Source organism: Dicentrarchus labrax, unplaced genomic scaffold (genome assembly GCF_905237075.1).
Source record: "Dicentrarchus labrax unplaced genomic scaffold, dlabrax2021, whole genome shotgun sequence".
NCBI lineage: Eukaryota > Metazoa > Chordata > Actinopteri > Moronidae > Dicentrarchus > Dicentrarchus labrax.
The window spans coordinates 8,043,752-8,301,783 of record NW_026136713.1 but is presented as its reverse complement, the minus strand read 5'-3'; the positions used below and the strand labels follow the sequence as shown (position 1 = coordinate 8,301,783).

Below are 258,032 nucleotides of genomic sequence, written 5' to 3'. Positions count from 1 at the left end.
GTCCGTGAGTAATCACGCACAGGTTGTAAACAAATTCCCAATTTAAGCATATTATCGACGCCACTTATTTGAAATTGAAACCAACGGTCAGTGCCCCTGAACAGCTACAATTATCCGTTGCATATAAAAACTGTGTGAGTGCAAAACTGTGGTATAACTCAAAGGTGAACCTGCAAGGGGACTGAATAGGTGTTATAATAATATATATTAATTAGCTTTAATTTTGTCCTAAAAATTAGCCTGTGGCATTCTTCCAGAAAAACCAAGACTGTTGCTTGCCTCATGATTTCAAAGCTGTTTTTCAATTTCTTTAAAATTAACTGTGAGTATTATTATTACAAGAGTGACAGCCAAAACTACAAAGATTATACATTAAAGGGACATTGTGTTGGAATTTCTCCCATCTAGCGGTGAAATTGTATTTTGCATTCAAACGAATAGTGCTCTCTACTGCCTCGCGTTTTCAAATGCATATTGCAACTACGGTAGCCGTTATATACCAAGAAGCCTACCTGTCAAGGAGAAAGCAAACAACTTCAGCGTCCCTTTGAAAGTCTTTCTCCTTCATTAGCTCTTTCCACCTGGGAAAAGCTACCCCGATGTTTACCCTTGTTTTTTTAATTTGCTGGTCACGTTGCCTTTTTAATTCCCTTTTTCGCTTTTTTGGCGACGAGGATTCCTTCTCCTGTGGCTCGGCATAAGTATGATCCTCCATTATGAACTAAAGTGCAGTGCAGACTTTCAAATGTGCCGGGGCAGTGACAAGCGCCTCTCACTGATCTCCTTCTCCATTATAGCTGGTTTCAGTCACGTGACGCTGGCTCTGAACGAAAACGCGTTGTGGATTAGCTAGACAGGTAGGATAGTGCTTTATGTCCCTCTCGGCAATTATAGTTTTTCGAAATGGCGGAACGACATGGAAGCCTCCATGGACTTGCCCGTCCAGTGTTTATACAGATAAGAAATTCTTCGCTTACGAGGATAAGTCAGATCATTGGCAGAGGTAATTTTACACCAATGAGGACACATTTATGAATGAAGACATCGATTTTAGTTAATAAAATACTAAAAACACTACACAATGTCCCTTTAAGTGGGAAAATATTAATTTATAATTACACTAAATAAATCGGGCAGAAATTGGCTTCCTGCACTGCCCTCTATGAGCTGAAACTCTTGCATTTTTGGTAACACCAATCAGTGCCTTTGACATCTAATGGAAAATACCAATCAATAATCAGGGTGTGTCAATGTAATTGGAAGTTTCACACTATAGAGAACTGTGTAGCAGCATAATTTCAACCCTGTGTGATTGTCTTAACTTAAAAGGTGTAAAATTGTATTTGAACCATTGATGGTGTATATATCAGATTTCATGAATACATATTCATTTTAAAATGTGTAATACATATTGGTCTCCGTTCTGTGGTAGTGTGTTTAGGGTTTCTGTCTGCAGAAATACAGGCTGCACAGAGATAAATGATGTGGGCAGTCAATATAAATTATTAATTTCGAGGAGAACTGCCTTTTACAGACAGACTCCCACAGCTGTATAAACTAGGTCAGTGAAACTAGGATAGTGGAAGCTCACTGCTATCAGTGGCACATTCCTAAAATCTGTCCAAATAACACTGATAAGTTCAGTCAGGCCACGAGACACATTTTGCTCTCATGAGCAGTTAGCAGGCAAACAAGTGATAAGGGACATGTGTTGCTGATACTGTGATAATAATAATTTATTCTTACAACAGAATTATAATTTGATAAGAGATCTGAAGAGAAATTAGATTTAGATTTAGATTGGTTTCACTAACATAAACAGTAAAATGCACAGTCTTAATGTATTCCTACAAGGAAGAGTTATCAGGCAGTTTGGGATTTTTCTTTTTCATATTTCAATAAATTAAGATTAATGTCTTTGCTATATAGCTTTTTTTTTTTTCAGTCAACATTTACATATATATTATAATACAAGTTTTTTATTCAAGGCATTAATACTGTGGGCTCCTTTAAGCATCTACACACTGAAAAAATACTAAAATGACATTTAATTCCAAGGCTATAATTAACTATGGTATTTAATTTATAAAACACTCAGACACTGTAAAGATCATTTTTGAATGCACTGAAAATTATCAATTGGTTATTTACTGTAGGTCTGAGTATTTGTTGTGTTAAAGTCTTCTTACTGCCATGCCAACCTTTATGTCATTGTTTCCTCTGCTTAAAGTGGTTGCAGGAATTGGGCTTAGAGTGGTTAGTCTAAAAAAGGACAACATGAGTGTGTATGGGATGGCACTAAAGCAGTACAGGTGAACTCACACCTTAATCACTGGGACAAAGTTGCATTTGATTCATTTCCCAGTTCCTAGTAACTTATGAGAAGTGGAATTACTCATGGCTTTTTCAAGGCAGCCAGTTAGCAAGTCTGGCATCAGAGCAAGTCAACAAAAATCTGATTAATGGCCATTGCTATAATTTCAGCTGAATATGATTGATTTTCCTGCATTATTTGCTTTTATTATTTTTTCTGCTTGTGTCCCGACATGTGCTGTCAGAACACTTAAATAAATAGTAATAGGGGCATTAGTCCAGATTTCACTATTTTAGGCAAGACTTTCCTGGCATTAGAACTGTTGTCTTTCAGATGTCAAGACAAAAAATTACATTCTCCTTTTTAACCAGTCTGGAGAGAAAGACAGTAGTAAACTGCAACCACACTCCTGTAGAGCACACAAGTTGTGTCCTAGTTTAGCTGATACCAAAGGTAAGTCTCTTGGACGACATGAAGGCCAGACTTATCTGGCTCAGCTCTGCAGCTATAGCAGATGCTGCTCCTAAACTTAACATCCAACATTTTACCATAAAGTTACCCTCAAACAGCTGACACATAGCAAATACCTGGGAGAAACTAGGGCAAATATCCTTGTTACGCCAGTTTAGAGTATAAGTCATTCACCTCAGACAACAGGCAAATAGTGTACCTAGTCTTTGCCTGCCTAGCATTGCATCCTGCTATTGCCTTTTGATGTTTAGTAAGAAACTCAACTTGATATATTGCAGGTATCATATGACATTACCTGTGAAAAAAAGGAGCGTCACCTGAATGCTTCATTAAACAGATACAGAGAAAACAGCAGTACCGTTTGACAAATTCAGGCAAAAAAATAAAAAAAACATTCAGTTATGACTGTATATAATTAAACTTAATTAGAGATTTTAGAGAATCCAGTCCCTTATGATTTGCCAAAGATGGTATCAACTGCAGGTTATCAAGTCCAGCAACAGATGTACACTGCTATGTGCACTACGGGCATTAAAATTCTCACACATTGTTGTGAGGCATATCCTCAACATGGCTGTGTGAATTAATCACATCTATCCATCACTGAAAGAAATGTCCAAGGACAAGTTGTGTGAGTAGGTCAGGAACAGGTGGGAATTTCTTGAGGCCAGTGCTAACTGGGTCATCTGCCTTAAATGCTCCCACACAGTTCATCTTGAAAACCCAAGGTGATTATCTGGCCCAGGTTATTCCCTTTCCTCAGCCAGAGCAAGGCAGTACTGCTAAACAGGAATAGGAATGTTTTTAAAGGTTTCTGTGCACAATGCAGATATCCATATGCAAGACACTAATCCCAAACACTTGCACTTAAAAAATAAGAACAGACCATCAAAAGTGATGCGCTAATTGCAAAATAAAGTTAATTTAAAGTTAACCCAGTTAGTGTCAATGAGGAGGACAAAGTCTACCTGTGTCCAGAACACAGTATCCTAAAACCATGTATAAAATGAACTTTGATTTGTTTGTATCAGTGTTATCTTACTGCATGCATTCCATTTCATTTTCTTTATCAGTTTGGCTGCAGAGTAATTATGATTATGAGACTGGAATCAGACTGGAATGCAGTCGAGATGTGTCAAGGTTTGTTTTGTTGACTCTGGCACATATAAATATATATATATATGTATGTCACAATAAGTATAGGGCTGGACAACAAGGGCATTATTCAGTACAAATGGACATAACACACACAGTAGACAGAAGATTATACAATATCTGTCTATAAATGGATGATGGCATGCACACTGTATGAAATAATACAGTTTAATAGATTCAAACCTTTTGTTGTTGTGTCTCCATATGCAAAACAGCAAACCACTAACAAAAGAATATGGCAATAATCCAGATTCAGTGGCTTGCTTTGTTTGAGTATCACCAATGTACTGGCACTAGAGGGCAGTGAAAGCAAACAGAAGATTCTTACACCTCACTATCACTTGTGCTTTATGCAACACACAACACACACACACACACACACACACACACACACACACACACACATACACACACTGAGGACTGCCTAATAATTTGTATCTGAATGTCTGAACATGGCATTTGGGTGAAAGGGGCCCTCCTCTTGTTTTGTAACACACGCTGTAGCGTTTGTGTGTGTGCTGGTGTGTGTGTGTGTGTGTGTGTGTGTGTGTTGGTGCTGCAGCTTGATTACAGCTGTTTCTATAAGTGGGAAGGTATCTTGTTTTTTCCTGTACATGCCCCACTGTGGTGACAAAAAGCAATTTGTGGCCATCATCGTGTGCAACCAACCTTAGCGTTTCTGTTTACAGCTTTTGGTTGTTTTTGTGCACTGCAGTGCAAATTAGAGCAATGTAGGTACATGGTTATGAAAATGCACTGTGAAATGAGAAAATAAAAGGAAAACCAAAAGAAAGGAAAGGAAATGCAATAAAAGAATTAAGTGTTTTTGTGGTTTATAACAAATTGTAATGTATTTAATTAGTTTATATTCGTGTTTCAAGTGTTAGAACAAGCCTCGCAGATGAAAGGCATTATGCATTCATGCCCAGCATTGATTTGACAGACGCTGTCATGCTGGGGAAGTAAATCCAAACAAGCACAAACTGTTCTCAATATGATATAAATATTTGATAAAAATTCATATTAACAGCTTCAAAAGCTGGCATGTTTACACTTGGACAGGCTTTGGTATAAACATCTATTTCAATATCACTGCTCTGTTTTAATAAAACCAAAAGTACACCTATCATTTTACAGTGAGATGACCACAGTAGTATAAATAATTTAAAATGTTTTCATCATCAAATCATTATTTTTTCTTACATTCTGTACTTTAGTGTTCTGCAGATCCGTTAAAAGCCACTCCCTGACACCATGGCTATCATAAGTGCATCATTTCTTCACTACTGCTCTCTCCCAATGTGCATTTGATCCTCTGCCTCGGGCTGTGATTGGCCAAGACATCGGAGCCAGACAGCCTCAAATCCTCCCATTGGTTGGTGAGATATGGCACATAATCCTAAGCCTCTCTCACCCTCTGAGGATTAATTTTGCTGTCCAGTCATCTTTAAGAAGTTTGCCCCACTGGTTAGGCTTGGATTGCGGAAAAAGTAAAGCACAAACTCTTTATAGGCAATCTCTCATCACAGGAACGTACAGCGCCAGACCCAAGTGGTGAGCATAAGTTGGCTGTGAAGGAGATTCAGGCCATGAGTTAAGCCAGGGAAGTAATTACCGTTGTCAGGAAACAGAAGTCTGACCTGTCAAGGCTCAGCCTCATGCACTCATCTTCTTTCCCGTACCATCTCTCTCGCTATTCAACTTTAATTCTATGCTTTCACCCTTTTCCTTTTTTGCCCTCCTTCCACTCTGCCTCTGCCTGTCTTCCTGGCTAAGGAAACCTGTATTGACTTAGTGTCAGTACCTACCGCTGTTTGCCTTCAGCTTTGTTTTAGCTTGCTTTCTATCAGAACCCAGGCTTTGCACCATACATCCCTCATTTGCTCTCAGTGGTAAGACTTGCACACATTCAGGACAATGTTCTGTCACTTGAGTTTTCGTAGAAATTGGGAGGAACTGCCTTAGAAGACATCACTGAGCTATCCTATTAGACCTTCAATGATGCTTTTTAACAAGCTCTCAATTAAAAGCCTTTCTACTCCTCACAGTAACACGCTGGATAAACGTTCAGGTTGAATACAGCATTTGGACCAAATATGTGTTATATTATATTAGTTATAAACTGAAAAAAGCCACAGGGAGAGTTGCTGATGTAACTGATTGATTTCTGTGAAAGAACCACGATCTCCATAAATCCATAATGGAGGTGAGGAATATATTTATTATTTCAGACCCTAGAATGAATAAAATATGATAAAATGTGATATTTGAGAAGCCAAAAGAATAAAGCGCCTGATGGTAATTCTGGCCCAAAAGAAAACATGGAAGTATTTAAGTGTTCCCATTTACAATTCACTTGTCCCTGCAGTTAGTGTTTGAAGTGCTGCTACTTTGATTTATATGCTTGATCTCTCCACTACGTTTGTCTCCAGCTTATTTGAAGTTCAAACGGATCAGTGCGTAGCAGCCAATGTACTTTCAACAGCAGCATTTAGATATTGCCTCTAACAATCTTTCAGTGAAGCCAATTTTTTTTCATTACAGTTGTATCTTCTGGGAAACATTACAAATATAGTGTATAGGAATGTCTGCTGCAGCCTACGTAATGGTAATGTTTCTGACACTAAAATAGGACAGGCTTTTCTAATACAAACAGATATTTATCCAAAATAATCTTGGAAGTATTCTGAACATATGTGGGAATAAAGAAATGAACAAAGCACAATGTTGTTGCTGATGCTGAATGTATATTCATATATAAATTATTTTCTGTGCCAGTGAATCTGCACACTCCAAGCACTCCTCTCACCTTATCCCTATAACACCCTTTTACTTAAAACTGCCTGTAATTCCAATATAGAAAATGTATTAAGTGTATGAAACCATGATCAAAGGGCTTCAGGTGCTTCTGAAAATAAAATCTGAGGTGTTGATTAATGTGAAAAGAGTTTAACTACATTCATATCGGTATATGCACATGATCACCCAGCTGTGCCTGCACTGCCAGTATGTTCGCGTGCAGGCAACATATCACGAAATGGAGCAAAATGCAATCAATAAAGTATTGATTATCTTTAATGGAGGCCAAATAAATGAAACAGCCACAGCCGAAAGCATGCAATGAAAGATCTGTCACATTTTAAATTTGTCTAATCTTGGACAGTTTGGAGAGTTCAGTTCCAGACGACGGGTAAGGTCTTCTATACCTAACATATAATCTATTCTATCGTTTGCTGCTTATCCATGCAAAAGCATTAGTTTTAAAGAGATAGATTGGTGTGGTTAATGTAAAGTTACAAGAGAATTAATGAAGGATTTAGAATTAAAGTTTTGGTCATGGTTGAATAGGAGAGAATGTTTAAAAAAAAAAAACACCCCCTCACAGCCCTATGATGAGGATTTACTTAAAACCAGGTCACCAGAGTTAAGAACCAATCTCATACATTTGACTGCATTTATAGTGGTAATGGCAGGAGCACTCTCCCTGATTGACCAGCCTTAGTGGCCTGTGTTAAAGAAGAGGTTTCTACTGCTCCCTGTCCACCATGTAGATCAGCATTGATTGGCCTTGTCTGGCTTTTAAAGTCCACCTCCTCTTGCTTAATTACAGCACAGCCCAGAGCACTGGAACAATGAATAATGTTTACATTGCTTTCCTACCTGAGTGATGAGGGAGATATGGGTAAAAATGGATCTTAAAACAATCTGGACAGGGTAAACAGCCATCGTGCCTCTGAAAGTTGTCACGTTGTGACAGTTTGGTGACTGATTGACGTTGCTGATGAATGCATGTTTGTGTGCTCCTGAGGCTTGTTGTGGCACTCAGCATTTGTTTGGCCAGTCAGAGAGGATGTGTGTCCTCAGTGGCAGGTTCAGGGTGAACACGCCAGCAATTAATTGTCCATAGCACTGTCAAAACCAAGTTCACTCTTACTTTTTAGGTCATTAAGATGGTGACGCATCAACATTTAAGAGTAATTAAGGCATGAGGTATTTGGTGCCACTGTACACTGACTAAGCCTGTCACAGAGGAAGTACTAATCCAGGGTTGGCAGCCACGTCTACTTGGCCATATTCTCTGACATAGTAATACTTTAAAAATTAAGACTAGACTGTCTTGCATTTCCATTCTTACAAAAAATTCTGCCTAGAGTAATTCCCTTAAGCCCACAACTGAAACATAACCTTCTGCACTATGCAGCAGAATTACGTGACAGCATTAAAAAAAATAAATGCAGGAGAACGCCGCAGCCACTGGGCCCTGTCACTCACTGTTAATTAAATCCCACCGGTTGTTCCGTGGAGAGGTCCTTATCTTTTTTGGACAAACACCATTAGACCAAGCACACAGGCAACAGCAGGTGGCCTGAAGTCCATCCGCTCACACAGTCACACTGCATTTTCAAAAGAGAATCTTCACAGTAAAATTACTTCATTTGTTTTATGTGCTTTGTTGTCTCTAATGAATTCTCAGGTCAATGAATAAGGAGAAGCTGCCTGCCTGTGGCGGTTGTTAATAGAAACAATATTTCGTTTAATTCCTCTGTATTTTAAATGGTATTGGAAGAACATTATTGTAATGTGCTTTTGTAATGTAAGTGTGTGTGTGTGTGTGTGTGTGTGTGTGTGTGTGTGTGTGTGTGTGTGTGTGTGTGTGTGTGTGTGTGTGTGTGTGTTGCACATATGAAGTGAGTGAGTTCTCATCATTCAATTCATCTGGAGTAAAAAATATCTTGTTTAATCTCCCAGTCAGAAAAGGATAACAGAGTTTTAATAATACAATGAAGCTTCTTTAGGGCAGATAACACTTTATAATACGCTTCACAAAAATGTGAGTGGTTCCTATAAGGAACAAGTGAGGAACAAATCAGGAATGAGCTGATGGATAAATTGCTAATTCAAGTCATTTTCAACCTCTCACAGGTGGGCATTGGAGCGCCATCTACTTTTGGATTTTAAATATGCTAAAGAATTCACATACATTACAAAAACATTCAATCAATAGTTACGTTTGAATATAACAAGGCCAATCACAATACATCTTCAGGTAGACGCTACCATGGAGTGACACAAAATGGATCAGTTTTTGAAAGAGAGAAGGCATGTGGTGAAGAAATATGACACTGAATACACTACATTTGGATTCTGGCTGGCAGTGATGGTGAATGCAGTGAAAACCTGTCAAACAAGGAGCTAAAACCAACAAAATTCCAGAGACACTTAAGCACAAAGCACCTGGGATGTGCAGGGAAGCCAAGATGGGGTTTTTTTTCTCAGATATTTTGAAAGTGGTCCATGGAAATTTCTCAACAATCAGAAGTGTATTAAGAGATATATCCAAATAGTGAGCTTGGAACAATGTGTCTCCTACTTCACTGTAAAGTCCATTCTCAGTGTATGTGCACCGGTGGCTTCACCTTTCTACATCACACTTGTATATGTTGCATACTGGACCAGGATTGACTTTCATCTCATGGGCCCATCCAATAATATCATATTTTCATGAGCACAGAGAAACTTTCCACTTTCAGCAGATGAATGTGAAAACATCCTTCTAGTGTCAAACTCTGCACAGACATCATTCTGCACAGTGACGCTCACACATCCAACTGTAGGAACAAGAATAAAAACATATTTTTGAGTGAAGGAGGACTTTAAGTTCCAAAAGGTTGAGAACCCCTGATATGGACCATATTGCAGATAATGACTAGAAGTAAAGACTGGGAGATGCTACTTAATGAATCTTTAGGTAATGGTTATATGGTTGGTATGGTTATTAAGTGTGCATGAATATAATGACCATTTCCATCGTGAGTCCTTATTTGTTATTCAGGAACTACTCATTAACAATCCATTAATTGTCAGGTCGTTCCTGATTCGTCCGCACCCGTTCCTTCGTAACTACTCACATTTTTATGTACCACATTGTGTTAAGTGTTACCATATATATATACTGTCAGAATACCTTGGTCTTTGGGAACAATCAGACATAACAGTTACTGGAAAGACTCCTGTAATGAAATACTAACTGGACATCAGTCTGAGTGCCTGTGTATATTAGCCTCTTTTCTGTAAAGTGTAGGTCTCCCTTGAGTCTGATTGCTAAAATGACCGGCTTCTCTAATCAAATCCTGTCCCGGATGGTTTACTTCAATTTGTAATTCAGTAAGTGAATTTGGAGAAGAAATATTGTGATAGGAAAGAGCGGTCTTAGCATCCTCTCTGGGGTAATCTAGTTTGTATAGTGGCTATTGGTTTTAGTGCCTCCAGTGCAACAACACACTTTGATTTTTTTTTTACTTTTCATCAAAACTTGTCCTAAAGATTCAAGACATATAAGCATCGTTTTCAATCAGTTTTTCATTAAAGTCATGCATCATATCAGAGTACGATATGCATCCTGATAGGTGTCAGAAACAAATTATACACTTGTCTGAGATGAGGTTTGAATTTAAATGCACTGAATTCATTATATAGTTTTTTTTCTTCCATTTTCTTGTGAGTTGACACAAGGACAACTGATATTTTAGTTTTTTTAGAATTCAAAAGCAACCCTGTCTTTCCACTTTTTTTTATCCCTCAAGTATATAATTTCCATGATTTCCATATGCTGTGTGTTAAACATACCACAGAAATGCTATATGTCCTTAGAGGAACCAGAACCACTTTGAAAGAAAATCCCAAGATGCTAAAAATGTGAAAACATCCTCACCTCTCACCTCTCTCCCTGTGTGGCTCGACTACTACCACGCTAACTTTAGGAACAAAACGCACTGGTGTACATTTCCACAAATGCCACATTGGGAGGGGTTGTATGTGGTTCGGTGGAGCTGGTGGGATAGGGTGACTTAGAGATCAAAAGGTCAAGACAACTGTGACAGATTCCCAACTGTGATACTTTGTCTGAGTGCTGGGTTAGTTGACTTTGGAAACAAATAAAATGCCACTCCTTGCAAAACAAGAGAATGACAAAGTTTGGTGAATGAAGGTGCATAATTAGTGCATAAGAAAGCATCTGAGTATTAGAATGCATGCATTGGTTTTATGGATGTGGCCTTCTCTGTGTACATATGGAGGAAGCGAAGTGCTGCTGGGTCACCCAGTGTGACAGAGAAACTATTTGAGGCCTTTGCCTTTGATGTCTGTCCAGCAACACAGCATGATCTTCTTCTGTGGGCTGTTGGGTCGCTGCTGCTATGGTGGCAAACAACATTTCTGTGCAGTGCTCTCATTTCCCATCATATTCAAACTGAAGCTCCAGCAAATTTCTGCTCTCATTGTTACATTGTCTCTGCCTGTATGTTGCTGACACTCAAAAAGAATGCTCATTTAAGTCACACTTAATTTACTGTAAATGTATGAATATCTTTCTACGAATGTGACTGCCTCTTGTTTTACTTTCCTCTCAGGGATCTTTCAGAATCTCCATTAAATGCTGTTGATAGATGTCTTTAAAACATTTTCATTATATTTGCTTGCAGAGTTATTTGTTTATGTGTTTTAGTGAATAACTATTAAAATAAAGAAGTACTTCTCCTTTACCTCTCGACTTCATATCTCCCTCTGAGCCGTGTCTTCCAGTCATGCCCCAGGCCAGCCGATTCTGGCCAGCAGACAGTCCCTCCCGAAGGACTAACAGTGTGGGAGATTGTTTGAGAGCCATGAGGACGGGCAGTCGTGACCGCCAGGTTTGGGCAGTGAGAGCCAGTCTCCTCTGAAAGGCATCATTAAGGGTCAGCAAAGTGGGAACGGGGTGGGAAAAAAGGGGGGCAGTCCAGAGCAGAGGAGGCAAGGAGTTCAAGTTAATGTGCTGTCAGTGTGTACCTGCCTGTCTGAGTTCTCAACCAAACCACTAACAACCAGAGTTCTTTTCCAGCACTGAGCGAAACATCCTGCATCTTTTTACAAGCCATTTATTACTAGCACTATCTGGATGTACAGTATTGATATCCTATAAGCTCTATGCTGGAGTAACTGTGAGCACAAATGAGTACATTTGGTCACTTCCAATTCCTTTCCCCACACTATATACTGTATGACATGACACAAAAGCATAGATGTCACGTTGTCCAATAATTTCTCCATTGATGACCACTCTAATGTACACTGCCTGCGGAGCTGCCATGCACTCAGAAACCTGACATGAAATGGAAGTTCTGCACAAAATCAAAGGCATGCAGATGTATTGTGTTTTCAGTTATTTTTTTCTCTGAAGAATACAGTGTTTTTCGAGAGGAGACCGGGTTTGTTGGCGAACAAAGAGCAAAATCAAGACACACAGAGTAGATGTCAAAGTTGATCAAGCGGCACAATACAGCTAGACATTTTTCTTTTCAGATTAGGATGCAGGAAGTGGCATGTGCTATCTAAAATGCAAACACAATATGAAGTTCATATTATGGAGTCACATGGAACTCAATGACTTTTCTTTGCTTTTCATTGTTTTCATTTTTCCATCAGAACTGGTGCAATATATTTTAGAGATTTTTCCCTTAGTTTGAAGATATCACTTCGGTCACATTTTCCTTTAAAGTCATTTTTTTTGAGAAAGCAAGGACACCAATTCACAAATTAGCAATGACTCTTGGTCCTTTCCTCTGTGGGGCACAGGTTTTCATGTGAATTAACTATTCTATTTCTCTGAGTCAGAAGAGTGGAAAAAATGCATATTGAATGGTTGAAATTGTTCATGTTAATTAAATTCCTCCAAAAGGAGAACATCCTGGACTTTTATTGGACAAAAAAAAATGCTTTTATATTTGTTAAAATTCAGTATTAAAAGTTGAATTCCATACACATACACACAAATGACAGGACCGCATGCTTGGAATCACTGGAGCTTCTTACAGTCTCATTGTCAGTGATAATGGAAACAGCATGAATAGTTTCATGCTCTTCTGTCTGCTGTGTAGCAGCATGTGCTATCAACAGTATGGCAGATTAAATGTTTGTTTATATGGTTCATGAATGTCATTGTTTTTCACAGAATTAAAGCCACAGAGACACTAACCTAAAATGACCTTCACTTTTATCAGGAAAATCACCTTCTTCCCATAAATTTGTCTGAAGTTTTCTCTCTGTCCCTGTCTCTCTCACTTTGTGCTCCACCGTCAACCCTTCTGTCTGTCACAACTTCCTGGCATTTTCACCCCTATCTGATTCCATCACACTGAGAGCCAAAGCCTTTAAACCCATTAAATCCTTCCCAATTCAATTTCAGGATGGCTACACTGCCTTGTGGTCCGCTGCCAACCAGGACACTGTAGTAGACAGGGTCCCAAGATAATCACAGACCCCTGCAGGTTTCCTAATCTGGCGACGCTTCCTGGGCAGGCGGGAGCAGATGCTTGGATATTCTGTTCAACTCCGCTGTGACATGAGACCACCTACTCTGCTGCAAGTTTTATCTTGTCCATATGAGGCTGCCCTCAGGTGCCTTCATGGAACGATGGACTGGGCCTCAGCTTGAGAATTAAATGGGACAACGCTAGTCTATACCTACTGCTGCACCCAGCTGGCTTTCATTCTTCAGATGTAAACACAACACTCACTTGTTTACTTTTGAAACTTAGGGATTTGACTCCCTGCAATCCTGAAATAAACTCAAACCAACACAAGGATGCAGTCCACTGCTGCAGGTAAAACGTGAGTGTTTATACGTGAGCTTTTTTTAGTTTTAATTGTCCATTTGGGATACAAGGACATAACATAAAGGAGACCACAACCCAAAATCATGTTCTCACCAAAATATAAACAAAATGTGCAAACTCAAATTTCCTAAATGTTTGTATTATAATATGAAACTAAGAAAATAAATTGCGATAAATTATCAACACATATCTACATACTACATATCTAACATTGTCCTCTATACTTTTAAGATTGTTTATTTGCACATACGTGTAAACTAATCTAGTTCTTTGGTAAAGAGAGAATTAGCAGTCCTGAAACACATCCATCGTCTTCACAAGGTTAAACTGAGGAATTCACTGCTGCAGCTAAAATATGAGAGAAGATTCCAAAAACATGAATCAAGGACAAGTATTTCAAACTGTAACTGATTATACTACAAGACTTTAAACAGGGCAGATATACTTACTCTGCTGATGTCTTCATAGCTAATGAATATATATATATTTTTTTAATCAATTAAAGTTAATTACTTCACAGTTTTCTATGTTTGCTTCCAAGTTCAGAGAAATAAATGCCAACTCTTCCCAGAACCACAAGCTTGTGGGTTGATCTCTTTCACCAGCCTGTTCCAGGCACACTCACACACAAAGCTTTCCATCCTCCTCTGCTGATTATTTCTCTTATTTTCGTCTTTGGTGAGAAGAGTTCACAGAATATTTTCCCTATGAGCTATCCTAACTATGCCAAGGTGTTCACGGTTTTAGAACTTGGTGCCACCTGCTGAGCACTACCATTATCTACCTCACTTCATATCTATCTGAATTGTCAGACACCTCCAATTATTGTCCGTGCCATATCAGCTATGTCCCAGTATGCAGTGGAATAGACGTCTACAGATAGAAAGATATCCTTTTCCTAGTTGACAAACCCTAAGGCTAATCTGATTGCAATCTGTGACTAAACAATCCACTTTTCTTACGTTACTATTTTTCTGATTTTGTGATTGAGAATTCCCTCCAGTAATGCACACGATAAGGCAGCGCCACCACATCTGACCCAAATCTGCTATAAATGCAGAGGAAATATTAAACGCTACCACAGGGGCACAATTTCAGACCAGAGATTCACTAAAATGAGAAAAACTACTAGCTTCAAAATAGACACAGAGTGAAAAATGTTCCACTTCACTTCACTCCACATCCATTGTTCAACTGGTACAATTAACATAACATTTTGTTTATTTTAAAGGTTGAAGTTCAAACTAACATACCTTGCACAGCATACACTATAAGCTCCTCTTTTCTAAAGTCTTAAAGTTTTTAATCAAAGCAGTACAAGTACCAAGTACAGATACATCCTGCAGCTCTGCGGCTCCTGCGGGCTCTGAGATGATTTTTTTTTTTAACCGTAAAATACTCTTAGGGACTTCAATTGCAAGTCCCTTTTTCAATGGCCTTGAGCTTTTTCAGCACTTTTTCTGAACACGGTTACCATGTGTGTTGTATGAGCAAAGCATTTGGACTTATTTATTAAAGTAGTTTTACAGTGGACTAAAAAATGAAAACTTGAAAGAGTAGTGGGAGGTCAGGTTTGCAAAAACAAAGAGTGTACATATTTAAAAAAAATAATTTGCAATTCTACAAAAGTGGCCCACCACCTCCTAAACACCCACAACCCTCTTCTCTCAGAAGAGGAAGGAATAAATCAACAAAATATGAAATATCTTAATGATTACACCTATGTGATGGACAATTATTATCAAAACATATTCCACTCATTATTATATGTCATGTCACAGACACTTGCCAACTCAACATCCCACCGCATTTGCTATATACTGCTATCGTTATGACTTAAATGTTTTAATGGCTTTGTATGTTTTAACCCTGTCTTGTTGTAATGTTATATTGCACTAGTTGCCCTATGTCTTTGTCTTTGTGTTATGTTACTTTGCACAAACAAAAAAAGCTGCGTGAACTGAAAAGCACATTGTGTCAAGATGTGTACAGTGTACAGTATACAATATAGGCATATTACACAGAGATTATTTTGCCAAGTAATCAATGACTTCTGATCACCCAAGGTGATGGTCAACTTTTTCTGTTTCTTTACTTGCATAGTTCAACAGCTGAGGACACAAGACAGATAAAAACAGTCTCTGTGGTGCAATAGCTCAGCCTGTAACCACCTGCAAGCGGACGTTTTCCTGTTCAGGCATTTATGAGCTGGTGTGATTGCAGGATTTTATTTGCGGCTGGCTCACTGACTGAAAGAACCGACTGGACGATGAGCTGAGACACAGCAGCTGGCAGCTACTTACATCAGCACTGATCCTCAGAAACCCAGACACACAGACAGACAGACAACAAACACAGCCAAATCCTCAGAGCTGCTTAACAAAGGAATGTTTTTAAAACTTCAAATACTAAAACATGAACAGTTGGAGAGAAGAGATTCAGCGACCAAGATATTTACATAATGTATTATATACAAGCTTCCAATGTGGATGATGTTGTTGCGTTTGTGTCTTTGTTTCCTTGATATTATTTTTGTGAAACTCTTAGTTAACAACTATCCTCATTTTAAATAAAAATGTGTTAACAATTCCCAAGATAAAGAGAAAAAAATTCAACTGAGACAAGTTTAAAAAGCTTACAATATACTGCCTATATATCTATGCAACATCATGGAACAAAGTGTTTTTTGTAGTTTTGATTTCTTTGAATTGACTTACCCATACTCCAGACAACTTTAAAAATGGGTCAATCCCAGTGCCAAAATTTAATTAAGTATCCCATACTGTCCCATCTGCACACAGCCTCATTAATTATTACTCATCCCCAGCCTCAGTTACCCCTCTCCAATTAACTATTCATAAACCCTGTAATGATTAACAATATGTTTTGGGCTAATCTCTATGTAAATTAAGGGAGCTTTGTAAGAGATTTGAGATGCTTTACAATTTTCCACTTATCAGCACACATTACTAAATACTCTTTATTGACCTCCAAGGGTTCAGTATTGGTGAAGGTTGATGTTTTATTGGGAGGACTGTATCTGTTTTTATTTTCACTGTTAGGAGTAAAGCTATAAAGATATCAGTCAACATTAGCCTCGGAGACTGAAAGGTAGGTCTGTGCAAAGAGGTTTTTGTGATCCCTTCGGCAGCCTTTATAGCATACTTTACAAGTTTCCTTAGGCAAGGCTCAAAACATGCAAGTCTACACTTTTTTAAATTCAGTGTTTCTCCCCAGAATGTACTGTGTGTATGAGCTCTAATAAATGTGCTCTCTTATAAAACATTTACAAAGACTTAAAGACTAAACTTTTAATACTGAATCTTTGTAATATATTAAATTCGGCATTGTTCATATCCATGTTTACTTGCTATCAGTCTTCTTCTCGGCCTTTGCAGGCTCGTTGATATGCTACTTTGCACATTATCACCACAAACTGTCAATCAGTAGAATAGCTGATAATGGCAACAGGAAGTATCACATTGTCGGCACGCTCATGTTCAAGCACATAAAAAACAATGAAACAAGAAACAGAACAGGGACCCACGCAAAAACATTGCTCCACAGCACTACTAGTGTTCAAAAAGATTGCAGGGTACCTTTACAGTCTGTATGTTAAGAGGTGTACGTTTTAAACCTTTCTGACATTGGCACACCAAGCAGTAAAAAAAAAAAAAGTCACTATAACAGTGAATGAATTTCGCGCACTGTCAGTTTGGTGTTGTTATTCAGAATAAAACTGTTAATTCCTTTTAAAACCATTAGCAGCAGGAGATTGTTTGAGAAGGATGGCAGCAGACTGACAGCTGTGCTACACAATATGATAACCGTAGCTTTGTCATCTTGGAAAAAAGAGCAGCACTGCACGAACATGTATAGAAAGATGACTTTACTAAAGGAGCCATCATTCACCAGTTTCAAATTCAGACTTTCATAATGCTACAGAATGAGTGATCCACTGAAGAGATGTATAGGGTGCAAATACATTGCTTTTGTTGTTGTAGATTAGGAAGATAAAATGTATTATTTGTCTGTACCAGTGGACATTTATCACAAAAGGACAACATGGAAAGTTTTCCCACATTCACCTTCACACAAACAAGTAAAAGATAAGTAAATAAGTATAAGTAATAGAAAAGATGCTATTTGAAAGGATGAATACATTTCTTTCACAGTCTTTCAGCTGAAGAAAATGTGTTATTGAGAGATGCTGGGATGCGAGTTTGCATCTTAGCAGAGCAGGGTGACATTGTAGGACAGCATGACTTCAGACATTTAAAATATTTATTCTTGAAAGCACACTTTCTTGCTTTGTATGCATGGATTGCTTGGACATTTAAGACAGTGAAATCACAAAATTGGACTCCAAAACACAACAAAGCCATCATCAGGTCAGAGGTGGTTCTTGCATCGGCCATTGTGTCCTGGCATGACTCATACCTTGACAGAGATGAAACCTGTCTAGCTAGCAATGACATGTCCTCGAGGGGAACAAGCAGTTTTGCAGTCTTCACACGCCAGCACAAAGATCCACCTGCCACCTTTGATATTCAGTCCTGTGGACACGCTGAACCCTGGGGATCCAATTTATCAACACCCTGCATATACAAAAATGCAAGCACGGAGTCATGGCACTCCTTATGCCTTCATCATCTGCTTTGCCACGCCTAATCCAGGGTGGTCCCATTTCACAGATCATATGCAAATATTCATGTATGCTCTCCAGGCAAGCTGTGAGGAAGATGGGTTTCCCTTTAGCCCCTCTTCAATGCTGTTCCCCCAGTGTGAATCCCTCCACTGAGGATTTCCTTTGTACAGCATCTTTCTTCTAGGGTGTGCGTTTAGAGGCCAAATGGAGATTGATCCCTTCACTAAGACAAATTGAAAAGGCATGTTGGGAAACACTGCGATGTTGTACATGGCACATTCACTGTATAACAAAATCCAATCAATAATGATGTGTGTTAGGGAAATGGCGACTGGCAGTATGTGTGGGATGGGAGCGGGTGGATGTGACAGAGAGAGAGGCAGAGACAAAGACCACCAATCAGTTTCCCCTCCAGCATTAAGCTGTCCTTCTCGTCTCCACTGAATGAGTGCCTTGTCACAGAGGACCTAATTAAGACGGCAAGTTGTACGACTGTACAGCTCTGCTACTATTTAACATCTGTCACATTTGCATTTGAGAGCAGTTTGAAGGCAGTAATTCAGCAGACGCATTCTTGTTTCTCAGCAACACACCAACGTTAGCTCACCTACAGGCCTGGAGAAGACAGTTCCTCTCATCTTCAGGCCTCTAACCCTGTTTCCAAAATGCTTCCACAGGAGAGTCAAGTGGCATAAAAATTTAAATTTAAAGCCGCCTTCGCTTTAACTTCATGTGGCACTTAAGCATTGATCTGTCTGATCAGTGATGCCTGAAACAGGAATCACTTTATCACCATGAAAACACCATGTTCTTTTGGAAGTAAATATTAAATGTTACTTTTTTGACAGGACTCCGGCTTTCAAGCATCCCATTTGAGGGCTTCAACCTTCAACATTTGTTGGACCTGACACAATTATGTCATGATCCAAGGTTTCCATTGCTGTGGCAAGTAGTTTCCATTGTGCATGCAGAGCAGCCGTCAGCAGTAATGGTGTGACAGACATTCCCCTGCCTGCATGCACACGATGCAGCGATGTTGTTTCCATTCGCCCACCTTCCAATTATGACCGCAGGAAGCTGAGGAGGTGGGTTCAGCCTGAAAGGTCTCAAGTTGATGCTCTGCTTCATTTTTATTGACTTGCATCTTGTTTGATATCAGAGTAAAAACGCGCATGTCATCCAGCGTCAAGCACAGACAAAATCAAAATAACTATTCAATGATTTGACAGCGACTTTTGTGGCGTTGATGCAGCTTGTGGGAGCAAAGCTGACTCACACATGCACCTCACCGCAAATGCCGAGCAGATTATCTTTTTCATAGATGTATAAAGTTGTTATGTCAAATCCACAGAATATTAAACAACAACAAAGAACAGAAATATTAGGTTACATTAGAGCTACGTTTACTGAGAATCCTAAACTGTGCATCCTCAAGAGTGTTTACATATTGTATTATCTTTCAGTGTGCCATGCCTCAAGAATCTGCACTGATGTTCACATAAGATATCACACCATCTGATTATAGTCACCTCCTATGTCAAAACACATCAAATGGAAGAGGCAGGTATCCAGTACATCTCTCACTGGCAGCTGCAGCAGCTTGTATGTAACATATTTTTATTGTTTTCAGAACACAAGGCTCACAGAGTTACAAATCTGTCATGTAATGTTAGAAACAATCAGTCAGAACCAAAAAGAAAACAAACAAACAAAAAAGAAAACAACAGTTTTAACAGTGACAGAATCTCAAAGAGTAAAATATATTGTCCTCTTACTCTCATAGCAAGAGAATAGTAAAAGAATGTAACAAAAAAGAATGATCTGAGAAGTATTAGATATTCCTTCATGTGGCACTAGACATGATTTGCTTCCATTCTGAGGGGTTTTGGCCTTTTAAGAGAATGTGTTTAAGCTCTGATGGTAAATAATCTAGGACAGGCTTCCAGATCTTGAAAAATGAGCCTTCATTATCCCTAAGGACTGCACTTATCCTCTCATGAGGTAGCATATTAAAAATCTCCCTGTACCAGAATGTTACTGTGGGCGGAGTATCTTTAACCCATTTTAACAGGATGCTTTTATGAGCAGGGAGCAAAGGTTTATCAAGCAATTTTTAGTGATTACGGGAGAGTGATACTTCTTTAGAGGGCAAATCTAGTATGAATAGCCCTGTATCCTCAGTTCTCGAGCTATGTGATTCCAATATCCACTAATCCGACTGCACTCCCAGAAGTAGTGAAAATTAGTGCCAAGATCTGTTTGACACTCACAGCGAATAGGAGAAACAACAGGTTCTATATGGAGCTTATGTAATATTTTGTATTGAATCTCCACAAGCCCTTTGCAAGTGAAGGTTGATTGTATCAGATGTATCGCTTCCTGCCAATCTTCTTCGTTGTATTCATTACCAAGGTCACCCTCCTTTCATGGCACTATGGTTTTGTCATGTGACACTGAATAGAAAAGGGATATTGTGTGGTTTAAATCTTTCTGCTCGTGGATAAACATATCTTCCTCACTGTTGATGGAAGTGTCCTCTGCGGGTTTTACACATGAATTAATAGAATCCAAAAGAGTGATCTTTAGGGAGGCTAAAGGACATGAAGATGTTACCCTCAAGACATATCCCCTATCACATGAATCCCTTTGACACGCCATGACTCGAATAAAGAAGGCCCCAAGCCGGGTTTTTAGAATTCCTGATTACAGACGGCAGACAGCATGTAGGCGACACCCTGTCTATCCATGTATACAGATAGCTCCTGCTGCACAATAGAGTTGATAATTAATGGGTTATTCATAATGTTTGTTCTATTTTTTTCTGGTCCACAGGGACTCTGGAGAGCATTCCCATGAGTCCACACAAGTTTCAAGCCTAAGTGTAACCAAGCTCAGAGGGTACGAACGTGACAGGCACAGCTTTAGAAAAGCATATCGGTGCTGCTAAACCACCTTTTACTGTAGGCAACTGGAGAGAGCTAATTTTTTGTCAAGGCCTTTTACCATGCCAGATACATTTTCATCTCTCCAAGTCCTTGGTAATTCTTTTAGAGATGCGCAGTGGCAACATTTGTAGAGGGGACAGAAGTCGAGGGAGTACATTGATCTTTATAAGGCTGATACAACCCATAAATGAGAGCGGAAGATCATGCCACCTAATCAGATCTTGTTTCACTGCGGTAAGTGCAGGAGGAAAATTAAGTTTCCATAAGTCTTGTGCATCTGGTGAGATTTTCAGACCAGTGATGGAGTATTTTTCTTTTAATTGTTTGATACTGTTTGAGATCTGAATGTGGAAATGTGGTCCAACCCAATTACAAAAGTGACTCGTTCTATATAAATACTGGGCAGGTTCGCTGAGCTCTTTTACGGCAACATCCTGTTTACTTGTACTTAAAAGAGTTTACAGTTGTTCTATTTAGTTATACTAAAAATAAAATATCAAATACGAGACGAGAATAACAACACAGAAAGAAGGCTCCGTTAAATGCCTGTATGTACCACTTATAATGTTCTTGCGCTGAAAATATAATAATATTTTTTACAGCATGAGCCTGTTATGTTAAGAGAGTAATACATGGGTTTGTAGCTTCAAGTTTCTCTCTGTCTGTCTGCTGGTCTACACAGTGTCCAGTGTTAGTGAGCTGTCTCACTATATAATATGTCTAACTGACAGTTTCTGCCTAGATCATGTTTTGCTGTCATGGAGAGAAGACACAAGTGGAAAGGAGGGAATGGATTCCCCATTGTCTCCTGCAGAAATAGACGGACTTATACACAAGGAGAGACTGAAGACTGAAGGATGGCCCATGTAGTTAGTGGCTGTGTACTGAAAGCCTTCAGCACTGTGTAAGCGAGGACTGAGCCCACTAGAGCTAACAGAGCTGCACCTACCCAGTAACTGGAGTTAGCTTATGCGTTTGTGCCTATTCATTTTGAAAGACAAATAAGGAAACTACCATTGGTGTAACTTCATCACTCACTCAGTTACTCACTCTGTCAGAAACAGATTTTCACATTTAGGTCTGGCCCATCTATACTGCAGTCCAACCAAAAATATAATATTTAACAGTCAGAGAAAAAACATCTTTCTAGCAACCAAAACTGTCAATTTTTGCTTCCAACAGGAGAGAGTGTGAATATGTGACTGAAAGGCAAAATGAAGGCTGTTTCTTCATTTTGCTTTGCTCATTTGGAGCCAACTCAAAAACACCATCGGGCCAGCCCCTGGTGAGTTTTAATTCTCTGTTCAAAGAGCAGAGGTACCCGACACTGGGTGCTAGCAATGAATCAACACAGACTGTTTTAAAGCACCTTAAAACTTGGTTTCAAGTCTTAGGCATTTCTGTATGACATTCAATATTTATGGCTAAGAAAACAACTATCAAAGTTAAAGTTTTGACAAAAAAACATATTTATTGTTTATCAAGAGTTAAAAACTCATCAGGACAGTGTGGGTGTGGTTTCGTCAGATTTAATTGACAGTGGCCTGGAAGCATAAGATATATGCATTAATGACTGAAATGTTGCTAAACTCTGATTGGTGCATGGAAATACTAAACATTTTTCCTTTTTCTAACTGAAAAACTACATACCATAAGATATATACATACCAGAGAAAAGTGAGAAAGGTGTTGATGTAGGCTCTTTCACTCAGCTGGCGGAGACATTTTCAGTAACTTTAAAGATTAAATTGATATTCCAAAAGCCTGATTGCTTTTATATCTTTCTTTTAATTAGTCAAAGATACTGTCATTATATTTGAATGCAAAACATGTTAAATATTGTATATGTAGGCTAAGTAATTGTCTCAAACTATTTTACCAATTTAATTTCTTAATTATGAGTCTACAGGCTAAGGAGACAGGTGCAGATCTTGTGCATCTCAATGACAGCGACACCGTGAGGCCACAGGGGACGGGAGGTTTCGGGCGGAGGAGGAGTATGGGTGCGCACAGCTCGGGTTTGTTGCGCGGGCACTGGAGCAGCGGTGTAACCGATCCCAGCTGCTGCCGGGGGGGGCAGGGCAGACGAGAGCTATTCCCGTCCCCCGTGGGTTGATCACGTGTCCTTGGGGAGCGTTTAGATTGGGGACCATGTCAGGAGAGAGTGGGAGAGTACCTTTGCGCACGGCCGAGTAGGACAGCAACATCTTTAACGAGCGTTAATGATGCACGCGGCGAATCAACCAGATCAGTTTTGTTTTGGGGCGTTGTCATATACACTCCACAGTGGTGTGTGATACACAGATCTGTCAGACACCGACACAGTGTGTGTGTGTGCGCGCGTGTGTGTGTATGAAAGAAAGAGAGAGAGAGAGAGAGAGAGAGAGAGAGAGAGAGAGAGAGAGAGAGATCCCTCAGTCAGAAAACTTCTGCGCTTACCAGCTGAGATCTTTACTGCGAGCGGCACGTTGTTGCCAGCCACTGCTACAAGTCGACATACGGAGCTGTCACGGCGAACCGAGGTAGGCTGTGCTTCTTTCCTGTGGGGGTTTTTAAAAGCCGTAGACAGGGCAGCGTGCGCACTGGCTAAATAGAAACACTGTTAGTTTGGTTGTTGTTCCAGGCTCTTCAGTGAGGCACTGGGATCCTGCGCTGCGGCGAGATAACCAACCGTATCAGCTTTTTACAAGTGCATGAAAAGCATTTATCCTTGCAAGACGAAAACAAGGAGCGTGTGACTGATTTGGAATAGCGGGAGCGTAAAGGGTATGTGGCGCGTCAGCATTGCATCATGGACTTTACGTTTATGCATTTACCTTCATTTCACATTGTCCATGAATGCACCATCAGAGCTATTAAAAAAGCACTGAAACTACACAAAGTATGAGACTGACAGCCTCTCTTTGGCATCTTTATGACACTGCCATGAGGCTGAGTGAGGGCTTTTCATGGCATGTCAAGTGGCACTGGATGATTTTGAAGCTTGTTAAAAAGTATTTTCACGTTTCCTGCAACCGTCAGTTCCGTTATAGTTTAGTAGTACTACTATAGGATCATGTGGACTGACCTAAGCTGACTCCCAACCACGCCCCTGACGACAGCCAGAGCAACATAAAGACATACTGTAGATACTGTAGGTGCAAAGCATTTTTTTTTTGTTAGTGAGAACTAAAAAGACGTCTGTATTCTCGTCAGCAGTCATCATAGAGACTAATGGTGTTGTCAAAGTCATGAATTCATGTTGTTTTTATTAAATGTGATGTATAATATAGGAAAATAAAATTTTAGGGCTGTAGGAGACACAAAAGAGTGAAGCATGAGCATAATTCTCACTACACAGTCCCATATGGTTGTCACATCATTTTCTGGCTCTGACAGTGTCAGTATGACTATTGTGGAGACAGTGCTGCAGGTGACAGTGGAGGCACTGTGGCTGTGGAGTGTAAAATGTCAGCTCCACATCAATAATGCAGGATACCAAAACAATGGGGAGCAGGAAAGTGAGGTTCAGTGTTGCCAAGTGCTGGCCCCTGAACCTGTCCGTTTCTCCAAATTCGTATAATTTGTGTTTTGACGCAACTGAATAACAAACTATTTGTTAAAATTTACTAACTAATGAAAATCCAAATATGTACATGTTCTAATCCCAATACATCTCCACAATCAAATACATTACACCAATACGTCTTGCTCTATCAGAGCCATGTTGGCCAGCAGTGAAACCAAGTTTGAGTCACTGAGACAGATATTATACTTAAAACTTATGGTTCGTCCATCTTATAGAAAATGATTTATTTTCCCACTCCCCCTCTTTCTCTCTCTCTCTCTCGCTCTCTTGTTAATGCATGATCACTGTGGTTAATGAGACAGGTCTCAGCGCATGGGGCCCGACCCTCTCAGAGACAGAGCTGCTAGTTGGGTGAATACAGCTGACACCCTCATTCATCATGCATCTTCAGGGTGCTGCTGCCTGCTCTCACAGTCTACCCTCTCTCTCTCTCTCTCTCTCTCTCTCTCTCTCTCTCTCTCTCTCTCTCTCTCTCTCTCTCTCTCTCTCACTCCCCAGTTGCACCCTTAGATGATAATTATTAAGTCATTATAATGACAAGAGCAGTGCCTATTTCGGAGGGAAAGACGGGGATCAGCTTCTACGTGCTGGGATGATTATAGCTCTGAACGAGGGTTGGCACGCTGTGTTGATGCTGAAGCTGCGCTGGTTTTCAAGTATAGATGTAAACACCTATAGTACAGTGACATACCTAGTTGATTCACTACTTTTTAAGTTTACGTCTCTGCTAGCAGGACATGGATTTGCTGCTTCTGTAAACCAAAAACAGGCCAACCACATGGTTTTAAGAAGGAACTGAGGACTTTACTTTGGAGGAATTTCAGGAGTGCATTTATATCCTGCTATCTTTTCACATATTTATTACCAACAAATCAAACTGTAGACTCTATTGATGCAGTGACTTCTCAAAGTATCTTAAGTACAGTATTAACATTGTGCCAAAATTATAAATCCCACTACTGTCATGCCATAGAAAAGCCACCGTGCAGTATTAAAATATTAGCAGCTGACCCACATATAGTGAAACTTAACAGCCGTACATAATTAGTGCACCTTGATTAAAATTTGTCAGCTTAGTCATATTATTATAATATCTCTTTGACTCCTTTCAGATTTGCCCTATTAAACAGTGATGAGTAAGAGAGCTTCTAACATTGCAGAGATCATTTACTCTCTGATGGAAACAGGAAATCTTAATCCCAGTTTTGTTGTGACTACTTGGCACAACAAAATTAATCCTTCAGAGATATTTGTCATGCTCTTTGTTTGCTTTGGGAGGTTCTCTGTACATTTTAACAGCTTTATCCTCACAGATCAGTCAGCCAGAAAGGACACCCATCACAGGATGTTTTTATTCTGGGCTGTCTGTCAACAGCTGATGCCAGTTTGAGTCTGAATGAGGCATTCCTCTAAGAGTCAGCCTCTTGGTTTTGCTTTCACGGGGAGCCTCTTGAAACAGCAGGGGGGTGCTTGGCATGTTGTTTCAGCTTTGCTAAAGTTGGTTGAAGGATAAAACTTTGTAGTGGAACTTGAATGTTGTGGTCTGATTGGTTTTGATTGAGTTTTATTTGGTGCAATGGCAGCAAAAAAACATCATGTATTGGCAGTTAATGGTAATGACGAAAAGTGGCAGGAGGATTGTATTAAATAATTGAAAGAAACTGCTGTAAAGACATCATTCTTCTCACCATGTCGATACGCACAGGTGTGAAAACCCAATTTACTCCTCCAGAAGCACTGTGGTTGCAGCTGAATGTGTTTTTTTACTTTTGAAGAATCCACATTTGTAACAGCTCACAAAGCATCCTTTGAACTTTTCAAGAGTACCTCCCCACATCATGTTCCGCCTCAACATCCATTTCATACATCAGATTATGCAGGCAGAACACCAGTGAAATACAATTTCCTTCTTAACTTCTTGTGTCTCCTCTCACCATTTTGCTTTTATGTCTGCAGTTAAATTTGCATTGCCAAGTCAGAGGTTGCTCCTTAATCATTAGTCTGATCTGTCACTGTCTACAGATTCCTTCAGCATTCTGCATTAAACAGTGACCAAAATAAAAGTAACAAAAGCCAAATTCATTTCTTGACATAACTGAAGAAAAAGGCAGATTTCTGCAGTCTTCCTGCCACTGCCACCATGTTTTTACAGCCAGCTGTGTTTATGTATGTCCATGCCAAGTACATTCATGCCTGCTTGCATCTGTGGACCCCTTGTGTGAGTGCCGGTGTGTGTCTGTAGATACACTTCTCATCCAAAAGATGGAAATTATGACAGTGTGACAGAATAACCTCAGGGTAGGCACATTGCGACTCACTCCGCATTGAGCAGCACTACACGTATCTGTGCCAGCGACACATCACAGCCTCCAGTCGTCATCACAGTAGTTTGCCTTGCCACTCATCGGGGGTTTAATATTCAATTATGAGGGTCCTCTAGTTCAAGCTGCGTTGGATGGCTCGTGGAACAGCCCCACTGATTGATGAGTGGGCATTTTAGCTAAATAGCCTCACAGTTTTCCCCTGAAGGAGAAGAAGAACAAGACAGATGGCTTGTGGGGGTGTTTTTACTGACGTGGCAGGAGTTTTCTTGTACTTTTGCCTTATTAGTGGTATACACAGTAACAGGAGCACAACAGTGAAGCAATGTTCAGTCAGATCAAGCTTTCAGTGAAATATTTCAACAAAGACTTTGATATTATTTATAGTTTTTTCTGAAACCTTGTTGTTCCCTTTGAAGTAATGCAAAAAATGCATTTAAATGTACATGCAGTATGTTTACAAAAACAAAGCATCAAGGGCAAAGGTTTAAAGGTGCTCTTTCAAAATGCCTGTAGAAGGATATTATGACAGTGTGATCCCACTGCCTTTTAGTTTGTTGCTGTGACAGTCTGTCAAAACTGTCAAATCCAGCTGAGTCCGGAGAAGTGCAGGTCGTACAGTGTTATGCTGACAAACAACAAGCAGGCAGACTAGAAGAGAGAGGAGAGGCGGATAGTGAGACAGGCGGTTCAGCATTTGCTTGGGAACAGTGTGGGGAGTGCAGCTCCTCTGCTGTCGTCTGATGGCAGATAAGATTCTTCAGCAGGTATTTGGACCTTACTGGTGGGCTGATTCTTGGCTGAAAGCTGGACGAGGCTGTCAGTCAGATTAGTGCTATGAGCCATTGGTGGGAGTGCAGTCCTATCCTGTCCTCGGGGGGGTACAGCCGTTAGAAAGATCTGCAAATCCCCAACACTGAGTATGCACGCACACGCACGCACAGACACACACACACGCACACACACACACACACACATGCACACACACACACACACACACACACACACACACACACACACACACACACACACACACACACAACCCCCACCAAAGAATGAAGGGACAAGATCAAGCCAGGTCATGGGAGGCTCTTTTCAAATAAATTCCTCCTTTGGGAGACTGCTGCCTCCTCCGTGCCCTTCATGCACATGTGCATGCATTTACCCTCCAACACACACACACACACACACACACACACACACACACACAGCTATCCTGTCCCCTCCTCCAAAGAGGGACAGCAAAAACACTGACAAATGGTTGGCTGTCCAATGTTTATGGGTCATTGATTCTAACTGCAGTTGGTGTGTACCGTAGTGGCACTGCTTCTTTAGAAAAATCTACGTGAAATGTTAATATGTTATTAAAATTACATTTGCTGTAGTTTATATCAAAACTAAAATATAAAAAGAACATACTAAGATTATCTTCGTAATCGATTAACCTGCTGATTATTTTCTCAATTAATCGCAATTTCAATTAGTTAATCATTCATTTGCAGTCAATGACCAAATCTTAAATGACTTATACTGTCTTTTCTGTGTGTCTGTTTACAAAGGTAATGTTTATAAACACAAATCAAACAATATATTATATGATAATATATTCTCCTATACTTGCTGATTATATATTTTTGTGTTATCTTACCCCTATATAATAAAAAATATCTTTCCATATTTTCAGATCTGATGTATTAATAATATACTCAATACATAGTGGAATATTTTATACTCTTCCCTGGTATTGCAGCTTTTTACATGTAGTGAAAAGTATCACTGCGTTCCATATATCCCCCATGGGCAAATGGTTCGTCTAAATGCAAATATCTTTCTATACATATTTTTCTAGCAAAATGATCATTTTCGACAGTGTGTGAAATTTCACTACGGTACCTCTCTTATTGTCTTGGTTTCTATTGTCTCTGCATTCACAGAACCAGCTGAATGACACAAAGTCAAGCCCCATGATATTATCGCCCAACTCCCCTGGAGTTATTTTATAAGAGGCAGATTGCATGACCGATGCGACATGTCCTGCATTTAGAACAGGGAGGGTGAAGCTCTGTATCACTGAGTGATCCAGCACGGGGGGCAGAGATGTTGACTGATGCTCAGCAGGGACCTGCTTGAAATAATCTAAACTATCTAAATTGTGTGTACCCAAGGGAGGAAAACAGCTGCCAGCCATTCTTCCCACAAATACCCCGTAGGCTTCTGCTGTATGTTAAGGAAACAAAAAGGCTTAATTTCTGACTGCTTCTGTACCTGATGATTGCTTTACTCAGTTCTACAATAACGGATCTTATCCACGCCTGTGAAATGCCAGGGTTTTGTGGCCTTGCATAGGTTTATATTTAAATGTTCCATAGTGAGTTTTTTTCTGACTTGATTTGGAACAAATCTTCAATACCACCTGCTTGGATTAAGTGTAATCCAATTTTTACACCCTGCCTTTACTTAAACCTGTCTTCAGTGCAAGTTGAATTTGTTTGTGAAATCATCACCTACGTATGGCATGATATCTTTAAAGAGATGTGAAAGATCTGGACTGAGTGGTCCTCTTGAATGCAATGAAATATTAGCACCCGATGATCACATACTGTATTAGTGGCCTTTTGTAGAGGCTGTTGTAGTTTGAGTGGGAGCTGAATCGAAGATGACAGCGACCTCTGGTTGTCCTCTGTCACCACTTGTTCTGTCACAGCAGGGGAGGAGGAGGCAGTGCAACTGTGAGATCTTCTTTACTTAATTCACTGTGATAAATTACTCCTAACCTCTCGCTGTCTGGCTGACCTCTGCTGCCAAACTGCAATGTAAGGATTTCCACATACACGCATAAGCATACTCAATTCCCCTTCCTGTTCCCCTCTCTCTGTCTCTCTCTCTCTTTCTCTCTTGCTTATTGTGTACCTCTCTTTCTCATTCAGATTCATTCCACATACACACACACACACACACACACACACACGCCTACAAACATGATCTAAATCTTTCCTTTGTAGTTTCTAATCATCGCCCTAGCAGGCCCTATCCGTTATCTGCACACTGCTGCCACTTTTTAGCTAGATTACCTGTTACGTATCCTCTGCTTTGTTGATCGGAATGTTAATTATCAGGTTTATAGAGAGAAGAAACAATTTGTCACAAGCATACGGTGCTAAATTAGAAGGTCACACATGTTTTTTTCAGTGACCCTATGCTAATTGCTTAACCTCATAGTCAGCCCCTTAAACTGCCAGAACAGATGACCATCTAATCATCGTCATTTAACTGGCACTCTTCTGAATCTCTGGAGGCGAAGGCTCTAATCAACATGTCTTGTAAATTTACATTAATGAATAATGGTCTATGTTCTGTTGTTTCACAGAATATTGAGCCATAAGTAAGGCGATAAACCGGGCTGTTATGTGCCATATAATTGCAATCTGCTATCTGAGTTCTCTATTATGTTTGCATTCCACGTAATCAAATGATTGCACTTGCATAATTAGAGTTGCTCAAATGTATTTTGGAGGGACTCCATGTTCACCACTTTGTAATTTTGAGATGCTTGGTTTGTGAAGTTATGTCATCCCCAGTGTTATATTCTTAAATGTTTTGAGCGCTCCATATTCGTGAATTTTAAAATATTAGGTTTTAATGGAATATTACCTCACATAGACCTTTTATAGGGAGCAGTTTGGTATGGCGGGACTTACTGACAAAAATTTAATTTTTACTTTAAAAATACAGGAGTCTCCTTCCCTAACCTGATGTGACATCTTTTCACATTGATTGCCAGGCTAAACCTGAGAGTGCTGAAAGCTTGAATGCTGAGCCGTGGGATCATATGATCAAGTCAGATACAGTAACTCCATAAAACTCAATAGGACTTAAGGGCTGTACTAGTCAGATTATCACTTTTATTTTAAGAATCCTTTGACCCTGGAATTAAGGAGTTGACCTCTTGATCAAAAATAAATTACAGCATGGCAGGTGAAAAGTATAGATGGAAAAAACTTATGTTTCTTGTGCAATAGTGTATACGAAACTTTGATCTGTGTTTAAAACTTTCAAACTCTGATTGAATGTTATAAATCAAAGATGACAGTACTTTATAAAGAGAGGCTCTGGAGTGTCTAGTGGACTCACTCATCCCCTTAGACTGGTCAGGTCAACTGTGATCACACACGCAGGGTTTGACAAAGATCTTGAATCAGCCCTCCTGCTCTCAGAGGCTGGACAAGCTCCAGCATTCCACCCCCACCTCCATCTCCACCACCACTGAGTTTTTTTCACACACAAAATAAAGACCTTCACTGTTGCATCATGGTTTTTTCAGATCCCATGGTTAAATTCCTCGAACGATGGGAAAAGAGACCTATCCTCAGAAAACCCCAACAAAAAGAAAGCAAACTCACATAACCCGTGTAGCCTAAGCATCCTGGGAAAATGCAGGCAGCTCGCACCCCACCTCCTCATCACCTCCACCCCCCGGCATTCTGCAGCTGGGTTGAGGATGTGATCTAAGATAAAAAAAAACACTTTCATTCCAGCAGTGTGTTTGTTTGTGTATTTCGTTATCAGAAAACGTCCATACACCAGTCTGAATGTGGCAGGGTGTTGTCTGTCTGTCCAAAGTGCTGAAATGTAAATCTATGGTGATGATGATGATTGTGTTTGAATGGGTGGAGATAACGAAGTGGAGCCTTTATGTTAAAATTGTATCATGGCATCGCTGCCTGTGTGACTACATAATCTTACCCTTTACACATTCACGTCTGAGTTGAGAGACCCAAGCGGATTGGTTAAAGGCTATTTTCCTTGTGATATCCTTTGATATCCATATAGATTTTACGCATTCCTGTTCATCGCATTTCCTGCAGGCATGGGGATAAAAAAAGCAATTTTTTTCCCCCGCTCAAAGTGGTGAACCGAATATTTCTGACTGGATCTAAGACACTTTTTACCCTGCGGACAGAGACATTTTTGATGAAACATTGCATCAGCATTTGATATATTTCACATTATTCTGGTTAATCTTAGTATTGTTGGCTGTAATGTCAGCTTCATCCATATATTCCAGATTTGTTTCATTAAAATTGTAATAAACCCATTCTATAAATCCCAATAACAGTAACAGAATATTGGATTGGTCAGTCATAACTACATCCTCATAGTAATTTCATACTGAGTCTTCTCTTATTAGCCAATATTGACATACATACTGTGCGCCTGGAACAGTTCATTGCACAAAAGTAAGTTTTAGAAGTAGGGCTGCAAATAATCATGCTCCGTTAATTAATGTTGGAATAATTAAATCATGGATTCCTTGAATTACTTTTTCAGTTGCTTGTTAAATGTCATTAAATAATGAAAATTGAAGACCACAATTGCTGAAAATCTGAGATGGTATCTTCAGATTTCTTGTGTTGTCCAACAGTCAAAACCCCCAAAATATTCAGATTACAATGATATAAAAGCAACAAATCCTAGCATATTTGTAGCTGGAACCAGTGTGCGTTTGGAATTTTTGCTTTAGTGATAAAGCAATTATCAAATTTGTTTCATAAATTGACTAATAACATAATTAATCAACTATTTCAGAACTGTAACCACAGAACGCACTGTGCATTGGACCTTTGTAGAATTGACAAAGGGGCAATTATTGTGCATAGTAGGATCTTTTCCCATTCAAGGTGCAGCATTTTCTCATAAATGTATTGAACAAATACTAAAAGGACGTATTTGCTAATGCTAGTTTGTATCGAGCTCTTGTAACATAATTTTTGCTCAACCATTGTCCTGTCCTGTGAGAAACCTACTCTGGATTCAGTATTTTATTATCTGTTATGGAGCACCATAAATAAGAAGAATTCATACATACCAAGTTAGAATTTCAGCAGGTATAAATCAGGAAGTTTGCAAAAAGGTTGCCCTATCACTGTATCGAGCCATCATTTTTTCTGGACAGGGACTCACCTCAGAATGACAGCATTTGAAAGAAGGGCGGACAGCATATCGAGCCAGAGTTTCTCTTGTCTTTCCCAAGGGATCTTGTCTGTGCCACCAAATGGAGCCTGGCATACAGTATCTACCCCCGCTCTGCCTTGTAATTAGATCCTCACTGCTTTGAATTAAACTGTGGTCCAGAGGCAGCATGATCTATCTCCCCCACCTCACAGAGTACTTGTCGTGCATTTCCCACGGAAGCTTCACTTGTGAGTCTTGTCCCCAGTCTTTTCCCACTGGTCATATATTTCTTTCCTGCCAAGAGTTAGATGCAGAGATTGTCTGTATGGTAAATTTGAAGTTATTGACATTGGCCAGTTAACTAAGCTTAGCACAAAGACTGGAAACAGGAGGAAGCCGCTAGCCTGGCTCTCTCAAATGGTAACAAAATGCATCTACCAGAACTTCTAAAGCTAACTAATATGTATGTTGTTTGTGTAATCCGTACAAAAATATACCTGTGTCCTCCTTTCCATTCTTTTTTTCTCCTGGCTTAAATTGTTCCTTTAAGGAAAGTACGGAATCGGGAATGAAAATGGGATGGGAAGTGTGTCAGAGAAACTACAGTGGCAGTAAAACCTGCGGAAAACGTGAAAGGCCCTATTTAGAGCCAGTGTTTGATTTGAGCCACGGTAGAAACATGACAGTTCAACATGGCAGACCCCTTGGAAGGCGACCACGGCATCTCTAGATAAAAAGGTTTAATTCTAAGGTAATGAAAACACAACAATTCCTATATTCAGTTGATTATACACAAATTAGAAAATATGAATATTTAATTTCTGCCAACAGACCCTCCTAAATGTTTCACACTGGACCTTTAAGGTTCAACTAATCAGTAACAGTGACCATGTCTGGCCCTGAAATCTGGCTAAATGAATTAATTATGAAAATATAATTAACTGAAACTGTTCACATCAAAGAGAACAGGGCCTCAAAGGATGTAAAGAGGGTTAATTCCCATTGCTAGGCAACTATCCAACGGCTTTAGCTTGCTAACCTTAGTAACAATGGGGATAACACTGCTGTAAAAAAAAAAAAAAACTAGAGAATCATTCTGTTCTACTCCTGGTAGAGGATAGGGAACTCATTCCCAAAGTCACACATATATAGCCACAATTAGAACTGCTCAGTTAATCGTATGCCTCATTTTGTGTGTCTGTGTATGTTTGTGTGACCTTGTAGGAGGAGTTTGCTGTCACTACTTCACAAGCCAACTAGGTGCTCAATTAACAACAGACTTAATATGAAAAAGCAACTTGGTTGGCAATACTGTTTTTCTTTAAATGTGTAAAAAGCTTATCTTACTCTACAAGAAGGCTGAATGTTTATCTGTGATCTATGAGAAAGAATAATACCTTCACTGTGCTGAGTATGTGTATTTGTGTGTCTTTCTTGGGGGTGAAATGAGTCTCTGGTTGCAAAAGACTTTACAGAGTTTGAAGTTTCAGTTCTTATCAAGGTGAATCAGCCTGAATGGATCAAAACAGATCTCCCTCCCAGCGTCTGCCTCTCCTGTACAGTAGTAGCTCACAGCCTCCTTTGACGGATGAAATCTTGATGTAATATTCAGGTAATGTTTTCGCACATTTCCTCACCAGCCTCTTTTTGAAGCATTTTTTTGTCTGTTTCTTGCAGTGACAGTAGGAAATATCCCCTGGTGTCTTGAGTCACTTTTATCCTTGAATTTGGGTAGAGTTTTTATGTTTACCAATCACTGCCAACCCACTAGAGATGTAGACCTATTCTCTATCTCTCACACTGAACTCCACTGACAAGGGAGATGCTAATAATTAATGGCATTTTTTGAAATCTCTTTCAAGATGCTCTAGGAAACTGCACTATGGGGGAAAAGGAAGAACATAAAATGGCTTGGAGCTAGCAGCAAAAACACAAATTCAGCCAAAGAATCAAATGGGAGATTTTTTTGCTAGAGAATCAAGTTGGAGTTTATTCCACTAAAAACATCTCTGTGACCCATTTTGGGTTCCAACTTATGATTGAAGAGACACCAGCATAAAAAAGAGGCGTTGTACCTCAAAAACAAAGCCATGAAAGATGTTGTTATAGGAAAAATAAATTACACAAAATCTAATTGAAAGGATTCAAACACCTCACTCAAAACAAAAGCAGACAAATTCACTTGTTTAGTGGTAAGAATGAGAAATACTATCCACCGAACCCCCCAATAGTAGTTGGTTAATGTTGTAGCTGATATCAATATCGGTACTGTCTGCACAACATGGTTGACCCCATTGGATAGCCACCTGCCAGTCACCTTTCCATGACATATTTCCTTATCTTTAAGTTAAGTAATTCAAGGCCAAATGAATGGCCTTCACTTGGCTTTGTAATTACAGAAACAGTGATTAAAATCAAGCCTTTAAAGAAGTTTTATACCAGAAGAGATCACAGATGACCTAAATCCCATGCAGGCCATCAACAGTATGTGCAAGAAGCATTTAATATTACTGAAAACAGTCCAGCCATCAAAGTCATTTAAATCCTGGAGGGACTGATGAAGTCAAGTGGAGTAGACAGTGGAGAGTGATGCAGCCTGGAGGACAGTGGAGAAATGAAACAGATGGAGGGAGAAGCAGATGAGGAGGGATGACACTGATAGGAGAGGGGGGGGGAGTAAGGGACAGTTTGGTACACAGTGGGTGACCCCCATAAGCCCAATATCCTCAGCACACATGCAAACCTGTGATCTTTGTTGTACTCCTAAGCACAGGCCTGTGTTTCATAATGGATTTTGCAGGACATGGCTCCTCCTGCCAGCCGGGGTATATTGAATTTCAGCAGCACCAACAACAACAGCTCCTATAGCACTGCTATTCAATACTGCAGTGGAACAGAGAACCAACGTACCTCCTTTTATTGGTTTCTCTGCTCTATCAGGGCTATGTCTTTTCCTTTACTGCAATAGGTGACATGTTTATGTAACTCTTCTGTTTACTGTAGATACAAACAAACCTGTGAGGGAAGTGTATGCATGGTTGTGTGTGAGTGCAGCATCAGAGGAAATGTTCTATTTTGATGCATGGCTTTAAACTGTAGGTTGACGGGATCATTCAAGTCCTTGTGACAAAAAAAATCTTAACGATTAGGAATATCTGACAGTACCATCTCCAAATGTAATTGGAAATGAATTTTTTATGGCCCTTTTTATGGTGTAGCTAGAAACCTTCCTTCAGTTTTAATAATATGTGAGAAGTTCATCTTTGAAAACAGTATTAACCTCCAAAACACATAAACTGTTAGTCAGGTATTATACTTCTTCTGTTCCTATTAAGGTGTTATAACAGTGACGATACAATTAAGTGCCCTTAGGTCACAAATAAATATGTTTTGCTGCTTTCTACTGCATGCTGAGTCCATCATCCAACATACATCTTTATGGTTTATGAAGGTTTTTACGTTAACTTTCAGCATCTATTAAGGCATCTGTATTTTACAAGATTAAGTACAAATGTGCGATGTGATTACACGTTTCTACTTTTGCTAGGATTCCATTTAAGGAGGACAACTCTAAAATATTTAAACAATGCCCATAACTAATTGTAATACATTACCAATACAATTATCACTACCACACATAGATCAATATAACGAGACATAATTACTTACATAATGAGTCAGTATATGAATGGATTCATAAGTTATTATGCTATGAATCCTTTTACTAATATGTTGTGGTTAATTATTTGTGGTAATATGTAGTTAATCTCTTATGAGAACCAGCAATGGCTCTCTCTCTCTCTCTCTCTCTCTCTCTCTCTCTCTCTCTCCTTTACAGTCATTACAGCTGCTCTCCATATCTGTTCTTCAGTCTGCTCCTTTGACTTGAACCTCAATTTAAAAAAAAAAAATAACTGTGTATATACACTTTAATTGAATTATACCATAGAAATATGCACACTTGTTCCATACATATTAAGTTTTTTTTCTGCTCTCATAAAGCCTTAGTAGAATTATTATGTAGGTATAAAAGAACACCCAATAAAGACTTTTATAGGGAAAAGCCATTAAAATGACTGAATGAATCTATTTTATGTCAGCTTCTGTAATGTGTTGCATGAAAAGCCTTTACTTTAGAAACTCTGCCGTCCGTGGAAATCGCAGCTGGAATCTCATGTGTTTGTGTGTTTTTCCAGGAGACACTAGATGGCACTCTGGATATATAATCCCTGGGAAATCTTAGTGCCTCTCTCAGCCCCTCTCTCTCACACTCAGACAAATCACAATGATTTTGTTGTGTCATGTATAAAAAGGGCAATTAGAACGCATTTTCTTATGTTTTGTAGAAGGAAGTTAGAATCTACAACTGTCTGTTTGTGTGTCTGTATATGTGTGTATGTGTGTGTGTTGGGGGGTGTCTTTATTTCTAGATTTTTAGCACCTGTTTTCTGTATTTGAAGTACTCTCTAATGTACTGAACATACCCACATCGCAGTGTTTGTGGATTAGTTCTGTAAAACGTCATAATGGAATACGTATTATTCATTTTCTATAAAACACCCACACTTTTATTAAATGTTTGACTTCAGATGTACCGACAAGAGCTTTGCAAATTGTGCAAATGGATGTTTTACCTGGGTATATAACCAAAGGTAAGGTTGTGTGTTTGTGTGTGTGTGTGTGTGTGTGTGTGTGTGTGTGTTAGGTGTTCATAACATTGTGGGGACAGAGTCTGTGTGTGTGTTTGTGTCTGCTCTCGATCCCAGATTGTTCCTCAACTAGGGGCTGTGCCTCATAAACATGCATTTTGTGCCATGCTCTTAATCTGCTCCATGTTTGGGATTAGCTTTCCATCCACAGAGAGGAAGCCCTCTCCTCTCCTCTCACCCCCACATCTCATCTTTCTTCTCCATGTATCCTCTCTCTCTCTCTCTCTCTCTCTCTCCCCTCCCCCTCTTCTTTTACATAAAAATCTCCCTTTCATCCCCAGTGCTGTCCTCATCTATTACCCCCTCTCCTTGTCTATTTTCTTTTTTCCCTCCTGCTCTCCTCTCCTCTCTCCCATATGGTTCCCCTCAGTAATAATCAATGCAATCTAGCAGGCCCTGCCTTGATGCAGCTGTAAGCATTCTGAGTTTCAACATATAAAAAAAAAAAAACACAGTGCCTGGCCAAATTGTTAAATACAATGAAAAATCTATCTGGTGAACAGTTGTGCTGGAATATGATAAAAAGTGAATATTTGATAGGCTCATTGAATCTTTTTCAGACACTAAACACTGACTCATGCTCTGAAGCATTTGCTCAACAAGCTTACATTTTGGTAGAGGATTTGATTGAGTGAAAATCACACCACCTGCGGTGTGTTTCAGTCAAGTTTCATACAGTGTAACAATTACATTCTGGTAGAGAAACTAGAGCGTTTCTTCAGACAGCAATAGAAACATCAATCAAGACCACGACTTCAGGAAAAGGATGGTATCCATTTGCTAATGATCCAAGCTCTATCCTATGGCTATCCACTTGTGATGTGTGCAGGGACTGCATTCATTTAAATGGCACAGGAAGACCAATGGCTTAGCGGAGTTGAAGAGGTATGGGTTATGTAGTATAGTCTATGGCAACCTCAATAGTTGTATTTTGGAAGGATTTTTTTGTTTGCATCCCGAGATATCATTACGATACTTATAACTAGGGATGTGCCAGTTTGATATTCTCACTAGTATACTAATACCTGCATCGGACTAGCCAAATGGATCAGATATTTTTTTTTTTTTTATATATAATTTGATATGAACTATAGACAAATATACATTGAAAGGTCATGTACATTTGTGAAATGTGACTCTCTGTTTGGTGGCAACGTGTGATAACGGTAACCACAACAGCTGCCGTCATTTTAGCTGTATTTTCCAATAAATATGTCTGGTTGGGATTGTTAAAGTTGGAAGCTTTCAGCACCACAAACTTGATTAAACACTAAAATATCACACAAGGGAATATGACAAACTTCTTCAAGCAACAAGCGTGATGTTCATGTAGAAGCAACATTGTTTGAACCATTGAAAAAGTGTGAGAAATTTCCTCCAGATAGCAGCAAACACAAAACGGATAACAGAGAAAATTGTGAAATTTATTATGGATGACCAACCCTTTTCTGTGTTTGAAAATGTTGTGTTTAAACTTCTAATTGGACATTTCAAGCCTCGCTACATGCTGCCAAAGCAACAAGATATGGCTGGCCCACATCTGTTTACTCTAGTGGGTTCCTTTTGGACAGTGTTGGTGAATTTAACTTCTGACATATGGATTTAAAAATATGTTTCCTCCGACATTACTGAAACACTGTCTGTGTACTGCAAAAAGCAACTTTACAGGCTAAACATGTTTAGCATTTAACATCTCAATTATTTGTAATTGTTTGCCAGCAGTAGGCAGTGTCTGTTGGCTGGTCAGTCACTTTGGTCCAGACTCAAATTTTGATTGCCATGGTCCCCAAAGTAGGAGGCCTACTGACTTTTTTGATCCCCTGACCTTTTCTCTAAAGCCACAATAGGTTGAAAGCTATTGAATGGATTGCAGTGTATGTATTTAATCCCAGCTCTAATTATAACAAGACTGTTTTCCCCAACATAGTAAACAAGCAATGATCACTATTAGGTCCCGCTCTACTAGCGTGGGTCCCAGGTCCGTTTAAAATAATTTGTAATACCCAAATGGATTCGAAGAGACGCAAGAGAGAGAGAGATTAGTCAATGTTTTTTATTTTGCTAGATGCAACAAAACTGCAAAGCTAATTCTAAACAAGTTTATCATCCACCACTGTGAAAGCAAGTGGACTTTCAATCAGAAATAACAATTTGGATGGATTAGCCATGCTGTTTCGGTCAGCAAGAGGAGAATAACCTGCTGGTATTTTACCAACTTTCTTGGCAAGGAGGATGGATTGTTTGTTTACAGCCAGGCACAGGGGTGAAGGCTACTGATGGTAGAGTAAGCAAGAGATGTTTTGTTTTGTTTTGATAATGTGTAAATTAACATTTACTTGTTAATACCAATCCGCTGGGAAATCGATGCTGTGATCAGGTCTGTGTCTCCCGGGCTGGTTTCGGGTCCGACATTTCTTGGCTCTGCACGGGTCCCAGCTTTCAAATAACAGACGGGTCCAGCTTGGTTCTGGGGAGTACATTTCTGATTATCTTTGGGTTCTAGCACTAATGTTTGGACCTGTGAAGACTACATATGTATACAGTTCTATAGTCATACATAGAATTGTCTGTACAGTGGATGAGGGAAAGTTTTCAGATGTAACCTTGGTGCTGTTCCTGAAATTAGCTGCTGTAGCAAAGAATGACATTATCTTTTTCCTACATCACACAAACATTATAATTATATCATCAAGGCTAATTTGTGGTGACCTGTTGATTCAAATACTGGTCATCCATACTCCACTTGCCAGCACTGTTAGTTTTTGCCTCTTTGTGACCTTTCCTCAAACCAAGCTAACAGATCAATCACGGGGAGCTCTATTAGCTTTAACAAGCACACTGTTACCAACTCCAATGTTTATCCACACTAATTAGAGCACTTCATAGTGAAGAGAGTTGTCTGGCAGTGTGTATGTCTGTGCCTGCATGTCTGTGTGGACGGAGATTGCCCGTTAAGCCCATAACAAGGCCACGAGAACCGACACAACAACAGAGGCCCAGCTTATCCACTCTTCACAGAAATAAGAAAAATCAGTAATTGATTATATTTCAGTCAGTGATGACTCCCAACAAGGAACCTTATACTCCGATTAGTAACAGAGCGGCTTGTTGGTACGTGATTTATAAAGTCTCGTACAGATGGCTATTAGAAGTGTGCTTGAGGCAGTGGCACTCTTCAAGGTGTCTTAGAGTAAAGTTGCCAGCACAGCAATATTTTAAAGATGAGAGTATTGGGGGAAAAGGCCTTGGAGAAAAACTATGACATGGCAACTTCTTCCCTTCTAACAAGGAATGAAATTGCACCTAATATAAGGCTTCACAGGGTGTGATTTTTAATGCAAGCACAGAATACAAACCACCCCCCCAGTAGAAAAGCCATAGATTAGATGTGGTTAATAGAAACTTAAAAGCGAATTTAAAAAGCGGCGAATGCTCAACAGCAATAATGACTTAAGCCTTTCATCATATTCACCCTTTCCAGAAAGCAGGTGCATAAATGTAGGTACAAGGTGCGCACTTTGCTGATGTTTAAGTCCTGACTCAGCTTTTAGAATTCACGTTGTTCCTCTGACGGTCTAGGACAGTCCGATCGATAGTGGTGATCATGGACAAATCTCTCCCAAATCCAGACACTAGAGAATAAAGATTAGACCCGGTTATCCAATCATTCATAGATAGAGCTGTTCACGGTCACAAACTGTACGAATATAAATTAAACTCCATCTCGGGTAACCCTAGCTAGTATTGTGTTTTATAATTACAATCACAGGAGCTATGATGTTTTTTTATGTGTTTGCAAAGTATATTATATTGTGTATGTACCGTTGTCAGCTTCTAATTTTAGTTTTAACATCAACTACAAAGGTGTATTCAAGTGCGGTTTCTTTGCCAAGTGTAGCCTAGTTAGTGCCTGTGGGATTCCGTGTAGGGTCCTTGATTACAGTAACATAATCGTGGTTTTATGGCACCCTAGAGGCGCTGTGTCACAGAAAATATTCCCAAGATGCCTGTACTTGAAGTAAGCCAAAACCATTGTAACCTGCAGAGGAGCTTCACTGTCGCATTGCGTGATGTGGATGCCTGGTCAGGTTCTATGAGACACATCAGTATTAATGAGATGTAATGGCTTCAACATTTCCAACATGCTAGTCATGTTAAGACTAACAGCCCAATTCAAGCCCCTGAGAACATGCTCTCATATTTTTTCAGCCTATACACAATTTAGTCTCTCACTTTGGGCATTTAACTCAAAGTGGGCAGATGGTTCTAGTGATATTCATTTCTAGGCATACAAGACAGCACTCTCTAAAAAAGCAGCAGCGTTTGAATCAAATATTAATTTCCTCTTATGAAAAGACCCCCTTTTCAATATCTGCCCATGGACTAAGTCTTTGCTAGTGTCCATTTGGTTTGCTGTAGTTTGGATGGACAGAAGAGACTTTTTTTTGTTGGATCTGATACATAAAGGAATATGTCTGTCTCTCTGTGTGTGTGTATAGTACTGCACTGTGCATTTATGTGCATGCATTCACCACATGCTTGTGCAAATACATGCGGGCTTGGGCATGCGTGTGTGTAACTACCACTTCAGACAAGCCATAGTTGTAGCTGTGGCCTTTTTTTCCAAAAGGCCCTTTGATAATGGATGTAAGATCTCCTGCTCGGGCTGTTTGGGTGCTCTCCTCATGCTGCTATGAAGGACAGTCCATTTATTCATGTCCGTTCCCAGAGCCCCAGCAGCCCGGCTCCCCAACGCTCCCTCAAAGACCATGAACAAAGGGCATATTCTGTCACAAGAGAGCAGAGGGCAGAGGAAAAGAAAGTGTGTGTGTGTGTGTGTGTGTGTGTGTGTGTGTGTGTGTGTGTGTGTGTGTGTGAGGGGGAGAGAGAGAGAGAGAGAGTACATTAAACTTGAAGAGTAGACTCATGTGCATGCATCCAGTTGAATGGCCCTTGTGTGTTAGTGTCTTTTGGTCCATCTTTGTGTGCGTGTGTGTGTGTGTGAGTGTGTGTCATGTGCATATGTGACATCCCCTGACTCAAGGGGAATACCGCCAGATATTATGCCACTGTTCTCTGTAAAACTTTGTTCTGTACAAAGGGCCTGTTTCATGCTCGGCTCTTTAGAAACTTATACATCAAAAATGCGACTGGGTGGGTAATGGGTTGCATTGTGACGGATTTGCTTGGGGCTTTTTGTCCTTGGTTTGACTCATGGGAACCAGGTACTGTTGTGACTTGTAAGTATCATGTTTCTGATGTCAGTCATATTACAGTGTAAAATATCCACATTATGAACAGACAGCATACGTATGTGTGAAGTCACTGCAGGTCATTGTAGCATCAGTCTTAATTGCTGCATGTCCCAAAGGGGAGATTTCTTTTGCACCTCAGTTCTCACACTTCAGCTCAAACTATAGTCAATCATTTTCCAGATATTCTCATGTATTCCCAGGCCACATTGGTGCCTTTGTTGAAACCACTACATTTTCAAGTGTTGAAGCAATCCCAAGAACATTAACCTCTCAATACAGGAGCAACAGGAGTACATGTTTTACTAAATGCATTTCAGTCAGACACCTCGCTTTTGAAATGTTTATTTCAGCAGTATAGCATAGTTAGAGTTTGGCGTCTAGGCTCCAACCTCATCACTCCCCTCAGATATGTTTACATAGAGATACTGGGGAGTGATAAGCAAATACCTTAAACCCCCTAGCCGGAGCCTATTGTTGGATGCTGGGATGGTGGTGGGGCTTACAGATTGACAGGCAGCAATACGGATGCAGGGCAGCAGCGGCATTGACAGAGCAGAGGGAGTGCTGGGAAACTTTGCAGTTTAAATAAAACGCCAGATTGGAAGGGTGTGCTTGGTTTGTGATTATGGAGAGTGAGGCATGTCAGCCCCAGTCCCAGAGTATGTTTGACATTTCCTATAGTTTCATGTGAAGAATACATTTTAGAATATGCAATGACATCAGCCTGTATGGGATTTAGGAGCATGCCCGCCTCTATCCTTTTCATCCTTTTAAAGATTATTGGAACAAAAGGAGCCAAAGCAAGATTCCACCGTTGACTGCAGTCTTTTCAAAATCTGTCATCTTTGTTCACATGAAATTGTCTAACACACTGTCAGCTTTGTAACTGCTGTAATGGACTAACTACGCAAAAGGTCACTGAAAGTTAAGATTTTGATGTCTTCAAATAGCAGCAATAGTCCCAAATCCAAAGATATTCAGTTTACTGTCAGTTAGATCTGTTTCATGTCAAGAACCCCTAAACTGACACAGACTAGACCACAGACCCAGAGAAGGATTTTTGCCTTTAGATTTTTTATTACAGAATGTGAATGAAACCCATGACCAAAATATACCACACATATTCTGTGGTTGTGTAACTTATGAATAGGACCCCCTAGCACCACCTTAAAGACCCCTGGGGATCCGCAGACTCCATACTGAAAACCACTTAATTAGAATCCTAAGAAAACCAGCAACTTTTCATTTTGCATGCAGAGACATTTTGTGATGCATGCAGAGACATCCCGAACTGCGACTGGCTAATTTGGGATTCTTGTTTTTTTTCTTGCATATTGATAGTGAAGAACATAAAGTGAATAAAAGAAAAGCTTGTCCACTGCAGACCTTGTTCAAGCTTGCTACCACAAAGTAGGTGAAAGAATGTGCACATGATTACCTCTGCTATTAATTATTACACTGTACTAATTTCACGAGCTAGACAAAACAAACCTTCACATCATTGTTCTGTATCAAAAAGTAAATTAAAGTATGTAATTTCTTTGGGTTGTGCAATCAAGCTTGATCATTAACATCATCTGGTGTTACTCTGGTGCTATGGCAATCAATGGGTGAATACACTGAACTATAAATCAGTTCCTATTCTAGAGGGCATCTTTGGTCAGGCCTTTAAACACATTGACATGAAGAAGCATGAATCCAGATACCATCATCATCAGCCTTGGCTTTTCTACATTGTGGCAATTGTTGGGTCTCTGTAAATAATTATATGAGGAGTACAGTCAAGACCTACTCTGTATGAAAAGTGTCCTGAGATAACTTCTGTTATGATTTGGCGCTATACAAATAAAAATGTATTGAATTGATTTGCTATAAAAGTCTGTCTCAATCTATGTTTAATAGAACTACTCTGGGCTTTAACTGGCACTATGTATGTGGCCTCTTGTTCATGTTTTGAAATGTAGACTGTATCTGAAATTGTAAAGTAAAATGTAAAGTCTGATTAAAGGGAAGGTGTTACCCTTAGACTTTCTATCTAACTTAATACTCCCCTGCTGGGATCCCAACTTTATACTGGGCCAATTTCAGATGAACTTCTGTTAGCACATTTAAAGAAATGGGACACTAGTTAAAAATAGCTTGTCCCTACAATTTATGCCCATTTTGAAGGCGACATTACACTACCACTTTCCAATTTCTCAGTCCATTTACTGAATCACCCCCTCCTTTCCCCCATTTTTTAAAACTTTAATTTTGGCACGCTCTTTGGTAGTTGGCACTCCCTCTTTATCTGTGCCATAGTAGAATTGAAATTTAAGCGCGCTCTGGATTTATGAATCATTACAGCTAATTTAAAAGTACAATACTTTTCAATCTAGTGGAGAAGTTCAGGTTGGTTTCACAATTTAGATCATATTATCCAAAGCATTGTGATGTGCATCATTGTCTGTGCATGCATTTATGCTCCAGCAAACACGCTGTCTCTCTGTCTCTTTGTGCCAGAGATTAGCAGTAGCCTTTCCAGAACCCCGTCACGTCTTCTTTCTGCCTACATGTCCTTCCTCTCTCCATCCACCACAAGGCTCGCTGCCTCATTCTGACCCATCACAGGCTGCGTGCCCATGGATAAAGGGAGAAAATTACACTGAAATGAGCCTGAAAACATGCTCGAGCACCCCTACACAAAGCCAGCCATCTGTAATCTTCTACTTGGCATTGTTCGACACTGTAGCGCCCTCTCTTCTTCGTCTGTGTTTTTTTTAATCTCCCTTGCGCTGTTTTCGCAACACCACACTGAGTAAATTTAAATGCGTGCCACTCGTGACTGGGTTTCACACACTACTCGTTCTTGCTGGAGGTTGGAGTAAGTTGTTTGAAAAGCTGTCATGTTCCAGAAGAAGTGCAGAAAATGTTCACATCAGTCCCTCTACCCTAGCGAGTGACTGTAAATTGTAGGATTTTTCAAGGACACGCAGAACAGCATTCGTATTCATGCATGGTGATCAAATGTAAACGATTACCCATAGGATTATGGCAGCAGCAACATTTCCTCTCACTCCCAGATTTTAGGCCCCGTTTTTAGAACACTTTCTCCTGGCTGTGCAGGACCGCAGTTTCAACATCAAAGCCAGAGCGACAGTGGGTTTTGGCTCAGTAATGCAACAAGAGCTGATATGATTTTGTAGTATACAGCTCATCTTTTCCTGCTACATTTGCTTTTTGATTTGATGCATTTCGAAAAAGGCACTTTCAAGATGCACAATATAGGACGATGAGCTCAACTGTAAAAGCAGTATGTATTTATGTTCTGCTTTACAAATATACAGTACATATCTTAAAAGAACCATACAATAAGCTAATTACAGCAACACAGCTCAAGCTGGTTTGAGGCTGGAACATCAATTACAATAGCATGTACACACAAATTGGAGCAATTTTTGTTGTGCTGGCAACAGTATGTACGTAATTGTGGGACTGCACTGCATTGGGCGTTTAATGATTGATAAAACAGCTGAAGACAAGCTGATGATGCATTATTTATTGATTTGTCTTTGTTCAGTGAGCCTGTCTTCATTGCCTCTTCCTCTGTGATGAAACAGCCAATGCCTTGACTCTGCTCCAGCAACAAATCAATGACAGTCTTGCCTGATCAAAGAGTGGGACACGTCCCTAACACAACATAAGCCTACATATAAAATATTTAGATGGCGCAGAGGAAGACAGTAGAGCGAGAACAGAGCAAAACGGGAGCCGCAGGAATCACTGCAGAAGGAGCACAAGGAGAGGAATGAGTTGACTCCCACTCAACAACCTTCCCCTCCCAGTGGTGTATTAATGTGGGCTTGTATATGATGTTTAAATAGGTTTCTTTAACTGGCTGTTGGGTTCCACTTTTCTCCCCTTTTCCTTCTGAGCATATTCTATCTTCTTATACTTGCTCTTCATCTCTCTCACTGCTAGACATCTGTCCATCCCATAAGTCATCTTGGCCCAAATATGACTCTCATGCTCAGTGTGATGGCTCACTAATCCATGTGTTCTCTCCCTTCTTTCCTTTTTTTAGTGCTGTGCTATTTTTTAAATAGCACACTCGCATAGGAGTTTTTCGGAAGATGGGAAACTAGTGTTTTATTTTGCTGCACAAAGTCTGGTTTGCACATCAAAAAAGGAGGGCTATTAGATGTTCTTTACAAATAAGAAGCTTATTAATAATGTAACAGAACTGAGCCAATGTTAGCATGTTCCATTCAGGCTACGCTTTCATCTGTGATGAGATACTGTTCACTAGAGCTGTTTGCTCCCATACTGAGGAAATAAACAATGAATCATTTCCAACTCATGCTAAATTTACATGAAATTAATATTACATTATTAAACATTACATTGAAAGATCCCGATATTATTGGTATGGGATGATATGGTGACATGTGGTTACTGGAGTTGATGTAAAACTGTGAGGTGACTATTTTTGTAGCATCTCATTTACTTTAACTGCTTTATAAGAAGAGAAACTCTTCAGTTTAAACAAAGAAGCAGGATGTAAAATGAATTGGTTGACTGTGAAAACATGTGTTTAATTTAAAAGATAAGCAGTTGAAGATGAGCCTGTGGCATTTCTTTTGAGACAGATCCGATTTGAATGACACTATATAAAAACAATCTAGTTCTGCAGCCCGGCAGCTAACAAGGCTCAGCTTCGAGTGGCACCTGACTAGCTGAGCTCTGGCTTAATGACTATCTGACACAGCGGTATAGGGAAGAACAGTCAGTGTCTCAAAGATGTCGATCCAGCTGGGTTACCTGCTGAATAAAACATTGACTGACCCAGCAAGATTATCTGCAAAAAAAAACACTTTTGCGCTGCCAGTTAAACCACCCTGGTTCATTGTCTCCCCGAAACCTGCGCTGTGTTTCCAGGATGCCACTGACCCAATTATTAAAGTTTAGTTTGGTAAGTGAGAGTGAAGATTAAATTTGTGATGTTTGTTTTTCAAGTATGCAATAGAGACATAAAATGCCATGTTTGAGGAGACCGCTTTCTCTCCACAAACTCCCATAGCAAATTGTTAGGCTTGGAGTCAGGAGTATAAGTCTGAGCATAGTGCTTATTAAGGGTGAAGAATAATTGAATGAATGAAAAGATACTTTTTTGTAGGCAATGCCAGGAAAATTATATAGAAATTGCAGGATGCTGACAAAAAGTGACAACCAGATTGTCGCCAGTGTGGATCTACTTCTGTCATTTAAAATGACATTTCAAACCTCAGAGGAAAACAGCTGAGATGACACCCTGAAAACTTTTAAGCTCACCAGCAGTCGGAGTAGTAAAAAAATAAATGGTCATACAACCATGAATAATTGTTAGCAGGAATTGTCTTATTATTCATTTCTTTGCATGTCTGTGTCTTCTTGAATTTTGCATGGGAACGGTACCACCCACCAGAGAGAGAGAATGTAAAATAACACACTGACGAGCATAGCATGAACAGTTATTGCTATAAAAATAAGTATCAAGTAATGTATTTTTACATGAGATTTCTTAACAAATAATATGAATTTGTAATTGTTCACCCAAGTAGCAAGACAGTTTAAATGAGGCTCATGTGAGAAGCACTTTTATAAACTGATGCTTCATTCAAAAGCTGATGAAAGAAAATGTGCTCTGCAATAATGATGCCCCAGTGAGAGTTTCAGCAGGGAGAGAGGAACAGCTGCTTGGTAGAAAGCCATTGTTGCTGTTTGGGTGAACCACCGAAATAGGCAAAATATGCACCGTCTGCAGCAGTGTAACAACAACGCTGTTTGTGCAGCCTGATTAGGCTTCTGTTTGCTTCAAGGAAGTCCTCTGCTGCATGACTGACACATCAGATTCTGATTAGATCTGTCACGTGCGTTATTATCTCATTGCTGGCATTTGTGTAGAAGGACATCTGCCCGTACAGAGTGTTTCCCAGTTCGTGGAGAGTCTGTGATGTTGGTACAGTGCGTTTGAGAGGCTGATGCTGAAATGATTTATAATTTTCAGAGCCAGTTTAGCATTAAAGCTCCTCTCCCGACCGACCCCTCAAGGTCACACTGCTCTAAGACAGAATAACAAATATGGCAGAGGATTTTCTCATCCGTATTAAAAATGTGTGTGTGCAAAAAGATAAATTCTCCACAAATTTAGATCAAGACTGTCATTACTTGTCATAAGTCATATGTCATAGTTGTTGGCTTGGTCAGGGCACTCTGCTGCTCATAAATAAAGACCAGCTCAGCAGCTGTGCATGCTAATAGTTTATCAGCCATGCTAAAGATGACATTGCCATGAAAGGGTTACTGCACTTCTGCTGCTGTATGGCTGAATTCAGCAATGCTAACGGATTTTGAGCCTGACTTTGAGCCAACTCTGTAAAGTTGGAGGTTCTTAGTTAAAAGGCAAGCCCTGTCCTCGGAGTACAGATGCTACAGAGAGCCTTGGAGCTGATAATTAAAAGTGCATCCAACTGAGGAAAAAAGTCGACAGTCATTAAGGTGAGAGGTTCAGCCTTATTGAATATCCTACATAGGGACTGAGACCTGGCTGTAGCTGGCATCCCATTACAGAGAAGGTTGGTTATGAGCCACGAGTGCGCACCAAGTTCATTAAATCACTGAGTCCCTTTCATTAATTTCACAATGCTGAACTTGTAATGTAATTTAGTGCAAATGTCAAACTGGAGTGCTTTGGTCGACCGCAGCTCACTCGTACTTATGATGCCACATTTTCAGAAATGCACAGGGTGAGACGCTGACCATCAGCAGAGGGCTTCACTACTCTAAAACAGTTTTTGACATTTTTGATTGACTTTTGCAAAATCTCCCATAAACTATATTCACTTTCAAAGAAAATAGGATTATGTATGCTTGTAATGCAGTCTGTAAAGGTAATTCATCAATGTGAATGAGTGTCCAACAATGTGATTTCACAACATTGCATCATATAGGAGCATACATTTACCATTTACCTTTATTTATTTTCTATGGCAGCAAACACAACACACAGCCTTTCAGTAACTATTATTCTGCGACCTGAGTTCATCTATGGTTCAATAAAATAATGTAATTACTCCTCACACACCAGGAAATACTTGCCCATCAAACCTTCAAGATTCGGCCAGTAACACACAGTTGCTGTTGTTTTATTTAAGATTTTAATTGCAGGACTTGGAACACTATACTTGTAACATTTAACTTGTACTTTAATTAAAGATCTCAACACTTCTTCCACCACTGGATTTAACTTGTACTTTAATTAAAGATCTCAACACTTCTTCCACCACTGGAATTAACATAATAGTCTGATATAGTCTGTAATTCCAGAATGTGATATACAACAGTAAATGAAAAAGAAAAAAAGAATGACAACATGATAGTCCATAAAGGTGTTGGTCATTGTGGGTCAAAATAATGCGCGCTACCCTTACAGGCCTGATCAAACAACAGCTTAGTGGAGTTTAAAAAAGACCTGTTAGTGCTTTCCTCACGCTGGGAAAAATGCTGACGGTTGACGCACAATGTTTGTATTCTGTCGCGAGTGAGGTCATACCAGGAAACGCAGCGAGGATGTGTAAGTTTCCCTGGCGATACAAAGTGGCTCCTGTGTGTTGTGGTCTAGCTGATAATGAGCATAGATGGGTGTGTGTGTGCGTGCGTGTGCGTGTGCGTGCGTGCGTGTGTGCGTGCGTGCGTGTGTGTGCTGAGCTAATTCTGGAAGAGGCAACCAACGCCCTTTCTCATAAAATGGTTGCCCCAAGACTTGAAAAAGTTTTATGTTTCCCAAAAAGTTCCCACCAAAACTATTTCTAGCCATACTCTCTCTCTTTTGACATTGTGTCAAAACAAAGATGCAGCAAATTGGTTTCTTGTGATTTGTGTAAAACAAGCAGTATTATCTGATATGTAAGGTTGGTGGTGAACTAAAAAAATAATTCACATAAGTGCATATCTGGAGAAATATTGATAATGTTTGTAGTGTTTGGTCTGTTCCGTTCCATCAAAGCCTTGACAGTTAATTTACTCTCTTCATTTGAAAATGAAAGAGTTGACCGAGCACAGCGACAGTCTATGTTCGGGCAGGATAATTGAATATACTGAACTAGTCATCACTCTTGTCCTCTGTGTTTTATTTGAGCCAAATTGTGTCAGCGGTGCTCAAAACTCATTAGCCTGTGTACATTGCACCACTCACATTTATCTACATGTGATACTCCCTTTTGGCATATTAATAGTTGATTTGTGATGGCCTAGAAAAAGGAGCCATTTTAATTTGATCAAGATAGATAGGGTGTTGGAATATTTAATAATATTTGTCAAGTATAAGTGGTTTTGCGACCAGAAAGTGATCACACCCAGCCCACAGAATAGCTAGAAGAATGTGGTCAGGGAAATTGAAGGGCGGCTGATGTCACGGGGCATTTGTGCAATTTGTGCTGCTGCTGAGGAGCCAAGAGTAGAGGACTGTGGTTGTACTGGGCGGATCCCAGTGGCCACCAGCAGGAAACTGTGGTTGTGAACACTGGAAAAGAACAACAGTGCTCAGCTGACTTTTCTCGAATAAGTAAAGATAAAAATATATCACACAATCAGAGCATTAAATTGATAGTTTCTGACATACATTCACGATGGACTTCATAAATAAACCTGACTTGACTTGATAAAAATGTTGACATTCACACAGTATCAGGGTAAGAGAGATTTGATTCACAAACACGCTCTTGAAATTTTATGGTGACGTCTTATCTGTTTGCCAAACCAGATTGTGGTCAGAAAGGCCTTTTATCCACATCAAAGACTTGTTGCTGCTCACCACATGTTGCTCACACAAGGTTAGCTTTATTTTCTCACAATAATCACTGGCTAATGTGAAAAAAACATCAATTTTCTGACATCAATTTAGCATTTTCCTTTTGAAGCAGTGCCTCTGCCAGACTGCAAGTGAAGTTGCAGAATTATAAGTATAACCTGTGAGCAAACGGCAAAAAACACAAAACAAACGAGATAATTTATATAATATAAGCAGGGAAAGTGACAGAAGGAAATCAACAAGCCAAAATGGGATGTCTGGGTTTTAATAGGGTAATCTCACCAAAGTAAAATACCTGTCTGACTCTTACCAGAGCATATTTAGGACCTGTCAGAGAGGTACTGAATTCCTGAGTTATTTATATTCACAGGTTGGATATTTCAGTCTGCGTGTCCTCCTGATTATCTTCCTTTTCTAACTCCCACAGGAAGAGAATTGCAGACTGATGCCATATTTTTTGTGGCTTGAATTGAAAGAGGAAGGGAGAGGGTGAACGAGTGAGAAAGCCATGTTGTTATTTTGTCCACAGGTTGATGACAAACCTGGCAGTGTTTTCCTACTGAGGGAGAAGGACCTCTTTGGCATTGCCAGCACTATTAATGTATCAATGTGATGACCTCAGGTTTTTACTGCCACACCTGTTTCTATTCAGAGGATCCAAATGTTCCACTCAGAGTAAAGAGTTTCCTTTTGTAAAAACATTGTGTAAAAAGGATACATCCACCTTTTACATTGTTGGCGTGTATTCACACCTGCAGTTCGGTTCATTTGGTCCAGAACAAGGGAAAAAATAATACATTTCTCTTGTCCTGTCCACACTGACTTTTTACAAACAAACTAAAAGGAGTAACATGAAGTTATACAGACTGAGAGGTAACTTGTTGATTGACCGGTTTTGGCGACGTCATACTGCATCATCGGGGGAAATCAAATTCAAATAAAATAATGGCTAACAGGTCCTTATTCATTCTAGGAGGCGTCATGTACAGTAATGATTCAGGGCTGATTACTGTGGGGTTGCTGTCACACACTTTTTAATGGACTTAATAAACTGACTGGGATACAAGCACTGCAGTTTTAATAGCTTTTGACCTATTTAATCAGGGAAAACACCTGTGCTGACTTGCATATGTAGTTACCAAATGATTTGTGGAAATATATACATGGATCAATTATACTGTATATAAAAGATCACTCTCTTAACAGATGGATTTATTTGTAGCTTAGCTTTTGGAATCATGCTAAAATCAATCTGCTGTAATAAAATCCTTAATTTGCTTTCACACCACAAACAAACCACATCACAGTTCACTTGGAAGCGGACCAAGATCACTCTTTCTTGGTGATCTAGGCCTACGTGTTTTGTCCCGCATCCAAGTGCAAAAACTGTGCTCATATATGCCCCAACTAACCACAACAAGGGGGTAAATGCTCCCAGGTTTGAAACAACTGCTCCAAACAAGACATGTGGAGTTAGATGTCACAAATACATCCATTCTACATGTTTTTTGTGGGCCACATCCCCTGGTTTTAAGGCTCTGGGGCATTGCTGCGAGCCATTCAGTACTTACAATATATATAACCAGTGGGAGCTGTGTCTGTATTCTGTGCAGGAAGTAATGCACCTTTTCTGTGGATGACAAGAGCTTGAGGTGCAGCTGGGGGCTGAAGAGTGCCCCGGTTTGAGGACCTCAGAATCATTTCTTCTTGCAGATGATGTGGTTCTGTCAGACCGTGACCTCCATCAAGCAGTGGGCCAGTTTGTGTGAAGCAGTTGGGGTGAGAGTCAACATCTCTGAGTCTAAGGCCATAGTTGTCTGCTGGAAAACAGTGGATCTCCCCTTTCAGGTTGGGAGTGAGTCACTGCTCTGAGGGAAGGAGTCTAAGTATCTCGAGGTCTTGTTCATGACTGAGGCTAAAATGGGATTGGTGTGCCATCAGCATAATGTGTTGTACCAGACCGTTGTAGTGAAGAAAAAACAGAGCCTGAAGGCAAGCTCTCTAGGTGCCTGTCGGTCTACATTGCAACCCTCACCTATGGTCATGAGCTTTGGGTATGATCAAAAGAAGATTGAACAGTATAACAGAGTTTCCTCAGTGGAGAGACTAGGCTCACCCTGAGAGATAGGCAAATGGAGATCAGACATCCGGAGGGAGCTTGTCGAGAGAGGAGCCAGTTGAGGTGGTTTGGGCCTCTAATAAGGATGCCTCCTGGGTGCCCTTCTGGAGGTTTTCCTGGCATGTCCAACTGATATGAGACCATAGGGTAGACACAGAACACGCAAGAGGAAATATATATCTCATCTGGCTTGGAAATGCCTCAGGATCCCCCAGGAGGATCTGAAAGACATTGCTGAGGAGCAGGCCCAGGCCCCAGATATGCTTGCTTGATGGATGGAAGTCATCAATCCTTAATGTATTCCAGCAGTTACTCTGTAATGATATAAATTATAGTTTGCACACTAAAGAGGTTCTGTCACAAAACCAACACATTTAACCTGGGTCCAGTTCTGCGTTACTATGATGGCAATATTTGATCAGATTGGTACGTGGTGGCGTAAACATGCTTATATCTTTTTCCAGTTTTCCACTTAATCTTGTCGACCTTCTTACATCTGTTTTTGTTTGCAAGTTTCTACATCACCCAAAATGCCTTTCTATAGCTCCCAGAGAATGACTGAACATGTTACTTTCATCAATGATGGATCTAATTATAACTCCTTAGCCACATGTACAGTATTAGTGGACATTCTGGTGTGTCAGTGATCACAGGCACACCCTAGTAAAACATGTATTCTGGTTGGATTTCATTCTAGTGTGTTGAAGGAGGTGATGATGGGGTTTCTTCTCAGCAGCATAGGTGCAAATTGGCTGCTCTGCAAAGGCCTTGAAGCTTGAGTTAACTGTTAGTTTCAATTGAAATGTATTCCACTCACAAAGTCTGATATAGCAAAACATCACATTGTCTTCAGTTGGCGAGGGAACATCACAACATAAAAGAAAATGTAAGAAATGCAAGAGCATTGCCAGAGCTGTTCATAAGTGTCTTAAGGGTTTGGATTGTTTCTTAAAACTTGAGCTCTGTCACTAGAATTCATTGCTTTATTTTGACACCAGACCATTTTATGGGTTTCTTATTACAGATTAAACAGTGAAGTAACATTTGTATTTAGTCATTAAAAAAGTATAATAGTCATAATTCTCAACGACAAAATTAAAATTCTACTCTTTCCCGTCACCAAGTACTGTAGTATACTCAAACTGTTTGCAGGGTCGAAAACATGTTGTATTCTTCTGATCCTTGTCATCTTTGCAGGGCTGTAAGATTTGTTGTGCATTACTGGGTGATCACATTTTCTTTAAATAACTGCTAATTGATATTACAGCTCAAATAGACCATTCTCTGTTTTTATTATTTAGCAGTAGCAGATTGTTACTCTATTCTGGAATGATGGCAAATTTACATTTGGATATTAGACATTAACTCACACTAACATCCAGAGTGCAAATGAGTGTAGTCCAAATGATTACTGTTTATCAAAAGTAAAAGCACAATTCAGGAAACTAAATAAATAAATAAAAACGCCATGAAAAAAACCCATTAACTGAGTAGAGTAGTACAGTTTGAATATGTTTTATATCAAATATAAAATCCCCTTGACTATTGAAAAACAGATTTTTCATATTTGCTACTTATTTGTCCAGGGTTTTAGTGTTCTTCCGTCCTACATCATTAAAATCAGCTTGCTTTCAAATGTCTCTGTAGATGTTTAAACCATAAGGAGTAAGAAGAAGAAGTGCCTTTGCCTCTCTTTCTGTGTCTCTCTTTTGTATGTGATGAGGTGACTACTTACTTGGCATTCAGAGGAGATAAAAACCTGTTGCACCACTTTGTCAGCCATTGACAGCCCTATTCTCCTCTTTTTGTCTCTTATTATTAGGCAATCATTATGGTGAATTGTGGCACATAGATGCGCATCAGGGATACGGAGACAGTGATGGTGGACGACAACAGGAGGAGAGATTGGCAGCATACAGCCACTTTGCTCATAATTAACCATCATTTTGTTAGCACACCTCATGTGAATTAGTTAATATGCTAAATAATGGGCTGTATTGAAAATTAATGAATGCTTTCAGAGTGATTTATAAACATAATTCATTATTCAGTGTGTAGCAAATAAACCTAATTGAAAAACGTGAATTAAGTGATCGCACTAGTGTACCCAGTTTATTGTTAAAATAGCTTGCAACTCAGATTCTCATTATTTTAGTGCCACAGAGACCATGAAATCAATTCAAAACTCAGCATAAAATTCAAATCATGGTGTGTTATAAATAACAATAAATACTGTATTTTACCAAAGCAGACATATTTTAATAAACCAGACAGGTGACTGTTATTGTTTCCTTTGTGTGTTTAACTATTCAGGCCATTGAGTTGATTCTGAAAAAAATATGGATGACAGTATTCCACAAAATCCAGGTAAAGTCAGAGCTAAAATACTACAAAATCCCCAGTATCGTGGTATTACAGTGCCTTGCAAAAGTATGGGGGTGCCAAGGGGGTGACCCTTGGCATCTTTCGTGTTTTGTTGCCTCACAACCTGGAATTAACATGGATTGTTTGAGGATTTGCATCATTTAATTTACAGAACATGCCCACAACTTTGAATTTTTTTTTTTTTTTTTTTTTTTTTAAATTGTTTAGCAAACAACAAATAGGAAAAAATAACAGAAAAAGTCAATGTGCATAACTAATCACCCCTCTAAAGTCAATACTTTGTAGAGCCACCTTTTGCTGCAATCACAGCTCCAAGTTGCTTTGGATAAGTCTCTATGAGCTTGCCACATCTTACCACTGGGATGGTTTGCGCTTGTGAACAGCAATCTTTAAGTCTGACTACAGATTTTCTATTGGATTGAGGTCTGGGCTTTGACTAGGCCATTCCAACACATTTGCATGTTTCCCCTTAAACCACTCAAGGGTTGCTTTAGCAGTGTGTTTGGGGTCATTGTCCTGCTGGAAGGTGAACCTATGTCCTAGCCTCAAATCATGCACAGAGTGGTACAGGTTTTGCTCAAGAATATCCCTGTATTTAGCACCGTCCATCTTTGCCTCAACTCTGACCAGTTTCCCAGTCCCGGCTGCTGAAAAACATCCCCACAGCATGATGCTGCCACCACCATGTTTCACTGTTCTTTGGGTGATGTGATGTGTTGGGTTTGCGCCAGACATAGCGTTTTCTTGGATGGCCAAAAGGTTCAATTTTAGTCTCATCAGACCAGCACCTTCCTCCATACATTTTGGGAGTCTCCCACATGCCTTTTCGCAAACTCAAAACGTGCCATTTTGTTTTTTGCTGAAAGTAATGGCTTTCTTCTAGCCACTCTGCCATAAAGCCCAACTCTATGGAGCGTACAGCTTATTGTCGTCCTATGTACAGATACTCCAGTCTCTGCTGTGGAACTCCGCAGCTCCTCCAGGGTTACCTTAGGTCTCTGTGCTGCCTCTCTGATTAATGCCCTCCTTGCCCGGTCCGTGAGTTTTGTACCATGTTCTTTCCATTTGGTTATGATAGATTTGATGGTGCTCCAGGGGATCATCAAAGATTTGCATATTTTTTTTATAACCTAACCCTGACTTGTACTTCTCAACAACATTGTCCCTTACTTGTTTGGGGAGTTCCTTGGTCTTCATGGCAGTGTTTGGTTAGTGGTGCCTCTTGCTTGGGTGTTGCAGCCTCTGGGGCCTTTCAAAAAAGGTGTGTATATGTACTGACAGATCATGTGACACTTAGATTGCACACAGGTGGACATCATTTCACTAATTATGTGACGTCTGAAGGTAATTGGTTGCACCAGAGCTTTTTATGGGCTTCATAGCAAAGGGGGTGAATATATGCACATGCCAATTTTCAGCCAATTTTATTTCTAAAAAATAGTTTCATGTATATATTTTGCTCATTTCACTTCACCAACTTAGACTATTGTGTTCTGATGCATCACATAGATTAAAAAATAATTGAACTAAAGGCTGTAATGTAACAAAATTGGAAAAAAACCAAGGGGGGTGAATACTTTTGCAAGGCACTGTAAGCTTTTTTTCTGGAGGTATTTTCAATACAGCTGCTCGGCAAAGTCTCTGTTGCCAAATCTTCCTCTGTGTTGTCCGTGGATGACTCACTGGAATCCCTCCTGAACCGGTTGGGAACAATATCTTATTAGGAACCAAATTGTGGGCCGTGTGCTCTGTTTTCTCAGATTATTTAACACTGACAAAAACACTGCAACTGGCTGGCCCTCAAGTAAAAAAAATGCACTGACTGGTGGGACTCCTGCTGACGGCCCCCTGTTGCCTCTGCTTGGCTGCCTTCTGGTGACAATATTTATAATACTTACTTATATACTTACCTATCTGAGGCCAGATCTCACTTTAAAGGCTAATTGTTTTGGGTGTTTTTTGGTGGGAAATATATGTTTATTTTCTCTTTTTTTAACTGATGGCTGTCATTCATGTTCAAACCAGAGGTGTAAAATATAGATACATATGCAGGGTTTACTACTGAGTCAGTGTGGCCAGAGCTGTTAAGTGAACACAAAAAAAACATGGGGTTAAAACATGCATTAAGACTGAGCAAAAAGAACGTATAGACTAGGAAGCGATTGTGAGAATGCATTTTTCATCTTAAATTAAATTAAACAAAACTAGAACGTGGGAGGGCTGCCTTACTCATAAATGACTAATTCTCAGATAGTAACATGACATGGCATAATACGTTATTCCATATGGCTGTATTGTCTCTATATTCTATAGGCTTAGCAGTTGGAAGGATTATTAATGGAACCCCACCTATATTACCTACAATATAACACCCTTGTGTGTGTGTGTGTGTGTGTGTGTGTGTGTGTGTGTGTGTGTGTGTGTGTGTGTGTGTGTGTGTGTGTGTGTATATGTTTGTGAGACATTTGTATGTTCAGCATGTGTATCTGTCGCGGACTATTGCTAGTCATTGCTGCCATACGCAGCCTTCTGTGAAATTATTGGCTGTCTTTGACTCAAACATGGGGTTTCATGGTAATCTGACTTGTTGTTTTCTCATTATCTCCCCCACCCAACCCTTCCCCTTCTCTCTCTTTCGGCTCATTATATGTCGTCTGGTTGGTTTTTGCCTCACTTTATCCTCATCCTGTTTCTCTCATTTGTCTCCATCCCTCCCTCCCTCTCTCCCACCATCTCTCTTGGTCTCCTCTTTCTCTCTCTCTCTTGCTGTCTCCCTCTCCAGCCCATCGCCGTCCACAGTGGTGCTGCTCATTGCTAACTAGGCTGCCTCCAAGCCCACAGGTACGTCCCCTCCCCCTCCTCTTCCTCCCCCTCCTCCACTTCATGCTCTATTTTTAACTCCACTCTGCAGGATCCTTCCCCACAATTCTCCCTCTCCAACCCCAACTCACGTCTCCGTCAGCACCTCTCAACCATTCCCAACCAAGTAGTAGCAGACTTTAAACTAAATTTTGACTGTCTGTGATAATCGAATGGCACGGCACACTCTTTGTTTCCATAACAACATTAGATGCTCTTTTCAGCATCATATTAGGGGTATAAATGACATGTTAGGAAGCATGTGTAAAAGATAGAATGAGTTAGTGGGGTGAGCTGAGGAGGATGGCCAAGGATCTGGACTCAAACCCACAATGTATAAAGTGTAATGCCTCAAAACCCTGTGAGAGCCAGAGTGTCTTAAATTACTGGCTAACTCAAGTGTGTGTTATCAGTGAATATGTTCATTCATGTTTGCTTTGTTAAGCTGCCACCTTGACTCCCATGGAGCCTGGCAGCAATCTCAGTCCCCCACTGAGTGGTAATGTAATGCACTTGTTGGATTGTATAGCTGAAGTCTGGGGCCTTGTCAGCCTCTTGTCTTTTAAGGCTGCTTGACTGGCTTTTCCGTGTCCATATCCTCCTGACAAGCGCTTACAGCAGATAACCTCCTCCTGCAGATGAGTACCACACTCTCAGAGCTCTCCGTGTTTGTGTGGAGAAAGCTTGTTGACTTTATTATATACATGTTGAGCGAGTACGCAGCTCTCTCATGTACACATCATGTAATTTATGGCCCTGTGATGGTAAATAAGAGCGTAGTAAATAATGGATTGAACTGACTTTGTATAGTCCTTGACAGTCAGAGGGGATCCTGTAATGGACATAAAGTAATGTTAATTCATACAACATTGATTCTCTAAATACTTTCTTTTTAGTGGTTGCCACCCCATAGCCTACGCTTGTAAGTCTATTTTTCTTATGAACTAGGGGTTTGGTTCCCATGGTTACAATGTTTGTCTTTGAAGCATTTACATCTAATATGAACTTGATCAAGGTTGTCTTTGATACAAAGGGGAGGAGGGACAGAGAGAGAAAAAGGGCATAAAAAAAGTCAGTGGAGCCGGGCTCGCGCCTACCGGCAAGCATTGATTGCTTTTAACAATGACCTCACAGGAACAGATTACACTTTAAATACCTGCTGACTTAAACAAAGAATTTCCATTTTTCTGTTGTGTGTTACAAACAATCGAGAGGGCTGGCTATGACTGAGATAAACAGCATTTTGTCAACCTTAACCACACGGTCTGACTCGGTAATGATCCTCGTCTGTGTTCCAGACGTGGCATTTAGGACTAAGGACAGACCTGCCTTGTAGCATTCCTCTCTGATTTTCCCATGCAGAACCTACACAGGTGGACGGCTATGAGAGAATACATTTGTCAAACTCACAGTCCTTCACGGCTATAGACAGCCGCTGTCAATGTGAGGCTTTTGAGTTATTATATGCCTTACCAAAAGAACCACACTGCCTGTTTTTAGAGAGAGGGATTTTGCACACAAAAGCACTCACAAATACACACACACACATACACCTACACACACACACACACACACACACACACACACACACACACACACAGATACACACACATTAACGTTCCCTTCTTCCCGCTTGCCTCCTGTCGAGGCACATCACACACTTTCCAAGTACTCAGTCTTTGCCTGTCAAGGAGGCACACTCTGCAGCAGATGCAATAGGCCAACCAGTGGCATGCTGAGATAATGTACACAGTACCGCTGCCAAAGTTGTGATGTTCTATGCAGCACTGAGTCCCAGCTTTGAATGAACAGCAATCATTCCAGTGCACTCCCGTGCTTCAGCATAGTGTTTATGGTGCTTTCAGATTTTAAAAATTGCTCAGTTGGTGCATGTCACATAAACATGCCCTTTAATAATCCTGTGTTGGATGTTGGCAGCATGTCAACCACCTCTCTTTTCCCTAAGTTGCTTTGCTACGCTTCCTGATAAGTACAGTATAAATACTACTTTTAATCAAACTCCAGCACTTTCAATTATTTTTGTCTCCGACATATTTTTGGTGAAAGACCCAAGTAGTTGCATTAGCAGGAGCTTTGCAAATTGTCTGTCCTCTATGAGCCATAAAGGTCTCCCTGTCTCTCATCTTTCTGCTCCATTTCTGTTTCCCCTTCTCTGCTTTCTATCTTTTCCCTCTGATGCCTCTTCCTCACTCATCTTCATTTACTCTCTCTTTTTGGCCCTGGCAAAAGCTTAAATATATTATTAATACAAGAGTTTTTTTTTTGTTGTTGTTTGTTGTGCCCTTTTCTCTTTCCCGCTCATTGCATTTCATTTCCCTTCCTCTCCTCTTGTCTCATACCTCCTCCCTCCTCTGGTTTATGCCTTCTGACAGCCGAGCTACCCTGCAGCCTGCCTTGGCCAGGTATAGCACTAGATGAAAGGTTTGCAGTCAGAGCTCTCTTTCAAAGATGCCTTCTGCTGCATCCACGCTCTCCATGGGCACTAGGTTGTCCCTGCCAGGCAGATGGAGAGAAAGAGGGCAAGGGAAGGAGAGTAAGAAGGGAAGGGGCAAAGAGTGAAGGAAAGATAATCAGAGACAAACAGCAACAGAAAGTAGTGAGCAAGATCTTGAGGTGTGCCTTACTCTAGATCCGGAAGTTGTGCCTGGCCTCTGTGGATGATCAAAGAGGCTCAGCATGTAGGTGAGAGTGGCAAGGGGAAGTGCTGTGCCCCTGCTTTCACTCTGTTTCCAGTTTGAAGCTCCTCTTATACATCCTTATTCAGTCTAGAGGCCGCCACGGGACATGAAGGGGTTTTTGAAAGTGTTCCTGACATGTTTTCATCATCCGATGTCTTGGAGTCACGCTAAGGAATGAGTTCAGATGAAGAACTAACATCTTGTGCCTTCAACAAAATCCACTGAACTTTATCCCCTCAAGGTGAAATTTAAATGGTTTGTTCAGTCTCAGTTCCCAATCAAGTCAGGGCTGACGTCTTTATACATTTAGTCTGGATTTTGTTTTATCAGTTTGCTACAATGTAAGCAAGCTGCTCTCTCATTGAAACATAAGGATCAAAGAGCAGAACAAGTAACATGTTTGTAGTTTGATCTTCAGAAAAAGGAGCTCTTTCAAGAAAATAACACGTGGAGATGACATTCAGTTGTTATAGCATGTTGTTTTCTAAATTCCTTCTTTTCAAACTAATCAATAGGACATGCTGTGTCCCCACTTAACCCTGATCACTACACACTTACATAACATACAACATTTAACATATTACTGACTGGGATCCCCCAACAATAAACCAGTGTATGAAATAACCATCATAACAAAATGTTTATTTTATATCAAAACATTATTAGTTATGTAATTAATGTGATCTGAAATAAAACATATTATTATTAATAATAATTCATAGTTAATTTGCAAATTGTGTGAAACAAAAATAGACAGAGCACATTAGGACATTTTGCCTGCTCCATCTGTTTCCTTCAGAATGACTGACAGACTGCCCCTAACCCCCTGATAGTGTGTGATACGTTAAATTAGGACCCATGGCACAAATAAACTCAAATATGAACTAAATAAATAGTTCCATCTATTTAAACCGCACAGGTGGATAAGGTGAATGAGGTTCCCCCCAGGACCCCCAGTATTTGGTGGTATTTTTAGAAAAAGCACATATTAAAACAGAAAACAATGATATGAAGTCATTAGGAACACATTGAATGACAAAGTCGTGAAAATAAGAATGATAGAATAAAGCATCTGAGAGACAAAAGTATACCTCTGTGGTTTGCGGGTAGCCCAGTCGGTAGGATGAAGGTTAAATATTGGCTTCACACACAGGAGATATGTCTGGTCTGTGCTCCACTATGTGGCAGAGCTCCAGAGTTACCATTTCAGTAGTCTGCTGCCTCAGCCCTGAAACTGTTACTAGACCAAATCAAAACACAGCATTGTGCTTTCAGGTCCAAACAGACATTTATTAGCTTCTGTCAGAAAAGTCATTGCCTGGGAATAATTGAAAACTTTAAGCGTAAAAGAGAGGTTGTGTTTGCCGTCAGAATGACAACAATTTGTTTCTTTAAAACAACCATCCTTGATAGCATTCTCCTCTTTGATTTGAGGTAGGACAGGCAGGCTCTATGGCATATGTACATAAATCTTATCTAAAGACAAGCTAGATAATGCACTGTAGGTCTGAGTGGAGAGATTTAGCCTCTGGATGCTGCAGTGACAGGAGATACTGAGGGGAGGCAGTGCGGGCAGTAAAACAACTGACAGTTGGTCATTACGAAAGACGCAGGTGGGCAAAAAAATCAATCACGCCGAGACCGGCCTGGACTCTGACAGATGCCTGACGTCTGCTTGATGAAGAGCTCCGCTGTTCCTCTGAGTGATGAGGAGGAGGAGGAGGAGGAACAGAGAGGAATGAAAGGGGAAAGAGGGGCGAGGGCATTAGGAGGAGTTGGACGATAAGAAAGAGGAAGAGGAGCGGAGGAGGAGGTGTGAAGACAGTAATGAACCACTGAATCAGAAAATCAGCAGGAAAGAACTAAAAGGGTTTAGGTGCTGTATATGTTAATGAACAGATATGAGGAAAAAGTTGAGGAAACAGGAGGGTCAGCATTTCATAAAGTAGAGAGGAAAAGAATATTAAGACAAAAAGGGAAGAAAAGATTGCAAGGGCAGGCCGGGAGAACAAGGCTTTTACCATCACCTGAAGTCAAGCTGTCATTTGATGTGGCTACAGTGACCATAACAACACTTTAACTACAGCGTGTGCAGGTTTTAAAGCCAACCAGAGTCTGTGTTTTGACAACACCTTTATAGGCTATTTCATGGTGTCTGCTCAAACTGTATGAGGGTGTGAAATGCCACTGCGTTATTGGCCCACACTCAGTAACTGGAAGCACTTGATTTAATTTTATTTGTCGATTTTCCACTCATTTGAGAAAAATGTATATATCAGGGGAAATGTTCTACTTTGGGATTACGTCTGGGTTGTTAAAGCAGTTTTTTAAAGGTCGGCCAAAGTCCAGCGAGATTCATTTCAAACGAGCTCTGCTGCTCTGCTCTCCGGTTTCTAGTGAATTTACTGAGAAAAAAGATGGAATCAAAAGGCATTTATTTTATCATACATACGGCTTAGTCTGCTCAGCTTGACTACATCATGGCTTATGTGTGAAACGAAGGGGTCAGCAAGTGGTCGCATACACCTTTTTTCAGTCTGTCTGTTATTTTAACAGCCATGTCTGCGAGATAGCGCAGCACAAAACATATCTTTGCTGATGCTAATATCCTCTGTTGCAATCTGTCTCTGCAGACTGAGACTCTTTATAATATACAGAAGGCATTGTCGAGCTCTTATCTGTTTAGAAACACCTTCCTTTTCTGTGCCACAATGAAATGAAACTGCAGCAAATGGAGGGAAATGAAGTGTCGCAGCAAGCAACAATCCTGTCGCGTGTTTACAAAGCATTAAGAGTACTTATCCATTGCATCAATGTCAGCCTAAGGATTTCACAGCAAGGCCAGCAAACAACATATGAGCACACAACAAGTTTCAGATTAGTGTTTGTGCTGTCAGGGTGGAACAGAAAAGGACTTTCCTAAACCAGCACAATGTCCTGAAACACCACTACCAAACAACAACAGCGTCTTTTTATGCCTGAGTGTTGGCTCCATGTTTGCCCTGGCTGTTCATTTGCAGAATGATTGATTCTGACAGTGTTTGTTCACACCCTCATTTTCAAAACTCCTTAAGCTCAAGTGACTAGGTAGGACCACACCCCGTGCTGGTAGGTACTCAGGACAGCTAAAAAGGTAAATGCTCAGGTCAAGGGGAATTATTTTTGGCTTTTCACACGACCCGCACCAACCCGCCGCACGTACAGCATCGCGTGCGTGTTGTGCATGTCAAGAGAAAATGCCCTCAAACCTGGAGTTGCCTGACATTTCTTTAAAAAGTCATGAGGTAATTTGCTGCTGAAACAAGAATTATGCAATTTAAAGAAAGTGAATTGGACACGCAGTCAGTGCTGACTATGAATAATAAATGGTGGGAAAGATTGTGATGGTTTTCAGTTGCTTATCCCTGTGGTATTAGGCATGCATTAATCATCCTTTTACTACTACTACCGCTACTGTATTTTACAGTTCATACTCTCTTATTGGCACTTCTCTTCTTACAGAAAAAAAACATGAAAAGTACGGGGCAAAACTTGGCAGCATGACTTTGATCTTAATGTGTAATAATGATCATCATTTACTGGATAGGCCTTAGTTGAAAGGAGAAAACCTTCATTTGTTAAAGGAGAAATTATGATTACATAGACATGATTAATGTTAACATTCACATACAGTAGACCACATATACTGTCTGAGGTCTCATATATGAACATGTCATTCAGATATGGGATTATCTTCATATGCTATGCAATTTGAGATAAGCTCTCTATTTGTTATAATATGCTATTCATTTTGCCATTCCTCTGTTTATGTTAATGAGTGCTGCACAGCTCCTAGCATACAATATACTGCGTATAAACTGCACATGTTACCTTCCCCATACTATCTCTCAATATCTATGTATTTCTCTATAGGATACTGAAACTATCTTTTGATGTGTATCTCCCATCCCTCACTCCTGCCTCCATCTCGGTCGGCTACCTCTTTTCCTTTATCTCCTGCTTTAATCAAGCATCTGATCAGAGGCCCAAGAGGAAGAGGGATAATTAGATTAGGTCTGTACATGTTTACACATTCTGATTTACATTGAGCTTCCCCTGTCTTTCTCTGTCTGACCCATATTTTCTCTATATGCCTCCTCCGTGTTTTTGCTTTTTATGTCTTCCTCTCAGGCTCTCTCTGTCTTTTCCCACTTCTGTTGCCTGCCTCTTGCTGCAGTAGTAGCGATGATAAACGATTTATTCTCCAATAACTACTAATGTCATCCACTCTACATCAGAGAGGTTTTAATGCCAACACATCAGTGTCAGATCTGATTATTTCGGGTCAGTTGATTGTCTCAAATATAATCTGTTCTCATTGTTTTGCAATTGTGTAGTGGGTTATGTAACAAACATTCACCTGGGGACTTTTTTATGGTGGAGACAGTGCGGAGTGGGTGTGAGTGTGTGTGTGTGTGTGTGTGTGTGTGTGTGTGTGTGTGTGTGTGTGTGTGTGTGTGTGTGTGTGTGTGTGTGTGTGTGTGTGTGATACACAGGGACTGGTCATCATGTTGAGCACTTCTCCCCGAGTCATCTGTCATCGAAACTGTCCTTACTGCAGCCTCCCTTCATGTCACCTGATAGTCTGAGAACCACTCAATTTTTACACAGTAGAGCTATCCAACTGGGAAAAAATGTTATTGAGGCTACAACTAATGCAATGTGCAGGATCCTGGGTTTTAGCAGCCAACCCTTGAGAAGAAGCATAAGGTCCCCGCAACAGGGTAAATGAAATTATAAGTGCTTAGCAGGAGGGCCCTATTGATCCTCTGTGACTGAGATAAGGTAAGTGAGCCAAATCAAAATGTCTGTAATCCTAAATGACTTCTGTCGTACCCAGGGGATGTCAGATACTCATTTTACATAATTGAGCATATCTGCATAACTGAAAAATACTAAGCAGCACTTTAATTTGGAATATCTTTTAAAGGCCCGATACATATACCAAATGTAATCAAAAGGAAAGTGCCAACACCATACGTCAAAGCACCGGAACCTGCTATAATTCTCAAATTGACTGGACTTTTAATCCAGTTTTCCAGTTTTCTTGTGAAAGTTTGTTTACATAAGTAATATTTTTAAACATGGAAGTGAAGCTAAAATTATATGATTTTCAGGCGCCCGGTTAGCTCAGTGGGTGGAGCTGGCGACCCATGTACCGAGACTGAGTCCTTGCTGCAGTGGCCCTGGGTTCAAATGCGACCTGCGGCCCTTTGCTGCATGTCGTTCCCTCTCTCTGCTTCCCTTTCCTGTCTATCTTCAGCTGTATCTATCAAATAAAGGCAATAAAAAAAGGCCAAAAAAATAACAATAATAAAAAAATATATTAATATGATTTTCCATTTATATAGCACCCACACTCTTGTGAATATATCAGAAATGTACATAACAAACACTGGCCTATAAAGAATGCCTCTGAGACAGGTAGTAGTTTCATTGAGCATTGAATATACAGTTTAATATCAATCATATAATATCAATATATATTATATCAAGGTCTGTGCTTGTTTACGAAATAAATAAATAAATCTTGTTATCTGTTTTGAATTTTTGGATTTTGTGAAAATACTCCACTTCAAGAAAAAGGCCAGCATTCAAACCTTACTAATGAAAATATATGCAAGTATTATTAGTATCAAAAGTAAAAGCACTCATTATGCAGGCACCTATTAGTGTTTCACTATTATATTTTCTGTTCAATATTATATTGTAGTGCTGTAGATGTTTACAGTTGACTTCATTTTCAATAACAGCCAATTTTCAGCATTGTGACAATGAATTTTCCAGCAAATCTAATGAGGATTTTTACATAGTTTATTTAGCTTAAGAAGTAGGAGAATTTTCTCAACCCATGAAGGAATACATAATCCATCAGTTTATTAGAAAGAATCTAATTCGTATTCACCAGATTTGGAGATACGTGGTTTTCATATGACAGGAAGGTTATAAAATATTGTAATCTAAGTAATAAGTAACACAAGTTGTCAGACAAATAGTAGTAGTATTGGAGTAAAAGCATAATATTTGCCTCTGAGGTGTAGTGGAGTAGAAATATAAAGGAAATACTCAAGTAAAAACCTTGAATTTTTACTTAAGTGCAGTACTTGAGTAACTATACCTGGTTTAATTCCTCCACTGTTTAGAAATAGAAGAATATAAGTAAGGATGTGGTGAAGTTTGCGGGCTACCATCAAATAACTGTACTAATGAACTCCCACACCTTGTCCTCTCCCTTGCCTGTGAAGTCTGGTTCAGAAACACAAATGGATTGTTTTCATCTTCATCTTTTGCTTCACACTATTGTTTCAGTGAGCCATTTTAAATCTGCCTCTGCAGTTCATTAGGTCACTATAAAGTAAAAAACATTAATGGCTTTGTGACAGACAACCAGCAGCAGAGTAATGTAGCAGCAGTGTGGGACCCACTAACTGTTAAGGACTAATGTCTATGTGTCCCAGTCGGGCTATATTTGAAACTAACTGCAACACACACAAACAAATCATCCTCTGGAAGCAAACCTGCAAACTGTGATAAAGTCTGGTGCTACAAGGCCGCCACTATAAACCAAAATCTCAACTTGTTGCATCATTAAAAAAAAAAAAAAAAAAAGGCAGCTCTGGTGATCCTACAGATTCTGACAGCTGACAACGAGCTGCGTGTTCCCAAGCCAGGCATCTACTCAAGCAGAAAACACGAACGTGACATTATGGAAACAAGTTTTATTTGACTCCAGATTCCTTTTAAAGGTTTCAGACGGCCCTGCTAATATGAAAGCCTATCGGATGAAGTTACATAAGTAGTGCTGTCATGAAACATTGGTTTGGCTCACAAACAGAATGCCTGGTGTTGGATAGCGTTGCTGTTTTGTGTTGGCTGTTTTGGATTTATTCTTGATTCTTTTTTACAAAAAAGGTTGTCCATCTGCTCTCTTCCATTTTCATTTTTTACCTCCTCTTTAATATCTGCGTCGATGCTTCTTCTTTATATGCACTGTGGTCGTAATGATATCCATGACTCAAGATAGCTTTTATCACTGACACATTATGGCAAATTTCAACATTTACATTTTTAAATAAATGTGCTCCTGGTCCTCCCGAAATGTACAGAGCTGAAGTCTCCATCAAACATCCAACTATTTTTGTCGAATTGGTTGTGCATGGGTTGAGTCTGCTAATCCTAATGAGTTGCACTAAAGCCTTTAATTGCATCTGAGTTCTATAATGTCCCAATATTATCTAATATAAATTATGGTGTACATATATTGCTGGCTTGATAAGCACTGTAATTATGACAAATAACATTAAGGGGCCTTAAAAGCTACTTAAATTTATATTTATCTGTACTATGAAGTCAGTTTAGCTGAAGGTCTAATACAGTTCAGAAGGTTCATTTCATCTAAATATATTTTAGTCCTTTTAATTGAAATTCATCATACTCTCTTTCTTTTTTCGTAAATGGGTTTTATGCTAAAGATGGCAAACACACTAACCTGGCAGCACGTGTCCACCCAGATGGCCTTATAAAGTATGTGTGAACAGGTGGAAAGTGGACATTTTATTTTCATCATTTTGTGGTTTGTTTTTTTCTCTCTGTCTTTTGGTACAAACAAACACAGTAGTAGTCTCTCCTTAGATTTGGCTCTGTGTCTGTGGACAGCCTGTGTTCGGCTCCAGCCTGTCTTGGTGTGGAGCCAGAGGGTGAAGAAGGCAGCGCGACTATGATTGTGACTATGATAAGAAAGCATTCCCTCTGCTGAGCACACACACACACAGTCAAAGGACGCAGCATTATTTCATCAGACAGGGGTCACCGTGTCTTCAGTTTAGTTTACACTGCCAGCTCCAATTTAGTTTTCTCATAGCAACTATACATCTGATCCTGTCACCAAGGCGACACCGATCTGACCTGCTCACTGTCTAAATATATGCACCACTACACAGTTAAGTTTCCCTTCAACGTCAAGTCCTAGAGGAAGCAGAAATGTCTGTATTTGGCCACTTGAGGCAGTATGTCTACAGTAACAGAGCTGACACTTTGGGCACTTGTAGCTACATACGTTACATGTAGCTAAGTGAACAGTTAAAGTACACCACTTGGTGAAAATGCCAACATTCAACAACCTGCAATGTCCTCAATTCTTCACTTAAAGCATTTTTGAAGATATGAACCATCTTTTTTTTTTTTAATGCAAAAAACAAACAGCAATCTTGCTTGACTCTAATGGCAAAAAATATCAGCTTTGCGGTGGCGAGACTAATGGAAAGCTGATGGAGCGACGCCACACCCAGCAACTTTATGCCCTATGAGCGTTTTATTGATCTGTTTATGAGGGCATCAATTTTACATGAAGAAAAGGATGGGCTGGAGTATGTCACCTTTAACTACATTAAAAATGTTTATTGCTACCAACGTGCAACATTTCATCACACTAAAATAATGGAGAAATAGACCTATGTTATTTGAGTTACAAGGCTGTTATTGTTCTGCTCCGTGAATCACTGTTAGATTACTGGTACATTTGTTGCCAAATGGAAGTGAATGAAAATGTTCACAGTACCATAAAACATCTCCCAGCTATCTCAATAGGTTAACAATGGGTGATTTAATCAAAGAAATTATGATTACAATTCAGTAGAGCAGTGTATATATTCACGCACACCACAGTAGTAAGAAATGCATGCGGGCACAGAATATTAACAACACCGGATCACTCTCTTGAGGTTTCTGCACTCCACCAAAAATTCTTGTGTTCTGAAGGGAACAAAGGTTTTTTTATGTCTCTGCAATGAATGGTTTTCCTGATAACTTCATGTTGCTGCAGTACACAGACAGACTGCTGTACAATAAGTCCCTGATGAGCTGTGGGCTGGGAGAGGAAAGAGGAAGAGAGGAGCTGATGCGTTTCCTCTGGACACACACTGTTTGGTGGTGTTGGTGATTTGTCATGCAACTGTGCACACACACACATACTCACAAACACTGTTAAGCACTAGTGCTGATGGTAATTTGATATGTAATATGCCCCATGCCTGGGCCACAGCAGTACAATAGTGAGGCCAAGTCTCCAGTGGCCGATGTGTTTACTGTCCACAGCAGCCTCGGTCCTCCAGCCTGTCCTCATTCTGTCACATGTCCTTTGTCTTTCATAAGTATTCATCACACTTTCCATCATGTCTTCTGTTTTTAAGGCAACATTTTTTATTTTATTATTTTAAAAATATGTTGATGTATTGAGACTCAATACTCAGCTATCTTTCTTGGCTCTGATTGGTTGTTTTTGTTCAGGCGCAGTGGATTCTTGCAAATGTCTTTAGGAGGACTAGGACAAACCAGAAGAACCAGATTTTTCTGTCTCATGTACTACTGTCGGGATAAAGTGAAAGCCAATTTGTGATATTTGTCATCTTGGGTATGATCTTGTCGCTCCCTCCAAAGAAGCACCAAACTCAACACAGCATGTACTGTGGAGTAAAGATAATACCTTTCCCCCCAAACATGGACTCAACAGGCTGTTGAAATGAACGTGGGCATTTAGAAAACTATATGAAAAGGAGAAGCAGTGGAGGCGGCAGTAGAAGCGAGAGCTTTCAGGTGAGCGCTGTGGCAGCAAAAGAGTTAACAATGCACTGACGGCTTAAGTGCTCCTCCATAATCATGAGGGTGCTTTGGATACATGTATGCAGTAAGAAGAGTGTGTCACATGAGAGTCACAGCAGACTCAAGTTGAACTAGTTCGCAGGCTTTGCTGTTTTAATGAAACCTTAATCCATTTTTATCAGCTGTATATTTGCTTTTGTTGTTGTAATCTCATGGGAGTGATGTAATAGCCATTCTCAGTGGCTCAAGCTGGAGTGAGAGACTGAAAAAAGAAATGAAATGAGTTCCTATCAAAATGTCAATAGCACAGGCACCCCGGTTGCTCACCGCCCCGTGTACCATGGCTGACTCCTTGCTGCAGCTGCCAGGAGGTGCAAGGCCAACCTATGGCGCTTTGCTGCATGTTATCCCCTCTCTCTCCCTCTTTCCTGTCTATAATGAGCTGTCCTGTTCAATAAAAAAAGCCACACCCCCCCAAAAAATAATACAAAAAAACAATCCTCAGACCAAGCACAGCACAGCAGCAAGTGGTTGCTCTGCACAAACTATGAGTAAACATACATTAGTGCTGTCAAGCCCACAAATTGCTGAGTTCATTTAGAGTGCTGGACGCTGAAGCTGTCTTCAGAGAAGACGACTGCCAGTCACAGAATTCAGATGTCCTCGTGGTTTGGAGGATATGTGAGTGGAGACAGCACTGATGGATGCCTGGGGCTGGATCCAGGCTAAGTCTGTGCAGTCAATCAGCACAACCATTCTGTCAGGCTCAAAGGGTGAAATACCTTTTAAAATCCAAAATAGGGCCGCTGGGAGTTCAAGTTTAATATTCACTTGTAGCATAATAAAGAAAAAGTTATTTTAATCAATTCTAATCACATACAGGCAATATGTGGGAATTATCTGTAAAGCGTGTAGATGAGGGGGAAAAAAGTCCAATACCCTACAGTATATTATTAAAATTCATCTTTTGTGTTGTTCATTAAGAGTTAAAAAAAACAACAACAATGTATTTAGGCACAAGATAAACTCAGAAAAAAACAAATCCAACCATATTACTGCTATTTGTTTGTAAGATGATATTGTCTTCCCAGACAAAAGCCTACTATTTAGAAAACTATAATTAAGATCCGCACCCCTTGAGTTTGCACACAATTTGCAATGTGTTTTATTTGTGTGATGGTACTGAAACACCACTCTACCTGTTTGTCTGGTAACACCACCGTGGCTTCACAGTGATGAGATTTTCCAGTATCTTGCTGGAAAAAACAAGCAAAGCGGATATAGGCCGATGACAAATAGACTCTACCGTACAGTGCAGAACAGATCAGCAGGATGATTTTGCACACACAGAGGCAGACATTGCTGTAGACAGGAAGACGGGCTTTGGCAGAGAGGGGGTCCGCAAACAGTTATCAAGACAAGAAGCAACACGACTGTGTTTGTAGATATATTCAATACAGGCAGACAGGTAAATGTAGTAAACAGCGGGCTTAAAGAAACAGACGGGCTCTCAGACGATTTGCTGTGGCTCTTGTTGACAGTCGTAGAGCACACCTGCTTGTCAGGCCACACCTTGTCTGGCACTGTTTACCCTTAGCGGCCTACCTACTGTGTTACACCCTCGTGCCACTAATTCTTTCTGCACTGTTCATTTGACTGTGGAAAACTATTAGAGACATGTTTCATATTTCAGAAATGTGACCTCAGTGTCAACTAATAATCATACTTTTGATCACTTTAAACAACAAAAAGTTAGTTCAATAAAGGATGCTTTATTGGAACTACTTATATAGGCCACTGCCTTTGATAGCAGAGGAAAAACATTTTGGAATTTGACATGACCAGTGATGAGGCATTTTTGAGGTCGGAAATAACTCTTCAAAGCATCTTTTGAACTTGACTGTCAAACACTGTTTATACAGTAACAGTTTGTTAAAATGTCAAATACACTTTTCCAGAGTCTAATGCGGAGAGCCGTGCACGGGTATGGAAATGGTATTACAAGCATTTGGTTTGGTCAGACAGGTGCAAGGCAAGCGGGCATAGAGCAGCAGCAACAACACGGTAGAGCAGTCTGCTGTAAAAGCCCTGCCACAACCCCTAACCTCTGTTTCCAAGCACACAGACACACAGCACTCCTACCCCACGTGTCCAGTGTGTGTGATATCCTGTAGGCCTAAAAATATAATTGGGGGGACATATAAACCACCATTACAGACTAAATGTGTCATATAGCAGTATTACACACACACACACACACACACACACACACACACACAACAAAGCACACAAGCATTACTTGGTGTGTACACACACACACACACACACACACACACATAGAATCAAGTAATTAATCCAGGAAATTAAAGTGTGATATCGCCATTATTATAAACCACTTTTGCCCAAATTTAAATCTGTGAATATTCTAATTGCTGCCTTTGGGCCTTTTTTTGTAGGGGGGTTGCATGGTTTTACCTCCCTGTTCCTGTTTTACTTATTGATAGTAACGAACAAACGCAGGACTTTTAATATGTGAAGCCTGCTTTATTACCCAGGGTTGCATCATTTTCCAGGATGAGAAAATGAAGAGCGATTGTGGCCATTAATTCATTCGTCATCCGGGCTGGAAAAAAGCTGCCGTCTAAGGTGACTTAAACAGTGTGCGCCGCTTGGCTTCATAGTTGTTGTCACCCACTTTGCCCCCCCCTTTATTATTCAAATAAAGTGAGAGTGACGCGCGGGCTGCTGGTACATTAAAGTGGGGGGGAACAGTAAGAGCGCGTTACAGTTCGGTGTTACGTGCCCAGCTCCGCTCAGCTGAACGCGCTGAAGCCTCTCTATCTGCTGGCTCTTGCTTTTTTTTTGCATTGTGTGGGTAGGAGGAGCCGCTTTCCTGTGATTGTCTGGCTGCTCTCTCTCTCTCTCTCTCTCTCTCTCTCTCTCTCTCTCTCTCATTTTTCCCAAAGTTGAATATTCCGCCTGCCTGGGAGCTGCAGCCAGCGGAGCGGTGCACCGGGCGCGGGGCTGGTATTTTGAGTTGCGCCGCGCTGCTGCGCCGTGTGGGAACGGACTTTGGGGAGAAGGAAATCATCCACAGTATCCCGTCTCGGTTCAACCTCCCCCCTTCCTCTGTCCACCCTTTCTCCTGTGTTTCTTCTAACTTCATTTCGGGCTACTTTCAAGATGACAGAAGAAAAGAGTATTCGGCATTTAAAGCTGGTAGGTGTCTGAAACCCCTCCCCTCCTCGCACAGAGGTGTCTGGCTCGGTCTGGCTCTTGTGTTGGGATTCAGGGTTTTTTTGTGTGTGGCAGCGCTCAGACACGCCGGGGTGAGAAAGAGAGAGGCGCCCGGGAACCGAAACGGGAACCGGTGGTTATTTTTTCCACCATCCGTTGTGGATTTTCTTGCTGTGTTCTCTCCATAGGTCGCTCTTAAATGAGCCAGATCCATGCTGCTGGTATAATGCTCAAACTTAAAGACACTTGGTTCCTTATGGACAGGGCTTCTCCTCCTGTTGTCATTTGTAAAAACACGCGGACCCTGTTTGATGTTGTTCCATATATGGACAGATTTGTGTTGAACAGCATTCTGTGTAGATACTTGTGCTGAGAGTTAATCATGAAAGTAACATGGTGTGTTTTTCTTAATGGGATCATATTCAGTCATTTTAGTGAAATCAGATATTTTACTTCGAAGTCCCCTTTAAGTCCCATAAGACCTTAAAGCGGCCCCTGGCCCTACTTTGTGCACCCCTGCTGCGCAGAGGCTCGTAGACTGTTATTAGAATGATTCAGCAGATAGATTCATGTGTCTCTGTCATGTAGAGCATGTGGAACAGTTTAAAAAAGCACGTGTGTCCAGCTGCTTATTTTAGGGTCTTTACAGCCTCATTGGTGGAGCTGTGGGTTTTCTGTGCCATGAAACACACACTATTTGGTTATTTAGATATTATCTCATTTATATTGGTCCTTATACGTCTTCCAGCAGTGAAGCAGTACCCTGAACATTTTGTTGAATTCAAGGTTGCGAGGTTGTTATTGTGCCTGTATTTTCTTTCTGAGGTGTCACTGCAATATTCTTGTCATACTCTTATTAGAAATGTTGATTTGATTGTAGTGTGGTATCTTTTTAACATTAATTAAATGCTAATTCATGTTCAACTTGTCATCAAGCGCTACTGAAGAGACGGCAGTCCTATTTAATAATTATAGTTGGACAGAAATGCATTTGTCACATTTATGTGGATGAAGCCAAAGTCTTTCCTGTCTGATTTCAGCTGATCCGAAGCGATGAACACTGACTTGAAAATCAAAAATAAAATCTGCCACTGGGTAGTGTTGAAGCAAGCCGGTGGCCCAGAAATTAATACCCTGTCAAATTGTGATGACATGCACAAAGTTGTCAGGAGAGTGTTGAAGTGTCATTGCACATAATTCAGCTCATGCAGGGCTGAATGCCATACATTGAACTCAGCTATGTTCTGGTGATCCTGCTGAGCTCAGCTGACAGTATAAGGGAGCATGCTTGTTGTTAGGCTGGTCTGAATGCCTCTGTGTTGGGTAGCATTAACAGGCAGGGTCACCACTGTTGTTATGAGTCTGCCAGGTAGTTTGCTGCTTTTTATTTGGCTCTAACCTGTACATAAATCAGTTGCAGTGGGAATCTTAAATCCTGTTTCCAGAATGATACACTGCCTCCCTCTTTCTCTCTCTGTGTGTGTGTGTGTGTGCCTGTGCCATCTGTTTCAGCCAAGCAAAACCATGATCGGGTGGACAAAGAGCACAAACCCAATCAGCCCTGTGCACTGTAGTATTAGTATGCCCAGTTCTGTTTTTTTTTTTTTTTGACATGAAGCCTCAGAGCTGCCCTGTCTCATACCATTACACAACATGGCTCATCAGGCCGATTACACATCGGCACACTCATGCATGCTTCCATCTCAAGTAGACAAGAACAGAGTCAATGCTCTAGGCTGCCACTTATACCTTCAAAACCCATACGTTTTCTTTCCTGTCTATCTTTAGGGTTGCTTTCCTGTGGTCTCTCTCTCTCTCTCTCTCTCTCTCTCTCTCTCTCTCAGCCTCCCTGTCATCGTAAGCATCTCTCATTTTGCTCTCTCTTGGTTTATCCGTGCATCAATCATTTGTACCCGTCCTCTCTGAGTCTCGTGGTTGCGGTTCCCTCTCAGTGCTCTAAGGCGCGTCGCAAAGCTCACTGTTTTGTGTCTTCTTTACCTGCTATTAGCCTATTTAGTTCGGTGTGTTGTGCGTAAAGTTCTGTCTATCCACAGAGGAAAGCAAGGGGGATAAAGAGGAAAGTGGTAGCTTTAAATAATCATTGTTGTCCAGTGATGTATGATGTCAGGTAGGTCAGGTGAGGGAGAAAAAGTTTTCTTTAATACAGAATTGTGAAGACAAACTGAAAAATAATGCTGATGATAATTATTACTTTGAACCCTTTGACTTTTTGTGCAATGACCATAAGAGGGTGTTAATAACACAGCACAGGAGTTCACTAAACAGAAGAAAACTGCAGCAGATGTATAATTGGTCTCATTTTGTCCTTACTTCACACTGTGCTGATTGTCTCGAAAATATCTCTGATTGCCCTCTGGCCATTATTACATTATGTGACTTGTGACATTTAGCAGATTTATCAAGGTGTCTGCCAGTACTTATCAGATAATAAATTATATTGTGTTTCTCACTTTTACTCAAGTCCTTAAAAGTCCTTGAAGACTTTTAAATAAAGTTGAGTGTTCAGAAGCTCAGAAATAAGCCCAGTTAGGCAGACTTGTGCTCTGGAATGACTTTTTTTCCCTCTTCGTTTCAGAGGTGACATAAGTCATGCATCTAATACCAAGTAGCATTAAAAGGTCTTGAAAGTCTTCCATCTACCCTGATGAGCTTTGAAACAGATACTCTGAAGTACTGCCAGTAATATTCTTATTAGTATAACATCAACTGACGACAGGGGGAACCTCCAAAGACCAGAAAGAGCCCTGGTGTGTGTTCATTGAGGTGGTCAGTTTCATGCAGCTGACGCACATACCGAGAGAAGCCATGAATCTTCACCCCTGATGTTTTAAAATCCCTGCCCCCTGCTCCACGGCTTACCATTCGTCACAGTGCCCCAGCTTTCTGCAAGAGCTCTAGACCACAGTAATTCCACAAATTCTTCTTAACAGTTAAAATAAATCATCTCAGCGAGCAGACACGGTCCCCTTAATAAACCATGTGCTCCTGCGTTTTTATCCTCAGCCATATTGTTTGGATACGGAGAGTAAATGAGCTGAGAAAACCCTTCTGTATTGGCAAATGCTGGGCCTAAATCAGTGGAAGAACACTTTGGTTAAAATATGCTGTTAGGTTTCAGTGTTTGTGTTATTGTAGTAGGATGAAATGCCATTATTTGTCTGTTATAGCACTAATGATAATCATAGTATTGAATGCTCTTAATGCTGTTGTCAGTTGTACAAAGCAGCCGTCAATGCGTGTGTACTGACACTGAAAGCTCTTTTTCAAAAGACATCTACATATCTAAGTATAAGTGCAACAAAACCACAGGGCTCTGTAACAAGCTTCGTATTAACCACAAGAGTTGGCACAGCAAAGTAGAAAGCGTGGCTAGCCATGTTAAATGGGAAGTGTCAGAACAGGTGGAACAGCAGTTACATTCCTGCATGGGCCCTAACCAGCCACCGACACAGCCTGTTGAAAATCATATTAAGAATAAAAAAAACTCCTCCCCTCTTCTAAAATTAAACTTACTTCCTGCAACAGACTGAGGTGCGTCACATATATTTTGGCAGCGACTGGCAACCCAGATAAATCTTGTTTGCAATGACAAACTTTTATAGTCACAGTTATGATGAGTGCGATGGAGGCGAAACGATGCATGAAATGTACATGTGAAAGCTGTGATGATTAGTTATGGAACGTAAAAAAAAAAGGATTGCCAGGGAGCATTTATTAATAGAGGAAATGGTTCCTATGTGATATAGAATTGATCAAGGCAATGAATGCGGAAGTGGAGGCAGACATAGCATGGATGGATGTATGTTGTGACAGATTGCCTCCTGTTTTTGTCTCCAGACGTCTTTGATCTCTTCATTGCTCTGAGTGCGATGAAGGTCCCTGCCAAGAGAGGCATAGCCTGTCTCCCAGATACATCTTGCACTGCATGTAGATCAGCAAAGAGTAGTCATGCACAGCACCACATTGCTTAACTTTCTCCTTCTGGCCAAAAACAATATTAAGGTGATTTTATGGTTACGCCGGTTGGGGCGGTTAACATCTACCTGACTGATGTTCGAATTTCAGACTGACCAGTTGCATCCAACTGGTCATCTGGCATGCAATGCTATTTGAGCAGAACAGAACACACAGAAATAAGGAAAAGTGAATACATTTGGGGGGAGACAAGCTTATGCTCTCTGCTCTTAAACCAAAAGATTGGTTGTATTTATTTGGATTTCTCAAACGTATAGTTATCCTTCAATGTAAAGGCTTGTACACTAACCTATTAACCTACTAAAAGCCAATCTGTATGGTTCTTTGCATTCAATCTGGCCAGTATTTAACCAGTCAGAACAAACTAAATGCAGTACTCATTCCCTTCATGATCTCATCCGCATAGTTTGCTGATTGGTCCAGCGTCCTGACATTTCTCTCAATCAGTACTTAGTCGGCGTTTTCCCAACTGAAACTGCTTGCAAGGTTTTTAACCCAACTAAGTTATACATTAGGAACAAAAATAGAGCCTATTTCAGAAGGAACCAGAAGCTAACAGACTGCAGAATCACTCTTGACCCTTAGGAGAATATACACCTCAGGTTGCTTACTAATGCAAAACATATCTTAGGCCCAAAGTCTGTATGCTGTGTCAGGTTTCGATGACATGATATAAACCATTGCTTATTAGGTTATACATGTAACTGTACATGCGTGGAGGCCAGGGTAGCTCAGATGATAAACTGGAAGTGGCAGAAAACATGTTATGGTCCAGTCTCTTAAGGTAAACCAGTGAAAGCCAATAAGCTGCAGGCAGAGGCCCAGGCTTTAGGGCTACAGGCTCTACTGATTCCAGATTCAACAACCAAGTGAAAGAGAAGTTTGGAAACCAATAATCTGAAACACATGAAGACTCAACTATACTAAAAGAATCAAAGAGGACGTATCGCTTTTTTATTTTACTCTTGTCTTTGCTGTTTCTTTCATTTGTTTTTCCCCATCTCCCAGTGTCATCTAACACAAGTGCAAACCTTCTCATTTGACATTAATGACAATGTGATATACACAAGTGTTGTACACATGGATAACAGATTACACACACAGTCCCGCAATAATAAATAAATTATCTTGTGGAGGATATCTGCCACAGACTACAAGCTTCACTCTGTCACAAAGATCTGTCACAGCAACAGAATCATTGTTTACACGTATTTACTTTTATTAAGGGTTTATTGGCTGCGTTCCTCCGGTGTAAAAGCTGTATGTCCAGACAGTTTGGATAGCATTAACAGAGCATAGTTCGCATTGGAATCCCATGAGGCTATAATCAAATTGTTTGCTGTTGCTCCTGCTGAAGCTTAAGTGTATTGGCTTGAGAGTGGTCCTATTTGTAACTTAATTAGCCTTATTGGACAGATACACTGGCCACAACAACAACCTCGTTTGTTTTTGGAGGTGAGAACAATATATTTTAAAAGCATGATGACATGGAATAAATGCGTTCAGATTCAATGTGTTCAGTTAGTTCAGCTGGAGGGAGCATTTTGGAAAGAGGTCCAAAGGCTTAGGTCAATAAGGAGTCATCAATTTGAAATGTATATTGATATTCACAACAAATTGCACTCCATTAACACATAACAGCTTTATGCAATTGTCTGGTTAGATACTGTTTGGTGATGTGTGAATAAGAGGAGCTTATTAGTGTGGGATATCAGAGATGAATTATGATTATAGTATGTGTGCCTGAAGTTTGACAGAGGGGGCAAGAAACAATAGGAATTTATCAGTAGAATATTTAAAAATGCTGGTTGAGCCCTAGTAATATTAATTTAGATTTCTTGACTGCCAACCTTGCAAAATTATTTCTAATGATCAAGAAACTTTAGGAGTTCATTTGTGTGCAAAACACTTGTAATTGGACAGCTTGAACCTTAACAACCATATAGAAAAATGTAGTTAAACTGTAGATGCGATTGTGGCCTTGCTTGTCCTTTTGCACCGTCATGTGCGAAACACCAAAAGCCCTCCCAAGCACCGGTGTCTAAATCCTAAGAATCCACCCAGACAGGAGGGGAGAGGGGGGCTTTTCCCACCCCAACCCAACAACAGCAGCAGCTGAGCTGATGAGGCGGCCAACCTCCCAACACGCCAGTTAACAGCCAGCTGCATGTGTATACTCCTACAGCGAGGCACGTGTTTCCCATGATCTCACCTGCTGGCACCAGAAGCTTGGGATCAGGCCCGGTTCTGCCGTCATGCTGCCCACCCCAGAAAGCTCTCTGTTGGGTAGAGTGTACCACACCTCCTCTCTCTGGGATGCAGGAGCCATGGAGGTGGTGGAGGTGGCGAACTCTGCCTGGGGAATGGTGGTGTGACAACATTAGTGGATTATCTGAGGATGTTATGGAAGATTCTACATAATGCATAAAGCAACGTACAAGAATACAATTTCCAGCTAGCTTCACACGTCACTGCATTAGAGGATTGTTTTCATAAAGATTTTTAACTGTAGAGGAAACCTGTTACTAGCTCTCACTCTCTTTATTTCTGGGCCATTTAACAGAGAGCGGCTTGCTATGATGAACATCTCTAGACTAATGCCAGCAGAGGCTAGGATGCAGTAAAAATAGTGGAATTGGGCACGGAAAACAGTGGCAGAGAGGGAGAAAGAACTATAAAGAGACAGATCGAGAGGTTAGGTGTAAACAGGAGGAGGCGTGAAAGGAGATTTTTGAGCTTCAAGGATGTTTGGAGGATTCTGGGGTGGGTTAATAGCTACACAGAGCAGAGAGCAAAGACAAGAAGTCATGGGGGTAGAGGAGGAAAAAAAAACATTCTTCGACTTGCTCATGCACTCACATACAGACACATACATGCTTTCATCATACACACTCATCCACCCAGCAGGCATTTATAAGGATCGCCTCTCTAAAAGTAGCTCTTTTCCTCTCCTCTGCTGGTTGATAGTTACAACCTCTCTGCGAATCTCTGATATTCCCCTATAAGACCCTCTGCTAAACATATCTGTCAGTGCCTGCAGGAGGTTATATTGTTACACTGTTATTTTCTTAAAATATGAAACTGCTCCACTGAAGTTGACCATTTTATTCAGGTCCAGCAATAAGCCCTTTGACTGAGCCCTTTTTTTTTCAGTCTCCCGGCCGTCGGTTCAGTTCGATATTGATATAGCAGTAGGCATTGTTAACCTTCACAATTATTCTCTTTGGTTTTGCTGTGCCTTGGGGAATGGCTATTTTTAAAATGCCTGCAACGTTGGGCAGCTATTGTTTAACTAACAACCTATTGATTTGTGTTGGCTTCAGTTGCAGGGATACAGCAAGGAGAGGGCTTTGCTTTCCCAATTCACAAACACATTATTCAAAATGTTTTAGAGCTTATTTAAGAACTAACTCTATCTTAGCCTAAGTAAAAGGCCTTTTTTTTCTATAGGCTTTCACATTAGAATTTCAGATGCATACATTTACATATTTCTGTGATATTACATTGCCTGCCTTCCTCTTTGTCAGGGAAGTTTAGTGGGAATGCTTGGCACTGAAAATGTTTCCAATGATTATGTGTTCATTTCAACATCATTCTTGCTGCAGCTGCAATCATCTAGCTCAGCCCGCCTTTAGATAGTTGTGTTGTGATGCGGTGGCCTTTCCCAGAATGCACCGCCATCCTAAAAAATGCATCTTGTCTAAATCCGTCAAACGGCTGTCTGAGCTCATCCATCGTATCTTCCGTCTCCACTGACGGTAACAAGATCTCCCATCTTGAGAAGGAAGCAAATGATAGTTTATTAGTGATAAATAAAGCAAATCGAACAAATAGAGCTATGAGCCGGTGACATTTCAATGCATGGAGCCTGCTGAGCCAATCGAAAAGCAGCCAAAGAAAACAATGGCTCACACTCTCCCCCCTCGAAGGAAATGCCAAACATTACAGTGCTGTAAAAATAGAAGGCTCTGACTTTGTAGAGTGAGAGCGTGAGATAGAGGACAGGAACCCCCTCCCTGGGGTCACACCAATGGCAAGGTCTCCCACCTCTCCACTCTGTCTTTCTTTATTGCTCTTTTTGTTTTCCTCTCTATGGGTGTGTGATCTACTTTTGAGCTGATTTCTCTCGACCTCCCTGTGTTTTTTTCATCTCCCTAGGTTTACTTTCCTATTTTTTATCCCTCTCTCCGAGTTTCGCTGACACCTGGACATAATGAATAACTGAAAAGCCTAGTAGCACATCACAAACACCTCCTGCTTTATTAATGGCACCATCTACTACAGTTGAAGTGGCAAATGGCCCTCTTCGATGTATTACGTTGGCGGCGAGTGCGCGGACTTTGACCCAAGGTGAATTCTGTACTTACAGCAGGAAAGCTTGTGTTTAATGGCTTTTGGTCAAGCAGCCTGTTTTCACTGCTGACAACACAGTGCAGTTCAGTTTAATGTAATGGTTATGAGAAATTTCCCTTTGAATCTGGATAAATGCAGCCCTTGTACATCCAGGCGCACATGGTCCTACAACGTGCAGCATGAGGCGTGGCAGTAAGGCCTTGTGCACTGAGGGCACCAGCGCTGGAACGGAAAATCCATCTAGGGTTTAAAGTATTGAATCGTCGATTTCATTTTGTCATTTCACACTGTTTTTTTTTTTTCCTGCCTCTCTATTGAGGAAGGGAAGGAGGGAGACAGACTCGTCCCCTAAACGAGGTTAGTTGCTCCGACTGTGTGTAATGAGGTTACGGATGATTCAGCCAAGACAACTCCAACAAGTCTTTCATCTGTACTATCTTTTGTATCAGGCGTAGCCTATAAATGTATTTCCCTCGGCTGGCAGGCTGTGCAGACAGTTTGGAAGATTGAACCCCAGCTGCCGGTGTATTTAGGAAACAGCATGCACATGAGGTAGCACACAGTTGCAGATTCGCCACCAAGACATTCTCTCTTTGACTCTTTGTGGTCCTTTATCTCAATCTTATCAGCACACACACTAGCAGAATCCGTAGCTGCGAGAGTTTAGGTTCTTCTCTTTTTGTATTTGTCTTACAAAACGAGGAAGAAAAATGTCCAAACTGCCATTTTCAAGTAGACAGACCCATTGTAGTTCAGTAGCACAACACGCCATTTTTTATCTGAGATGTTTCTTAATTAGGACAGCTTTCTTACGAGCAGTCAGGATTGTTGGTGCTTTTGAGACCTTAGTATTGACTTGGGTATCTTTCTCCTCTAAAATCAATAACACCAGCTTGGACGACATAATTTGCTAATACAGTTTGGCAAGCTTCTGATGAAGTGGCTGACACCTTACGGATCAGTTAGCCTGCTCATTTAGAGCGTAAATTTAATGCATTTAAAGCTGTCAGCTGTTTTTCGCAATTGGAAAACTTTTCAGGAATATATCGTCAATCTTCATACAGAAGGCTATTGTTTTCTTGACAGTCTTTTCAGGCTAATATAGGTGTACAAGGGCCGGGAATGCAATTTCCCACTGAAAAGAACCTCTTTTTGGAAGCTGAAAGTGCCGTTTATGTGGTGCATAGATTGCTTTTTCACACGATGTGGAGTAAATTTGCATATATATAGAAAATACCAGTAAAAGGTAAGCCATTAACTTGGCGCCATGCTCTTGTACGCGTACATACACACTCACACACTCAGATGAAAATATAGAAAAATTGAAGCTGAATTGGTGTCAACTGTCAATACAAGCAAGTTTGTTTTCTGCAATGCAAGACAATAGATTTCTCAAGTTCTGCAGTGTGTGCTTTTTCACTCTATCATCTTATTTATGCCATTTTAGTTTCATCAATCCAAAGTTGCAGAATCTTTCCACTAGTTATTGGAGAAATCTTTGGAGCTCAGTCAAATCAAATAAAACAGAATCAATGTTGTAGCTCTTGGACAGTGTTCAAGGTAACCATATTCTTATATTCTTTGTGTATGAGAGCAAACTTAATAGGCTTTAGCAGCCAAATAGAGGCTAGGGATGTGGGTCCATCTCTTCTTGCCCTTGTCAGTTTTAAACTAGTAGCGTAAAAGAAAATATTTGTAGAGAGGAATGACATGGTACTGTCCACTTGGCTACAGTCTCATGCATGATTTCCAGGGTCAACAGTTTATAACGCTAACACTAGCCACTGGGCTGGAAGCCTGCTTCCCAATGACATTTTAGCTTTTGTCGACAGTTAGAGGTAGCTATGTTCTCCCCCGCTCTTCATCCTTTCCTCCCACCAGCAAGCTCAGCCGCGTCTAAATATCTAATAAGCTGTTCTGCCAACTTCTGATCCCGGGTTTGTTCTCACCTGGGCAAATGCACATGAATAATGGAAGCAGCATGAAGTGAGGCAGGGGCATGGTTGCTACTCAGTGTTGTGTTGAGGCCTGATAAGGCTCTCCACCACAGCTAAAGAGCCTCAGAGAGCTGATGAGACGACGTCTGACAGTATTAACTTTATTACCCACAGGCTGCCAAGCTCTAACAGGCAGAAGTATTAAGCGCAGGGTAAAAGAGAGGAGGTGTGTTCTACTCACTGTCACAACCCTGTGAAAATCTAATCTTATTCTGCTTTCATGTATAAATGTATTAAACCAATTAGTAAGTCTGGCTTGGGCTTGTGCTTGACAAGAATTTATTGTTTATTTTATTTTCAGTGTCTTGCGTCAGCGAATGTCCTTCACACAATAGAGCCCTCGTCAGCATCGCTGACAGGCAGCAAAAAGAATATAGGAAACAAATACGGCTGTGAAAATAAGCGTGGGTTTATGCAACCACACACCCACCGAAAGTCTGGAGAGTCATATGTGTCTGTAATACTGTGAGACACCTACATGTGAACATAAAGACAAAACAAATACTGGTTGTGTGTAAGACACAAAAACACACACATAGCCCAGTGTACATACTGTGACTTGCATTTTTAAATGCACTAGATATGTGGAAGAAACAGGCAAAATATAAGCCAAGCAAACACATTTTCCCAAATGCACAAGCACAGCTAATTTTATATAGAATCAGGTCAGTGGCAGAACTCATAAACCCATTTAAACACAGTATATGTAGGCAGAAGAATATGCAGCTCTACAAACAAACAAGATTCAATAGCAAGACACATACAACCTCCTCCTCTGTTTCCTCTGTTTCATTGCTGGATGATGAACACATTTTAAAATCATGGTCAAATATATGTATGTATAATGACAAAGTGTAGAATATGTTTTGGAAAACAGGTTAAATGGTATACAAAAATATGTGAAACTATAATAAATCCTTTAATTAGGATTGATCTATTTTCAGCTTTCAGTTTTTTATTAATTTATTTACAAAGACATCAACAGGAAAAACTGCCATTTCTATATGATTATATTTAGGAATATCAATGCTAAAACTTGCTTTGGATGACTTCCAATATGTCTATAACTGGACCAACACACCAGTTCCCTACTGTGCCAAAGTAATTGTGCAGAATTTCTTGCTCTGTTATGTGTTACATAATAATGTGTGTTTCTGTGAGATCAACTGAGGCACAATGAGGTGAACTGAGATAACTTGTCCCCAGAGTCCCAGCCATGTGTTCCCCCATCAAGAGCTAACACTGGCAACCAGGGAATGGGGAAAGCTAACCGGTAGAGTGAGTCACAACTGTGCCTGCTGCATTTTTTTCATACTCCACTGATGTGGTGGAAGAGAGCGTGCTGACCTTGAATCCTGTCAGATGCTTGCTAGGCAATTGAAGAAGTTACTTTTGTTTGAAATCTTTTTAAAAATGTAAAATGTTTCCTCAATAAAGCAGGCAGCCTGAGACTAAATAATTTGAAACCAATAAACTAAATTGATTGTGGAATCAGCAAACCGCAAGTGTACTCCCTTCGATGCAACATACTCTAGATTTGTTTTGAAATTGGTTTTGTAATAGGAGCTCCAGTGTAGCAGTGAGAGGGTTAAGTTTAAGCCAGCCTGCTCAACTGCACTGAATGTGAAATGGAAACACCGGCTTGGCTGCATTACTGTTTACATTCTATGAATAGGAATCACATGTTCGGTGAAACCAGCTTGCTCTGTGGGCTGCTGGAGAGAGAGAGAGAGAGAGAGAGAGAGAGAGAGAGAGAGAGAGAGAAAGGCAGGAAAAGACAGAGTGAGAGAGGAAAGATTGGGCAAGTGAGAGTAGAGGAAGAAGAGAGGAAAAGATGAAGGGAAACAGTGAGAATGAAAGGGGGTGGCCAAATGAACCCTGGCCAGTTTCTCATATGCTAAAGCATTCCTTTTTATCCCATAAGGCGGCTGCATTGAGACACATGGCTCCTGTCAAAGACTGCACAGAAATGTAACACAGAAAGTTTAATGTGCTGCTGTGTGATCCCACAATCATATATACAGTTTGGTGTGTTCTGGTCACTTGGAGGGCTCTCATATTTGGGGCTGCCCCATTTCCTTTTTCCGAAACCATAGCGGTGAACGACTGCAGTCTCTTGCTGTCTGGCAAAACTCAGCAGTGCTTGGTCCCGACATGTGTCTTCTGCTTGTGAGTATTTTTAACCCCAATTGCTAAAATAAATTGCCCTCCAAAAATGCCAGCATTTTAGTCCACTAATGCCACTGAATTCCACTGATCCTGCTCAAACAATGTCCCATTTCATTCTGGTTTAAATGCTCAGCTCAGGTGATTAGGGTAAATGGCATGTTTAGGGCCGGAGCTTGAGAGTTATGTTTGCAAACACAGTCACTAATGAAAGTATTCATACAGCAGTGGTGCGTGAGGGTGTTTTTATTAGGCACTTTAATGTGTGCACTATAGTACCTGTGTCTCGCCAAAATGTGTGAAGGTCTGCGATTTAGCAGCATCACAGAAACAGGCCAGCCATTCTCTGTGGGAAGACATGTTGGCTCCAGGTATGGGTACCTCATAAAATACTGAATGAAAGCTCCTTGTTTTAGAAAGACAGAGTGTGAGGGAGAGAGAGAGAGAAATCAAATTGCCATCTTGTGCATTTTCTTTGCTCTATAAAAAATTTCAAGCTTCATTTTCATTTCTCTTCTGTTTTCTCCCAGGCAGGTTTTTAATTAGTAATGTGTTACTGTTTCACATGAGCACGCTGGCGGAGAAATACTTTTTTTGTTATTAGCATCTTTAACCTTTTGCCTGTTTGGAGATACTTGTGGTGAGCTCACTGCATAACAACAACAGGTCCACAGCAGATTGAGGTCACAGACTACAGGCTTGGCTTGTCAGTTGAATAGCATCTGCCTTTGTTCAGCCCCAAACCACTGCGAAGAGACAACCTGATGGCTGCCATGTCTGCAGCAGGCCTCTAGCAAATAACTATTGGACTCGCCCACACTGTGGTTAAAACTTTTTAACCGAAACACAAATGTTATCCCGTGTTAGTTGAAGCACCAATGAAGTTAAGTTAGCGCTGCTTATTTTCACCTTTCACCAATGTGTTGTTAGTGGTCTGACTATTCCTTTAAAGGAATAGTTCGACATATTTGGAAATACTTTGCCTTCTTTCCAACAGTCTTGTGTCCGTGGAGTAAATGTGAAGTTATAGCCAGCAGTCTGTTGGCAACAGGGGAAAACAACTAGCCTGGCCAAAGATAAAATACACCTACCAGCAACTGTGAAGCTCACAAATGAACACATTATATCTTGTAATTTGTACAAAGACCAAAGTGCTACAACTAATGGTGTAGTCCTGGTGCCGCTGTGAGGTTGCCAAGCAACCTGAGGAGACTCCAGGAAGTAACTTGTGTTCAGCCAAAACATTGGCTACTCCAGCACATTGAACTAAAAGTTTTTTACACACAGTTTTTGTACTTAACATGTTAGTCACAGAGGTGCCTTAGGACTGATCCAGGCTAGCAATTCTTTGTCTTTATGCTAAGCTACGCTAACTATCTCCTGGCCCTGCCTTCCTATTTAGCATCAGAGTGGTATTAGCCTGATCTTGTCATCCAAATGTCAGCAAGAAATGTCCAACCATTCTTTCAGTAAAGTACTCCATCTGTCTGTCTGTGTAAACTGAGACAGTGAAGATTTGTGCTGTGACATGCAGTGAGCTAAAGTTCATTTTGTAATGGAAGTGTGTTGCAAATGGGTTGTTAGAGTTCTGTCTAGTGCTTTAATCTTTTGGAAAGTTTTGCACCCATTAAAATGTTTTAATTTATTTAATTACCTCACTGCCTCTGGCTTCAATTAGAGGTTTGTTTAAGCTATTTGTTTCACAAGTAATGTCTCAATTATTTTAAACCTACTCACTTATACCAAAAAGCACTTTGCAACAAAAAAATTAATTCAGTCATGACAAGTAGTAGCATTTTCCGATAATGTGAAATGGGTTTTTTTTCCCCAGCTTTAACGCCCCACAGGTATAAACATGGTGATGTCTTAGGGTGTATTTTCCTAAACCCCTGCAAAAGGAAGATCTCCAACCCCCCGCTGCTGTTGTTTACTGTCGTCTTGCTCTCTGGAGCCTTTAAACCTTGACTATGTGATTTTCTGCTCTTCTTGCTTCACTGTGATAAGCCTATGATTGACAGCTTCCAGTGAGATGAATAGATTGCAGGTACACTTAGGGAAGATAGAGTAGTGGGATGCGAATGGAGGGATTGTGTTGGGGTCTGGGGGGGGTGGGGGTGAGGGAGGGCAGATACAGTGGATCTGACAATGAAAACTGGTGATTCACTGTAGAGTCTCACAGTGTTGAGATGAAGTCTGTTGCCACTTCTGAAGGCTACCGGTACTGGAGTAGTGACCAAGGTCTTAAAGTACAAGTCAGTGTGTGTGTGTGTGTGTGTGTGAGTGTTCTCTGTGGCAATGTCAGTGTTTGTTCAGGTTAGGGATCCACATGTGAATGCATGCATGTGTCTTGTTAATACCCGTATAACCTACCTTGCACTGAAGCATAGCCTTTCCTGGAAGTAATCGTATATTCTGCTTTACAACCAGGGAACAAGTCTATTTGATAAATGTCTAACATATGGCTCTGGTTGCACCTCAGTTTGCATCCAGTCAGTATTTGCACATTTTGTGTTCTGTTTTTCAATTTCTCAAGCTTTGAACGGATTTGTGTGTGTGTGTGTGTGTGTGTGTGTGTGTGTGTGTGTGTGTGTGTGTGTGTGTGCATTTTTGTCTGGATTAGATTAGATTATATCTCATTGGGGAAAATGAGCCTTTGAGATAGTGAGTAATAATGCAGCTCATCAGTGAAAACTTGTTTCAAAAATAGGATATTGACCCGTGAAAAAGTATATAAAATATGGAGTGCAAATATAGTGTCACCAACGTTACTAACCAGGAATGCAAGAATAAGAGCTTTTGTGCTCTTGACAGTGCTTCTTTGAAAAATGATGTATAACTGCTGCAGTGGGAATGCACTTGTGTCTTTGGTTCAGAGGACTAGGTGTGGTAATTTGTTTTGACTGTTGCGCCTTCATCCCAACATCATCAAGCGTCCATTAAGCTCCTGTTTTGGCTCTGCAGCTGTGCGACTGCAATTCAGGAGGGAGCAATTTGGTTTTTACAAGTGGATTGTTTGTACGTGGATAATCATCTTTGTTCCACAAATGCCTTTTCTCTAGAATGATGCCTGCGTCAACAAAGTGAATTCATACACATGCAACCATACACCCAGGGGACTGTGACTGTGCTTTTAAATAAACAGCCTCTTTTATTGTTTCGATGTTTGCAACATTATGAAATGACAGAAACCGTGACATCAGTGTTTTCTATTTCAAGGAATTCCCCCAAGGTCATGTCTCCTAAACTGGTACTGGAATTCATTACTACTGACATACTTATTGGATCTAATTGAAGCATAAAAATACCTCTGTGCACTTAAACACTAGGTACAAATGCTGTCACAACAAACACAGTTGCTGGGTACACGCTGGGTCCCTGCATTGAAATGACATTGTTACATTTTACATAACAATTACAACACATAGCTATAAATATTTTCAATTTATATTATATTTTTAGGAGAGCAATTTTTCAGCATCCGTCATCTTGAACTTTTGACCTCCACAGTAGCTTGATTGACATTAAACTGTTTCCTTCCAAACCCTTCTGCCCCAGGTTGATGTGTTTAAGACCTAACCAGGTATCAGCTGTATACTGTACCACTACATAAAGCTCATACAAGTTCCCATTGGCAAAGTAAACACAAAAATGGATTTTGACTACTCAAATAAAGGAGCTTGTTCTGTGAGATAAACCACAATATCAGTGTTCTATCTATCTCAGTATCTAAGTGAGCCACTCATAGTCACATTAAAACTGAAATGGTTTGCTTATGGATATGTCCTTGCACCTGTGCTAAAAGGATGTCAGAAGCAAAAGTATAAAGAAAAAGCAGATTAGAATTTGCGGAATAAAATGATTTATCTAGCCCTGCTTCTTCAGACGAATGAATCATCAATGATCAACTGTTCTGCAAAAAGCAAGAGTGAGACCTAAAAATCTTGCCACAGTAACCAGAACAACAATATATCATAGTGAGTGCCTTACATATTTATGTGTGTGTGTGTGTGTGTGTGTGTGTGTGTGTGTGTGTGTTTTCCTTCAAGCACCAGCTCAAGCTGTTCTCCGTCCAGATGGGACACTTCACCTTAACAAGAATGGCAGATGAAGAGAGACGACGAGACAGAAAGAGTTTGTGCTTGTAAATGTGTCGCTCTGACTGCGTGTGTGTATGTTTTTGTGAATGTCTGTGTGTGTGTGTGTGTGTGTGTGTGTGTGTGTGTGTGTGTGTGTGTGTGTGTGTGTGTGTGTGTGTGTGTGTGTGTGTGGCAGCCTGTCTGCAGAACAAACGGCTTTACCATGAAGCTAGCAATTCGGCCCCTAAGTGGCTCCCATCATAGGCACTGTTTCCCCAGAGTGACATAGCTAAAGCTTAATGGGCCTGGTGATGGTGTGTTAAAGCTTGGTGTTAATTATAACGCCATGCTCCGTTAAACACAGTCACATTAACATCAGCATAAGCAGCACTGTTGAGCTCTGTCCTACGCAATAAAGTGAGACTGCTGATTCATTCAACATTTGAATTTGACACATATCCAGGATATAGATCATGTACTCATCTCTATTGGTATGATGCTCTTAATTATTGAGGGCATTGATTCTGTTTTGGTCTGTGTATAGTTGATTGTTTTGTTGTTCCGATACTGCTGTCTCGACAGATGAACAATCCCACGGCATATTTGTTTTGATGACATATGGTTTATTTCTGTGTGTAAGATGGGAACTGCGGGATTTGTGCGACTTCCTGTGTTTTATTTGTCAAATGCTGATGAACAGAGAGGCAGGAGTCGTAGAAAATCATTTTCTGCTGGTAATAAGGTATTGATTAACTTGTATTTTCTTCTTTGGGATCATTTGCGGTGTCGTGATGGAAATGGACGTTGTTCTTTCTTGCATCAGTTTTACCTGACTCCAGAGCAAAGTTCACCATTGAATCAGTGTGTATCCTGAGAAACTTAATGAATGTGTGCTTTGTTTTCTGTTGTTGACATATTCAACGCTGAAACAGAAGTCATATGGAGCTGAACGGCTGCTCAGCCTAAAGCTGCTCTCAGTGACAGAGAACATCATTCACTTGTGAAAATGTTAATTTCATTTCTGATTTATTTGTTTAATTCCACTGATTGTTTTAGAAAGTAGTAGAAATTGTATATTTTAAAGTATTAAACTGCCTCTCTTACCCATGTCTGTCTTGCTGAATCAATGTTAATGAGATCAGAAGTGAAAGGTCCACTGAACAAATGGCTTCAGATTGAAGCAAATGAAGCTAAGCTAAAGCTAATGGTTATATATAGTGTAAAGGCGATGTGATATTTGCACCTTGAGTCCTGGGGCCACTGGCCTGGATTGTCATCAAAAGGTGTTGAAGGTTGTCCTTGCCTCCCCTCATCACCCAACCCCCCCACTCCACACACACACAGACACACACACATCCTGTTTCTCTGGTTTTTTCCATTCGTCTGCCCCCCGGTTATCAACTATCTGATAAAGTGGAGATAAATTAGACCTATTGTTGGTGTGATGAAGCAGAACCTCATACTTGCTCTGGTAGCTCGCCTATGAACTCTCTCTCTCTCTTTATCCCTTACACGGCCAGGCTGTGTGATAACAACCAAATAAAGCATCTGATAAATAGCAGCCAAGGTGAATATTGGAGGACATTATGTGCATGTGCACACGTACGATACATAAACGTATATTAACATACAGGCTCACACACACACACACACACACACACACACACAACACACACTCAGTTGCACACAAGCACAGTGCCCATTGCCTTTTATCAGCGTTATATCTGCATGGTTGGCTGCGAGCGGTTATTTATTTCTTTTCCAGATAATGAATTTTGTTACAAAGCTGCTGCATGCATCTAACTACTTTCTTCAACTGAGCGCCTTTCCCAAGCACTTAGCTGCTGCTCAAATCATGTTTGCTTTGAACACAGCTCAGTGTCGAGGCATGGTTTCTGGTGCAGCAGAAGGGAGGAGACTTTTGTTAGTGCAAATGAGTTTGAGCCTTTGAGCTCTGTTTCTGTCTTTATATAGTCCTGTCTTCAGCTTGTCCTCAGCTGGTTCCAAAGATTGTGGGTGGTTGTGCAGCGTTTGATTTTTAACGCAACTGAATTCACACTACCGAGTTAGGATAGTGTCACAGCACAATCAAGTTATTACAAATAACCTGTGAATGACAGAGCTAACTCAATATACCCTAATCTGATCAATTGGATAAATTCAATAGGAGGACAATGCCACACGTCAGCATGATGTTTTGTCAGGCTCAACTGATTAAGGTCATAGCAACACATTTCACCTGCAAAATGACATGATGTTTATTAGAGCTGCAACCATAAGTAAATTAATAGATTAGTCGACTGACATTGATAGATTAGTCGACTGACAGAGGAATAAGTTGAACAATTTGTTCACTATTTTATTTTTTCAGGTTTTGGGGCTTCTGAAAATCTGTCTGTACAGACAAAGAGTCAGCTAAGCCAGGATACTGGGATGTTGAACAAAAATCCAATGCGGGTTTGGACAGACCATGTTTAAAGTTGCTTAAAGTTGTTGAGTAATAGGTGTTAAAACTGGAATTCAGTTGGAATACCTGGAGGCTGAATTCTTGCTTACTGGATAAACTTACTGATAAGCACCCATTGTGGATAGTCATGCTTACTCATTTCATACTCAACACTTCCTCACTTTGAAATTGTACTTTTAAACTTTGGAAGAAGAGCATACAAAAACATGTGAGTTAAATGTTTTTTTAGTGTCTAACGTTGTCTGCATTATGTATACAATGACCTAAGCTCCAGAGAGGTCACTCACAGGAGTTTAAGCCCTGTCCCAAAGGTAAAAAAAGCACTTTTTGATTTGTCATAACCAGTAAAGCCCAGTCATCAGTAAATCATGCAGGGCACAGAAGGAAATGAGGGCAGTCTTTCGGGAACAACCTCACCTAATGAAATTGTCACTGTCAGCTATCTGGGTCCGTCCAGTTTAATGCTGTAGTTTCACGGTGTCTGCTTTGTTTCTTTTAAAAGATAGAGAGACACTGTGAGCTGTGCTCCTATGCTACTGAATCAGCGTGAGTCAGGGAGGGTTATTGGTGATTTCTCATGTCAGTGGTTTTAAGGCCACCCAGGGGAGACGGCTTGATATGCAGTCTGCAAGGTGCTGAGATTTGGAGGGCTCTGAGAAAGAAGGGGGAGGAACTGAAATCAATTTTCTTGTTTAGCTCAGGCCCTGTTTTCACTGTCCCACTTGAAATTGTTGTTGGGGTCATGCTTTAAAAGTTGAAATGTCCTTGGAGTTAAGTGTTTATTGCTTGATGAATCATAAGTCAGTGGTGAAAGAAAGATGGAAGTAAAATGTATGAGGAAGAATGAAGAGCTGAAAAATGTTATGTTAAGAGCCTTTCAGGGTGGTACAGAAATGCAGAGTTCCTCGGTTTTACCCATCTTTCTCCATCCTCATCTGCTGCTGTGCATCTGTCTCTCCTTCTCTCTGCTATTCTCTTCACTCCATTGATTTTTACTTCTTCCAACATCTATCTTTTTCCTCCCTGTCCATGCAGTCATTCCTCCTCTTCTCATACGGCTCTGCAGGAGGAATTGTGTTAAAGGCTGCAACAAGGGAGCTCGGCAGTCCACAGTTGTGCAAGCTGAGCAGCTGATACATAATAGTTCAAGAAAATATGTGTGTTAGTGAAATGTCTGCAAAATCTTCACAGGCTATTCCATCCTACCAGAAGCCAACATCTTATGACTGATTCAGCTCAAATAAAAAATTAGTGATTGGGCAAATTGATGAGTTGTGTACACTTTCTGCTGTTCTGTTCAAGAACTAATAGCCCAATAACAAAAGTACAGTAAAGTTGCTCATTAGAGGCCTGTTTAATTTAAACTGTAAATACTCATACATCTTTTTCTTCGTCATGCAGGTTATTGGCCAGCTTCCGTGGGATTTGATGTCACCTTTAGATTGGTTCAACTGAAGATGGAAACACTGGAGTCTGAGCTGACCTGCCCGATCTGCCTGGAGTTGTTTGAAGATCCCCTGCTCTTGCCCTGCGCCCACAGCCTGTGCTTCAACTGCGCACACCGCATCCTGGTGTCTCATTGCTCTACCAGCAAGCCCCTTGAGTCCATCTCGGCCTTTCAGTGCCCCACCTGTCGTTACGTCATCACGCTGAATCACCGCGGCCTGGAGGGCCTTAAGCGCAATGTGACGCTGCAGAACATCATTGACCGCTTTCAAAAGGCCTCCCTTAGCGGCCCCAACTCCCCCACAGAGAGCCGGCGCCTGCAGCCGCAGCGGCCCTACACCGCCACCATTAGCGGTACAATAGCTGGAACAATTGGCGGCGGTGGTGGCACAAGTGGAAGTAGCGCCCGCGGCAGCCCGGCCACTTCCAGCCACTCCCACCCGCACGCCAACCACACCAATCACACCAACCACACCAACGCAAACCACAGCCCAGCTGTCGTTGCTAAAATGGATCCACGTATCAGCTGCCAGTTCTGCGAGCAGGATCCGCCGCGTGAGGCTGTCAAGACGTGTGTCACGTGTGAGGTATCGTACTGCGACCGATGCCTGCGTGCAACACACCCCAACAAGAAGCCATTCACCAGCCACCGCCTGGTGGAGCCGGTACCGGACACTCACATTCGTGGGCTGACCTGCCTGGAGCACGAGAATGAGAAGGTCAACATGTACTGCTTGGTGGACGACCAGCTCATTTGTGCTCTCTGCAAGCTGGTTGGGCGCCACCGGGAGCACCAAGTGTCCTCACTCACTGAACGCTTTGATAAACTCAAGGTTAGTCCTCCAGTTTACAACACATGCGATATGTTCATATCAGCAACAAAGAAGGTGTACTGATTCTATTTAAGTTGTTTGACTTCTGTGTTACTGAAACAAGGTAAGTCACCATCTGGAAGATTTGATTGAAAAAGACAAGACTGTTGAGCTATTGCCATTCTCACAAAGAGTTGCTCATTTTATAGCTTGTAACTTTCATTATGATACCTTTGTTTGCAGTTTGCCAAAGAGCAAAATCTTTAATCCATCCATTCCTACCATGGGGATGTTCATTCTGTGCATTTATGTTGACTATGAACTTTCAGTACTGCCACAGTTGTATCATGCACACTCACACCAGCCTTTGTTAAGTAAGAAGGACAGAAAGACAGATCGAAAACAGAAAGAGTGAGAGACAATTGGGATGGTGTGCTGGTGAGAAGGGCAGAGAGAGACGGAGAGCAATAGGGAGGCCGTCATTATAATAGTCGATGAGCTGGCATTCCCCGTGGCCACTGAGCTTTCAGTGGCTCTGTCTAAAGTCTAGGACTGCTGAATCAGGGTGAAAAACAACAGAGAGAGGCACTAGCTGGAGCTAATTCCACCACTACAGACCTAAAGCAGCTGGCTGCATCTGCAGGCCTGAAATCTTTTACTATGAGTGTCTATCTTTTGTGTATTTATCTTATTGGACCCTTTTTACAAAAAACTAATGAAAATGAAACCACAGAATTTTGCAGTGAAACTGATTTACACTATAGTGTAAGTTAAAAAATATTGAACTTTTAAGTTGGATCAGCATCGTATAAAAAGAGAACTGTGTTCACTTTTTTACCTCTTACTCATTGTTTACTGGCCTAGAGAAACCCAGTTATTACTATACTGTGGTTACTCTGCAAATTAGCATCCTTATTGCTACAATAAACCAATTAACAGAATATTTTTGTGTACCAGAGGTGGCTGCTGCACTTAACAGTGCATTAGCAAAGTTAGTACACTGGGGGACAATATGATAGTGATTATAGCATGAACCACTTCTTGGTTCTCTGTAATGGCGTATAAATATGTGTATACATAGACAGCAAAAGTAAAAGCAGTAGGACCTTAGGCTGTGCATGTCAATGTAGATATTTCCCAGACAACACTTTTAGATGCTATTTACCAAACTCAGGTATTGTAGTTGCCCTGTAGTCTGTAGTAAACTTGGAGAGTGAACTTTACTGGGTGAAAGCTACATATGCTTTTCACACTGCATTGTGTAAAAGAAGCACTACATAGGCTACTTGATATACTATAACATCATGTAGATTATCTACTTTTAAGTAAATCTCCTACTTGAAGACATGATCCTGTGAATTTATACTGTAAATCTCCAAAGCCATCTAGATTAAGGAAATCCCATTGATGTTTCTGTCCCCAGGGTGTTGCCATTGTTTGATTGTGTCAAATGAATGGCATTGTGTAGCACACAGAGACTATATTGGCTGTTTGATCTATAGAGAGGTGCATGTTTGCCAGTGGATTTCTATTTCTAATTCCCAAAGAAAGAACATTTTAATGGTCTCACATTTTTCATGTCATGAAGGTGTGGGTGTAAGAATATGTTAGAAACATTTCAAGAGACATTGTTAACATTTCCTGTGCAACAAAAAATCATCTCATTGGGTCTCAAGGCGAACACAACAACGGCAGTGATGTTCTCAGCACCATAGAACAACACTTTCATTTCAGGATAATGCAGTTCCCACATTCTTTTACATTACTGATGATTTGTGCTACCAGAACTTTCACCTGCTCAGCACCTCTCATCAACTTATGTTACTAGCATTTACCCTTTTTCACACCCTTTTTTCTGCCATTCACAGTCACTCTACAGACTGTGGAAGAGTCTACTGTAAGTAGCTCGTTCTCCCCCCTCCTTTCCTCTGCACTTCATGGCTGACTGTGGTTCTTTTGAACATTCCCCAGCCAAGGCTTTGAACTTTCTTGACTTTGAAATCCCCAATCTACCCCAAATCTGGGAGGAGACCAGCTCCAGTCCAAGCTCCAGCTCAGCTCACCAGTGGCAGTGGCAGCTAACTTATAATCTTCTTCTCACTCATGGCAAGGCAGAGCAGAGGAAGTCCTATTTGTGCATAGCTAATCATGGAAGATGTAGGTCAAAAAGTTGTGAGTGTGTGTGTGTGTGTGTGTGTGTGTGTGTGTGTGTGTGTGTGTGTGTGTGTGTGTGTGTGTGTGTGTGTGTTATTATTATGTTATGTTTCATTGAAACACTCTTGGTTGAGCTTTTAATCATACTGTGTATAACTAATGTTGATGTTGACTGGTCTGCAATGCCCCAGTCAACTCCTCTAATTGGCCATTCATCAATACCACTAACTAATTGTACTCAGTTACCCCTGTGTGACCCCTGCCTCGCTCCGTTTGATCTTTGACCTCTGGATTACCCTTCACATGATTTACTCTGTCTGCTGTGTATGCTGGGAGCTACTCTGTCACTGAAGGATTTTTACACATTAAGGGAGAGGTAAGCTTCCCTTGGGCAAGGAGGGTGGATATTTCTGGAGAGAAAATGCCAACAAGTGCCAGCCCTGTAAAAGACAGAATATGGCACTGCTGAAAACTGCAGGGAACTGAGTTAATTCCCCAGGCAGCTGCTTAGCGGAGCTCCTTGCTCAGAAACAAAGGCATTTGTGTCTTATAATTGGCAGACCTTTGGTAATGGTGTTTTACTTTGATTTACCTAAAAGACCACTGCTTAAAGGTACAGCTACATTTTTTTTATTTTTTGTTTTTACACAATCAGATTTGCCTGGATACATTCTGTTCATCACCTGCTGCTTTGGGAACGTGTACTGCGGGCTCATTAGAGTGTAATTTAGGTACATTTTGTCGCAGTGTATCATTCCATCATGCAGAGGTTGGGTAGACAAAATTAAGAAGCTGAAGTGTGTGCTTTTAGTATTTTAGTCTTACACGTGTGTGAAAAAGTGTAACACCAGTCATGACTGACTTGGTGAGGTGAATGGGCTTGCTTTGATACAGTATGCAGGTGTGCTAAAGCTACAAGACGAGAGGATTGTGTAGTTGCTGTCTTAAAAAATTAAGACAATCCAGCAACATTGTAACTGAACAGTAGACACAGTAATGGATAGTGTTTTTTTTCCCCCATTTGTTTCAGTCCTTCTGTTTCCATTGATGTCAGCATCTGTATTTTAAAGGAATTTGGGGAAGTACGTTTCTTGCAGAGCCTTAGATGAAAATATAACACTATCATCTGTAAATGTGAATCTGGAGCCAGCAGCCAGTTAGCTTAGCTTTGCATTTATTGTTGTCAGTTGAACCATTGACTTTTTCTTAGCTGGAAGCAGGCAACCAGCAGCGACACCAGGAAGTTGCTTCTCCCGGCCAAGAAATTGTCCCGCATATAACCCCTAATGTAAAAGCAAATTATTGAGGTTACACTTTGGTTTTTGTGTGGAACAAATAAATGAGATAAAACATTAATTAGTGAGCTTTAGAGGTGCTGTTAGGCAGATTTTGTTAGCTTTGGACAGAGCCAGGCTAGCTGTATTCCACGTTTACAGTCTTTATGCTAAGCTAAGCTATATTTACTGTATAGACATGAGAGTGGAATCGAATAAATGAATTTTGAAATGTTTCAATATTTCTTTAATAATAAACTGCTGAAGAGAGAAGCATAGATACCCAACCCAAGATCTGCAAGTCAGCAACATAATTTATCCCAGGCTGTCAGTTATTTGTTCACTGACTCATTCTTTTATTCGTTTCTATGGACAGGCTTTTTTTGCCTTTATCTAGCTCATTTTGTGCACTTTGTGCCTGCCAGTGTTTTCTTTCTGTCTGCTCTGAGACAATGTCTGTATAGTCACCTTGCAGCCCTTGTGTGTTCCAGTGTATGTCTCTGTGTTGCTTGCTTGCTCCCTGGCACCTAAAGAGCGCACAGTAGTCAATGTTTGATCAAAGAAACCTGAGTAAGAGATAGCAAGGACAAAGACTGAAAGAAAATGAGAAATGGTGATAAATGGATCACATTACAAGGATGAGAAGTCTTTCTGTTCTCGTCTGCATTGCTGGCAGTTAATTTACAAACTCTCAGGCTCTGGAGGGTTTGAAGTGTGTGTGCTTTAGCATCAAGTGCTAATGAGCTGACATGGAGGCAAAGCCTATAGAAGAGCTGCTGACATTTGTGGCACTCAGAGCGACACTTAAAATCAGCGGCAGACAAACTTAAAGACCCTGGATCTCCAGCCCTTGGTGGCGTCACGTGTGCACTAACCCTACAGCAATGGGATTTGTCGTCGCATGCATGCATGGTGTCTCCAAGGTCTTGACAGGTCTCACGCATACTTGTACCAGATGATAGTCTGTTATGTACGAGAGAAGAATGAAGAAATATGCAAAACATTTCCAAGCGATTATTGGATTAATTCCTGTTTTGGAAGTCATAGCATACTGACACCACCACCCCCTCTCCTCTCCTCTGTGCCTTTTTGCTCTCTAACTCCCCCCCTCACTCCCCTCACCCCTCATATTTCCTACTTTTCCCCCATCTAAGCTCCTTAAAGCACTGTCTAACCATTTTCTCTGCGATGTGTGCATCACGTCTGCTCCTGCTGCTGACTCCACTTCTGCTGTATTTACACCCATTGGCTTTGCTTAATCCAAAGGCGAGTTTGTGCGTGTGCACACGGAAACACAAATTCATGTGCGTTTAATCACATCCACACCCACCAACTCACTTGTACTTTCTGACACTCTTTTCACGCAGGCAGATACACAAAATAGAGTTCAGCTCACCTAATCTGATTCTATGCCAAACACTGACAGTAATGATTTTAAGAGGAAATTAAAAGGCTGAAACGTCAAGTACTCAACCAAGTCTGCATGCACTCCAGACTCTTTCTGTCTCATATGCTTACAATTTTTTCATTCCTTTCCCCTCATACACAGACTCCCACTGTCCGCCCTCTCTGTCACTATATAGCTCTCACTTTCTCTGTTTTGCATGCAGGCACACAAACATCATCCTTCCCACCTGCTTTCTGTCATTCTGTTTTTCTCTCTCCTCCCTCTTCCACATTTGGCCCCTGGCCAGTCTGTCTTGTTTTTAGGTAACACCACTCCTCTCCGCCCGCGGTCGCCCACAAACCCACATACACTGCAGCAGCATATTGCTGGTGAGACTCAGCCCTCCAGTGTGTTTATGTGTAGGAGGGTATATGATTGCCTTCAAATATGTGTGCCCGTGTGCAGTATTTACAGGTGTGTGTTTGTGTGTGGCTGCGAACACATGTGGGTGTGCATGTGTGTCGAAGCAGATGCTATTAGGTCTGACATGTGTGGAGTGATTGGGAGCTGAGTGTGTGATGCCAGGGGAAATCATGGCTCTATCTGGAGAACAGTGTGAGATGGAGCACACTTAGTCATGCTGACGGAACCACCAAGGATGTAGAAAGCTTTTAGTGTCTGTGCCCGTCTCTGTGTGCCACTTGTCTTTCCACGTGTGGTGTACATGCCTATCAGAAGGTATGCATGAGTATGAGTATGTGTGTGTTTGTGCATGAGTAAGTGCGTATACTCTCCTTGTCAATGCATCATGCATGTGCTGAGAAAATATGTCACGCCAGCCCATCATAAAATTTTGTAGGTCATGAAAAAAAGAGCTTATCAAATCACTCCCAGCCTCTGCATCATGCATATGCACAATTTATGCATAAAAGAAAATGGAAAGCTTTTAAGAGCTTTGGTGTCTGCGGTGATACAATGCAATGCAGAAATAGAGACACTGTATAACTAATATTACTCATCTCTGAGTTTTGTGTGTATGTTGGATATTGATGTACAAATGTATTCTTTCCCATTTATCCATTATCTGTTGCGTTGCCTCACTGTATTCCATAAAATGAGAGCAGGGTTCACTTAAGTAGCTGGATCCTTGTTATTCTCAGTTTAGGCAGCTGATACTGATATCCGCTGCTATTGGATGGTTGATGTGATTTAAATAGATAGATCAGCTATAATCTAAGGGCACTCCTAAGGTATATGCTGTGTCTATAAATCCTTGTTGCTCATCATGGGTCAATTAATTATATTTTTTCTGTAATGTATACTTATTTTGAATCACTTGCTCATTAAAAGTTTTGTAACATTTATGAGGATCTATTGGCAGAAACAGAACATAATATGCATAAATGTTTTTTTCATTAGTGTATAATCACCTAAAAGTTATTTTTGTTACCTTAGAATTATTTTATATATACAGAGGCCGCAAGTTGTGTGTTTCTTCGGTAGCCCAACAGGGACAAACCAAACAGCTCTAGAAAGTTGCGTTTTTCAGGTGTTTCAGAGCCACTGTAGTTTCTCCCTCATACTTGGAAAAGGAGGGTGAAGCGAGGTAATTGCAATCTGCAATTATGCTGCTAGATGCAACTAAATCCTACACACTGGACCTCCACAGGTCCAATTTATCCCACAGTCTTTCCTACTATGAAATGTATATGCTTAGTCTGAAAACCTTAAATAATTTCTTTATCCCTCGTCTGGTTTTAGTGTCCCAGGGATTAAATATTGTTTCAGGGGATTTTTCATACTCCCAAAGACAAAACTTCTGGCCAAACACTGTATGGATTTTTTTTTACTTAAGAATGGTCAACTTCAAAAACATTGAAGATTAGCACTAAATATTTAGGCCCCTAATCCTCCTTTATCCCAATATCTGCCTCAAACCAGCTGGTGAACCTTTCTTTTTCATCTGCTTTTTTGCCATTTAGAAACTTTAAACTGGAATTAGGAAATGGAAGTGTTTTAGGTAAACTGTAAAGCGCCAGCATAGCCAACTTGATAGAGCATTTACATTTAAAAAAAAAATTTATTCAACAAGCTATAAATAACTTTTGATCTCTTTGGTGTCTACAAACATATGAATGTATACGTATTAAACACGCATTTATGTGTGCCACTGAGTTGTTGTGTAATATACTTTATTTTCTTACAGTAGCTGTATTTCTGTATATACAACATGGCGTGTCATAATGCATAGCAGATCATAAACTCATTACTATTTATGTATTTTAGTGAGATGGCTGGCAGCTACACACCACATCGTAAGAGGATTTAAACATTAATCAACAGTGGAAACTCATCTTGCTTTGCTGATATTATTTTCCACTGTCATCCAGGCATTTTGATTCCAACCTTTCATATAGTGCCACATTAGTGCCTGCAATATCCGATGAGTAAGCACTTCCTAGTATTAATCTGCAGCAACCCGTGGCACAGATCACATTTATATGAGGGGAAGGGAGGGACTCTGTTTGAGGAAACTGATGATACATGCAGTCTATGAACACTACTATGAGGCTTGATTTAGAAATTATATTTAAGTTTCTCTTGGGGATTTGTAAAAATTGTAGAGGCTCAATAAAATCCACAAATTTTAATCGCACAAGAGATTTTTTCGTCAAAAGGATAAATCACAGTTGCCTGAGTGTTCCAGAGGCGATTTTGGTTTGTGGCTCAGAGGCAGTGGACAAGACAATGAAGCATAACAGGAATATTTATACTGAGCCTGGAATGTCAGTCAGCATCCAACTTCTGAATTTCTTGATCCCATGCACACACATACACACAGAAGTATGTGTGTGTGCATGTGCATGTATACACACAATGGCTGAAGGCACATTGAGTGACTGTCTATTTTCTCCTTTGTAGTATGTTTTGGTGTCTGTGCACAAGCATCCTTTTTGTGTGTGCTGTGTCCGTGATGAATTCTGTGTCCTGTTGGGAGGCTGCCAGGCAGGAACAGTGTGTCGCCACTGGGAAGATACTTAGTTTGAACTAATGACACCAGTGTGAGATGAACAGCACGTCTTCACTGGCCTGAGGACAACAGGGACCTCTGATTCATTCCCAAACTTAAAATAGCCCAGTGGTTAGTATTCTCTGAGCTGCACCCAGGGAAAAATAACAATAGTTTATTTGATAACAGTTTTGAGCATTGAATCATCTATATTATCTAAATGTGGAAGACAGAATTTCAAGCAGTTCTACTGGATAGTCAGCCTATAACCACTGAGTCATATTGATAAAATAAATATATAATTATTATTATTTTAAGATCTGAAATTAAATATGTACTTCATGACTTTTAAAGTGTACCTTTAAAGCTGCTTTATTAAATATTGTTATATCAACAATGGATAGAATTACCATGTATAATGTGACAGGTGTCACCTATATAGTGGTAAATCCACAGTTAACACCTGACTCTGCAGTTCCCCTCAGCTCTATAGAGTGCTTTCAGCTCATTGTTTTGGTTTTACGGCACCTGACTGGTTTCGGTTCACTCTCACACCTCTTCTCACTATTGTTGTTGTCCATAAAAGGCAGCTGTTTTTAGCGAAAACAACTCACTGTACACTACTCACCCAGCATCAGCAGACATGCGAAGTTAGTGACGAGCTGATGAACATAGTGGAGCATTTAGTGGCTGGTGGAGCCAGATATCTACTTCAGGAGTTGGTGAAGACCAAAACAGAGCTGAAAGGATTCAAAATGAATGCTAATGTTGTTCTGTGTCTACTGGATGTGTAAATGGGAAACTGTTTGCTGACATGACTGCCATAAGAACTTTATAAGGTGGTAATATATCAGTGTTTATTTGATGAAATTGGCCACTCAGTGTAGGTACTGACTGTACTAGACTGTGGCTGATAACTGTTCTTTGAAAAATGTGTTAAAAGTGATAGTCACTTCCTATTGTAAATTTTCATTATGAAGTGCTTTTCAGTTTTGGAAGGCAGTGGCTCTGTTCACTTCAGTTTTGGCTCCAAGATAGTTGGTTCCCTTTTAAGCAGCTTCACTGTTGCAAGAGCTTGTAATGTAAAACGCATAATTTCCCTTTGCGCTTAGAGCTAAAGAATTCAATGACAGTTGGTGTTAAGAGCAGCAAATGACCAAAACTGGATGTAGGCCATAATACACACAGCTGCTGAAGTTAGTGAGAAACCAGTCTTGATCTGCTTAAAGTCACACTTGGTTAAACATCATTTCCTAAATTGTGTTTCCCAATTTTGGCTTTCATGTCACTCAAACTGCAGTTTTTCAACTTCCACAAGACAACAGATTTCAACCAGCTTAAGCAGCCCATTTCCGTAACAGCAAAAAAAATGACTTCAGTGTGAAGGCCAGTCAGTCAGGAATCAGGAGGCTCAGTTCAAGTTCAAGTTCAAGAGTGGATCAAAAAGGAATAATGACAGGTAAACGGATTAATTCCTATCAAAAAGCCCCAACTGTTGTTATTGTTATGTCTAGATCTCTCCATGGTTAGTCATTATTTCATAATTTGATTTCCAGCCGTGTAACAGCAGCAGACAAATGGATGAAAAGCTGAAAAGGGAGAAATGGTGGAGAAAGTGGTCAATTTACAGTTGTAGGGTTGTAAAATTGATTGAAGTTTTTAGGATACACATTTGCAGTATCCTATCTATGTATTGTAACATATCTGTCTTATATAATGTTTTTTTTACATCATCATTGTCCGAATGAGTAAGAGAATCAAGTCCTTTGGTCATCTTGAGGGGAAAACAAAACATAAATTGATTTTTAGGTATGTGTGTGTTATTTTGGCTATGAAGGAGAATTTCAGTCTCCCACACTCTTCTCAACCATCTCACAGCTGCCTTGGACAGAAATGTTCTTCAGTGCATTCCATTCCCATGAATCTCTTGCTTCCTGAAACATGCACATTCACTTTCAAAACATACGCACACAACAGTGAGGACCATTATCTAACACAGTGACACTGACAGAGTGCTGCATATAAGACACAGGCAGATATAATCCCTGCAACATATTGTATTGGCCACTTTTAGGGGGATGTCTTAGTTAACGCTTTTGCATTGTTGATGCTCTGATAGCATGTGGAAGTGTAAATTATATAATTAAATATATTTCTATATTTTAAACAGTTATATTTGTATTTCTCATATCATTAACAATTAATTTAAGAAACAGGGGAAAAGTTGGAACGTTCATTTTCCAGTTCTAATTACTCATCTACCGTGATTATTATGTTCCAAAAATGTCTATAATTGGTGCTGAACCAGAAAATAAAAAGTCAATCTGCCTATAAAATGCAACCATTGTTTTTTAGCACAAAATACAAAATGGATTTGTGTGTGTTTGGAGTTATATATTTTAAAAAGTCTCTGCTCCCTCTTTGTTCAGCATGCTCTCTGCTGTATTTCCCCACAGCATGGACTCTTGGCCACAAGTGAACCTGTGTCTCCTATAAGGGGCACCAGAGACCCAGCTGTCAGACAGAGTTGGATTTTTAGTCAGAGAAGTTATTTCTTGTAAACCGACAAGATTTTGGACAGGATTTTCCCTGAGGAGCTGAAAGGAGAGGAGCAGCAGGACAATATGACCGAGAATTGACATTGCAAACTTGAGTTACCTGGGAGCTTGTCCATTTCATGTGACAGAGAGATTGAGAACACAGGTTAACGTCGCTGTGCTCCGATGTCCCCCTTTTAAAGCCGATGAGAAAGGCGCGCACCGATGCATGCTTAATAGCATGCGGGGCTTCTTTTATGGCTTCTAAAAAGGGACACATCACCTATCCTCTCCGGCCAGCATGGTGGTGACAGCAGCAGCCAGCACCCTGTCCACTAAAGCTCCACAGAGAAACACACACAGCCACGTGTACATCTGAGATCATGCATGCAGTACAAACATGGAGGCACTATCCATATATCCCTATAGAATCCATGGCATAAATATGACTTCCTCGTGTTATTTTCACATGCATTAGATAGTCACAAACACACAGTACACACACCAGAGATACAGATAACGCTTCGAAAATGGCCTTTTCCTGTTTCCTGAAATGACTGTCAGCTTAAATAGCTGCTTAAAGCTTAAAGTGAAAAGTCCATTCACACAGTATATACACACTCAGGCACAAACAGAAACATACACAAGCTGCGTCTGTGTTTGATAGAACTGGGTGTTTTCCAGGAAGCTCTCTACACTTTCTTTAGAGATTTCCCTTTGGAATTCTACAGCCAGCAGTGCTAATGCAAAAAAGTGTAAAAGCCATCACTGTCCTAAACTACTACTACCAACCTCAGAGAGGATATATGAGAGAGAAAATATAATGTGCAATGTTCAGATCTGCAGGTGGCTTCTGATTTCTGTTTGCATAGCATTGCTGTGTATAAGCCAAACCCCAAATTAAATCCTCAGACCTTTTTAGTTTGCATTCACACCAGAAATTCTTTATATGATATCAATATTTAACATAAAAAACTATAGATTTTTACTCTGTGTATACTGAACTTCATCTTCCCAAATCTAACAATCACTGACCTGCAAGAACATTCCTAGAAGTTTCTGTTTAGCTCAGGTTGCACAGAGGAAGTTCATCTCCCCGGGGAGTCGTGCAGTGTAGGAATGTCTGTTCCAGATATTGACGCCAGAAAGCCAACCACGTAGAATCGCAGGAACGTGGGGAATGTGTCTTTCCTATTTGCGGCGAGCCCTGTTACCATCGCAGAGACCACTGTCCAGAGTGGTTTCTTGCACTATAACTCTGGTGTCAGTAAGCTAGCTGAGCCTTAGGGTTATGTGACTTTGCACTTGGGATGTCTTCCCTTAAGATTTTTCATTTCCGTAAGCAGTATCAGCATGTGAATCCGTAGCGCTGTCACGATGGGAGTCAAAGCAATACGTCTGAGGATGTCATATTTATCTGTACAATGATAGTCACAATTTTACTTCCCGGTATCATTGTCTCTGCCGCTCACATTTGCCCTCTTCCACTTTTTCTGCTCGTACTCCCCTGACTGTGGTGTCTGTGTCATTTTTTGGGCATCCTCCCAGCAGCTGGCACAATAACAGGTGTCATATATAGATGTTATGTAGCACTAGTGTTACATGACCTGATCTATAAATATATGATAGTGACATGATTTACTGGCCCGCTTCCTGGGCACGGTCGGTCCAATTAGATAAGGCAAAGTACAGTTGAGATAGAGTAAATCACTTCGCCCACCTTGGAGGAAGCAAAACCATCTGTTAGGGTGGACAGAGACACTTTGATACTAATAGAGACACTCTGTCTTGTCACTGACCACTGCCACCATGTGAAAGGGAGGAGGGAAGAGGAGTGTTTTCTTGTTATTTATTGTGTGTTTTGTGCGTAAGTGTGTGTAAATTTGGCTGATTTGTTGTGTGCATGTTGCCTGATGCAACCTTGGTGGATGAAAATCTGTCTCTTTTTCTGTTCTACATCTGAATGCCTGCAGGGCCCAGTAGGAGGTCACACTGGGGTGGGGAAGAAAAAAATGCTTAAGGGTGGAAATCTCACTGTTCCTCTCAAACGGGTCTCTGTATGGCATTATCTACTATCACATTCAATACCGCTGAAACAGCAGCAAACACAAAGCTGCTGTTTCCCTTTATAACTCCAGTTCTGCTGTTTTTTTCCACTTGCCCTTTATGTACTGCAAATAAATTTCAAACATTTATTCCCTGAAGTACAGAGCTCATGGAACCCATTCAATAAGTTACATGGCTATCAAACTACAACTACTGAAAAAATCTGGTTTGCGCGAAAGCAAGGTTTTTAATCTGAAAGGCGAGGAAATTGGGAAGTATATTTGTGGCTGCTTGAGTTAAAACCATGCTGAGATCTGTCGAGATAAGCAAAAGTCTTAGAGAGGAATTTTTTTGGGAAGCTAAATTTGAGACTGCAGTAAAAGCAGTTGCTTTACGTCAGAGCCTTCTGTGCCTCCTTTCATGAGTCAGTTATGATACATTATTTTGCGTTAAGATCCCTTTCAGTATAGGCGACAGCACGTCAAGTTAAATTTTGATACGGATCATGACATGGGCTCTCCTATCCGTGATTTTAAGTGTGTTTTACCTCCCTGCTGGTAGCACCAGTCTCATGCTTGCATGACCCCAAAAAAAGTCAACTAACTGTGTTGCTCATAACCTTATCGCACTCTCACAGAACCAACCCCCGTTTCTATAGTCCATGAGCTCAAATGAACTTCTCTGGAGGTTTTACTAGAAGCTGACAAGTGTAAAGCTTTTAGCCTGGAAAGTGTCAATCACACCAGATTATTGTTGCTGTTATGTGGCTGAAGGTTTAGAAAGATGACATGTACAGCAGCATCAGGCTTCGGGATGACAAAAAGAGTCCCAAGAGAGAGGAGATTCATTTGTTGAACTTAAATTATTAAAGATCAGATAAAACATGTCATTTCCAGCTGGGCTTCTATTGGCAATGGTAGGCGAAGCTGTTCTGATGTGTCTGCTCTGTATCTTTAGGCAATTGTCCCAATACAACATGTTAAATTCCAACCGACAAGTGGAGATAGCACTAAGTCTTGGAGACAGGACCCTTATTGTCACAGTTATTTAGTTTATACAGTTAAAAAAGGCGGAACGAAGGAGCAGAGGACAAGAAGATGAAGGTCAGGGTTGAGGAAGAAAGGAGGAGACAGCGACAGCTGACATTGTAGAGGAGCGGGAATGAGAGATCAGAAATGGAAGCAGAAGCAAATAGTGGAGGCGGGAAAGGGAAAGAGAAGCTGCTGAGATTCCATGATGTAGACATTCAGGGTGATTCACTCATCATCGCTCAAGGTTTAAATGACAAGCGCTCGTTTCTACCCAACCTGCCTCCAGCAAACCCACAGGTAAGGCTGCAGCTGTCAACACAGTCAGTTTAACAGGAAATAGTAAATAGGTAACCTTTTTTTTGTCATTTTAGTAGATGTATGGTACTTTATGAAGTTATGAGTTAAGAGAAAATAACCATGTCTCTTCTCGCTTTTAGGTTTTTAGTTGACCCAAATTTCAAGAGTAATAATGGGGAATTATTGTGTTTTTGTTTCCTATGAATGAGCCATTTTTATGTACAGACGCTGCAGTTCACCTTCCATGGAGGCTTGTTTTACCGCCATGTTTCTACGGACAAACTGAACACTGGCTCTAGATACAGCCGTTTGCATTTCTTGCACCTTTCGCAGTCACCGTAGTATTCGCTTTCTCACTGACAGTTAGATGAGAAGATCAATACCACTCTCACTATCTGGAGCAAGCAGCCAGTGAGGGTAGCTTAGCATAATATCTGAAATGGGAAAGCAGCTAGCTTAGCCGTGTCCAAAGGTAACAAAATCCACCTACCACCAACCCTAAAGCATGTTAATTAATATTTAGTGTGTTTAATCAGTGCAAAAACCAAAGTGTCGAAATTACATCCAAGAATCTGGCACTGAATACCCAATAAAACAGCAAATTGTTGTTATTTGCTCTTTGGATTTTGTACGTATTAAAGATGTAATGTGTTGTTTTGTGAGTTTAATGGATGCTTATAGGCAATAGGCAATTTTATAATAATTGTACAGAGCTTGGTTAGATATTTCCTCTTGCTTCCAGTCTATGCATACTGGCTCCTGGCTCTAGCCACACATTTATTGTACAGACGTGGAAGTGGTATTGATATTCTAATCTAACTCTCTGCGAGAGAGTGAATAATCATACTTCCTGACAATGTCAAACTATTGCTTTAAACAGCAATATGTCTGTAGAAATTGAATTAGCTGTACTGTGGAATTTATGTGTTTTTGAGCTCCCTTGCCTGGTGCTTTGTTATATGTTTCAGACAGGCTGATTTAGTTCATTATCAGCATCAAATGTTTTAGAGGATTATAGGATATGCTTAAAAGAAATGAGTCTCAAAAGAGCAATAACAAGTCGAGTTTACTCTAATTAAATGGCAATATAGAGGAGGAAACATTGCAACAGAGAGAGGAGATGACAGTCACTGTGTATATGTTGATGCATGCACCCAGATGCACAGGAAGAGAGATTACAGTGAGTACATAGAAGAAAAGGGTGATTATAATGATGATGATAGTGACACAATTCCTAGAAAATCACATCTTCTGCCGGAATCAGTTGCCTCTTCCAGGCATCCTTCTCTCTGAGGGGAAAGTGGGTATGAGGAGCATGTACCAACTCGACCAGAAAGCCCTGCATGTCCAGTGTTGCAAAGTGCACATGAATTTTCCACAAGCGCAAATGTGCTGCGGTCCATGTGTCGGAAGTGAGATGATCTGGTGTGTCACTTTGCCTCAAGTGATATGGCAAAACACCGTCAAGGACTCTCAAAGCTGTGGGGCCATGATGAAAACCTCACAACTGTCATCTCAGTTTTTCATTGCGTTTTCACAGGCAAACCGTACACGGCTCTGAAACTCTGTATCTTAAGGGAATAAAACGCAAACTGTTCTTTATCAGTCTTTCCCGAAGGCTTTGAATAACTTCATATTTTCCTTGAAGATAAAATCTAAAGAGATACAGCAAAAAATTTTGTGAGACATACCGGGGAGTGCCAAACAAGATGTTAACCCAAGGTGACACAAAATACAGTATGTGAAAAATGTTGAAACAGCTTTTATATGTTTCGTTCTGATTTCCTAAAATGTCTCAAATATTGTTTGTAGCATCATTTCAACATCTATCCAGCATCAAATTGACAACTAAGAGAGGGTGGTTGTAAACTTATGTTCAATAGTAAATCCTGTTGAGTGTACAAATCAACACTGTGCCTCTGTCAGGTCGCAGTTTTTAACCTTTGCCACAGATTTGTTTCAGCTTCATAACGAGACATGTCCTCAGTCGATATTTGTTGCCTCTACACAAATGTGACTCCTTTGACGTCTCCACAACGCTTTCTCTCTTCCTCACATTGGGTGCATGCCTTGCTGCTTTCTGCAACGGCTTAAGTGGGGTTTAGTGAGAACAACACCTAGGTTTCAGCAAAGCTTTTTCTTTTGGGCTCAGCTAACCAGGCACCACTGATAGCTGTGCTTATCTCACTTCTGTGGTAACTTTTTTTGCACAACGCTGGGTGCGGTTGAAATCAAATAGGATTATAGTATTTAATCAGAAGCACGCCCCGGTTGTAGTTATTAAAGTAAAAGATGTCGGTGTGAGATTCATGCAGCCAATCTAGAGTTGCAAAGCTCATATGAAATTGCCTCTGAAATCTCTGGCTCCAGTGAGTGAAAACCAACATGAGGTAGTTGTATGCCTGTGCACGCACCCGCATTATTTACAAACACAAAACATACAAAACCTTCATACTTCCATCTTGGGATTTTCTGCAGTCTCGGCACACAGTTAGCCAATCGGGTTGCCTCTTTTTTTTCTCCTTTGGCAAACATGATCTGCAGCAGCCGCTTGTCTCAGAGTGTCAGCTGCAGTTCTCCTCGTTATGCTGTTATATTTATGAGGGTGTACACGGCACGTCCCTGTGACCTCCTGTGGGTGCTGCGGCTGACCTGGCTTTGCAGGTCCAAACTTTTATTAAAAAATTTCCTTTTTCGACTAATCACACAGGCCATATAGATTAATGTCACAATAAAAAAAAAAAAGATTATTTTTCACTTAATTTTGGTGGTGGGTAATATTTCTAATACTGTTTACTAATGAGCAGGCTCTGTCTTGTCCATTTGAGAAACACTCAGTATAGACAAAAGGTTTAAAAACTGGCTACAATGATCTTTGACTAAACTAAATGAAAGTATAAAGTCATTCTGTGTGTCCACTCTACCTGAAATATCCAATCTTCCGGTGAAATAATTGGTAGAAATGCATAGCAGTACTGTTGAAAAGATGTTGGTATTTTGCTGAACATTTTTCATTGTAGCAGTGAGTCAGGGGTTTTAGGAACACAGAGCTAAGCAACGGCCTCTGGGTTCCCATCAGTCAGAATGACTCAGACCCAACACACTGCTCTTTCTGTTATTGCATTTTAGAAAATAAGGCAAAATGAATAACCGTGTCATGAATATACCAACGAGCCGGCAGCTAGATAATTGTATTACAGCCAGTGAAATGTGGCTGTGCGCTGCCTTGTCTGTCTGTGTGGCTCTTTTTTAGCTACTAGGTACTCTTTCTCTCTCTCAGTGTTTCTTTCTGTACTTCGTCTGGTTTTTCCATGCAGGAGCTAAGCAGGCATTTTGGCCAAATTAATTTGTGAGTAAAAAATCCATTTGCAAGGAAAACCAATCACGGAGGAGGAGAGGACACTGAAGCCCATCATGCTGCAGGCTGCCACTTGGAGCTGGTGCCGTGGGAGGTGAGCGTAGAGGACAGGTGGTTAGTAACAAGCCATGGAAATCCTGCCTAACGAGCTGGGCTGTTACCTTACTGTCACACACGGCCTCTATTCCCACTCTAAATATTGAATTTCTAAAATATCTACTGTACATGGCTTATGTATTTAAAGAATATCTCCATAAGATATTCACTCTTCCAGCTTCACAGAGGAAGATACTTCAGCAGAGATGCTCATTGACTCGAGAGATTTAACCTGCATTCAATAGTTGGAGGGCAGCCTCCCTGCCTATACTCAGTGCCTATGTGAAACCCTGTTTAAGCCCTTAAAGGAATTCTCCAACATTTTAGGATCTTCGCCCATTCATTGTATCTTATTTATTTTACCATTTACCATTAGAAGAATGGATCAATATCAATTTAATTTCTGTGTTCAATACGCAGGAAGCGCTGGGACTTGTTAAGCCTAGCTTGGCATAATGACTGGAACCAGTGGGACTGCAGGCCTCTTCTGCCTGTGTTTCTTCTTCTTTGTGTGTTTTGTTCACATCTGTCTCATTGTAAGTCCAGATGTTATCAGGGGGTGTGGCCTTTGAATATGGATACAGATACAGTGTGGTTGTTATCTGCTCAGCTAAGGCCTGCTGCATTATACCTCTACAGCAAATATCTTGATTTGATTTAACATTGTCATTGTTTGGACAGTAATATGTGGGTAAAGATTACCAAGCAACAAATCAGACCCAGATATGCAAGGTGCATCGCGAGCAGTTGTTTGTGACTGTGTTCGCTTTACTTTTATCTTGCAATCTAGGCCCTTTACGGAGCTACAGGCTGGGTGCCTCAGATTTCAGTCACAGATTAACAGAAACTAATTTACATAGACAGCTTTTCCATAGCTGATTTAGGTTTGTTGCAGACCTGTAGTCTTTTTTTTTCTCTCGACCGTCAATATTGCACATAAACGTATACACTATGAATAACTTTAAATATTGATGTTTTACTGAGAACTCTGTTGCTACACTATCAAAGCTCTGTTGTATCCTCTATCTGCACAAAGCAGCCAAACTGAGCCACCAAGATGATAATGTCTTTAGTCAGGAGTCACAGTGGTTGGCTACAGCTCGAGTCTTGAGGACAGGAATATTCCTTATCTAGCCCACAGCTTGTAGCACCAACCTAATGATATCATCTACTGTGGATAAGGCTGGACGCGGATAACAAGGATCTGTTATGAGCCGCACAGCGTCCAACTCAGATGATGAAACTATTTTACAGATCCACCCATACCTGCTTATAATATACTGTAAGCTAGGCTGTGTCTGTGGGATGGAAATAGTGCACAAATCAATGAATAGATGAGAATGTCATACAGACACTGAGCTCAAATAAAAGTTGCAACAGCTTCAGACAGATGAGAAAGATAAAAATGTTTATTGCATCAGTATGATTGCAATTTAAACTTTGATGTATTCTCTGTAAATTCCATTACATGTCTCGCAGCTGTTGATATATGTTATAAATTTCATTTTCAATCACAGGCCATAAATACACATTATCTAAAATACCACACTTTTTTTGGTAATACATACATTGTAGGTCTAATTTATCATTTCAATTGAGTGTTGAGTGTTCAGTCTCTTGCTGATCGCTCTCCTTCATTCCTTCCATGGAAAATACAATATAAGGTATAGAGTATTTGAAATCAGTACTGCATGAATTATGAGACATAAGTTAATTACAGTATGCTTAAATATGTGTGAATAGAATACAATTATATTTTCTAATATATGCTATATATAGACAGTAAGAGATAATTATTCCAAATGTTTCTGAGAATTTGAAGTATGAATTATTAGATTTAAATTTAGAATTCAGTATCAGATAAATTATTTTTTGTTCTATGATCTTAAGAACAAGTGGAAAAATAATGATATGGCTATCACAAAATACATAGATTTTACAATCAAGTGTGAATATGCCCTCCATCTCCTTATATTTAGAAATGATTCTGAGTCAGTGTAACTCTCTCAGTTCATTTTTTTATTCTGTAGAAAACATATATATTTCTATATTTCGGAGAGCATTTCAATGCAGTTTTATACCCAACAAAACAGCAGTGTTTTAGCAGCAGAAGACACTTTTTTTCCAAATGCGATATGGTTGTCTTACACGACAACCACACCCACAGAAATTACTACGACATAAAAACATTAGTCTTGGAGGAACTTTAGAGGGGCATGTGGAGTTTTGTTGTTGTTAGATTTGTTAGTCGGATACTGGGAATTGAATTGTTATCAAGTGACTGGTTTTGCAGGAGCAGCAATTTGGCATCCAGTGTGAATGCACCTAATCGTGTTGTAATGCAGGTGCATGCACAGTAAACAGAAAGAAAGTTATCTGGTCCCAGAGCTTGGACTCATTTGTCAGATGCTGCTGATTAATATATACCAAACTAATGATTTTAGTGTTGTATAGTAAAGTTAACAGAGGTGACATTTGCAGCACCAATGTTTCTTAGAGAACAACAATTGATTTTATTTGATTAAAGGAACTTTTTTTCTCTCAGTTTCTCAGCCCCAATTTTGTTTATTGATTTGCTGTTTCTTCGTTTGTAAGATGCACTTACTACTTATAACAAAATTGTTTATCACTGTCAAAAAACAGGTGCTCTGTCTGATAAGCAGAGATATTGATTATAATGAATAACAGCCAAGCCATTCGTATATGTGTTATTTTACTTTCTCAGTATTAATCCATAAAACTGAATTTCACTGGTCCAACAAGAATCCAGTGTAGGCCGATTGAAATGAAACAGAAAGATCCTTTAAGCCCATTTAACCATATCGCTGGTTTCTACTAACCCCACTTCATCTCAGTCGAGACCCCCTCCCATAACCCGCAGCATTAAATTCCCATCTCTATACATTCAAATATCACAGTATCCTCAGTCTGTAATCTGATATGAAATTGTCTAATAAAGGCCTCTACAAGGTTGGGACATGGTCTTTAATATGACATTGCTTCATGTAGTATCTACAGTATTTCTGTGTTCGCCATTTCTTTTTAATTCTTATTCTCTCTGTCCTTTATTCTCATTTTAAAGTAGTCCTGGGTCAGCCTGTCCCTGACCCAAACAAATAATTGGGAAGCTAAAAGCACGCACAGGCCCATGGGATATCCAAGAGTCTTATAAACAAAATCAAATGCCAGCTTGTGTCTGGACTGCCGTTCAGTAGTCATGACGATTCATTATTCCCTTTCAAACCAACAGAGAAATTTCTTGATCCTAATCCCCTCATGTGGCTAAAAACTTGAATTACTGTTGGATTTCTATCCATTTAATATGGCTTTTTCCCAGCATAAACCTTAAGGGAAAAAAGCAATTGGGATTCATAAAGCTGAGTCCTAAGAGTGGTTAACTATGGCAGTAGATATGTCTCTCTGTACCCTTCCCTGCTTACTTCTCCTGCTTTCTCATAACAGCTTTATCTAAATTCCCCCACAAGACTTATAAATGAAAGCAAGCATCTTCTAGCTGTCTGACGCACTTATCAATGCACCCCCAACTGTTTTGAGATCCTTTCAACGTTCACAAGCTTGAGGGTCACAGTTCATTCAGAGTTGAAACACCTGTAAGCATCATTCAGAGCGAACACTATGAAAGCTACTGCCTTACATTGACTGGTAAACGTGAAATGATGTTGTATATTTATTTGTTTCCATATATTGGCAGCAGGGGAACATTCCTGCCTTTATCCAGTTTGGTGCAGGCAAAGCTGAAATAGACTGCTTTTGGTAGTGAGATACAAACAAAATGTGTTAACATTTTAGCTAGTTTTAAACATCCCTATTGGTCTCATTAATTGAGCCCCGGCCAGCGAGTTATGAGACAAGCGTGACTCCCTGTTTGAATTCTTTGGCCTCAACAGTTCTGCCCTATGGAATATTATCCTCAGACAAAAACCCAGTTTCCCAGAAGGCTTGTGTTACTGACACGTCCAGACTCTGAAAAGCCTCTTGTTAACAACAGCTGTAAAGTGAGCTTGTTCTATTCTATTGCTCTTTCTCGAGATTAATCTCTCTCTCTTCTCTTGCTTTTATTTTTGTTATTCTCTGTTAGTCTCGTTGTTTCTCTTGTGCATGGGGGAGGATCCCGAATTAATTAAAAGAAAAAGACTTTGAAGTTGGTTACTTAGCCTCAGGGCTTTCTGTTCCATTTTTGTTGTGGTGGCAGTTAAGATTTTTTGTTGTTACGTTGTTGTAACAACACAGAGACTCAGCTACTGGACATTGTCATTAATTAGGCAGTGATGCCATGCAGCATTCAACCCTTGTGGATATTTTTTCCCCTATAAGCACATCGTAATGTTTGATATGTGAGAACACTTGTGCCCTCTTACTGTTTCTGACCTCTTTTTATGATAACATTGTTGAACTTGAGTTTGATAAAAGTCCTTTAATGTTTCTATAGCAAAGCAACAATGAGCTCAGCCAATGCCTCAGGTTAGGGAGTAACCCATTACACTGTAATTGGATTACAGAAATAAGATTTCAGAAATTGCCAACTGTCAATTTGTCACACTTACTGTCATAGTTATTACTGAAGCACAACACAGACACTTTTGCACACATTAGCGATTGGCCTGTTAGATTTCTCAGAAACATACGTATTCGTATTGTCACCTTATGGACATCATTTTTAAAATAATTTGATTTCTGTACTTTGTGATGCAATTCTCTGTAATTTCATGGCTTAGCAGGGGTGTGAATTGAACTACGGTTGCAGACTCTGTGAACAGTGATGGCTGGAGATTAAACTGTGACAGCAGTCTCAAACTTGAGTCGACTGTGTGTTCAGTAAACCCTCATCATAAGTCTCCTGTAAGAAAGGTATCGTTTTTTTCTCCCACAATCCCTCTCTCCGCTCTCTGTAGCTACTGTAAAATAAATCTGTCCTTTTTTGGGAGCTGTCCTTTTTTTGTTTCAAAGAGAAATGGGATCATCTGTAGAGGAATGAGACCCAGGAGTCCCTCAGCACAATGAAGTCATATGAGGGGGTGGTGATCTAACCCAAGATGATGGGCTGTCAGCAGCTGCAGTTGTAACTGTGCCGAGACGGACAGAATAAGGACTGGGGTAGAGAGACACCGAGTGAGGGAGGAGACAGGGAAGAAAGTCAGGTTAGAGGGAGAGGAGACGTACTGTAGAAAAGCGAGAAAAGGTAGGGAATGACAGATAGAGACAGATAACAAGGGAAAAGAAAGCCGCAGAAGAGACAGAAGCCTGAATTAGTGGGTAGGCCAGACTGGAGCTACTCTGCCAAGCTGCCCCTCTCAGCACGGGACTCATGCCTATTTCCATCCCATCAACCCCCTCCATCTCTGTCACTCTCTCTCTGTTCACTCTCACATCATGCCATGTCCAAAGCTGAATCAGTGAATGAATGATATTACCTTATGCTAATAACCTTGCCTAGCCCAGCAAGCCCCACCATGAGCCTCAAGCAACTGGAATGCAATTCGTCACTCATTTCTGCTTGGCTTTTATTTTCTCCTCCTTCCGTTCTTCCTGTTTTCCCTTCTCTTTTTCTACCATTATTTCACTCCCCTGTACTGTCTGTCTTTATGTATATAGTTAAATTCCTAGTCAATTAGGTGGAATAGTCGATAGATTCTGAAAATATAGCGCTGGTTGCCAGTAAATAGACTCTTTTTAAATTTGAAATGACCCAAAGTACATCAAATTACAAAACATTTTGATGCAATATGATTGCTATCTATATGTATTTATATGTGGCTAAAAATACCTAATGAACAAAAACACTGATTGGCCCCCTAAATAGGTTATTTATTTAAGTTACAGTGACTTTATGTTTACATAGTTAGATTTCTTTGGATTGGATGTGCTGACATTTAGGAACTGATTTACACATTGCCAGCTATGCTACTAGTCTTTAGTAGTTAGGACATGAAGTTTTAATGGTGCAACCTGCTCCGTATAATCCAGTTCAGTGTCATTTACTATTCTGCCCTACAAAGCATAACCGCAGTAACTACGCTAACAGTGAAACTGAGAAAAATGGCTTTAAAGTTTTGGTTTTAGGTTGGATTTTGTAGTTACTACAATTTTGACATCACGTTTTCTCTAAGATGGAGCAAGACTGAACTTAGAAAATTTGTCACAAGATAAAACATACATATAAAAGTTAATTTTCAGTCATAACTCAATTTTGACCAAAATTGCAATTACTGCGGTTTTGCTTGGTAGGGTAATAGCTCCAGTTCCAAACAAGCTCCTCTGATAATAACAGAATAAGCCATCGTATCATATTATAAAATTGTTATCCTGGTTTGGGTTGACATTTCATTTTGCCAGCCCCTGTATGTCATCCATCCAACACTTGCTGGCACCTTCTTCCACCAATCACATCCTTTACTGCCTCCATTCTTCCCTCTACCCGCGTTTTTTTTCCGCTGCCTCTTTCTATCTCTGAGTGGTTCTAGACGTCTTTGATGTCTGTTGTGTGTTTTAATGAGTTTGTTGTTGACGGTTCCTCTGCTTCCCCCTCTCTCTCTGCCACTCGTCCTGCCTGCTGGGCTGAAGCCACAGGAGGGTCAACACAAGTCAGGCAGCACCCTGTCTGCACACACACAATGGACACTTTTGTGCGGTCACTTCACTTTTAGAGGGGATCTACAAAGTATTAGCAAATGTCATCTACATACACAGAGACGTGTGCATGTCTTTGACAGCATACATGCTTAATGTATAAAGGGTTATGCATATATGCAGGTACACCTACACACACAAAGTCAGGCAGAAACACACACTCACATGCATGTATGTAGAGGACAGAGGATTTTGTTTCACTGCAGTCTCATGGGACGCAGCTGTGTTCTGATGTATTAATCATCTTCGTCTCCAGCTTGCTAATTAATGACCCATCTGTCCCCTCTCACTGATGTTCCACTCCAAACTCCCTCATACAAAAACACACTCACACAGCGCTGTGACACAACAACCAAATGCTTGTTCCAGTAATGTAAGTCCAGCACCAGTTTCAGGGAAACAAATATTAACAGACACTGCGAGCCACACTGTCTCATGTGCATTCAACACCTTGCTTAGGACCATGAGAAGAGTGTTTGTGGCAACTTTATCAGGGGGGTGTTCTCCTCTTCCGTTACTTTAGGTGGCAGAATTGTGCGACCAGGCTTGTCTGTGTGTCCGTGTGTGTGTGTGTGTGTGTGCGTACGTGTGTGTTTATGTGTGCACTTACGTGGGTGTATGTGTGTGTTCGTAGGCTTATCAGGTGAGCCCGGGCAGAGTGTCAGATGCGGTAATGGAGGCTTCAAAGACAAGCGCTGCGGTGAGTTCCCTGGCTGCCTTTTACCAACCCTCCCACCCGTCCTCCCCTACCCTCCCCCAATCCCCGCTGCTTGGACGCAGACAGTGGCAGACAGGCACATAGGTAGACACCTGGATGGATAAGGAAGGGATGCAGGCAGGGAGATAAGCAGGCAGATAAATAATTAAGTGAGTGCAAAGTCAAACAGACAACAGGCAGTGGATCAGGCTGAGCGACAGGCAGAGGAGATATTGGGAAGCAGCGAGGCTGCCTGACAGACAGAGAGGTACAGTCAGACAGTCAGAGTCGTGGCCAGGTGCTTGTCCAGCCCACCTCCCTTTCACTTGCATGAGTAGACCTACTTCAAACACCCGCCGCTTGTCTGCTGCTTTGTTCTGATGTTCTCGTTGCAGCTGTGGTTGTTGTTGTTGTTGTTGTTGTTGTTGTTGTTTTGATGCCCATCGTCGTCGCCGCCATCGTTGATTTGCTTCCTTTGAACGGCAGTTCTATTTCTGGCTTGCCATTTGCTTGTTTCCATTTTCATCGTTTGTAGTGTATATGTGTCTGAGTTTATTTATGTGTGTGTCTGTTTTTTTTCTTGCATTTGACAAACAGTCACAGTTAAGGGATAGTAATTGACTGTTTGATCATTTAAATTGCCAGTGGAGGTCCATCGGTTTAATTTTTCAGGGACATATGGTTGTTTCTGGGGCTTTAAAGTAAAGTATGATGAGGTCGGGCAGTTAAATTATCATATTACAGACAATATATTACCAAATAAAACTGCTACAGTACAAAAGCCTTTGTAGTAGTTAAAAGGCAAAGAATAGCGATTAAGGAGTGAATTTGTTTTCTTTCCAGCAGCAATAAATTGTATATTTAGTTTCAAATGCTAGTTTAAAGGTATTGGCATATCTGTGTAACCCCATTTTTATTCAGCTAAAGAAATAATTTTAAGATCACGGTCAAACACAGAAAACCTTGCAGTGCTGTGCTTTGGTTTAAACAGTCAGTGAGACTTTTTCTTTCCTTTTTGATTATTTCTGAATTCCTACAGTACGTCACATAACACAAAAGTATTTTTTGTCTTTCTGATTTCACATAATAAAATAGATATACTGTAGATGTTTAGCACATTGTTTCATGACCACTGTGGTAGAAACTCTTTATCCTGCATCATTTTTACCAGGACTATATCAACCTTTTCTTTCTCACAAACCTTCATAGCATTTGGACCCATGTACTGAAGTATTTTAAATGACTGGTCCCTTAACAGCAGTTTTATATTTGTAGTTTTGCATGGATTTCATATATCATAAAGGAACCCTCAGGCCACGGTCAAAGGAAGAATGAGCACTGTAGAGCATCAATATGGAACAGAGAAGGCAAAGCAGAAATTCAGGATCTTAATAGTGACCATTTATTTAGTATCACACATACAATGTATAATTTCTCCGTGTGAATATTGATGACAGGGAACTCATATCACAGACGTCGCCAAAAATGTTACATTAAAGACATCATGTAACATCACATATGTCAGATTTTATTGATTGATATCTTCTTTATTTTTGGTTTAATGAAAAAACACAATTGCATTTAAAGAAACTGAAATAACCACTTAGATCTTGGTTAGTGCCTGGTTAGCTGAGTGTTTCACATTTAAATACACAGTAACGATGGTGGTGCTTCTGAGTCAATGAACACTGGCAGCTATATATGCTAATGTTTGGTTTTGTGTCCTTGTTCCTGGTCTTCCTCCTCTGCCCTTTGTCCCTGCTCCTTCCTCCTTCTCCGCCCCAACAGCAAACCCTGGAGAACAACCTGACAAACCTGGTTAAGAGGAACAGTGAACTGGAGAATCAAATGGCCAAGCTGATCCAGATCTGTCAACAAGTGGAGGTATGTCTTTGTGTTGTTAGGCGAGTCTGAAAGTTATAAAAGTATGTTGGATTCTCAATTGATTTCCACAGGGAAGTTGTCTTGTTTGTTGCATCACCTTGGCAGTCAGAGGTCAGGTTAGTTACAGGGCGGTAAGCTGCTCGAGCTTCTTAATGAGGGGAACCTCAGCTGGGTGAAAATTTGCACGAGAATGGAGCCCTGTGTGGTTGGTCGACATAACTCCCCGGCCACCCCACTAAAGCCACCCTGGATTTTAGTTAAAGCCGAAGGAGTCCCTCATCCAACACTATCAATGCATCAAGCTTCAGAAGCAATCTCCTCAGAATCCAGGGTTTCACTTTTTGGTTCCAGGCCTATGGATAACTCGCAACAAAGAAGGTTTTGAGGGTTAGGTTAAGGCCTGCATGAATTTCATCGCTCTCACTCTCAGAGACACATTAACAAGTCTGTCTCTGTTATTGATTGTATACAGCTTACTGCCTTTGTTATAGGCAACTGGCCTGATGCTGCGATCCTAACACTTGGACACTGTCTCTCACTCTGGAACACATCTGATGGAAGAAGAACAGTGACAGAAATTTGACCTTTTCTTGCTTTTCTGTTGTTTTTTTACCATCTCTCACTCCTCCTGGATCATGTCTGTGGTTGTGATCGCAATAAAAACAACACTCCGTTATTTCAGTTCCCTCACTAGCTGTATTACATATTGATAAGTCTCAACAGTGAAAGTGAATTTCAGTGCCAGATCCTGGGTTCATAAAGGGTCAGCATTAGAGCAGTGTTTTCAGGCGATTTATATTGAAGAATTATTACTTGGAAGCTAAAGACAAGAAGAAACTATACCAAAGAAACAGAACTGATACATTAATAATGACTGCAATGTATCTTTAATTTTTTTAATATATATTTCATCTCTTTATTTAAAATGTATTTGCGCAGAAAGATCTTTGCCTGTCATTTGATCCACTGACTGATGCGATACACTGCCTTGAAAATGAATACACTAGATACCAGTTAGGGTCTGAGGGACCTCTTGTACTTTGTGGACAATAGTAGCTCTCCAGACAATCTGACTCAATCCATGACTCAAGAACAAAGGTTGAGCTGGAGTAGCTCTCAGCATCCATCCACTCTCAAACTCTTTAAAGTGGCAGTTATGTAATTCAGACAACTTCAGATGCTGGAACAATCACTTTACTTGTGGGCAAAGCTGCTACTGAAAGCTGTTGTCCAATATTCCCTAGTTTCAATGTGCTAGCAGCTTACTGTAATGCTTTTACTGTGTCATAAGTTCAGATTTTGTGCCTCTCCAAAGTCATTGTCTCAACTGTACCTTAATAAAGTCATAAAGTTAGGTTTGGTCCTCATGCATTTTACTGTGTTGAATATAAATATCAGGATGAATTAATGTTTAACACTCAACAGTTTAATTCCCACTGCTGCCACCCATACAAGAAATATATGCTCCAAAGTTAAATCAGATAAGATTATATGTCAAATGGCATATATCTTCAAAGCGGGAACTTTATTTGACTTGTCACAAGCCGGTAATATTTCACAGCTCACCTGGTTCGATTTAATGACAACCTTGGAGGAGTGTTTGCACTCCGGTGTCCTAGCATGAACCCCTACCTGTCTGCAGATTAAACCTCAGCCAGTCTTGTCACTGTTGACCTCTTCCATTTGGGTTCGTGCTGTGATTTAATGGAGGTAGTGTCTCCAGCCAGAGAGTACTAATGCTTAGTGTTGCCTGAGTTGCATCGCATACGCATGCACAAACAGACACACACATATACTTTCTGTCTAAACGCACTCACTCTTAATAAACGCCATAATTTCTCTGTGAGATTTGACATTAATGGCCACAGAGGACAAATGCACTTTGGTGCCGCCATCACTCTGTGTGCAGTTCATGTCTTATTAGCCAGGCCTGACTCCATTTTCTCTGACTCACTCTGAGGTCCGTGAAACACAACTCTTGCAGCCGCTCACCCAATCAAAATTAAATGATCGCTGCGTGATTCATTAAGTGCAGACAAACTGTTTGTCAACGGCACACAGAGAAAGAGAAAAAAAAAAGTCTGTCTTCTTTTGTCTCAGTCTGCATACCAATGTTGTGCAACCGCCAAACAATAACAGCAGAATCTCATCACTTATTCATAAAAAAGAAATGAGGAGCGATAGCGGGGGGAGGAACATGCTCCATTGACTCTTAAGCAAATTATTAAAAGAAACTATATGTTTTCCCACCCTGTTTGTACCAATTCAGAGCTATTCTCCTGTGTGATGTCAATGTCAAAAGGCCAGTTTAATTATTGATGTGATGGATGAGAGAGCTCGTGTTTATAGGTGAGTTGACATTACTGTAATGTGCAGTGACTCTTTATGTTGAGCGAGAGGTGGGGAGAGGGAAGAGGAGGACATATGAGGAGAAGGAAGATGGAGAATGATAGATAGTTAGGAAAGTAGAGGAAGAGGCAATCAGCAAAGCAAAGAGGAAAGGGAAAGGAGAGAGAAAGAGCGGGGTTGAGAGGGCAAGCAGAGAAAGAGGAAAAGAGGATGGGAGTGTTAGCGTGACAACCGATGATCTTTTGACTGAAACAGATACAGGCACTCTGCGGAAGAAAACTCTCGGCAATAATGCAATACAACACAGACAGGGGATTAAAAAAAAGGAGTGAGATTTAGTGGAGTGAGAGAAGTTTGTGCAAAGTAAGAAATCTCTGAAGGGCTTTGAGCATGACCTGGATTTCTCTCCTTCTTGTTTGCATCATATTGGTGCCAAAGATATGATCAAACACAGTGTGAATCAGTTTCCAGTGTGTCAGCACACACAGCAGCGATGCAGCCCTGTTCTCCTGGGGTTCTCTTTGGGGAGTTATCTTCTCTTCAGTCATAGAAAAGATGTGTTGATGATGTGTAGGGCGTTCCTTGGGAGGCCTCTCTCCTTATCACAGTATTTGGTGTAGGATTGTTCCATCTTATGCTGGGCTTAATGACATTCAGAATGTTCGGCATTCTTGAAAAAACATTGAGCGAAATGCGAAATGATTCTCTAACATTTTAAGTGATTGTTGTTGAGCTAACACACAGCACTATTATCCGTCCAATGCCAGGTAGCTGGCTGGATATTAATAGGCAGCAGAGAAGAGACACTCAGTGAGGCTGTTTGGCAGAGAGCGTTTCCCCAAAAAACACTTTGATATTGAATGGATGCTGATACAATGGCAACTGAAAGAAAACGTAGAGCCAACGTAAAAGCTGAGATTATACTCACAGTTCACATGTTACCCTTGTAATCGCTTGTCAATTACAGACTACATTTTAAGCCGTTTTAATATGCTAAAATCATGTGTGCTGACCTGGTGTAACCTTTAGTATCTCCTGCACGTCACTGTCTGCACAATCTTTCTCTCATTTTCTTTCTTTCCTCTCTCACAATAATCAGCCAGCCTTTATTCATGTGCATGTGTTGCCTCATTGCTTATATTTTTGTGTTTTTCAGAGTTTGGTAGTATGTCCCAATTTCATGCCAGCCACCATTTTGTTGCAGCATACGTTTTTTTTCTCCTTTTGTTCAAGTGGACATCTCAAAGGATGCACACAGATTTCTTTGTTATCACTGAACAAGTTTGAGCAGATTTTGGTTTAATTCCCAGGGAGCCTCCTCTTTCATACTTATATAACACCTCCTGAAAGGTTTGTGCATTTGAGACTTTGTCAGTGTTGTGAAGTTTTCTTGATTTTGCGTTCAACATGTCTCTCCCCTGAATTCATCTTGCAGCTTGACAGTTAATCAGATTTTCTGTCTTTCCATCTTGCTCTGTCTCACTTTATGTCACTCTTACTCTGCGTGTTTGTGCTCACTCGGGCGGTGGTTCAACCAAGCCTCCTGAAACAGAGATTATGTTTTGACGAGGCGTGTTCACTGGCGGCTTTTTAATGAGGGCACTCCCTAATAAGGCGTAGGTTGCATAGCTCACACACTGTGAAATACAGTGTGTGAACACATCATCTAGACACAGCTAATGTGGAATAAGTATTGTCTAAGGAGGCAGTCAAAGCAGAAGCCAGTATTTCCAACCCCTGGAATTGTGTTGCCAGCTGGGAGGAAACTGAAGTAGCTCACTGTTACGGTTGTGAGCGTGTGTGTATTAGGACTGATGGAAAAAAGGAAAGAATCACATCAGACAGAAGCGTAGTGGGTTTTAATGTTCAGACATGTATGTCTACTGATTAAACAATGAGCTCTAAGTCATTAGTCAAGACCTGTCTGGGTTTATGTACACGGAAGCTGATTCCACTGTGTGCAGAATATGAATCAGCTGTGTGGAGATGGCTGTAATACTGCTTAATCCTTTGTATCAAGTCTCATCTCGCCTCTCTTTACCTTTTTACTGGCGCATCAGTGAGATCGAACTGTCCACCGCTGTTGTTCGTCTTTGCTGTATTTCTAAAGCCATTTTCAGTTCCATTGTTCAGATGAAGGTGAGGGCATCAATGCAGTGGGATAATAGCATATAATCAAGTAAAATTATTGCCTCCATACAGTTGCTATACAGTTGCTGTATAGTGTTTTTTTAAGTTGATGGTACTCCATGAACAAGTTTACAGTGATGCTGCTAGCATTTCTGTGGGGCTGTGCTAAATCCTAACCTCAACATAGTAACATTTTCAGGTATAATGTTTGTTATGTTCACTTTTTTAGATAAGCAATTTAGCATAAACACAAAGTGCAACTGAGACTGATGAGAATGTCATTAGTTTTGCATTGGTCATAAAACGTAAAAGTATTGGACAAATAACATTTTCAACTTGATGGTGGCACAATAGAAGAAAAATCAGATGATCACCAAAGTCTTTAGATTACATCATCTGGGAGCTATGAATGTCCGCACAAAGTTTTGTGCTACTTTATCTAGTAGATCTTTTGCAGGATAAGTGAATACTTTGACTTGATGGTTGCACTACAGGACAAGTCAGGGATCACCAAAGTCATAATTCCTTCTCTGGGCACCATGAATGTCTATTCAAAATGTCATGGCAATACCGCAGAACTGAGATATTTTAGTCTTGACCGAAGTGGTCAACAGACCAACAGGTCCATCCATAGTGCCACACTGCTAGAGGGGCCAAAAAGTAAAAACCACTCAACAGGACTGTCTTAAGTTTATATATACATAGCTTGAGTTTTTTGATGATTAATGTTATCCTCTGTGTAAGTAAATCTGGTTTGCATATAAAAGTTCAAACAAACAATTTGTCAGCTTTAAAACCAGTATTCAAATTCATTGCCAGTCAAGCATTTCAAATTATCACCTCTCTCTGACATAACATCTATGATATACGTCTTGCAGTTGCATTTTCCTTTACTCTATTGCATCCATAAAACCACTCTTTCCTGTTTTAGAGCAAGATGCCACTCGGGTGTCATAAATCTCTGGGAACTATGCCAGACTCTGTGGACAGCATCAGAGATAAAGCTGTCAGGCTGAATCCTTGCATCTGTTTGAGAAGATCATATCTGAGAAAAAGAGGAAAAAGGGGGGCAGTGAGAGAGAAATTGAAGCGGTCAGTTAGAAGCAGACAGAATGGGGACCAGTAAGACAGGTAGAATGGAGAGAAGAAGAGAAAAGTAAAGCAAACAGGAAGCAGGTGGGTCTGATGGGAGTGGAATGAGCACAGAATTGATTCAAGATGTGAGGGTTTTGGTGTTAGCAAGAGGTTAACAACTGTTCTGAACCTAGGCCAGTCCTCAAAAAGTTTGAATAGGGAGCCACTTTTGGGAGCCATACTTTGTTCAATTGTCTGTTCTTGTTGCCTGCAGTTTTAACCCCAGATGTCCACATCCTGAAGTAGCTGGGTGTGCTGTAGGGCAAGGCAATATATTTGCAATATCGATATATACAACAATATGGAAAACATATGCAAAATCACATCTAAATAAATAATGTTCAGTGCATTAAAATGATTCAACTGTAGTTTTTAATTGCAATTTGTTTAGAATCAATAATTCACTGAAAGTCAGTAGCAGCTAATCTTGAGTTATGTCCAAGCCCTAGCCAAACTATTGATTGGACTGCGCCAGTTAATAACTATTAATATCTATGTTGACCCTGTCAGCCTATGGCTTAAGGCACTAACCACGAACCACAACAACCCTAATTTGCGACTGGCTGTGACTTTTGTTTGATAATTAAAAAAATGATATTTGGTTATAAAAAACTCTGATCTGATTTGTACGAATTAAAAATGTTGAAATGGCCAAAACGCTTTTACAAACATGATACCTCAGACAACAGGGGTCTGATTTTGTTCAATCATACTTTTGGTATTAAACCACAACTGAATGGAAAAGAAGGAAATGGAAAACCCTTCTTTTCAACTAAATTCTCCTGTTTGGTCTCTTCAACTCAAGAAACTGTACACTGTATGAAAATATTACATAAATATTCTGTATCTACTCATTCCAACTCTTCATTGGACCTATATGATGCATCGCTGAATGAATGATTGAAATACAAGGCTTTCTTTCTCGGTTCATCATTAAATTTAAGACAAGACATCTTGTGAATCATTTTGTACACCTGCCATGGTTGCTATGTTTGATTGATATTTCAAATAAAGTTGTGTGGGTTTAAATAATGCTGTTAACACAAAATTCACAGTTTGAGAAAATAAATTGGGATTTGTTATGTCAGGGTGGGCGGGTAATTTATCAGCGTCCGCCAGGATTTGTGTTGTTATTATGGTGTTGTAGCTGTGACAGTTCTTGATAGAAATACACATAGCATTATCAAGACTGAATGAGCATTGCAACATCATTAAAACACACACACACACACACACACACACACACACACACACACACACACACAAATTCATTTATCTGGAGTCAACAGATTTTCTCAAAATAACAACACAGCAAGAGATTATGCTGTGATGTTAAATCACAATATCTGCGGAATTTAAGACTTTCCTTCTCATTTTGAGTTAAGCACATCATTGAGATTGACAACATCTGAATGACTGGCACTCTGCTTGGCCACACACATCAGTCCCGTCATTATTTGCTGAAACAGCACAGAGTGGGTGGCGAATGGTGACTGTCACTCATTTGAAGCAAGAAAAAATGAAGCTGCATAACTCATTTTATTTCATTTTGGCTTGTAAGTAATACAGTGCTCATTTCCACAATATAAAAATATGGGCAAATAAATTGAATACTGACATAATAAGGGAGCTGAACTCAACCTAATGATGTATGGGAGCATAATGTGCTCAATGTAACGCTATACTAGAACGAGAGGGGGAAGTTATTCTTCCTGATTTAGGTTTGTAATGGACAGCTCTTTTTGATTTAATGATTCTGCTGTCAGATTGCATTCTGTGGGCGACATTTTTATCCTAATGGTCTTGATAGGCTTATTCAATACTTTTCAGTCGCTAATTATGTCTGCATTTCATCTTCTTACCTAATAGAGTGCAATTATGACTGCTGATGCCAACATGCAGCTGTGAAAATTTTATTTTATTCGCTGTCTGAGATAATTAGTAAAAGGAATGAATGGGGTGCACGTAAATGTCAGCTTAGTATTACATAATATTATTCCAATTAGTTTGCGAAATATTGTAATCATAAATATAATCAACCATTGTTCTTGAGCAATATGGAAATAAGATCCCTTTATTACTGTAAAGTCTCTGTCATAAATTGGCAAAAAGGTCTGTTTGTAGCTGATTTCCCTCTGTCCATCTCTGGTTTTCACTAACTTTTTGATAGCAGGAGCAGCTGGAAAGTCTTTGACACTGAAAGTGTTTTCAATCTTACTGTAGTTCTTCTTCTCAAACTCCAATAATAACTCCTGTATTTTAACATGGAGTTAGCACTGTGATTCCAGTGCACCTGCAGAGGAGCTTGATGAATAGGGAGATGCGCAGTAGGTGACAGTGTTTGTGTAGCAGGGAGTGGATAATAATGTCAGGAGCTGGCAGAGAAGGAAGAGGAGGAGGTTTTGAGTGAGGTGAAAGAGGAGGAGGACAGAGATGAAGATTGTTTCCGTAACTCTAAGCTGCCAAGTTGTAATTCACAGTGATCCTGGACGGCTACATTTATCCTGCTTAATTACTCACCTGCAGTCATAAGATGGCTCTTTGCAGAATTAATTGTGTGTGTGTATGTGTGTTTGTGCGTGTGTGTGTTTGTTTGAATAATGAGGCTTAAGTGGATCTGTGTGTTGTAATGAGCTTGGTGGAGTGATGAGTGGAACATGGTTGTTGGGGTAAATAGTTTGATAGTTTGCAGCATGACAGAAAGTCACGACCCTGTAAAATGTAGGGATTCAGGGACTTTCCTGTTTCTCTACAGCTGCTACTATCAAATAAAGGCAATAATAATAATAATAATAATGATCTTAACAAATAAAAAAGGACGTGGAACTAATAAAAAGGATTTGAATCTTCCTGTTGATTTACATACTGTAGGTACAGATGGTTTTATACTGTAGTCAGTATGAGAACGCACTGCAATCTTTCAAAGATATCAAGTTATCTTATTTTTATAAGTAAAACATATAAAGCCAAAATCCACAAGTGGTTAAACTATCTAAATACCAAAAGGACACAGTCAAAGAGATGCTGTAACTACTGAAGAGAGGAACTGTAATCAGCCCTCCTATTTGTATACAGTACAGTATAGTTTACAGACACTCTTTCTGCATTCTCCCAGATGAACATAGAGGTGTGTCTGTTTGTGCGTAAAAAAAAATCTATTGTCACGATGCTGGTGTGATCTTTGATTTGAATGTAATCTTAAATATTGACACACACACACACACACACAGTCAGTGTAGTGAGAGGGTCGTTCCTTACAGTGTATTCTCATGTGTATGTGTGCGGGTTGCCAGCTCAGCAGTACTCTTGCTACAGTCAGTGCACTGCAGAAAACACTCACCAGTGCGTCTGTAACAACAAACAATATAGCATCTAGTGAAGCAGTTAAAGCAGCAGCGTTGTTTGTGAGTTTTTGTGGCTTGAAAGGCCACCTTTGATGGAGATCCTATATTCGATTTGTGTTAGTGGAATTCCTCCTCTGCAGTGTGGCTTTTCTGGATTGTTATGAAGCTGCCAGTTTGAGTGAACATTTCCTACAGTCATCGCACTGGGTTGTTTTCTGAATATATTCTAGAGTAAATCTGTAATTTCTTTGATTTAGTCTGAATAGGCTGTGGAGGAGTTGCGCTCACAGCACAACTCTGTGTGACTACAACTTTGTGGCAACTTTATATTTGATGGTACGTGGGAACTTGACATCCTTATATCAGTGTACAGCAACATCTCTTGGAACAGACAAAGCAGCGATAAGGTTTCTCTCTAGCCAATCATAACACCCAGTTAAGTTTTTGCCTCAGGGCAGGGATTTGGTTTCTAACTCATACGTTTGTGTTTGGAGTGCTTCAGATTACATTTTGCTGGTGAAACAGAATCACAGCCAACTCAGTCTTAAACCATCAGTCCCTGAGTTAGCCCTCATTATGATTAGCCAAATGTCCCTCAGCAGTGGAATAAAGCAGTACATCTATACTTTTTTTAATTTGAACCCCTGCCTTAGATGTAGTTGTAGGTGTAATTACAATTGTATTTTACAACTGGCAAACCTATTGGTAGTGGTTCAGCGTTCCCCAAACACCCTTAGTGTCTGAGTAACACCCACCCACCCACACAAGTTTGAAGTTGGCTGTTCATTTAGCGTTGGCCTGAGATGCTGAACTGCTGATGAGTTGCCTTGGCAACTTTGGTCCTAAAATAATCACAGAATCTATTAAATTGGCATGGTGTAAGCAGATTCTGTCGTTGAATTGCCTACACCGGCTCTTTTGGGGAGCTTTTGTGATGAAGAGTTGAATCTTCAACCCATTTGTTGTTCATAATAAACTGAAATAAACATGTTTTAGAAAAAGGGTGTAACTGCATTTCCTCAGTATATTATATTTTTTTCCTGTATAATATATTAGTGTTACATACCAGAACAAGTGGTGGTTTATATTCTGCAGAAATGTGCCCATTTTTATGAGCTGTGATAGATTTCCCTCCAGCAAGGAACAGAACATTTTAGAGAATGAAAAATTAAATCCCAAGTTCATGTTACATTTTTTTGCTCTTTTCTTATCACCCATAATGCCCACTAAAGGGGTGACTGTGGACCTATCTGTGTATCTAATCTGTGTTTTTTTTCCTCTGCGTGCTTTGTATTATAAAATGATTTTTGGTCTTTCCAGTGACACAAATAAAGCAGGGGAAACCATTTATCTCAGTTCATCACAAGTTCATTCTAATCCAGGTGTAATTTTTGTTGAAGGCAGCATGTCCTTGTGTGCAGAATCCAAATTGAAACTGAGAAAACAAATTATGTGTTCTCTGTGTAAGTGATGATTATGAATGGTCAAAGCTGCCAATCCAGATTATCTTAAAGCTCCGTACAAACAGAGGAGACGAACAATAGGCATATATTGTTGTTTTTACGCAGACAAAATCAAATGTAACATATGGCCAGTTTAGTGTGATATATTGTGTGTGAAAACCACTAACCAAGCCAATTTTGCTTGATTCAGAACATCCATACAGCATAGTTGGATCTCCCAGTCATGTACCTAATAAGTGTGTGTACCTGCTTCTATCTCCAGGTGAACACAGCCATGCATGAAGCCAAGCTGGTGGAGGAGTGTGATGAGCTAGTGGAGATCATCCGCCAGAGAAAACAGGTCATCGCTGTGAAGATCAAAGAGTCCAAGGTAGTATTACCAGGATGTCTTTATACTTTTTCAATTTCAGGTCCAGCTCGAGAGAGATTTCAATACAAGTATATTTAAATTCAGTTGAAACTATGATGATGGATAGTTTCAGCAAGTTAAAGTTACTTTGACTGATTCAAGGGGCAAACAGTCTTGACACTGTATTGCCTTAAAGAATTGTAATAGTTAGCAAGTTAACAAGGGGTTTGCTAGAGTAAGCAACTACTTACATCCAGCAGACATGGAGTAACACTATCATCCCATTGTAGTTGTATTTCTGGTCACCTGATGAATGTAAATCAAGTAATTTTCTGACCTCTTGAGCTCTAGTTTTTTCTCCACCAACTTATACAGAAAACACAGTATAGTACAGTAGGTCATGAGCTTGGTGTTTGCCTTAAAACCAAAACAATGAGCTAAAAGTGCCTAAACAGCTCCATAGAGCTGCACAGACCGAGGATAATCATCTGTGGATTTGCAAGCGACCGCACATAGCCTAATCATTGGATTTAGTGTACATATTATATTATATTATAGGTTAATTTGGAGTTTATTGAATTCAGCTTACACAGTGCATCAATTCAAACTGTTTCGTCTCACTCCCGTTTCAAGCAGCCAAATTCGAAATTCATCTTTTCTCTCAGCTCTGGGTCACAGTCCACTGCTAGAGAAACAGTGGTTTTGCACAAAAGAACGAATATGAGAGCAGCAGTGCTGACAGAAAATATTCGTCCAGGTCTGTCAGTGTTGTTTTTCTGTGAGGCTGCCTCTGTAGTTGCCTGCTTGTTTACCCAAACACACATCACATGGATGCTTAAGGAGAAATGGAAAAGACAAGTGAGGAAAAAGAGAGAGAACAGCAACGGCCTCTCCCACATGTAGGTAGCCAACCTGAATGTGTGTGGAGAGAATCTGTGATGGCAGCAAAGACTGTTGTGAACCTCTCGCTGCTGTTTCAAAGAGAGTCCAGGACTGTGCAGACATCTGTGTGTGTGTGTGTGTGTGTGTGTGTGTGTGTGTGTGTGTGTGTGTGTGTGTGTGTGTGTGTGTGTGTGTGTGTGTGTGTGGGCACGTGCCCATGTGTATCTGGGTGGTTGACTCCCCATGAGCGCCTAGGGTTTCAGGACAGAGGCAAACTCTGAATCTCGCCCTCCCAGAGGTGAAGTTTTAAGTGCTGGTGGAAGATCCTCTGAGGCAGCAAAAGAGCTTTGTCGAGAGATGAAAGATTTCCAAACACTGAACACAAGGACGGAAGTAGGTGTGTGTGTTGGTGTGTGTGTGTGAGAGTGTGTCTGCGGTGATTGCAGACAAAGAGCAAGGCTTGTTCTCATGAGAGTCTGGGTCTGTAAAAGGCTGTCTAGCAGAGGCTAGCGGAGTAAAATGCAGGATACGGATGTAAGGGGGAAGAACACCACAAAAAAAAACCTGAGGAGCGCTCGATTGATGTCACTGCAGGTGATGTGTTTTTATATTTTAGGCTGTTTACGGGTCAAGAAAGACTAATGAAATGCACCCTGAGTAATTCAAATAATCACGGTTGTGTTAAAATGGATGTTTGCCTGAGAGGAGATGAGAGGAGAGACCATTAAAGGTCAGGTAAACGTAGGTCGTTTTAGACATTTCAACACACGACTCATGCTGTGTTTTTCTGTTAAGGACAGTGTAGTAGAGGGAAATGCTCAGAGGTGACTGCAACAGAATAACAGGATTATGCAGGCGTGATTATGGTGCTGTGCAAGGTGCTCCCATTCTCTCTCTCTCTCACCTACTCTTAACAAGCTCAGCCTCTCTCTCTAAGGAGACTCCGCAGTCATGCCTAATCTCTCCCTGCCCAAACAAAACACACACTATTCCCATGTTCTGGTGTGTCCAAGAGGGTGTTGTACCATGTGACTGTGTTTGTCTTCCATCCTGAAAACTATTTTAACTCCTTTTAGAGCAATACGGTTTAACAACTCAAATCTGTTTTGGGGTTTTAAAGAATAACTTGTTTTCTGAAAACAGCCATTATGTCATTTTTAGCTTCACTTATTACAAGTTTATGGCTGGTAAAAGGTGTGCTCACCAGAAAAACAACAGCATTAGGCTGTGAACAATCTGTTTACACTTACCTGACAACAACCTGGCTATGTGCAGATTGTGAGTGCTGTCTGTCAGAAGGAGTGACAGAAGTGCGTAACATTGTTATGCCGCCAAAGGCGTCTTAGGGTCGACCTAGATGGTTGAATGTACAAAGCATGTGACTTTGATATACAATACCGCTGTTCACATTCAGTTTCCTACTTATTGTAAAAGTTTGGTTTCTTTTAACCATAACCATCTTTCCCAAATTGACTTAAAGGTACAATTGTGTGAGCCTTAGTGTCAAGAGTATGTTGAGAGGATACTACTCTTGTGTTTATACAGTAAATATGCAGCTAGCAGCTGATTAGCTTAGCTTAGCACAAAGACTGGAAACGGGGAAACAGCTCACGTGATTCCATTTATAGGTATTCAAATCTGGATACTAGCAGCATTTACATACATTTCAATAATTAACACCTTATATCTCGTTTGTTGAGTCCGTACAGAAACCAAAATATAAAAGCAACAATTTGTCATTTTACATGTGGTTGTATGCTGGGCTATTTTTAGGCCAGTGTCATTTAAACACTTCGGTTTTTTGTACATATTAAACAAACTATTTATAACATGTCATTAGTGACACTCAGTAGACAGTACAGACATGAAAGTGGTTTCAATCTTCTCATGTAGTTCAAGAAAGCCAAAGCATTTTCAAACCAAATTAGCCAGCTAGCTTAGTTAGCCACTGCTCATCCGGCAGAATTTAGCTAACAATGAAGATAGCTTCTTGTCAAGCTATTAGAGTTACCAAAATACACACATTTTCTGACACTCCTGCACTTCCTGTTTCTGTCCTAGGATTATAAGAGAAGGATGAGTCAGACACACTGTAACATTGGCTGTGTCTCATTCCGCATACTTCCGTCAGTACACTGCTAATGTGCACTGACCACTTACTGCCATAGTGCCCACTTTCGATGGTTATATTGTCCCAAAAGGAACACTTATCTTAAAACACTTACCGGAAATGAGGAGCGGGATGAGCGTGACGAACGCGACGAACGCAACACACGTGAACACGATTTTCCAGCCCGCCAAAAATATATGCTAGCTTCTGTTAACAGACATTTTTCTGCGCGTTCATTTAGCGCTCAGTTCACAGCATGTGGGAACTACGTCGCCTCCGACGCCAACGCAGGTTAGGGTAGCGAGGTAGCTAGGTAGCATTAACATGTAACGTTACGCTAATTAACTCGCCAAATGATTGTGTCTGGCTTTAGTCAGTGTCAGTGAGGACATGTAAGTAATGCATTAGACGACAGTAAAACGTTTCGTATTACCGCTGTTACTTACATTTATACGATAGAGTTCACATTTATAACGTGCTCGTCCCAATGGTCCCTCCCCTTCCGCTTTGTAGTCAAGATGGCGTCCGTTCAGTGCGAGTAGGGTCCATCATTTTACACTGAATGTTTTGACTGTTTTTAGGGGGTCATCTGGGTACTTTCAGTGCACTGACTTTTTGTGTTATCTACATTATATACTCAAAACTAAGTGTTTGAAGTGTGCAAGTAGGCGGAATGAGAGCCATTGTTTCAGGTTTAGCTGCAAACCTGAGCGCACACGTAGCTGTATATATATATATATATATATATATATATATATATATATGTGAGCACAGAACAACTTAACTTACAATTACATTCTACAAAATCTAATTTATCTATCCCTATTTCATTCTGTGCTCAGAAAGTCCCATCAAAGTGACCCCCAAAAATAATTCCATAAGTCATTTAGCAGTGCATAAGATCTAGTACACTAGTGGACTTTTATATTTCAGCTTTAGACAAGACAGTTCTTCACAGGATGTGAGAACACACACACAAACTCTGCCATATTGTCCATTATTGAGAGAGAGAGAGAGAGTAATCATCTCTAAAATTGTTGTTTGCCCGCATATGTTGCCAAATAATACCCCATCCATTAAACCCGTCTCGCTTGTCCTGTCTGTGCGGTCAACAACCTGCTCAAATGACGTTTAGTGACAACAGATTATGGTGGACTTGGTGGAAGAGCAGCTAAGACGTCAAATGAAAACTCCATTAAGTCGGCGGCTTAGAGAGCAGGAGCAGCTTTCCCAGCGAGCACACATTAGATACTGTTTTGATTCTTTGAGAGCATTTGATGACAAGCTCTTAACCGATTGCCACCCAGTGTGTTTTTTTCAGAATTCCTATTTGCATAAATCAAACCCTGCGAACAAAAATGTGTTGCTGAAAATATAGATGACTAATCCACTGAGGCACTCATCATTTCAAATGTTTCTGCTCTTTTTATTTTTATTTAGAGTTTAGACATTTTAAGTTATTAGCTGTTACTGAAAGCATACTGTTTTCAGACAAAGAAGTGACTTTTACTTTACTGTTTGCCATTTAGAAGTTCACAGAGGTTTCATTTAATCATCGTTGCTTAGACGCACTCCATGCTAAAGCCGATGTTTTATTCTACAGCTCACCTTTCGCTGGCAGTCTCGAGGCTCACAAGCAGCCTGTTATTTCCTGTCGAGAGTTTCATCAAACTAAGTTCATTTGAGGAATCAGGATGTGAGCCGTAATGAAGATAAATGGATTACTTTAATTTCAAATTAGCACAGAATGGCTTCCTTATGGTCAGTCGGAAATTATATTACGGTACGCCCATTGACAAATTACAGTCAAAACGAACTGCATTACAAAACCTTGTGTGTGCCTTTGTGTACCAAGAATCTGAACCCTGATCTGACTGACAGACCTGCCTCTTGATGCACACAGGATTGGTTGTTTGTGATGAAGATGAATCAAGCTGATATGGGCCATTCCTTTCTTGTTTGTTTTTTTAGGGCATGGTATTCCTCTAGCTGCCTCTGCTGGTACATTTGAAACATGCACAAAGTGTATAGAGATACATATATACATAAGGCCGCATTGTAACTGTGGAGTAGTTTCTAGACCTCTTTAATAGACAAACACAGACATATGCAAATGTATGACAGAGTAGCCTTTCTCTGACTGTTATATCGGATAACCATGCATTATGCTGTTTGCCTCTGCCCTTACATTATGCAACATGGTCAGTGTGAGAATAAAGAGCCAGTGGGTTCACTTCTGACCCCATAACCAGGACTCTGTCCTCTCTGCTGCATTCTTGGTGTCTTCCTGTCTCTGTGTTTTCCTGTCTATGTTTGTGCAATTATCTGCATCACTTGTGCGTCCACACGTAATCTAGAGGTTTATTTTTGAGCGTGTGAAGGTGATGGAAAAGGCAGATTTATGGCAACAGATTTATGTCATGTGTCGTCAAATTACATTATTTCACTTGCACAGATGTTAACTGCCACTCAGACAAAGTCCCTGTGCACAAATACAAAAACTGAGAGTTGCAGAGTCAGGTTGATTGGCACTAGCAGAATTCAACTTTGGGAGCAGAGTAATGCTTGTGAAAGCATATGCTCTCCAGCACTCGCCAAGCAGAAAGTCTCAGGTAATTGCTACTTTGTGTGTTTTCTGCTTAGCTGTTTACAAATGGGTGCCATTTTTTGTCTTTCCCTATGTTTTGTTTCTAGCTGCCTGTACAACTATCACTGAATGTGTGTGCGAGGATTGATACTGTGCAAGTGGCAGTTAATATCTGCGTGTGAAATAATATACTTGAGAGCCTGTTTTCTCACGCTGACAACATACAACAGAAATCGGACAGCATACAGATTTGTAAAAAGCTTGTTTTTGAGTTGAGGTTGAGTGTAGAATGAGGTCCTAATGCAGATAGTTAATAATTAATTGTACATAATTCAAAGATTCCTCAGGCAAGATAATATTTCATCAGAGTCCAAGACATGCAATGTCTATCCAAGATTCTTGCAGAGGGTTTGTGTGTTTTTATTTTATTTTGTTGTTCTCTTACAGTTTTAAAACTTCAGCTGTAGCGATAGTCTGCCATATGGCAACTTGTTGGTTTCACCTAGCAGGAATCATCTCAGGGGGTGCAACCAGTGCTGACTATTTTAGAGCAATCTGGCAGCAAAGCCTAATTATAAATTCTGGAAGTATTGAACATATTTGTGGATCAGTGTCTGTCACAGTAATGATACCATACTGAAATCATTGGACCGTGGATTATTTTCATCCACAAGAGAAAAGCATAGAAGATCAATAACACCAGACTTTAGTCTGACTTTTGGAAGTTGTGATAAAAGACAGTGTATGGTTGAGAATGTCCATGTAGTGGAAGAATGCGGTGGCTGAAATTGTGAAACCTTAAACCATACCACATAATATTAAGTTGGTATTGTTGTCTGTGTTCTTATCACGTAAGGGAGAAAGCCTAGTCCCCATAACAGTGACATATTCCTTCAAGGTTTAGATTGAACAAATTAATACAACAGTGTGCCCCAACATAGCAACATGTGCTGTATTTGTGTGTGTTCCAGGTGATGAAACTGCGTAAGTTGGCACAGCAGATTGCAAACTGTCGCCAATGTCTGGAGCGCTCTAGTGCCCTCATCACACAAGCCGAACAGAGCCTGAAGGAGAACGACCACGCTCGCTTCCTGCAGACCGCCCGAAATGTAGCAGAACGGTGGGTGATGCAGTGTACAGACACACACACACATCCGCACACACACAGTGAAGTAGAAACCATGGTGTAGTGAAAGGTACATTTTGCGTACATTAGTGGATGATTGCAGGTAAGTTTTAATATACATCACTGCTCAGAGAGCTGTACGTATGCAACAATCCACAGAACAGGACACACATACACAGGAGAAAATGCACTCACAGACAATCCGTGGTAAGCTCTCTCTTCCTGTTTGCCCTCCCATTCTGTATTTTCCCCCTGTCTTTGTGTAAGATGTGCTCTGAACCTGCATGCTGCAGAAAATACAGGTCACTTAATTTTTTCATTAGACACACAGACAAAAATCAGTATGAAATCAATCATTCTGATTATAGCTTTCATTTCTCTTTCTCTGGTATGTGCAGTCGTGTTATCCTGTCACAGGGCACAGATACAGATTTGTTTAAGGAGATCTCAAAACCTCTGCCCTACAATAAGTTTGCCTCTATTAACTTTTTATGAAATCTAATCTTCGAGTTATGCCGCTGGTAAAATCAGCATTACATCAAACCTCTCTAGCTCCAGCGATCAGTGTCAAGCCTCTGTTGAAAATCATCTATCATTTAAAGGGATGGCTCTGCAGTTTCTCTTTCCACCTGCATACCCTCGTAATACCTTTATCCCTCTCTCTCACCACCGGCCGGCAGCTTTCTCACTCTTTCTACCGCACAGACAAAAGGTCTCTACAAAATTGCAGCTATCGTAGCATCCTTTATGCTGCTTTTTTCCATCACTTGGCTGGTGCTTTATTGACTGACTGGTTTCTCCTCACTGAGGAACAAAAGTCTCAAGGACTAGCACTGGTCTGTGTTCCACTCTGCACTGCTCTGTAACCCTGCCAGCCCTGTGGTTGCTGGCTGGCTCCTGCCGCCCATGGCTCACTGATGCTCAAAGCAGAAGTAGTTTCTACAAAGCTCTACAGACTCTTGAGTTTATGTGTCTGTGTTTTGAAGGCTTAGTGATAGTTTTTGATGTGGCAGGTTGCAGACACTTCTGTGAGAAGTTTTTTATTCTAAATTCTATTCACCTGCATTTCCTTCCCTCCCTCTCTCTCTTGTCTTTTTCTTGCTCACACACTACTGTCTACCACCTCTCTCTTGTTACTTCCCTCCCTTCTCTCCTCATATTTTTCCACCTCTTCATCGCCCTTTATATTTTTTCTTGCCCCCTGTCCCTACGTTTCCTCTCCTCGCCTCATCCTATGTCTTGGCCCTGCTCTGCTCCCTCACCTCTCCACTGTTCTCCTGACATTTCCTTTTCTTCGCTTCCATGTCCTCTAAAAGGGTTGCCATGGCGACGGCCTCCTCCCAGGTACTCATCCCTGACGTCAACCTGAATGAGGCATTTGACAACTTTGCCCTGGACTTTTCCCGAGAAAAGAAGATCCTGGAAGGACTAGATTACCTAACAGGTAAGAGCTGCGTCTGGTCTACAATGAACACCTTCAGTATTTACAGTAGATACTCCTGTCGTGAGCAAACCTTATTTAGCAAAATGTATTTTATTTTTTTCTATCCAAAACAGTCGTCTCTGTCAGTGAAATTCTGACTGTCAATGTGGACATGCTGTAGGTTTTCTATAAGGTGACATTATATTCTAGAGAATGTGAACCATTTATATAACCAGGTTTATAAATGTATACCAGCTGGTACAAACATGATGTTAGCTTTAAGGAGATATTTACTTAATGATAATTAAAGCTAATTATAACCATTTATTTTTTATTTTATGTTTTATTTTGTTTTCACTATTAATCATGCTATATAGCACTCACTATGAAAAGTGCTTTACAAATAAAATGTATTATTATTATTATTATTATTATTATTATGATTATTATTATTATGTTGTTGTTGTTGTTTGTAGCTCCCAACCCGCCATCCATAAGAGACGAGCTGTGCACCGCTTCCCATGACACCATCACTGTCCACTGGACTTCAGAGGATGAGTTCAGCGTCACCTCCTACGAGCTGCAGTACACCATCTACACTGGCCAGACAAATTTCATCAGTGAGTCATGTGCAAACACACACACATACACATACACAGGTATGGTAATACAGAAGAAAAGCAATAGGCAGGGGCGATTCTATCTAGTGTTTTCATCAAGGTTTGGACAGAGGGATCAAATGCTTTCTTGATGTGTTTATACCATAAAAGTTTAATTTGATAGAGATGGCTGAAAGATTTGACGTGTTTTTGAGATGGTTTACAAATGAAGTAATATGTATGTAAAATGTCTATTTAGATCTTTCAGAGAAACAATCCAATCCAGTAACCATACAGTCACCAGTAGAAACAGCTGAGTAACACGGGTAATACATGATTCAAACTGCACTCTGCATTAACATGAACACTCCTGATATATCATTAGAGCAAAATACCTGCTTGGTAACTTCAAAGACTAGAGATCAATGGATCTCTTTGACATCAATAGTGCTATCATCCTCATGAGTGTTTTTATCAACCGGTGTTAAATTTAAAGAGCTTTTTAAAGTGAGTTGTTAAAGTGACTATGTAACTATGTAAAAATTTTAATTCACAAGGAATAAAACGCTCAGAGGTTTGGCTGCTACTGTACAGCTTCACGTGGTCTGGTATGGCCAGTAGCTTTATGCTGGCTAATGTTAGCTAATTTTAGTAACTGACATTACTGAGTCAGTTTTCTGACTGAAACACTTTTTGTGCTACTGTCTACATTTCATTTACTAGTATCCTGTAATTTAGACTTGTAGTTACATTTAAGTCAATTAAACCCAGGTTCTGTTGGTTCACAAATGTACATACAGTATATACAGATGAGCACAAATATGACGGAGGGCTTATGTAAATGTAGTATTCACTATAATGAGAATTCTTCAACCACTGTAAACATTCATCTGCACCTACACACACACACTCTCATGCACAAGCCCACAAAGAAACACAACAGTTGCTTCGACCTCCCTGCAGTTACAAAGAGAGATAAACTAGAGCACCACATTTCTTATTTTCATGTGTTCAATATTTTATACAAACCTTATTGCATAACCTAGATTTTCTGTCCAGTTTTAAAGTCTTCGTTGTCCTCCATGCTTGTATTTATAGAGAGACAGAGCTGACTTATCAAGACAACTTGTTATAAAAATAGGACATACAGTACATCATAAGGGGATGCTTCAGAAAGATTCAATATTTAGTGTCTGGTTTTGTTTAAGCAGTGTGAAAACTGCAGATATAAGAGATGACAATGTAAAATCACAGGCTGCCCTCTTTCAAGCTCTCCCGTTTCTTCCCAAATCAAAGCTATTTCGTTTTTAGTAAAGGTGTTTTCATTCAGTGCCTCTCTTGTTACATTTGCACCATATAGAGCAGCAATCATTGCAATTGTTAGAGGCAAGTCATTAGTTTTCGGATCTAATATCACCACCATGTGGCTGTCTGTACAGCCTTTAACATTTTGGCTTCAAATGACATAACATGAGGCTCAGAACACAAACAGCCATGGTCAAATTGATCTTCTCCACCAATCAAACTGTTTTTCCATCACTCCTTGAAAATGTTTCATAATCATCACCATATTTTGTAAGTTGAATATTTGTTTTCCCATAATTGTAACCAGATTTGGATGACACATGCACATAATACTGGACAATCCTGCAAAAACTGCAAAACATTTTGCCCACAGTTGGGGTTACGACATTATGATAATGTACATTGTTTCAGCACTCATTGGTCTTATTCTTTTTAAATTTGGACTTATTCAGAGTACCAGACATGTGGCCCCTATCAGCTAATCAGCATCACGGCTGATTGTCTGCTACTACATAAATGAAGGGTAAGAAAGACCACTGTTAAGGAGGAGAGGAACAGGAGAACAGGTGAAAATCAGAGTGGATAATGGTTACATAGGGGAGGCGAAAATTACCTCTTACTGATATGAGGAGGATATGATTAATGTACATAATCATGTACATTTGTGTACATGTGCACACACACTTCTACCTCTCTCCACCACCCCCCCTTTGATCCTTTTATCATCTCTTCTCCTCTGTGTAGCCTGACATTTCTCCATCTAACCATGCAACTCAAGAGCCCTAGCCATTTGAAACATCAGGATACATTTCAGCTGTGATAGACTGAGTGACTCAGATATTCAGCAGTGTGCTGCCACAGAGTCCTCCGAGATTCACAGGAGAAACTGAGAAAGAGAGAAACCCATTTAGCCTGCCACGCCACTTGAGTTTTTACCATAGCATTTTTCTCTAACTTTCCAAGTGGCTAAATGCTCCCACTTGAGCGCCATCCTGTCTCTCTCTTTTTCTTTCGCCCGGCCTTCCTGAGAGGGGGGGGTCCAGGATCATCCAAGCACTGCAGCAGAAAATAGAATCAGCAAGTGAAACCAAATACCATGCATAAATGTAAGCAGTGTCAAAAACCCAGACATGACTGAGTCTGCAACTGTGTAGATGCTACCTGTGGCCCTGTGGAAGTTACAAGTGGTATTGACCCATTTATCTATCTGCCAGCTGACACCCCCGACTATCCACTTATATTGCACATCCACTCTTCTGTAAATAGCTGTTTATCTTTCTATGTGGTAATCACCTGTAATGGATAGGTAACCTTCTATCCTCTACATTACACACACAAATTATGGTCTGTCAACTTTTATCTTGTGATGGTGATTCCTGCGAGGAAGAAGTGAAAACAGAAAAAGCTGAGTGTAATTGCTGATTAATTTTTCTTGAAATAGAACAGGATTTCCATTTGAGCTTTTAGTCAGCCCACCCGAGGTTGTTTTTTTCAGATGTCAACGCTGATGTAAACACTATCCTTACATATATATCCTCGTTAATTAAGTGCTACATCTTAATCATTTAATTACACTAAGATAAAACGATGGCTGTATAGTATATATCACTTTTTGCTGATACATATTTAATCCATTGCTAAAATTGATCTAAGAGTTACTTTTTAGCATACACTTTTGCTCTTTAATGGTTTTAATGTGTATTCATTAAAATATTGAAATTTTAAATGAATAGATCAACATTTTGGGGAATACTTGCTGGTGGAGTCTTTGCTATTGTTAATTAGTGCGTATTAGAGTGGCTGATAGTAGATTTTGTTACTTTTGACAGAGCCAGGCTGGCTGTTTCCCCCATGCTACGCTAAGCTAACCATCACTCGACTGTAGCTTAATATTTAACATACACACGAGAGTGGTGTCAATGTTCTCATTTTACTCTTGACACTGTAAGAAAGAAGTGATTATTTTGTATAATGTTTCCCAAAATGTCAGCTATTGTTACTAAGAACATTAAATTTAGGCAGAAATAAACCAATAGAATTTCATACATTTTGACTTCCTTAAGAGGAAATGCTGCAACTGTTTTGCATGAGAGACTAATTCACATTGCCACCGACTTGAAAAAGTCACCACTGTCCCGTGGTGAAGTATTAAAATGATTATCACAGGTGAAGAGCAGTATCGCAGTAGGCACTTAGACAGCCCAGAGTTTGGGTACAATCTCTCTTTCTCTGTATCTCGACAGGGAATCTTTCAGGATCAGCAGGATCGGTCTTTGTAGCAGTGTTGGATGAAATGTTAATGAAGTTTCAGTCCTATCCAGGAAAGTAGTCTGACAACAGTACACTTATTAAAGTTATGTAGAGGCACCAAGAGATAGATGCAGGTGAACTCGATGTGTTGTGTTGCTTTTATTAATGCAGGGCTTCTCTCACACACCCAGTCTGTTCCTCCAGAACAAATTAACTTATATACATATGTAAGACATACCCATGCAAGCACACACACACACACACACACACACACACACCACACACGAACACACACACAGTCACCATTAACTCCATATTGCATCATCAAACACAAAGCCTCTTCCATTTCCAGGATATTTTGTTTTTCAGTTCCCCTCTCATCTGTCCGCTTCTGAGCAAGACACACAATGACACACGCACTGTGCATACACACACACACACTTGATGTTTGGATGTTAGACACAAGCCGATCTATTTCCTCCCCTTTTTCCTTTCTCTTTTTACAATGGCACATTCAGTTACTGCTCCACACTTTGAAGTCAAGTCTCCAAAGCAGCTGGGCTAGTAGCACTACTAGTAGTAGTAGTATAAGTAGCGATAGCGTATTGCTGTGTACTGACCTAATTTGATTTAGCAAAAAGGAAGAGGTGCTATGGAGATCAAAAGCTTTTAAAATGGAAAGCAGCGTGAAGTCCTTCTCCCTCGTCTTTCCCCTGTATCTCTTTTTGAAAGCCCACATAGCCTCCCTAATTTCTGCAGGATGCGGCTGAAACGACAGGTGGGAGGCATAATTTTCAGAACACCAAGGGACAGCTGTCTCAGTAGAACAACGTACTTGTTCTTTGTGAGGAAATGGGATTTCATTGTTGACAGTGGATGCATATTTGTAAGACCAGGCTGAAATAAAATGCAGATGAATCTGCTGTCCATCTCTGCATTCAGAGAAGATCATGCACATGCATAGGGTATAGAAGGTTCTCTTGAACTCACTTTTTCTGTCTCCCTCATCTTAAAGGAAGAGAACTCCACTACAGTGTTTTCTTTGTATGAGAAAAGCTTGTGGTAGTTGGCAGATATGTAAAGACGCAGCCTTCACTCCTACTTTAAGAGTTCCCTCCCCTCATTCATTCTTAAAGCCGCCTCACTTTTAAAGGCCTTATTTGCGTCCTGTGAAGTATTTATATTTACAAGCTCAGACTCTCGACTATTACTTATGCATGCTGTTGCCATCTTGTTCAATAATTCACAACGCATCCTCACCAGAAGGGACAAGGCAGGCATGGCCCTGAGAGCTCTTTCCCTTTCAGGATTTTTATTTCCCTGCAATCCTGCAGGGGGGGAGGAAAGACAAGACAATAGGAAGGATTGTTATTCTACCTTCAACTCTACAAACATTAACATCAGCTGGAGTGCTACTAACAAGAGACTTTGTTTGTTTGGGCAAGGGTTTATTTGAATGTGTTCAGAATTTTTGAGGTGGGTGAAAGAAATTTTAAGCCTGGTGCTCAGTGGCTCTTTGTGAGAGATGTTCGCACATCATGGCGGTATTTGTCATACTGTTATTGAAATTCAAGGTTTAACTAGCAGTGGAATTAACATTCATGTGTGTTGTTACACAAACTAACACATGTAGCGTGGTCAGAGTACTCAGCTGCTGAGAAAAAAAATCATTTTTCTTCACTTGTCCTGTATGACAATGCCAATAAAGTCTGTGCAAATCACACAGTGCGCTGAATGTGGCAAATTTCACACCATGTTTGTTTTTTCACACATCAACCAGAAGCATAAGTGCAGTAGCACCACACTTACGGTAGCTGACTGTCAATTTTTCTTGCAATATCTGATTCAAATAAACACAACCCTCCACAACAACCTTTCCATCTTTAATGCACACCTTTCACCTTGCGTTTAAAGTTATGTTTCAGATAACACCACTTCATAAAAACATACTGTATGTGGCGGGTCAGTTAAGGTAAAAATAGCAGTAATGTTATCTCGTAAATTCATCCCTGTTATTTTACACAAGACTAGAGGCCGAAAAGGCACCCCATCGTAGTCAATTCTCTCCCCTTAGGCCTGAGCTAAGATTTCCTTTTTATCCTTCACAGTCGGTTGCAGCTGAGAGACTGAAAAGACTGTGTTTAGAAGCAGGTGACTGCAGAGCTAACCCAGCCATTACTAACTCTCTACTGCAAGCCGCTTTGAATCAAAGCGCCCACCATGGGGTCATGTTGGTTATTGCCCACGTTTCCATACATTTGAACATTAGAGGCTATTACACTCTTTTGCCCTCAGGCTCTTACACACATTCACTTGTCATATTGCGTAAGCACCTTGTTCTTAATGGGTTATAGATTCAGCTTGGTGAAGACACAAAATCACCTGAGGGGAGCAAACCATGATAAACCTGATGGAAAGGTAATGGGTTGGATCGGTATGTACACATAAATGTTGCATAACACCGCGGACTGTGTGATCTCTGAGCTTCTTACTGTGATTACTTTTGGAGAGAAAAAATAACATTGTGCTCTGGTCAGATTTTGGGGGTAGAATTGTTTTTTTCTCTCATGAACATCACTGAAAAGAGTCTCTGCAGGACTCGCTGTAGTTCTGCTATCCTTAAAAACATCAACAGAACTTGGTTACTTATGCTGTGTGTGTGTGTGTGTGTGTGTGTGTGTGTGTGTGTGTGTGTGTGTGTGTGTGTGTGTGTGTGTTTGTGTGTGCGTGTGTGTGTGTGTTTCTGTGGATCTGCCAGGTTTGTACAACTCTGCAGACAGCTGGATGATCGTACCAAACATCAAGCAAAACCACTACACGGTGCACGGCTTGCAGAGTGGCACCCGTTACATCTTCTTTGTCAAGGCTATCAACCAGGCAGGAAGCCGCAACAGTGAGCCAGCCCGCCTCAAAACTAACAGTAAGTGAAGGCACATGTGACACCTCAGCCTGCTTTTCTATGAATATTTACAAGCTTTGTTAACTTTGTTTTTGATATTTAATGCAATTTAAAATGTTCTTCTTTCAGTATCATTTGTGCAACCTAACTTACAGGCTGTCATTGTTCAAAGCGTTTCCCAAGGGGTTAGTCTTTGATTTAAAAATGAGTGAAGGATAAGAAGCAGATTTAGAACTCTTTGAAATTAGATTTTGATTAGTAGAAAAATCTGTATGCATTGGCTTTGGTTTCCAGCATTGACTGTTAAAGTTTCTGTCCAGAAGGCAACAAGGTGTGTATGAAAGGAAGACACAGGCACCTGAAGTGCTGTTACAAACACTCAAAAACATCTCATTGCATGTTCCATTAGAGCTTCCCTGATTTAAGTCAGAGTTAATAGATATATAACTTTCAGAAATGTATCACGTTGGACCTTTTCTTTTTAGACATATGCTTTACAGAAGGTGTAGTGTCATTGTACACTGTTTGATGTAGTGAATCAGGAAGCCGTTTGACAGTTGCATTGCCCATAATGAGAACAGAGAGTCTGGATATGGACACACTTTCTTGTCAAAGACTTAAATAGTTCCAAAAAAGTATTTGAGCGTTTTTATGGCCCAAAAAGTAGAATTTCAGCAACACACATATCCAGCTTCACTTGCATGTCAATGAATGTTATCTTAAGCATATTGTTACCAGTCAGGTTGCTTAAGGTATCAGACAGAGCATGTAGTAAAAGATTTCTCCTATTATTTATTTATTTATTTATTTATATTTAGTTTTACCCCTTAAGCTTACCAGAATATACTATTGCAAATAAAAAATTTAGCAACATTAGCTTTCCATAAACTTTGGCATAACCCATGTTTCAATCATCAGAGTATGGATAATGCCTCAATGGCTTAAATCTCATAATATGAGAAAGTTTCAGTGCAGAGTTCAGTAAATAGAACATATAAGAGCTTCTTCTCTCTTTATTTGCCTCTTATACACGTCTGTCATCTGTTGTACAAAAGCTTCACTGTTAGACTCACTTGTACCACGGCAGATGTTACAGGAATTGAACCTGCACCTCTCCAAACACCAGCACCTTTGTTGCTTGGCTTTTAGAGAACTCCAGGCTGTTCGCCCCAGACTGAAAAGACTAGTTTTTGTGGTATGATGCACAAGAACAAGTGGAGAATGTTAATTGGTAGCATAACTTTCCCCTTTTATCACACACTTTTCTGTTGGTGTTTTTTGTTAATTGTGCACCTCTCTCTCTCTCTCTCTCTCTCTCTCTCTCTCTCTCTCTGTGTTGGTATCAGCTAAGTTATTCAGTTTCTTATTTATTTTATTTACTCTTATTTTCTTCTTCGATAGTGATACCTCCTCCTTGTTCCTGGCACATATAGCCTACAGTAGTTTTTCTAACCAGTTTTTTACATTTAATTGACACATTCTTTGTCTGTTTTTGTTGCTTTTTTCCCTTTTCTCTACCTAAAGTTGAACTCTCTGCTGCAGAATCTCGTCCTGTTCCTGAACTCTGTTTTTCTTTTGTATGCTTCCCCTTCCCTGTAACAGTAAACAGTAAATTAAACTAGAGAAAGCAACTAAATAAAGCAAAAGGTGACCAAGATGTGAGTAAATAAACATCAAACCTGGTTAGGGCATGTGAGGTTACAGTGAACTCAGTCTGCATATTAACAAAGAATACTTACTGTAAAGAGAGAGACTGTGAAGAGAGGTTAGATCACAGTCTAATTTGCGAAACTATCTAAATATTCTTCTCCAGGATCTCAGGCACACAACAGGTTAAAAACCTCAGCGATACAACTAATTTAGAATATGTCTCGAGGGGGCTCAATAAAAATTTAAAATCAGTCTTAAATTGCAGCAGTAGTGCGGTGAAGCTAAAATGGAGTCGATATGCCAACTACTTTTAGCTGCTGTCAGGAGTCTGGCTGTGGCATTTAGGATTAGCTGTAATCTGGATACACTGCTGGGTGAAATAGGTGTGTGGGAAACTGCAGCAGTCAGGGGATGATGTCTCTTTCTCTGACACAAACATACACCCTTTCTCTCTCACTTTAGTGTTTCTCTTGCTCACAGACGCAGGGGGCAGGTTCAGGGGTGGCACCAGTTCCTACAATCTGATTTGCTACTCTGCTGAATCTGAAGATCTGAGAAAGCATTTCATTAGATGTAAAATTAGTGGACGTCCCCTAGTGAGTCATGTGTAGCGCAAGACATAAAAATACTGAAACAACGATTTTTATTTCATGGTGACTGCTGGGACAAGCCTGCACAGCTGCTGATGGACGTACTGCTTTGTTGGATGAAATTTGAGTTGATATTAAACTGTTTAAGGATCAGTTTGTTAAAGTTGGGATCTACAGTGTAGACTTCACTCTTTTGAAATGATGTTGTTCTCAGTGTATATTTTCATTAGATTTTGGGATTTGATTTTCGCTTTGAGTTGACGGCAAGATGTAGCATAAAATAGTTATTAAAAGTGCCATTTCTGGTGGGAATGTACTCTCCTTAACTAACTTCCAAACTAATAGGACACATAGGCATACTTTGGAGTTTGTCCCCTTTTTATGTTCATCAATTAGATATATTTTATAGCTAATCGTGTTAAGGATCCTATAAAGAGAGCTCTACCCCCGCTCCACCTGTCCCACCCCTGTATTTCATATTTCCATCTGGCACTCTCTGAAGTGAACCCTTTATCCATCAAATATCATTAGTCCCTCTCATCTGAATCTCTGCCCTCTCCTGCCCCCCTAAGTCAAAATCTTCTAGACACACTCTGCCTGTGGGACATGGAGCATGTCACTACTTCAACTCTTTTCTTATGGCATTAGAGTGGATTACTGCCTCATTGTGATGTGGGCACGACATGCAGCCGGGGAGCGTTTGGAGGTGAAGTGCAGGGTATCTGGAGGTGGCAGTCAGCTCGCTGTCACTGATGCTCATGACTCGTACTGGGCACAATATAAATAACACTCAGTAGTGCTTCAGATTATAATGTCCCCCCTTGACACAGATAAGTGGGATGAGCTTGTATAGGTGTTATTTTTCATCGTCAGTCCCTCTTCCGTTATGTGTCTCAATTCAGTTAGATTCATTGAAGCTTCATTGCCTTTATTGACATTTAGATTTTAAGAAATAGGTTACCAAAGCATATACTGTAAATACACATTATCTAAATTGATGAAAAATAGTTATGTAGATTATGTAAAATTAAAGAACTATTTAGTGATCAACACTGATTATGACATAAGGTGGTTAAGAAAAGTATTATGGGCAGTGGATGAAAAAAATCTACTTACGTGTATGTATCTTGTAGCATCGCTTCTTAGCTGTACAACCTGATTGTAGAATTAATTTCATACCACAAGGTCCGTATATATATGTTTTATAAATTGCACATGTATAAAAATATCTGAACCATACCAAAACTCAATATAGAGGAAATCATTATGAGCTGGATTTGAAAGTGGTTGAATTTTGTAGAAACTGTCACAGCAACCCTAGAGAAATGTTCACTGACAAAGTATTTTATCAGTTTTCCCTACAATATCTGCCCATGGCAACTAATGCATTACTAAACTTTTTTATGGTTATGTTTCGCAAATGAAAGCATTTGGTTGATGATAGGAGAACATTTTAGTTCGGTTCTCGGGATGCCATATGCCTGCACTCTTTACGACCACTATTCACCCCGACCTCCTCCCTATGTGTTTGGTACCAAAATGTAGCACTCACAAAAAATATTGCCTGTGAACATAATCTGGGCAGCAATTTTATTTCCCAACGTAATGTAATTGGTAAAAATGAATATGTATTATAGAGGTGTAATTTCTAGGAGACAAGCTTGGTCAGCAGAAATCTATCCAACTGCACAGCAACCTGAAATTCCAAACCAAAAAAATCATGTCCTCTACCCATTGCCATCTATGTTAGTCATTACAGTACAGTTTATTAGCACAGTACTGTATGTAATTAGTGCAGTATAATGCTCACAGATGATCCCCTCCTCTCTCTCCTCTTCCACTCCCACTTTCTGTCATTCCTGTTCTCTGGCAGGCGGTGCCATCATGGGGGAAAGCTTGTCCACCCACAGCCAAGTTTGGTTGAGATTCTGAGCCTGTGATTGGCAAGCAGAATTTCTCTCTGCTGCAATAGTTTAGACAAGCCATCAAAATAACAACAAAACATTCAATATTTTTATCCACGATTGAGGTTTTCTGTTTTCATCATGGCACCTGCTTCATATGTGTTTGTGCATGCGTCTGTCAGTCTGTTCATATGTCTTTGTCCCTTTTTCTTTCTCTTATCTCCCACTCTCTCCTCCATCTTTTTCTCAGAGGAGTTGGTATTCAGATTAAAGTGCCTCACTTATCTGCTCATGTGAAGCTGAGCAGTGTTGTTGGATTAAAATGGGTCACAACAAAACTGATCACAAATATCTCACTTTGACAGGCTTATTAGGGTTCTATCAAGACTCCGCTGCTGTACGAGCTCTAATAGCAACCTTTTGGTGCTAGGAAACCACAAGTTCTTTCCTTGCACTTGAAGTCTCTCTTTCTGTCTGTAGCTAGATTGGAGGGTTTAGCTGTCACATTTTTTAAGATGAGAGGCTCTGGAAGCTTTTAGCTTAAGCTCATCATATTTCAGGAAGAGGCTTGCAAAGCAAAGAACACAGTGACAAGTCACACAGATACTGGAAAGGCATGCATCACAACCCTGTCTGTTCAAAAGAGTAACTCCTAGTACACCCAAAATGACACACTGTGCGTGTAAAACTAACTTGAACACATCAAATTGTGACAGCATAAAGGCAAGCACAGGGGGTGCATTGCCAATCACTTTTTTCAACCATATAATGTAAATTGCTGCACTGCATTTCACAATATAAATCTCTATTCTCTCTATTTAACCCATTGACACAAGTTATAATGGACAGAGCTTCTGGGTCTGTAAAGTGTCTTAAAACCTGCATTCTATGTAATGTCCAGCAGGGGGAGCTCCATTGGCTGCAATAAAAAACATTACCATGCACTCTAATGAGAAATAATCCGACTTCTCACTTGATTTTTTGGCTCAGTAAACAGTTTCCTAACGAGTTTATGATCTCAATCGCTAGTTTAAATTATGGTCCAATTTAGAGTAAAGTAGATGATAAAGCTGTGTATGCTTTTGGGCGTGGCTACCTTATGATTGTGAGTCTGTATAGCACACTGTGCGAAACTCAGATCAAACTATTAAACTAGGCAGTGCTGATCAAATACGAAGCAAGATTCTGTTACTGCTTTATTACTGCTGTAATATGACATTGTGCGTGATTGTTTCCTGCCACTGCGTAGCCAATGAGCGCAGCTCAACTCACGGTACATTACCTCCACTGACTTCGTCCAATGGGTGACGTCACGATAGGTTCACACTTGATTAAACCTCAGAGGAGGTAATTTGAAATACAGGGCGTACAATACTCATTCAAGCCCCTCAAGTTTGTCTCTTCTTGGCCCTTAAATTCAGCATGTTCCTTGTTTATGTCCCTCTCTAACCCCTCTCTTGGCATACTGTCCTCTGTTACCCCTGGCTATGGCATATGATCTCTCTTCTGGTGCCCTTTCTTCAGTTTTTATGCCATCTGTCAATTCATCCCAGAGGTAAAGCTTTTCATCTCAAGATGCCACAGCGTTTGGTCTCATGGTAAAAGATAGGCCAGACATGCTTACTGTAATCCCACACAAACCCAGAGTTTGTATGCACATTGGTGGGTATCTGAATGTGTGTATGTTTGTCTGATAGAGAGGCAGAGAGAGAGGAACAAGAAAATGTGTTGCCGCTACAGCTTCTGCCTTGAAGCAACCTACTCAGCATCCCAATGAAGACACATGGAATAACTTTAGCTTGAAGCTATTTGCCCACACATATACGAGAAAAGGTCATATGCAGCAATTTATGTGGAATTGATTAAATTTCACTACAGCAGACAAAGCCAAATTAACCCTACCAACTTTAAAATTGGTTTAAATATCTTTTCCGTGTCAAATTGTGTCCAAACAACATACAGTCTGTTATTTATTTTATTATAAATTAAAATATGTGATGAACCTATTAGTATATAATGAAACCCAGGAACATTAAAGGAGAACTCCATAATAGTATAAAGCGTTTTGTGGCTTCAGAGTGAGTAGCAGGAAACTTCACTCAAGTGATGTCACTTGAGTCAGCATCGGTTGGGGCTGAAGACTACAAGTTTGAAAATAAATAAAAAACTGTTGGTGTGTAGTTAGAAAGAAGTGAGGCTACCAGACCTGTGTAACCCGCTCCTCATCTCTGCTTGAGGCTAACGGCACGAGGCTACATTAGCAACTGACACATGCAGATCTTCAGCCGAACTGTCAGCAGTCAAAGTGCATTGTTGGTAATGTTGGTTGCAGGTTTTACAAGAAAGAATAATGTATAAAAGAGGATGTCTCTGGTCCTTCTGCATCAACTGTGATCCTTTTTGTTTTCCATCACGAGTCCAACAGTGCAATACTAAGTCGGTGGAGTACTCTTTTAATGGCTTCACACCTCTGCTGCAGTCCTGTCTCGTGAAATTGAGTTGGCTTGATGGAGACAACATTTAAAATCCTGTTGTGAAGTCTTAAAGCTTTCACCGGCTTTTTGGGTCAAACCAAACTCACTCCAATAAAACCACTCATCGAAAACCGAGTGGCTGAGTGGCACTAAAGCTGTAGTATATACTGTAGACGTAACACAGTTAGATACTCACAGTTAACATGTGAAGTAACTGACATGTTTTTGAAACAGGTATGAATTAAGTATGATGAAGAAGAAGGCAGTTGAGAAGCGTGCGTCTCCATGCATGTGTGACCTTTTATTGCTATGACCATACCTCTGCATTTACCTCAGAGCAGACTGTGACTAGGTTTCTACACTGTCTTCAGAGAGAGAGAGAGAGAGAGAGAGAGAGAGAGAGAGAAGAGAGAGAATGAAAGTAAAAGAAAAGTGACAGATTGAGAGGGAGAGTGTTGAGCGAATAAAATACACCAAATAGCTCTTTGCAGGGATGAGTGTCTGTAGACATGAGTGCCCTCAATCTGCTGCTTTTTACCCATTAATAAAGTCCAGACCTGAGCAAAGCACATACACTAGATGGGCAAAATTACAATGTGCCTGTCCAGTTACAGTTTCTAAATCATAAGTCAATGGGTTAGATGTTTTCTCTTCATTAGGTTTTGCACAGATTTAAACTGACTTCAGATTTTTTTTATCTCTTTTTTCAGTAAATACAGATAAATTCCTAGATTTTTCTAGTATGAAAAACAAAAATAATGAAGCCTATCTAATTAATTCAAGTCCAAGTATGTATCCAGTCCTTTTAACATTAAAAAAAGTCAAAGCCGCATCTCCTGGCTGACAACATAATAATCATTATATTTGTGTTTAAAGCACCGTATTTTTAGTCATCCTTAAGCATGAAATTAAATTAAGGTTTCATCTGAGTTTGGTTACAATGTATTAGAGTGGCGGCTGACAGAACAAGAACCCAAATTAATTTAGACCGCTTTTATTAGACTCTGCTCTGTTTATGCTCTTTAATTGGCTGTCTGTCTCAGTAATGAATTCACACCAACAAAAAACAAAGTTGCAGTAGAAGAGGAAAGCAGTTTGTTAATTTAGGACAGAGGAAATGGTTCAAATTTAGACTGAGTCGTATCAGCAGCTTATGTAGGCCATAGATTGTTACAGTGGTCTTACAGTATTATTATACAGTATGTTTCTGTATCTGTATCTCTTCTCTAAGCTAGTGCCCCAGATGCAGGCCAGTCACTGGCAGATTCAGTCCTGTGAAATGTGAATCAACGGTGCATTTTAAAAGTGGCCAAGAATCCTAGTTTCCCCAATATTCTCCCACACACTGTAATTGAGGTACGATTGTGTGCTTCCACAATTTTGACCAGCTGCAGTGTTGATGGAAGTATTAATACCACATTTAAAAATACTCTGTTACAAGTAAAAGTCCTTGTGGAAAATGTTACTTAAGGGTCCAGTGTGTGACATTTAGGAGAATCTAATGGCATAAATTGAATTTAATATTCATAGGTATATTTTCCTTAGTATATAATCACCTGTAAATACTAATTATTTTAAATATCAAGGGAACGGGTCCTCTTCCAGAGTCCAAGGTGACACCTTCACTATGCTAAACCTCAACATTATTAAAAGTAAATTTAAATATTTTTAAAAATAAAATGAAAAACAGAGAATCCTCCTGGAAGCTGCAACCATGAAATGTTTTTACAGGAATAAATAATTCAACGATTTTCAAAATAGTAATTTTCTGTCAGTCAACTAAATTATGAATCTAATAATTGGTTTAGCTGCACTTATATAAAGTGTTGGGTAGTTAAATGTATTACAAATTCATCATATTGTATAAGGTCTTCATGTTTTATTCATGTAAAATCTTAATTTGATAAGTAACTACTGTAGTAAATTAACCTGTCAGTTAAATGTATTGAAGTAAAAAATACAATTCTTCCCTCTGACATGTAGTCGAGTAGAACGAAAGTGGCAGGAAAAGACTCAAGTAAAGTACAAGTAAATCAAATTTGTACTCAATACTTGAGTACTGACCACCTGTCCCACAGAGTAAAAGCCTCCATACATCGACATCCACTTTCGTCATTTTGTATTACAAAGCTGCAGGAGGGTGTCAAGTAGGAGTATCAAACAACATAAATCCAGGCTTAAATATGTCTTTATGTAGCAGCTCTATTGTTTACATGTGAAGGCTGGGCTCTATTTTGAGTGAGCATATTGTTTGTGTGAAAACAAAAACTAATCTGAATGCATACTCTCCTTCCTTTAGGCAGCCACTGTGCTGACAGTCAAACACTGGACTGTTGACTTTATGATGTTCGTCATTCTGTTGGTAAACTATTCTGGGCGTCCATATTGTGTGTATGAACCGGGGAGTCAGCCAACAAACCAGATAGTGTGTATCCGTGTGTGTGAGTGTGTGTGTGCATGTACAGAATGTGTGTATTTCTAGTCCCTGCACTGAGTAAGCAGCTCAAATCCAGGCTGAAAATATCACATGTCAAGGTGCCCCAGGGGTACACGTACCTCTTTACTGTCTGTTAAAGGACCTTCAATAATATTTACCCAGCATGCATCTCTGATGACAGGCCTCAAGCTACCACCCAGCCACTAAAGTAAACAGTGGGAGGTAGAGAGGAGATATGAAGAGGGAGGAGTGTCGGGGGTACAAAAAGAGAAAGAGGGGAAAGGGAGGATAGACAAGGAGGAAAGAGGGGTGTCCCCATGGAATAGAGGTATATGATGTATACTGTGTGATGTCCCAGGTGGGATTCCAGCAGTGAGACCTTTGTTGCATGTCACTCCTTTTGCTCTCTCTCCATATCTCCTGTCTGTCTCTACTATGAACTGTCAGATGAAGGTTAAATGCAAAAAAGAACAGGAGAGGAAAGTCAAAGAGCTTCTGAAATATTTCCTTGTCAAGCATAGGAAGGTCGCACTTTAAACTAGACTGACAGGAACATCTCTCTTTGACTCCATTTCCCTTAAAGGAAAAGGTTGGAGATATTGTATATATATATATTATTATTTTTTTTTTTTTGTCAAAAAATCCCCTGTAAAGACTAAACACAACAATGAATTAACCTTACAAGTATTGCCTGTCTAGATAAAGTCTGATAGCTTATTCCCCTGTACCATACACCGCCACTGTTATCTGTTGAGGGAAATAGACCTCAGTAAATGCACTATTTACTACAGTGCTCTGAAATTACATTTAAAAATGAAGCTCCATATTTGTGACTCATTTTCATGCATTTACTTACTTCTTAGGAACCATTAGCCCTGGGGCATCAATGCAACAGACATGTTAGGATAGTAGGGAAAGTGTTGAGAGACTGGCAAGCGCATTGTTGCTATTGGTCTTTTTAAGAGACTTGTTTACCGTAGGGAGACTAGAGAATAACACCAGCCTTTCCACATGTTGCCACCTTCCAAGTGCTGCAGAGATGAGTATCTAGTGCTGCATTTATGACATCGTCTCAGCTCTTTGGTGCTGATATTAAGCCATCTCACTTAATGGCATTGAACTTTCAGCTGACCTGTCTGTACTATAAATGTGTTTGCTTTATTAGAACTGCCACCCAGGACATGTGCAATCTGACAGCCCAATCAGTTTTTCTCATTAGCAGAATATGCCGCAGCAACCCCCTGTTTTAATGTTGCACCATACTCTATCTAATACAGGCAGGATACAAGAAGGCTTTATTAATTTTAAAAGATTACATATTTCAGCTTTTAGGTGGCCTGTCATTGATGCAAAAATCAAGTCACATTTTCTTGGAGAGTGGAGAACAAGATAATTAGAGCAGAGATTTAACATCAAACATTAACTGAGGGTGTGCGTTAAAATGGCAGAGGGTTTTTTCTTTAAGACGGACTAAATGACGGACTGAATTTGAGCTCTGAAAGCACAGCACTTCACACATCGACAATGGGGGGGTTGGCGTGCCATGATACAGGAGTAAAGAAGACTTGTATCGAGTTTTAATGAATGATTATTTTACACACACAGCCAATAGCACAATGGCTCTCACACGTGCTTTTACTCAAGTGAACCAACACAGAAACTTTCTTTTGGAAAATGGCTTCTTAATCACAGCAGAATTCTAAGCAGAAACCTTACTGAAAATTATTTTTCTAGCACTGGTCTCTGTGGATGCTGCTGAGTTCATTAAAGGGTGAAGTTGGAGAACATCAGTCACTTCTGTTTGTCTTCTGTCTGCTCTCCACTTCACAAAGATATTTTCAGTTTTTGTAGAAGTTGAGCAGAAAGAGCCACAAATTGCCCAGTAAGAGCTCAAAAGACAAGATCTGATGCACGTGAACCTCCTGCTATGCATCTCATACACCTGCTGTGCTATTTTGCATCCCCAGCCATGTTACATGATTGATCCATCTTTAATATAATCGGTAGGGATGTAACGTACAATTCACATTACTAGGTTCACAAAAATTATTTTCTTTTCCAAAATGAGATTGAAAACAAATTATGACTGATAAAGATTCCTTTATTTCTCTCTTTTATTTGTCTTTTTATTATGTTCTTTATCAAATTAAATAATCCTTTTTTTGTGAGGTATCCGCTGTCGACTACAGAACATGGCCTCATATGTATTGCCATGTCTTCTCTGTTATTTTTTCTGGCTTAGGGGAGCCAAAAAGCTGCCACAACTCCAATTTTAAACAGGATATGATAGTAGTCTTCATCTGCAGCTTGTGCCTTGTTACAGCTACTAACGCAAGTGTGAGAGTCTCGCAATATATCAATACATTCCTACTCAACAGTGTATATCTTGTGTCTTAGTAGTCAGCACTGTTGGATTACATACCACATTACATATGGATCAGTCAATTAGGAACCAAGTGGCATGCAGCCATACATTGTAATGACATACAGTGATTTGAAAAGATATAAGCTTGTGTTCAACCTCTCGTGTGTCTAGAGAGCTCTCCGTGTCCCTGATCCTGCTCTTTATACTGCAGTAATTGTTTAGTTATGCAGTGAAATGAATCTTTTTTTTTCAATCTCCCTCATTACAGAGGCAGCTCAATCTATCCCTCAGCAAAAATGTGAGCCAGGAAAAAAAAAAAAAGAAGAGTGAAATTAACTGAATTGAAATAAAGTCGATTATCCAGATGCTATCCCACTGCAAGTATTTCAACAAGGACCCAGCAAAATGAAGTTGGAATGAAATTGCTTTTTATAAATGCTCCCTCAGTAGTAGCCCCTTTTATTTCTTTCCTCTTTTTCCCTTGATACTGTTACTTTTTTTTGTGTTTTACAAGTTTCCATTAAAGACTTCCCACTTCATAACAATGCACAGCTCAAGGCAGTCAAACGGAGAACAGTTATCACCTCAGCAGACAGTTGGAAACATCTCTAATTACTTCTGTATTACAGAGAGGGAGCTGACTAATCACAGACAGTGCTAAGTCCAGTTTCTTCCATTTTCCTGTCTTTTTTTTATTTCTTGTAATTTTGAATCTGACAGAATGAGAGTGTGTTAGTGTCATCCCTATTTTTTTCATTCAATGTGAGTTGTGTGTGTGTGTGTGTGTGTGTGTGTGTGTGTGTGTGTGTGTGTGTGTGTGTGTGTGGTGTGTGTGTGGGACATGGGGGAAGAAAAAAAAATTAAACGTTTCTTGTGCTCACGAGAAAAGTATCTGGTGCTCAGGAGATACAGGGGCAGCCTTGAGGCGGATACTCATTTGTCCTCCTTTTGAGAAAATAACAAAAAAGGTCGCCTTTTGACACATTACCTTGTTAGTTTAATACTTATTGGCTAAAAATGTGTGTCAAAATAAGTAATTTCATTGGTTACATTTTCTGTCCTGGCCTATCAACACATGGCTTATTTTAATATTCAAATGAGCCATGTGTTGATTGGCCACCACTAGGCTGTCAATGAAGCTCTCAGCTACAGAGAATGTAACATTTGCTAACTTCGGTTGTTGGTTGTACAAATATGGACTTTTAGTGTTGAATTTCTCCAAATTGGTTAAGTAAAAATGCTTGATATTAAGTATGTTTTTTATTCATCATGGTCACATGAAACACTTTAATGTAACATATTTTATTTTAAATGTAGGTTCGAATTATAGCTTACTGTTCTTAATACCTTTATTTTGAAAAACGGAAGTGAATACGCTGTTTCCCCGCAATTACCATAATGCTGAGAATATGTTAAATTTAATAATTATTATATTCTATAATTTGGAGAAATTCAACAATAAAAGTCCATATTTGTACAACCAACAACTGACGTTAGCTCACGTTAGTTCTCTGTAGCTGAGAGCTTGAGTGACAGCCTCGTGGTAGCAACTGCGCATGAGCGCCTGTTGTGCGGAATCAACACATGGCTCATTTGAATATTAAAATTAGATGTGTTGATGGGTCAGGACAGAAAATGTAACCAATGAAATTACTTATTTTGACACACATTTTTAGCCAATAAGTATTAAACTAACAAGGTAATGTGTCAAAAGGCGACCTTTTTTGTTATTTTCTCAAAAGGAGGACAAATGAGTGTCCGGCTTAATGCTGCCCCTGTATCTCCTGAGCACCAGAAACGTTTCATTTTGTTTTTTTCCCATGTCCCTTTAGGGGCTCCGTATGTGTGTGTGTGTGTGTGTGTGTGTGTGTGTGTGTGTGTGTGTGTGTGTGCGTGTGCGTGTGTGTGTTTGTGAAAATATTTTTCTTTTTGAACTTTACTTAGACATGTGCATTTACTTTCTTATTTTGAAATTTCTTGCTGATATATTAAACCCCACACAGTGAGTGTTCCTTATGCCTTTAGGCCGGCACTGAGCACTCTGGAAGAAATCACATTCGGCATGTTCTCTGAGTGCTGCTAGCAAATACCACTATATATATATATACTCCCACTACCACTATACTTCAGGTCTATTCATTTCATGGTGACTCTACAACATGAATGATCTTCAGTGGTGGAAGAAGGACTCAGATTCTTTAATTAAGTGAAAGTATAAATTAAAAGTATAAAGTATGAAGTTGCATAAAATTAAAATACTTGAAATAAAATACTAGTACTTCAAAATATTACATAGTACAATACTTTCCACCATTGAGCTTGTGGCTCAGTTTGGGTGTAGACATGGCTTGCAGGTTCCTCAAAACAAGAAGTCAAAATTACACTTAAAAATGTATTTAAACACACCAGTTGCAGACAATGATGCATTTGTGGCTGTGGGAAAATTGGGAACAGTACACTTTGCCAGTCTGCCAACACTATGGCAGTTAAAACAGTTGTTGTGCAACAGTTGTTTTAGTGGTACACCTGCCATTTTGCATGTGCAAACCTCCAAATTCCGTTTTTATTTGGAGTATCCTGCATACACATTTATTCTCACATACGAAGAATTTACAATTTAAACCCAAGCTTATTATGCATGACTTTTTCCATTTACAAGAATCCTGCTGGCGTTGGTTCAAAACATTTCCACTTGGCCACTCACTGTATGTCTGCTTGTGTGTAGGCCGGAGTTGTGTGTCTGCTTGTCCTCTACCGTCACGTGCGTCTCCCCTTCCCCAACCTCAGGCCCAGCCCGGGCTCTCAGGAGTCATCCCCTGGAAAGGCATGACAGAGCCCCAGTGTTTGGAAATGGCTGCGCTGGCAGCGATAAGCAGTTCAAAGAAGAGAGCGCATTAATGTAATTGGCTGCCAGCAGCACATTGGCCTCATCGTCTCATATCCACACGCGGTAACACACACTCACCACGCGGATTATTGGAAGGGAGTGTGTGAGAGGGGAGAGAGGATAGAGAGGATGAGAATGAGAGAATGGGGGAAGAGAGATGAAGGAAAGGACAGATAGAGAGAGGGGAGGAGGTCCTCATTGTGTTGCTCATTAAGCCGTGGGAGGCTCAGGGAGGCTGAGAGATGAGATGAGAGGTGTCAGAGTTAAATGTCAGGTCTGGAAGGGACGTGGCTGACCTCCATGAAGCCTACTCACACACTCTCACACATACATACATGCACGTAGAGAGGTAGAGAGAGGGGGATCCTCTGCCGAATTTTCAGCCTCATATTATCCCCTCAACTTCTCCTCTCCTCCTCACTCCTTAACTCTCTCTCTCTCTCTCTCTCTCTCTCTCTCTCTCTCTCTCTCTCTCTCTCTCTCTCTCTCTCTCTCTCTCTCTCTCTCTCTCTCTCTCTCTCTCTCTCTCCCCCCCCCCCCCTCTCTCTCTCGCCACTCACCTAGTTTTACCCTCTCAATTTTCCACCCATTACACCCAAATTACTGGTGTCATTGCAAATTGAATTGTTGCAACCGGATAGCAGCATTTCCACTGAATAGCCCAGACCCCTACCTACTGCAGTGGAAGTGAAGGCTATTTCCTTCAGCTAATTTCCAAGTCTGTGTGATGGGAGGCAAAGAGGAGAATGCCGGGTGGCTTCCTCCACTGTTATGAAATGTTTTCACCAAAGGCTGTGAGAGGCTTTGAAGTTTAGACTCTCGCCCTTGTATTTCAAACATTCTCCTCTTCTGTCTCTCCCTGTGAGTTCTCTTTGAGTACTTCTCTACCCCACTTTCTATTTATTATCTTCTTTTGCTTCTGCTCTAAGTTAGAATTTTGCTCTAATTTTTATTCTCACTTGCATCTCTTTCACCTTCTGATCTTGTGGTATCTTCTGCCCTTTTCCAAACACAAAATAGCAAGAAAACATTTTTAAAAGTAGCTTCAATCTCATGCAAGTGGGTGAAACAATGGATCAAATGATGCTCTGCAGCTCCCCTCAGCTCTATAGAGCACTTTAGCGTATTTCAGCTCATTGTTTTGATTTTACAACCCGCGACTTTATTGTTTTGATTCACTCTCACGCTCATCAACCCACCCAATTTCCAGCCACAGCAGGAAGCTTTTTTCAGTGAAAAAACTCTGATAAACTCTGTATGCTACCTGCCCAGCAGCTGGCTAACATTTAGCAGCATCAGAGTCAGATATTTCCCTTTAGGAGTTGGTGGAGACCAAAACAGAGCTAAAAGGAGAAGGAATATTGCATTTGTCCGTGTCCAGAAACACGATTTAAAATAAATGTTGTTATTAGTTGTAAGTTATGTTGGAAGTGTATATAGGAAACTGTATTCTTTCTTTCCTGTGGACTAGAGGGTGTACAACATGATTTTTGTTATTTTCTTAGTTCAATTAGGAACTCCATCACTGTGACTAAGAGGTAAATATTATAATATTGCCTCCCATTTCTAAGCAAAAACTAAACTTTGACATTTTGTAGTGTGGTGATGACTTGTTTTTGCAAACCAATCTGGACTTTAGTTGCTGTGGTGGCAGATTCTTTTTGCCTTGCACTGCGTGTTTGATAAATAATAATGGTTTGTTGCCAACAATTCTTTGTTTACACTGCAGCTATAATCTGTAAGATAAAACAATGAAAACAGAATTTATAGCTTTAAGGAGCTTAGAGTTACATATTGACCACTTTCAGTTGCTGCCCTTTTGTGTAGTGTGAGTTTCTTATAATATTCACATAAATAAAAGGGCAGATCATGTCAAACATGATAGAAAAGACTGGAAATTGCTCATGATCTTTGATTGAATACCTTAAAAATATATAGACATGTATTAAGACAGAGTGTATATACAAATAATCAGCAACAGTGTGTCTTAGAAAGGCATCTACTCCTTCTACAGCATTAAATATTCCTGAATCTATGAAATTGGTCCTTTTTTTAAGTTAAAGATATCTCCTACTTCACTGTAAAGTCAATTATCTGTGTATGTGCACTGGTGGTTTAAAGTTTCTACATCACACTTGTAAAAGTTGCATACTGGACCAGATGTTGGATGTCACAAATGATGCCTGTAGGCCCCTCCCCTTACAAGCTCAAACATGCAACTGTAAGAACAAGCAGATATTTTGAGTGTAGGGGGAGTTTCATTATTGTATTTATTATATTATTTTGAATGTAGTTATTTTTGAATGATTTTCCACCATGTTGCATCATGTTTAAGATAGATATATTGCAAAAAGAATGATGATGATAATGGTGTTAGTGATAATGATGATTATATGGTCATTATCATTAGCAACATTAGCTGCCAAAACACAGTAATAGACCATTTAAAGCACAAAATGTTGTCTCTTTCCAGGTCAACCCTTTAAGTTGGACCCAAAGACGGCCCACAAGAAGCTGCGTCTGTCCAACGACTGTCTGACCATGGAGAAGGATGAGAGCTCGCTGAAGAAGAGCCACACACCGGAGCGGTTCAGCGGAACGGGCTCCTATGGTGCAGCTGGTAATGTCTTCATTGACAGCGGTTGCCACTACTGGGAGGTTCTACTGGGAGCGTCCACATGGTAAGAAACACGAATGCACAAGATTGCATTATATAAGCATTCAAGGAGGCTTGATAAACCAAAATATCTTTCTGTAGGGAGTTTAAATCTAGGCTGTTATGCAAACCCACACACAACAGACACGCACTCACCACACACAGTGTATACTCTTATCCTATTTATATTCTTTTCACTAATTGGCTCTGAAGTAGACCTCTTCATGCAGGAAAGACCCAAAGGGCCCATGCCTAGCTTGTGTGTCCTCAGCATGAGGTAGCTTGACTGTGCAAGTAAAGTCATTAAGGAGGACACTGTGTTTCAGATCACTAATGCATTCCAAAATGTTCCCTCCCTGCAGGTATGCCATCGGCGTGGCTTACAAATCAGCCCCGAAAAATGAATGGAGTGGCAAGAACTCATCCTCGTGGGTGTTCTCGCGCTGCAACAACAACTTTATGGTGCGCCATGACGGCAAGGAGATGCTGGTGGAGGCAAGTCTGCAGCTGAGGCGGCTGGGTGTTCTGCTGGATTATGACAACAATTCACTGTCCTTCCATGATGCCATGAACTCCCAGCACATTCACACCTTTGAAATCTCCTTCCTCCTTCCTGTTGTACCCACTTTCATGATCTGGAACAAGTCGGTCATGATACTCTCAGGGCTACCTGTCCCTGACTTTGTCGATGGTTTGGCCTCCGATCTTCAAGAGCAGCAACAGCAGCAGATGGGCCTGTGCCGACAAGAGTCACCATACTTGACGGGGATGAAGACCTGCCACTGAGAAAGGCCCACTAATGGCCTAGCAGAGTCCACTCAGGCCCAGTGACTGAAAGGTTGATTGGGAGCTGAATGAGATTGATAGTGTGACTGAGTTCTGCTCTATCCTCTGCATTAAGAGTGGACCAGTTACTTTCTTATGGATTTAGAAGGTGTTGGAAATATGCACATCAGTCTGGAAAAATGAGTCCTGTTAGTTTGTAGCCATCCAACGCTTTGCAAATCCATCAGTGAATGGGAACAAGGTCTGTTAACTGCAAACGGCAGTAGACCTAAAATTCATCTGATGCCCTGGAATCACTGAGGGCAGGGCTGGACATCTGGTTTTCTTGACCATTTAAGGTCTTCCTTTTTGATTTATTTTGTTTGACCCTGGACAGAAAACCAAGGAGGGAATGTTCTCTTCAGCCATTTACAGTTTGAAGTTACAACATGTGAACAGCAGTTACTCTGTGTCTCATCTGAGGGAGATTTTAAAAAGAAAACAGATTCAGACATACATATTTATGTCTATCTATGTACTACTAAATTTAACAAAAACCAAAATTTGATTTGACACAACTTTCTTGGCAACACTTTGATGATCGGTACCACTTTCATGTCTGTATGCTAAATACGAAGCCAAAGCCAGCAGTTGGGTTAGCTTAGCATCGCGTAAGGATGGGATGGTTTCCAGCCTGATAGCTCTGTCACATTTCTTCCTGTAAAACCACAACAATATCAATTTTACATTTCTCTTTTTTATGGTTTAAACAAACAAGATACAACGTGTACGTTTGTGAATTTAGGTGGACTTTGGACAGCGCATGGCTAGCTGTTTCTAGTGCTAAGCTAACTGCCTGCTGGCTAGAGACATGAGAGTGGCATTAATATTCTCATCTAACTTTCTCATCGACTTTATTCCTTTAAATGTGGATGTGTCTTCCTTGAGTCCACTTTATTGTACGAGCTAGATGCTATTATCTTGCTAATGCGAATACATGCTAGCTGTGGACTTTTTGTGTTGCATTACTACAGGGTGCGTTACAAATCTTCTGGTGTCACTGTTCATGTGTTGTACCCTCAGTCGCTGTAAGTGGTCGTTGCTAAAGTCTTTTTGACGCAGCAGTCCTGTTTGTATTGCCGTGTCGTTGCTTCCAAGTTTCAGGAAGTGTTAACGTTGCTCCCAGATATGAAGATCACAGGGGGTAGATTTGCATCATGTGACTACTCGACTTGTATAATAAGAGGTTTATTGAATATTAGAGGAAAAAGTGTTATTTATGACAAAAAAGATGGTTTACTTTTATTATTAATCTCAACATATTCATGATGCACTTTTTAATTAACACTATTTCCCCTCTATGAGTATGAAAGTAGAGCGATGTTGCAGGGATATAATGGGGAGGGAAAGTGACAAATGGCACTACTGCTGGTTGTGTTCATTCGTCTGAAAATCAACTTATTCTCTAACTCATATTTAGAAATTTATTTATGGTCAATAATTCATAATAATAACCTAATGTTAATAACCATAATAATAAAGTGTATTGCAATAAAACACTATTAAAACTAACATTTTGTTTTGCTAACACCTAATCTGTGCACTAAAAGCAATGAAATCCTACAGCCCCTGCTGTAAAGTTAAAAATGTTTTTTTTCACTGTGCTATGAACACAACCAGTGACTTTCCCTCCTCAGGTCTCTCTTTATAGCATATAGTAACTTTATCTTGTTTAGAAAAGGGATATGATTATGATGACGTTTATGCGCTTTTTATCATGATGAAATGGTAAACTAATAGCTGTTTTTAAAAAAAGTTCACTCTGTTGTCGACTATTCAGGGAAGGAGGGGGTTAACACTTTAACTTGCTGTCTGTCGCAATGTCATGGCATGATTGTGTTTTCCTCTGTGATTTTGAACACACACACACACACACATGCACACACATCATGTTTTGCTTAAGTTGGCCTTGTCGTGATAAATGCATGAAACATTGTAGGATCCCACACCGGTTCACTGGGTAATTTAAATAGCCTAACAGCTTTTGTTTTTCATCAGATACTGACTCACCTGCACATTTGCTTACAACATACTGGACCTCAAACTCTTTTTGTCATCACTATTCAAATAACAGCAATTGCTGGATCCATTGTTTGGTTTTTATTTGGATTTGAAGGCCTAGTGTGGGTGACAGTTTTACTCTAGACTGATATTCAGGTAGCGGCTCTGATTCAGACAATCAAATATGTATCATAGTTTATGCAGATTTAATAGGTCGTGTAGCAGGAAACTGTGGGAGGGAAAGATGGTGACAAAGTGAAACGTGAAATGTGTTGAAAAAAACAGATGTTTTATATACCATCTCGATTTGACATGAAAACCTCATGGCCGTTTTCACTCTTTTTACACATCACCTGATATGTACGTAATGTTGAATGTCATGTAACATTTATATTGACCGGCTATGATTTACTTGCCTTGAAAAAAAGGCAACACACAGAATGATCATTTGCCAGAAAACGTAGAGCAGAGGTCCACTGATGAAAAATTCTCAACTATGGAAAGGTAGCAAAATTAGGGCAACTGTGTGATGCGTCAGCCATGATTGTTTGATAGAGATATCGATTGCCTGAGCGCAACAGGCAACCTCAGATAATCCACTGGTCAAAGGTAACACAGGAGGAGCACCAGTATGAGGGTTATTTTCTTTCTGTCAGGGAGATTAGTGAATGTTACCTGACTTCCAGATATCCACCCATCTTGCTGAATAATGTCGGTCATAGGCTCCAAACGGCCATGTGTTGATTTGTGATCCAGACTGACAAGCTCAACTCATCTGTGCAAGTGTGCTTGGCTGGGTCACTGCATGATTATGTGACCTTGCTACATGTTCATAACTCTTTTCTTAACTTCATGATGGAGATTCTTATCTTGTGTCAAGCATATTCTCTCTTTTCTTTTTTGCAAAAAAAATAAACCATGACAAGAACACAAATGTTCATTGCCATGCATATCAGATAGTTTGCAGTGCTCTTTCTTTCTTTGTGTCACAAGTCAATACAGTAAAATATATACAGTGAATGATTTTCAATAGCTACCCACGCCTTGTAGTGCAGTGTAATACCCTAGAGACAATAAAATAGATTTTTGCTTTTCTGTTTGTGTAACTTGGGAAATAATTTTTTACAACTCATGAGAAACACGCTCCTCTCCTTTTGGCATTTGGACCTTAATAAACAGCACAAAAAAAAGCAGCGTTGCATTCATGCAAGGCTTTGTTTCCATAGATATGAGAGATGATTTTAGCCAGAGAGGAATGTAAATCATAGGGGGAAATATATATTATATAAAGTTGTATAATATACAAAATATATATGAACCAATGTTATTTATGTGAATTTAAGTCCAATTAAAAGTCTGATCCCAAATGTGTCTCGGTTCTTTATCTCAGCTGTGTTGACTTTATTATCAAGGGGCTTTCTCACAGCCCAGCACATTAAAAAAACACAATAATTCGTAAAAGATATGTTATATACACAAAGACATTCACATACCTATATACAGACACATTTACACCCACTTATAGGTTACTCAGATATACATGAATTTTGCCTATGCACAAGAGGTAGAAAGCTAAAAGCTTACACAGATTTTATTTTTATTATTTGGACCACTCACAGTTCATCTGAACTCTGGTGTGTAGTGTGGACACCAATTTAAAATGCAGCCCAAAGCCTCCAGAAGGGCTGAGTCTCTGAACGGTTAAAAGCAGAGTAAGACTGCCAAGCTGGCAGGTCATCCAGAGCTCAGGGTGGAGTTAGTAGGGCTATACCCTTTTAGCCCTCATCTGTCATCACTGGCACAAGTGCCTCATTACCACAACATAGTATTGTAGTGCATGGGTCCCAGCACTGCCTGTGAGCATGGCACACACACACACACACTGACCCTGAACAATATGCTCACTTATTTTGTAGCTTGTTTTCTGTAAGGCGGGATCCTTCTCACAATGTCACGAGGGAACCAGGAGAATCTCAGTCACTGAAACCATTGAAAGTATATAATGATCACATATGAAATCATATAAAATTGTGTGAGTATGGAAACATACAAATAATATATAATAATATGGTGGTATTTGTCTGGCTATGTGACCCGGTGTCTGCCCTGCAACATCCTTGGGCAAGGCAGCGAAAACCATTTCAGCTCCAAGGTTACTGTTGTGCACCTGACCCTACAGTGCTACCCCTGCTGGAAAGATGAATTATATCCTGCAGGAATCAATATGGCATCACACACATACCCATGACCTTGGATATTTTGGGCCAAATCTGTGCAAATGTCTAACCTAAAGCTAAAAAATACTAGAAAACAAATTGTCAGCTCAAAAACAGATCAGGACCCTGGAATACTAAGTTTAAAGTTTCTAATGGATTTAACCCAAACCCTGATAGCAATGATCTTAACCAGTGTATTGTAGCCATACTTTGTCTTTCCAGTTCATCTTGGCATTGTTGAGCAAGATAAATGTCAACACAGGAAGCTGATTCTGCTTTTTGTATATTGTATCATTCAGGGTCTTGCACAGTGGATGCCATGCTTTTTCTTTACGGGTGTTCATTCCAAATTATTTCGTAATAAGACATTTCTTGGAACTATGTAATTTTATCCAATTATGAGTTCAGAGACTGAGTTAAGTTAGTACCCTTCAAATTCATTAATTCCAATAGATCAAAAGATAGCATAACCTTAAGTCTTTAAATCTGTGCACAGTAGGTCAGCTGAACATACAACATGTACAAAATTGTCTTGTGCTTAATTAGCACCAAATTACAGTTATTTCTATGCAACCCTCAATAAATTATTAGCAAACTACAGACCTGTAACATTACAGAAATCCATTATCAGTGACACTGCCAACTTTATGCCAAGACACAACCTATAGCTTGTATTGAATGAATAAATGGTTGCTGCTGGACAGATTAACAGCAACAGACTCTGACCTCAGTTCTCTTTGAGTTATGAGGTATCTGGTATATGGTATCTGCACCATTTGAACCAAACTTCTTATTGTTGACTTCTAGCAGATCTCATCATGTGGTCTCAATTGTACATTTGTTTAGCAAAGCAATGAAACGCTGAGGGAAATCCAGTTGCAACCCTGCCTGCCTCAACAGTTCACAACTGATGTCCTAGTTGTTACTTGTTTAAGGTAGATCTGAAACTGTATTTTGTGGATTTTTCCAGTGTGGGCTTGCAGTGGTGCATTGCAGACCTCAGTGGCTTAGTCCTGTCTCTTTCAGTCCACAGGTTTAAGTCTTGGGACTGTGATTGGAGACCTTTCCATGTGTGACAGATTAGCTGGCGGTTAAATGTGATGCTCACTCTGTCTCTGCTGCTAGCCAGCTAGCAAGCAAGCCGTTGGAGCAAGCCATAATTACATTTCTAATTGCAGAATAATTAGGACTCCCTGTGTAGCTCGTTAAGTCATTTGTCACCGAAGCCTCTAATGTGGAGTACAACAACTCTCTAATTACCCCGAATGAAAAGTCTACATTGTGGGGAGCATTTCAACACAACCAGTGACCTGAGCTTCACCTGATGAAGCATATTTCATCATCTCACATCTTGATTATTTTTTATTATCATTATTATTATAATTACCATTATTATTACTGTTATTAGCTACTTACTAAATGGATTTTTACTTTGCCCATTGAGGATGCCCCATAGCAAACTTTAAATCATAACCCTCTAATCCCAAAATACTGTGTTAGAATGTGTGGTCTCAGCTTAAATTTCACAGTGCACTGGAGAAGTGGTCAAACTGCTTTTCTTTCACCTTTGAAATACAGCAAGGTCAGATAATTTCTCCCTCCAGAGAACAGTGAAAGACTAATGTACGCTTTTATCACCAGCAGGCAACAGATTGATGTAATGTACTCCCCTCTGGTCTCCCAAAAAAGACAGTAGCTACAACTCTACAACTCAGAATGCTGATTTTTATGCTGATTCTTAATAAATCTCCATACTGCACGAACCTGTTCTGAATATGCTTCATCAGAGCACAGTGCTTAGGTCCTCTTTTTACCAAAGGTGGGATAAGTCACACATTCACAAATCTCAAATCTTAACCCTCAAGTTTTAAGCGAGTCCCAAGTCACTGTGGTGAGAATAAAGCAAGTCAAGTTATTGCTCAGGTCAGGTAAGTCACAAGTTAAAGTATAAGAAATTCTGATGATACCCCCCAGTTTCCTCAGTAAAATCTGTTAAAAGACAGTGGTCATGAAAAGTTATGTGGCAATCAGTAACAAGCCTCCAAAAAGAAACAACAATGGAGAATGGAGAGTGGTGATTCATCATGGCAACTTACTACTGATAGTTACATCTCCTATAAACAAACACAACAAAAACTAGTTGTAAGACCAAATCACAGATATATGTCAACCGAAACCACAGAAACATTCGGTTCAGCGAAAAAGTGGATTACAACACCAGCTTGGAAAACTTGGACCACTTACTACTTAACATTACAGTGCAACTAGCTGGATACTTCTTCCACAGCCACTCCAAAACAAGAACAACAAAAAAAATGCATTCCATAAACCGCAAACTTGACCTGCTCGTCACACTGCAAAATAATGGCCATTACCATTATCAGCATACGTCTTACCAGTGGATATGTTTTTTTTTCTCTAAAACATCATTCAGTTTGACCAAACAGACACTGCAAAGATCATACCACTTAATGCAATGTATTTGGGTGTCAGTGTAGAACACTGATACAGTGAGGACTGTCAAATGCAATGTTGAAGCTGCATGCCAAGAAATACAGAAACTCTCTCCTGCCATCGCAATTGATTCACACTCACAAGCACTGTACACGTCCCTGTTCCCTTTGACGCAAACAGTGCCACAAATATTGGAAATGAATGACAATGACCATGATCAGGCAGTATGACGAATGGAGAAATAATTCCCCTAATGAACCTGCCTGCCAGCTCCAAAGACATGGATGTGGATGCATTCTGATATAATGCCTTATAAATGGAAGACTCTGGGGGGGGGGTAATGTACTTCTTTTCCCCCACTAACACATCTCAAACAAAACCTCAAAACAGACTTCATCATATACACTCTCAATGGACTCGTATTGGTATTGGTATTGGAACAACTAGCAGTAAGTGAGATTGACTCCCTTACATCACTTATTACCAAAAAACAAGCTAAGTAATGCGTTACACAAAACACTGGTCACCAAGCACTACCTGTTTCATAACTCATGCACAAAGGAGTCCCTCGGCTACTTTTTGGTCTGACTGGGGCTTTATGCTGTCTGAATTTGTCTTCAATTCATTGCAAGGCACTTTGAAACATGAAATACTGTTTCTGACGTTGTTGTTGCTGCTGCTGGTTCTCAGGCTTAGTTGGTACAAAATGATGTACTTTTGATGCTCATCCAAAGCAGTAAATTTGACAGCTCTACAAATATATATACATGAATCAGTAAGTGCATGCAGACTGCTGCCCTCCCCAATAGAGTCAGTCTCATGTCCACAACATTAAGTTTAATAGCATCTCCTCTAAACTCGTCAATAACCTAATAAATTGTGCAAACAATTATTGGCAGGGCAATACAGAGCCTCCAATACATTTGCATATTTTATTACTTCCTCAGCTTTTCGATACATAATTTCTTATGTGGGAAAGACGTTGGACTAAGTGGACTAAAACTGTTTCAATCATTGTTGCATTTGTGAAAAAAAACAGGGTTTTCTCTCCTACATTAAAATGAATCATTACTATTCACCTCACAGAAATACTACCCTCTTCACAAAATCCAGCCAGATTTCTCATCAGCTGTGGCAGCCATCTGTGTGAAGCAGGTCATTGTAGCGAAGGTCTGACAGAGCTACAAATGCACAGCTGGATATAATGAACTGCAAATCTGCATCAAGCTCTTGGCTCCGTTTCACCAACATACACCTGCTCCAGCTGCATCTACCTGTCCATACTGGAGCGATAGCCTCATTTTATTACCATCAGCTTTAGAGGAAGTTATTTGAATCTGGCTGAATTAAAAGCTTATCTGCTTTCAAATGAGAGCGTTTCAGGGACTGAGTAGGAGGGCAAGTGTGCACAATTCTGCATGTGTTTTCTGTGTGTTGGATTTTTGATTTATAAGTGCTTGTGGGTGGGTGCACGTGGCTTGTAATAAGGTTGTTTTCTTTCCTTGGCTCAATTTTTGCCTATTTAACCTTTGCTTAAGGAAAGACTGAGTTTCCTTTTCCTTTTCCACTGGGTACATGGAGCATAAAAACAAAAAGATCAACTGCACAATCCACACAATAAAGATAAGAAGTACAGAGTACGGATCAAAGTGAAGTGATAAAAATGAATTGCCTTTGGACCTGTTGAGACAGACAGAGGCAGCCTTTACCTTTCCTAAGTGAGGATGAATTAGACCACCGTGGAGGACAGAGCAAAAGCTTGGCTCCCTGCCTGCGGGGTGATGGAAGAGAGCTATGAACTCTGGGAAATGAGGATCTAAACAGGCCGTAGATCACCAAGCCCACTGGCTCTGTCTCTATCAGACACTGTCTCTCTCTCTCTCTCTCTCTGACTCACACACCAACACTCACACTGCACAGTCAATATCTAGATTAATCTCTGAGGGGGAATCAATCAACCAGCCCAGTGGTGTCTCAGAGAGCCCTGGAGGCTTGATGGTCCTACTGAAAGAGAGAGATATGTCCAGGTGCTCCAGAGAGATCTCTACAGAAATCTCTACCTTTCAATCTTTCCCTATGGAGATGACAGTATGTTAGTTTCACAGAGATATTGTTGTCGTTGCTGACATATTGATGAATAGTTTTGGGGGAAAACCTTAGAAATGGTATGGGCTGGATGGGTGTTAATAGGTTCATTCTCTATTCTCTAACCCCCTCCTCCATCTTAACACCACACTCCATAGTTTTGGATGGTTGTCTTTCAAAACCAAAAACAGAAAAAAAATGTAGGAATGGGGTCTGTACATTGACAATATACAGTATATAATGAACAGAGCTTCCGGGTCTGCGAAGTGAAGCCAACATGGAAGTGTCTTAACCTGCATTATGTGTAAAAGCCAGCAGGGGGAGCTCGATTGTGGCAATAAAAACTGATAGCATGACCTCTAATGGAGAAATGACACGATTTCTCACTTGATTTATTAACTCAGTAAACGGTTTCCTAATGAGTTTATGGTCTCAATTGCTAGTTTCAAGTCTTCTTCCATACAGCATTTTGTTCATTTAGTAACAAAACCAGTGGTGGCTAAATGACAAGCCTCCTTTTGTCTAATATATCCTGTAATCAAGGACCCAAAAACATTATTTTGACTGTAAATCTGGCATAAAAAATGCATTACGTGATGCATGAAAATAAAAACAGGAATAGTCAGAAGTAACTGTGGGGGTTGGACAATTCAGTTATACATCCAACTTTCTTTTAATTTCACTTTTTCTCTCTATTTCGCCCCTTTCCGATATCAAACCATAAAGGTCTAGAGATGTCATACACCTGACTGATATTTTTATGGTTCTATAGGTTTATATAAGAACATAAAATGATTCAGGTTGGGTCAGATAAAACGTGGAGGGTCAGTTCCAGATCATTTTGATACCTCTGTTCTCTAAAAAGTGTATCTAAAGCACTTACTGGTGACCAAGCTGTCCTTAAGGTTGAATGCTTGTCACGACCTCAGACACAATATTGGTGGACCCAAATGCATGATTCTGGCACAGACGAAGTTGCAGGAAAAAATTATATTTATTTATCAACAAAAGGCGCTCTCTAGGAGGATATCAAAATGCAAACAAAAGTTGCTCTCAAGGAGGATTTAAAAAAAAAAATGCAAACAAAAGTTAAACTTCAGTTGACACATGAAATAACCTGGACTCTGAACTACAACACTTGACAATACTCACTGACTTACTGAACAAGACAAACTGACAAAGACAAAGGGAGACAAGGACTATTTATACCATGTGTAAGTGATAACAGGTGAAAGCAATCGGGCGGGTCAGACAATTACGAAGGCGGGAAAATCACACAAAGGATTTGAATAGTGAGGGAAAAGGTGAGTACAAAATAAAACAGATACAGAAGATCATTTGTTTGTGCAAATGATCCTGTACATCAAATGAAGATACTTCACAGACAGTTGTGTTGTTGCAGAGAGTAAATGTGGATTGACACGAGAGGTTCAGTGCGAAGAGGCGAGCTTTGTTGAAGCAGTTTTTTCAGCAGTATAATTATAAGCAATGAGAAGCAGGCCGTTATGGTTAGCTCATAAACACAGTAAGTGACCGCACTTGATTGATTATCTAAACTCACAACATAACTCATTCTCTGGGCAGAGATCATAATCAAAAGAAAATGCTACTTGATAATTTTGTTAAGTGAACCATGTTGACTCTTTGACCCATGCATATCTGATCTGTGCTCCAAAACAGCCGTTTCCATCTAAATGATCCCCTGTATTATCATTAATAATCAAGCTATCTCCTCTCCTGTATGTCCTCGTGTTTGATATTTATCAAGCTATCTTTCATGCTGATGGAAGCCCATTAGCTGCAGAGGGTTTCAGGATGACATGTTGACTTCATTGGATGCTCATGAGATAAATAACTGCCCTTGGCCCACGTGTCTGCCTTGTCTTGGTTAGAGATGTTCACTAATAGGGACGTAGTGTGAGGGCAGAAGAATAATAATACACCAAGGGCATTCAGTGATGCCACTGGAATAAAATCTGTCTAACAAACGATCCTTGTGGTTTTATCAGATAGCATATGCATGTGAAAAATTTGTCCTCTACTTGCATCTAGAATCCAGGCTTTGAAAACTTTGACAACAGCTCACCATGCAGCAGCAGGTGCTTGATCCAATGTTATGGCCTCCAATGAATCATTCTTACAACACATATGCTAGACCACAACCAGCAAGTCAGCTGTGTAGTATTTCTGCACTGTGTGGGTCTGGGATACTTTCAGAGTTTAAGGTAACGTTAGCAAAATCTGGTTCCACCAGGCAATGGATCCAGATAGCTTTACATTTGCTAAAAACAGTGTGTAACATTTAGGATCTATTGGTAGAAATAAGAATGTATAATAATAAATACAGAACATAATAATTATAGTTATGTTTAGTGCATAATGACCCACCTAGGAATCATCGTGTTTTCGCTACCTTATAATGAGCCACTTTATCTACAGACACCACAGGTTGCCCTACATGGAGTCCGTCCAATGTTGAACCACCACGTGTCTACAATAGCCCAGATTACTGCCTACTCTTTCTGCCACTGTCAGAAATAGGCCTAATGCAGAGATTAGAAGATATAAAAAAAACTGAGGTTGAAAGAATATAGAATTAGGTATTTTGTGCTAAATGTACTCAATTGATGCATCAAGGTTAAATATTGCACACTTAAAAATATTTTTAAAGATGGTTGATGTTATTTTGTAGTTCTTATATTTATGGTCTGTACTAATAGGCTATACATATTGCTGTGTATGCATTCTCAAAAGTAGAAACTGATGAAAAGATCAAACCAACTCAGTGAAAAGCATGACTGATTTGCAAATTTGCTAAAGAAGTGGAAAGAGATTTGTACAATGCTGTAACAGTGAAATATTACATGTGGACTTTCTGCCTCTGGGATGTTTTGACAGGATTTTAATTCAAAATCAGTTTTTTTATATACATCTGTTTCATATTAACAGAGGAAAGCATTTCAGCAAAGGCTATCTCTGACCAGCTGCTTCTTTCCACATAGTATGTGGATGTCCAGGTCCAGCTGCAAACAACAAATATATTACAGTACCATTCATACATACATATTCTGCCAGTGCTGGCAATGTTAGGATATAAATCAATGATCACATGAATGGACAAACATTCTTTCCTGTGCAAGGATCACCATCTCTCTCTCTCTCTCTCTCTCTCTCTCTCTCTCTCTCTCTCTCTCTCTCTCTGTCTCTTTCTTCCAAGACATGAACAGCAGGATTCCTCAGAGAGGAGACGTTGTTGTTATCCTCAGCCTGCGGCGCTCCACACAACTTCACATCAATACGCCCCCCCCATCTACCTTTGATGTCCTATAAATAGCGATGCCTCTCTTTCTGATCATAATGAACCTGGTCTTGAAGATTCTTCTGCCTGCTGCATTTCTGACTTTATTGACTCTGAGTTAAATGGAGCCTGAATAGAGATTTCTCACAGTAGTGTGGACAGCTACCGTCACCTCTCCAGCCCCACACAATGTACCGCTATGATGATATAATCACAGGGTAATGTGCAAGGGGTGTGGACAAAAGGCCAGAATGTCACATATGGTTCAGTTGGCTTTAAATCCGTTCTAAATCTGCTGTCCTCCCGCCTTGCAGACACCTCCACAGGGTGGAGAACTGGTCTCTTTCATCAGTAAGCTGACATTTCACTACAGCCAACATTAAAATGTCGCCATATAAGGCATATGAGTGTGTCATGTATCTAATACTGCTCTTGGTCTGGCAAAACTATGTACACTGTTAGATCAGTCCTTTAAATGTTTTCTTGGGAAGCTAAACAAGAGTGGAAGGTCTCAAAGTGAATGCATTTATAGTAAATAGGTTTGTTCTTTTTCTCTTAAGCTAATTATGGAAATTTTCTTTTTTTGGCTACATACTTTGTCACCTTGACCACATGTACTCTATGTGTCCTTTTCTATGTGAAGAAACCTAGTCTCACTTACCTCATCACTTGTCAAATGTGATCTTGCCTCAGCACTGTTTAAGCTGAGCATTTGGTTTTGTTCTACCAGCTCTTGCCCATTAAGCCCAGCTGCCTCCCATCAGTTTGCTGTGCTGTTTGCCTGTCTTGTCAGACCTTCTCCCCCTTTACTCAGCTCTCTGGAGCTCTTATATTTTCCTTTGTTCCAACCAAACTGCAGATGGTTGATTGAGAATTTTGTAGCCGGTTTTGTCTGATTGCCCACCGCAGCTGGGAGAGGTGATGCTGGACAGGAAAAAAACACAGTAGCAGCACTGCAAACAGTCAAAACTGGACATATGCAAGCCTCCACATCAAAAAGGCACACTGTAGATGTGACAAGAGAACAATTACAGTACATCAGATACTTGATCAAAGTAATGGGCAAAATGAGTACAGTATTTCATATACTGTGTATTTCTTTATTTGGCTTATGGCTCTGTCATGTTTTTCTACACCGGTTATCAACCTCTCTACATGACGACTGGTTTGATTGACATGTACACCAATATAAAGTTTGCCAGCACAAGGAAACCTGAGTTTTTATGTCTCAAATAGTAATGCAGTGAGTTTGGTATGGTATTATAGTGGCATAGTATTTTTTTTTAAATGATGCAGATTAAAGCAGATGTTTGAATGTGGCAGATGTGGAGAGGGTTTAAACAAGAGAATGAACCGACCAGAGCTTCATAAAACAATCCTCTTCATTTTACCTCTAAACAAAAACACTTATTTTCCCTAATCCATAACGGAGGCTGACATTGATTGGTTATCCTGTGGGATCCACCTCTTCTAGATGAGATGAATAGTGGGTCAGTTGCAGCCATTTATTGGCTCCACATGTTGGGAAAAGAGTTGTAAACAGGGCAGGCAAACTGGAGCTAGATCAGATCATACAAGTGACGGCAACATCATCCCTTAAACATTTAGAAGTTTCTCCTAACTGGAGTAAATAATATGGGATTGGAATTAGACCGTTTTTCTCGTCAGTATCTGTGTTTATGTTCATGTTCATGTCCTTTAAGTGCATTCATGTGTGTATGAACTTTTTGAGACACTTTCACTTATGTATTCCTTAAGCAAAAGTGACAGTAATATACTACATTTCAACATTAACACAGCCTCCAAAATCCTGATTTACACAATGCATAATGCAAACTGTATATGTTTTCCACACAGCTTTCACACAGCTGAGCAAAACACAGTTTTCCATGCAGCTTACTGGATGGCGTGTGCCTCAATTAGTTCCCACAGGATGCAAAGGCTATTTTGAGAGAGAGAGGTCAGGTTAAAGGGGAGTCCCCAAGGACGCAAATTTCATGTAGGGATATGTGAAGATCACGCATACATGACAGCTGAAGAGAGAGGAAATATCTACTGCTGACTTCACATAAAACAATAAAAAAAGTATATATGTGGTGGTGAAAATCTGGTCATCACTGTTAATTTTTCATTTTCAGTTCAGTTTTGAGTTTATTTGCTGTCCCTAGTAAACAATTTATGATGAAGATATGAAATCCTCCAGACTCCTTTTCTTGTAACTCAATAGCAGACATTACAGGCCAACCACTGAAACCACACAACAGCATTTGTTCTCAAAAAGAATAGAGAGATGTGATGCTAATGACACAGCATTCAAGCTTGTAACCAAAGGAAAATCCACGCAGAGATTTTGAAAAAATAATAAATGTTGCTGTTTGCAGTCTACAATTCACATTAATGTAACATAATGTAATTCCTGGCCAGTCAAGGAAAATTAGCTCTATTATTGTATTACTGCATACCGCAGAGAAAATAGCTTGGGGTGAGGTCATTTTTGATGCACTTTCTCCCAGGGCCATACTAAGATAGGCCAGGCTTGTTTATTGTGTATTCATGTGTGCATGCACCTGTTAATGTAACAGTCTAATAATCAAACAAGATGTTATCCTATGTAGTAGCCTGAGGATAATGCCCTATTTTGAGTTACTGTAGATTAGAAGCAACCACATCTTCTCTCCTCCTCCTAACTCATGCATGCATTGCATTCAAAATTGAAACTACAGACATTCAAGCCTGCAAGAATTCACAGCTTGATGCCTTGAGGTCATGGCCGAGTCTTACATGTCTAGCTCATGCCCTGTACTCAGCTGCTACTTTAGGTTTAGCTCCCTGTGGAAACTCAGTCTAATGACTTTTTTACCCCCATACTGTCTTAATCCAAAAATTCATCTCCCCCATCTCCTCTACTCTACCATTTTATTAATATTGTGTGGCTGATTTTATTCTTTTGTGGATGTATTTCATGTAGTTTAATCGCCTGTTTTACTCTTCTTTGTATAGATGTATGTTTATATGGATGCTGACTGGCATCTAGGTGGGCTCCATTCCACTTTGATTGACACGTGAGTTGAATCACCTGTCCTATGAATTACAGCACCCAGATGATTAGTAGCCTTCAGTATCCCGAAAAGGGTACAATCTCCAAACAAGGCTCCAAAATGTTGATTCATGAAACTGAAAATAGAATAACTTCAGGGTTATCATAGTCATGAGTGTGTAATTCAAACATTGTACATAAAACCACCATACCTGAACAGAAGAACTGTGAGATGAAACTGCAATTCAAGTACTTTCATCTTGCTGGTAAAAGCTACTGGATACAAGCTGCAGAATGTGATGTGGTTCAAGATGAGCAACATCCTTCTGCAAGTGTGTCATTCCACATGTTTGTGAGTAACTTCACCAATATGAGACAAACTCTTTCCCACAACTTTGGCCTTGACCCACCTGTATGCAAAGTAAAAAATTATGCGACTGATAAATGAGTCTGGCAAACACGGATACCACGCAACATTAGCCTGGAACTGTTTATTTTGCTCCAAAAGCCTCAAATAATGATTTATTGAAACACTCTGTAGATGTCTGCAAGCATGGCTAAAGATCTGGGAAGATCCAGATTTATTCCTTTATTAGATTCAGAGGAAGGTATTTTCTCTCATTTTAATGGTGATTATTTGTCATGCAGTCAATCAATTATCATGTCTCGTAAAAAGCCACAAATACACATTGTTCTGAACATTTTCTGATATTATTTGTATAATTTATCAGCCAATTTCTTATGTATTCACTCCACAAACCATGTAATAGCTTCTGTGTTTATCTGGGTTTGTGGTTTGTTTTGTGTCCATAGTCTATCTTTGCTTCTTGCCTCTGACCAGCACGTGTCAGCTGGAAAGAGCATGTTTCTAGCTGCTGTTGTTGGACCATTGAATTTGCCACAGGCCAGAAGATGCATATAGCATCTCCAATGAGCTAACACTGATGATTAATACAGTTCAGGACATTTTACAGCATAATATGGAAAAGTGTATCGCAAAAAGAGGGTACAAAGAAAAGGATGGTTAGAAATGTCAGTGGTGGTCTGGAATATATAAGCGAAGCGCGAGGAAATATTGAGTAAGAGAGACAGAGTAATAAAAAGAATCACTTTGACGAAAAATGTAAGGCTAGACGACTGGGTCAGGGCATCTCCAAAACTGCAGCTCTTGTTGGGTGTTCCCGGTCTGCAGTGGTCAGTACCTATCAAAAGTGGGTCAAGGAAGGAAAAGTGGTAAACTGGAGACAGGGTAATGAGTGGCCAAGGCTCACGTGGGGAGTGAAGGCTGGTCCGTCCAATAGACGAGCTACTGTAGCTCAAACTGCTGAAAAAGTTAATGCTGGTTCTGATAGAAAGGTGTCAGAACCCACACTGCATCACAGTTTGTTGCGTATGGGGCTGCATAACATTTTAACCACCAGGGTGCCCAGGTGGCCATTTCCTCCAAAACCATTTAGTATTTTACAAATTTCTAGATTTCTAGACGACACCGTTGGGAAAGGAGGTAGGTAACAAAAAGTGTGGTTTAATGCAAACTTTAACTGAAAGTCAGTCTGGTTTAAATAGCAAATATAAAAATAAAAACAAAATACATTTTTAATTTTACAAAACAAAAAAATGCAAAAATATGCAAACCACAAAACACTCTACTCTGGAGGCATATTTAACCAAACGCTTAAACAATAAACAGGGTGTCTTCAAAGGCGGTAAGTGTGTGGATGATTTCTTTTCACAATCCTGCACGGTAACAAATTTTCTTCATTGACCTCAAACTGCAAGCCGCGGGGCATCTAGGTGCAAGGCTCACGTGTTACAAAGAAAATAGTTCACCCGCACTCCAATCAAGAGTGGGAAGTCAGGTTTTTTTTTTCAAGCTGAAGGGGAGGTTTATTCTACATTTCTATTTTATGCATTATGTTCTCATCATCATCTGTGACGGCCTCTAACCACATGCTTCCATAATAAGCTAACTGAGTTATGTTTACTCATGGATAAAAAAAAAATGTGCTCAGACGACATCTTTAAAGGTCATGTTGTTTGCTTCACTTCTTCACATAACGTCGCTTTCAGGTTGTTCAAATCTCCAACATCAAAACCCTCCACATAGACAGACAGACTATATGGCTTATAAAGGTTATATTATAACACAGCACCCTTCAGATAATACTCAGTGATTAAGTTGTTAATTCAGACAAGAAAAGTCTCGTGTTTATGACACTAAACGTTTTCCATAAAGCCATTTTTGTTATCAGCCTGACCAAGTAAATGGAGTAAATTGTATCTCACGATAGCTTAAAAAAAGAAAAAGAAACCCAAGATGCTATTTTATGGCTATGTTAATACATCAATAGAATATTTTTAATATCTTCTGCATGGCATGAAGCACAGTTTGTTCAGCACCATAAATGTTTCCTGATGCACAAGGATTTCTGGTTCATCTGCGGGTGAATTTGAGTGATTTTCCATGTCAGGGTAGTGTCACTGTAATTTTGGTATTAATACTGCCAGTGTGATCCACCACCAGCCTGCTCAGAAGAGGTCAACAGTGGTACACCTGCATTCTTTCTCCTTCTTTCACTTTAATCAGTGAAGGCACACACATAGCAGTCTCTAAAATCACAGGAAAACCCTCCTCATGTTTTGTCCGTCTGTCCTGCACTACATTCTTCCAGCAGCAGACACATACTCACATTTCTACTCCTGTGATGGCAGAGATGCCAGGAAGGCCAAGTGAAAAAAGATTAATGTCAGCTTCTTACCCGCAGCATCATTCTCCTCTTTAATCACATACAGAAAGGTTTAACAGGGTTGCAGAGGCTTCGATGTAGGTTTATAAACTGCATTTGGTGTTGGAAAGAAAACATTATGAACTTTAGATGAAATGTTGTGTGATGTTTGTGGACAAGCGAAGATAAGTGCTTTTTATGGTGCTGTCCAATTAAGGTTTATTTTAAAGGAGGTCAAACTGACTCATGCAGACCTTTCAGAAATAATGCTATACTGTGCACAAAGCTCTTATGTGCCTCATGCTGGGCTTTAGATAGAATGGATATCTATCAGCTGGGCAGCAGCCAAGAGGGCTTGTGAAACAACCTTTCTGTAGACAACAGAATGCCATTCTATCAATCCTATTTACTGGAATGCTGTTGCTTGTAGAGCTGCTACCCTGAGCCAATGGCAGACTAAACAGACTTTACATTGCTTTATCTCCTTATCCCATTTCTTTTGGTTTGGCCAAATGCAATGGAAAGGCTTTGTAGGTTGTGTATCCACCCAAATACACAAACAGCATAGTGTACATACTTTAAGAAGGACGAACCTGCCACCCACAGTTACACAAAACCACAAAAACACAAATGTGGATGCTCACAAGGGCACCTCACACGCTCACATTCTGTTTACGCAGATAAACAAGAGTACCTTGCAGCTGTTCTCCTAAACTTTCTAAGATGCTCTAAGATCACGAAGTGCTGTAGCTCAAATCCACAGCTCAAAGCCGACTTATTGACCTTAGTGTTGACAGGAATTTGATCCTAGAAGAGAGGTTTCCCTGATTTGTTTTGATGTGACTTTGTTCCCCTCCTTTTGCTCTCCTCATTTCCCCATCTTCTCCTGCTGTCTGTCTCTGCACTGCCAATCTCATTTTTCTTTCCATATCCCTCCTTTCTTCTCATTCAGGCTTTTTTCTGAAAACATCATCTTCACCAACCTTGGGGGTCCTTCGATGGGATTAGATGCTTGAGCTGTCAGGGCAAGAAGGACGCTGGATGTTTGGGATGTTGGAGGTGGAGGGGTGGTGGGCAGGATGCCACCTCAAGGGTACTGATCCCTGAGCTGATGGAGAAATAAAAATAATTACTTGGGTTTTCTGATTTATGCTGCTATGCTTCGCTCTCTGATTCAGTGGGTCGTTATCCACAGCTTGAGTCTGCAGGTGTCAGTTTAAGTATGAGGAAAAGCTCTGCCTCGTGCTGTTAGAGAGGAGAGGCAGCAGCTTTACAGGCCCTGCAAAACAGCAACAGCTTTTAAATGTCAGACCTCTACGCCCCGTCTTTGCTTTTTAATCCAAAGTGAATCATAAAAAGGTTACATAGAAATATCACCGAATTCAGAACTGCTGAAGCAGTGTGTTGGCCAACATAAGATCACTTTGCATTAGTAGTTTGCAATAGAGCACATAGATCACCTTTTTTTTTTTTTTTTTTTTTTTTTTTTACAGCAGAACTGTAATTTCCCTTTTGTTTAAACATTTAGATGCATGGAAATTTATATTGACCCAAAACTGCCTCTTTACTCCGAGCTTAATGAGGCATTGGCTCAGCCATGAACTGGTCTTTGGTTCATAGTATCAAGATGTTTGCGGTTTCTGTTTTAGTCCCAAATTTAATTTTGGTCCAATGATCCCTATATGTAGTAGCCATTAAACGGTGTAAGTGTGTGTGTCAGAGAGCAGGAGAGAGAACGACTGCTTAATTTTTCAATCCGCTGTTTGCTGTTTGTAATGATTGTAAAGTTCTGGATCAATGAGAACACTGAAGTCAACAACACTACTGGGCAGCCACAGTTTGTTGGGACAAAAGTTTCTCAACAGCAATATATTGTCATAAAACCCAGTAATTCATAAGCCTGATGGGAGAAAATGTGATTAAAAAAATGCAGCCTAATAAATCATGAAAGATTTCATGCACTCACTCTAGAAATTGATTTTCACATAAAAGAAGAGATTGCTTATGGTCCACTGCTGGTCCAAAGGTGGGAAATCAATCAAATCCTTCACTGCTACATTTTTGAGTACTACAACTTTTGGAGTTTGTGCTTGCAGTAAATTTATGTAGTACTTTTACAGTGGTAAGTTTAATTTTCAAATATGAGTGGCATTTATCATTCCTGACAGGAGATCGCCTACCTCATACTACAGTAGTTTCATCCCTCAAAAAGCTCAAACTGGTATGACGATAACCAGTCATATTATTATTAAAAGCTAGATTAAAGTAGACCTGTACATTTTTATCATCGTACCCTCAAATCAATTAGAACTATATTTGCATAAATCAGTAATGTCACTGTTATATTGTTGGCAGAGCAGATGTCACACTAACCGACAGCCAGATGGTTGTCTGTTACACAACACGACAGCCACAGACCTTGAACAACAAGCCACAATAGCTTTCCTGATGAAGTTTCCTTGTTTAACGAATCACCAAACATTCAGCTGGAGAAAAAGCGCACAACTACTGCCAGTTTGCAGGCTCAATAAATTAGCTGGTCAACTGCAGCACAGAGAACAGCACGTAACCATACCTGGAAATTTCACTTAAACTCCCTTAAGATGATTCTAACACCACAGCTTACAGAAGACTGCTTAGAGCTCAGATTGCCAGTTGTTGTCAATCAAACATGAAAATGTACATCTCTTCAGCAGCTGAAACAAAAAGGTGCGTTTCTGACCCCTTCCTTTGTAGTCATAAAACTCGATTGAAAATAAATTTAAATCCACACACACTGACATTATTATTATCAGTAGTAGTGTAGCAGTTGTTGCTGTTGTATAGCAAATCCAGTCCCCATCGGCATCGTCTGACAACAATTTAGCCTCTGTGGACAACAGCCAACATTTCAGGGCTTCCACTGTAGCCAGCACATATCCAGAAAATGGATAACAGATACCCAGGCCAAGATTTCTTCTGCAGTCGGATTAGCAACTTCAGACACGAGAGTGATGAGAAAGGCACATTGCTGCTAATCTCTATAAACAGATATCTGCGTATGAATGCAGATACATTTGTTTAAAAGCTAATAAAGTAACTAAAAGCCACGTAAATCGCCATCAGATGATAGCCGATGCGTTGTACCTCTTTTGCTCTTCATACAAACTATTTACCTGCCTGTAATTAAAACCCTCAAACGTGATTGGTCAATACTACGGGGGATAAAAACAGAAACCACTTCCAATGCCAAAATCTTCTTCCCTTGCCTACAGATTCTGCATTCATATGTAGATATCTGTTTATGGAGATTATTGTATAGCCAGTTCTGTACTGTCAATTCCTCTGCCAGTGTGTTTGTTTATGTGTATAACTTTTTGCCTATATAGAGACTTCTCTAGTCCATAAGAAGCTAAGAAGAAGCTTTAGTAAATCTCTCATACTCTTCCAAAAAGATAGTTGTTGACTCTGATTGTTTGCAAGGGCATCTGAAATCGATAACAGTTAGAACTGCATCTCTTATTACTTATTACATTTTCACACCTTGACAGCAGCTATAGCCCATCCTGATGAGGAGCACAAACACACACACACACACACACACACACACACACACACACACACACACACACACACACACACACACACACACACACAAACACTCACAAATAAGCACCTCAAGGTCTCCTTCATGTTTGAGCAGCCACAGAAATTATGTGCTGATGACACCTAAACAGATTGTGTAATTACTTTTGCCCTGGTGGCCCTGGACTGCAACAGAGCTTCCAAGTCCTAAAGGAGGTTATTACCAATCCAGAATTTTAGTGTTTGTGCGTGTTTGGATACAGCTGACATTTATGATGCGGTGCAATATAAATGCATGTTCAAGTTCAGCTTCCCCGGACAACAAATGATAGCAGTCTAGAGGGAAGTGGAGGCCTGACAGGGTTAAAGATTGCAGGTAAGATTGGTAACGGGATAATAAAAGTCTGATAAGAAGGAAAGACTGGTTTGCAGAGTGTAGCCTGTACACACACACTGTAACCCCTCCTGTGCTCAGTCTCATTTGTTCTGTTGAAAGCCAGCAGGCAAAGGTCATCTTTGTTTTCTCTGGGGACTTTTGCTCCCTACAGCTTTGAATTCATGTAAAACATCATTCCCTATAAAGAATATAAACTGCAGAGCACTGACAAGGAGGTAAATTCAGCCTATAAATGAACCATCAGGGAGGTGTTGGACACCATGGGGGCTGGTGGTCCAAATTCTTCTTGACATGCTTAAATAACACACTCTTTTTTTAATTTGCTCATTTATTGTTGCTTCGGGCACACGCTGCCTTCAGGTGCCTCAGGACAAAACTACCATATTTTCTTCTCACCTGCCAAATGAAAGAGGAAAGAAAGGAAATCTTTAAAAATGGGTCACGGTGTAGTCGTTTTGTATTTAATTGTAGGAAAGCGAGTTTTTATTTTACACAACAGGTCAGGTTCTTTTTAATTAGTGTTCAGCAGATTAGCAACCACTCCTCTGACATAGACAGTTAATCATTTCAGTTGATTAACACCATTAGAGGAGAACAAAACTGTATCCTCTGTATATTTATAATGTGTTGATATATGTGCCTATTATATCATTTCACAGTCTATGTTTTGATCATAATTTTAACTGGCACCTTTCACCCTTCATCCTGCCTCTAATAGTGATGATGAATTTGGCTCCTAGTCAATAATCTGAAGTATGTGCCCAACAACAAGAATTTAATTCCAGAGTGAAACTCCCCAGTCGAACCAAAGATGAACCTCGTTTCAGAGGTGTAAATAAAAAATTGGTGATGTGGTCTCTTTAAGCAGGTGTAGGTGGCACAATCACACCTGAGGAGAGAAAGAGAAAAGGAGAGACAGCTTCAAACAGGTTATCAAACAGGCTATATGATTGGAAATTGATTTATCAGAAGCAACAACTACTGCAATTAGTCAAAGCAACATATCAAAAGCAGCTCTTCCTCTCGACTCCACACAGTTTGCATACAGTAGCGACATCTAGGTGCATGCTGCCACCTAATGTACATGTTTTTATGCTCTTTGATGGTATAAGTATTCAAATAAATTCAATATTCAATGCCACACTGAAAGAATAGTCCATTAAAGGTCTTGTTCTCAAAATTGTGTTTTGGTATGTGTGTAGCAATTTTTTCTGTTGCAACAAATAACTTTGACAACCTTTAAGTATTTTAATGTTGTAACTGGTCAAACCTTTGATTTGGGGTAATCCACACTACAGTAGATGATCAGTGATCTTCTACTTCAGTAAAATCTCAGTAGGACAGTGGCATCAGTTCTGTTCGCAGTCCTACCCCTTTCTTTTCTTCTGTTTAAGGTTTGAACTTTTTTTGTAAATAGGACAAGAAAAATCGACACTTTTGGAATTGTGTAAGCTTGTATGTAAAGTAAATGTAAGCATTTTAGAAATGTATTAACTGATTGCATATTCTGTGAAAATAACTAAGTAATTGTGTTAATGGTTCACAACAGACAGATGTTCTAATTTTGTTAAGAGTTTTGAAAAATCACAAAATAAAGAAACGTACAAATCAATACATCACTATATATACATCAAAACTGTGCTGATACCTTTTGCGTTACACCAAGTTAGGCCTCTAGTTTGCCTAACAATGATGTTGCTTTGTCTACTTCAGTGTGTTAGAACAGATACAATCATGTTAATATAGTTATTTTAAATTGTTTATTTTTTTCCAGGGCATTGGGCAGTAAAGACAGGTGGAGGTTACTTTGCTTCCTCATGTACTTCCCACTGTTTCATGTGTACTTCCTTGCCTTTGTTAGTTCAAAGTCTCCTTTAAACAAAACGTCTGTCATGTTTTTTGCAAGTTTTGCGGCCAGTGTAGTTTCTCTTATACAGTTCACAGCCGGTTCTCATTCCCAGCTCGTCAAATACTGGCCCAGTATGCAACTTATCCATGTGTAATGAGCTAATTTAAACCTCCAATCGCAAATACACTGAGAGTGAACCTTCTGGTGAAGCAGGAGAAATCTCAATATTTGAAATTAACAATATTTGCATATTCATAACTTTGGGATTTGTCAGTGAGGGGGTAGGAGTAGACATCATTTCAGAAATGTCTGGAAAGTTTCTGGAGAGGATCTTTAGCCTTCACCTGTAAATGCAGGGTAAAGGGTTTTATACCTGGGAGCTCAGTGAGAAACTCAACAAGACTATTTTGTGGTAAACTTTTTTTTCAAGGGGACCTTGACAGTTGTTGTTGAGGGATGAGTAAGCATTACCTATTCGTTGTTCCCCTCCACTGTTGTTCTTCATCACTTTTCCCAACAATGTTCCAGTCACAGCCCCACACTGTCTATGGTTTTAGTCCCTCAGCGAGGGATTAGTCAGGTGAGGATTTGCCACAGCAGGTAGACTTATTCCATGCATCAAATCATGTTCACAAAGCATGCCGGCCTTTTGAGGGATGTTACACAGTCCTGACAGTTTATTCAGCTGCCTCCTGTCACTGAAATTCCTTGCAGACGTCACACTCTGGGGAGATCTCTCAGGTACCCTCACAACATTCATGTGTCACAATCTCACACAGACCTTTGCAGGTTAATATTTTGCAAATATACATTGAAAGAGTTATTGATTGCTCCTGGAGTGATCCTTTCCTGCACAACTCCAGTGTCAGAAATAGGGTAGAAAATCCACCGTCTTTGTTCTGTGCAAGTTAATACAAGAGTTCAGCAGGCTGAGACAGCCAATTAAGTCTTCCAAAGTCTTTTACATATAAAATTCACTCTTTGCTTTTTGCCAGACAGGGTTTCCTTGCTGAGCTGCAGTGGAGGGATAGACGTGTGAGTATCTCAAAATCTGAACCTGTCCTTTAAGTCTGCATTCCAGGACTTGTTTGGTTTATATCTTAACTTTACTTGACAAATATTCTGGCACTGACTGACATTTCATTTCCTGCAGAGAGGAGTTTGTTTGGCTGTACGCTTATGGAATAAGTGCTGTATGGCTGATTACGTTACTGTAATATACACTGTTATATACATTTTATCTGAGGCACTTAAATGTCATAAATAAAGTGTGTAAGTGTCACAGTCAGACTAATCTGACACCCCTGTCTACAAGACCTTCTGGAATGCAAGACTTGGAATTAAACTGTTCAGTCACTCCAGTGAAATGACTCTGTGGATAATCTCACTGATCATGGCACCATCCAGCTGTAGCCCCTCTGGCCAACAGCAGCAGATGTAACATGGAACCCTGTTTATCCTACGATAAAACACATGGTTCAAAGTTAAGTCCAATGACACAACTCCACTTCTAACATGTGTGCCCTGAGCCAGGAGTCTTTGCCATGTTCTGCCTGCTGTCGCCTGTTGTAGAATTCAAAAGAAATGAACTCCCATGTGGATGGAGGGATGGATCCTGTGGCACTGTTGCCTTTGTTACTCCTCATTAGTATCTACGATCTACATAGAGGGGAAAAAAAGCCCAAAGTGAGTCTAAAAATAACTTAAAAATCGGTTAATTCACTTTTAGTTTTTCAAGAAAACTTTCATGATTCATCTGCGCTTTCAACTGAGAGGGCATTCTCACAGAAGCATAAGGAGATATTGACAATTTCTTTGTGTCTCCATTTGTCCTTGACAGATGAGAGAAACAGGGGGTTTTGAAGAAGGATAGAGCGTTCACAAAGAGATCAATCAATATTACAGGGAACTAAGCCATGAGTGGGATTCATACTGTATAGAAAGTGGAGGGGATGGTTGGACAGATGGGTGGATAGATGAAGACAGACCAGCACACCACACAGAGTTACACACAGTGAAATGCTACTTTAAAGAGCGGCGCTGCATCTATATATTCTATAATTCAGATATGCATCCCCAGTAGTAAAATCAATAAACAAATACATTTTAGGTACATCATGATCGTTCTCTGCGCTGATGTTTCATTCTTCCACTTTCTCTCATGGGAGGAGGAAAACCTGGAAGATGTGGTCTATGCGATTTCCAATTAATCTTTCATGTGCAAGGATGTTTTCTTCCCTCCAGTGACGACTCATCTGCACTCAAGTTCAAGTGAAGAGCAGTTACTTCATTTTCTCCCCGGGACCAAGCACATCTTATACTTTATTTTCATTTCCCATATCAAATTGACACAAACACTTCTTTTTCCTTTTTTTCTTTACTGTATACCAGCAGCAGCACTTAAGCAGTAAAAGATTCTCCCTGTCTTCCTCTGTTAAGAGAACCTGTTTGTAAAATAGAGATACTCTTCAGTCCCAGGGGAAGTTCCTAATTTTGGAGCGCAGCACACGAAACAAAACAAACCGTCTCCACATGAAAGACCTCATGAATATTTACAAGTGATAATCACAGTGGACTGTGATTATCATTACACCTCTCTTCATGCAAGAAAATTAAAGCCTGCGCACACGTGGCGCTCCAAATGAAAAGATGTCTTAAACCTAATCCTTGATGCGTCATTTCAATTTTTTCAAGTAAATAAGCATGAAAATTATTCTTTTCTTATTTCCTATATTACAGTTGTTCACATGCATTCTGTTTTGCAGTATGTTTCATCATCATTTTTTGCCACTTTTGAATGAGAATTTTGTGAAATGCCCTAAAAGCAGAGAGTTTAATGTGATGTTGGCCTCAAGTATAAAGAGACTATTTTCATAAAGAACATTTTTTTCCTTCTAAGTTGAACATTATAATGAGTGTCCTGCTTTGCCTTGCTTTAGGCTTTAGCCTTGACCGTCAGTTCTGCTTGTTATGAAATTGTGATGTTCTCTAAAAGATAGCAGAATTAGGTAATAGATAATAAAGGTGTCTGAATTTGTTTCCTCGTTCACTTTGCTGCAGTCCCACAGTATCCCTTCACAACCCACAACCACTGCCTGTCTGTATCTGCTGTACTGCGATCAGTACAGGATATTTTGTGGGCCTTTTCTGACATCTAGTGGACAAGAGTGAGTGTGATCTTTACTTTGGTCTAGTGAGAGTTTCAACTCAATCTTGTCTTGTAATAAATATGTTTTACAGCTGGAAACACTTAAAGGGATACTTATGAGGATCACAAACTCACCCTGGCTTGAAAAGTGAATGTAAAATGTTTCTGAGGCAAGATGTACGGTGGCCAACAAGGGCAAAAGCGCCACTTCAAACGCTTCAAACGCTTCAAACACGGGAATGATGCAAATCCAAAAACACACAAACACATAAAACAAATCCAACAGAAAAATGCTGCAATCACAGAAACAAAGCAGAAGCACAAACTTACAAACCCACAAAACTAATGCCAAAGAAAAATGCTGCAAATTTCAAAAACACACAAAACAACAAAACAACTGCCCAATAGAAATTGCAAATTCGCTCCACAAAACGGAAATGCGCCAGGCCACTAGGGGGACCCGACCTGAGGGATGGACTAGTCTTGTGGGACCAGACCTGAAAGACATGAAGAAGAAGAAGTTGGCTAAGTTTTGGAGAGGAGAGTAAAATGTAAAGTTTTCCTTTATGTCTTTTTTCAACACTTGGCCGTAATTTTTTATAATATCATAATATTGTATAATTATAAAAAATATAATATAATATTATATAATATTATTATAATTATATTATATTTTTATAATAATATAATATTACAGAAGAATATTATAATAATATTGTAATAATTATAATATTCTACTATAATATTAAATCATATTATAATATGATTTAATATTGTATAATTGTAAAGATATACTGTAATATTATAGAAGAATATTATATTATATTATAATTATCATAATATTCTTTTATGATATTAAATCATATTAAATAGTACTAAATAATATAATTATAACATTATATTTTTATAATTATACAATATTATAATATTATAAAAGATTACGGCATTTGTCTTTGGCATTTGTTTTGTGGGTTTGTAAGTTTGTGCTTCTGCTTCGTTTCTGTGATTGCAGCATTTTTCTGTTGCTGCGTTTTTTCTGTTGGATTTGTTTTATGTGTTTGTGTGTTTTTGGATTTGCATCGTTCCCGGGGTTTGCAGCGTTTTGCCATTTGCAGCGCGTTTGCCCTTGTCGGCCACCGTAAAGATGAGGGAAAATGTTAATAATTTAAAAATGCTGTATTATTATGTCCATTATTATACAATATAATTAATAATAATATGTAACATATCAAATTCTTATTTGTCATACCCATCTTTCTAATTGCCTGCCAGTCAAAACATCATCACATTAATTGTCGCTTGCTTGCTAGTCTCTAGCTAGCTAGTGCTAACTCACGAAATAGAAATATTTTAAGGAAAAAACACACACACAAAGTTGTTGAATGTGAAACTGAACTGATAAAACTATTTGTATAATGGAAAACATAAATATTTAATTTAATGGAATGATCAAAGATTTGACAATTTAATAATTATTGCAATAACAAACATAAGTAAATTTAGATTATGAATCATAAGTTGGTTTGTTTTTTACATTTGCCGCAGTATTGTCAGTGGGTTTTTAAAAACATCTTGCAAAAGGGGATAAACAGTCAAATATTTCCCATATAGGACTAAATACTTTTTAAAACCATCAGACTCTATTATAAGTAGGGTTCATGTTGACCACATTCATGAAGGCGTTCAGGATACTTTTTATGCTTCAATTGGATATTTCATATTCAAAAGATTAACTTTGATCCCATTTTGTGTCAGAATGTTTGTCTGGACAGGTGGTTTGGACTTACAGTACATTGTACCAGCAAATGCAAAGTTATATTTTTGTAACTGTCAGTATTTTAGGACTGGGTGGTATCAACACAGATCGATTATACATAAACATATAAAATATGACGAGGTCTGAAATATATCAAAAGTCTTGACAAACCTCTTTTCCACACATTTTGACCAGATGCACTAGTAGTGGGCTGAGGGCAATGCCTGGATGGCTACAAACACAAAACAGCATTAAAAATCAGACAGCAAACATCACTCTGAATGCTGATCTTGCTTGCAGAACATGTCACTCTCCCCCAAAGAGTTGTAGACATGTTCAAGTTTAAGAAATAAGTGTTTCACAACAGCCGTGTCAATATTGTCACTGCAAGTAATCATTTACAGCCTCTTCACTGCAGTGGGAGATACTGACTCTTACAACTGCACTTCTAAAATTGTTTCCTCCTCCTCTAACTCAGTTTCTTCAAACAAATAACTGGTGTCTATTAGACACTGTTCAGCTTCTGGAGGTGGATCCTAAAACCAATGAGTGGGCTGCATTGACAAAGATACATACTGTATACCATCAGATGGTCTATGCTCATCAAACTGTCCGAGAAGAGTCTTTGGGCAAGAAATAGTTCAGATCTCATAACTTGTCTTAGTGAATGAGCCAGTATATTATATTATTTTATTTTATTTTATTTTTTATATATATAAATGTGCTGCTTTTGGTCTGAATTCCGCCTTATTTAATGCACATTGTTTTGAATTATTGCAATTTACAAATTGCTTCTGTGTAAGTACTAAGTTTGTATCATTTTAAAATACATAATATACCATTAAGACAATCACACCACAGGCTCCATTTAGTAGCTTCTCTGGGGCTTTCGACCATAGCACACAGTCTTCTTCAGCAGACGAAGTTGTCAGGGAGTTGTAGATGTTCAAATGTTCATTCTTGTGAGTCCTTTAAATGCTTCTTATCCATGATGGATCAAAACTACTGAATGGAACTGGTGATCATATATTATACGGTGTATTAATTCTCCTTGTTTATTTAATTACCACTGCCTAAATCAGACGTCTCTATGCTGGCCTCTGGGATAACACAACTGAGGAAATACCCACCAGAGACAAACTCTAATGGACAGTGAGTATAAATACATCATTCAAAATTCATTCAGTTTCACAATTTTCATTACATGTTTGAGTTACACTGTCCATGGTCAATATATCAGTATATATAGCCTATACATACAGTATATATATAGATATATATAGATTAGTATTCACATTATCATACCACACACTTGATATTGATAGTGATGTATGTATAGGGGACTTTCTGAGCCACTATCTGTACCTAAAAGTCTCAGAAACCCTTCCATCTGCTGATCTCATCCTGATTAGTCTGGTTACCCTGAACTTTGGATGTGGTTGCGTTGGAACTGTGCAAAAAGTCAAACAAACAATAAACCACACATACACACATACACAACCTGTACTCCTATGACATTGATTTGGCACCAAAAGCCTCCCCTCTCTGTGTGTGTGTGTGTCTAATTCACTGTTAGCTCTGTGATATATGCATGCTAGACAATTTCTGTAATAGACTATAACAGAAATATCACTTCTGATGTTGTCACTGAAATATTATTAATTTAAATTCAAATATGTATAGCAACAGTAAATAAAAACATTTTCACGTGGAAGAAGAGAGCAGTGTTGATTCTACTTTTTGGCATAATTATTATACAACTTAGTTAAAATTCATGTATTTATTTATTATAATTCATTATTATTTTATTTTTTGTGGCATTTTCACCTGTATTCAGTAGTGTAGTAGTGAAGAGAGTTTGGTGAATCTGACTCGGGTCATTCATATGAGCTCACAAGAAAAGGTTAAAGATAAAAATAAGGATAAGAGTATGAATGTTCTTGCGTGAGGTCCATGCTGACAAAAGAGGGAATGACTCTGAAGAACATTTCTCCGTATCAGTCTGAGGGTACCTTTAAACTATAGGTCACTTTCACGTCTGTAGTTCGGGTCATTCCCCCCTGCATCAAAGATCCTACTCTCATAAAATCTTGTGGTTGGCCCATCAAAATTAAATCATACCATGTTTTTACTTGGAAGCAGACCAACGTCCTCCTTTTCAGGCAGTCTCTGTAGGCTACAATTGGCTGAAGTGCAACAGTAACAAATCAAAGTCCACAGCCAAAACTGAGGCCGTGTCACCACGTTAAGGTAGAGGCCTGCAGAAGTCAGACTAAAACCTCACTGACACTGAAACACACCACAAATATATGTGTTAACAGTCAATGACAGAGGGGGGAAAAACATGCTGCACACAGAAAAACATCTCTGCAGATGAACTGATAAACCAAAGCACACATACCTCACTAACTCCAATTCACACACTATACACTACACCCCCATCACCTAACCGACATATAGACAGACAGGAAGCAGCAGGTGAGGCTGGGAAAACTTACATCGACACCTGTCCATAAAACACTGACAACCACCAGGTTTTTTTTATCTCAAACTCGTGAGACTCCTTTCAGTACTCAGACCAAGTAATATTGATTTAAAAGTTGTAAATAATTGAATTATCAGAGGTTAATTAATCATTTACTGATTCTTTATAAATCAGTCATAAGCCACAACTCACAAAGAAAATCTGTGGCTCTCTCTCTCTATCTCTGGCTGGGGGTCATCCTCCTTCAGCAGGACACTTGATTTTTTGTTTTTCTGTTTTTCTGTTTTTCTGTGGGGCATCTTGGACCACAATCCATGTGTGTGAGGACGAGTGTGTAGAATTAGCTGTGAAGCTGCAGATTGCAACCAGCTGAATACAGTTACACAGTTACTGTTACACACTGGACCTTTAAATAGTTATTGACAAGTTACAGCTGCAGAACTGATCGATTTTTGTAATATTTATGTATAACTGTAGATTTAATGGTTTGCTAACGACTTCATATTTTTAAAGGCAGACTTAAAGATACAGCGTGTAACGTTTAGTAGGATCTATTGGTAGAAACTGAATATAATATTTAACTATATTTTCATTTGTGTATAAAAAATCATTATATTTTTGTTACCTCAATGAGAGGTGCAGGTTGCCATGTTTCCACAGTAACCCAGAAGGAACAAATCAAACACTGGCACTAGATTTTCAGAATCAGAATCAGATTTATTGCCAGGTAGGTTTTTACACATACGAGGAATCTGTCTTGTTGCAATGGTGCTTAAAATATACAATCACACAAACATATACAAATCACACAAAAATCACACAAGAATAAAGTACTTTTAAAAATATAAATAAATATATTTCGCAAGTTTTGCTGCCACCATAGTTCCTCCAACGTGTTTGGAAAGGAAGGGTGGGGCGAGGGGGTTGTAATCTGCAACTACACCACCAGATGCCACTAAACATCTGATCCTTTAAGGGTTTTTTTGGCATTTTGACTTATTAACAGCCCACAACTGATCTATAAATAATAAGTAAATTCTGTATTAACTGTATTAATAAAGCTTTTAGTTGCAACTTCTAACATCTTTATAAAGGAGAAAAGTTTTTATATTCACTGTTTTTTCTCTCTCTCTGTTTTTCACCATCACCTTGTTTAGTTCAGCACCTGGGCCGCCCCCCTCACACATGTCCCGGAAGTGATGTAGCCCATTCCCCAAACACCACAGAAAAGCTTGCACCTACTGTCAGTGTGTTGCACACAGATATACAGACTGTTAGATTAGATTACCATTGATAAGTCGCAAACTGACACCTGTCGCCCTGCGCAGCTTGTCAGTTTAACTGTGGGTCAAAAACAACAATCGTGTCATTATCAGTGGAAATGATCGATTTATTTTACATGAAGAGTTTTAATCGACCTTTCTAAAAATCAGAAAGTCCTTTTGCATCCCCATTTCTTCTGGTACTATAGGTCCTATCATAAAATGTTAATAAAATCAGAAGTCGTGTAGCTCAACGTTAATTCCCAAGGGGCTGTGTGAGTGGTCGCTCGTTGCTCTCCACCGGCTGCAATATGAGGCAATGTTGCGTAATCCACGCATGCCGCGGGACATTTCCTGCTCGTCAGCACAACTGAGGTGCGCCGGGAGCCGGTGAGGGAGACTGCGGCCGGCGCAACACACCGCTTCACAATTCAACACAAGCCAACCATTGTGCAAAGAGATGTGAGTGTACTTCACTGACACACTAACTTATCGGCGGCTGACAGCGGTCTTTTATGGAGGTCTATTAGGGCTATGTGTCCACGCTGTCAGGGGAATCCCGTCCGTAACCGCGCCTCTGATAGTCCGCAGACCCTTGTCCTCCTGTGATTGTTCATGTTCGCCCCCTCCCCTCCCCTTGCCTTTTAGTGGGCGCACCCTAATGGCTAGTTTCCTACCTGGCGATCATCTCCTGTACAGTCCAGTTATTTAAAGAGCTCCCACACAGTGGTGGACCCACACTCTGTCAGAGAGGGGTTGCTTACACTCATCTTCGTTTAATTAAGATTATATAGGCATTGCAGAATCATTTTATAATAAGTTCAAATCAACCAAAGACCAGAATGGAAAAAGGTATGAGCAGAGAAAAAAATGATTTTACTTGTGGAGATTTAAATTGTGTTTGCTTTCTTGAAACGTGGGTTCATGCCTGATGCAACTGATGTGGAGACTTTGTTGAAGCTGTCTCATGTTGTTTGGAGTTCACTGATCTCTCAGCTGGTTGAAGTAATCCTACAGTGAGCACTGTGCTGGAATGTGTCAGGTATTTGACTGAGCTGTCGGATGATCCCTGTAGACATTAATTTACCTTAGTTATCATATCACTGAGAAATTAGAGGTTGGTTAGGTTTGCTGTGCTGCTGGCATCTTATAAAAGCCAGATTTATGGAGAGTATGAGGATGTAAAGCAACAGAAAATCAGAGAAGTTTAAAAGAAAAGGTTTCTCCTTGATTGAATGGAGAATTATATTATATTTTTATTATATGTGTAGTCCACACCACTTTCTTATTAACTGCCATTAGGCTACATCATTGCATCATGTCCTCATGTTTATTGTTGGTACACATCACAGACCAGTGGCTTTCTTGGCTTTTTGCAAAGTTGATAAATGAGTTATGGAATTGAGGGTTTCAGGATTTTTGTTTCTTTTTTTTTTGGCACATTTACAGTTACCATGTTTTGCTCTATCAGAAATTGTGATAGAGAACAAGTGTAATGTGAAGCTGCTGAATTCTGGGGGAAATGACTGTGGATGTGCCACATCATTGTATTGCTTAAGATTGTCTGCTGCAATCCGGTTTGAGTAATGGTTAATCTGTGTGCTAGATATTTGCTTGATGAATTTTAGTTAAAAAGTTATGCATTAACATACATTTCTGTAAAATGTCACTTTGAATGAATCTAAAACAGATTGATTGTTTCTTTAAATAAACTTGTCTGGATGCACATTTATGTCAGATATATTTGATAAGAATGATTAAAATGAATACTTGTTGAATACTACATAACTACTTAACAGATGATTCACAGGTAGGAGTTCTTGAACTTTGCCACTTGTTCCAGAGCAAATATGATTAGCAAAACTACTTTTATTTTATTTTCTGTGTCTGCACTGAAGACACAATTATGGGTAGCTCATCATATGAATATCCACAATCCCACTGTGCTATAATGAGCTTCATCTGATAATTGTCTGCTTTCAGAGTTTAGCTGAGAATAAATGAGTCCCTTTCTCTTATAAAAACAGAAGCCTACAACACTGTTATTGTAATGTAGTTATTGTACATTATTATTGTGTCAGTATGTGGTCTTGTTCCCTTTCTGTTTGAGGAATATTAGATGTCCAAATGTCTTTCTTTTTTCTAACCTAAACTGGACACCTGTGTGCTTCACAGTTCGTGGCAACATGACAGAGTTTTGGAAGGAGCACTCCAAGGCTGCCACAGTGGAGGAGATGATGCTGGACTCCCGTGCCAAGGAGCTGACCCAGCAGGAGCTGCCTGAGATCCTGTCCATGCTGCCCTCCCTGAAAGGATGCAGAGTACTGGAACTGGGAGCTGGCATCGGGTGAGTATAAAGCTGCATTAGGCTGTCTGTAGTAGTGCATGTGTGTGTGTGTGTGTGTGTGTGTGTGTGTGTGTGTGTGTGTGTGTGTGTGTGTGTGTGTGTGTGTGTGTGTGTGTGGGCAAGGATTTCAAGGTATCTGTTTCGTAACGTATGGTAATCTGATAAGCTTCAGATTTCTAGGAAAAAGTTCTTCAGAAAAAAAGCTCCCCTATAATAAAGTAAGAAATCCAGCCCATGTGTTGTTATAGTGGCAGTCACCATTTATGAATCTGATTGACAGGCAGCGTCAAGATTTAAGACTGACAAAAAGCCTGTCTCTACAAGACTATATCAAGAAAAAAAGACATTTATTTCTAGAGAAAAATCCAAGTTGGTTTATCAGTCAGTGCATTTACACAGCAGATAGTCACTGCTTTAAAATAGTTGTTCAATACACACCTTATTAGCAGTGGCAATTCTCAAATTCAGATATTGTTCATACTGACATGTGTCCCTGCAGTCGTTTCACCAGCCACCTGCTGACCATGGCCGGCCATGTGACAGCTGTGGACTTCATGGAAAGCTTTGTGGAGAAGAACAGGCAGGACAATGGTCACCATAGTAACGCTACCTTCATACAAGCTGATGTCACAAAGCTGGATTTGCCCCAAAACAGGTGTGTGTTAAGGTATCTGTAGCTTACTTACACTTCATATGTTGAATTTTGAGTCTACCACTTTAGTTCAGACTGAAAAATTTAAGCATCGAATGGATGGATTGCAATTTGGTACAGACATTCATGGTCCACAGATGATGAAGTCTACTGATTTTGGTGATCCCTGCCATCTGTGGTTTTTACTGAACAGCGTTGGATTGATTTCTATGAAATTTGGTTCTCATAACACCATGAGCACAGCTTCACACATTGTCGGGTTAAAGCAGGCAGGAAGTCATGCATTCTGATGATGGATGAATGACAGACAGTAAGGGTCCACTGTTGGACCATTTTTCCTCATCGTGAGAGAAAGAAAACCAAGCTGTTGTCATAAAGGAAGGGGATACTTGGATACAGCAAAGCAAAAACAAGACTTTCCTCCATGTTGTTTCCATCAATTTGGGATTGTATCAAAAACAGTCTGGCATTTACAGAAAAATATACTGAAACTGCTGTTTCACATGAAAAACATAGAAAGTAAAACAAAGTAAAACAAACTCAGTTAATGTTCCTGGAAGGAAAAAAACAACTATAAACGTTTATTTTAATGCATCCATTTAATGTTTTCAGCACTGACTTCATCTTCTCCAACTGGCTGATGATGTACCTGAGCAACGAGGAGCTAAACACCTTTATAGAAAAGATGCTGGGCTGGCTGCGTCCCGGTGGCTTTCTTTTTTTCAGAGAGTCCTGCAACCACCGGTCAGGTACTGAGCTAACAATAAAACTTCCACAGCTCTCTTTCATCATGATAATGATTTAGACATTGATGTGAACTGACTCTCGCTAAAGAAACAAATTAAAATAATTTTACTGATTTATATTAAATCCAAACCTCTGTCTTAAATTTTTAATAGAAGTAGGAACATAACAACATTTTTGCAGTTCGGCAACAGTAACCCACATCTTTTTCTTACCAAATACAATAAGGATTCGTTTTAACTTGTAACTTTCTACCAAGGTGATTCTAAGAGGGACTTCAACCCAACCTGCTACCGCACTGACGCACAATACAGCCACCTGGTATCATCAGTACAAGTGGAGGAGCCAGAGGGGGCCGAAACATTTGGTTTCGACATTGTGTTAAAAAAGAAAGTTAAGGCCTATATTGAGGTAGAGTCACTTAAGTCTTCTCAAACATTGAGTAAATAAAGACATTACAATGTGTGATGTAAGCATGAGGATGTGCAGTTAACACTCTGCTTCCTCCCTTCCACTCCCTGCCCCCTATCTCTGTCGTTTATTCTTTCTCCTTTTCCAGATGAAAAACAATCCGAATCAGATCTGCTGGCTGCTGGAGAAGGTTCCCCGCTCCTCAAACACGCAGAGCGGTTTTAATACCTTCCAGCAGTTCCTTGACAACCAGCAGTACACCAACCGCGGTATCTTGCGCTACGAGAAGATGTTCGGGGCTGGTTATGTCAGCACAGGCGGACCCAGCACCACCAAGGTAGGAATAAAACCTGGAAAACACAGAATTGGCTGGAATGAATCAATAGGTGGTTCTTGGAAAGGATACAAGAATACTGAACAAAGTGGTGTGACTTCAAAAGTAAAACACTCAGCAGGCAAATTAATTATGTGACTAACAGCATCCACTCAAGTCCACCACTTTGCTCCTTACAGAAACATCTCAACAACTATTGGATGGATTGGCACATGACTCCTTAGAGGATGAATCTTACTGACTTTGGTGATCCTGACTCTAGCAGCTCTATGAGTTTGACGTGTGGTTTTGAGTGAAATGTCTCCACAACTGTTGGATGGATTGCCATGCATTTTGCTACACACATTCAAGCCTCTCTCTGGATGAACTGTAATCACTCTGATAATCTCAATTTGTCCAAAACTTTGATTTATGACCAATTACCTGCTAAACTAATGACATTCACATCACCCTCAGCTGTTTGGTGCTAATTAGCAAATGTTAGCATGCTAACATTCCAAGCTATGATGGTTAACATGGTAAACATTATACCTGCATAACATCAGCATGTTTGCATTGTCATTGTGAGCATGTACGCATGTTGATGTTAGCATTTTCAAATACAGCCTCTCAGTCGAAAGTGTGACTGCAGATTCTGTCTTGCTATCAAACAAAGGCTTCAGATGACCTTCAGCAGCAACAGAACCGGCCTTTATCGTAAGCAGCTTTATCTGCGGATACTCCTCTCCCTCCTGCTTCCTCTGTTCTCTTTAGAAAGTTATCTTTGTGTTAGAGAAGCTTCACTTTGTTGCATCTTGACATTTGAAAAATGTGCTAAACAGACTTTAGACCTTAGTGTTTCATTCAACATTATTACAGACAGGTTCCCATGACTAATGACTATGAAATGTGAGATATGATTACTTTTTCCCATAGTGTTTGACTTTTCCAAGATGTTGAAAAATGTATATGTGAACACTACATCATAAAAACTACCCAACATATTGGTCCTTATCATCATCCTCAGCAGCAGACAGATCTACAGGTTTATGTCTTGGGGCTTTGATGACCGTAAAGAATGAACTTTTTTTGGATTACAGGAGTTTGTGGACCGACTGAACCTGAAGCCTGGACAGAAGGTTCTGGATGTTGGCTGTGGCATCGGTGGTGGAGACTTCTACATGGCAAAGGTTAGAGCCAAGGAATCTGGTATAGTTAGAATGATACTAGTAATGATGATAGAGTGTTTTTTAGATATTGATTGAAAGGACCATAATGATGGAGTTGATTATGTCACGTTTCAGACCTTTGGAGCGGAAGTGCTCGGCCTGGACCTGTCAGACAACATGGTGGACATCGCCATGGAGAGGGCGATCGCTGAGAAGCTGCCATCAGTATGTCTAAATTTTGCATTATCCTAATGGTTTAAACCAGTAACTAACCAGATAGAACCAGTAATGGCATGTGCTCTACATCAGGTCCAGTTTGAGGTGGCTGATGCCACTAAGAGGACGTTCCCAGAAGGTTCCTTTGATGTGATCTACAGCAGAGACACAATCCTGCACATAGATGACAAACTAACACTCTTCAAGCGCTTCCATGTGAGAATTTTCTCATTAGTAGCAAAGTCTATATCTTGGAGAGGAAATCTGTTAAATCTTGCAATACACATACAAAAAGAAAAAAAGAAAGCTACCTTTTTATGTTGCATATTTCTTTGGGACATTTGTGTCTTTCTTGTGACTTTATCCAGACTCACTTTGCTGACTTACACTTTTATTCTCCTTCTTATTCTTTGTGCGCAGTCATGGTTAAAGCCCGGTGGCAAGTTGCTTATCAGTGATTACTGCTGCGGGGAGAAGCCCTGGACACCAGTGTTTGAGGCCTATGTCAAACAGAGAGGCTATGTCCTCTATACACCCTCACAGTATGGCAAGGTAAATATACAGTAGAGCCTAATTATCTAATAGTTTGTGAAAGGACATATGGGGAGTTCAACCCTTTTGTCCTCTTTACCAATATGTAATGAGAGGGTTGGCACACAAATTATTGCTGAGTCTGTGGTACACTGGTACTGGTACAGTGTCACAGTGTTCTTCTTTACTATCTTTATTTGTGTCCATGCATTTTATAACTAAAGTAAATAAGTAAATGTAATATGTAATTATGGCAAATTGTTTTTGTGGCAATAAAATGGCCAAGCTGCATCCACCAAGATTAGGTCAACACACATTGTATATCCCAAGCCCCTATTTGTGTTTGATTCCTGAGGATTACATGAATTTGCCGGAATATGAAAGATTAGAATATAGTCCATCACATCATCATATCTGCTTTTATTTATTTTTTTATCAAAAAATGTGTTAAAGATGTGTGATAATGCAATTTTCAAATCGACAATAAGGAAACTATAAATGCATAAATTATGTTAATTTGGATGGATTACTGAAATGTTTTGTACGCAATGAGGGAACACTGCAGCATGCTTCAAACTGTGGAAAAGTTGTCCCCCATCTCTTTATCTCTCTTGTCTGCTCTACTGGCAGCTATCTAATAAAGGCACAAAATACCGAAAAAGGAAAAAAAAAAATTTTGTTTTAGTAAATGAGCTTACACACAATATAATGAGTATCTTTCTGTAACTGTTTACTGTAACTCCTGTGTACATAATACAAGTTCACAGAAACCATTGCAGCGAGAAAGATCTTCTGATGTTAAAAATTGCATATGGGTTTGCAGTGGCCAAAGCAGAAGTGAATATTTTGTGAAACAGCTAGCTATAAATGTTGAGAAGAAAGTGTTCTCCTGTACAGGAAGCCCAAATGCACAGATGTTGTGGCTGCGTGCTCTGTGGATGTGATACTAATGTATTACTGCTGTCCAACAGCTGGTGGTGCTGTTCTCACTTTACTTCACCTGTGCATGTCTGTTCTCCTGTAGTTCCTTGAAGAAGCTGGTTTTTGCAATGTTTCGGCAGAAGACCGGACAGCCCAGTTCATCCAGGTGATTGAGACAGAGCTGCAGAGAGCGGAGGCCATCAAAGATGAATTCATAGAGGTTAGCACGCACACACGCACTCAAAATCACAAGGTTTAAATCGAGCAATATCAGAATTCCTTCCTAATTTTTTTTGGATGACTGCTTGCTTCTCTGTGCCCTGCAGGAATTCTCTGAAGAGGACTATTTTGCTATTGTAAATGGATGGAGAGAAAAACTGGGACGTTCCAACAGTGGAGATCAAAGATGGGGACTCTTTTATGCGACAAGGGATTGAGAAATAATAAAAAACAATAAAAGAAAAAAAGGAATGCCTCTTTCCTTATTGTCTATGCTTTTGTCTTTGATGAATTGCTTGGGATTTATTAAACCTGTTAAGGATTACAATTTGAGAAGAAAACATGCGGTAGTTTATTGAACCTAAAAGTTTTAGCATTATATTTAAAGTGAAAGAATGTGCTGAGCGAGCAATTTAAGAAAAACAACTCAAAAGTATTAGCAGCAAGGTAAGTTACTCATTAAGTAGTAAAATGGTCAGTGTTTTACTATGTGATGTTTTTGGATTAATATTACTGCTGCATTAATGTGTATGTTGCATTTTATATGGACTTATACATATATATATATACATACAAGATTTGTATCACAGTGCAGCTTTTTAAGAGTAAAATTTCAGGGTGCCTAAACTAAAAACTATATGACTATACTACAAATGCAATCTATTGTCACTTTGTGTGTTTTACCAGCTGTTCATATACTTTGATGGTAGGTTTTGATCATGATTATTAAATGCTTGGTAATTTCCAGAGTGAGGGATCCAAATTAGCTACAGAAGACGAGTGAACATGCCAGGAGACAACAAATACGATGGGATCTTTTCATTTCAATGACTCAATTTCATGAAACAACACAGTAGTTGGAAAGCAGGGTGATGATCAGACTGGTCAAATCAACAAATGAGCAGAGCTGAGTGAGGTATCCAGGGTGCGAATTACTGAATGCTTCTTTGCAACTTCACTAGTACGCATTTGTCCTGCAGTAATATTCCTATAGCCAATAGCAGCCTGCCAGCACAGTCAAAGCTACAAAACCTGTCCGACTCATACTTTGCCTCGAGTTATTCAGACCCCCTCCACCCCCTGCCAATTTGTTTAGGAAGTGAAAGAGAGTCCCCTAACAAAGTGAACAACATCTCTGACCAAGCAGGCTGCTCCTCTTTCACATAAATAAACTATCACACCTGTGGAACACAGTGAGCTCATGAAGTGTCGACTTATCTCATCCGCAATCTGCAGTTAACACATTCATTAGCTTATGTTAGCTAAATTTAGAGAGCTATAGCATATAGTATAAGTGACATTACTGAGGCAGTTCACTGACTCTTCTCTACTTACATTACCATTACACATTGTCTTAACATTTATCATCCTCCCATTACTGCCAGCTGTGGTCACAGCAGCTGCTGGCATGGGAAGAAGTTACATAGGTTACTAAAATAGACCGCCATACAAAAGCAGGTCCATCATGGCCTTTCTGATGAGGCATAAAAAACAGGGAACTACTGCCTCATTAAATTTAATTTACAGCTATAATGTGCCTCTTTATACTATTTCCACTATTTTTTACAGCTTTTTTTAAGCTGAGCCTTCAGCCATGGTGACAGGCTTGAAAGATGTGGGCTCTCCCTTGTCTTCTTGTTCAAAATATATCAGGAAATCAATATAAGACTGGAGGCTGGCGAGCTAGACAGCTTCTTCAAGTTAAGTCGTGAGGATATTTACGATTATTACGATAATTGAGATTCACCCCAATGAATTTATCATGATACACGATAATATTGTATATTGAGCCATCCCTACACAGCAGTCAGTTACAGAAAACAGTAACTGGGGGGGGGGCACTGAGGCACAAAAAAACAACACCAAAGCTAAACTGGTTTAAACAGTGCAAGCTCTTATAGCATGTTGTCTACATGTCACAGTTGGCGTCTGTACAGATTCCTTTAGGCAGTCCGCTATGTAGAAGCCATCAGCCTGATTGGCAAGCATTGCTGGAGTGTGACATGTTCCTCTGACGGCAGAGGCAGTCCTACCTCAGGCCTAACAGTTGTTGAAGCATTACAAGACTATTGTCATTTTCACTGACAAAATTTCACAATCAAAGTGAGTCAACATGCTGCTTGACAAGATGCACTTTATGTTCGCCATGATGTACCTATCCAAACATTCCTGTCTGTGCAGCTTTGCAGTAGTGAACAGTTGGATGTTTGAGCTTCACTGTGCAGAACGATTCACCTGCTGGAAGTGGAAAGCTTTCTGTGCTCACTGAAAATCTGATTTAATAGTTTGGAAGTCAATCCTGGTCCAGTATGCAAGTTGAAGCCACCAGTGCACATACACTGAGAATGGAGTTTACATTGAAGTAGGAGACATCTTGTGTCCAGCAGGAAAACTTTAGATAGAGTGAACATGCATATTAATAGATTCTTTAATCAGGTAGAAGGAGTAGTTTACGGAAAACACACACACACACACACACACACACACACACATTACAGTTTCAACCACACTATCTGCAGTCGATATAGGTCCTAATATGTCTAGAGGGGGGTCTTTAAGGCAACGTTCAGTCATTGCGACAAACATACATGATTGATACATGGTGGTTTCCGTTTTTTATTCTAATTTTCCCACAATTACTCTCATTTAATTAATCTGTTCTTTACATATATAGCCTACTTTACTGACGCTTCTATAAGCGATAGGCTGCTCTAACAGCACCGTAAAGGGGGGACCTGTCTTATCACACATGGCTTCAGATGAACACACAGCACTCACAGACAATGAGAGAGAGAGAGAGAGAGAGAGAGAGAGAGAGAGTTAGGCCCTTAAAATAAAAATGTAAAAAAGTTGGGCAAAAAAACTCGTGAATCCTCTTTCAGACTGTGTATTCCTGTGGGCCTGTGGATTCCTCCGCTTACATCTCTGAGCTGACTTCCTTTGACAGCGCGGCCCGGAGGACGCTACGCCCATCGCGTGTGTCTTGTTACGTGTGTGCGCGCAGGCAAACAGCCACCACAGGAGGCAAAACACTCAGTCGCAAAACATGGCGAGGTTAAGCGAGCATGGGATTCGCCTCAGTTCCGTATGTATTTCACTTTTTCTCTTCATACCGAAGCAGGACGCGTATTATTCTACGTAATATTAATTTGAAAAGAGGACTTTAGCCCCGCCGGGGCAGCACAAGAATGACAGCTGACTCTGAATTTTTACTTTTTGTTTCTTTTCTAGATGAGTCCTTCCTTCCTGAACAGCAACTCTACGAGTCATACCTGGCCCTTCAGCGCGGTGGCGGAGTTAATAGGTAGGTGGCATTGTGAAGTGTAACGCTGTAAGTGCTGTGCACCTGCTGCCGGTGCGCTCTCTTACTTGTTGCAACTTCTTTTCGTGGTTTTTCTTTTTCATGCACTCTTCCGCTGTTGCACTGCGCTGTGTGTTGAACAGACACTTTGTGTTGGTGCTAAATTGGACCGAATGGACTTCCTCTTTCACACCCTCAACGATTGTATGACTGCTGCACGGCCTCACATAATGCCTGCCAGTGTCTGCCGACTGCAGGATATCAAGAGTGCCAATAAGTGTGTTAATACAAGTGAGCTTATTGCCATGTAAGTTGTTATAAATAGTAATAATATAGGCTATTACTAAAATTCTAGTAGGGACTCTCTTTAAAGGTGCTCAACTATTATCATATGTGAAATAAACATTGCTCTTTGTCATATACATGTGTGTGTGTTAAAAGGTACAGTCTGGACCAGAACAGCATATAAATCACTTTATTATTTGTCCCTCCACGTGATGAACCTTCTGTCTCTGTGCTGTCAACATTGCCATTCCTCCACTGTGTGCTCTCTGATTGGTGCAGACGTGCTGGCCGTCTGTTGGTTGCAGGGACACCAGTGGGAGTGAACTGTGTGAATGCAGATGTACTCTTGCCACAGCTTTTCTCTCTGCTCATGTCGCCTGTGCTTACCCTGTGTTGAGAGTGTCAGAGCTGTTGAGATATTAGATATGCGATAAGAACTTTACTGGTGTCAAACAAGGGAAGTAAAAGGGTCACACCAGCAATGTGTAAAAACAGATGCATGGGAAAGATTAGAGAAGTGAACTAAAGCTATTAGCATGTTTTGTCCCAATGCATATAGGCTACAGCATGGGACTACAGTTCCTGTATGTTATCAGCTGACTCTTCCTTTAATATCATATAATCTGTTATAGTGTATTTATAGGGAGTTTGCAGTCACCTTATCATACTTTCATATACATTTATCTATATTTCTTTGACTATCTCTGCAGGATTCCGCATCATGTTGTTTATGAGAAGACATTTTGACATGTCTCAGTTGGAAAAGCACTGGTGTAATGGCATTTATGATGGCTGAATTCCATTTAGCTGCTTCAGTTTCAGGGTCTTGGCATTGTGCTGTAACAGTAGCATGACTTACTGGGACGTGACTGATTCATTGAAAATATCTGGTTTTATACAACCTGGGTATTATTTTCATCCTTCTGATTGGTAATAATGAAATTGTTCTCAATAAGTCAATTGCTGATATCTGGGAATGTGACGATGTTGCTAAAACAGCCGGATGGGGCGAGAAACTGACCATTCCCACTAATTGTGAATCATATCTCAATCATAATATCTGTTTCCAGTGCTTTTAATGAAACCGTCTCAATTAAATACTGCTCCCTCTATGACCTACATAAGCGCACGTGCCGGCACCGTCAGCAAGAAGATTGGCTACTATAGATCAGATCAGATCTATCAGATTCCCCTTGAAATCAATGAAACAAGACAGTGTAAACAGTACCGCTTTCGACCACAGAGGCCTTCAGAATCAACATAATGAAACGTACATGTTGCTGCTTTAATTTAGCTTGTTATTGTGCTGCTATTCATGTAATGGGTCCAACACAGTTGTGCAACATCACAGTTTAAATTCCAACTTTCTGATTCAGCTGTGAACTACTATACTTATTGTTTGTGTGTACACAAACAGTTCAAATGTTTCTGATGATTTGGCTGAACTGTCAGCTAATCTGGTTCCCAGGACTCAGTAGTCACTTTACTTAGTACAATGTTTCCTAGAAAACCTTGTTTTTTCACATGTCTTTAAAATAGCTGATTCATGCTTGAATGCCTAGATGCATGTCTTCCTTCCACTTGTGGACCACCTAGCAGCAACTGAACCAGTATAAATCCTTGAAAGACCGTGGAGGAGAGAAACTCTCCCTTGTTGTTGTTGTTAATTCATTTCTTTCTCTCATGTTGTAGACAATGCGTCAGATCCTGGTGTATCCGCTAAACAGTTCTGGATAGATGTAGTTGAGGAGGCCAGTCACCTCTGTCTAACCTTCACTGACAATGGCAGTGGAATGACGCCGAATAAACTGCACAAGATGCTCAGGTAAGACACACACGAACTGTGAAGGAAAAATACATTTCAATAGCATGGTGCAGGAGAAATGTGATCATTCACACCAATAGTGTTCCTCTCTTCCGTGTTTAAACCACAAAGAGTGACTCACCAGCATTTTTAGACTACGTTTTGTAGCTGGTGTCTTTTTCCCATAGCACACATTCTCAGACAGAAATAAGCAATATCAATACAGCGTTGTCTCTGGATATTTTCACTTTTTCTGACATTTGATAGTCTAAGTGACTGTTTATAAATGATGACATGAACATGATTTCCTCACTCTCCCCTTCACCCTTATGTCCAGCTTTGGTTTTACAGAAAAGGGTTCCGGTAAGGCCAGCCAGCAAGCCATCGGCGTGTATGGGAACGGTTTCAAGTCTGGCTCCATGCGTCTGGGTCGCGATGCGCTCATCTTCACCAAGAACGGCGGCTGCCAGACTGTGGGAATGCTGTCTCAGACCTACCTGGAAAACATCAAGGCCCAGGCCGTCATTGTCCCCATTGTCCCCTTCAACCAACAAACCAATATCCTTCATGAAACAAGAGGGCATGGGAAGGAAAAAAATAATATAATGTGTGTTTTTGTGTGTGTTTTTTATGATTTCAACAAGATTTTATTGACTTAAATGCAAATAGGCTTGAAAAAGGAGGTGATGGCTGTGTAATTCAAGGAAAATAAGATTGTTTCTTCACTCCTTACTCATTGTTAGAGAATATGTTTGTCACTTTGCAAGCTCCTTAAGATAAGATAAGATAAGATGTTCCTTTATTGATCCCCCTTTGGAGAAAATCAAGAAATGTCCTGACCTTAACTCAGTGTTACAATCTCTGGTGATGACGGAGGACTCGGAGGCCAGCCTGGCAGCAATCCTTCAAAACTCCATTGTCACCTCCCAGGAGCTGATACATGCGCACTTTGACTCCATTCCCTCCAAAAAAGGCACAAAGATATTAATCTGGAACATCCGCAGGTCAGAATCACACATTTGCTCATGCTGATTTTAAATTGATTTAAATAATGAGAGATTTTTAGTTTAACATTTTGTGAACTACGTATAGCTAAACATATTGAGGGTAGGTCTGATGTACAGCATGTGAGAGTATGCAAACACAGACTCAAACAGAAAGGCAAATAAGGATGAACACACACACACACACACACACACACACACAAACAATATTTGTTTAAGCATGCCTTTAAACAAATTCATGCAAAATAATGCACATTCAAAGATAGGCCATCAGAGCAGAGACAATTTTTAAGATTTGATGGCCATAATTCTTGTGGCTTTTTGAAACAAAGCTCTCCAGACTATAATCACCGCTAAGAGAAACGGTTCGTGTTCTGTTGTATTTCACTTCCTCTTTACGTTGGAGTCAGAAAAGGGTCTCCACTATGATCATTATCAGCAAATACTAAGTACTGCACTGCACATTATAAACCTATTTGTGTAGCTTTAAAACTAGAACGTCTGCTATATAATTTCTGTTAAAAAACTATTATATACTATAATAACTATACTATACTAGGCTGTAATATTAAGCGTGTCATTACCTGTTTTAACACCTGCTCCCTTTGACGTTATCCTAAAGGGCCAAAGATGGCAAGCCAGAGATTGACTTTGAGACCGACCGAAGTGACTTCCGTTTGCCCTCGATTCAGATTGAGGAGCTGAAGAAGGGTCTGAGGAGCAGTGGATCCCTGAGAGCCGAACAGAGCATCCCAGAAATGCACTACAGTCTGAAGGTGAGTGGAGAGAAAGTATGTCACTACAAACAGATGGGACAGTGGAGGTATTATAAGTGATGGTATTTAGGAAATTTCCGTCACTCAGAGAGGTTGTCACTACACGTCCCTTCTCCCCTGACAATCCTGCTGTGCATGCATTTACTCTCTTTCTTCACCAAGGAGGATATGAGGATGTATGACCTGCTATTGCAAGAATGTCTGACACTTTTGGTGATAGTCTTGTGTGTTTGTGGTAATTATAGTTGGCTATATCATAGCAGTACTGGTACAGCAATTTAATATAGTGTATAATTATAGTTAATGATTGCACTGCTGTTGAGCCATGTGAGACACTCGACACCCGTCATTAAAGGCAGGTTCACTGCCAACACAAGGTCCATTCAGTAGCTGTTCTGGAGCTTTCAGTCATACCGCAGGATCTCCATCTGCAGATGGAGTTTGCCCAGTGGAGTTGTACATGGTCATATTTTCATGTTTCAGAGCAGTCCTCATCCATGTGGACATGGGACTAAAAGTACCGATTAGCACATGGTCCATTTAGTGCTGGAGCTGTTCTGGAGCTTTCAATTGCAATACAGCATCTTTCATGTAAGGCTGATTTAAGGTTGATGGTTAAGATGAGGCTTAGAGCAGAATTGACGGTAAGACCTTTAGTGGTTGTGGTTAAGGTTGGGTAAACCCCCTACAATACATAGCAAAAGCCCTGTCAAATGTACATGTGCCATGTTCAAGCACAAAGTGGAGTATTGTACGGATTCACTACTCAAGACGTAGCTGTGGTTTTGTAGTAACAATGCCCCAGTTTCTTTTTAAAGCCCTGTTCAAACTGGTGGTGGTTTTGTAAATCCCATATCTACTTTGACAATCTTAGAATCAAGAATATTAAGTTTGAGTATTAAAAGCTTAAATAATGTACCTCTAGGCTAATATATAAAAATGTTGATGAAGTGGCGCCCGGTTGGCTCAGTGGGTAGAGCTGGCGACCCGTGTACCGGGGCTGAGTCCTTGCTGCAGCGGCCCAGGGTTCGAGTCCGACCTGCGGCCCTTTGCTGCGTGTCATCCCCTCTCTCTGTCCCCCTTTCCTGTCTATCTTCAGCTGTTTGTATCATAAAGGCAATAAAAGCCCCCAAAAATACTTAATAAAAAATGTTTATGAAGAGTATAAACAGATGGTGTAAATTTAAAATGTCTGACCTTCTTACACTTTATTTCTGTCTGTTTCTTTGTCCGTCTCAGGCCTATCTCAGTATCTTGTATCTGAAGCCGAGGACACAGATAATACTGAGAGGGAAGAAGAATCTGGCTAAACTAGTGTCGAAGAGGCTTACACATATTGAGCATGACGTGTACAAACCCCACTTCAGTGTATCCTTGTTTGTTTGTTTACTTGTGTGTGTATGGATGGTGCTATAAAGGTGGGTCAGATTACTCTGAAATGTAGTCAGTTACCGAATACAAATTACAATTTTTATTATTAGTAAAATAATTATGTGTAAATTCCAAACACAAATTGTTGTTGGTTATTAGCCGAGCCTGTCGATCATTCAGAGGATGTGTGGGATTGTGAACACATTGCAAAATAGAATAAAGAGAGATTTTCCCCATTTCTTTATCAAGATCTTTACATGTAGTCAGTTACTACCTTACACTGTATAAAGCCAAGTTATTGTGTCTATATTTGAGCCTATATTCCGATGCAAACAAGAAGTTGGAAGTTAGTTACTTTGAATGTTTTTCTGGGATCTGATAAGGTAATTAACAGTGTTAAAGGTTTTACCAACGACACCCAGTCATACTTATTTTATATATTTTACTTCTCAAGTTGGGTTTCCAGACATAAATCACATAATAAAAACAGTGCTAGTGAGCTGTTGCTTGATTATGAGATGCCAATGAATACTACTGCTTCTGTTCACCACTGATATCTTGAGCTTGCAAAAAAATTGCATTTCCTGATATTATTTTGAAACCTGCCAGTGTACATTTGTGCTATGAACCTTGACTTTGGTCTCTCAGAAAGAGAAGGTGAAGGTGACCTTCGGGATGAGCCCGAAAAACAAAGACCACTATGGCATCATGATGTACCACAAGAACCGACTCATCAAAGCCTACGAGAAAGTGGGCTGCCAGCTGAAGGTAAAGGAAAAGGATTTTACTGTATGACTTCATGCATGACAATCACAGTACCGACCTCCGCTTAAATCTCCCTTCCCAATGTCTTACAGACTTCAGGTCAAAGGGCAGGGGTCGGGGTCATCGGGGTCATCGAGTGTAACTTTCTCAAACCTGCTCACAACAAGCAAGACTTTGAATACACCAAAGAATACAGGTAAAACACACACACACACACACACACAAAACCAACAAAATCAGACACGCTAGCTGCTTAGCTTAATGATTCACACACAGCAGATAAGGGCAGAAAATGTGTTTTGGATCAGGGAAGCTGATCACAACCGAAACCTTGCTATTGACACAGTACCTCCAGTGAGACAGACCTGTCATGAAATATATGCGTACTCTACCCTTATTTGTCTTTATGATATTTGTAAAAACTGTTTAAGAAATTCACAGTTTTTTTCCTTTTTCTTCTCCAAAGACTCACCCTCGGTGCTTTGGGCCTAAAGCTCAACGACTACTGGAGAGAGGTGACGGAGAAGAAGGCCAGAGAGCGAGAGTTTCAGGCTCTAGACAGAGACGATAGCGAAGAGGAGCCTGAAGATGCAGAGTGAGTGTCCATTGTTTTTCCTGACAGTATTAGTGCCAGTAGAGAAAATTCTTCATAACTTGGCTCCAAAATATGTGAAAGGTGCATAAAATCAAATTATTAATAAATATAATTTTTTTTGTTTGTTTTTTTTAATATATAAGTATACGTATTTTCAGCAGCAGTAGTAATAAGTGTTCAATTTGTCTACTACTGAAAGAGGATTTTGGTGTTGGCCCTAATCTGTCCCCCACGCTGTTAAAACCACTGAGAGAGTGAAAATAACCATGTTCTGAAGTCCATGTTCTACAAGCCTTTTATGGATAATGACAGTAAAAGTTCAGGAGGATGCAGGTCACTTGCTCTCATGTCGGAACTTTCGAGTTAAACTGAAAGTGAAAATAGGTTTTTATTTTCCCCAAAGCTTGAAACCAGAGAATTGAGACGCTACCTCTGCATCGGCTCTCTTGAACTTAAACATGCTCAGGCAGGGAACTTTAAGACCTTTTATTAATGACTTTTATCTTGTGCGTAGCTTTTGAACAGGCACGTTCATGTTCATGTTCACTGACTCAAAAACATAATTTGAAAATAATTCTAATAATTATTTTTGTAAATGGACTCCTGCTTGCTGACAGTTCTCATACCTGTGTGTCTGTATTTACAGGACTCCCATATGGTTACAGTGTGAAGAGTGCCTGAAGTGGCGAAGCATCCCTGCAAGTCATTACAACGAGGTTCCTGAAACTTGGAATTGCAGTCAGAACCCCAATCCACGTTACAAGTGTGTATTTGAAATTATTACTTTCCTGCATTATTTTCTTCAGTAACAGGCACAGTTTTTGGGCACTTTTTACGTGTTCAACTCCATTATGATCAGAGGTATTATAGCAGTGTCACATTGGTTTGATTGTTGAAAATAAATTATTTATCATTGTTTTATGGACTGCCAACAGTCATGGCCATGCAAGCTCCTTTAAAGTCAGCAAAATCTGACACACTGACCCTGTTCATACTCTTTCTGTCAGCCAGTATTGATTGCAAGATCTGCTCTTTACGATCCAAAAGTCAAGCAGCAGAAGTTAAGTGACAACGTGCGATTGCTAGCAGCCCAATTTTGGGTGAACTCAATATGCAAGGACGCTTATCCTTTGCTGGACAGGCCACTTTCAAAAAAACAAAATGGGGCATACATTAAAGGTATAACCACTTCTTTAGGCATGAGTACATCACAGCTTAACAAGCTAAAATAATGCACGCTCACATCTCTGATTGATTTGTAAGACGTGAAACCTTACTACTTAAAGCTGTGACCTACCGCTGAAGATATCTAGGTGCGCTTTAACCAACAGAGGAGGACTGTGTGTGTGTGTGTGTGTAGGTGTGGGAGTGTGTGTGTGTATGTGTGTGTGTGGTCGCTGTAACAGGAAGTCCCTGAGCTTAACTTTAGCTGTAGCTGAGTTGCTAAGCCAGATCTCTTTGTTTTTCAGAAACTGCTCCTCACCAGAGGAAGCAGAAGACAGCGAGGAGCTGTTAACACCCAGCTACCAGAAGAACCACAAGAAGCAGTAAATTCCCACTTCTCTCAACCTCTCAAACTCTGTGTGTGTGTGTGTGTGTCTGTGTGTGTGACAGAGAGAGAACTTGTAACTGGACGTTTCACACTGCTGCTCTTCCTGGCTGCCTGTATGTGTATCTGTGGGTTTACATGCCATTTTGTGGTTTCCATCTGGCAGTTTCACGCTCTTATTTCCGGTGGTTGTCCACGTGACTGTGTGTATTGTAGGTCTGACAAACAGAGAAAAGTCTAGTTTTCTAGATGTAGTCTGCCTGATAGTGATCGACACAGGACTGACGCTGTAAAGAGAAAGCAGTCAGTCCTTCTAAACATGGCGCCATATTAATCATAACACCTAATATGAGAATTACTTTGTGTGGCTTATTAGTAGTTTCAATCATCAAATTAGTTGACTAGTTTAGATAGCTACTGTTTATCTGACAGGTAAATTACCTAAAATTGATTGTTGAGCACATAATAGATTTTGATTTGCTCTAATTAAATTACTATTTGCAAGAGAAAAAAGTATTTACAAAATATAATTTATAATACTATGTATAATAACACATACGGGTTGGGCAATATGGTCAAATTTTTTCAACTGGCCACTATCAGTCCAACACTTGGCGACTGCCAATATTTTCGCCCATGTGTGTGTGCTACACCAGCGCCCTCCGACCCCCACCAATCACCACCCTGGGAGATGATGAGATGATAAGAATGTTTGCTTATACGCAGGAAGCTCTCATAGCTTTAATAAACAAAATAAACTAACAAAATGTCAAGAAAGGGAAAGAAAAACACCAGCTTTCCTCATTAAAAAGAAAACGACAACCGTACACTTTATAAATTCCAGTTTCTGTCTTATACCAAACTAAGACCTTGTTAAGCAATCTTAAACACACTTTACTCAAACTCGACAGAAACTAAATAAAACTCACCAAACCGTCTTTATTAGCCTTCCCAGTGTTGCCACAATCACCCACTCTGGTGTCTAACCATCTCTCACACAAATGCAGTGCTTTGCCAGGTATTGTTATATTGTTGTCTCAGAATAATCACAGAGATTAATCATGAAATATGTCAAAGCGAGCCTTGGAAACAATCACCTTTTTAGAGTTAAACCTCACCATATTTTGAGTGTCTGCCCCACTCTAACTTAAAATCTCTGTTTCTTTGTTTTTCCTGCAGAGAACATCCCAAAAGCAGAAAACGGGAAAAATCACTGGAGGTCTGTGAAAAGTTAAAAAACTTTAGGCAACTTTCCTTTTGATAAAAGTACTGTTTGGCTGCACTACATCTCGATATATTGTGTGTGTACTTTAAGTGCGCTGTGCTCTGTTTGTGTTGCAGGTGTGTGCGTTCCAGGACCAAGTGACTAAACATCAAATCCTTTCACGCAGTTCATCAGAGCCAAGCCAACCCACCTTCCAAACCACACACACACCTCACCACATGAGAACAGCAGATCAATGCCTCACGGAGACAAACACAGATTATTATAAAGACACACACACAAATGATGACAGTACAGCTGAAGTCACACACACGCAACAAAAGCTCACTGAAAGAGACACAGTCATTAAAGACAAGACACAAGTGCATGTGGAAAATGAGACAAATGATCACAGCCTTGACAGTGAAAAGAGAAACAGAAATAAAGACACAAACATGGAGCCGATGGAAAGAGGGGAAGAGAACATAGACACATTAAGGTAGAGTATATTGCATGTGTTTTTCTTCCTTTAGTGACTGTTTGATCATTTATTTCAGTTCCCGATGAAGAACGTGCAGCGACTTCATGATGAAGTTGTGTTGTCAGAGTAGGATAAAAGACACAAAAACCTATAGGATAGAGACAGCTGTAGATAGACAGGAAAGGTGGGTAGAGAGAGAGAGGACGACACACAGCAAAGGGCCGCAGGTCAGACTCGAACCCGGGCCGCTGTAGCAGCTTCGTATATGGGTCACCAGCTCTACCGACTGAGCTAATCGGGCCCCCAAGACACATAAACCTTTGAGACTGAAGGGATTGCTGGCAGTTTACTACCACAGATATCATATTAAACATTTAAGTTACTACACTATGTCAGTGTTTGGTTATTATTAGTCTGGTGGGTGATTTGTAATTTTCAAATCTCTCATGTGAAAATGTCCTCTTCAACAACCATAGTCAGTGCTGTAGTCAAGACCACCCAAAAATAAAGAAATAAGTAAAAAGAAAGACCACCTTTGTCGAGTCCAAAACCAGGGCTAGTCGAGACCGAGTCAATAGCAAGTCCAAATGAGAGAGACAGAAAAAATAATGCTTTTGCCATTTGCAGTGAGATGAGATTTGGCTGCCTGGTAACCATGGTTAGGAAACCAGGTAACCATGGTTACCAGGTAGCCAATGTCAATGTCTGTTCTAGATAGATTTTTAAATTAAACCAATACCTGTTTTCTGAACAAGCGTGCTTTACCAATGGTTTTGTTTTGAAGGAGGAAGTTAATTCAGCAAAGACAAAAACATATATTGCTGAACTCAGTCCAGACCAACTAGAATGTTTGGCAAGACCAATGACCATGTCTGAGACCAAGTCACATACCAACAAGTCCAAGACAAGTTTGAGACAACAGAAAAAAGTCCCAGGTCTGGGCTCTGAAACTCGAGTATTACAGCTGTCAGCATTGAGCCAAACGACTGGAGGACGGTGCTCCAGTAGATGTAAAAAGACAATGTGATAGGCCAGTTAGTAAGAGCTGGTCTAGAGGCAGAGTGAATAAATCATTTTGAAAAATTAACATGATTAAGAGTCAGTGAGTCCTGGGTGAGGTACCATCTGTGCATCATTGTCAGCCATAAAAACCCTGGCACCAACATGGAGAATAGTCAGATCTGTATAATAATACCTTTGACAACAACTGTCTCAAGGATTGTTGGATGTTCACAGTACTGAATTTTAAACAAACTGACTAGCTTTTGTTCTCTGTAGTCTCAAAAGGAAATCAGGATCATTATTTTACTGTGTGAAAAAGAAGCCATGTCTTTGGGAGAAGCCACAGCCTGAGTTAGAAAATGTGGCAGAGGAGCTGAATCCTGAGAAACAAACGCCGTCCTCTGAGAAGACCAAGCAGGACAGCAGCAGCCAGATAGAGAAACCGGGTGACACGGCTCAGCGATTCCTCACCAACCTCACCTGGACCCACTCACTGCCCTCCACCCAGACTGTGATGGTGTCTCCACTGAGCCGGACAGAAGGGCCGCGGAGCAGACCGCTACCTCCAGAGAGGAGTGACCGGGAAGCTAACGTGCAGAAGCTTGCTGGGTTGGAGAAAGAGACCCAGAGGCTACGGAGGCTTCTAGGTCTGGAAATCACAAAGACCACTCAAGGCACGATGACGGCTGCTGATAGCAGCGCTGAGAAGGCAAACGAAGGGCAGGTGACGCTGCCAGCATCCATAGCCAGGAGAGATGTTGCGTGCCAGACTGACGTGGCTGAGGTCAGCAGAGTTTATACCCCAGGTTTTAGTTCATAATAATGGCAGTAAATTCCTAAACTCAATGTAAATTGTATGTTAAAACATATTTATTTTCTTTGAAGCAGTTTAGCCACACATACATTATCTCATAGTACCTTTTAGTTGATGCATTGTAATATTGTCAAGGGCAGGACTTTGTGTGTCAGTTTTCATTCAAATTGTTACTGCCTCTATATGACCAACATAAGCACACAAGATTGATTATTTCTATGTAGTTATATTGCTAGTAGGATTCCCCATGTACTCAATGACACTGCCGCTTTTGTCCACAGGGGCTGCCAGAATCAACAACAAAAAAAAAAGTTCCTTGTTGCTGCTTTAATTAGACAATATGGAAAAGTTGACTAACAGAGCTCAGGTGCTCTGTTTGGTATATTGAAATCAGTGCTTTACTGAGATTTAAATGCTTTATTTTCTCCATTACAAGCTGTGCGAGGGTTAGTGAGAGCTGGCAACAGTAATGTGACCTGAATTATCTATCTGTCTACCAAGACAATCACATGTAAGCAAGGTGCTTGAAACAGAAAGTGCCAATTTGACCTCCAATGAGGATCTAACAACAAACTTTAATCTTCTGTCCTCCGTCTGCATCAGAGCTCTACTTCATCCAGCAGCCGGGACCAGGCTCCTGGACTTCAGGGGATGGTGGTCCAGGATCAGAGAGCCGTGTGCGGGCCGAAGGAGCAGCCTGAGCAGAACAGACCGAGGAGGGAGAAGACAGAAACTCAGAGCAGGAGGAGAGCCAGTGACGGCGAGGCCTGTGAAGACAGCGGGTGTGTATTGTACACAGACATGACAAACAGTTGTTTTCAGATATAAACATCTGTCTCTATATACCTACAGTATAAAGTTAGTTCCTGTAGCTGGCAGGATTACATTTGTGTGCAGGGGTGTGAATGTTTCTACAGAATTTAACAGATAAACCAATCCAAACAATCTTAGTATGAATGTCCTTACCAAGGCTCTACTTCTTCTACTCCCACTTCTCCCAAGTTTTTTATAGTCATTTAGACTCTCCATTTTGCTGATGTGTAACAGAGTTTCACCTGAGTAACTGAAATGTTCCCCTATGCTGCTGTGTCTAACTTGAATTTCTCCTACGGGGGATCAATAAAGGTACATCTTATCTTATGTTTGATCATTTTAATAATGAAGCTGTTCCGTTCAATCAGACTGTCGCAGGAGAGTCTGCGTGGCATCCGCAACAACGTGGTGGTGCTTCTCACTGCCCTCCTGCCCCAACTGGACCTGGCTGGCATCAGTCTGGACACCCCCGACGTGGACAACATCCTGCAGCAGATCATAGAGGTCAACTCTCTGAAACTATGATCGTTTACTGTTGGCAGACACAGGTTTTTCCCATATTCTTACACAAAGTTTGAACCAAAATATAAAGTATATTGTAATAATTGTCTTTAAATGCTCTCTTGGAAGGTAATGTGGTTTCTCACATTATTGTTCTATTATTTGTGGTGCTTGCCATGTTTTATATGTCCTTAAGTTAACTGGTTTGCCATCTACATATAACCAACAATGTACAGCTAATTAGAGGAACTCAGTTTGCCTCAAATTACACTGTAGATGAGAGCACATGCTAAGAGAGAGTTTCTGTAGAAATCTGTGAAAAAGTAACAATTTTCATAGTTACTATATTTTGCATTAAACAAAGAAAACTTTAACTTTGTTGGAAAACAACAACAGCGCTGTCTCTGATCTAAAAGAGGTTTGATCCAGGAATTTTAAGTTTTACTGTTCAGAGTTGTAACACACTGGTTATCCAGCTTTCATTGGCTGCACACACAAATTGCTAACTAGTGGCAGTTTTTTGTCACATCTTTTTTAAATACATTGTGTTTGGTGCTCGTCTGTTTAAAGAAACTTTATTGTGCGCCTGCCTGCCTGTATTGCTGACCCTTAAATCTGAAATTGTCTCTGTTTGTTCTGCTTCTGTTTTTATTGACTATTTATGTGGCATCTGAGTGAGTCGTGGAGTAATGCTGGTTTCTAGATTTGTTCACGTATCCTTAATAAACAAGACTTTTTACATTTGCATTAAAATACTGAAACCATATATTGTACTCTGCCTCTTTATTTTCAGATGGTTAAATAACACTGCGCTCTCAATCCAAAATGCACAAATCCTGCAGTACATGTTATCAGCCACAAGATGGCAGTGAAGTCAAATAATGAAAACATCCTTCTCTCACTCTACTAACTCTTGGCCAAGACATCATTTCACTGAATCAAGTAAAGGACATTAAATTCTATTGTTTGTGGAGTGTAATGTGATTTATTATTGTATTCTAGTGTATTAAAACTGCAGTAGGTGACTTATGAAAACTTTTTATCATATTCGGGTCCCTATTTTTAAGCCATCAATAAAAGTTACCTACAGCAGCTTTAACAGCACACCACACAATCAACCACCATCTGTGGAAATGTGTCATATTCAATCATAGTTACCGTTTACTTTGTCCAATATTTGCTTGTGAAGAAGCTGACAGGAGTATGTTTGACTGTCTGTCTCTCTGTAGTAGCCTATAACTATACCAACAAGGGTGCTGCTTTAAAATGAGCCACACTTTATAAAAAGCTTATAAATTGTAATTAATGGCTTTTTAATTGTTTGTTTAATTATTTAAATCATCAGCAGTCACAAAATTTCATTCCACTGCTATGCCGATGACACACAGCTCTATGTAAATGCCACAGCTGCAACCCCACCCTCACAGTCATCCCCATCTAAACTCACCTCCTGTCTGGAGGAGATAAAGGTAAGGATGGAGCACAACTTCCTTCAACTCAACAGCTCCAAAACTGAAGCCATCCTGGTTGGCACCCCTCACCAGACCAAATCATCATCCATACCCAGCATCACCTTTTCTGGCTCCAACATCCCCCTCTCATCAATAGTCACAAATCTTGGTGTTAAAATGGACTCCCAACTCACTTTTGAAGCCCATATAAATCACCTATGCAAGACCTCCTTCTACCACCTCCGTAACATTTCCACACTCCGCCCCATTCTCTCCCTCTCAGATGCCAAAAAGCTGGTTCATGCCTTTGTCTCCTCCAGACTGGACTACTGTAACACACTTCTCATTGGGATTCCTGGCAAGAGTCTGCAGAGGCTTCAGTACATCCAAAACTCTGCAGCTAGGATCCTGATGAGAGTGCGGAAACATGAGCACATTACCCCCATTCTCCACTCACTCCACTGGCTTCCCGTCTCCACCAGGATTGAGTACAAGGTTTCTCTCCTCACACATCAATGCATCCATGGACATGCCCCCCCCTCAAAGAACTTATCAACCAACAAAACACAACAAGCTCCCTCCGCTCCACTCACTCAAACCTCCTCCACATACCCAGAACCAGACTCAGGACCATGGGAGATAGGGCCTTTTGTGCTGCCGCCCCACGTCTGTGGAATGCCCTCCCTGACACCTTGAGGGCACCACAATCCACTGACTGATTTAAAAAGGATCTTAAGACATTTCTTTTTAGCAAAGCTTTTGGTCCCTTTTAGATGTTTTTTTTATTATTATTATTCTTTTCTCCTTTTCTTATTTTTTAAAACTGCTCATCTTTTTTGTTTCTAACCTGTAGCACTTTGAGATATTTTGATGAAAAGGGCATTATAAATAAAATGTATTATTATTATTATTATTATTATTATTATTTATTATTTACTTATGCTTTGTAGATCAGTTATAACCCATTAATAACAACAATTATTTGTTTGGTGTTAACCATGTCTGTTTTGTAATAATGCAGTTATTAAGATTGGCAATCCATCAGTTAAAGGAGCAATGTGTAGGAATTAGTGGCATAGCTGTTTAGTTGCAGATTGCAGCTCCCTCGCTTCACCTTCCAGTTCCAGCTGTGAAGGAGAAACTATGGTGGATGACACAAACAGCCCCATCTAGAGCCAGCATTTGGTTTGTCCATTCTGGGCTATGGCGGACTCCACAGAAGGCGACCTGCAGCCTCTGTAGATATAAAACGCTCATACTAGATAACAAAAACATAAAGGTTCTTATTTTCAAGTAATTACACACTAATGAAAACATATGTACGCATATATTCCATTTCTGCCAATAAATCCTCCTTAATGTCGCACAATGTTAAAAAAAAGTTGTTCATAAAGGGATTTTGGTCCATCTGATCCAGCAGTAACATGCGAACATGGAGTAGGATAAACACCCAGACAGAGGAAGTTTTCACAATCTGGCAACCCAAAATGTAATAATAAAATGTTATTAATGGTTTAACTATCTATGAAGCATTAAAGGATTAAATAACTATATTAAATAAGTTGTGAAGGTATTAGTTACAACAAACAAAAACCTTTTTTACAATGGCTGTCTTTTTAAAAAGTGGAAGGAGGCAGGTATTTATGTGTATTTTATGAGCGTATTATGCAGCAGCAGCAGCAGCATGATGAATCCAAGACAAATGTCTCCCTCTGGGACAATAAACTCTCAGCGCGTGCAATCTCTCACACGCGCAGTAACCACCACGCGCCCCCCCCACCCCCCCACCCACGCGCAACTCCAGCTACCCTGTTACTCGTCCTCTCTCCACCCCACCTCCCTTTATATACCTCAGCCCACAGAAGGAGCAGCAGAGCCGGGCCAGTGTTTGACCCGGGACACGGTGGAGCTGACAGGTGCGATGACAGCGAGACTTCTGCCGCTGCTGCTGCTGTGCTGCTCGGGCAGAGGAGCGGAGCCACCCGCCGCCGCTGTTAGAGAGTATTATATAGCTGCTGTGGAAATCGGCTGGGACTATATCTACCTAGACGATGCTGACCCAGCGGCCGAACAAAGGTGAATATGTGTTTGTTTAACTTAGCCAACACAAATGTAGACCTCTCTGACATTTTCCACAGGCTGGTCTGTTAAATCACTTGTGGGGAAAAAGCTGTCAACAAGGATTATGGCTTCAAATACAAGTTCATGTTTGACGGGAATGGAGGCTATTAAATGAGACATTTTAAATAATAACTTTTTTTTATTTGAAATTAACTATAAGTCAGTAGCATGTTGTATGTAGTCTGTTTACACCATACATATCATTTTGGGGAGTTATTATGGGTAAGATTGATGAGGGGGGTGTTTTTATGTGTTTCATTGTCTGTGTTGTTTGTTTTTTTTTTTTTTTTAGGAGGAGATCCAAAGATATTCCTCAAAAATACATCAAGGCAGTTTACAGGGAGTATATAGACTCCACGTACTCCGTCCCCAAGCCAAGGCCAGCATGGACAGGTAAGTGTCCTTTTTTTAAATTAAATATTTCCATACATAAATTATATCTCATGTCCATTAGTGGTTAATACACATAAGTCAGTGTTTTCAAAAACAAAAATCAGAAACAAAAGAATGACTAGAAAATGTCAAATTAAAGGTTTATATAATATTTTGCTGTTTTACTGTGAAAACAGTGATTTGAAGACCATATTAATATAGTGTTTGACTGACTTATCAACACAAATATTAGTTAATAATAGTTAGATCTGTTTCAGAGCATCTTTAGATGTCTTTGAAATTAGGGGTCATATGCTGTCTATGTCTTCTTGTGGTTGCAGGTATTCAAGGCCCGGTGATTGTGGCCCAGGCTGGCGAAAGGGTGGTGGTCCACTTCAAAAACCTGGCCTCTCAGCCCTACAGTATCAGCCCTGTGGGGATCTCCTACTGGAAACAGTCTGAAGGTACAGAACTTTTTTTTACCTTCTCTCATGCACTCAGCAATTCACACTGAAGATTAGTCAGCAGCATCATGTTTCTTCTTGTTCATTTTTGACTCAGCATTTTGACTCATAATCTCTATAAATTCCATGTTAGAGTGTACATGAGTCATTAAAACATTAAACTGCTACTTTAACAACCTTAAACAGAAATCCAAATATGTTCTAATTCACATGCTGTTCTTTTATTCGGGGCCAGAGAGAGCAGAGAAGACATTTGTGGGAAAAGGCAAGGTTGTTAGTGAATCATATCAGAAGCTAACAGTGTAGTAATAATCATTAATTCTTCAGTTAAGAGATAAAAATGTAAATTGTATCAGAATCATCAGGAAAAAAAGTTGCTCCTTGTTCTTTAGAAATCGCAGCAAGCAACCGTTATCATTATCTTGCGTGTGCAGATATTCTGCAGCGTGTCAGAGCCAAATGGTCAGTCTGGCAGAAGTTCTCGAAGCAAAACACACACAGAATATAATGTGGTTAAAAAATCTTATTTTTGAATTACAATACCCGACTACAAAGGAAATAACTTAATATCCCTCATCTGAGAAGCTTTTGGAGGTTAATACCCTTCGCAGAAGGCATTGGCATATGTCCTAATGCGGCTGTACAAAGCTGTCTGTAAACGGTTCCTCTTCCTGCCACAGGGTTGATTCCTATAAAGGAGTTCATGATAATCTGATAAACTGCACATGTCACGTCCAGGAATGAGCCATCACAAAGCAGTTCTAATCTCACAAACGTATAGTATTAGGGGGGAAGGAAAATATTGCTGCCTGTGGGTGGGTGTGTGTGCACATGTCTGATATCATTGTTGCACATTGTCATGAGTCAGTGCTTCTCCTGAATATGGTTTTACAGCAGCATACAGTACGTTGTGGTCTTACTTTCACCTTTATTGCTGATTTTTATAATTAAAGTGTCGATTTTAAACATTCCCAAAACACATTATGTCACTTTATTTACTTATAGTGTGTCCTGCAGTGTCACTACAGGACTTTTTGTACTTAAGTATAGTATCTTTCAATATAATCACTGTCCTATTTCACATTAGAGCAACTTACATGCATTATTGTGATACCAGTTTTTTCCGCTTTGACTCACCTTTACTGTTGAATAAAGGATGAGGATTCATGCTGTGTCTGTTCTTTCCAGGAGCCGGGTATGATGACTCCACAGCAGGCCAGGAGAAGGAGGATGATGCCGTCTATCCTGGAGGATACTATGAGTACGTGTGGGACATCAGCCCCAAAGACGGTCCCACCAAAAGTGACCCCGACTGTCTCACCTATTCCTATTCATCCCAGGTGGACACAGTCCGAGACGTAAACTCGGGACTCATTGGTGCCCTGCTCATCTGCAAAACAAGTCAGTGTGCTTTAGGGCAAATGCCAGCTTTGATTTGTTATTGTCTCGCACATACACACCATCTAATTTCACCTTCAAACTTACATTATGTCTTGTCAGTTGTGTCTTTATATCAATTATTGTTCTTTAAAGCTCTCATCCTTTCAAAACACACACAGGTACAAACATTTTCCCATTGGTTAAATTAAACCACATTTGTTTCTAGATAAGTGACACTAGACCTAAATACAGTGAAGGAGGCAATGATAAAAATATGAGGTGATAAATAATATGTAGCCAGGCTGAAAAGGGGCATCTAGCTGTAGCTGGTTAGCCTAACCTATTCTCACACCTCAGCCTAATTAATATTGCTACCTAGTGTCCAACATCATGAAATGAATTCATTCAGGTTTGACAGTTAGTTAAATTAATCTCTTAAAAATTCTCTTTGGCTCTGTCCATTGACGTTTGACTTGATTTAGATTATTATTGCCTTCAAAACAAATATTTGAAAACCAGTGTCTTAGATTTAGCCTACAGCCATGCTAGCAGCTCTTGAGTCTGTTCTTAGGAACTTATGCTATACGCTAACGTGCTAACATTGGCAAAGTTAACAAGCCGATGTTAAGCAGGTTTATTGTTTACCATCCCAGTTTAGCATGTTAGCATCACAATAAAAACAAAGTACAACTGAGGCTACTGAGGCTGTCAGTAGTTTTGCAGGAATTTGGTCATAAGCCAAAGTTTTGGATAAATAACAGTTTTGACCACATGGTGACGCTACATTAGAAATGAAGAATAACCAAAGCGTCTTAAAACCACAAATGTGAAACTTATTGTGGCATGAAAGGGAAAGTCAGGGGTGATATTTCGGTCTGGATATATATCATACATACTGTTATTGGTGTGGACCAAAGTGGTGGGAAAAAACGCACTGGATAGAGACTTTAGTGCTGAACAAGGTTTATCTCAGTCTATAGGAAATGGAATTTAATAGGAAATAGAAACAGATGTTCTTGATGTTCCTGTAATATTAGGCTGCACAATAGCATTGCAATCTTATTCTCGCATCTTGCTCACATATATTACATGTGTGTGTTTTTCCAGGTGCCTTCACAGATGATGGCCAGAGGAAAAATCCAGCATTTGTCCTGCTGTTTGCAGTCTTTGATGAGACCAAGAGCTGGTATGGAGAGGCAGGAGAGAGGAAGAGCAGAGAGAAGTTCAAGAGGAGCAACAACAGGAAGGAATACCACACCATCAATGGATATGTCAACTCTACTTTACCCGGTAATGAACCAGACCGGCTATAGACAGAGTTTGTTCCATGTCATGTAATGTGAAGTGTTGCTAACAGTGTGTATCAGTGGCTGCGTTGTATGTGGTCCACACAGGAATTTGGCCTCATTTTCTCTCTCTGTCTCTCTCTCTGTTTGTGTGTGTGCTTAGGTTTGAAAATGTGTCAGGGCCATAATCATGTGTTTTGGCATATGATTGGGGTGGGCACAGCTCCAGAAATCCACTCCATTCAGTTTCAGAGTCACTCTCTGCAGGTAATTCAAGTTCTCACATAAAAAAAAGTCATAGCAAACAGATTTAAAGGTTAAAGGAGATTAAACTTCTAAATGAAATATTTTACTGGCTACTTTATACAAATTAGAAAAAAAATGATTTCCCTGTCACAACCCAATTTAGCATTTTTTTGTCTTCTAATCTAATACAGTTGCTTTGTTTTTTAGGTGTTGACCCATCGTAAAGTCACTATGGAGGTGACCCCTATGACGTTCACTGCTGCAGAAATGAGACCTGCAACTATAGGCCGCTTCCTTATCAGCTGTCAGATACAGGCTCACCGCCACGGTAAGATAAGTCTCCCAGACCTATCACTATCTGTTTTCCTAATTAAATTGATTTCATCTCCTTTATTTAAATGTTAACTCACGTTGTTACTGTGCACGTTCTGCTCTATCCAGATGGCATGAACGCTTTGTTCACGGTGGAGAAATGCAGTGACCCTGACTCTCTGCCAGGACCTGACCTGCGTAACGCAAAAGAAGAGGAAAACAGTGATGACTACAGCGACAACGCGTTCAATACCATAAGCTTCCAGCCTTGGAAACCTCAAGTGCAAGCCAGAGCCAGCAGGGGACAGCAGTCTAAAACCTGGGAGCATTACATCGCTGCAGAAGAGGTCACCTGGGACTACGCTCCTCATCTCAAACCCACAGACAGGTAGGCGAGATGGAGGAAGAGAAGGAAGAAGAATAACAGAAAGTGAGTTGATTCTAACTGATTGTTTCTTTTGTCTTTGCCATGTCAGTGAGTTGCAGTCTGAATATTTGCCTGCAGCTTCCCATCATCTGGGCTACAGGTATAAAAAGGTTGTGTATGTGGAGTACACAGATGGGTCTTTCACTCAGAGGAAGGACCCTGGAAATACACTGCTGGGTCCACTTCTGAAAGGAAAAGTCAATGATCAAATCTATGTGAGTGGGTCAAATGTTTGAGGACAGAAAATTGGCCACATTCAAGCTAAAACAAGATAAATTATCAATCATAGAAAATCAGACTCTTTGTATGGCGTTTTCCTGATTTCCCATTGGTTTGAATTCTCCAGATCACTTTCAGAAACCTTGCCAGTCGCCCTTTCAATATCTACCCCAATGGCCTTACCAAGATCTTTCCACTGCGGAGATCCACAAATGGTAAGCTTAAACATGGACATAAACCAGCATACACCACTAATGTCTTCTTAATTTTAATTGCTTTTCTCAATATTTGACTGGCTTTAACTAAAAGATAACAAATATATGAAGATATCGATAACAGCTGAGTGTGGTTTTATTAGGTTAGCTATTTATGTGTGTTTACTCCCTAGAGTAGGCATCAAAATATGTTAATATTTTACAAGGAGAGAAAAGAGAGAAACAGAAATACATATATTTTACATATACCGATATAGAACAATTAACACAGGGTCAAAGGATTAGAACTGCTTGGTGTTTAAAGCCACTATGTGTAGAATTGAAAAATTCCTGATTTGCTGACGCAAAGATGAAGCAGTACAAGCTTGCAGATATACTCAAAACCTGTAATTCTGCCCAAAAGATTGTATGTAATTGTGTGTTGTGTTATTGCTCTCTGTTGGTCTTATTCTCATGTTATTTTCTAATATTCCCCAAATTCCCAACATCAAAGTTTCTTCTAATCTCATCAAATTAAACAGCTGCAGAGAAGGACTTGCGCACCATGGGAGTGCCCCCAAACGGGACTTTTGGCTACATTTGGAGCCTAACAACAGATGATGGACCTTTGAATGGAGACCCCGAGTGTCTGACCCAGCTGTACCAGAGTAACGTCTCCCCAGAGAGGGACTTGGCCTCCGGTCTGGTGGGCACCCTACTCATCTGCAAGGATGAGGCCATTGACACCAGAGGACGCCTGGTGAGAATAATATGCCCAAGCTGCAGACAGCAGTTTCTACAGGATAGTTGCCTAAAAGGATGCAATCCAAAAAGACTGCAATGTTGTCTCTCACTAATGTGAATACCCTGTTGTCTCTTTTACTGAATCTATTGTTGCATGCAGCTTGGCCCAGATAAAGAGTGGAGGGTGATATTTGCTGTGTTTGATGAGAACAGAAGTTGGTACGTCAACGAAAACATGCAGTCCAAGTCCAACCAAAACACCACCGACCCCGAATTCTACAACGCCAATGTTATTTACAGTAAGTTCTCCTGAGAGTTACATTTGTATATTTACTACTTCTGTATGTTTTGTTTTGTTTTATCATTGTTAGTTGAATAATCATCACTTTTGTGAAATAAGGATAGAATTAATAATGTAAAGTTGAACATTTACAGACATTAGCATTCACTTGGAGTCCTGGTTCAGACCACCTGACAAATGTAAATCCAATATTCACACTGGTTTTGGTCTCTACCAGCTCCTGCAGGCAATATGTGCAATTTATTTTTAGCTGCTAAGCTAAACTATCCATACCAAAAACGTTGAATTTCCAAATACTTCCAGGTGTAAACGGCATCTTGTTCAGCGGTCGCCAGTTTGTGATATGTAAAACTGATGTCACCTTCTGGCACGTGGCCAGTGTGGGCACCCAGAGTGACTTCCTCTCTGTGTACTTCACGGGAAACCTGTTTCAGTACCAAGGCCTCCACCAGTCTGTCCTCACCCTCTTCCCAATGACTGGCGTGACCATTCCCATGGAACCCGAGGTGATGGGTAAGACTGAAGTTTTAGTCATTTAAACTTGTCTCTTAAACCTCAGTAACTGTTCGCTGGACGTTTTGAATGGTTCTACCTTGGAAGCTTAGCTCGGCTAATTATATTTTACACACAGCAATCTAGTGTAGCTATATTTGTACTGGAGTACTGAAGAATTGACATCATCGATGCTGAGAAATAAGACATATTGTCATACTTCCTTAAAAAAGACCTGACGTGTGGGTCAATGGGTGAAGGTGTATTAACATAATACGTGCCACCAGTGTGTGTTGCTTTTGAGTCATATCAATTCTTTCCTGTGTCTTCTCTCAGGTGAGTGGGAGATCAGTGCCTTTGATGGCAGCCTGAGGAGCCGGGGAATGAGCATCCATTACACCGTTCGCCCTTGTGACAATGGAGATCTCCCACTAGTCGATCGTGATGGGCTTGAAGACGATATCTCTGACTATATCGATCATATAGATCCGAGGGGCATAAGACCTCAGAATAACACAGTGTTAGTTAAAGTGTGCAAGAAAACCGAAAAGACTGAGGGGGCTGGAGATGAAGGGCAGTCTGCAGAATGTGAGTGGAAGACAGAGAAAGTAACATCAGTGGAAGGAGAAGAACCCAGCCTGGTGTCAGGGGGAGGGATCCCACTGGATATCTTGGAGGAAATAGAGATAGATGGGGAGTGGACAATTTCTAAGAATGGGACTGAACCTGGAGGAGAGGGAAGTGTCAGACAGAGGAGACAGGTCGAGGGCAACGGGACAGATGTAGATATCAGTTCGGGAGTCTCAGAAGATGGAGGACCCGGGATGGAGATTGGAGAGCAGGCTGTGGAAAATGGGACCGACGCAAGTCCCGAGGGAAAAGCTGAGAAAAGGAGCGAAATGTCAAGTGTAAATAATGGGACACAAGGAGAGCTTGGCGAGAGCAATGAGATCTTACTGAACAGCAATCCACTGCTGGACAAGAAAATCTCAAGTATGGAACCAACCAGTTCAGAAGAAATGGATAAAAACTTCATTCAGTCCGAACCTGAGCATCTCAAAGTAGATATGCCGGACCCGGAATACAACTACACTGTTGAAGACGACAACACACCAGGGCTTGATCTTTCCTTCCAGTATGATGACTACAGCCAAGAGGTACTATTTTCTGGTTGTTATGTACATTTATTAGGTGCATATCATTTCATATGTCAGAATTGAAGTGCAACAAATTGAAACTCTTCCCCCTCACCCATAGTAAATGTGAACTTTTATCACAGGTGAACAGCACATCAGGTATATTTGCCACAGATTACATGGACCTGCGCTCTGGGGAGGTCAGATATCGCCACTACTACATTGCTGCAGAAGAGATCACCTGGGACTACGGCATCAGAAAACCACATCAGCTCATCAAACCCAGGTAGGAATAATATTTCATCCAGGTTTCAGGACTTGCATTGTTTTACATTTTGGGAAATAGGCTTATTGGCTGTTTTGTCCCCTTACCAAGAGACATGAAAAGATCAACCGTTCTCATATATGTTCAGTAGGAGTCAGGGGATGATTAGCTTAGCCTGGCTCAGTCCGAAGTTCAAGTGTCTGTGTTACTAATTAACATGTTATATCCCATTTGTTTAATCCATACACAACCAGAAATGTGAAAATGACAATTTGTGGTCTCCCAGCCCCTAGATTTCTATCAATCTCATCTCACTCTCAGCAAGAAAATCTAATACATTTCCCAAAATTCCCAGAATTCTTTTATGCTTTTTTCTTCTTGTAGCCAGCGTTATTCAGCACTCACATGCTAAATGTTAGGATGTTACATTTGTAACACAGGCATCTGAATACAGATTTTTATACTGTTTTGGTGTCTGATAAGTCTTTAAACGCATCAATCTTTTACTCCAACTGGGCATGACAACATGACCCCACCCAAGCAGCGTGGGGGTTAACACAGAGATGTTTTCTGTCTGAATCCCTGCAGAGTCTAGTTTAATTTGTTTGTCTGAATGTGGTGATGCTTTGGATGATTTTGTTCTTTTATACAAATGTCCAGAATTTTCACAACTAGGTTATGGGCAAAATCAACATGCTTTATCAAACAGTTGTTGTTAGTTGAGTTATTGGTCAAAGAACACAAAATGTTTCACAGTTACAGCAGAAAAATACATTTTAAAACCAACTCTCAACATCAATCAATCAATATCTAAAGCAGCAGTATTGAATCAACTCTTTAGAGAGATGCGTCGTGGGATGAGGAAGTTCCTGCCAGAGTATAAGAAGGTGGTGTTTCGAGCCTACAGAGATAAAAACTTTCAAGATCCTGTAGGCAGAGGAGAACTCCAGGAACATCTGGGAATCATGGGACCTTTCATCAGAACAGAGATTAATGATCTCCTCACTGTGAGTCATCCTGTAACTAAGCAAAATAAAAAAACAAACAGACTCTTCCACTTGGACAAGCTTCAGTTTTACTGTTTCATAAAACATGGAAACAACAACAAATGATGTTTCAGGAAAGAATTGAATTATGAAATACAACTAGATCATTGACTGGTGTTTGGTCAATCTTTTCCCTCTCTGTCTTATTCAAGGTGATCTTTAAGAACAAGGCATCCAGGCCTTACTCCTTTCACCTTCAGGGAGTCTATGACCGCAGCCAGGGAGCCGGCATGGCCCAAAGCCAAGCCTCCTCCCCTCCACCTGGGGTCCCAGGAGAGCCTGTGGCTCCCGGGGAGGCGCGGACATATAACTGGAGAATAACCAGGAAACAAGGACCAACCGACACTGAATTTGACTGCAAGACTGGGGCTTACTACTCCACTGTGGACAAGGTCTCTATAAGTCCTCATCTATTGCCTGTTACAGCCAGCTTTATCTTCCATGGATATACAGCATACATTGTACACTGTAATGTCTGTACTGTATATGTGATAATGTGATAAGTTCATTTTATTTTCATTTAGTTTACATTCACTGTTTGTAAGTTAATGACAAAAATTCTCAAATTTATATTAAAAAAAATAAAGAAAGAAGGAAATATTTATTTTCCATGTTTCAGGAGAGAGACCTTCATTCAGGGCTGATTGGTCCACTGGTGATCTGTAAGCCCGGTACCCTCCGGACTCGTCAGTACACGCAGCCAGGCGTCCAAGATTTCTCCCTTCTCTTCCACACCTTTGATGAAACTAAAAGCTGGTACCTGGAGGAGAGCCTGCAGCGGCACTGTGCTCCACCTTGTGAGGCTAACTCTGAGGACCCCTGGTACCACATCAGCAATAAGTTTGCAGGTGGAGACAATAAGTCTAATTGTTGGTGTCATGTTGTATTTGTCTTACTTTTGTGATTTCTCTGAAATAATACCTACTTTTTCCATAGCAATAAATGGTTATGTGGCAGAGACACTTCCTGGTCTGATGGTCGCCCAGCACCAGCAAGTCAGGTGGCACCTGCTGAATGTAGGAAGTGACGGAGAGTACCACGCTGTACACTTCCACGGTTTGCCTTTCACAGTTCACACCAAACAGGAACACCGTATGGGGGTCTACAACCTCTTCCCTGGTAAATACACACACACACATACACATTGTGTTTCATATTTATATACACATTCATACATGTTTTACATACAACCGCAATCACTTACTGTGTTTCCCCCTCTCATATAATACACACCTAAAAACATAAACAGTTGCTTTTCCCTGCATTGGTGCAAATTTTTGGAGTTTCAGTGAAAGGAAACCAATGTCTGAATCATACATGTTCTGTTATCTTGTCCTTTGCTGTAGCCTGCACAGTATGTTACTTCTGCAATCTATACAGTTCCTATTGTACCACACCTTTTGGACGAAAACTACATTTATTCATTAGTCTGATTTTGTCTGATTTTACTTCATAGAAATGTCTGTATGTTATAGGAGTAAGAATAGGTTTTTCTGTTACATTAGACAGAAGTCCTAAGGAAAAAACAGCTGTAAGAGCGGCTTCCTGGGCTGATGCTATGAATCCAGGCTGTGTTTTTACACTAGTTTCCCTTGTTTTCTTACCTCAGTTTGAAGGAATGGCACTCCTAAAAAAACGTATTCCTAACTATCATTTTGTGTATTGGATTGCCCCCTGTCATCCAGGAGTGTTTGGCACGGTGGAGATGAGACCCCCCACAGTTGGCACGTGGCTGGTGGAGTGCACTGTGGGAGACTACCAGCTGGCCGGAATGAGGGCTAAACTACTTGTCTATAATCCAAGTACGTACACAGTTCATGAAAGGATACCTATAAAACTGAAGACCTGTCAGCCTCAGATGCACTCTGAGATTCTGAGATTAGCAAACATAGCATACATAACATAGGATGCTATCATGCTAAACTTTAACATATTAAGCTATATCCTTAGAGAAGGGGTCTAAAACTCAAATTAGTCAGTGGACACTGCTGGTATTATATAATATTTTTGACATGTTGCAGGCCGGAAGGAGGGGGCTGGAGGGCCGGAAAAAGCCCCTTGGCTTGCAACACTAGGAACATTAAGCACTTGTCACTGCATTTTGAAGTTTCATCATCAGTTTAATTTCATCAGACTGTATGAATGAGGCTTTTCCCACATTTTCCACACTTTAAAGTATTTTGTTATTGTGCAATTTTTGGGGGCTTTTCAATTAATGAGGACTTCCTATATTGCTAGGCCAAATATCTGAGGTAAACCTGTAGCGTCAGACATGTCATAACTTCCAGAAATGTGATACAGACAATGTATAGTTCTGTACTGTCCAGTCGTATTAAGTGCACAGAAATGGAGTTGGGGAATTTTTGAAGTGATAATTACATACACCTGGAAATTGAACATGCGTTATTGAGCTTGAATTTTCTTGTATGTGACATGCAGAATGTGTCTTGCCTCTGGGGATGAAATCAGGAAGAATCGAGGATCACCAGATCACAGCATCAGATCACATTGGTAAGATAGTGTTTATTTAACTTAGGAAACACACCAAGAAGACTCCTCCATATCTGTCACACAAGAGGAAGTTCTCACCACGAATACCCAGAGCAGTGAAAAATGAAAATACCCTTGTTTTGTAAGCAGCTAGTTGGATTATAACCATGTTTACACATCTGTGTCTAGATAACTGGCAACCGCGGCTGGCGAGGCTGGATCAGTCTGGTTATATCAATGCCTGGATGGGCAGAAACAAGATGTCATGGCTACAGGTGAGACACACACCTTTCTTCTGTTAACATTTGCACAGCATTTTCTGTACACTGTTACATTATGCAGTGTCCAGTGTGCCAAATGCAAGACCTGAACTGAATATTCTTTGTAATTAATGTTCATGTGTGCCATTAGATTGACCTTCAGAGGCCCGCCCTGCTGCATGGTGTGAAGACGCAGGGAGTCAGGGCAAAGCTGAGGGACAACTACATCACATTCTTTACCATCTCCTACAGCCTGGACCGGGAGACTTGGACCAAGTACAGAGGAAACAGCACCAGCCATACCAAAGTATGTCCTCTACTGTAGCACACACACAGTGTATACCTGTCACAGTTAGGGTTAGGGTTACCATTTGACAGCGAGAAAATGATTGATTGGTTTCTTCAGGAAATGAGTTCCTCTGCACTGCAGCTGGAATACAGGTAGACATGGAACATGTAGCAGATAAAGATAATACCTGACTACTGGCAGAATATGTCCTGTATTTATGTGAAATGACCTAAATATTTCATGGGTAAAAGCAGGTCCAACAATCTATTTCCTGTCCCATTTTGGGAATTCTGAGGAAGATGGAAAATGTTCTGTTGCAAAGCACTTCATTTACTATTTTCTAGAACTGATGAACACATTAAAATAATGTTAAATTTAAACAATCTTAGACAATTTACCTTTTAATTGCCTGAGTAATGGAGGTAGTGGATTATTATTTTTTTCTGATAAACAACCAATCCCTTTTGGCTGAAAATTGACCTCTAACCAGCAGTCAGCCATTGTTTTCAGTTTGTTTCAGAACAGTATTAAATCAATTTGAGCCTTGAAAGATACTAAAGATTGTTATTCTGGTATTTGGTAAATAAACATTTTGCCTCCTTTATACCAGAGGCTTCCTCCAATGTTGGAAATCTGCCTAAAAACATGTGCGTCAATATGAGCTGAAGAATGCTTGGCAGCTGTTCATTTGTAGAGTTAAATTATGAGCTGAACTGTGTGTGTGACTTTGTTTTAGGTATTTTATGGCAACATGGACAGCTCCAGGGTGAAAGGAAACCACTTCATTCCACCATTTGTGGCTCGCTATGTCAGGATTCATCCAGTGGACTTTAAGCAAAGGCCTGCTCTCCGACTGGAGCTGCTGGGCTGCGATCTCAACAGTGAGTTTTACCTACAGCAGCTGAATATTGAGTTCATTTTACTGTATGAAAATAGTGAGAATGACTCTGTGTGTGTGTGTGTGTGTGTGTGTGTGTGTGTGTGTGTGTGTGTGTGTGGCAGGCTGCTCTCTCCCTCTCGGGCTCCAGAACAAGCTGATTCCTGACAGCAGCTTTAGTGCTTCTTCATCATACACATCTCTGCTGCGTAGCTGGCCCCCGAAACTCGCCCGCCTCTATCAGGAAGGAAGCACCAACGCCTGGAGGCCAAAGGTGAACACAGATACACAGATACACTGATACTACACAGTTATGCTCAAACTCAAACTTTCACTGGGGTAGCGACAGTCTCTCTCTTCTCTTGCTGCTGCTACAGCACCCTGACTTTGTTTAACTACTGTCACTGTTAACACCTGTGTTTACCCTACTATTTCATGACAAATTTGCTGCTGTGAAAAAGGTCTATCTTAATAATATCCTGTAGAGTGTGAATGCATGTTTGAAATGAGTGGGAATAACTTTCAAACTTGGTTAGGAAACTCCTGTAGTCTGAGCCCAGCTTTAGATTAGCTTAGCATGAAGACTGGAAGAAGTGGGAAACAACTTAACTACTTCAACTGTTTAAAAGTTTTCAAGTCTGTTTCACCCAACACTGATGAGTGTACTGACACACCCTGGAGTACACTCCTACATCACTGCAGCTAGATGAGAACTGAAGGACAGCAGAAACAAAGTATTCATGTCTTAATCACCCATTTTATGAAAAATAAAAGCCAACGAGAGAGAATATGATGTGATATTGTTTGCTTCCTCAAGTTGTGATCGGAACCAGTGAAGACTTGTTACCCTTTCAGTCTCCTCTCTTTTTCATTATTTTGCTCTGCAGCCCCTCCTCTGCTCTCCTCCTCCTCAGCTTATCGTTTTCACACTTTGCAGCACTGAGCTGCGGAGGTGTGATTTGTCCTTCTGTCAGACTGTTGAGCTGTTATTAAAGGTTACACGCCAAAGAGTGGCACTTGTGATCCATGGACAGAGGTCAACCACTGTGGGCCAACTATCATCTGGAATAGTGTCCTAAAAGGGCTTCAATGGCCTGAACAGAAGGCCTCAGATAGACAAAAATGTCTCTGCTTTTGCATCTGCTTAAAGGTTTATGAGTATTTGTCCATTAACAGTAACTGCAGCCAGCATTAAGTTTTTCATTGTTCTACATTAGTCTAAACAGGAAAACAAATCTGTTCCAGGATACAGAGTTAAATGGGATGACCTTGATTTACTTTAAAATAGGGAAGCTGGGTTTTTCTCTCTTCGCACTGATTGTCAACTTTCAGACATTTTCGTTTGTTGTTACTTTTCCCGGAGCCAAGCTTTGGCTTATGAGTTCAAAACTCACGTTTTTCACCAATGACGGATAAAGGAATTAAAATAGAGGGGGAAGAAAACTCATCAATAGCTCATCTGGTTTTTCTGTGTGCAACCACATTATGTCAGTGGAAAAAAGATTCACTGCCAGAAACATTTTCCTAGTTTATAAGTTTCCTAGTTGTGGGAACGAAGTGGTTTGGAGTTCCCTTTGGCCATCCCTACATCTGTTTTCTTTTCTTTTTTCCTTTGCTTTTACTACTTCTATTTCATCAGAAGCTGGTATCTATTTCTGTCAGTTTCATAACATTTCCCTTCACTTTATTTAATGCTCATTACTTTTGTATTTCCAGTAATATTTACACAATAATCATAATCCCATGTTCTTTTAGTTCTTATTTGGAAACAATCAATATGATGCTGTGGTTGGTTTGGGAGTGAATGATCAGGAAAAAGAAAGTAAAAATGATTAAGTCCGATTAGTTTTAGAGCAGATTCCATGGACACCAGTATACCTGTTTGTCTTTTTTATGTGTGTCTTTGTTCTTTTATATCAGTATTTTCCTTTCTGTTATCTATAAATGTGTCTCCCCTTTTTTACCCTAGAACAACAACCCCCACGAGTGGCTGCAGGTTGACTTGGGGAAAATAAAGCGCATCACGGGGGTCATGACCCAAGGGGCACGATCACTGTTGACTCAAATGATGGTGACAGAGTTCTCAGTCACCGTCAGCCATGATGGACGCTCCTGGAGCAGTGTGTTAGAGGAGGACTCCCAAAGAGAAAAGGTACACTTACGAGGATTTCAACCCAGTTTTTTCAGTACATTTGGGCAAGTCTCAGAGTTGCTGCTAATATGATCCAGGTTCCTGCCTCCAGTTTTCACTGTCGCTTCATAAAAAGAGTCCATAAAGGTCAATGACTAATATTTACTCATTTTACCTATTCCTTCATTTAATCATTAATACAGAAGAAACTATCTCTAACAGTTTCCCTCACTGTTACAGGTTGATGAGTCACTCTGTAATATGACGACTCACCAAAAGAATCCTGTGAAAGTGTTTTTATGTTTTAGTGACACAGTGGACTGAATGCTGCTATGAATCCTAAACGCACATCTGTTGAACTCTAACTCATAGGCCTGTGCATAAGGATGTATTTATCTAATCTAATCTGTAAATTCTGTCCTTCAGTGTTACTTTATTACTGTACCTGCACTCCTCTCTTTTCCCTCTGTTTCTTAATGTCTTCCTTCCCCTTTTCCTTCCGCAGATCTTCACAGGAAACAACGACTCAGATGAGGAGGCTCTCGCCGTTTTTGATCCTCCTCTGTTCAGCCGCTACCTTCGTATCCACCCACGGGGTTGGATCAACGACATCGCCCTGCGTCTGGAGGTCCTGGGCTGCGACACACAGCAGGGGCTCTGACACCACCAACCCACCAATGGCATGCAGCGACATTTTAGCAGCAAAATGTATCCTGGTTTCATTTTAGAGTTGTAACTTTGGTTAGTGATTGAAAATGTAACACTGTTATGTAGAGCGCTTGTTAAGTTATATATTACATGTAGCTGTTTGTATAAGAGGAAATATTTCTTCTGTGGCAACCACTTTGTTTACATTTCTCATTTCACAACATGTTTTTTTTGGTCATTTCATGCAGAAAAATTGCAAAGAATCGTGTTTTATGTTGACAGAAAAACATTTATTTTAAGATGAGTTACACATTTTTACTTCCCTTTGCAGTACACAGCTGTGCTAACCACAGAACAAACCTTTTGAATGTGAGCGTGTGTAAATATTTCAGATTCAGATGGATGTATAAAGTTTGAATAGTCAATGTATATTGTTGGAAAAGTTTGTATTAATGTATCTTTCTGCTTTATTACAATTTATATAAACAATGAATCCTGAAGGGTTTCTCTGACAAATTTTTGTGCTCACAAACACAAAAAAACCCACACATCTCTGTTTCAGCTGATAGCAAAATTCAAACAATCGTGCATGCTTTCCAACTCTTAACCAAGTTCAGGTGGGTATTTGAACACGGACAAACAAGCTGCGATAAACACTTCTCAATGCTTCCTGTCCTGTTCTTCATTTCCATGTCAGGAAAGTAGCACTTTCTCTCTTTGCTTTTGCTCTCTTCCCTTTTTCCAGCACATTATCTCTGTTCTTTCTTTGTTCCATCTGTCTTTAGTCCAAAATGTTCCTGCACTGTTATTCTGGCTTATCCGCCTCCACCAGGCCCTCCCTGCAGAAACAATGAGCGACTGTGCTCCAACATTGTTCTGTTACGAGTTAAAATACGTGGGGTGGGAAAAACAAGTAAGTTCACAGATGAGGATGAATTGAAGAGGTGACTGGAAGGGAAACAGTAACAACAACAAGGTGTGTGCATGCTTGTATCTTTGAGTTGTATGTTTTGGGCCTGACTGTGTGAAGCATGAGAACAGGAGCAGCGCGTTGGTGGGTCCAACCAACCTTTTATCACCTCATTATCAGCGCAGGAAGTTTCCAGGCAGTGGTGGTGTGTTTCGTTTGGAGGACAAAGTCAGGACGTGTTGGCAAAGACAGGGCAGCAGTACGTTATGCCTGGCAGTCCCATTTTTATCTCTCTGGAAACAATAACACTCTGTCCCTAATCTCTGAAACAGACAGAGCACCTGTATGCGACTGAATAATAGTTAATACACATGATCTGAACCAAGTGAAACAGAGGTGAGCAGAGGCCATGTCCTACTGCCCAAGTGTTGTATATCTGCTGCTGGGTTTGTATCAACAGCGTGTGAAAGAGGCAACAACAAGAAGTATAGGCCAGTCACACACAATGGAGACAGCGTGAGAGCTCAAACGGCCGTATTGAGGCTTATACATGATTTACTCACCATTTCAGAGTTTGCACTTCATTTTATCAGTTTATACTTCATATTTTTCCAGCTAGATTAATTTTCATTTTTCAGTTTGGTCGCAGAGACACTAAAGGCAGCTTAAGACAACATTGCTTTCCTCAGTCATTTACTATCATGTATGAAATAATAAAACCACCGTAAACAGTGAAAATGCTTCTCCGAATTTCCCAGATTCCAGGTTTATGTCTTCAAAACAGTTATTATAGTTTTGTGTTTTTTATTAGGTTTTTGTTTTTAATTTTTATTTTCAGTTTGGTTTAGTTTCAGTTGGTTTCCAAAGTGGGTTTGCTCATTTCAGTTTGGTTTGTATTGTTCAAAAATGTTTAGTTTCATTGTTTTTTACCTTCACAAACACTTTGTGAAGGTAATTGATGAGGCAATTTGACCAAACTGACAAAGACTAAAACTAAAGACATTTCCTACAATGTTTTTTCACACCTAGATTTAGTTATTAGTTTAGTTTTAGTTAACTATAATAGCCTTGCTCCAAACTGTCGAGTCCAAGACCCCAAAAGTATTATTAGACATTATTATTATTATTATTATTATTATTATTATTATCATTAAAATTATTATTAACCAAAGAGTTCCGTTTAAGAAGCTAGACCCTGTTGTCCACTTTTTGTCGATTAACAAAATTGATCAAATTGATTTAATGACTAATCATTTCAGTTAATTGAGGTGTAAGCACTAACTGGACGACTGTGAAACTTAATCCCAATTTCAACAGTATTTGAAATTGGTACAATAAGAAGTAAAAAGTAATGGTTACCCTTAAAGAAAGGAACCAGAATGAATGGCAATCATGACAAATATATATTGTAGTTTTTTTGGTTAAGGGGCTAAAACTCGTCATCAACCACAAAGTTCCTTTTATGAGCGGTACCCTTCTCTTTTCTTCTTCTCGCAATTTGCAACACAAATCTGTTGAAATATCTGTACATATTTCAGAAAAAATGCATCCACTTTCATCATCGCCAGTTGTTAAAGAAAACATATTTTATTTATTCAAAGAATATGTGTATTTTTTACTGCCAACAAGGAAGAGGACAACCCTTGGGGATTGACAACGACAACCAAGTTGCCAGTCAAGTAGCACCAAGTGTAATGAAAACATGATCATTAATCTGGAGTTTCAGATTCTAAGTCATATGTGAATGATTGCCACACTTCCCTCTGTCACAACCTGCTAATATGCAACAACAGTGTAAAGCAATGCCAACAGAGAGGAAGTGCTGCGAAGTGGCAAGAAGGAAAACAGAGTAACACAACAGAAAAAATGACCACAATTTTAACACCATCTCTTACATCACTTCCTTGCCATGGCCCTAATGCCCCCTGAGGGCCTAGAGGCCCCTGGCTGTAAGATAAAACAAACCAGAAATAGACCTTTTCTTCTTCTTTTTTCTTCTGCTTGTTGACACTTACAACACCTGTGTGTGTGTGTGTGTGTGTGTGTGTGTGTGTGTGTGTGTGTGTGTGTGTGTGTGTGTGTTTCCAGTGTGACGACACTAGTTAACTTCCTAAAAGCATCATATTTTTTAAAACTCCAAATGTACTAGTATGGAGCATGACACACGGTTGGTGTGGTCGAGATACCCTTGGACCTAAGAAAGAAATTATTAAAACTCACTTGATTATTGTGGGATTGTTTTTAGAGACCGAGCCAGCGACCGCTGGGAGGTCCCTCGTGTATCTCTAGGAATTATTATTTGGCCGCCGCAACATGCTCGAAAGCTCATGGAAATTTACACAAAATTCAAACGTAGCGAAAATTCAGGTATGCAATTGTCCCTGTGCACGGGCCCCGCCAGTTGGCTAAGCCCCACCCCCCGAATCAGTCCCCAAGACGCGACATGTACGAAAATTGGTACGCAAAAGCCTCTTGGACCCATACCCCAAACCCAACAGGAAGTCGGCGATTTTGGATTTAGTGGCCGTTTTTCGCCATTGCATTTTAAGGAACTCTTCCTAGGGAATTTATCGGATCGACTTTAGATTTGGACACACCCATCTAGAGACATTCACGATTAAGAGTTGTGCTATTTACGTTATTCCATCGAACACCGTGGAGGTGGCGTGGCGTCCCGTGGCATCCAATTTCGAACCTTCGCCATGAAAAAGGAAGTTGTCATAACTTCTGCATAAATGATCCGACTGCAACAAAACTTCACGTTTTTGAGCTGTTCCGCCCTGAACACATCTATGTGATAATATTCAGTAACAGTGAGAGCGCCACCTGGTGGCAACAGGAAGTATCACGTTTTATACTTTCATGTTTTACTCCTAGAAGATTGACCAGATCCAGCTGAAATTCTGTCAGCGGTCCTTTAGGACGATGACGATGACATCTTATGAATCTTAATAATTTTCGTGGAACCATGCTGCCATGGTGACGTGGCGAAAATCTGCCTTTTTGTTAACATTTGAACACCTTTTGGGGGGCTAACCATGTCAAAAACTTCATGAAACTTTGCACAAAATTCAATCGTGGCGAAGACGTAACATATTGTCTTGGTCTCGCAGATGGGAGCCGCATAATGGATTAGCCACGCCCCCAGAATCAGCCCCCCAAGACACGTAAGACCGACATGTATGAAAATTGGTACGCATGGGTATCATCAGAGAATGTCTAATAAGGGAAGAACTTCCACTCTCTGTAAACTTCCGGCTTCTGAACTGTTGCAGTTCCACTCTGGTTCCATATGAGGGCGCTCACAGGATGAGTGCAGGATGAATGGAGCTCTATGGAGCTATACCCTCAAAATCCACTTTTCTCAGGATATAATTTTTTGTCTAGTAATTTGAATGTTGCATTCGAAAGGGGAAGCAAAGAAATGACACATTGCTGGGTGTTAGATTTTTTTGAGTCACTTATTTGCTTTAAAAAGTCTTTTAAAATGTCAATGATGTCATACACATCGTACGGCCAGAGATACTGCTTTACGGCAAGCCTTGAGTCACTTTGTGCTTCCGCGCTCGGCACTTCCTTTTCTCTTGAGACATCGACAACACAGCTGACACAGGTTAGGCTCTCCCTGTCAATACACGTGCTAGAAAGAGTTTTTGTTTTGCTGTTTTAAACACCACGCCGAAATATCTATGTCCCGCTTCGGATGCCACGATGCCATCAAGCGGGATCTCTGGTCGTAATCAGTCCTTCACTGACCAATCAGCGTTCATTAGCAGAATGCTAGCGTGTTATGGGCAACAACAACTCGTCCTGTAAGAAATCGAAAGGACATAAGTACTCGTTCATTCAACTTTCGACCTATAACCCATGTTGAACTTGCAAAAACTACAATCAAATCTGAGATTTCTCAACGACAATCAGGTGAAAGAGACAAATTTAGCCGTCTAGCTCCATCTGCTCCCGTTCATTCTGCACTGATGGGCAATCACCCCCCAGTGGAACTCTGCTGGAACTGCAACCAAAATTTGGTACAATGGGACTTAACAGGGAGTGGCCAAGCTCTCCGAAGACGGGCTCTGGTATCATGATGGGACAACTAAAAAAGCCTCTTGGACCCATAACCCAAACCCAACAGGAAGTCGGCCATTTTGAATTCCGAGGTCATTTTTGGTGATTTGCACACAAATTTTGAACGAACTCCTCCTAGGGAATATATCGGATCGACTTCAAATTTGGTCAGTATGAGGTAAACACCAATACGAAAAATTGTGCTATTTGTGACGTCAAACGGCGTGCCCGTGGTGTGGTGTCCAATTTCAACGACTCGCCATGAAAAAGGAAGTTGTCATAACTTCAGCGTACATGATCCAATCTCAACGAAACTTCACATTTGATAAGAGTCCCGCCCTGAACACGTCTATGTGATAATATTCAGTAATAGTCAGAGCGCCACCTAGTGGCAACAGGAAGTATCACGTTTTATACTTTCATGTTCTACTCCTAGCAGGATGATCAGATCCAGCTGAAATTTACTTATAAAATGCAAAACACATTGTTGATGATATGTGATGACTGCGGTGAGTGTGCGTGTCTGTGGCGTAAAATTTTGATGTACCACCACAAAACATGAGTTTGCTATCACTTGAGTGTACATTGTCCATTCGGCTCCAAACTTCATTGTCTGATAAGAGTCCCGCCCTGAACTCATCTATGTGATAATATTCACTAATAATGAGAGCACCACCTAGTGGTGGAATGTATTACACTTTAATGTATTTCTCCCAGCAGATTGAACCGTAGCGACACGGTGAGCATCACCTTGTTGTTTTAACATTTGATTGCATTTTGTGGGGGCTAAACAGGTTCAAGACCTCATGAAACTCGGCACACACGTCCCACATCGCCCGCCGTGCAGGCCCCAACGTGGCGAGATGGCGAGGTCCTACCCAATGCTGCTTGCAGCTTTAATTTGTTTTGGGGTTTTTTTGTGAGTGGATGCATAAATCAGGTCTCTCCAATTATGAAGCTGTAGTCAGTTTGTGATGAATATCTACTTGTAATTAGATCTATCCTAAACCAGTGGTTCTCAACCTGAGGTCAGGAGTCCTTGAAGGGGTTTTCAGTGGGCCCCCAGAAAAATGGGGAATATTTTAATTTCACTGTTGTTTCATTGATTAGAACACGGTTGCCCAGTTGTCAAATTTCAAGTTCTCTTAACTGACTTCCTGTGCAAAGTGCATGCTCAGATAATGAAAAGTAATTACTCATTAGGGAGCCTACATATTTACGTTTTTACCCCACAAAAAATAATAAATAGCGATTCATATTATCATGAATTTGGAGGGTCCTTAACACCAACAAGGTTGAGAACCACTGAAATGTCTTTGACTAGTGTTTTGAAAAGATACACTTCTTAAATTGCAGAGTCATTTTTTATTCTTTATTAGCATATTAGTTTCTTATGCAGCAACACATAGAAATACAGTATATTCCAAATCATTGGCTTTGAACTCTTTATGGTCTCAGATTCTGGAGCACCTTGTAGAAGTCCACATGCTTTAACAATCAATATTCCCCACTCACAGAAATGAGGGTGGAGGGACCCCTGCTGGACAATTGACAGTGTTACATGAGTTTCCTGCACTGTATGGCGACACTTATTGGCCAGTATGTATAACCAGAGAGAGAGAGAGTCTACATTTGTACATTGTATCCTTTTAACTCATTGCTTTTAACCCTAAATCTCTTAGCCTTAAGAAAAAGTGTTTAAATCTACTTTGATATTTCACTTGCTGATAAAGTTCCTCTGGTTATTTGCCTCAATGCACAAACAACTGAGGCAGAAGTTTGTATACGTAGCCTAAAATTACTATTTTGTACCAATGATTTTAGAATGAAACAGAACCGAAACACACAGAGGCTTAATACACATACAAAATATCCACCTTAAGAAGTTAAGATTTTCAGAATTACATTAAACATTATCTGGCTGTCTGGTTGAGGTTGCTTCTTTTGGTTTGCAGCTTGCATGTCTTTGTTCTAATCTCGAGACAAGGGGCTATGTCAAGAACTCCATTCAGGTGGGCAACAGTGCCTTAGTTTATGCAATCAGGCTGAGGGTTCATTCAGTAAAAAGTTACATTGTACAGGAGTCAGCTCGGTCAGACAAAAGGGAAATTAACATGATTACATGTGCATGATCCAACATCCATCCAACTTACAGAGTTTAGGCTTTATTTGCGATTTGAAAGCTTAATAACAAGATTTTCTTTTGATGTATAGGGACCCAGTTAAGGATGATTCTTAATAAATAAATCACTTGTTGAGTCTGCCTTTGAGCCCAGGGCCCAGGCTCAACAAGTGATTTATTCTTTGCCTTGCAACATGTACACAGTCGTTCCCTGTATGTACATAACGAGCTCTGCTGCTTGGAACGGATTCAGTGGAGCGTGATCTTTGAGATTCAGCATGATTGGCTGCCTGACTGTGAGATACTGAGGTTAAATAGGGGAATGGGGAGTCAAGGGAGGACTTCATGCCTGACTCAATAACAACGTTGCTGTGGTGATAATGAGCAGATCAAACGTAAGAGTATTGCGTCTCTCCTTTGACTTGTGCCATTGTGTCGTTGCTGTGTCTTTATGCATCCAAAAGGGGGTTAATCTCCAACATGATTGCCTGTCAAGAGCAGCCCGAGTACGTGAGTGGAAGTGGAGCAGTTGAGGACTGAAAACACACAGACAACAAAAGAGTGACTGGCAATGACAGCATGGGTTGTTTTCATATTACATCTTTATTGTTGGTTTGATAGAAAAAATGTGCCTCTTTTGATACAGATTCAAAATTACTTTGACAAAAACACAAAAATTACATTAATTTTTTTCTAGCAGCATGACTTAATTTCAGATCTTGCGGCATCACTGGCCTTGTTAGAACATTTTGTAAAATAACTAAAAGAGAAGTAGGCTATGTATTTATATTAAAAAAAATAGCTTGTGTAAGGAGGACAGAGAATGACAGCTTTAAGAAGAAAAGACAGGCAATAGAGGTTTAACTGCAGCAACCTTACTTAAGGTTAAAGAAGGAAAGTTTAGCAGAGCCCCGCACTGAAATATTCCTCATATTTCAACAAGTAAGGCTGTGGGAAGGCCAGGGCCAAACTATTGCCCTGGTGACCATACAGAAATATAAATGCAGATACATCACCAGAAAAAGTATTTATAGCTGTGAAAAAATGATGCCTACAGTCAAGATAAGAAAAATATGCATGAATAATACAAGGGTTCTACAACATATGGATCATATGACGGCTTATACATTATTCAGGTGCGTGACTAAAAGCAATTAAAAAAAAAGTTCCTTCACACACAATTCAAAAAGGATGACTGGTACTGGCAACTGCACTGAAAAAGTATTCTTGCTGGAAGAGGTCCATATGAGGTGTTGACTTTTTGCAAATCACGGCTCAGCTTCACAATATACAGACCTTCAGCTATCCTGTTTCACAGATTGTTTGTACAGTTTCAGGCTGAGGAAAAGCGGTAAGCAGAGGTTGAGATCAGAGGCGCGGAGAAATGGCACATTTGCAGAGTAGAATAACAAGGCTCAGTTTTGCTATGTCTGACTTCAAGTCAGGTAGCAAATGCTAAATGAAATGGAGCTACATTTGACTAAAAACTAATTAAATTAGTAAATATGACATATTAACTATTAAACAGACAACATAAACATGTTGATTTTAGTTAATTTGACCTGTTCTGCACTAAATTTGGAAGAATGTAACACAGGGCAGTTTAATAGTGCCTCCTAGCTTAAGCTTGCCATGTGTAAGCCAGTGTCTGATATGAGCCTTTTCAATGTGCCAAATGTGCCTCTCTGTAGCTCTGACCTGCACACTGTAGGTGAAGAAAAGCAAACACAGGAGATAAACGTTTTCACCATTTTAACTGTCAGGGAAAAGTCCAACAACAGCTCAAAAACATTCTAATTATAAAAACAATAAAACATGTAGTAGTGTTAGTAGTTTATAGTTTAGGTAAGGGGCTACTGTAGGTTCAGCTGGGCCTGAAACTACTGCAGGCTACAGAGAATGCTACAGGAGACAAATGCAAACTTGGGGCATCCAAGTAAACATTAATCGCTTAGAGTTTGACATGTTCAGACTTCAGAAGGTGAAGCGGTCACAGGAAGTTGACCACGAGCCCAGCGACGCTGCATAGAGAAAGACTTTGGCAAGCCAAACACTGGTTCAGCACGCATCATGCAACCATCCAGTCGTACTGCGTCATTCTTCATCCATTCAGCTCCTTCACTTTTATATATTATTTCAAATCTGAACACCGAACCCCATAGCGTTTTCTTTTTCCAGTCATTGAAACGTATTACTAAAAACAACAACAAATAAAAAACAATTCTGAAAAACAAACCAACACAATAAAAACAATTCATGGTTAATTAAAAACCATTACAGAGTATTTAAAGTACATATGTTGATACATGTTTCTAATAAAAAGGAGCACTCAAGCTGCTTCTGAGCAGAAACTGAGTCGGGCTCGAGGAGGCCGTTAAGAAAAGATCCAGGATTGTCAATGACTATAGTAAAAAGTCATGTTAAGATCTGAAAAATTCACTATACAAGCTTTGCAGTTGTGTCTCAAATCTATCAACTCTGGTCAAATGTGGGTCTGCTGTATCACAGCTGTTCAGTAACTATAAGGCAGGTTTGTTTTCAAACTGTTGTGACTCATATGTCTTGCTTTTTACTCCTTGTGTCTATTTCAAAAATATCTTTTAGAAAACAACAGTGATGTTAAGCCACAAGCTGACAAGGAGACGACATATTCAATACCGAAAAAAACAAAAAACAAAACATCAGTTCACAGTCAAAAAACACTAAAACTGAGCAATTCTATTTAATTTTGAGACGGATACGTTTCGTGCATAGAAACACAACCTTCTGCAATCGTTTAGCAAAAGGACGAGGTCCTCCAATATGGCTGCCAGAGGATAATCCCTCTGTAGTAGTCTTCATTTACTCATTCATTTGCCAGATTGTGGGACTTCAGTGACACAGGCCTCTAGTTTGACAACAGTAAACTAGTGCAACTTGTAAGTAACACTCTGGGCTGGTTTTTTCAGTGGAGCAAAAACACAATTTTAAGTTAGTGCAACAGAATATGAACCCATCACCAAATGTTGCCTCTTTATTTCATCTCTGTAGAAATATCATCTTTACATCGCTGTGCAAATAACTGAAAATCAGCTGTTAGGAATATAGGTTTCTGATTTTACATGCAGTTCTGCGGTTTTATAGAAAGCATCTCCTGCAACCCTCATAACTTAAAACAATTAATAAATTAAATACATTTCACAGTTAACCAGTATTTATTTAGCAGGAGGGCATTAACACTTAACTCAAGTTAACTCAACTCATGCAGCCCAAAATGTAACACTACCCTAGTCAAACTAGAGGCCTATGTTTTTTGTTTTGAAACATGCTTTAATTACTGTATAAAACTCTGCTTATAATTAAGTGCCTCTTTAGCTCAGTTTTATCTTTAGTTAAGGACATTAAACATTAATATGACTGCATTTCCTCAATTACAGACACAGAAATGAGGCTGTAATGAAGATAATGATAATGCGTAGTGTAAGCGGTAAGAGAGTCCAGGAACGGTGAGGATCAAAAACAAAGAAGCATATGGATATGAAGGCAAAATAAGGAGGAAGGATAAAATCTCTAAACTGTTGGATTACGGGGAATGGAAGTTTGACCTTTCCACAGTTTTGTGGTGCCTAAACAGACACTAACGAGGTTTAGGAGAAAGTGAGGTGGATTTAAAACAGGCGTTTGGCAGCTTTGTGGCTCTGAGAACGGTTCAGATTGAAACAAACCAATACACAGAACGATAAAGTAATGAAGAATGTCAACAGGTTCCACTAGATTGCTGAGGATTGTTTGATTACTGAGGTATAGGTGTATGTATGTCCTATAGCATTACCCCCCAAAAACTACACTCAGCAGTGAGGTTTGTGTAGCTTTTAGGCTCTAAAGTGTAAGTGTAACACAGAAACTGACTGAATAATGGCAGTGAAAGCAAAAAGGGGAATGGACAGAAAGGAATACCACCTGAACACCAGAGCATTTCCTTCCTTGCTGTGTACCAATTCCCCTCTCTGCTATTCAGTTATGCATATAACCACAGAGTGTAACTCGAACAGTCAATTATTGCAGCTCTACTTCACATCTGTTCATTAAAGTTCATTGTTCAAGAGAACCTGTAATCTAAGATTGCAGAGGTAAGTGGTCCAAATGTTTATGAAACATAATAACTGCAAACTGTCCTTTCAACGAGGCTGTGATGTTTTGTTAAATTACTACACACAGTGAGTGACGCCCTCGTAACACAAAGCTAAACCGAAGCAGCAAATTGATTGGTTTATCTGTAAAATGGCCTCACGAGGGCTCAGGCCATTTGGCAGCTTTAATGTCAGTAGTCCCCTCTCGTCGATAGATTGTAACATAGTAGTTTCATATTATGTAACTGCTCTACCATCAAAAATGTAGGTGCAGTCAGTGCGCAGAGGAAAAGTGTGGAATAAAATAATACAAAATGCCTTTTTCTTAAATTGGCAAAAAACTGTGCTACCAACAGCTTTGAATCTCCCGTTAGGCCTGCATGATTCCAACGCTTTCCAACTGAACGAGTATACAGTGTGCACACTACAAGAAAACTATTCTGGATTATTTTTCAAAGCTGTAACAAACACAGTTTATGTGGTTTTATCACCCTGCTAAAAATTTAAAAAGGCTAATAAAAACTGTTGATGATTGGAAAAGACAAATGCTGATAGTTAAGGCTGTACAGACTCATAAGAAGACTTTGTATCAACTGAAGTGTCACGTTTCATGAATTCAGGTAGCGGATGCGCCACTTTCACAACTCACCCCTACCGACTTTGACTGCATACGTTAACCTGCCACAAACTGGAAAATCACTGACCTATATTAAAAACCGTGACAAAAATGTGACACCCTACGGTTCATGGCATACGAATCAGCAGCTGCCACAATCACACATCAATCACACATCTGGCTCCCATGCAGGCAGGCCTGTAGAGAAGTTTAAGTTGTTGAAGTTTTTGGACCCTGGGTGTGAGTACAGTGCGTTACAGTGCGCGGTTGAGTTGAGGTGATTGTGCCTGGTGGCTGATCTCTCAGAAGAACTGTCTGGTGCCTCCTGTGACATTTACAACAGATGTTTCTCTTGTCACAGCAGGAAACAGCAGGATAGAAAAACGCAAACCTGCAAATCACTCAAGATGAGATTGTGTTTCCGCTACACAAACTAAATAAAAATGCATTGTGTTAAAAAAAAATTAGATACATGAGGTACTACATAAAGATAGCGTGAATGTATCCCTTCATTAATTCTTACTTTATATAGCTCTTATCTTTAACAGCGTGTTTATATAGAATCTAAAAACAAAGCATAGTGTTTTTCACAGCTTCAAAAAGCTGTGGTAGCAAGATAAAACGTGTAAGATCAGAAACTACCGCTGTCAGTTAAAATCTCTTATTTCTTTCCTCTTGGAGGTATGTGTTACTACAGAGTCCCCGTGGATCAGACAATCTGAGCTGAGACTGTGTTGTGCTTATCCTCCTTAAACGTGTCCATCATCCCACGCTGATGTGCCTTCTTTTTCGTCCTCTTCGTGGCTTCTAAGCCAGCCTTTTCGATTTCTCTCCACATGAAAATAACAAACAGACAATGAGAGTCCAGGAGGGTGAGAGGGTTAAAGGTCAGCCAACAGGAAGTCCATGGTTAGGAGCTCTGGTTGGGAGGAGGGCAATCTAAGGATGAGAAAAATGTGCTGGTGGGCTGAATCCCTGGAAAAAAGAAAAAAGTAAAATATAAGCAAAATACGTATGCATTTACATACTTCCTGATAAATGCACATGATCTGTTTTTGATTTGTTTAAAAATATGTCACCTTTGTAGGTAGCGACTCAGATGTGTGTTTCTACATCAGTGTAGCCAGGCAGGATGTCTCCATTGGAGCAGCTCTTGGACTCCCCCGCTGGTTGGGCGGTGGGCAGCATGTGGGCAGTTGTGGATGTCTCCTCAGGTGACGCTGCCTGGCCTCGCTGGAGCCTGCGGTGTATCAGGGGCACAAAGAACAGCACCACGCCCCCCACCATAGGAGGAACCCCAGCCAGGGAGAAGGCCACCGTGTAGTTCCCAAAGTAATCATGTAGGAGACCTGGGCAGTGGAGGCAGACAGATACTTGTGTTTAAAAAAGACCAAAGAGAAGGATGCTCATTCAGAAAATATGCTTTAAGCGCACTTTTAGTTCAGCTTAAAGTCTGGAAGTGGGAGGAAACAACTTGCCTGGCTTGTCAAAAGTCTAAAATACACCAACCTGCACCTCTAAAGCTCACTAAATAACATCTTATATTTCGTTTATGTAACCCATACACAAACAGAAATGTAAAAATGGCAACGTGTGGTTTTAGGGGGAGTTAATTCTATTTTTGTATACATTATATTAGAAATTTTATAGTATATATTTCTTGATGACTAAAGTTCTGCCTGCAGCAGGACGTGTTAAAGAGGTCTATGCACAGCCACGATACCACAACCTAACTGATGACAGGAGTCCTGAAACTCTTGCACCCGGTTATTGTCAGCTAAGAGTAACAGCACTTAACTCCTCCTAAAATACCAAACATACCGTTGTTTTTACTGTTTGTGTATGGTTACAACAGATACAGCATGTTAATGAGTGTGATTTTGAGTTTCCAGCAAGCATAATTTTGAAGTCTGGAGAGAACCAGTCTTGCTGTTTCCACTGCTTCTGGACTTTTATGCTAAGCTAAGCTAATAACGTCCTGGCTCCAGCTGTGCACAACACACAGGCATGAAAGTATTCATTTGTGTTGACCTATTCCACTAGGCACGTCATAACAGCACCCAAAATCTAGTTTTTGCTGACCCCTTGTGGTTTAATGTTTCACTTCTACATATCACTGCTGATATGTAGAAGTGTACTCATGTGTTTGTCAGTACACTGTGACTTGGCCATTGTTTTGGCTCATTAAAGCCCTGTAGCCTGTCTAAAAATGGGCCCCACCTATATATATATAATATATAATATAAGTGGCAACATAAGATGTGACCACGATAACATCTCGCCCTGTCTGTAGTTTATACAGATATATGTTTATCTATATTTGAGCTGAGGCAAACCTGTATAAACCTGTAACCTGTATCTACAGTAAAAACAAAACAAGGTCAAGTTTAACACACTAGGTTTGATCACCACGAGTGTGACTGGGAGCTGTGGAGGGGAGGGGAAACTTAACACATTGTTGCATGCAACATATGCATTCCTCATGAACTGTACAGACTGTACTGAACACATGTTGACACAGCGATAATCTCATTAAGACTTCGAGGAGCCAATATTCAATAGAATATCTAATTTCCCTGTGCAGTACTTCACACATAAATTACACGTTTGGTTTAACTACAGAAGATAACATTGAAAAATTGAAAGCATATGCAATAATTTATCTAGTTAGTCTCAGTGGCATTAATCCTATTATATGACAGGGATGGGAGTCACAAAAAAACAGAAAAACCCCTTTCAGACATAAAATGAGCAGAAACTGTAGGGAACAACAAGAGGGAGCACAAGGTAATTGCATTTTCTTCCTCTAAACAAAACTCCTTAAAGCCTAAATGTTTCTGCTGCCTGACTGTATCACACATTCACAAACGCGAACACCAGTTGAATACTGTGAAAGGAATATTTTTGGCTTTTGGAAATAATATATTTAATCCACAAATTAGGCGACATCTGTAAATGGTTTGTTTTTGCTCAACTAACAGTTCAAAATAGTTTAACAGATTAACTATATCATCATGGTTATTCCTGTGAGGACATAGGTTTGGATATGCAATTAATAAATATCAATATATTGCTTTGTCCAAGTACATAATCCATAACATCTTGAAATAAAAAAAAATTATGAGAGCCTGTTTTTACAAATTCAACAGCTTGAGAATTTTAGTTTGGACCAATATCTCAAAGCATTAATAACAACTGCCAGAATCTGAAAGAAAGAGGTTGGCAAGAGAGAGCATGGGGGTTCCTGAGTCATCAAATTAATGTTCTGCCCTCAGTGCTCTTCTATACACTTATCAGAGAGCTAGAGCGAAGAACGAGGAGAGGAGAGGGAGGAGGTAGAGGAGACATAAAGCGAGTTGAGCACTCCCTGTATGTGCTTTTATTTCCTGGTAGACAAATCCCCAGAGACAGCCTGCAGTTGGCCTCGAGCCCAAACCTCTCTAAATACAATCTGCTGTACAATCCATCCTGCCACACATTTGTCTTGCTCTCCCTTTTACTCCCTACATTTGTTTTATCTTTACTCTGCTAATATCAATCAACTTGTTGTGCGCGGTTACTGCCAACATCCTGAAGACAGTGCAAGGAGCCAGATCACAGCAAGCTCATTCTGGATTATACAATATAAATCAGTGCTGTATTGTGGCAAAAACCGGGCCAAAAAAGAACAGGAAAAGAGCTTTCTCACCAGCGATGGGTGGACCAGCTGTCATGGGAAGAGCCATGAGGCCTAAAAGGTAGCCTATTGCCTGTGAAGCTTGCATGGGCCCGACCAGCTCGAACGCTATGGGAGCCATCATGGTGAGGAAGCAGCCGTCGCACAGCCCCAGGAACACACACACGACCACCAGCCCCCCAAACACCGAGCACTGAGGAATCATCATAGACATCAGGCCCAGAGCCATGAAGGACACCACCTGAAACAGACAGCAAGAACGCATTAACAAGCTTTAAGTCCCTCTCTTATTACTGTTAAATGCCATGCCATGACTAACAGAAGCAATACGAGAGGGGAGAATTTACCTGCTTTCAGTAGGCGCATTTTTCTATCCTTTCTATCACTGTTTGTACAAGGAGAACTGGCCTCCAGGCCTTTTGTCCTCATTGTGAACATTCTGTTACTTGTGCGACAGAGTACACCCTCCAGCTACCGTTAAGACTAAAGCTACATATTTAAAAAATGTGCCAAAGATGAGCTGATTCGCCTGTCAACAGCTAGCCAAACAGAAGAGGATCTGAAAGTGCTGGAAAGTGCTGGAAAATATTGTCTCTGACATAAACTGACTTTATTATTACAAACATCAACAAGTGCTGATATTTAGATTACTGTAGCTGCCACTTCAGCTCAGTTTGACATTGGCTGGTACTGTCTGCTGTTTGATTAATATATTAAATGCTATGTGGAGATATAACTAAGCTAAAGGAATACAAAGAATGACATCTCAATAACATCTCTGTGCTATAGGCTGAGGAATTTAGTGCTTTGTGTTTTTGTCAGCTGCTACCGAAGGCTGCCTGCCTGTTTATGCAAATCTAAGCAGTCAACCATTACATTGAGCTCAGAGTTCATGAGTTTAACACTGTGAAATGTAAAGCAGGGTTCTGTGCCTCAACAACTAATTAAAAGCTACTTTAACCCCTTTACAATTACCACATTGTACAAGAAAGTTCAACTCTGGAGAAAAGACTCTCACAGGCAGTTTCTTTATTATGGCAACAGGAGAGAAATTATTGAGCAGTGTGCTGTAAACAAATTGTCCTTTTCAATGG

The 258,032-nt window shown here is 40.1% G+C and overlaps 5 protein-coding genes across 10 annotated transcripts in view; 4 read left to right on the top strand and 1 right to left on the bottom strand.

The window, feature by feature from the left end:
- The first annotated feature begins 23,316 nt into the window (after positions 1-23,316).
- Positions 23,317-169,588, top strand: mid2 (midline 2). Of its 5 annotated transcripts, XM_051419522.1 has the most exons (12): positions 23,317-23,705; positions 59,102-59,160; positions 95,207-96,084; positions 120,536-120,601; positions 122,387-122,482; positions 133,165-133,272; positions 139,802-139,950; positions 141,273-141,400; positions 141,856-141,999; positions 148,292-148,453; positions 165,213-165,420; positions 165,758-169,588. In XM_051419522.1, the coding sequence occupies exons 3-12, from the start codon at positions 95,263-95,265 to the stop codon at positions 166,179-166,181; spliced, it is 2,307 nt and encodes a 768-aa protein (XP_051275482.1). In that variant the 5' UTR covers positions 23,317-23,705; positions 59,102-59,160; positions 95,207-95,262; the 3' UTR covers positions 166,182-169,588. The 5 variants fall into 5 exon arrangements, with proteins under 5 accessions (XP_051275482.1, XP_051275483.1, XP_051275481.1 ...); XM_051419523.1 differs by lacking the exon at positions 59,102-59,160; XM_051419521.1 differs by lacking the exons at positions 23,317-23,705; positions 59,102-59,160 and adding an exon at positions 74,328-74,732.
- A 29,226-nt stretch (positions 169,589-198,814) lies between these two features.
- Positions 198,815-206,283, top strand: pmt (phosphoethanolamine methyltransferase). Of its 2 annotated transcripts, none has more exons than XM_051419536.1 (12): positions 198,815-198,960; positions 200,674-200,845; positions 201,345-201,500; positions 202,110-202,246; positions 202,501-202,652; positions 202,801-202,989; positions 204,066-204,155; positions 204,270-204,359; positions 204,444-204,566; positions 204,771-204,902; positions 205,906-206,022; positions 206,129-206,283. In XM_051419536.1, the coding sequence occupies exons 2-12, from the start codon at positions 200,685-200,687 to the stop codon at positions 206,237-206,239; spliced, it is 1,458 nt and encodes a 485-aa protein (XP_051275496.1). In that variant the 5' UTR covers positions 198,815-198,960; positions 200,674-200,684; the 3' UTR covers positions 206,240-206,283. The 2 variants fall into 2 exon arrangements, with proteins under 2 accessions (XP_051275496.1, XP_051275495.1); XM_051419535.1 differs by lacking the exon at positions 198,815-198,960 and adding an exon at positions 199,189-199,350.
- Positions 206,284-208,999: 2,716 nt separating this feature from the next.
- zgc:152774 (uncharacterized protein LOC553526 homolog) lies at positions 209,000-223,052 on the top strand. Its single transcript, XM_051419520.1, has 17 exons — positions 209,000-209,106; positions 209,253-209,325; positions 211,300-211,432; positions 211,749-211,970; positions 212,269-212,415; positions 213,038-213,191; positions 214,431-214,559; positions 215,211-215,330; positions 215,420-215,523; positions 215,794-215,922; positions 216,569-216,685; positions 217,392-217,469; positions 218,651-218,690; positions 218,813-219,174; positions 220,435-220,942; positions 221,576-221,754; positions 222,154-223,052. The coding sequence occupies exons 1-17, from the start codon at positions 209,068-209,070 to the stop codon at positions 222,308-222,310; spliced, it is 2,691 nt and encodes an 896-aa protein (XP_051275480.1). The 5' UTR covers positions 209,000-209,067; the 3' UTR covers positions 222,311-223,052.
- A 2,372-nt stretch (positions 223,053-225,424) lies between these two features.
- On the top strand, positions 225,425-241,937 carry f8 (coagulation factor VIII, procoagulant component). The gene is made up of 27 exons (XM_051419515.1): positions 225,425-225,813; positions 226,151-226,251; positions 226,572-226,694; positions 227,883-228,095; positions 229,182-229,364; positions 229,524-229,627; positions 229,814-229,934; positions 230,048-230,306; positions 230,395-230,560; positions 230,692-230,779; positions 231,301-231,518; positions 231,663-231,801; positions 232,107-232,316; positions 232,632-233,452; positions 233,575-233,717; positions 234,538-234,703; positions 234,895-235,134; positions 235,362-235,590; positions 235,679-235,861; positions 236,428-236,544; positions 237,182-237,253; positions 237,422-237,507; positions 237,644-237,799; positions 238,518-238,662; positions 238,784-238,932; positions 240,628-240,810; positions 241,295-241,937. Exons 1-27 carry the CDS (start codon positions 225,425-225,427, stop codon positions 241,448-241,450), a joined length of 5,160 nt encoding a protein of 1,719 aa, XP_051275475.1. The 3' UTR covers positions 241,451-241,937.
- Positions 241,938-249,121: 7,184 nt separating this feature from the next.
- Positions 249,122-258,032, bottom strand: part of slc16a2 (solute carrier family 16 member 2) — a 23,726-nt gene continuing 14,815 nt past the window's right edge. Inside the window, exons 5-7 of the mRNA XM_051419532.1 lie at positions 256,951-257,179; positions 254,342-254,611; positions 249,122-254,237 (exon numbers count right to left, since the gene is read on the bottom strand). Coding sequence (XP_051275492.1) covers positions 254,358-254,611; positions 256,951-257,179 — 483 coding nt within the window. The 3' untranslated portion in view covers positions 249,122-254,237; positions 254,342-254,357. The remainder of the gene's footprint in view (positions 254,238-254,341; positions 254,612-256,950; positions 257,180-258,032) is intronic.

Bases quoted from the DNA above. Each gene is read 5' to 3' on its own strand.
- mid2 (XM_051419523.1), top strand. From the start codon at position 95,263: ATGGAAACACTGGAGTCTGAGCTGACCTGCCCGATCTGCCTGGAGTTG. The intron at 120,602-122,386 runs GTGAGTTCCCTG...CCGCCCCAACAG, and splicing joins CTTCAAAGACAAGCGCTGCG to CAAACCCTGGAGAACAACCT. The intron at 133,273-139,801 runs GTAGTATTACCA...TGTGTGTTCCAG, and splicing joins TGAAGATCAAAGAGTCCAAG to GTGATGAAACTGCGTAAGTT.
- pmt (XM_051419535.1), top strand. The intron at 204,156-204,269 runs GTTAGAGCCAAG...GTCACGTTTCAG, and splicing joins GAGACTTCTACATGGCAAAG to ACCTTTGGAGCGGAAGTGCT. The intron at 206,023-206,128 runs GTTAGCACGCAC...TGTGCCCTGCAG, and splicing joins TCAAAGATGAATTCATAGAG to GAATTCTCTGAAGAGGACTA.
- zgc:152774 (XM_051419520.1), top strand. From the start codon at position 209,068: ATGGCGAGGTTAAGCGAGCATGGGATTCGCCTCAGTTCC. The intron at 213,192-214,430 runs GTGAGTGGAGAG...TGTCCGTCTCAG, and splicing joins AAATGCACTACAGTCTGAAG to GCCTATCTCAGTATCTTGTA. The intron at 215,331-215,419 runs GTAAAGGAAAAG...AATGTCTTACAG, and splicing joins AAGTGGGCTGCCAGCTGAAG to ACTTCAGGTCAAAGGGCAGG.
- f8 (XM_051419515.1), top strand. From the start codon at position 225,425: ATGAATCCAAGACAAATGTCTCCCTCTGGGACAATAAACTCTCAGCGC. The intron at 229,365-229,523 runs GTAATGAACCAG...GTGTGTGCTTAG, and splicing joins TGTCAACTCTACTTTACCCG to GTTTGAAAATGTGTCAGGGC. The intron at 233,453-233,574 runs GTACTATTTTCT...CTTTTATCACAG, and splicing joins ATGATGACTACAGCCAAGAG to GTGAACAGCACATCAGGTAT.